At 46.0% G+C, this 264016-nt stretch overlaps 68 protein-coding genes across 68 annotated transcripts; 39 read left to right on the top strand and 29 right to left on the bottom strand.

Annotated features, from left to right (window-relative positions):
• Positions 1-835: 835 nt before the first annotated feature.
• On the bottom strand, positions 836-2324 carry N7471_010413 (uncharacterized protein; the record flags this gene model as incomplete). Its single annotated transcript, XM_057283132.1, has 2 exons — positions 836-965; positions 1054-2324. The coding sequence occupies 2 exons, from the start codon at positions 2322-2324 to the stop codon at positions 836-838; spliced, it is 1401 nt and encodes a 466-aa protein (XP_057132111.1).
• A 1267-nt stretch (positions 2325-3591) lies between these two features.
• Positions 3592-4287, top strand: N7471_010414 (uncharacterized protein; the record flags this gene model as incomplete). Its single annotated transcript, XM_057283133.1, has 1 exon — positions 3592-4287. The coding sequence occupies one exon, from the start codon at positions 3592-3594 to the stop codon at positions 4285-4287; it is 696 nt and encodes a 231-aa protein (XP_057132112.1).
• Positions 4288-10630: 6343 nt separating this feature from the next.
• On the top strand, positions 10631-11334 carry N7471_010415 (uncharacterized protein; the record flags this gene model as incomplete). Its single annotated transcript, XM_057283134.1, has 5 exons — positions 10631-10679; positions 10738-10823; positions 10885-11052; positions 11104-11273; positions 11328-11334. 5 exons carry the CDS (start codon positions 10631-10633, stop codon positions 11332-11334), a joined length of 480 nt encoding a protein of 159 aa, XP_057132113.1.
• A 1188-nt stretch (positions 11335-12522) lies between these two features.
• N7471_010416 (hAT family dimerization domain-containing protein) lies at positions 12523-14748 on the bottom strand (the record flags this gene model as incomplete). Its single annotated transcript, XM_057283135.1, has 3 exons — positions 12523-12909; positions 12960-13468; positions 13503-14748. 3 exons carry the CDS (start codon positions 14746-14748, stop codon positions 12523-12525), a joined length of 2142 nt encoding a protein of 713 aa, XP_057132114.1.
• Positions 14749-21541: 6793 nt separating this feature from the next.
• N7471_010417 (uncharacterized protein) lies at positions 21542-23098 on the top strand (the record flags this gene model as incomplete). Its single annotated transcript, XM_057283136.1, has 4 exons — positions 21542-22036; positions 22103-22312; positions 22448-22828; positions 22877-23098. The coding sequence occupies 4 exons, from the start codon at positions 21542-21544 to the stop codon at positions 23096-23098; spliced, it is 1308 nt and encodes a 435-aa protein (XP_057132115.1).
• Positions 23099-23491: 393 nt separating this feature from the next.
• Positions 23492-24579, top strand: N7471_010418 (uncharacterized protein; the record flags this gene model as incomplete). Its single annotated transcript, XM_057283137.1, has 3 exons — positions 23492-23633; positions 23690-24240; positions 24454-24579. The coding sequence occupies 3 exons, from the start codon at positions 23492-23494 to the stop codon at positions 24577-24579; spliced, it is 819 nt and encodes a 272-aa protein (XP_057132116.1).
• Positions 24580-28398: 3819 nt separating this feature from the next.
• On the bottom strand, positions 28399-28911 carry N7471_010419 (uncharacterized protein; the record flags this gene model as incomplete). The annotated part of the gene is made up of 1 exon (XM_057283138.1): positions 28399-28911. One exon carries the CDS (start codon positions 28909-28911, stop codon positions 28399-28401), a length of 513 nt encoding a protein of 170 aa, XP_057132117.1.
• Positions 28912-34672: 5761 nt separating this feature from the next.
• On the top strand, positions 34673-35095 carry N7471_010420 (uncharacterized protein; the record flags this gene model as incomplete). Its single annotated transcript, XM_057283139.1, has 1 exon — positions 34673-35095. The coding sequence occupies one exon, from the start codon at positions 34673-34675 to the stop codon at positions 35093-35095; it is 423 nt and encodes a 140-aa protein (XP_057132118.1).
• Positions 35096-38924: 3829 nt separating this feature from the next.
• Positions 38925-39185, bottom strand: N7471_010421 (uncharacterized protein; the record flags this gene model as incomplete). The annotated part of the gene is made up of 1 exon (XM_057283140.1): positions 38925-39185. One exon carries the CDS (start codon positions 39183-39185, stop codon positions 38925-38927), a length of 261 nt encoding a protein of 86 aa, XP_057132119.1.
• A 793-nt stretch (positions 39186-39978) lies between these two features.
• Positions 39979-40407, top strand: N7471_010422 (uncharacterized protein; the record flags this gene model as incomplete). Its single annotated transcript, XM_057283141.1, has 1 exon — positions 39979-40407. The coding sequence occupies one exon, from the start codon at positions 39979-39981 to the stop codon at positions 40405-40407; it is 429 nt and encodes a 142-aa protein (XP_057132120.1).
• Positions 40408-42478: 2071 nt separating this feature from the next.
• Positions 42479-43111, bottom strand: N7471_010423 (uncharacterized protein; the record flags this gene model as incomplete). The annotated part of the gene is made up of 3 exons (XM_057283142.1): positions 42479-42607; positions 42843-42935; positions 43052-43111. 3 exons carry the CDS (start codon positions 43109-43111, stop codon positions 42479-42481), a joined length of 282 nt encoding a protein of 93 aa, XP_057132121.1.
• Positions 43112-44205: 1094 nt separating this feature from the next.
• Positions 44206-44846, top strand: N7471_010424 (PaaI family thioesterase; the record flags this gene model as incomplete). The annotated part of the gene is made up of 2 exons (XM_057283143.1): positions 44206-44358; positions 44409-44846. 2 exons carry the CDS (start codon positions 44206-44208, stop codon positions 44844-44846), a joined length of 591 nt encoding a protein of 196 aa, XP_057132122.1.
• Positions 44847-47446: 2600 nt separating this feature from the next.
• N7471_010425 (Kelch repeat-containing protein) lies at positions 47447-48388 on the bottom strand (the record flags this gene model as incomplete). Its single annotated transcript, XM_057283144.1, has 3 exons — positions 47447-47870; positions 47930-47991; positions 48047-48388. The coding sequence occupies 3 exons, from the start codon at positions 48386-48388 to the stop codon at positions 47447-47449; spliced, it is 828 nt and encodes a 275-aa protein (XP_057132123.1).
• Positions 48389-49821: 1433 nt separating this feature from the next.
• N7471_010426 (uncharacterized protein) lies at positions 49822-50611 on the top strand (the record flags this gene model as incomplete). Its single annotated transcript, XM_057283145.1, has 2 exons — positions 49822-49962; positions 50036-50611. 2 exons carry the CDS (start codon positions 49822-49824, stop codon positions 50609-50611), a joined length of 717 nt encoding a protein of 238 aa, XP_057132124.1.
• Positions 50612-55465: 4854 nt separating this feature from the next.
• Positions 55466-55960, bottom strand: N7471_010427 (uncharacterized protein; the record flags this gene model as incomplete). The annotated part of the gene is made up of 1 exon (XM_057283146.1): positions 55466-55960. The coding sequence occupies one exon, from the start codon at positions 55958-55960 to the stop codon at positions 55466-55468; it is 495 nt and encodes a 164-aa protein (XP_057132125.1).
• Positions 55961-73758: 17798 nt separating this feature from the next.
• On the top strand, positions 73759-74591 carry N7471_010428 (uncharacterized protein; the record flags this gene model as incomplete). The annotated part of the gene is made up of 4 exons (XM_057283147.1): positions 73759-73811; positions 73977-74163; positions 74272-74395; positions 74443-74591. The coding sequence occupies 4 exons, from the start codon at positions 73759-73761 to the stop codon at positions 74589-74591; spliced, it is 513 nt and encodes a 170-aa protein (XP_057132126.1).
• A 4300-nt stretch (positions 74592-78891) lies between these two features.
• N7471_010429 (uncharacterized protein) lies at positions 78892-80070 on the top strand (the record flags this gene model as incomplete). Its single annotated transcript, XM_057283148.1, has 1 exon — positions 78892-80070. The coding sequence occupies one exon, from the start codon at positions 78892-78894 to the stop codon at positions 80068-80070; it is 1179 nt and encodes a 392-aa protein (XP_057132127.1).
• Positions 80071-83893: 3823 nt separating this feature from the next.
• N7471_010430 (glycoside hydrolase family 71 protein) lies at positions 83894-85717 on the top strand (the record flags this gene model as incomplete). Its single annotated transcript, XM_057283149.1, has 5 exons — positions 83894-84028; positions 84086-84617; positions 84691-84913; positions 84961-85418; positions 85485-85717. 5 exons carry the CDS (start codon positions 83894-83896, stop codon positions 85715-85717), a joined length of 1581 nt encoding a protein of 526 aa, XP_057132128.1.
• Positions 85718-87427: 1710 nt separating this feature from the next.
• On the top strand, positions 87428-89121 carry N7471_010431 (molecular chaperone Hsp70; the record flags this gene model as incomplete). The annotated part of the gene is made up of 2 exons (XM_057283150.1): positions 87428-88970; positions 89000-89121. 2 exons carry the CDS (start codon positions 87428-87430, stop codon positions 89119-89121), a joined length of 1665 nt encoding a protein of 554 aa, XP_057132129.1.
• A 1731-nt stretch (positions 89122-90852) lies between these two features.
• N7471_010432 (uncharacterized protein) lies at positions 90853-91383 on the top strand (the record flags this gene model as incomplete). Its single annotated transcript, XM_057283151.1, has 1 exon — positions 90853-91383. One exon carries the CDS (start codon positions 90853-90855, stop codon positions 91381-91383), a length of 531 nt encoding a protein of 176 aa, XP_057132130.1.
• Positions 91384-93453: 2070 nt separating this feature from the next.
• Positions 93454-93657, top strand: N7471_010433 (uncharacterized protein; the record flags this gene model as incomplete). Its single annotated transcript, XM_057283152.1, has 1 exon — positions 93454-93657. The coding sequence occupies one exon, from the start codon at positions 93454-93456 to the stop codon at positions 93655-93657; it is 204 nt and encodes a 67-aa protein (XP_057132131.1).
• Positions 93658-95250: 1593 nt separating this feature from the next.
• N7471_010434 (uncharacterized protein) lies at positions 95251-95834 on the bottom strand (the record flags this gene model as incomplete). Its single annotated transcript, XM_057283153.1, has 3 exons — positions 95251-95367; positions 95390-95566; positions 95640-95834. The coding sequence occupies 3 exons, from the start codon at positions 95832-95834 to the stop codon at positions 95251-95253; spliced, it is 489 nt and encodes a 162-aa protein (XP_057132132.1).
• A 1487-nt stretch (positions 95835-97321) lies between these two features.
• N7471_010435 (uncharacterized protein) lies at positions 97322-97788 on the bottom strand (the record flags this gene model as incomplete). The annotated part of the gene is made up of 2 exons (XM_057283154.1): positions 97322-97506; positions 97578-97788. The coding sequence occupies 2 exons, from the start codon at positions 97786-97788 to the stop codon at positions 97322-97324; spliced, it is 396 nt and encodes a 131-aa protein (XP_057132133.1).
• Positions 97789-104149: 6361 nt separating this feature from the next.
• N7471_010436 (uncharacterized protein) lies at positions 104150-104992 on the top strand (the record flags this gene model as incomplete). The annotated part of the gene is made up of 2 exons (XM_057283155.1): positions 104150-104497; positions 104561-104992. 2 exons carry the CDS (start codon positions 104150-104152, stop codon positions 104990-104992), a joined length of 780 nt encoding a protein of 259 aa, XP_057132134.1.
• A 910-nt stretch (positions 104993-105902) lies between these two features.
• Positions 105903-106145, top strand: N7471_010437 (uncharacterized protein; the record flags this gene model as incomplete). Its single annotated transcript, XM_057283156.1, has 1 exon — positions 105903-106145. One exon carries the CDS (start codon positions 105903-105905, stop codon positions 106143-106145), a length of 243 nt encoding a protein of 80 aa, XP_057132135.1.
• Positions 106146-110564: 4419 nt separating this feature from the next.
• Positions 110565-111662, top strand: N7471_010438 (uncharacterized protein; the record flags this gene model as incomplete). Its single annotated transcript, XM_057283157.1, has 1 exon — positions 110565-111662. The coding sequence occupies one exon, from the start codon at positions 110565-110567 to the stop codon at positions 111660-111662; it is 1098 nt and encodes a 365-aa protein (XP_057132136.1).
• A 7565-nt stretch (positions 111663-119227) lies between these two features.
• N7471_010439 (uncharacterized protein) lies at positions 119228-119943 on the bottom strand (the record flags this gene model as incomplete). The annotated part of the gene is made up of 2 exons (XM_057283158.1): positions 119228-119623; positions 119743-119943. The coding sequence occupies 2 exons, from the start codon at positions 119941-119943 to the stop codon at positions 119228-119230; spliced, it is 597 nt and encodes a 198-aa protein (XP_057132137.1).
• A 6211-nt stretch (positions 119944-126154) lies between these two features.
• N7471_010440 (uncharacterized protein) lies at positions 126155-131621 on the top strand (the record flags this gene model as incomplete). Its single annotated transcript, XM_057283159.1, has 3 exons — positions 126155-127743; positions 127798-130247; positions 130627-131621. 3 exons carry the CDS (start codon positions 126155-126157, stop codon positions 131619-131621), a joined length of 5034 nt encoding a protein of 1677 aa, XP_057132138.1.
• Positions 131622-131724: 103 nt separating this feature from the next.
• Positions 131725-132075, top strand: N7471_010441 (uncharacterized protein; the record flags this gene model as incomplete). Its single annotated transcript, XM_057283160.1, has 1 exon — positions 131725-132075. The coding sequence occupies one exon, from the start codon at positions 131725-131727 to the stop codon at positions 132073-132075; it is 351 nt and encodes a 116-aa protein (XP_057132139.1).
• A 1925-nt stretch (positions 132076-134000) lies between these two features.
• N7471_010442 (ATP-binding protein) lies at positions 134001-134885 on the top strand (the record flags this gene model as incomplete). Its single annotated transcript, XM_057283161.1, has 2 exons — positions 134001-134698; positions 134753-134885. 2 exons carry the CDS (start codon positions 134001-134003, stop codon positions 134883-134885), a joined length of 831 nt encoding a protein of 276 aa, XP_057132140.1.
• A 1664-nt stretch (positions 134886-136549) lies between these two features.
• Positions 136550-136936, bottom strand: N7471_010443 (uncharacterized protein; the record flags this gene model as incomplete). Its single annotated transcript, XM_057283162.1, has 1 exon — positions 136550-136936. The coding sequence occupies one exon, from the start codon at positions 136934-136936 to the stop codon at positions 136550-136552; it is 387 nt and encodes a 128-aa protein (XP_057132141.1).
• Positions 136937-137848: 912 nt separating this feature from the next.
• On the top strand, positions 137849-138209 carry N7471_010444 (uncharacterized protein; the record flags this gene model as incomplete). The annotated part of the gene is made up of 2 exons (XM_057283163.1): positions 137849-138146; positions 138175-138209. The coding sequence occupies 2 exons, from the start codon at positions 137849-137851 to the stop codon at positions 138207-138209; spliced, it is 333 nt and encodes a 110-aa protein (XP_057132142.1).
• A 1073-nt stretch (positions 138210-139282) lies between these two features.
• Positions 139283-139543, top strand: N7471_010445 (uncharacterized protein; the record flags this gene model as incomplete). The annotated part of the gene is made up of 1 exon (XM_057283164.1): positions 139283-139543. The coding sequence occupies one exon, from the start codon at positions 139283-139285 to the stop codon at positions 139541-139543; it is 261 nt and encodes an 86-aa protein (XP_057132143.1).
• A 553-nt stretch (positions 139544-140096) lies between these two features.
• N7471_010446 (ankyrin repeat domain-containing protein) lies at positions 140097-141155 on the top strand (the record flags this gene model as incomplete). The annotated part of the gene is made up of 1 exon (XM_057283165.1): positions 140097-141155. One exon carries the CDS (start codon positions 140097-140099, stop codon positions 141153-141155), a length of 1059 nt encoding a protein of 352 aa, XP_057132144.1.
• A 238-nt stretch (positions 141156-141393) lies between these two features.
• Positions 141394-142557, top strand: N7471_010447 (uncharacterized protein; the record flags this gene model as incomplete). Its single annotated transcript, XM_057283166.1, has 1 exon — positions 141394-142557. One exon carries the CDS (start codon positions 141394-141396, stop codon positions 142555-142557), a length of 1164 nt encoding a protein of 387 aa, XP_057132145.1.
• Positions 142558-144680: 2123 nt separating this feature from the next.
• Positions 144681-144875, bottom strand: N7471_010448 (uncharacterized protein; the record flags this gene model as incomplete). Its single annotated transcript, XM_057283167.1, has 1 exon — positions 144681-144875. One exon carries the CDS (start codon positions 144873-144875, stop codon positions 144681-144683), a length of 195 nt encoding a protein of 64 aa, XP_057132146.1.
• Positions 144876-146187: 1312 nt separating this feature from the next.
• On the bottom strand, positions 146188-146421 carry N7471_010449 (uncharacterized protein; the record flags this gene model as incomplete). The annotated part of the gene is made up of 2 exons (XM_057283168.1): positions 146188-146327; positions 146379-146421. 2 exons carry the CDS (start codon positions 146419-146421, stop codon positions 146188-146190), a joined length of 183 nt encoding a protein of 60 aa, XP_057132147.1.
• A 9412-nt stretch (positions 146422-155833) lies between these two features.
• Positions 155834-156112, bottom strand: N7471_010450 (uncharacterized protein; the record flags this gene model as incomplete). Its single annotated transcript, XM_057283169.1, has 1 exon — positions 155834-156112. One exon carries the CDS (start codon positions 156110-156112, stop codon positions 155834-155836), a length of 279 nt encoding a protein of 92 aa, XP_057132148.1.
• Positions 156113-159549: 3437 nt separating this feature from the next.
• Positions 159550-160335, bottom strand: N7471_010451 (uncharacterized protein; the record flags this gene model as incomplete). Its single annotated transcript, XM_057283170.1, has 1 exon — positions 159550-160335. One exon carries the CDS (start codon positions 160333-160335, stop codon positions 159550-159552), a length of 786 nt encoding a protein of 261 aa, XP_057132149.1.
• A 2812-nt stretch (positions 160336-163147) lies between these two features.
• Positions 163148-163489, bottom strand: N7471_010452 (uncharacterized protein; the record flags this gene model as incomplete). The annotated part of the gene is made up of 1 exon (XM_057283171.1): positions 163148-163489. The coding sequence occupies one exon, from the start codon at positions 163487-163489 to the stop codon at positions 163148-163150; it is 342 nt and encodes a 113-aa protein (XP_057132150.1).
• Positions 163490-166227: 2738 nt separating this feature from the next.
• Positions 166228-168573, top strand: N7471_010453 (uncharacterized protein; the record flags this gene model as incomplete). Its single annotated transcript, XM_057283172.1, has 1 exon — positions 166228-168573. The coding sequence occupies one exon, from the start codon at positions 166228-166230 to the stop codon at positions 168571-168573; it is 2346 nt and encodes a 781-aa protein (XP_057132151.1).
• A 1530-nt stretch (positions 168574-170103) lies between these two features.
• On the top strand, positions 170104-170679 carry N7471_010454 (uncharacterized protein; the record flags this gene model as incomplete). The annotated part of the gene is made up of 3 exons (XM_057283173.1): positions 170104-170312; positions 170385-170448; positions 170617-170679. The coding sequence occupies 3 exons, from the start codon at positions 170104-170106 to the stop codon at positions 170677-170679; spliced, it is 336 nt and encodes a 111-aa protein (XP_057132152.1).
• Positions 170680-170917: 238 nt separating this feature from the next.
• Positions 170918-171304, bottom strand: N7471_010455 (uncharacterized protein; the record flags this gene model as incomplete). The annotated part of the gene is made up of 1 exon (XM_057283174.1): positions 170918-171304. One exon carries the CDS (start codon positions 171302-171304, stop codon positions 170918-170920), a length of 387 nt encoding a protein of 128 aa, XP_057132153.1.
• An 834-nt stretch (positions 171305-172138) lies between these two features.
• N7471_010456 (uncharacterized protein) lies at positions 172139-173133 on the bottom strand (the record flags this gene model as incomplete). Its single annotated transcript, XM_057283175.1, has 2 exons — positions 172139-172347; positions 172617-173133. The coding sequence occupies 2 exons, from the start codon at positions 173131-173133 to the stop codon at positions 172139-172141; spliced, it is 726 nt and encodes a 241-aa protein (XP_057132154.1).
• Positions 173134-173174: 41 nt separating this feature from the next.
• Positions 173175-175060, bottom strand: N7471_010457 (uncharacterized protein; the record flags this gene model as incomplete). Its single annotated transcript, XM_057283176.1, has 4 exons — positions 173175-173714; positions 173908-174066; positions 174312-174592; positions 174919-175060. 4 exons carry the CDS (start codon positions 175058-175060, stop codon positions 173175-173177), a joined length of 1122 nt encoding a protein of 373 aa, XP_057132155.1.
• A 1504-nt stretch (positions 175061-176564) lies between these two features.
• N7471_010458 (uncharacterized protein) lies at positions 176565-177010 on the bottom strand (the record flags this gene model as incomplete). The annotated part of the gene is made up of 2 exons (XM_057283177.1): positions 176565-176630; positions 176669-177010. 2 exons carry the CDS (start codon positions 177008-177010, stop codon positions 176565-176567), a joined length of 408 nt encoding a protein of 135 aa, XP_057132156.1.
• Positions 177011-185840: 8830 nt separating this feature from the next.
• Positions 185841-186621, bottom strand: N7471_010459 (uncharacterized protein; the record flags this gene model as incomplete). The annotated part of the gene is made up of 2 exons (XM_057283178.1): positions 185841-186057; positions 186116-186621. 2 exons carry the CDS (start codon positions 186619-186621, stop codon positions 185841-185843), a joined length of 723 nt encoding a protein of 240 aa, XP_057132157.1.
• A 4606-nt stretch (positions 186622-191227) lies between these two features.
• Positions 191228-191918, top strand: N7471_010460 (ankyrin repeat domain-containing protein; the record flags this gene model as incomplete). The annotated part of the gene is given in 3 exon segments (XM_057283179.1): positions 191228-191249; positions 191403-191851; positions 191871-191918. The coding sequence occupies 3 exon segments, from the start codon at positions 191228-191230 to the stop codon at positions 191916-191918; spliced, it is 519 nt and encodes a 172-aa protein (XP_057132158.1).
• A 1634-nt stretch (positions 191919-193552) lies between these two features.
• Positions 193553-195153, top strand: N7471_010461 (uncharacterized protein; the record flags this gene model as incomplete). Its single annotated transcript, XM_057283180.1, has 3 exons — positions 193553-194248; positions 194287-194511; positions 194695-195153. 3 exons carry the CDS (start codon positions 193553-193555, stop codon positions 195151-195153), a joined length of 1380 nt encoding a protein of 459 aa, XP_057132159.1.
• Positions 195154-195499: 346 nt separating this feature from the next.
• On the top strand, positions 195500-195766 carry N7471_010462 (uncharacterized protein; the record flags this gene model as incomplete). Its single annotated transcript, XM_057283181.1, has 1 exon — positions 195500-195766. The coding sequence occupies one exon, from the start codon at positions 195500-195502 to the stop codon at positions 195764-195766; it is 267 nt and encodes an 88-aa protein (XP_057132160.1).
• Positions 195767-198479: 2713 nt separating this feature from the next.
• On the bottom strand, positions 198480-199409 carry N7471_010463 (nucleic acid/nucleotide deaminase domain-containing protein; the record flags this gene model as incomplete). The annotated part of the gene is made up of 1 exon (XM_057283182.1): positions 198480-199409. One exon carries the CDS (start codon positions 199407-199409, stop codon positions 198480-198482), a length of 930 nt encoding a protein of 309 aa, XP_057132161.1.
• Positions 199410-199418: 9 nt separating this feature from the next.
• On the top strand, positions 199419-200080 carry N7471_010464 (uncharacterized protein; the record flags this gene model as incomplete). The annotated part of the gene is made up of 2 exons (XM_057283183.1): positions 199419-199476; positions 199548-200080. The coding sequence occupies 2 exons, from the start codon at positions 199419-199421 to the stop codon at positions 200078-200080; spliced, it is 591 nt and encodes a 196-aa protein (XP_057132162.1).
• A 5919-nt stretch (positions 200081-205999) lies between these two features.
• N7471_010465 (DUF4476 domain-containing protein) lies at positions 206000-206881 on the bottom strand (the record flags this gene model as incomplete). Its single annotated transcript, XM_057283184.1, has 2 exons — positions 206000-206505; positions 206554-206881. 2 exons carry the CDS (start codon positions 206879-206881, stop codon positions 206000-206002), a joined length of 834 nt encoding a protein of 277 aa, XP_057132163.1.
• A 5656-nt stretch (positions 206882-212537) lies between these two features.
• Positions 212538-214614, bottom strand: N7471_010466 (uncharacterized protein; the record flags this gene model as incomplete). Its single annotated transcript, XM_057283185.1, has 2 exons — positions 212538-214489; positions 214560-214614. 2 exons carry the CDS (start codon positions 214612-214614, stop codon positions 212538-212540), a joined length of 2007 nt encoding a protein of 668 aa, XP_057132164.1.
• Positions 214615-217517: 2903 nt separating this feature from the next.
• Positions 217518-217999, bottom strand: N7471_010467 (uncharacterized protein; the record flags this gene model as incomplete). The annotated part of the gene is made up of 2 exons (XM_057283186.1): positions 217518-217686; positions 217743-217999. The coding sequence occupies 2 exons, from the start codon at positions 217997-217999 to the stop codon at positions 217518-217520; spliced, it is 426 nt and encodes a 141-aa protein (XP_057132165.1).
• Positions 218000-219356: 1357 nt separating this feature from the next.
• On the bottom strand, positions 219357-219743 carry N7471_010468 (putative C2H2 finger domain protein; the record flags this gene model as incomplete). The annotated part of the gene is made up of 1 exon (XM_057283187.1): positions 219357-219743. The coding sequence occupies one exon, from the start codon at positions 219741-219743 to the stop codon at positions 219357-219359; it is 387 nt and encodes a 128-aa protein (XP_057132166.1).
• Positions 219744-223147: 3404 nt separating this feature from the next.
• On the top strand, positions 223148-226243 carry N7471_010469 (uncharacterized protein; the record flags this gene model as incomplete). Its single annotated transcript, XM_057283188.1, has 4 exons — positions 223148-223392; positions 223422-225053; positions 225101-225938; positions 225986-226243. The coding sequence occupies 4 exons, from the start codon at positions 223148-223150 to the stop codon at positions 226241-226243; spliced, it is 2973 nt and encodes a 990-aa protein (XP_057132167.1).
• On the top strand, positions 226244-228402 carry N7471_010470 (uncharacterized protein; the record flags this gene model as incomplete). Its single annotated transcript, XM_057283189.1, has 2 exons — positions 226244-227465; positions 227543-228402. The coding sequence occupies 2 exons, from the start codon at positions 226244-226246 to the stop codon at positions 228400-228402; spliced, it is 2082 nt and encodes a 693-aa protein (XP_057132168.1).
• Positions 228403-228451: 49 nt separating this feature from the next.
• Positions 228452-228796, top strand: N7471_010471 (uncharacterized protein; the record flags this gene model as incomplete). Its single annotated transcript, XM_057283190.1, has 1 exon — positions 228452-228796. One exon carries the CDS (start codon positions 228452-228454, stop codon positions 228794-228796), a length of 345 nt encoding a protein of 114 aa, XP_057132169.1.
• A 1162-nt stretch (positions 228797-229958) lies between these two features.
• On the top strand, positions 229959-230492 carry N7471_010472 (uncharacterized protein; the record flags this gene model as incomplete). Its single annotated transcript, XM_057283191.1, has 2 exons — positions 229959-230272; positions 230327-230492. The coding sequence occupies 2 exons, from the start codon at positions 229959-229961 to the stop codon at positions 230490-230492; spliced, it is 480 nt and encodes a 159-aa protein (XP_057132170.1).
• A 451-nt stretch (positions 230493-230943) lies between these two features.
• N7471_010473 (uncharacterized protein) lies at positions 230944-232462 on the bottom strand (the record flags this gene model as incomplete). The annotated part of the gene is made up of 3 exons (XM_057283192.1): positions 230944-231208; positions 231259-231726; positions 231948-232462. The coding sequence occupies 3 exons, from the start codon at positions 232460-232462 to the stop codon at positions 230944-230946; spliced, it is 1248 nt and encodes a 415-aa protein (XP_057132171.1).
• Positions 232463-233175: 713 nt separating this feature from the next.
• On the top strand, positions 233176-233367 carry N7471_010474 (uncharacterized protein; the record flags this gene model as incomplete). The annotated part of the gene is made up of 1 exon (XM_057283193.1): positions 233176-233367. One exon carries the CDS (start codon positions 233176-233178, stop codon positions 233365-233367), a length of 192 nt encoding a protein of 63 aa, XP_057132172.1.
• A 1846-nt stretch (positions 233368-235213) lies between these two features.
• N7471_010475 (uncharacterized protein) lies at positions 235214-236668 on the top strand (the record flags this gene model as incomplete). Its single annotated transcript, XM_057283194.1, has 3 exons — positions 235214-235655; positions 236081-236596; positions 236643-236668. 3 exons carry the CDS (start codon positions 235214-235216, stop codon positions 236666-236668), a joined length of 984 nt encoding a protein of 327 aa, XP_057132173.1.
• A 2259-nt stretch (positions 236669-238927) lies between these two features.
• N7471_010476 (uncharacterized protein) lies at positions 238928-239209 on the top strand (the record flags this gene model as incomplete). The annotated part of the gene is made up of 1 exon (XM_057283195.1): positions 238928-239209. One exon carries the CDS (start codon positions 238928-238930, stop codon positions 239207-239209), a length of 282 nt encoding a protein of 93 aa, XP_057132174.1.
• Positions 239210-249124: 9915 nt separating this feature from the next.
• N7471_010477 (uncharacterized protein) lies at positions 249125-250708 on the top strand (the record flags this gene model as incomplete). The annotated part of the gene is made up of 2 exons (XM_057283196.1): positions 249125-249577; positions 249635-250708. The coding sequence occupies 2 exons, from the start codon at positions 249125-249127 to the stop codon at positions 250706-250708; spliced, it is 1527 nt and encodes a 508-aa protein (XP_057132175.1).
• Positions 250709-250733: 25 nt separating this feature from the next.
• On the bottom strand, positions 250734-250955 carry N7471_010478 (uncharacterized protein; the record flags this gene model as incomplete). Its single annotated transcript, XM_057283197.1, has 1 exon — positions 250734-250955. The coding sequence occupies one exon, from the start codon at positions 250953-250955 to the stop codon at positions 250734-250736; it is 222 nt and encodes a 73-aa protein (XP_057132176.1).
• Positions 250956-252064: 1109 nt separating this feature from the next.
• Positions 252065-253993, bottom strand: N7471_010479 (FAD-binding oxidoreductase; the record flags this gene model as incomplete). The annotated part of the gene is made up of 5 exons (XM_057283198.1): positions 252065-252196; positions 252454-252545; positions 252718-253110; positions 253160-253648; positions 253705-253993. 5 exons carry the CDS (start codon positions 253991-253993, stop codon positions 252065-252067), a joined length of 1395 nt encoding a protein of 464 aa, XP_057132177.1.
• A 2391-nt stretch (positions 253994-256384) lies between these two features.
• On the top strand, positions 256385-260033 carry N7471_010480 (ATP-dependent helicase dcl2; the record flags this gene model as incomplete). The annotated part of the gene is made up of 6 exons (XM_057283199.1): positions 256385-256660; positions 256713-256996; positions 257025-257076; positions 257099-257544; positions 257606-258923; positions 258993-260033. 6 exons carry the CDS (start codon positions 256385-256387, stop codon positions 260031-260033), a joined length of 3417 nt encoding a protein of 1138 aa, XP_057132178.1.
• Between the last annotated feature and the right edge of the window lie 3983 nt (positions 260034-264016).

A 264016-nucleotide genomic window follows, 5' to 3' on the forward strand; every position in this document is an offset into this window, starting at 1 on the left:
CGATATGACGAGTTTTATAAGCAAAACAGGCAGGTTTCCGTCGTTACTCGAGATTTATATTACTACGGAATGCACCATGATGGATGTGAGAGAATTTGGTAAGACGGTCGTGAATCTGGGGGCTGGAGGGCCCCGGAGAGCAGGCAACCTAGGCAGACCTAATGAATCGTTGGGATACCGAGTTGGCCCCTTCATAATGTTTGTGACGGTGCTCAATCAATTTACCACATTGGTAGGCTGAGGGACAAAGATGGTAGTGCATTGAACAAAGATATCGCATTGAATAAAGTAAGAAAGCACTGGAATAACTAGTTACGACATGCTATTTGTTTTGCTGAGCGGAGGCTGCTCCCACGAGTCGTTGGATTTCGACGAGTGGCTAGGTCAGAATCCGGCCGGTCTTTATGTCTCTACTGCGAGCGTATAGCAACATTTGAGTGAGGAAGAGGTCATAGGAGCGCAGACTTGGAGAGAAGGAGATATAGAAGGCATTCGTAGAGTGAAAATAGTAAAGGCGAAATGTTCCAGTAAATGGGAAGGAGCACGAAAAAAATGGAGAGTGATTGACCTAGAGGCGTACGGTCGGGCACGCAGAGAGATTCGAGTAAATACAGCAGCTGGAGAGGTCTTATGAAAGTTAAAACTTGGCGATCCCTTTTACTCATTCCTAGCACAGACCAAAGACCGAAAAAACGCCACCACCGTTGGATATCCGACTGGTCCTGGTATAGATATCATTTTAAATAATTAGGTTTGTCACATGAGCATGGCCCAGCTATAACGCTTGTTAAGTAGAGCTAAGGATGTCTATTTTGACACTGTTCTGGTTAACACGTCATAGTACGTTCAGCTCCGCCCGCCACTTCTCATTCACCAGCTCCGAGAAATCATCGAACACCCAGTTCTCAAATTCCCGGAGTCGAGGAAAATGGTGCTGGATGAGTTTGACTATGCGGGTAGCCTCACTAGATGTTCGAATGGATATTAGACACGGCTTTCTGCAATGGAAAGTATGGAAGGTAAAAAGTGACATAGGTGGACAGTCTGACTTACCGGTCTATTTCCTTTTCTCCCCCAGCTTCTGATCGTGGATAAATCCCATCTATTATCAGAGTTTCCAGCCGCGGGAATAATGCCTGTTTTTGTTGTGACTCAGGCACAAAGCCAACAGGAACCTCGCAACGCATCAGCCTAGGACATCGGGCGGCAATAATGCGCCATATACTGGTGGTGACATGTTTGGATTGATAATACAGACTAAAATTCTCCAGTAACGGCAAATGCAACAACAGTTGGTCCACATCGTCATCCGTAAAGTCTCCATTCTCGGGGTGAAGATCTTGGTCGGGTTCCAGCGTCAAGGTCCGTAGGTTTTCCAGATTACGAAACACCTTCAACTCGTCGCGAAGAACCACCCCATTGCCACTGAAGCGAATATGGAGAACCTCCAAAAAGACAAAGTGTGACAAGGCCATCAGAGTAGCATGACCTGGCGACCTGTTGCCTCCGGAATACTGCACTGTTATTTCCATTTTGCGCAAAGGTGCAGATCTGAAAGATTCGACAAACTGAGACACAGCAGGTGATACTATTTGCATAGCTAAATATTCGACGGCCGGAAATGGCGGATGAGTCAGGCCTGAGATCCCCCGGAGGTGACTCACGGTCATCCACGTATCCAGTTCCAACGTTTTCAAATTGCGTCGTAAGGCAAGTGAAGTCAATACCTGGTCACAGACCACGTTGTGTGTGCGGCAGAGAAGATGCAATTCCTGGACGCGCGGATTGTTTTCCAACAGGATCAGAAGGTCTTGGGAAGAGATTCCTGGCCCCAACTCTTTCAGGGTGAGCTTCGTTAGTAGGGGACAACTCTTGGGGAGGAGTCCCAGTATAGAAGGCTCAACACCAGTCCCACACAAAGCTAATTCCAGCAGTGAGGGGGCGAGGCATGGAAGAGATGGCGACCATTCCTTCGAGCTGCCAGTCTCTCGGTTAATGGACAGGTATTGCAAGCGCGGGAACGCCAGGCCTTCTAACTGGGAAAGAAACCTTTGTTCGATGGAAAGATGGTAGACGTAAGTGGCGTAGAGCTGACGACGATCTTTAGTGATGTTTGCCAGAGCACGGCACGGAGGAGCCTGCCAAAGAATATTGATTCCACAAGCAAACCATGTATGATTAACTCGGATGACGGCCGCTAAGGCACGTAAGTCCCCGTATAGGTGATTGTTGATTTGTCCCAGGATCTTGAGGAGGCATAGAGCGCGGTTCATTGAAAATGATGCGAAGGAAGATAGAATACAAGAGCGTGCCTGAATGCCCATCAGGGTTGGTGTGATTAAAAACTTCGCGATACAAAGCGCCCAAGGTCCTAGTTATAACACTGTACTGATTACAAAGACACAGCCCCTGAAATAAGATTGGGCCATTTTTCTACCAGGGGCAGGGACATCGCCTGCACGTATCAAAGACCCCCATCTGGCAATTTTTATTGGCCACGGACTATCGTAAATCCTGCTCCGGCTCCCTGCTGCCTCAAAATCTGTTCCCAAGCAGTGCGGGCGGTATGATAGATCGCCGTGTAGATACCTCCCTACAGTACAGCCATTGCTATGCCCCTGCAATTTTGCCCGCCCAAATTGACTGTCTTACCGGGACTTTCAATGGTTACTGAAATCCAGCATGATTTGTTGAGTGTTTCGAGTAGCGGTTTCCACTACTGCTTCAGAACCACGCTGTAAGGCCTAGCATAAAGGTCCCGGGCCACTGCAAATATCCAATTCGATTCAAACCCCATTCCGTATTGAGATAACTTGGAGTTTATATGAAAGTTGAAAAATCAGACAACCAATCGAATCCCCTGCCAACTAGTATAGTTGTTTTGTTTGCATGTGACTGGTGAAAGACAGATCACCGTCCATGAGACAATGAATATTTTCTTGGCATTGCCCATTACAGGGCTGAAATTCTTCCAACAATATCGATCAGGGGCCAAAAAGTTAGTGTATAATTATATTAGCGTGGGCGTTTTCTTCTTTTAATAAAAAAAATAAAAAAACCCAAAAAGCAATATTTTTATTTCATATTTCTTTTCTCAGAGGGAAGTTCCACCTTCTCTCCACTTTCCCTTTCAGTCACTTGTTCATTTTTCCTTTTTCTTTTTTTTGTTCTCATTTTTTTTTCTCTTTCATACCTTCAGGTACGCCATGACGGTTGAACTAGCTTTCATATGTTTTTCCCTTTTGAATACGAAGTACACCGTGTTAATCTGTCATTACGGGAGTGTTTTCTCGCTTTTCTTTTTCAATCCATCCATTAATTGCAAAGTAACAATCGTAACTTGGCCTACCTTGAATTATTCTAGAGCCTCCGTGCTTTTCTTGCGGTTTGGGGCTCGCCTCATACATCCTCGGATTTTTTGTCTCGAATAACAGCTACTGAACCCACTTGCACCCACTATAACACAGACCCATCTTCATGAACATAGGTAGAGCCCATAAAGCGCCGCATTGAGGTCGATTCGCATCCGTCTCACAACATTGTACCCAGCTCTTCTCTTACCCTACTCTCGGGCCACTTCCTGCATTCGGTATGATGCGAATGAATTTTAGCGAGCGTCGCAGCCCTACGCCCGTTGTTTTCCCCATCACATATACACCGGTCACAAAACATGTCAGCAAGGCAAAGAAGGGTAAACGGGTACATGCTTGCGACTACCCTGGCTGCAGCAAGGTTAGTATACTCTCGATCTCTCTATCGGCTCACACTCACTCTCCTTCCAAGACCCTGACTCGAGCTGAGCATCTCAGGCGCCACAAAATAACGCATAATCAGCAGTCTCCATATCCGAGGCGAAGTACAAAAGATGTCAATCAATCTACCTCATCCAAGAGCCTCACCCATGGGCTATCCATGGTGGACCAACTTGGCCCCCGAGCAGAGCGACCTCCGCACACTAAACGCTCCCACAACCCTGCTATCACTGGCTTCAATAACTCAGGTGGCGCCTACAAGCTGCCCCCGATAGCAGCTTTTAAGCCGCCAACCAGACCCGTTACCCCTCTGAGCGTACAGTCGGGCTTTGTTAAAAACGTCTCGTCTCAACCGAGCGGACACCTATCAATCCGACGCCGGCTCACATTCGACAGCCACGTTCCCATCGTATCCGATCCCGGCTCTTTGCCCTCCCCTCTATCGGACACAACACTCTCTCTGCCTTCATCCCGAAGCTGTTCACCTTTCACCAACTGGCCCTCCAAAGAGATCATCACGGACAATATCACATAGGCACTCTTGATGAATACTCCCCTTTAGGATATCGAGACTAACATAGCTGCTAATAGTGCAATGATGTAAGGTTCTACACCGACCAGGCAGATAGCTTCATCATAGCACGAGACTTATACATCATTTGTCCATATGTATCACCAAGCGGTTGAACACATCCAATATAGTGAATGTTTTGTTAAGGAAAACGGATATACTGCGACAAGCATGTCGTCCCCGATGGCCATATTCTCGAGTCTATCCTTCGGACCTTCCAGCCCTAGATCACCCGTATATGCCTACCTCAGGCTGTCAATGCGGTCAACTCACTTTCAATATCAATAATAGCACCCTCACAGAATATTCTAGCTCTTTCTATTCTACTGGAGAGGATTGATGAGATAGGATGTTTTCATAGTTTGAACTCAGGTAGTCCACAGATACGTAATGTAATGGTGGGATTCTACGAATCTACCCTCAGGTGTTAGCTAACTAGCTGTACCGAATGAAAGCTAGAAAATTAGCTACGCATATTTATCGTATATATATCAAGCAGAAGAAGTGTCTGCCAGAATACTCTGACATCTTCTAACAGGTTGACATAGTCGTATCTGGCGATGAGGTCGACTTAGGTGCCGCGGACTTCGTTAAGCTCGGTGCCACTGATTGCGTTGGGCTTAAAACCTGTGTCGTAGATGCAGACCTTGTTGCTCACACCATTGTTGAGGCTGATGCTGAGTTTTCCGACGATGTGGCTTTTTGTGCCACCCCCGCCGCTGCGAGAAGGGATTTACAAGAGGAACCGTCTTCTAATTCTAGCCGCAAATTGCCTGGCCTCCTTTCTTATTATTCCAGTAGACCTCTAGTGTTTGAGTAAAACGCATTTTCCGAGCTTTTTTCACGTGAAATGTGATCAGCAGTTCCCCTAGGATCGCACAATGATGCAAACTTATATAGAGGCATTTCGTATTGCTATCTTAAGGTGAAGTGAGCTCAGCTCTCGGGAAACACGGTCTAAATATAAGAGTAAGATGCACAAAAGGGCCCGTCTCGGACATGGGTCGTATAGATGGCAGTTTGAAGAGCCTGTCGGATAGGAGGACTATATTGCAGGCCGAGGGATTTTCTATCTCTCCTACATACAGTAGTTCTTCCGTTTTCTTCTTCTCCTCTCTGTTCCAATAGAGCGAATTGCATTCCTTTTTCTTGTTGCCTGACCACATAGACCTTCGCATGCGGGATACAGTGGCGAACGCTCGCGCCTCCCATGCTTCTATATTGGACAACCCAAGAAGGTCTTTAGAACCCTAATCACCTCCAACTCCAATCCTAATATAGTTAATTCTGTATTTATCGAACCGTTCTAAGGGTGAATAGAGAACTGCTGTACAAGTCAACACTAGATAGTTAATTGACACATGTAATAACAACCTGTATGGTACGGTCAAACGATTTACTGACAGTGGGCCATTGCTTTAGGTTTAACCCTTCGCAGCAAGATCATGTTATCCCCACCACCAACCTGTGACCGGCGTTCATTGGTGCTACTGTAAGAACGGGCGTAACAATCAAAGCCAATGGCCAGGTTTTCTAGTTTGGGGGCAGCAGAGTCCACCACTATTACCCTTAGCTTCATTCACGTAGCCTGCGCAAGCATACCAGCTCAGTCGCATGCTTCCATACCTCGATCGCTTGACGTGTTATATATTAATCTACGCATAATAATATATTTTGGTTCTCGTCTCTTGTATATAGACCGTATATTGTGATGTCAACCGATTAATGCCAACATTGGGAAGGTACCCGGCATGGTGTACAGACCTATTCCACTCAATCATCCCATGTCTTCCCATAGTATGATAACTGGTCGCTCTCAATCTCAATTATGCCATCTACTATAACAATAGTCAGCAAAACCCAAGCATAGATTGATGGTGTGAGGGAAGACTGAGTTGTATTCATACCAAGACTTATTTCTGTTGTTTTTCAATCACTGAGATCTTTGTAATCTGGATATATTTCTGTATATAAGGTGACCAAGCGACCGGCAAGCTCTGCACATTCGCATCATGCGATGAGCAATCTATACCCGACTACGATTCAATCAATCAACAGGATCGCAAGGGCCCTAAAAATATGCCGATATACTACAACCAGAATCAAAACCGGCTGCACAGCCATCTTCTCCGACATGTACTGAGTGAGCAGCGACAACCGACTCAGCGGACACTGTGCTTTAAGAATGGCCGTCTCTAGATCAACCTATGAAGCGGAAACAGTGTCCCTCGGTGCGGACGAAAGGTCCAAACCGTGACTTGTACAACTACTAACCGGGCCTTACAATTTTTTGGTAAAAAATACCAGACCCTCCACGGGAGGGTCCGCCACCCACTTTGTAGTTGCACCCAAATTGTATATTTTTTCAGGATTCAGTTCCAACCGCCATTTCAACCATATATATAAATGAATTCAATGCATTTTAAATAAGAAATGAATAAAATATCTATTAAATTACATGAATTCAATAGCCATAACCCGCCCCCATTTCTTTTGCATACGTCCATGCCTTCTGATTTGTGTGTTGACCTTAGCCCATTTCCGCTTCCGTTTGGAAGTATCCTCAGCTTCGGTCCATTTATATGCTTTATATTTAATGCTCCTTAATTCACTAGCATTAACAATGCCGGTAGCATGAGCCCTTGCCCGGGTAGCATTATATCTAGCGTGGCGAGCAGCCCCATTAGCTGAAGTCATATCCAATTCGGACCGTAATGTATGCACTAAAGCAGTATGCATTTCAGCACTTTTTGCGATCTTTGCGAGTGCATTTTTGAAGCGGGAAGAATGAGCTTCACTCTCTTTAAGCGCTAAGCTTAATTTTTGCACTTTCTCAGTGGTTTTGGGGGTGCTGAAGTCTGTATAGCCTGAGCTACCCGTTGATGGTGTCGATGGTCGTTAGTAAGGGTCATAATCAACCAAATCCTCAGTAATAAACTTAGAATTGATAGGCCAAAGACCTGTTAACCGAAAGCCGAGTTTGATAGTGCGTAAACGAAATGTTTTTTCCCGGATCGAGGTAATTGCACTAAGGAATTCTTCCTTAGTGAATTTCTGACATCCGGTCATTGTTGCGGACTCGACAGCCTCACTATGCCAATGTTTATAAGCACTGAAAACACCGACATCGAGAGGCTGTAAGAAGTGGCTTGAATGTGGTAATAAAAAGAAAAAAATAATGTTATTCTTATCACAAAATTCACTAAACTGCCGGGTGAAATGTGATTCAAACCGGTCGCATAAAACTAGTCGCTTAACACCACGAGTTCGATGAATTGTCCGTTCATGGAATCTTTGAATCCATTGAAATGCTAAGAAGTCGGTCATATATCCAGAATCGGATACAGCAAGGCATTCATTAGTTTGAATAGCCTCAAACCATCGTAGCATCATCTGTTTACCACTTAAAATAATAAATGGTGGACAGACAAAACCGTCCGCCGAAACTGCTTCCATCACCGTTACAGATTCACGATTTGTGACAGAGCCATTAAAGATTTCACGCTTCGGTTGTCGAGTAATGATCCATTGATCTTTACCGACACCAATTTGAAAGCCAGTCTCATCGAAATTGTAGATATCGCCGGGTAAGATGCCATTTTCCTCGACGATCCGCGTGTATTCTTCAAACCACTTTTCTACTACCCCTTTATCCATTGCTCGGCTTCGTTCAATATCGAGGGCTCGTCGGCGACGTCGGTAATATTGAGGATTGCGTTTCAAGAACCGATGAGTCCAATGGTCGCCGACCTTATGGGGTGGAATTGCGGGATCGGTATGCGCTTCTTCGAGGATTGAATTCGCGGCGACGGTGATTTGTGACTGGTTTATTGCAGCGCCCGCTTGATCGAAGTAATCAATGAATTGGCATAAAGCAGATTCTTGTGCAGAACTAAGCTTCCGACCGTTAGGTTGGCGTTGAAATAGGGATTTTCCACCATTCCATCGATACCGAAGCCGGCCCTCAGGTACGTTGAATTCACGCGTAGTTTTCGTTATATTGGGCTTAGATCGCTGGGATAAAGAATCCATTGATTTAGCAATCCGAATCTCAATTTGGCGTTGTCTTTTGGCATGGTGATGGAGAAATTGATAGTTGAATGTGGTAGGTTGAATTCTGGAAAAAAACTACAATTTGGGTGCAACTACAAAGTGGGTGGCGGACCCTCCCGTGGAGGGTCTGGTATTTTTTACCAAAAAATTGTAAGGCCCGGTTAGTAGTTGTACAAGTCACGGTTTGGATCTTTCGTCCGCACCGAGGGACACTGTTTCCGCTTCATAGGTTGATCTAGAGACGGCCATTCTTAAAGCACAGTGTCCGCTGAGTCGGTTGTCGCTGCTCACTCAGTACATGTCGGAGAAGATGGCTGTGCAGCCGGTTTTGATTCTGGTTGTAGTATAAATTCGGATTTTCAGGTCCTGCCGCGGCTAGCCCACATAAAGAAACGGTGAGCTAAAATGCAATTTACAGTTTACGACGGTTTCTGCAAATAGTGCCTTACATAGCCCATAGAAAATTAGACCAATAGACCACATCAATTTCATGCTGCACTACCGGCGCATCCTTTGAGGGTTGATTGCATAGGGACGGGAAATGCTTCGTGGAGCTGATTGGAGCGTGGAGCTCGCTACTGTCCACGGGGTGGTGGGCGCCCGAAGAAGAAGCCCTCGGCGTTGAATCAATGGATCCTGTCTAGGTAGCCTTCCTTGGATTCAAGGGTCTCTCCGGAACTTGTCAGTATTTGTCTTCGAGGGGCGTAACAACCTTCCAGACCCATTAATGCTACAAGAGAGTAAAGGTAAATAACTCCATGCGTGACAGCAGTAATGCAATGTCCGTAGATCACCTATGCATTTTGTGGAGAATACGCCTCGGATGCTATCGGCATATCATTTTAGCAGACAGGAAGGACGTTATCGCTCAGACTTAGAAAAGCATGCTACCACTCCAGCGATTAGACGCCTTCGGCCTTTTGATTGGATAAATGGGAAGTCGCGGCTCATCTCCGGGCCTGCTTAAGGCTGTTGTTGTGTTTTCTCTCGCACTATGGCCCATTTGCCCGTTTAGCATTAGTCCTACAACAACGATGCTCAATTCGCCGCAACAACACCTGGTTTCTTGACGTGCCATAACATCTGCGTTGGTCGCTGGAATCCCCCGTGGAACCAACCCCGGTATTGACCATCGACAGGCCAATATCCCGCTAATCGCGGAGAAACCAACGTGCGTAGAACAGATTACACGTTTGGTCGTGTGTTTCTTAGGGGCAAAAGAAAAGTTGACCGTTCATCCAACCAGGAGGAATTTTCCATGATTAATTATTTAAACGCAGGCGTCTGCCAAAGGTTCACGGAACTAGCTGATCACACTTTACGGCAAAAGTCCCGATATTTCCGCCCGCTGTCGCCCGCTCTATGAACAAACCAATCCGTAATGATTCCTAATGACATCCCAGTCTATAAGGCCTGCAAGTACGACATTCATATCGCCATTTGTGGATACTGGGCAGGTGATCGAACCGAACCGGCTTGCACAGGAATTTCATTACTAACCATCTAGGAAAAGAGTGGAAGAATATTTGTTAATTTTGTATTATCTCCATTATTTTTCTGTATATTATATTCATGGATGTGCATACTGTACCAATACAGCATAAGCTCATCCTCATAATTAGCCCTACATGTCGGCTTCCCTTGGGTTGAGCTCAGAACGGCCCGAGCCAAATGGCATCGCAAGGAGCGAAAAAGGTGGCAGTAGTGTTCCCATGGGCTGCTCTGGTCTTGTACCCCCGTCATACTTCGTCCTCATAGCCTGAAGCCACATTTAACAGTCCCGCGGGTACTCCACGGCCGCTGATATACTAAAGCTAGTAGATTGCTAGTATGTTTCTGTTCGGATTCTCGTTTCTTTGAAGTAAAAGAATGAGTCGAAACGGATATTATGTATAATTTACGCAACTTTACGGAGTAGTTACTCCATACCAAGAACTAGTTAAGCCGTGGGGGCTGGCCCTGGAGCCTTGTTGGCTTGAATGGGAGATACATACACGTGGTGGGCCTATGGCCATTTGTAACTCAGAAACTCTTAAACCTCACCACCCGCCATCTATTCGTTCCATTCTCGTGATTTTCAATGTTCATCTCCCCTCACATATACCAACCCTGAAGACAATTTTTACCAAGAAATATACACATCTCCCCCGTACCTCGTGAGTAACATCTCTGCCGCTGGACCACCCCGCACTATTCGAGACTAGCCAAACTAATCTCACCTGAATATTTAGGTTCCATCGTCAACATCATTACCATGAGCTTTATTACCCTCACCAGCTCCGATGGGGTTGATATCTCCGTTGGTAAAGATAACTTCCACGCAGGATGCTCTTGACAGTAGCACTGACAGATTCTGAATAGAGCGCACCAATGCTGAGCGGTCCATCCTAATCAAGAACCTGCTTGAGGATCTTGGTGATCTCGGAGAGGCTATTCCCATCCCCAACGTGAGTGTCTACCCCGAAGTAGTTATTATCTAAGACTGGACGCTTACACCTCTTTGTTCAGGTTAACGAGGCCGTCCTAAAGAAGGTCATCGAGTGGTGCGAACACCACAAGCACGACCCTCCCAGTGCCAGCGACGATGACCATAACCATCGCAAGACCACTGATATTGATGATTGGGATCAGAGATTCATGCAGGTGGACCAGGAGATGCTTTTCGAGATCATCCTCGTACGTTTCGTTTTAGACTCGCTCCTCGACCAATATACTGACTGCTCCTAGGCCGCCAACTACTTGGATATCAAGGCCCTCCTTGACGTCGGCTGCAAGACAGTCGCCAACATGATCAAGGGAAAGTCCGCAGAGGAGATCCGCAGGACCTTCAACATCCAGAATGACTTCACTCCTGAGGAAGAGGACCAGATCCGTCGCGAGAACGAATGGGCTGAGGAGTAAGTTGTTCCAACAGTATCCGTATAGAATTTATGTTGACATTTCTGCTCTAGTCGCTAAATGACCATCTTTTGTCTGCGTTTTTTGTCTGCGTTTTTTGTAAAAAAGAAAAACAGAAAATGACTTCCTCCCGACTGTTTACGACAATGTGCAGCGTAGCCCTTTATGCCTTTTTATGTCTAGTAGGGTGATTATCCTTTGGGCGTTTAATTTGCTCGCCGTCAGAGTAACACACAGATCCAATCCAGGATAGGCCAACCACAGACACAATAAGTCAAGATTTCATTTAGGAAAGTAAAAAAAACCGACGATGGCCGTTAATCAAGTCCCCATAGAAGACAAGAAGAGTCGAAATACGGTTAGGGTCATCAAGAGCCTGACGTATATTTTGTCCTTCATTTCCGACGCTGCCGTTCGTAGTATGATACTAGACACTCAACCAGGAGTTGACTCTAGCACGCTCACTGGTGCTTATGGTTTTCGGAGAGAATACCGCTTCCACCTCTTCCTTCCCTTTTACCTCCCCAGTTGGGCATAGTTAAGCAATCTCACCATTGAATATCTGAATCGACATCTAAGCCTTCTACACTTGCCTCTCAAATTGCTAAATATACATATACTCAAGACAAACGATACCAGCCGGTATAACCGATCAAGTCGCAAGTATAAGTTTATCACTAATGAATGTTTCAATCATGCTCTTAGTTACAGCATAGATCGAAATCAGTTTCACCACTTTGTTCACATAGATTCTTTCTCAAACCCTAGTTAAAAACATGCTAATCCGTCTTTGATTTAGCTCCTTTCAATTACCGAAATGGCCTGTAACAGCAGAGTCACATGATTAATAGACGACACCCAACTTTTCGCATCGCTCGTCCGCTCCAGGATCACACTGACCCCTTCATGGCTGAATTACCGCTTACTGATCCACAATCCTGGGATCGAATTAGGGCTGTTGACGATATTGCCGATATACCGATATTGACGATACGATATCGACAGGCGATACGATATCGGCTGCTTTTGAATTTGTCGATGCCGATTGCCGGTACAATATCGGCGGGCTTCAAATTTGACGATATCGCCACTCACGATATCGTCATATCGTATCGGCATCGGCACATTTTTCCTTTAGAATCATCTAGAGAGCGAACGGGCTTTCGTCGAACAGCAGTTTTATTTGACACTTTATGAATGCAGAACCGGAATATCGCGATGGCATAATTTAACCAAATCCCTTGACCGCTACCACTTATACCCATCGCGAATCAACATCAGCATTCTTAAGGTATCCGCTTTCAAAGAATATCTCCTGATGCCTAGCACATCCCTCGCTGTACTAAAGACTCTCTCAACAGCAACTTCAGAAGCAGGAATTGCTAGATAGTCCCTGGCTGCTGCGGCCATCCGCGGATATTCGCCCTTGCGCATCTTCCACCAATTACAGAGCCAGTTCTGGCCGGTGGTATCTGCGACGCTGATCGGAGGGGTGTCGAAGTACTTATCAATATCTGAGAGCGGTGGATCTCGCGCCTGCAACTTCTTCAGCATCCTAGACCCCACATCGCTATGCTGCAGGAAAGACAATTTTGATGCAGCGGCCTCATGCTCCAGGTTACTAGCCGCGTATACCTGATATAGATTGGTGCGGATCGTTTCTAGAATAATTGTCCCTGCATTACCATCTTGGATTCCCGCAAGACCATTTCACTTTTGACTCGGGGACCTGAGACGAGGGCAGTGTAGTAGGTATCGCAGTCATCTAGAATAGAATTGTACTTTTCGTATTTCTTCATCCCTTCTTTCACTGCAGCTATGATATCTCGATCCAGTTTTGCGAAGTCATCATTGCCCTCCGTCACGTCATCAAGCAATTCGTATAGCTCATAGTAAATCGGGACTGCGTGGCTGATTTGTGGATTGCGTTTTGAAATGAACAAAGTAAGCTCATTGAACTTATGGAGTACTGTGTGAATCTGTTCCAGCCGTGACCAATCTTGGAGAGTGAACGGCGGGAGTTCCTCCTGAAGGTTTAGGAACTTGTTGACTTGTTGCCTTGACTTCAAGCCATCATCGACCATTAACATCGTACGCAACGAATTTGTCGGGAAGATTGTTGAGTCTGCAAATCTCCTTCCATTTCTGTCGGCGCTGAGGACTTCGGTTAATCCAAAGAGCGAGGACCCGTAATCTCCCTATTGCTGAGTGATCGGAGATCGAGTTACCAGTCTGTAAACAGTCACAGGCAACTTGCGCCTGCTCCATCGTCCCTGGCCCTAGGTTACGGAGGATATCTTCCACAATCAGATTGAGGACATGAGCCAAGCAGCGGATGTAACTGTCAAGACCTCGATAGAGTGGTTCTGGCATGGCGTCTTCCATCCTAGGTCGGTCGGAAAGAGAGAAATATAACTCCGATGCCATGGCCTCATTGTTACTGGCGTTGTCGCCTGTAATGGAAATGAGCTTTTCCTCGAGACTCAACTCAATAAGCATATTTTCCACTGCAATTGCCAGATTTTCTCCACTATGAATGCCCTGGAGTTCGGTGAACTCGAGTAATCTCTCGCGGTACTCAAATTCGTCAGTCAGCCAATGACCTATTATCCCTAAAATAGGAAGATGATTCTGGCTTGTCCAGATATCCAGTGATAAGGCAATGGTTTTGCAAGTCAAAGTCAGCTCATTCTTCAGGTTGGTGCGCTGTATGGCGAACTCTTGCATGATTCGATCCCGCAAGGTGTGGCGAGAAGTGAATGGAGGCTCAATCCCAGGAATATCTCGGAACATTTGCTGAAACTCTGGAGACTCGACAGTGGTGAAGGCTTTCATATCAGTCACGATCCAGCGAATGGCATTCCTTTCCAAGACCTCTTGATGGGTGAGACTCTGTTTACCACCCATAAAACTCCGAATGTCTGGTCCCTTCTTCGCTGGCTGTATACTGGAGGTCGGGCAGTAAATGTCATGCTTTGCCAAGTGGGTTTTCATGTTGCTGGTTGTGTTTTGCCTTTGGGAACCTGACGTATGCCAGTCACAGCGTGTTCCCGTTTTTTCATCTACATGCATACAGCAAATCTCTCGGTCGACCAGCCGCCTCTTGTTGGTCCTCTTGATAACCCATGGACAATCAACGGCTGTAGTCTCGAAGTACTCCCAGATCCACTCTGTAGCCGGCGCTGGCCGTTTGCACCATCGAGAGGATACGTGGTTTGTGATTGAAGTACCAGCATCTGTTGAGCTCTCTTGGGATACTAGCACTTGCGACACAGATTCGGAAGGTAGGAGCTCGCAATCTGGTATGTTGGCGAGGATCACCGCGTCTTTTTGACAGGTTGGGAGAGTACGTGTGAGATTTCTCAGCGGCTCGCTTGATTCGCTTGATTGGTCGGTTTGATCCTCGGGCAAAGACTCTCCATCGCTCTCGTCATTCAGAACTCGGTAGTTGAGGCGTTTCTGCCGGGTACGCATTTTGTGTTGGATACACCGGGCCACTGGTGTAGTGTGGATGAATACGACTTGCTGATCACAGCTCACTGTCGATGTAGAACCAGGGTTGAAGAGTCATATGTGGCGATGGTTAGTTTCTGGAAGAGCTTCACTGTCAACGAAGAAGAGGTCGGGGCACGCGTCCCAGTCTCTCAGACGCGTCGCGTCTAAATAGAGTTGAACCATAAAATTGGATTGAACCCTTATGACCTCTGGATATTCTGCCATATAACATAACGGAAGAAGGAAGGCATAGCCATAGAATAGAACAGGTAATATGATAGTATGTGGGCAGTAAAAAGCCAATGACGTAAATATATATATACGTATGCGCAGAGGGATGGAAGCAACTTAGAAAGGATTAGACATGTACTTTGCAATAGCAGAGTTAGTTGATAGGACGGGAGAGCAACATAAAATATATAATTATCAAGCGACACAGTACGGCAACAACACAACGTAGGACTACATAACGGAAGCGGATTGCCCTAATTAACGTGTATCTAAGCTTACATTCTCTTTGTAGTAAAGTCTGCTATATCCAGGACCAGGAGCTATTCTCTTATTGCCCAATTACCGGTGACGATGTATCGCCGACGATAATATCATTTGCCGATATCGTATCGACAGTTTAAGAAAATGTCGATGTCGATTGCCGATACGATATCGGCAGACTTCGAAGTTGACGGTGCCGATTGACGATATGGGAAAACAGTGCCGATATCGTATCGTTAACAGCTCTAGATCGAATTGTCCAATTACCCTAAACTGCGCATTTGCATCTGCGACTCGCCACTTTAATCGTTGCTACTTATTTATTACTAATCTAAACCCAGGCTCCTTAGCTGTGGCGAAGTCTGAGCGGGTTACGTGAGTCACATTATAAATAAACCTATTTCCCAAGCCGACTCCGTCTCTTGACAGTATTTCCTGCTAACCGACAATATTCAAGCTCCGTCAAACCCACCCCATCTCTGGTTTTCCGCAAACGCTATGCCGCCCCCGGAAGGATTTATACAGATCAATGATCTTCTTCCGCATCTATCTTTGCTTGGTCAACTTTTCAAATTCGATAGCGACAATGGTCAATCAATGTTTCTCGGAGAAATTCCAGATGCAACTTCCGCCGAGAATCCCGAGATGTGTCTGAAGAAAATATCGCAAGATAGAATATTATGTCAAATAATTTTTATCGCCCTAGACGAAGGTGCAAAGATATATATGGTGGCAGGGAAGTTGGCAGGGCAGAAACGCTATCATGAACTTACATTCGAATGGATAGACGTTCGACCTTCATGCGAGGTTACTTGCGAGTGGCACGATAGATTTGGATGGGTCCCTGTCGACGGGCTTGATGAGAACTATAAAGAGCAAGGTGGATGGATGATGAACCCAGCCGTCTTTGCGGGAGAAAATCCCTTTGTTTTGATTCCGCGACTTGAAAAGGAAACGGATGGTGCGATTTTTGTGCAAGCTATGTCGGAGGGCAACTGCGAATCTTCTTGATCTTCTGTCTCGTTGCGCTCGGCAAAGGACCCTCAATGCATACGATCGGTCGATTTGGCCTAAAAATCATACAGGCTTGATCAAGAATCTATTGATATACTGTAATTTATAACTGTATGGGAATACTGCCAAGAAAAAGGTCAGAGGTAATGTAAATATAATGGGTATAGCGTGTTTCAAAAGAGGGTTAGAGAAAGAAGCTCTGTGTGTTGGTGGTGAAACTGATTTCCATCCATCCTGTATGAAGTATCGGATCAGTCGTTTTCTTGGCCTTAGCTTGGCAAAACCAATCTCTCGCTATCAATTAGGGCGAGGGATGGTCCTATTCTCCGTAGCTGTCAACGTATTTCCTGTATATACTACTTCCAACTGGAGCATCATTATGCTTGCCACCTTGTTTAACTTTTCTTACGGTATCTTCGTGAGATTATCCCATCGACACCAGGGTGTATGTGCAATCAATGTTAAGTAAGACTACACTGAACGTAAACGACAATTACCCTCAACCCACCACTACGCGATTGTCACATATAATATCGTCTCTGAGAAGACGTGCCAAAAGACGCAACTATATAATAATATTAGCAGTATATGCACTATACGTAGCTTCCAATTTGATCGCAAACTACCTTCAAACTTGCCTATATTTCACTATGCAAAACTTTTGCATAGTGACATACTCCGAGTATGTCAACAAAAGAGGGTTGCAATTTTACTAGTGCGCCCAAGGAATATTCAGCACCCCTATCTGCCTGATGATCATAAGGCTCTCAACGACCTTACTAAGCTCATCCCCTATTTATTCTCCACTTTCTATAGTATATAAAAAACACTATCAAGTACTCAATTGGCTACGCCCGTAACCGTGCCAAGCCCACCAACACACTACCCGTGATTGGTTGGCTTGGCACGGTTAATATGTAGAAATGGAAGAGAGTCTTAGAGTAGTACGCTCATTGCAGCTAGCAGCCTCTTCCATCTGCGGTATAGATAGTTCCCCACTGCGAAGCATGTATAAGCTCATGCCTTGAAGGGGACGAAGGCTTCCAAAGTGGGGGGGGGGGGTATCGAGGTGTCAGGTGTATCAAATTACAGGCTCATACACCCACTAAATATCCAGATTACTCTACGTATGAAACAATACAGGGCCCACTGATAGGGATACTCCGGAATAATTCCTGATATAAACTAGTCTATCTTGGCAATTAGGGTTTGAGAAAGAATCGAAGAGTGTAAGTGGTGACACCAGTTTCGGGAAGTATTGTACCAATACGCCGCCAGCCCAGGCAAATCCCACCCATTCCGCCCGCTACTCACACGGGAGAGGGCGTTCATCCGTGGTACCATCACCGCTCAGTGGGAGCAGGAATGGAGAACATCTAGTAAAGGCGGTCATCTGCGGAAGATCGACGATACTCTACCAGCGACGCACACCAGGAAGCTGAACGGAAGCCTACCCAGGGGCCGGGCGTACCTGCTGACGCAGCTGCGCACGGGCCACAATTGGCTGTCCACCTACCGCAAGAAGATTGGCTATGGCGACGACGACCACTGCGAATGCAGCGCGCAAGAAACAGTTACTCATGTCCTTGTAGACTGTTCAAGACTGACGGAATTGCGGAGGAAGCTAAGAAGAGAAGTGGGAGACGCGCTCAATAGCGTGTCGAGTCTGCTGGGAGGCTCAAAACAAGGTGAGAAGGTAAACCAGACACCGTATCGCGAGCCAGGACGGTCCAGGCCGTGCTGGACTTTGCGGAGGCGTCACAACGGTTTCGCAGTCGCGCGCCACGAGGGCAGGCTAACAATGTGAACGGCAATTAGGCCACGGCAGGCCTTGACGAGGCTCTAAGTTCGGTTTTAGGAAGTGGATCACTCTACATGTACGTAAAGGGATATAGTTGAGGTAGCCTGCATATCGCTTTTCATTGCGAGGGTTCAGGGTAAATGAAACACACACACACACACACATACTGTACCAATGATTCACTACGAGTTTGGTCCCGGTGATGCACGGGATTCAATCATGGTTGGTACAAATGATTGTAGTAATTTGTTTTCAGAAATCCAGTGATATTCCCTAGTTAAAGATCTGCAACGCCTGTGGAGCAAGACCGACATAAGCACTCCTGATTATTCTCCCCAAAATAATGTGTTCCATAAAAGACTGTAATCTCATCTCCTACGAAGATATCTTTCATTGCCACGATGCGTGCTCTTGACTTCTCAGTTCGCACAATTTCAGAGTTTGCCTCGCAGTCATGGTTTACGAATCGGGCAGGCCCTAGAAATATCGCATCTGCTCCAAACCAAGAGGATTGAAGGATACTGAAGTCTTTACCCGAGGTTTCTAGCTGTATCTCTTCTTTCTTTGTCAGAGGCACACAGACCCCGTTGAGGAATTGGATAGTTTTCCCCCTCCGAAATGAGCGCGTTGCAAAAACGCCAGCCTCCCAGTCTATGCCAGATAGATGTTCGGACTCGGCAATTCTGAAAGGACATTTGGGATCATAGATTCGAAGATAGCTCCGAAGCTGTCTGCTGAACCACTTTGATTGTGAATTTGACCTCTCGTTGGACATTCTATATTTCTCCAAGTAAGGCATTTGTAAAATTTTATGCTGAGCTTCCTTGATATTGAACGATTTGTCATCACTGAGGCCACTGAGGACTTTAGACACATCTTCTTTATTGACGTGCCGAAGTGGGCAATACTTTGCGGAACTCTTGCGTGTGATTCCCGGAAAAGTCACTTCTGGAAGTTTCATTCCATCGATAACTAGGTCTATCACAGCATCATCCATTTCCGCTAGCAACGCCGGAGTGAGGTGCTCGGCCTTGCTTTGGGCAGTACAACAATGCCGGTTAGTCACTTTCATTGGAACAATGGTATATCTAGAGAGTGAGAGCCTCAGGGGAGACTTCGGGTGTAGTATGTCAAGGTTGAAGAGGCTTTAATCACACTGAATTGGATGGAAATTCCATTTTTGAGATTTCCCAACTTAAACCATCTGGCCCACCATCTTAAGAGATGAATAAATGTTCTATTAAAAAAGGTATTACTAGCACGGCTTCCAATGGGAAGCAGCAAATGCCCCCGGGGGCTTTTTTGGGGGGGTTGTTAATTTCAGCACAGGATTTATCTAAAAATGACAAAACCACGATGGTTTAACAATCTGCGCGGACATGATGACAAACAGTAATATGCGCTTTTGTATGGTATGCTTCGTACATAATTTTGAGATTTCCTTCAGGGCCAGGAGCTGAAGCTTAATTTGATTGTCAAACAACGTCCATTTGTTCGTCTGAGGACTCCATCAAAACTAAATGCTAATTCTCAACCATGCCACGGGCTAGGAGAGCCAATTTCGTTGGATAAAGGCACCTTTTTGCGTTTCTCTTCCCACCAATCGCAAGTAACCATGACCGACTCGTAAATTTTGTCGAAAACTTATAGCTACATTGCAGCCAGAATATTCGTTCGGAGAGCCACTCCGGCTTTCATATCAATTTAGTCCGTCATACTCGCTTGACGGGACTGATCCAATTACTATTCAGTCGCCCTTCCGACACGTTTCCCTCTTACCGCAAGCACTGCTTGAAAAGCGAGAGACAGCGAGTTGGTACACAGCGTATGAATTTAGGTACATATATCGACGATTTTTGTTGCCTTCCACGTCGAAATTATGAAAACCATTTACAAACCATAATTATACAGTATTAGACTTGAGATTCTAGAACGCGTTTAGATTGACTGCGATAGATTGAAATTTTTCTCACGACCTTCACGAGACCAGAAACCTTAAATATTTAGATAAATGTGGCCCGATTGCGCCTACGAATTAGGTAGTGCACAGTCACAGCCGAAGTTGTTGTCAAGCATAGGGCTAAGAGTGGACCAAATAGAGAATTGGAGATGGAAGCGGCAAGGCTTACGAATGACGTTTAATGTTTAGTTAGTTCTTCAGAGTGCCTGTGACTAATCGGGATCGCAATAGTTAAAGAGTTGGAATGCCATATTTATGCTCTTGGAAGCCATTCTCGTGGGCTTCATGTCGTCCAATCCATGTTCGGGCCACCCAGGGGATGCCTTTGGACTTTCGGCGAATATCCAGGCTTATTTTATTCACCCTTGAAAGGTCCCTTCAGGTCAAAGGCCACCAGTGTTACGAACTTCTGCTTGTACCCGGTCGATTGCCTTGGCAAACATCAGGAGGGCTTGCTCTGTTGTTCGTGCCGGGCGCCCTCCGATTTGAGTATCCGGTAGAAGACCGTAATATTCCCTTAAGAAGGACAGCCGCCGGGCCGATGTTTTCCTGGTTTAGTAATTTACAAGCGCTACATCGAGCTGTTAGACTGCTGGATACATGTTGCTATCTATCAAGTGCTGCCTTCGAGCACTGTTCAGTACTCACGTACCCTGGCTAGACCTCGCCAAAATCCGTCCAAGTCCGCCCATGGGCGGACTTGGATCGGACCCACTTTGGACTGGGCGATAGGTGTCCGCCCATGGACTACCCAAAGTGTCCAAAAGTGTCCAAAACCGCCCAAAAATGCATAAATCTGCCGCATAACCTGATGATTCAGCAGAATAAAAAACGGTTATTTAAACTAGTCATAGTCACTACAATCCTTTTGCCGTAGCAGTTGTTCTTCGGTCATTTAGATTTGTTGAAATTCTCAAGTATTTTGGTTCACTTTATACGGAACAATGATCTTCTCTCTTATTTGCGACTATTTGGTATGTATACAGTCTTCTGTGACTTGAAGCTATTTTAGTGAGAGAAATATATATCTCGTGGGTGCACCTCATATTTCATTCATTCCTAGTTCCTACCATTATTGGGTGATTGCAGGTTCTAGTCAAATACCCAAGAAAAACAGCCTACACATCTAATTCATTAATCAAATTAGTTATATATACCATTACTATCAATAAGAGGTTGAAAATATCATTTGTGGAGAGTAAAGACTAGAAAGCATGAGATAGCAGTAACTTAATGAGATGCCCAAACTGTCCTTTATAAATTTTCCGGGTATTTGGGCGGACTCTGGACAGTCCAAAGTCCGCCCACGCTAAATATGCATGTCTCCCACCACCATATCCAATCGCAATTCATAGAAGTTGGAGGCCATAGCGTTCATGCGCGATGTATCAGATTTTATTTCTTTAGGTAGACAGACGGTCATAACCGGCAAAATCACCCAAATCTATGAGATTCAGGGAGTCTTTTCTTTCTTTTCCCCCATAAAAACCCCATACTCTTGGATCATGTCTCAAGACACCGACCTCGCCTCGTCGTCTTTCCACGGTAGCTACGGTCTAGACCTCTTTCCGTCTGACCTAGAGTCCAGTCAGCAAACCATTGAATCAACACCAGCCTCCGAACTATTACATCCTATGATCTCCTCCTCCCTTGAGCGATTTGGAAACGACTGGATTGTTTACTCCGAAATGAGCAAAGAGAATTTTATTTTCTGGTGGCTTCAAACTATCCACGGAAATGAGCTTCGTGAAAGGAATAAGAGCTTCTGGGATCGATCCCGAAGTCATTCAGAGGCATGGAATAGCTTTAAGCAGGTAGCTCATACTGTGACTGGGGACCCAAAGATAGTATGCCAAAAATGCGGTCAGCTTCTTGATCATCCAAGCCGCAAGTTGAATGGAACTACCCCAATGGCAAGGCATCTCAGAGGAGAGAAGTGCCAGAGACTTAGCAATCGGGTTGCCGGAAATAGCTCTCTTCAAGAACTTTTTGCCCGCCAGGTAAGGAATACACTGGAAGGCAAAAGGTAGATTGCCTCGATATTGATGTCTATCGTTTATGAACAGGCGCGCGATTATCCAGCCCACGAGAAACGCGAGTCTTTTACAAAAGAACTATGGCAGCAAGATATCCTCACAGCTATTACTGGTCTACGACTCCCTTTCCTGATCATCGAAAACCCATTATTCCAGAGGTTACTTCAGCGAGCCCAGTCGTCCCCTTTGCCTCTTGAGTTCCCTTCGGCAAAAACAATACAGTGCCAGCTTCGAGATACAGTTCAGGAAAGACACCAATGTGTACTCAAGAAGCTACCCGCCGAGGCCAAAATGTCTATTGCACTAGACTGCAGGACCTCTCCTTTTCAACAAGCATTTATGGCTATCACTGGCTACTTTATTGATGATAAATAGAAATACCGTGAGCTTCTCCTCGAGTTTGAACCACTTCATGGATCCCACACTGGCGTTAATCTTGGTACCGTTCTTTTTGAGGTTCTTCAGCGATATCAATTGGTTGAACGAGTGTTGGCTGTGACAACAGATAACGCTTCGAATAACCAAACGTTAGTAGGAAGAGTGCATGAGCAATTGGAGTCGCTTAATATCAGCACTACAACACCGATTATCCGAGTTCCATGTATTGCTCATGTTATTCAACTGAGTCTCAAGAGCCTTCTCGGTTATATGAAGCTTGAACCAGTGAATGAGGCTACACAGAGAGAATGGTCTGAAAACCAGTCCCAATCCCTCCGTGCTAGTCAAAGGAAGGGTATAATTTCTACCCTTAGCAAGGTTAGAATCCAATCCTCTCGCAAAAGTTAACACTAACTAATTTTACAGGTTCGGGGCCTAGCGGTTTTTATTAACGCTAGCCCTCAGCGTCGTGATACATTTCGAAGTCTCCAGATTGAAGGCTCAAAGCTTTTGCCAATCCAAGATGTCAAAACCCGCTGGAACTCTACTTTCCTGATGCTTCGACGCGCAAAGAGACTACAGCTAGTGTTTAACAAATACTGCTCTGAGAATCAGTATGCGCAGTTCACGTTAGATCGGGACGAATGACGACAAATCGACTACCTACTGTGTTTGACCCAACCTTTTTTCCAATTTACCACTATTCTCTGCCAAACCAAAGAGGTGACTATCCATATCGTCTTCGAGATCTATCACTCTCTTTTTGGGCATCTTGAAAAATCGATACACCAACTTCAACAAAAGAGGGTCCCTTGGAAGCAATCAATGCTTTTTGCAATTCTGGCGGGAAAGGAAAAGCTTGCAGCTTATTATGGTAGCACGACTAAAGCCCATGGTGATCTTTACGCGATTGGTACAATACTTGCACCACAGCACAAATTGCAGTTCTTTTCGCGTGATGAATGGGCAGAGAATAAGTTCGCATCGCGTGAGAGATATCGACAAAGTCTTAAAGACTATGTTCGACCCTATCACGAGCGAATGTCCAATAACCAAGCATTCTCAAATAGCCAGGCATCATTGGATCAGGGTTCACAGCTCGCAACACTCATCGCGCAGGTCGGTTCGAACCGAAAGCCACTACCTCGCCACAATAACGAGGTTGAGAATTACCTTGAGAGTGGTAAGTCTTTACCCGGTTTGATTCTAAAGTGAATGTAGCTAAACTGAATTATCTAGGCACTACTTCAATTGATCCATGTTCCTTCTGGAAAGGCCATCAGCACGAATTTCCGATGCTCGCAAGCGTTGCACGAGATGTTCTATCTATCCCTGCAACAGGTGCGGGCGTTGAGCGATTGTTTAATTCTGCTCGGGATATCTGTCACTATCGTCGAGGATCACTGAAGCCTACAACGATACGGGATCTGGTAATGTATATGTGTGCAACTAAGTTTGACCTCGGGGAGGAAGAACTAGAAACCTTTAGGCAATCCTTCTCGAGGGAAGAGAGAGAAACGGCGGATGAAGAGAAGGATGCCCAGCATCCACAAGAAAGCCTTGATCCTATCAGCGATGACGAGGAGGATCCACGGATTGAATCTAGGGAAGTTGAAATCAATGCATATGTGGCTACTGGGCTTAATTCTGGCCGGGAGCAGTTGGATCTTTTACAGGGTTCTTCTAGCGAGGGAGAAGAGGTTTTAGGAATTACCAGAGGATCGGGTGATGATGATGATGGTGAGCATCCTTTACCAAGGGATCACTCCCTAAAGCGCTCATCAGGGAGAGTATGTAGACCTTCTAAACGTTTGAGGGGATATGATGTATATTAAGAAACAAGTTCCACAATCTAGAACACACAAAGGAATACGCTCACAAATACAATGGCAGCTACAAGGATTTATCTACAGGCGTAAACTAGATACCGTTAAATACAGCAAATTTTACATAACTCTATGCACATTACAATGTCCCCACTTTTGACCCATTGGACTGTCCAGGACGTCCAGGTGGGCGGACGGGGGCCCCTCGGCCCGCCCACTGGACACCAAAAGGTGTCCAAACCCGCCCATGGACCGGTTTGGACATGTCCATCGATGGGTCAATTGGACTTTGGCGAGGTCTAACCCTGGCTGGCTGCTGGGCTGACCGCTTATAGTCAACTTTCCAGACAGAGGCAGGAAATCCTTTTTGGTAGCTTTCTTCGCAGATATCGATTTTATCGTTTGATCTACCGTGGTGGTAAACCGGGTCGCCCGTATGTACTTTGAGCTTGTCTATATGGACTCATGTCACTGAAGCTCTCCAGGGCTAGATTTGGGAGAGGCATAAACCTCTCAACAAGTCTGTAATAAGATCACATAGGTCCCCAAGGCTGTGCTCATATTCATGATACTTTTAGCCTCGGATTCAATTACGGTCCTATGATCAGCCAAAGAAATTTCCAGTGCGGGTAAATCTAGCTTTTGGCATCCTCCATGAATATATACAACCCCAGCTCGTCACGTACTTTCCGGTCGTGCCGCTCTCGGAGCATCGCAATTTCTGATCACCACTGGAGTGCGAGTGTTGTGGATATCATTACGACTGAAATTATAACCAATATATATCTCGATTTTCACAGCGTGAGATATTGCCAGCCATTGTGCTGATGGATTTCCCAAAATCCAGTCTTCGCCAGAGGAAAATCCGAGGCAGCTTTCAGTCAAACCAGGGCCTCAAGGAGCCCCACTTACGTGGTAGCAAACCAAATCTCGGTGCGAAGAGCCTGGGTACAAAAGGCCACCGAGACAAACCTCTGCCCCTTATACCAGGTGTTGCAGACCCTGTGAAATTACTTCATTCTAACGAAGAGAATGGTGATCTGCACGGTGCTTTTATAGATGGAATCGAGCTGCAAGATCTGCGTCAACAAAACCAGGCATGTACCGAAGCACCTTTGGAAGACGACAGTGAGAATGAGTCCGACCGTTGGCCACTGCTCTCAAATCCAAGCAGATGTAAAATTAAAAGTCACCGTATCTTATCTCGGTACCGCGAAAGCTCAATGCGAACGTGCTACCACCGAGTAAGGGCTCTAATTATAGAGAAGTCTCAGCACATAGCAAGCATTTCACACAACCTCCCATCATCCTGCATGCTGTGGCGTGTCAAAAACATGTTTCTGAGATATAATCGGATTGTCCACCCGCCAATATCGAGGTACATCGGCGAGCAGGAGTTTTGGATATTGCTCGAGAGGTTTTTCGGCCTTGTACCGCTTCCGCCACTATTTTTACAACATCTCCCAGCATCTGATGAGATTTTATATGCTAAAAGCTATCTAAGATCAAAGCCAACCCCAGTGGAGCATGGCAATAGGAGAGATGACGGAAGGGACTTGGTTAAAGTTTGCACAAGGTTGACGGAATTGGTCTTTCGTAATAGTGATAGCAAAAAGATTTTCCTTGGGGTGGATCCAGCGGCCCATTCTCAGATAGCGGATACATCTTGGGAAACCTTCCAGGGTTTCGGGCTCGTCCATCGATTTTGCAGCGAGTTAGGGCTACGGCAACTGGATTTCGATAATTTTGAGTCTCAAGAAGCGTGGCTTCAGGTAAAGTCTGCCTTTTCTAAACAAAAGGAAACAAAGCTACGGTACTAACGTCATTTAAGACACAAAGTATTCCTTTCCGAAAGGGCCGGTGTATGTTGCAGGTTTGGGGGTCTTTACGTTACTTGCTGTTAATAGGAAGACAACCTGATCCGGCTCAGATAATGAGAGGCGGGCTGCGCCAGATATACCAAGCACTTTTGACATCTGATGTCAAGGCCCCCGGACCCCAACACATACATTTAGTCCATTTTCAGACAAATCTGCCACGCGTGGGCGAGCAATGTGCGTAAGTGGTGTGGCCTTGGACTGTTACATGGGCTGTTATTTAACGGCGTGCGTTGTCGTCACTCGCGTCCCCACCGAGTTTTCACCGAGGATGCTGATCTATAGTCCATGACTTTTACACTTTTGGCGTATTCCAGTCTCCGGCTTCCGCCTGCAGTCCCTATTTGACGGAAAATATCTTACGAATCATACCCACATACCACAGTTTGATGATCTCTCACCCCAAAGCCACCCTTTTGAGGATTCTATCGCCTGCAGTGTATGGGCGTGTAGGCCTTCTGCTCGAGGCTATGCCCGGAGTAGTAATATTCTTCAACTGTGCCTCGATTGGCAATCGTTCGCCTGTGCTCTTTGTCGCAGTAGCCTAGTTCCCAATTGGAATGCCCTGAGTCGGCCGCCTTGAACTATATTACTATCAGGGGTGTAAATAGAGCAACGTGTGGTTCTTAAATCTTGACAACGCGGGCATAACTAGGCAAGCCTGAAAATCAATTAGCTACGAACAGAATTCAACGAAATCTCTATGGTGTGCCCACATTCGAGTGAGGGGACTGGCGTTAAAAGAGTGGACGTATATACGCTCTGAAGCACGGGGTAAATGAAATCCATCCACCATCCACTGTACATATGGAAACAAAGAACTGGGCAGTAACAGGAGGATTGTTCAACCTACCATCTACGAACAATTACGTACACTATTGGCAGCAAGCCGTGTTAACAGCCAAGAATGTTTATGGGCCAATAGCAATTATGCTCTCATAGGCCCTAAAGCCGTCGTCAACGATGACCAATCTGAATATCTTTTGAAAGCAATCAATTTCCTAAATAATCCGATTCTTCTCCGCGCACATCTGCCAGAACAACTGCACTTCGCCAATATGCCCAATAATTTCATGTCATCGTACAGAAACTTTGCGCGAAAATATGGAACCAACCATAGGTGTACCATTTTTACACGTTTTCAAAGCCGGCCGAGCCAAATAGACAATTCTTCGCCTCATTAAATTGCCCATGCCTCCAGCGTCAGCAGCTTATTCAATACCGTGGGATCATAGTTCTACTGTAGTTCTTCAACACAACATCCAAGCATCAAATTCTGAAGGCTCCACTGCCACAGCCGTTCGTTGTAAATGCCTGACTTTATTGAGGGTTGAGGGTACTGCTACGTTGGTCAAAGTGTGTCATTGCTATGATATATTTAGAAGGGAAGAGCTTTCCACTGCAAATTCTCTAGTTCTTGAAGCTTTTTCCCCACAATAAAATCGATGCCGCGACATCAACGTTTAAATGGAATTTCTTTAAACTGTTCCTTATTTTTTTCGTCACTTTCTCAATTGTTTAATAGGCTATCGGTTAAGCCAATGTCTTACAGTAGAGTTCGAAAACAGTTTACCCCCCAGACACTCACGCTTTGCTTCTCGGGCCGTACCCGAAACAACACTAATCTATATTAGGTAACGGTGTAAAATAATGGTCGCTATAAACAGCCGTGCCTAGATTTCTGGACTATCACGTTACGTATCATTACGTATTTTACAAGAAATCCCTATACACTTGCACCTTCCTACCCCTGAACACCATGACTTTTTTCTCCTTCGCACCTCTTTCTGAGGACTGCTTGAGATTTTTTCAGACCCTAGCGCCAAGGCAATAGCGAAACCGCCTATTCTGGATTCGGCTAGCTAGTGGAGTATCCCTGTATTTCTGTGTGATACTGTAAAATATTTGACAATACTAATACCCCACGACCTCCGTAATCATGTGTTCTAATAATCCTAGACTGCTCATGCCCCTAGAAAAAGCTCTCAATACTATGATCGTGTTCAGGGGCCGCAGGATAGCCGTAGGCCTCACGAAATTTAGGATGTGCTCCCAGGACGGCAAAAGCATTACTTTGTGAGGCTTGGCAATTATAAACATTGTTCATTCCTGCAAGGCAAAATCAAAATAATAATAATGTATTTACACAAAACATCTTAGAGTTGAGCTTGTTCGTGGGACCAAATCAACGTAGTAAAAGCCTCAAAACAACACGCATAAGTATTCCGCTCAAATAAGGTTGAACCTAATTCCGAGCGTCCTGTACTGAAGGATCATAATTCAAGAATATCGCATCGTCGAAATTTTCTCCAAGATATGGAATTAAGATCAATGGTCGTTCGCCTCTGACGGGAGGTCCATTCACCCATCCACCTTGCTTTCGGTACTTCTCGTCCAGGCTATCAATGAGAATCACTTCCAGATCCTCATTATACTCCCACTGCACATCACGTGGAAGCTGTTCCTCTACAAGTTCGATTTTATAATAGAGGTTCTTCTCGGCCACCATGAAAATCTCGGAGCCTTCATCCAGGGCAACCCAAATTCTTTTTGGTAGATTCTTATCCAGCCCTATTTTCATCAAAAGCTCTTGCGCCTGCTTTTGTTCAAGGCAGGTATCGGTGAAGATCTGACTAGATATTCCACCGAGGCAGACCGGTGTACACGTATTAAGGAAATTGTAAATCTTGAAAATTTGACCGGGCTGAGAGAGGTATAGAAGGTGATCGTGGATGTGCGTGTCTCCTGATGGTGTCATTTCCGAAGTTTTTTTAACTTTAGCGGTTAAAACTGATATTTTTGGCAGGAGTTTCAATGAGCTATGGGAAAGTGTGCGATATTGGCGGGCAGGAAAATGGTTTTCGTTTTCTTTGGAGACAGCATGAGGCGGGGGGTGTACCATATTTAAGAAGGATTCCACGTGACCTTGAGTAGCTGGTACGCGGTAAGGCCACATCAGCTGGCCATGGCCGGGAATTAAGTGCGCCCCGGCGGGGCGTATCGATTTGTCAGGTAAACTACGTTTCCATTCCATTGCGAGAGCATGATCTACAAACTAGCTAGGTTTGGACTAGGCTGTTTCATCACATCCTTGGCATTAGGGTTCGAGAGAGTTATTCTGGGTAACATGGAAGCCAATTTCGATTTTAGCTGTAAGCGACCAGCACAGCCTTCGTCCTGTACGAGGTAGATGAAGTCGAAGGCAGCAAAGGAAAATGCAAGACAGCGTAGGCGGAAATCAAGCCAGATCGCCCAATCTCCTCCACCTATTCTAGGCCCTTTACTAGAACATTCTACAGAGCTATCTACAGAGCTATACGGTAATTTACAAAATCTCATAAGACGATGAAACCCAATTACGTTCCACAGCACGATACAGGAAAACAGGGTTTGTTTGGAAGTAACCGAATACGGACTCTCGTTGTTTCGGGTACGGCCCGAGAAACAAAGTATGTCTGTCCGGGGGTAAACCGTTTTCGAATTCTACTGTATTGCAATGCCTCTTATGTATGCGCGAATGTTATGAACGGTTATTCGTACAAAGCAATAAAAGTAAGCACTAATTACATTTGCGGGTTACCAAGCAGTCGGCTATTTCATGTGTAGGAGCTGCTTGGCCTGTTGAAGGTTCTGTAACTTTTAGAAGACGCCCTTTCATAATGAAGCCACAGGAAAATGTCTTACGCCCAATTAAATCCACTTCCCACCAAAGAAGTTCAAGATACTGTAAAACAGAACACTATTTCTTCCTTTTCAAGAGCAAAGATATTATAATATTACTCTGTATTGTACTGGCCTTGGCGCCCATGCTTGTCAATAAGGATCAAATATGGGAGTTAATATAAAAGTTGAATGATACAGTACTTCTGGAAATCGGTGTCACCACCTACACTCTTGATTGTTTCTCGAACCCTAATGCCAAGACCCACTATACTACAGACACTAGTCAAAAGTATCTTCCCACTCCATTTTTCGGCTACCCCCATCAAATATATATATCTACTTTGTACAGCTCTGCACAACCATATAATACGCTAATTAAGTTCAGTAAAATATATATTACTAATTGATAACCGCACAATTGATTTTTCGCTTAATATTTTGTATAATACCCCTTCGCCTTGCGTACCGCTGCCAAACGTCTCCCCATGCTTAATATTAATCTATCAATCTTCACCTGCGGAATCGCCTCCCAGGCCTTGACTAGGCACTCTTTGAAATAATGCCAATCAGATAGGCTTCTTCCCATTTCAATAAGCTCTGGAAAGAGCCTAAAAAGCATCAATTTTAACCACCGCCATACCGGTTCAATTGGGTTTAAATCAGGTGAGTGTGGAGGCCAATCCTCAACGTGAATCCCGTGCGTTTCGAACCACTCCTGTGTCTCCTTTGCTGTATGAATTCTTGCGTTATCTTGCTAAAAGGTAGTATAGGGGGTATAGAAAGGGACCAGACCTTTTTCGAGGGCTAATATATATGACTTTGCAGTATAACCTCTCCCAGAAGGTGAATCTTTATCCCGCTCCATAATCACTAACGGTGTACGACCTCCAACCCAGATTCCACCCCAAACCATTTGCGAAATATCTTTCACATGGGTCTTAATATTCATTAGATCACGGCGAAAGCCCTCCGGCTGAAAACGGAAGCACCATTGTGGTCCAACATTCGAGGTTCGTTGCACCGAACACTCGTCTGAAAAGATCCACCTTTGAAAGCTTTCGCGCTGCCATTTTTTTGCATATCGAAGACGTTTCTTAGCAAGGGCCCTTCCAATTGGTATCTTCCTTTTTGTCAGATATTTTGAGAGGCCAAATCGCCTAAAGATTCGCCGTATAGTTGAGTTTGATGGGTGTTCGGGTACCGTCGAACTTAGCTGTTTATAGGTCCAAAATGGGTGCCGGCGGGCCTGAAGATAGAGGTAATGGTAAGATCGACGGCTTAGGATTGGGGGACGGCCTTTTCGGGGGAGGGATTCGATAGATTGGTGCTCTTCGAAGCGTTTAAGTGTATTGTAAATAGTCCTACGGCTGCAACTAAAATCATTAGCTAGTTTTGACTGCGAAATCCCATTCTTATGGCCAAATACAATAGCTGACCTTTGTACCGGGCTTAATTCAGCCAATTTCGTAGGCCTAGGGCCTAATTGCATTTGAATTCGACGACTAGGGGAGGTGTAGGAAGAAAAATAAAATGGTGGGTGGTTGTTAGGGTGATAGTAGTGGGGCAAAGTGGGAAGATACTTTTGAACCCCTATGTACATTTAAGAATAACCCCGGAATAGCAATATTCCTATGTACTGATACCTGTACACTAATTTACCACAATTAATACATGACCTCATGTCTCGTCACTGTATGGACACCCAGTGGTAGCTAAAATTTCCATAAAATGTGAACAACAAACACGAGCCAGAAATAGATCTCGAGAATCTGGCAAGATGTCATTTCCCATGTCCATGTGACAATCTGGGGACCTAGGCTACTCGGTACCAGAAAGTACAAACTGCGACCTACAGTACCTCCAGCTTGGTTACTTGCTGACTACTCGTGACCCTCCCTATTCATCACCATTCTCAGCCTGCAGCCTGTCAGGCACAGTTTTATCTTACATGACGCTTCGTGACACCCGTGGACCTTCCTGGCAGCTGACCAAGGAAAATGCAGAAAGTGTTCTACTTCGGAATATCGCCCACAACCAACGAGCGAGGCCAGACTATTCTACAAAGGTAGTTCCCCAGGTATGAACTTCTTGGGCACTACGCTATGTAGGGGCCAAAGGAGAGGAGGGAGAGAGTTGATTCCTAACGGAAGAAGCGAGCTTCCAACTAATCGGGTCGTCGAACCCAGCCACCTGGCGGTGTCAGGGTTCCCGGGCCTAATTACAACCCGGGCCTAATTACAAATTTTTCATTTCCACATTCTTCAACAATTCACTACACCCCCAATTCTTTATATTATGGATTCAGATTCAGAAGATCGTATTACCAATGCCTTATTAGCATACCATGCTAGTACCAAAAAAAACGTTTCAGCCATCGCTAAGCAATTCAACATTTCGCACGGCGTCTTGAGAGGCCGCATCAACGGTCGCCAGCCTCGAAACAAGCGCACCGCGGCCAATAAAGCACTACACACAGAGCAAGAGAAGGCCTTAGTTCTATGGATCGATACCTTAGACCAGGCCTATTCTCCGTCGTCAGCGGCACAAATTCAGCATGCTGCATTGCAAATTATCCGACGTCATGACCCCGCGCGGACACTCGGAAAGAATTGGGCCTACGATTTTATCGCTCGTCTACCACCACGCTTTGAACATCTTAATCAAAAACCAATGGAGAAAGCACGGTTTCAGGCCGCAGATCCTGGTTATGTTGTCACTTGGTACGATCGTCTACAAATTACGCTTAAAAACTACAACATTAGCCCGAGAAATCTATACAATTTCGACGAAACCGGGTTTCGAATTGGCGAAGGGAAGGCTCAAAAGGTTGTTTCAGCCCGGGGCAATTCATATAATAGTACCGGTGGTCAAGCCGAATCGCTTACCGGTATTGAATGTGTCTCAGCTACGGGTTGGGTTATGCCGCCATGGTTTTTAGTGAAGGGACAATTCCATATGGAAAGTTGGTTTATCGACACCAATTTACCAGACAACTACACGATTTGTCCAACCCCAAATGGCTGGACTGATGAAATCATTAGTTTTGCATGGCTCCAGGTATTCGATGAATTTACATCATTGCGTACAGTAGATTTCGAAAACGGCTTCCCCTCGAAACACTCACGATTTGTTTCTCGGCCCGTACCCGGAACCACGCTAATCCATATAGGGCTCACTCAAAATTAACCCCTGTTTAGCTGTATCGTAGTATATAACGTATTGAGATTATGTGTCAAATGAGTCATTGTTAATTACCGTACACACCAATAGAATATTCTGGAGAGGCAATCGCCATGGCAACGGCGATCTGGCGATCTGGTCTTATCCATGCCCACTCGCTTTCTTACCTTTTCAACATAGCTGGTGTCGTCGACATCAAGATACATCACCAAGACCCCATAGAGCACTAACCTTGGTAGGCTAAGCTGGTTCTTATTATGCTTCCTATGGTAATCGTTCCCTATCGCAACTTTCGTTCGTCATTGGGCTTCTTGCGAAAACTGGCATCTCCCACTCATACTGACAGACCTCCAGAGCTTTGATCGTGCATAGATATGAACGGCAGCCCCTACCATGATGGATACACCTCTCAGCCCCAAGAATACGAAACATGGGAACAGGATTCACAATATTCACCCCCTACCCCGGGATACTTCCGAAGTCCATCTGCTACATCTTCCAACTCCAGCAGATAGAGCTGATATAGTGTCGATTTGAATATTTTTTTGCTTGATCTCATCCTGCTGCTCATGCCTCAGACTGAAAGTGCACGACGTCCAATGTCAATGTTCATTGCTCCTGTCTGGTTGAGAACGGTTCAAAATCATTTGCGCCAGGGGCTAGGTGTAGCTGCTGAATGTCTTGGCGCTTGTTAAGTCACGTAAACCGACTAGAATTATTTTTTAATATTCAAAACAAGAAAACGAATGCAACCATATGTACAGGAATGGCTAATGTGACGGATATGAAAGGGCCTGCAACAATGATGGAATCGTCTTAGCGCATCACTTTTTTGATGTTGGTCATTACGGTAATGCTTGAAACGATCAGCAACAAATTGCGGAAGATATCGAGTCAAGGGGTTATTCGTATTCACTCGAAAAATGCGTTGGAGTATTGAGGATGTAGTACCGTAGTATTCCACCAGCAATATTTGTTGCTGATTTATTGATTGGATATGACAATCTCGGGTCGTTCATGTTGTGTGGGCTCATTGTTGTGGTTGTTTCTACCATCGGCGGCTGCTGTCGATGGCTGAATACCTCGATCAGCAATAATTCCCCACCATGCATCTAGGCCTCCCTTCTGACCTGGTCTGTTTTACATCTGAACCCTGAGCGGTATAGTCGTTCTCGAAATCGGCTGCATTGGCGCAGATCAATCATTGAGCGGGCCGCATTAAATTGATGGATACGTAAAATGCCTGAGCATGGTATTATATATTGCTCGTACATTACACAATGAATACGAGAATTCAACGGAATTCCATGGAAGCTGATAGCGGGTCTCTGCAAATCATCAATCCCAATACACACTCACAGGCCCCTACCGATCTTCCCACTCTCCCAAGTGTCCCTTATTCGTAACATTCTATTGATGCCACTTCGAACCCAGTTGTGCCGGGCGCAGCCAATGGTTGCAAGAGTTTCCACTTGGACAGAAACGAACGACCCCTTGTGGTAGTTGCGTGGCTTAAACGATCGGACAAGCGCCAATCAGGGTCCACTTTTACTCTTAGCCTCACTTTGATGCCTACCCCTCCTTGAGGGGCGTAAGCTCCATTTTTGTCTATCATCCTTCGCGACATCTTACTTTGTACATTTGATATCATTAATACCGTGGAAGGCTTGTTAACCATGGATCCACTTTCGGGTGCAGCAAGTGTTATCGCAGTTATCCAGTTAACCGGAGTTATCTTACAAATATGTGGAAAATATCTCAATAACGTCAAGAGCGCGAAGCACGATATTCAGCGTTTCCAAGAGAAGGTCGCCGCCCTTTCACAAGTCCTTCACTCGCTCGATGAGCTGATCCGTGGATCTGATGGCAACAAACTTACTGCTACGCAAGACCTGGTCGACAATATCGCCAAATGCTCCTCAGCACTTACAAATTTGAAAGAGAGAATCAATCCGGAAACGACGCAAAAGCAGATGAGGAAATGGGGCCTTCGAGCCTTAAAATGGCCACTGGCACGGTCGGAGGTAGATTTTGCTATCATGGAGCTCGAGTCGTACAAAACAACATTTGCTTTGTCCTTGCAGGTTGATCAAACGTAGGCTCCGGACCGAAATCCGATCTCTTGATTATTGATATCAAAGGCCAACTCTGACGCTGACTCAGGAGATTGACCAACTCGATACACAAAAAGATGGACCTTAGCAGATTACAGATTGCAAAACAAGCAGCATTCGACTCCTACGGCAACCAACATAGTCACGTTGGGTTGAATCAGTGGCCTTCTCGCCCGACGGCCGCCTATTAGCGTCCGGCTCTTGGGATGAGACAGTGCGGCTCTGGGACCCAGCGACGGGCGCGCTCACTCAGACCCTCGAAGGCCATTCAGGTGGGGTTCGATCAGTGGCCTTCTCGCCCGACGGCTGCCTGCTAGCGTCCGGCTCTGGGGATAAGACAGTGCGGCTCTGGGACCCAGCGACGGGCGCGCTCACTCAGACCCTCGAAGGCCATTCAGGTGGGGTTGGATCAGTGGCCTTCTCGCCCGACGGTCGCCTGCTAGCGTCCGGCTCTTGGGATAAGACAGTGCGGCTCTGGGACCCAGCGACGGGCGCGCTCACCCAGACCCTCGAAGGCCATTCAGGTGGGGTTGGATCAGTGGCCTTCTCGCCCGACGGCCGCCTGCTAGCGTCCGGCTCTGCGGATAAGACAGTGCGGCTCTGGGACCCAGCGACGGGCGCGCTCACCCAGACCCTCGAAGGCCATTCAGGGTGGGTTGATTCAGTGGCCTTCTCGCCCGACGGCTGCCTGCTAGCGTCCGGCTCTAGGGATAAGACAGTGCGGCTCTGGGACCCAGCGACGGGCGCGCTCATCCAGACCCTCGAAGGCCATTCAGATTCGGTTGATTCAGTGGCCTTCTCCTCTACGCCCCATCCATCTCACGCGGCTCCAAGCATCTCTATTGAGCACGGCCAGTGGATAGCATTGAATGGTAAAAGGGTTCTGTGGCTTCCTATCGAGTCTCGACCTACTCGTTTCAAGATAAACGGTAATGTACTTGCCCTAGGACATGCATCAGGGCGGGTTTCCTTTATTGGATTTTGTATCTAACACTCAATCATTCTTGTTTTTTTCTCTTTCCTCTATTTTCTAATCCTTTATAAAAGAAGGGCCTGGGAGAAGGGGATACTTTATACGGCTCTATCCGGCTTGCGGAATATCCCATAACAATTCTAGTAGTACCTAATAGAGTCGCTAATTCATCTGAATAGCTAGCTTTTGCCACAGAGGCTGCTTAGTGAAGAAATCGCTACGTAATGGAACCACAGAGGACTTCTGAGATCCAAAACGCTCATTACGGGTCACGTGGCTTACGTTGTTGGTCTATGTGGCACCGTACTGGTCCGCACGGGCGGCCAAAGGCAGTTTATGATAATGAGAAGGGTTTGAATGTAGGATCGATCGCTTCATGTTACTGTATGGTGTCCTCCGAAGGAGGATTTCAATCATCTAAATTCTCAACACTAAGCCCTGCGTGCCGAAAATGGCCCCTAGCACTGTTTTTCTTTGCCCCAACCTGATTGATACACCGTTCGAGAAAGGAGGCGAATTCTCGGTCTGGATCTTCTGCGTAGTAGCACCAATTGCGTCGTATAAAGCCTTTGAGTTCAGCAAAAAACTCTTCAATCGGGTTTAGGTCTGGCGAGTACGGAGGCAAATACACCAGTTTAACTCCCGCATTAGCACACATCTGCGAAATCCGCTCGGAGTGGTGAAACGATGCATTATCCATGACCAGAACAGACTTCGGCTCTGGCCATCTCCCGCAATGACGAAGGAGCTCATCAACGAAGTCTTCGAACACAGCGGCATCCGTCGAGCCGCGAAAGACTCGACTCATCAAAATACCATCTTGGGCATACGCAGGCAAAATTTGATAGCGCTCGTCACGGTGGAACTGAGACACTTGCCGAGGTGCTACACCGAGTGGTGACCAACCTGTTCGTCGGAACCCAACGCGCTTATCGCATCCAGATTCATCAACATAAACAAGATGGTACGACTCAAAACCAGAGAGGTTATGAAGATATATTTCTCGTAGCTCGGCGTTCTGCTCTTTCGCACTCTGCCGAGCAGTCTTTTTAGACCACCCTTTGGATACGAGAGCCCTCCTAATGCTAGAGGTTGACGCTAGCATCTGGAATTCATCCCATAGAAAGATAACCATCTCTTCGAGGTACAAGCCTGGTTTTTCCAGCAGATGGTCACAGAGCGCTTCTAACATGTGTGGTGTTATGCTTCGTCTCCGACCGATACGAGTTGAGGGGGCATGAACTTGTCCAAACAGTCGCAGGTTTCTGCGAGTATTTTTGATAGTCTTTTCGCTACACTCAGCTGCGTCAGCCATTTGAGACGTTGTTAGTGAATCACTTTGTATCATATCACGAATAAAACATAGCGTTGACATAGGTAGATTCGGTGCCATATTGTGCATATGATTCCACTGAAAAGGTGGTGCTGCAAAACGATGGAATGTTAGGCATAGAGGGGCAGTGTATAGCTGTTTCATGTAATATACAATATAATATGTAATGAAACGGTTCTGAATTTATAGCCATTCTATTCTTAGGACATAATTAGTTTCGCTTTAGCCGAATACAGATTAGGGTACTTTCGGGTACAGGCCGAGAAACAATGCGCCAGTGTCCACAGGGGAATCCGTTTTCGAAATCTACTGTATTAAAAAGGGGGAATATCGTCTTCTTTTAATGGATAATCATGGTTCACATTTGACCTATGATTTCATTGAATTTTGTTGGACAAAACGCATTATTCCTTACTGCTTTATTCCACATACAACACATGGTTGCCAACCTCTCGATGATACACCGTTCTCAGTCTTGAAGCATTACTATAAACAATACAACAACGAGACTACTTTTTGGGGTGGTGATGCGAAACACAAAGCCAATTTCTTCGCGGGTATTCATGATGTGCGCACACGATCATTAACTGAGCGGACAATTCGACACGGGTTTCGAGAAACTGGGATTTGGCCAGTTGATTCAAACAAAGGCCTTGAAAAATTAAACTTAGTGGACAACGATCTCCCCGACATGCCAGGGTTTATAGTTCATGATATTATGTCTGGAACTACACCACCCCCACTATCAAGTTCACTACCAAATTCACCACCTACGACCGTTCAAAATCTCCGAAAAGCGAGCACTAAGGTCGTGAAGCATATACAAAACGATGCTACAATATCTCCGAAGGTGCGGGATAGCCTTGCTCGGATTCTAGCAGGTGGACTCGCTCTTGCCGAGGTCGGTGCTCAATTCGCGGAGGACAATGTGCGTATTCTCCGGCGGAAGAAGCAGGCCAATTCTGCTAAAACAAAGCGTAGGCTTCCTGAACTAGGCCCTCGTTTAGTAAAGGACTGTAAAAAGCATATATCCGACCGCGCCGACCGAGAAAGGCTGCAAATGTTCAACCGGTCCAAAAAAGCATGGCGGGAAGCAGCTATTTTGAAAGCAATTGAGGACGGCGACATTGAAAATTCAGGAGAAATTCAGGTCGAAGCAGGTGCAGAAATGGCCCGGGAATGGATAGATGACCTTTATTACATTGATTTAGAAGGCGAAGCTATTTGAATTCAATGAATTCATGGTTGGAATTGAAGAATTTGTAATTAGGCCCGGGTTGTAATTAGGCCCGGGAACCCTGACACCGCCAGGTGGCTGGGTTCGACGACCCGATTATATGATGAGCCTGTGTTTATTACCTGTCATAGACAGCTGCTACTTCGTTGCCCCCACGTCGTGCCCTACGTCTAACATTCCTATAACATATCTTTTTTGATAATCAACTGACCATCACACTATTAATGCAACGGGAATTGGCCCCGAATCTAGCTAAGTCTATACTTGAGCGTCAAAGCACGTGATGGAAGGGGCTATAGATGAAGCGAGCGCCCGTCAAATCTATGGTGTCTCTCTCGTCTCCGCTTTCTACGGAAACGGCTGCTGGACAGCTTGGTGCATGCTTGTGGCATGAACCATTGTTGACAAGCTCTTCACTGTCGAGCAAGACACTGCTGACAAAGGTTCCAACATATGTGGGCTTAGCATCAACCTCGTGGGCTCCTTTGCGTACCCGTTCATCGCGGCTATCGACTTGCTCTTGCACATGCATCATTTCTTCAACAATGGTGCCGTTCAAGGCGACGACGTTGCTCCGATCGATGCGTCTTTAGTGGTTCTCCGCGAAGGCATAGTCTTCGGATTTTTCTTGCTGCTCGCTTGTGCTTTCAGCACAAGAAAATTGAAACACAAAAATCCCGGCTTGGTCGTATACATCAGTGGTTTCCGTGTGCTCTTGTTTCTGATTATCAACAGAGTCTTCGACTTGGGTTATTGTCAATTCGAGTGGCAATCGTACATCGATGGCTGGGTCATGATGCCCTATCATCGAGTTTTCGACAAGCCACAGAGCAAATTAGCCGCGAAGTACCCGGGTTTTGCTTGAGCATTTCGAAAACAAAATAATGGCCAAGAGGGGCCTCCCTTCTGGGCCATTGGATTATTCATCCATATGGACCTCATGGCTGAGATATTGTGCAAAGCGGGCATGATTCGTATCGACCTCTTCGTCAATTTGATCCGCGTTCCCTGGAAAATAGCACTGTTGCGCAAGCAGGGAAAATTGGCAACTTTGCAAAGACAGCTCCGAGAGCAAACTGAGTCTCATAGACACAGGACACGTAATTAGCACGCCTGGTACCAGTATGAGTGACAGAGCCATAGCAGAGACACAGTCTGATATTGAACTTAACGATATGTCTCATGGGAGAGACTTGGAAGCCCGATCGTCGCTCCAGCCAGAATATTGGTCGAATCGCTTACGGCCTCCTGACATTGCCGAACCTGAGAGACCACATCGTCCACAGACGTTGGTTTCCATGATGTTGATAAGTTGGCTCACAACCATGAAAGAACTTCAACCCACCTCTCTGTATCTGTTCATCAAGCTTACAGATAAGGTACGGGCGATCTTCATTACTGGGCCGCCAATTGATTGGACAGCCTTGGGGGTTTCAAACATTCCTCCACTCGGCACGATACTCGCAGACCCTGTGCTTAACTTCTTACTCCACTGTACTATGATGTGGCAGATGGTGCGAGCTCTGACTGATATCATTCTGACCTTTGCGATGATGATCGCTCACATGGCTTGGATGATCCCTACTACTGAAGCTAAGTTCAAAGACTTAGACCAGACAGGTGCCCTTATAACCGCTGGTGTGTTGCCACTGGTATACAGTATTGGCGCTGTTCTTTGCGAGAGGTTTGAGGTTGGGGAGAAGATGAAGGATAAATTGAAGAGAGGTAGTCGTGGACCTGAGTCGTCCGGGTAACTTTTGAGAGGCTTACTCAGCATTCATTAAATTGGCTAAAGTAACTACTGTGTAAAGGTTTCGATCACGAATGTTGTTTCGTCTGCCAACTGGCCCCTTCACAGTGTGCGTCCGGCCTTTAGATAGCTGTCCTACTACGACTCTTGCCATCCTTATGTCTCCTCTATTGAGGTCGATCGATCATTTAATTGGTAGAAAGGGCGGCTCAGGTTGGTATCAGTCAATAAAAATGTATTTGTTCAAACCGGAAATGTGAGAGGCAGTGTTTAGAGAAGCATTTCTCCCTAAGGGTGGCTATAACTTTATTGGTATGTATCGTCTAACGGACACGGGCTCGTTTCACTAATATTCCATAGAGGCAGCAAGAGACGGCTACGGCTAAACTAGAGGCCGATCTTCTCAAAGCGGAAGTGCAATTCGAGGCGGTGATGGCTAAATTTCTTCATTTGAAAAGTCAAAAGCGTCTCTTGGAAGAGCGTGGTGATGAGATGTTCGCCCATAATATCGTTATTATGGATGAGATCAACGGTGTCAATGACCCCGGCCCTCAACCTGCTGTGTCACAACTAGCACAGCCAGGAGAACCATCGCAGTCAACAGAAACACTAAACCCAACAGGCGTACCGCAATGCCCGAACGGGGTCTAGTACCGGAGCATCCCCCTCTAAGACCTACCGGAAGAATACAATTTATCAGAAGATGCTACGGCTGCTATTCCAGACCTACAAGAAGGTAACCTCCAAGAGAGCGCCCCGGGGAGTAGCACAGGGAAGTGGCAGCTCGTCTAAAGGCCCTCTCTAGCTCTTGTGTTTAACTTATTTGCATTTCCATGAAAATTCTGGTACCATGTATCGCCTATACAGTTACGAAACATGACATCATATAATTGTTAGAGTAAGTAATTGTATGGACAATGTACACAGGACTATTGATTCCAGGGCTATTCCTTATATAATCTAGAAGGGCTTGGCATTAGGGTTCCAAAAAGAATCGAACAGTGTAGGTGGTGACACCGATTTCCGGAAACACTGTGATGTCCACCTGGATGTGGGATAAATTACAGTAAGGAAGATTCCTTCTCTTCATCAGCCGATCTTTCTCTCTGTCCAGCTGCCAGAAAGAGGAAGGTGGCCCCCACCCATGAGTGCAGTTAACACAGAGCCAAATACTAGGAATATCAGGGCTAGCACTCTCAAAGAGACACGCAAAGCAGCCTTGGCTTTGTGGTATAGTTTCTTGGTATCGAGTGTGAGCTCTGTCGGGGATCTTTGGTAAACCCCTTCCTCCATCTCTCTTGCATTTGATTCTTAGAAACTGCCTTTTAGCATAATGCATTCGGATTTTTCTTTTTACTCCCATTGTAAACTTACTTTAGGATAGACGATGAAAACCACGGTGGCAAGCCCAGCTTGATTACCTCAGGCCGTTGGCAAGAAACCATAAAGATAAGTACACAGATGGGTCGTACAGTATCTTTATATATTGCTGGATAAGTTCTCTTTTGCTTATTGCTCGTACGCTGGGGTTACGTAATTGTCCAGCTGTCTGTTTATTCTTGGGACAAACATATTGCATTTTCGTCCAACCCCAGCTACCTGGAGGTACTGGGCAAGAACAAGTTATACCTTTGTCTAAGCCATAACCGAGCTAGCTCTTCTACAAGCGAGGTTTCAGGGCAGGTCAAACACACCACCTTATGGGATATAGCGGCCTTTTATGTCGGCAAATCCACAATTGGTCAAACCGCTGGTGAAAGTATGACCGTATTCGGGAATGGTTTTAGTGGGCGAATTCTCTCTTCTGATCAAGAAGACTGTGTTCCTGACTATTTCGACAAGTATTATGAGAAAAGAAGCGTGGTCTCACGTAAAGCGCAACAGATTACCCATCGTACTTCCACATTAAATCAAACACCTCCGCAACTCTGGCGACTTTGGTGTAGATGTGTTCAAAGAGACACTTGCGAAACTTCCTCACCTTAGCAGGAGTGAGATCGATACAAACTCTAGGAAATTTGCAAAGTGTGCGACATATTCATCAAGTCGCGGACGTCTTTTACAGAGCTAGGTGATCATGAGTGTGTCCAGCATGAGGCGGTGTGGTCGACCCTCACACCACTACTGAGAATATCGTTCATGATGTATACCGCACGAATCTTGTTCTTTTTCTGTGCAATCCGCACAGTGTTTGCTGGATCTAACTATTCAAAATTCACCAAGAAATGCACTGTCGTGAATATTAGCGACGAGACGTCTAGGCCTGGTCTGGCATGTGAATGCCAAACAAAGTCAGCTGAATCAGTTTCGTGTAAGGCTGAAGTCGGTTCATTCCTTGTCAATTCAGATAGAAACGAACTCTATCCTTGGCCTAAGTATTTACGGCCTGAATATCTGTCCAGCATAACGAAAGATAGGAGGCTAACAGGACTTTCTTACAGTGGGGCCGCAAATAGAAGCTGCACCGATTTTGGTCTGTTGGGAACCGTACTTGGTGCAGACTGGGGCGGCACGGCAGTCAGTCTCATCGACCTGGGTAAGTGAAGAGCCATTCAGTTTTGCTTTGTATAGCGTGTTTAACCCTCATCAGATGATATTTGTGGCGTAAATGACGATGGGAAATTGTTATGTCGGGGACAAGCAGCTACGAAGAGCTCGAAAACCACGTGGTCAGCAGCCGCAAGCTCCTCTTCGAGCTTCATCTCCATGTCGGCTGAGATGTCCATGCCAACTTTGAGTGACTCGACAAGCTCTAGCCGTGACCCAGAGTCAAGCAGTTTCAGTCAAACTTCCATTTCAGTGCCAAAATCCGCCACAGATACCATAACAAGCTCGGCAAGTGCGTCAACTTCCACGGATACAGCAGACACTTGTGCTTCTATTCAAAAACGCATGAGAGGAGGATCATGGACCAGTAATGAGTAAATGGGCGGATGTAGGTGTTGTCCCTGTAGCAAGGGTATCATAGATTCATATAGGTACAGGCCTACATTGCTTTGTCTCTGGCTCGTGTTCGTTGGTATCACCTCGCATCGAGTGACGTACGCAATCTATGAGTTTATAAAGAAATCTTCGCACTGGGTTCTCGACAGCGGATAAATAAATTCATCTATAAGTTATGTATTTTTGAGAGCTATATCACCTATATATCCCAAAATTGGCGTATAAGAAAAAGAAACAATTGCGACAAACTATAGGTTATAGGGGGTCCAACCTGTGTTTCTTTGTCTGCCCGCATTTCATATCCCACTCCAAATCCTTCAATCAACGAACTAAGCAGGCAACATTCCAAGGCAACTATATCGGTGGGTGGGACTTAAGGCTTTTCTGGCCACTCACGTGTATAGTTCCTCGTATCAGACCTTTGCTCTTTTACCGCAATATTGTGTTTAATTTAGGTCATTTTAACGCAAGAGCTCTGATCTGGCACATCAGACAAGCGTAACTTGGACCCTCAATAATGACCCTTCTTGACGCCAAGGAGAGTCTCGCCGCGAGAAAGAGAAACTGTATTCTTACAAAAGCTTTGATGTTAAAGCGAAGATGCAAATTGCATGGAAAATTATTCACAGTTGTTGCTTCCACAAAGAACGCGCTACCCTACCCGCAACTGGCAGGAGTTTGACATGTCTTCCGTCATGACACTAAACGTCATGATCTGTCCGATCAGCCTTCGCTTGAGGGGTTGTGGGCGGGCTTTGCATAGAGGTTCGTTGTATTATTTAAAATAGTTATTCATACCCTGTTACTCTCGAAAAGCTTTTATTTTCTGTTGCTCACACATCATTTCCCGGGGTCCGCCATGAAGATCGCGCAAAAACAGAACTTTTCTCTGCTTATTATCCGTATTTTCAGTTATGCCATACGAACTGGCCACAGCTGGCTTCGCCTCAGCAAAGCGTATACTAGGGAGTCCAAAGCAACTGAAGTCATGCTCCATTCACCAGACCCTAGAGTATGTTTTCACTATATCGAGAGCCCGATCCATCGAGCTGACATCTCCAGCCATGCCTTCACACCCCGCCCTTGGCCATGGGCTCCGAGAAGGTTCCAAGTTTGAATAGTCTATGCCAGGAACTTCTTCGTAGATACATACCAGATATCCAAAAGAACGTTATAGGCCAAGAGGCGAGGGCCATATTGCTTTTCGAGCCTCGGCAAAGGATTTGTTACTACCCCGGCAAAATCCACGGTGGATACCAGGCCTTTCTTATGGACCAGCTGTTTGCAGACTGTTGCAAGCCCGCCGTGACCGCAAATCTGACAATGGAATTCATGCATCCGATCCAACCGGATATAAAACTAGTACTACGGGTTTGGCCAGTGAAAATCGAAGGGCGCAAGACATGGATGGAGGGGGCTATCAAGATACCCGAAAAGTGCTCGGATAGGTTGCTTCTCGCCGCCCGCGCCACCGCGCTCTTTATTCTACCCAAGGCGTAGTCTCAGTTTGAATTAGCATACCCATGCGACATCTGTTTACAGCGGACCCTGTACCGCAATACCGAGGGACAAACAATATAAAAACCAACATGAAACCTGTGACAATAATGCATACCCATGGGGAAAAAACGAACAGCATGTAGTCATTGCAGTCACGTTTGCAAAGTCCAGAGATTGTACATTAGCATGGTTCAAACTTCTTCAGCAGAAGCTGAAAAGTTATCGCTACTAAACAAGCAAAAGGTGTAATGATAATGGTGTTGTTGTATCGGTTGGTTGGTTCAGGAGAGAAAGAAAAGACTATCTAGAACAATGGGAGAAGAACTATCTAGAACAATGGGAGAAGAACTATCAAGAAACGTAGGCATGTGACTACGACACATAGTTCTAAACGAACCTTTGTCGTTTAATGTAGAGACCGCGAAACTTTTCAGTGAGCTCATCGATACGTCGTTCGATGACGACCCGATATCGGTTTACTTGACTTTTGGCAATCGATTTGGGTTTAGGCTTGAATGGATCCACGATAGGTTGTTCGGCGCCTGTGCCACATGAATCACTGCAGCTCGAAGAACGCATTTCAGCTCTCCTCCGGAGCCCTGAAAGTGTTCTGCTATGAGCCACTTAGTAGTAACAGGAGCATGCCGTTCCTCTGAGGCTGCCTCTCCTGCCGGAGCGGCCTTGCAGCAGCAGCACACCTGTCATCGTTAATCACATTCTTGGCTTGGAGAGATATCGCGGCTAAGCGGCGACATTATAGCTACGTGCAAGATAAGTCATTGGGGGCCATCCACATTTCGGGGACCGGTCTAATTATGACTATCAGTCTAAATCTAGCCCCGTTTCTCTCCAAAGATAAGGGGCCGTTTGGTGAGGGCATTAATTGGAGATTTTCAAGATCAGTTGTTAGAGGCGTGCTGCCTAGACATATCCATATTTCGGAGCCCAGCAGCTGCACCACCAGGATTTCAACCGATAGAAAACCGATGGCGTCAGCAACCGATAACAAAGCTAGGGCTGAGCTTTGATAGCTCCATATCGTCCTTCTCCGACTGCTCAGATTTTATAGATATACTGTTTCCTGTTATGTAACATTTTAGCGTCCATGACTAAATAATTATCGCGAAAGCAAGCCGGGCTCTAGTACGACCCAATCCGTTTCCAGGCGGGTCGCAGACAGCCAACTCCTGCTGGTGGGCCAAAGCTCGTTAGGCCTAGTTGAACCCCCGGTCCTTCTCCTTCGAGAACGACGTGTGCGTACGTCCCTCCCAATGGCGAGGTTTAGAATCCGAAACTAAACACGCACATCAAGTAGCACTTAAAGACCAATCGACACTCTCACTGGAGATCAACCCTTTTGAGATCCATGAGACTGCAAGTTAAAAGGTATGGATAGCTCTTTGAATGTGCTTTGATTAACGGGGCGGGCATGGTATAAAGCCATCACTTATATACAATTTCATGAAGGTTATGTCATTCGCCACTCCAGTGCAAAAGGAGTTACGAGACTTAACTACCATAAAGAAATAATGGGTCTAGAATTAGCTATGATAGGTAATAAACACATGTCTGGTATTTAACGGAAAGCCTAGAAACCAGGGTGTTTTTAGACTATTCTAAAAGTAACTAGCTTAATGTCTCTTGGCATTATGGTTCGACAAACAATCGAAGTTGTGACACTGATTTCCGGAAACACTGTACAATAACTTGAGTTACACAGCCACACAGCCACCCAGCCATTCAAGATACTTATTGGAGACTGGGGAGACCCCCACTTGGTAGAAACTTTTCTCTTCAGCGTTACTATTCACTCGTTTCGAAGATATATTGATTTAACTGACGTAAACCTTACAAGCTTCCGATAAAAATAAGAATAGAGTGTCGTCATTTCCCGCTCATTTCGTATCAACAATCGCAACGTTCTGCTTCCCATCGATCGGTCCATGGGTTCTCACACATCAATACTCTGCACGTTCTTAAGTTTACATATATCGTCATGATTCCGTTTCCAACCATCGCCTCGAGATCACTGGAGTCTCTAGCTCTGGAAAATACATACTTATCGGGGTCTCACCAATAGAGGATGCCTTCGACATTCTTGATGGCTCATGGGCCGGCATCTCATTGATTCCACTGCCCACCACTCTGAAGGAGGGTGCCGGGTGCCTTAGCTCGACTGGGACTCCATCAGCTTCATTTGGAAGAGAGCGATCAGACTTGAGACAGAGCATATGTAGCCAGTGACGTTTGCCAGGGCTACAGTCACATAGGCCATGCTGTAGATGACGCTTCTTTATGAGTACGAGCCATATTATTACCATGCAAGCTGCCCCTACAATAGGAATCGTGACGCCAACAGCGACAGGCACGACCCAGCTGCCATTTTGAGTTTGGGAGGAAGTGGTTTTGGGTGGTTTCATGGTGATTTCCGAGGTAGTATATGGGTACCAAGTGGTGATCGTGTTTGTGTAAGGCGCATCAAATATTGATTGGAGTCGCGAATCTCCCCAAGTTTCAGGTGTCGTCCGACTAGCGTTCCCCTTGGCTCTATTTTATGTCAGTGACAGGGATCTGCGGCTTCATCAGGCAAGTTCGATCACCTACATTCCTCCAATCTGCTTCGTCACTGTACTTGGCACTAGGTATTCCTCCACAGCATCCGGAGAATATGTCTTTTGGAATTCCAGGGCGTTGAGACTGAAGGTTTGCAGAATTCCACCATCCAGACAGATAGACGGATCCTTGTGTAGCCCTCCCACCACTAACATGTGGCTTGGTAGCACACGGAAGCATTGATGACCACTGCGTCCATGGCGAGAGTTCCCGGTGTAGGCCTTGACCCATGTAAACGATGGCAAAGAGAGAATGTAGACGTCGTCAAAAGGAGTAGCGCTGGAATTTTGTCCATTGTAGCCCCCGTAAATGTAGATATTGTGCGAGCTGCCGTCCGCCGCAGAAGCGAGAGTGGAACAGAAGGAGGCACGGCCGCTCGGTGGAACATCGCCCGAGGCATTTTGGAGATACCTTGTTGTTAAAATATTAGTGACCATCGCTCGCGCCCGACAAGTTGGCGGCTGACATACCATCTATCTTGTGCAATATCGTACAATGGAATTGTAGTCATGAAGTCTGGATCTAGTAGGGACTGCATTGAGTTAGTCAGAGCCCTCTTTGTTCCAGGGGTGCCGAATTTATCCCACATCTTGCTTCTGTTGCGAGGATAAAAGCCCAGCAGGGTATATGTCTTCCGGGTTCTTCACGCCACCAATGACTGCTAAAACGCCCTTTTGGGAAACAGGTATCCAGATCAGTTGCGGATTCGCGCGGCTAGCAATAAAACTTGGTATAGTTGAGTTCCGCCACAGCTTCTCATCTCCAGTGGCTGTCAAATTTACCATGATCAATGTATCCGCCGTTGTATTCGACGATGCATCATCTGACGTAATGGGACCCCAGTCTGGCCCTCGCATACCACCATAGTAAAAAGCCAGGTTCTCGCTGGGTACAGATACTTGACCCCCATGTGTGATATAGCGAGTCATGTTACTTGGCAATGAGGAATTAAAGAATGACCCCACATCATAACCCGAGCCGGCATCCGAAGATCTATATCCAAGAAGCTCCCTCGGGCCAGGGACATAATCACTGTCCGTTGGCCTGGTCAGCCCCCTACCAGTATATTTTATAAGCAAAGTTCGCAGAAGGGAACTGAGCGGAGAGGTTTACCCGTAGAGGATGATCTCTCTATCATTTCCAAACATCGCACCGTTTTCGAAATTAGCTTGGGTTGTGGTTGGGTTGGGTTCCTGCGAGAATAAACTGGAAATATTGGTCGTTTCAACATTGAAGCGCTCGGTGAGTGACAGGCTATAGAAAGCACTCCTAGAAGTTCCTATTTTGAGCTGTTAGCTTCTCCTTGCCACAAATTGCCGAAACAGCTTTTGGCAACTTACCGTCATTTTCTGGAACGCCGTAGGATCCATCGGAATATCCACTGGGGAAAAATCAGACATGGCCTTAAGAGTCAAGGGTAACGCACCTCTGCCACCACATGGAACCATCGCTTAACAAGATGGTTTGCTGGAGTTGGAAGCCTTTATTTGCCTCATCAGCATCTCGCTCTGATGTTCACGCTCTCGGTGCTAGGTGGCTTACCACGAAACTGGTTCCAATTACATATTGTCGTGTTAATTTGGGTCTTCCATGACTGCGCTGCGACTTTTGGAATAAAAAGAAGCGCCCAGATCAGCCATTTCAACGTGAAATAAATTCGCGGCATTTCCTAGTGTCAGGAGCATCTCCTTCCGCAGATATATTATCACTTATACCAAAAGCAACGAATCATAACTATAACGCGAAGCTACGTACGGTAGCTAGAGGTCTTGGTTTGCTTTACGTCAAGTGGCTAAGCCAGTCGTTTTCCGTTGCCACTTGCAATGGCTCATTCAGCAATTCATTTTATTTCCACCTCTCATGCGAGTACATATTATCTTACAGATCAAGCTGCCATCATGCCACCTTACTCACTACTCAAGGGGTAAATACCGAGAAAATGGAGGTATGATTCCAATGTATCTTTCTCAGATAGGCCCTAGCCATTGGTATGCACGAGAAAGGTAAGATCAAACACCTATCATGTTCTTTCATGTCATGCTTTTTCATTCGAAAATTATTCACGTGAATTTAACTGTGTACAACGTGTGGTCTCTTCGAATGCAGCTTGTATTTTTGGGAATTTATGAGGATTTGTCTATTCTTTTCCTGAAGAAAAGCATTAACATTCGCCCAGTCTTTCGTTGACGGCTTCTGCGGCCGCAACTGTGTCGAACATGATTGATTCACTGAACCTGGCTGTGGTGAAAATTACCGGTCGAAGTCTGATATCACTAGCCGCGTCGAAGTAGTCGCAGCATCGCAAAATTGGAGTAGACCTTGAAGGGTGACGTTGGCAGGTCGGCTTCGTGCACGCGTCTTAATGATATCGGTGCTTGGAAGGGTGGGAGACCCCTTAGCTGAGACTGGTATCACACATCTGAACCTGTCTCGTTGCAGTCGGCTACACTCATTGGCCCTGGTCAAACATTTCACAACCCATGCTGCCGTGCGGGATTCGTTGGTGTAGCTCAACCTTATGACAGACACAATCACTTTCCGTCTCTCCGAAGATAACTGTCTACTTTCCTACCCAGAATTCTGGGGACTATGCGATCTTTAAACCTAGGTGGAGCGAGAATTATTCCGCACGATATGCCCTTCCTGGTACCTCTGGCAAGCACCTGGAAGAACTGGGGCTAAGCTCGGCTGTTCTGTTGGCCCGGGACATCAACTCATTTTTCATCCCCACGGTCGACCCAGCGAGGTCTGGTCTCGAAAAAGGAGTGCCTGCCAGTATTCTTTACTATCTTGACCTAGCCACGGTTCCGCAGGTGACCGTGAGGTCAGTGTTCAACGAGGGCTCTTGCCTCCTCCTATCGAACCAAAGCTGGCCGCTCCAGGTGATCAAGCTAACTAATGAAATCACTCTCTCTCTGTATCAGGCTAGCAAGTACCGTCGAACTTCTGTGTCCTGGAATATATGGGGATCCGGCCGTCGTAGCTGGTACGTCCGTGATTCTTCCTCGGCGCTCATCCGCTCCGTTGATGACGCTTCAGGGTCTTGGAAACTCAACTCGAAGCGCGACTCTGGGGCATGCGAACAATCCCTATGGCCACAGGGCAGGTTGGAGGTCTCTACTGTTTTCGCTCGCCCGTGCTTGCTGCTGTAACACACGTGCCTTTAAACTCACCCCGGGGAATGGGCACATCCGAGATCTTCATCGCATGTTTCCAAGATTGGCCTTTGGAAAGAAAACCCTTTGTCCTTGCATCACCACATCCTTGCACTTGTCTATAATGGGACCAACTTCTCAAAGCTTGTATCGCATCCCGCTTCAACTCATTTCGTTCCTCCGAATTTCTCTCAACGAACGTCATTGCCAACTAAGACCACCACACCTGGTGTTGGTGCACCCCATTCAACAATAATTCCCACACAACGATAATTTCAATGGGATTCATTGCATTTCAGTCACTATTTACAGGTAACCACAGGTAGTAGCTATATACCAATTGCACCTATACTATCTCTTGCCGCTATTGGAGATTCATGCTCAGCTTCTAATAAATCCCTTGCTTCCTAAGCTCGCCGCTGAGATTCCAATTCCTTGGCATGCTTTGCCTGTAAGCTTCAACTTATTAGAATCGGCCTCTCTCTTATGTATCATCTTCCTATTTGCGCATATAGGTGAGAGCACTGAGGCTCTAGTTCCAAGAATCGGCTTGCCATTTCTTGGAGCATTTGCAGTGGAACTGGATGTATGGGACTTCTTTAATTCGGCCCTCAGTATGGCATTTTGTTGGGATAAAAGCGTATTTTCAACCATACTTCGCTGGATATGTCGTTTCACCCTCCGAGATTGGGTTTCAATTTGCTCAATGTCATGAATACGCTTAGTATTGAGCCTATTAACTCACTCAATTGTATCTGGCGGCGAATTGGTGATTGAGCTTACAAATTCCCCCGCCCGGGGGTGGTTAAAAATCCTAAGGGGGGACCCTTCAGATTCGAGAGCTTTTTGACGAAGAGGACCAAGAATAACCTCTGGATCTAGGGTGTAAATACCCCTAGATTTAAATGAAGATCGGATGATTATTTGAGTAAAAGCTTTCTCCCTGACACCCTGAATCATCTGGAAAAGATCCCGCTTTTTGCTTGCACTTCCACCCCACATTATAGCCTCATTATTCGCTGTACAAAATAATGCTTTAAGGATTGGAACGGCTGTACATCTAGCGGTTGGCAGAGTTGGATTTTATGGGGTAAAAAAAGACTGGAATAATGAAATGCTGGTTGCAAAATTTAATGAAATTGATCGTTGTATGGAATCCATGATTATCCATTAAAAGTAGCCTTGGCCTGCCATTTTAACCAGAGGTTCTGTAGCCTCATGAAAAGAGCAAAACCATTGAAAAGCCGTATCGTCATCAATCCAGCCATTAGGCGTGGGTTTAATCCGAAAATCGGGGAGAGTGGTAATTTCATACCACTCCTCTATATATAAAGAGCCCTTAGGTAGAAACCAAGGTAGCATAACCAAGCCATCGGCAGATATACATTCAATGCAGGTAATAGATTCTTTTTGACCACCGGTTAAATTGGTGTAACTAGCATTAGGTGTAAGCACCTTTTGCCCCTTTCCCTGGCCAATTTGATAGCCAGTTTCATCCCAATTGAAGATCTCATGGGAAAGAATTGGTGCTTTTTAAAGAGCGTACGAAGGCTGCTAAACCAAAGTAACATTGGGCCATATTGCTCACTATCAACCCTCGCCTTTTCAGCCATTTTTGGGTTGGTATAGGGTATCTCAAGGAGTAGTCTTTACATATAACGGTTGACCCAGCTAGGGCCCATCACCTGATCACTACCAGCGCGGCGTATAATTGAATTTGGAGCCTTTTTAATAAGAGAAAGGTAAATACCCATATTGCCATTGTATAGCGTATCGATCCAGGTTTCCAATGCTCGCTCCTGAATTGGGTTCAGGGTCTTTTTTAGGCTGGCAGCAGGGGTTTTAGTCCCGCACCTGTGGATACAGGCGCGTAGCCGTCGATATGGAACCCCGAATTCCCGCGCCACTTGGGCTATAGTGGTGTTGTTATTCAGAGGGAAGGCAGTGGTGGCCCTTAATATTTGATCATCGACATTTTCAATTTGTTCCGACATCGTGGTATGGTGTAGAAGGGATGGAGCCGGAAGAACTCCAAGCCGATACTCAAATAGATATGCCAGATATATTACTAAAATGGAGTCATTGTATGAGAATTAGATTACAGATTGAGCATGGGGATTCTGAAAATGGCACAAACTCCATCTATTGCTTTTCTTTAGGCACTTATGCTTTGACAGCCACATGGACAAAATTAGGTGCATGGGTTTTACGTCGCTGTACATCCAATGTCGCACGGTGAATTTAGAAACCGGCCAATTTTGTTCTTCTGTAAAAGTCTTACAGTACAAAAGATGGACATAGGATGAGGCCCAGTTCGAAGTTTCTCGAGTCATATTGAAAATTCAACACCCCCATATCATGTCCCACCAGAAACTGACTTGTCCTAATGCTCGTATCTGTGAGCTTAGAGGAGAAAAGCAAGCTTCAATGGTATCGCCTACCAAGCCTTTTTTAATGCGACCTTCTACAATCAGTAAAAGGGATACAAGAACTATTCATCATCCACTAAGGACTCAAACCCTCCATCCAATCCAGTGAGCTCTCGGTTCCACCTCGAATCGACGCTCAAATTTCCTTAACGAATGACCCAATTTTGCATCATGAGGTCGGCTAGTGGAAATCAACGTATGACTCGACCGTCACAGGTATCAGCAGGATTACAGGTGCAAAGGAGAGAAACTCGTTTGCAACGCAGTGAAGACATTAGGAGCACAATTTTTCGGTGACAAATTAATGCTATGCTTGTGGTATCCTGGCTATAATTACCCAATAAAATTGCGAAAATCTGAAAGCGATCATGACAAAAGATTGTGCGCACATCTTGACGACATCGCCCCTCGGCTATATTGAGCAAATGAGCTTTACCGTAAGCTTGAGCTGTTGGGACGTTCTGTTGTCATAGTCAATATACATACTGTATTAAGGGGGAGATTTGGAATCTACAACTAAATCACATCAACTGGTAGACGATACCAGTGCATTACAAGGACTCAGAAATGCCAGTTTCTAAGGGCCAGCTCTAGATAATAATCATCAACAATACGAACGACTTTGCAAAAGGTACCAAAATTCTGGGCTTTTTTGTCAATTTTGCGACGGATTCAGGAGCTACGAAAGTCAACCCGAGAGCTTTACAGCGCCGGCTAGTATCGCTCCGCGAAATTCCCGCATCTCAATATTTTTTAGCACTCAATGCTCCCATAGTAACAGGAAGGTCTTGCTTGATACTCGGCACTGGTTTTCATGCATTGATGTGAGCGTGGTGAACTTACAGTATCGTAAATATTATCTGCTTCCATATCTGAAGCGGCATGTGGCGGCATGTGACGGCATGTACATTTGATGCCCATATTGCACCTGATAGGCTGGGCTTTCATATATAGGACTCCAACCCAATACGTATCAGACAAAACTCTTAAGGTAACTAGACTCAATTCCTGATTGTGCTGATATTAGACGTAGACATTGTTGATGGGAAAAAGGTTTTTCGAAAGAGGGTTGGTAGAAGCGTATCTTCCAATGGAAAAACCTATCGATGAGCGATCGAAAGGCACCTGATTCATGTCTCTAAGGCATGAGATGGGTTTAGCCATATTCGTGCTTAAGGCCTCTTGCATATTCCAAATTTGGCTTTAGTAAAACTGGCAAGGTATCAAGTGCTTTATGCGGACGGGAAGGCTTTGTTACAAGGTCAATTAGTGGTAAAATCTTCCCCAAATATGAGACCCTTTTTAGGACTATCGTTTTGCGACAAAGGCGTCGGGACCTAAGTCTCTACGTCTCCACACTATTCTTTATTTAGATCCTTTTGAAAAGAAAAGTAATAATAGCAATGCGTATTCTACTTTCTAAATTAGAAATAAGCCAGTAAACCTCCTGCCCCTCCTTCGTCAAGGCTTTATGACTCGAGAATCTTCTCACCATAGGCTGCATTGAGTTTTATCAAGACATCGTATGAAATGCCAAGTCCAGCGCCTCTATTTTACCGAGTTAGTGAGCTCAAAGCCGACGCGGGAGCGCCAACGGTCAACCCCACGCACCAATGCCGCCCGGCTATAAGCATGTCGCATCCACGTAAGGCACATAAACAGAGTAATTCTCTTTGCATTCGCCATGTCTACAAGATGCCAGAAAACACCCTCTTGTGAGCGTTGACTTGCCCCTTCAGTATCCACAATCTGGGCGCTTTTTGTCGTGGACTAAATGGTATTTTTCCTGAGATGCGTGGCTATCTTCTATTGGGTTTTGAACAGCGTTCAATGATCGCACCTTTTGCCTGTGAGTGCTTTGGTAGCTGCGCACGCAATGTTGTAATCGTACACTGAGAGACTATACAGCATGTAATAGAAGGATTATCTTCTGCAAAATGAATACAAAGAAGTATCAAAAATAAATTGTAAAACTGTCTAATCTCTTCATACATAGAAAAAAGCCCATGTTTAGAGGCTTCTCCTTCTCTGCCTTCTGGAATTCCTCAATTGATCAATTTGTAACAGAAACGGAGTGGTGGAACCAAAAAGAAAGAGCTGAATGAGCGGTGATAGCACTGCATGCAGCCTGAATTGAAATGACTTCCTGTGATACAACAAACTGGCGGTTGTATACAGGAATTGGTGGTGTAGACGGCAAACTGCATCGACGGCGCTAATCTCGATTTCGTAGTCAAAGTTCTTGGCATGAGAATTGCATACCCGGTCCTTGCCAAGTAACCCTACCCCCTTCGGGTGTTGGGTTACCACACCGTAATGTAAACTCTTGCTCAATGTAAATTTTAAAGAACTCATGAAATATTTTTGTATTTTTCTCAACGTACAACGCCTATAAAAATCTAAAAAGAATCCTAACAAATACTCAAATCGTAGATATATCATCCATTGGTGGAATCCATGGAATAAAATGCGGTGCTGGGGTTGGTGTATCCTCCGTAGTTAATGGCTTCGAAATCCGCTTTTTCAACCGCCTCTCTTCTTGCACCTGCTCTTTCGATTCTCGCGCCCGGATAATTCGATTGGCATCACCAGCAGTAAGGGGGCCCCCTAGATTGATCTGGCGCTTGGTAATACGGGCATCTCGGTGGACTTTATGGCGTAACAGGGTGGTATTATCCTTAGCAAGCTGCGTAGCTAGCTCCGCTGAAATTCGCGCACTCCGGCATAGTAGCTTTGCTCGGTGCTGAATAGATGCATAAAGCTCGCTATCTAGCAATTCGATATATGCCTCCAATTTACGCGTACTCTCGTTTGTACGAGAGATTCCACGGGGTGGTGAATTGGTAATAGAGCTAGGAAAATCAACCTCTGATCCGTCGTCTTCACCAAAGACAACTAGATCATCCCCGTAATCCATAGCTTTTTCAAGCGGATTAAGCACCTTTTCATAGTTAAATGGGGAAATGCCACAATTAGCAAATCCCGACTTAATTACTCGGGTGGTGAGAGCATTGCGAACAGATACAATTTCTCGAAAAAAATCCGCTTTTCGGTCCACCGATCCACCCCATTGAACAACAGCGTTGTTATTAGACTGGTAGCAATGCTTTAAAGCAAGAAAAGGCTTGCTATCTAGCGGCTGGCAGATATGCGTCGTATGGGGTATAAAGCAATAGGGGATAATGCTATTCTCCGCTGCAAAATTGATGAATTCTGGAGTACGGTGGGATCCATGGTTATCCATTAACAAAAGGCGTTTACTACCCCGAGTAGTACGATCCTTAGTTGCTAGATGAAAAGCGCGAAGCCATTGAACTGCAGTTTGATCTGTAGTATACCCACATGGTGTAGTTACTAGGGTATAATCCTCCGGAAGGTTGGTATCTTTATACCAATTCTCCATATGGAATTTACCCCTAACTAGGAACCAAGGTGCCATCTTCCAGCCATCGGCGGCAATACATTCAATGCCGGTAATACCCTCAGCAATACCTCCATTTGGTGAAAATAGAGTCTGGCTTTTTGAAACGACTTTTTGAGGCTTTCCTTGGCCAATTTGGAAGCCAGTTTCGTCGAAGTTATAGATATCCCGCTGGCTTAATTTGTTGCTTTCGATATACTAGTTTAAGCGCTAGTACCAAGTAGTAAGATAGCCAATATTTTCAGCCTCCATTCTCTTCTTTTCCTTTGGTTTTTGTTTTATAAACTGAAGGTTATGGGTAGGTGGGATACGTTTTAAAAACCGGTATACCCAGTTTTTATCAACCGGCGGACGCGACGTGTTTTCTTCCGCATTGGCGCGTTGAATCATTGAATTAGCGCACCCTTCTACCATTCTAGCAGTTGGTGGAGAGCAAGCATCATCTAATATAGTGATCCAGCTAATTAGGGCTTGCTCTTGATCCGGATTTAATGTCGAATTGGTAGGACGGCGCGTCGAACGAGATCCCCGACCGTGAACCCGGTTATACAACAGATTGTAAGGAACGCCGAATTCTCGCGCCAATGGGGCTATTTTTGGTTTTTTTCGAGCATGCCATGCAGAAAGAGCAATTTCAAGGGTATTCTCCAAATCTGGGTTTTTTTCCGGCATGTTGGTAGGATGTAAAATGGTAGTAAAAATGGTGGGTGGTGTAAAATTTACATTGAGCAAGAGTTTACATTACGGTGTGGTAACCCAACACCTGAAGGGGGTAGGGTTACTTGGCAAGGACCGGGTAGTGATTCATAAAGCATGCCGAATTAGGGTTAGCGTTGAAAGCTCCATGTTAATTACTAAGAATTAACCTGGATTCTCATTCCAACACGCAATGGCATTTTAAGCTGAAACTATTTATTTTGATAATCGGGATACATTTATAACTAGTTATTGTAGACTGCATGTCGCTTTGGCGAGGGGCCAGTGTAAAGAAAACCCACTATCACTACTACTGTCTGTAGGAGCGGTTTATCATCTTCCTCAGTTATCTAGTAACCGGGCCTTACAATTTTTTGGTAAAAAATACCAGACCCTCCACAGGGAGGTCCGCCACCCAAATTGCAGATTTTTTCCAAAATTCAACCTACCACATTCCACTATCAATTTCTCCATCACCATGCTAAAGACAACGCCAAAATTGAGATTCAGATTGCTAAAGCAATGGATTCTTTATGAAAGCAATCTAAGCCCAATATCACGAAAACTGCGCGTGAATTCAACGTACCTGAGGGCCGGCTTCGGTATCGATGGAATGGTGGAAAACCCCTATTTCAACGCCAACCTAATGGTCGGAAGCTTAGTTCTGCACAAGAATCTGCTTTATGCCAATTCATTGATTACTTCGATCAAGTGGGCGCTGCGATAAACCAGTCACAAATCACTGTCGCCGCGAATTCAATCCTCGAAGAAGCGCATACCAATCTCGCAATTCCACCCCCTAAGAAGTATATCAATATGTAGCCACCTAAAGCCTTTTTTTTGGGGGGCGGAGCATTCGAAACGCATCACTCACTTCTACCTCCTTCTACCTCTGTATTTGGTATATACGGAGCAATTGCAAACAAGACTGTGGGCGTTTTTTAACGCTTGTTACTTGGTCGAAATTTTGACATTACCACAAATGTAACTGCCCGTTAGATCCATTTTGAATAAAACACTACTTTAAGTCCGCCTACAAACATCGGGGAATACGTAAATATACAAATTTGTTTCTCGATCAAGTATACAGTCTTGTGAGAGTAGCAACGTATGCGGCGTTAATGAAATGAGATAATTAAAGATTTTTATTTTGCTGATTTGGGGTCTAGATGTATTTAAATCCGTCTTAGTACAACCACCTAGTCTAATAAATTACAATGAGCCATGAGACTTGAGTAACAGCGCGCGTGTTTCCTCCCCCAAACCCATATAATAATATGATAGCATATATGTATCTATAATTCTTTACGACAAGATATATATAACACTATCAAATTCGTATCCTTCGGGGTACTTTGGTTCTATCAGTTTAAACTTATGCTTTGCTTGATCTGGCATCTATAACATGTAAGAGACTCTATTTTTTTACTAACGACTGAGGTCTAGACGTTAACCCCTACAAGCCCGCTCCCCACGCCCCACCCTAGCTGTCGCTGGGGCCGCCTGGGGGAAGGACGATGAGGCCAAGGTAAACTAAAAAATGTCAAAATTCTAACCCAAATTGTGGATATACCTATTTACAATAACGTCAGCCGGATAGAATATATAATCTATATGAAACCCTCCGCGTTTACGCGGCGCCATCAGCAATAATTCCTACCCCAATAGGTGCAAATTGTACCTAATACCATAGGGATAGCCGCTGAATGATCGGTAATAAAGTATCAAACCAGATATATGTGAAACATGCATTAAGCAATGCAAAAAGTGATAACTTGCTATTCGAAGCGCCGTCGTTCTATTACATTAATGACATTCTGCAAAACTAGCTGCACTTGCGGAACTATCGCGTTCGCTTCACCGGTCTTCTCGTCATAGCGAAGACGAATATAGAATATACTATTTGTTGATGGACGTTGCCTTCAAATTTTCAAACATTTCAATGAGACTTTCCAGAGATACCCCAACGTCGTCGAGAAACTGTGCACTCATCCAGTTTTGTCGTTTGTCCAATAGGAACTCTGCTTAATAACATTCTTCATCATAATCACTCACCACACAGCAAACTCAAGTTTGATCGTATGGGACAAATATTCAAAATCAAAATTTTGCTTCTGGGCCAAGAAAATGTAGACTTCCATTTTCCAACGTCTTATGCTGCGATGATAGGACACACTCCACTAGAGTGCTAATGGACCTTTTCGCTTGCTGAAAATTCCTATACGTAGATATCTTTTACAAAGGAGGGTTCAGTTCCTAGGAACTGAGGGATTATATAGATGCGTCGCGTAAAGATGCTAAATTACTAGTGCCGATGCCAGTGACCCTGCGTCATAGGAAGTTCCATTACCCTTTCAGGTATTAGATTAAGATAAAAAGACCCTAGGGTGGGCGTATGTGTTCTATAGGGGCTAGAATAAACGGGCTTTCTCTTCTGACTGGCTACATACTAGTTTCGTTCAAAGATGTTGCACAAACTTGTAGGCCAATTAGCTATTCTAAGACGGGAGAAAGGCGACATATGCACCAACGTATACATATCCCAAGTACAAAGTTTGCTAGTAATGGCCCATGATCATGACCGGTCATGTGTGCGTCCTGGTAAGGACATCGGTTGACTTCACCCCATACTGCGCGACCAATTAGCGATTTCTCTTCCGAGGCGATTTCGTAGTGTCTCTTTACCTCTAGAATACTCCCCATTACAATACATAGCCCTAGGATTTGAGAGCGGCAGAGGAAAATAAAGAATAAAAGAAAAAAGAAAAAGAAAAAATTCGAGTAACTTTAGGTGATTTGTCTAACTTTGAGTCTTACCTAAGGAAGTCCAGATTAACCAGCCTTTTGACGGATCCGCTCGCCACCCAATCATTCCTAGAATATGTTGTCAAGAGTAGACAATATCAGTTGAGGGCAAGTCTGACTTGTGGCCACATTTGGCTCCTTATTTGTCACCTTAACGTCAACCACTCCGGAACCGGTGACCAAAAGAGCAAACGGCAAAATAAAATCACAGTGTATTGACCGATAAATATATACTGTACAATTAAGATCGGTAGGCTTTGCCGTGAAAAGAGCCACAATGTACTCTCTTTGTTCCATCCAGAATGGTCAGGCCGAATTCTCATAACCTGTAGATTTTGATCACTTTGTGAGAGGAGGAGTAGTCTGTCGCACAACCCGGGTCTGGGTCGAGATATCCAACCCGGACCCGGACCCAAACCCAGGACCCAGGCTGGGGCCCCATTGGGGCCCCAGCAAAACCCAACTTTCCATAATTTTTCATAATTTTATGCTCTTGTATTCTCTGTATTAGCTATTTTCTATTAACTTAATAGGTTTAGTATAAAGGATATATATAGATATAGATCTAATATATCTATACTTTAATTTATATTATTTATTTATTTATTTATTTATTATATAATATATCTTAAATAAATATAAAATTTCATATATATAAGGCCCTAAAACGAGCTTTAAACACGCTGTATTAGAACGCTTGGCAAGTTTATTATGTTTGTAACCCAATTGGGGCCCCAGCCTGGGTTTATGCTGGGTCCGGTTGGGTTCTGCGGAAGCCTAAGGAGGAGTAAATAAAGACTCAAGGGGAAGTTTTAGGTGATGGCTATTATACTGACTAATGATTTTACTGTTGTATTAGTAAGTATATATCTTTAGGGGCACTTGTGTCTACAAAAGCGTGTAATTAGACCCCGGAAGTACTCTGTAAACTTGATGTCTCGTTTTCTCTACATCTGAATAGGACCCGCCTATAAAGCCTATTAGGAGCGGGACCTAGCTGCATCTGGCATATTGCTCTTCTATTAATATTAATATTTGTCCGGGCTATATCAAAGGCTATGGTATAGCTACTATAGCAGTGTAACTCTGCCTACCCAATTCGCCTGATGACGGTGACCTACGCAAACTCTCAATTGAGTCATCTCCACTCTGCCTACAGGTCCTAAACCCCCATAGATTAGGTATTTGCATTCAGTGAAATTGCAGGAAATTGGTTGGATCGAGCTGTAACATTCTTTTACATGTACGGGCTAGAATTTTTGTCTTCTTAGAGAAATCTGCCGTTGATTGACTCGACTGTTAGAGGTCGTACCAGAAAAGACTTGGTTGGAAGCATAGTTGGAGCTCGATCCGTGCGCAAAGATAGGGGGTGTTGTCGTGGTACATGGCTTTCGAGACCGCTGGCATTCTAAGAGGTTTTACTTCTTCTCTTTTGTAGCGTCTGTGTGCCCTATCGCACGAGGAAGTATGCGACTAAATTTGACTCTTCTACGGCATCCTCGCACAAGTACTCGATGTAACTAAATTGATGAAACTGTGCCACCGGCAGAAACTTTACCGTCGCCTTACCATCCTCAAATTTGACTCAACACAGGTGCACCATCTTTGACATGCCTTTCTGAGAGAAATGAGCCGAGTTGTTTTCTCTCCACGGTGCCATTTATAAGCGTGACAACGGGAGTGAAGTGCAGACGCCTTTTTGGACCAGGAGGCTACAGGAAAGAGCATATGAAGTGAGTGTTATGTCAACTTTCAGAGCTAGAGAATTCCTGATAGCATTCTGGCTGACACTTGATGGCCCCTCCCAGCTTACCATGGGCCATCCTTCCAAACTGCCATGTGGACAGCTTGAACATAGTTCAGCTGTATGAGCTCTACACTGAGAACGTGCTGTTGAAGTCCCAGCTAGCCTGCTTAACCATCATTGGCCGCGAACAGCCACAGGCCTACGGTCCTGGCCTTTACACATCATTGCATGATGTCCGAGGCGAAAATGCCATATGTAGCCTTTTGCAACTATCTCTGGCCAATAGTCCCGAGCCAACATCTCTTTATACCAAGCGGCGTTTTTCTGTGAACCCAGAGCTCACTACCAAATTATTTCATCAGCTATGTCTGGAGTTCAGCGACGTTATATGTATAAGAGCACGAATCGTAGATGAGGTTGCTCACGGCGTGCTAAGATTTAGAGACAGTATCGAGCCCGATAGAGCCCAAACCGAGCTGCAGTGGATCATCCTTCTTGAAACGAATTCACCGCGAACTAAAGTAGATAAAATGGACATAAAGAATTACCTTGATGCTTTGGTTGAGAAAGAAGGAAGTTCTTCTCAATGGACTTCGCGAGTGTTGTAGCATTTGACCGTGCGATCTTATGACCCCAAACGAACCAATTTATCGGAGCTTCTGGTGGCCATCTAAGGATGCCTCATTGCGACGAGGAAAAGGCGCAGTGAAGAAGCCACCTATGGACCCTTGGGGAGATCAACTACATATTGGAGCGATACCTCACTGCAAAACTATCATTCGTAGCCAGTCATCAGAATCCGCCCAAAACGGCCACCCTATGGCCAGGGGCAACGTGGTATCCAATGGCGTTTAGAAGGCGGTTCTGGCCTGGTAAAGGTCTTCAGGAACAGAACGGCCTAGCAAAGTGGCTCCTGCCTACTGACCAGGATATCGACTTGAATGTGTGTTTAGCCCCGATCTTCGCAAGAATGTTTCTAGGGGATAGAGACCTTCTTCCGCATGGTATGTAACACCCCATAAGGAATGCCTACTCCGAGCTCACCAGATCATGCTGGCATATTTAGGTTTCCTTCATACGGAGCTCTTCGCTAGCATATACGGACCGTTGTGTAGCGAAGCATGGTGCTATGCCTCTCGGGATTGTAGCTGGATAGCCAGCAAGGGTCTAACAAGCTTTCTGGATGCAGTGGTTTTAGGAATGAGACCGTAGAATCCGGATCTTTGGCGTGATGCGCAAATAGGGCTGCAAAAAGTCAGAGGGGAATCATTGTGCTGCATGTGCCCATGGGACAGGCTCAATAATCAGCGCTGCGCTTGGTCTGATGCAATGGCCATTGTCGTACTGCATTGAGGTGTTTTGCTCCACGGCAAACGACATCTTTGGCAAAAAACGTGGAATGTTAGGGTTAGTGAGGAGATTGCTCCGCCTCCATAGTGCTGGGGCAAAGTATGGCATCAATGTATTCTGTAACATACTTAGGGACGTTTTTGGTGATGGTTTGATGCGAGAGGGACTCGTAGAAGCAAAGCAAGATGTCGTGCACGTAGCTATCACATCGACAACTTTTGACTCGAAACTTTGCTTGTTCCGCTCCTATGGGGATATACTTCGCGAGGCTGGGAGCGGGGATCACATAACACAGAAACCATTCGATCTGTCATGGTGGTAAGCGTGCGTTTTCCACTACCTTGGTGATTTTGGCCACACTTCGTTTCAAAACCTGATGAGCTAACATTTCTGCCTTTTACATAGGATTGCGCTGCCCCACTGATATTTGAGCCAGTGAATGGACTTCAGGATGGGTTTTCGTTGCGAATTGCCCCACTTGGGTGGCAATGATGGAGCTAAACGAGCTTTCTATGCTAGGAAGCCGTCTGTTGGATTTTCCAGTAAGCTTTGGTACGGGGCAATTCTTGAGTTCCGACAAGAGTCATTCACGAAACTGGTTGCAGTATCTCATTCCGGAATGGGTTCCGAGACTGGGCTTTTGCCTGAGCAGGGCAGTGAACGCAGACTCTATGTATGGGAAGTTCTCAAACACTCTCCATAAGGCTGAAAGGAACAGTAAACATTATCGCGTGGAGCCTTCGTTTAGAAAATCACCAATTGCACTGCATCATCCGGCCATGCTTCAAGACCTCGTCACGGTGGAACGTTACATGGACTGCCCGAATGCCCGCAAAAGTACTCATCGATTACAGCTTGCAATGCTTGCGTCTTGTTTCTACGCTGCTTTGCGATCAGCACCAACTTTTGACTCCCGGCTAGGACAGTACCGCGCCCGGTTGGCGGTTCTTTCCCGATGGCCTGAAGATAAGGACATTTGTCGGTCGCTCGGTGAGAAATTGGAACATGCATCCTTTATTGCGAATACCCTGACGCATCACTACAAAAGCCCTTTATACTGCACAATCTACGTTAGCACTCTAGATGTGCCTATTGAAATAGGTCTTACCCTTGACGGAATAACATCCCACCCAATCAGCGGGGCTCCACTATCACTTACGCAGCTGATCTACCTGCAGTGTCCGCCATGTAGAGCTCAACCAGCTACGCGTAAACGCAGCGGCTCTCCCTTAGTCGACGGTTGCAAAAACCGTCGATGTATCAGCCAAGATGCGAGTTGCTGATGCGAAAATATTTTGGAATTTGCCGTCTGGTTGCCACTCAGAGCCTAGCACAGATTACGGTAGAATACAAAAGCTAGAGAAGACATTGCACCATCTATATGTACTACCAACGGTACGAATGAAAGATGCCCCGCTTGCTCGGATGGTGTGATTACTGCCGTTTCGACAATCATTCACTCGGCATCCTTTCCAAAGGTCGATAAAAACAAACCATTCTTACTTCGAAGATGAAGCAGATGTCCTAAATCCTGCGGCGAGAGACCAAGGAGCATTATATGCATCATAGCCGCTCAGGTTGCATTATGTCACAGTACCTTAGATTTACTAGAGAAGTTCCGTCGGTCGTCAGGTCCGGAGATTGAAGAGAACTACCCACAAAGCCTAGATAAGAATTATACGCTAAAATAATCGCGCGATTATCCGTATGGATGAGTGTCCAACTGTTGCGCTCTCCAACGTACCCTTAACCTGGAAACGGCATTTCGCGAATTTCTACGGCTACAGGGTACTCTTTTTCACATACCACACTGTGTTTCCGCTACAAAGACAAAATGCACTGGATACCAAAGCATCACCGGACCTGCAATGAGTCTCCATAACTTGATAGACAAGATAGGAGAAAATGCGTGGTGTATTGTGGAAGTATTCTAATCAACAGGCGTGCTTGTATGTTCACAATTTACTGGCTTATAGGCCGCTAGTACTACCCACTCTCTCTGCCAACCGGGGCTTCTTGTGCCATGCAAGTTGGGCATAAATCTAAGTTATACAAAAGGCGTTTAGTACTTCGCAGCTGGGAATGTATTCCTTCCAAATTCGAGGCACACTTCATGTTACTGGCTTTCGCAAAGCTTTAATCTTGATACTCGACAGTCAGAACCCATTCAGCACCAGCTATCACGGGCCTTAATGTGCGATGGTGCAGCTCTTCCTTGATATAACAAACATAGCCATGCTTCCGGGCCTGATCCAATAGTACAAGTGACTGGCAAAATACCGTCCACCGCGATATATAGCATGGGCTTCGCCGTATGTATGTTGTGCTTCGGTGAGGGGCGCTTTGAGGACCATCGGGTCCCGGACTGCGCATGACGGATACAACCGCTCATTGCTCCATAGCCAGACATAAATATAACAAATTTGGTGATTAAGAAGCGAGGCAGTACGTAAGATCATGCGCGTATAAGAGTTGTCACGTGGAATGGCCTCTGCCATATCTCTCTGGTGGCATCCATAGATTTGTTACTTACTACTAACATGCGCGGAGTGCAGAAAGCGATGACATCTTCGAAACGAGGTCGAGCCTCCTGAAAGAACCTTCATGATACTTAGCTTCTCGGCAGTGAGACCGAAAGAAAGTCCCCTCCCCGAACGGGCTTACTGCGTTTCTTAATCTGGAATTACAAGAGAAGGCTGTGCGAACCTGCTTTCATTCACTGACCAGTCAGGCGGGGCAACGTGTTACTTGGTGAAAATGCCAACGATGACTCAAGAAAAGGGCCATGATTACTCAAACTTTCCCCAAAGCCTGATTCCGTGTCCACCATCACTTGCTGTAATCTCAGCCTGATATATACACCTTGTCTTAAGATCCGTCTCAACCGAGCTTCAATTTACTCGTCGGTCTCAGCCTGTCCGCTCAAACTCCTAAGTAGCTTGTTACCTCCCAATCATGGTCGACGCTGGAGGTCGTATCCAGAGAAACAATCATTTGATGCAATTGTAGAACAATGATCTCGACGTCAAGTGGTCATTCGATGGCTCTCCCGGACGGGAGTTGGGTAACGGAAACGTTGCAGATGGCTTTCTAGGTAGGAGCAGCGGCCCTACAACGAGCACCTTCATAAATCCTGAGCATTGCTAGGAACGAACTATCACACCCGAGAGATGCTAGGAACGAACTATCACACCCGAGAGATAATTGCGATCAAATAGCAACGTCGTTACTGGTCATCTCATCCCGCAGACCGTGTACTTAACCACGAGTACCTAGTTTATCAAAAGATAGGCCTAGGTGAAGGCATCCGATTGTCATGACTATTGCCGTGAGAAGTATAGGCACAAAGGAGAGATTAGATATCGATGGTACAGTAGTTCGCGAAATTGGTGTCACCACCTACACTCTTCGATTACTTCCCGAACCGTAATGCCAAGACACGCTATACCGTATGACGAATAGCGCCGGAGTATCAATATTCTCGTTAGATTACCTATTCGGTACTTTGCGCCAAGCGATAACTACATGACTCCTTGTATCGTCATTATATGGAATAGTCATTATGACCAGAACTTTTGATAGATTTGTGAACAAATCAGGTGTTGGCCTCGTGAATATGTCAAGGTCTTCCTTCACTCTCCCACTCCGCACGTCTAAGTGACAATTTACAGAGAAATGCAAAATCGGCGTCATTAATTTGTACTCGTTCAATTATGATGGACTCATTTGTCAAGGCGCTAGGCCGTCAACTGAGTGCACATCAGTTAGCTATGCGTGCGAGCATCAGGTCTTGGCTAGGGCCTCCACCAAAGTCCTGAAGGTATGTTTTTTATATTTATTTTTACTGCGCCTTAATTTATGATTACTATTTTCGAAGCCTCCTACATCTACTCATGGACTCATTGACCTGGAACTAGTCAACTATGGCAAACCACAACGGAATAGAGTGTATCGAATCTGGAATCTGGTCAACGCGGAGCAGACTGGACTCTTCGTCAGGAATCTGGCGACGTGGGACCTTCGCGAGGCCGTCAACATCTCGGCGGAGCAAGTACCCTATGGAGTAGACGAGTTTGAGCGTGCCAAGGTGACTAAAGAGCCGGCAACGCTGATGGATGTCCCCATGGTGCGGGAGTGGAAATAAATGGAACACTCCACAAACACCGTAGAGCCATATAAATTGACTTCTCCTCCCAGGCCCTTCTTTTACACAAAGACTAGAAAATATAAGAAGGAACAGTAATATAAATGATTGACACCGGCTAGAATTGAAATTCTATGAACGAAATGAGCCCTGATCCGTGTCCTAGCGCAAGTAAATTGCCATTGATCGCGGAACAGCTAGGCCGAGACCCAGGAGGAAGCCAAAGAACATGTTTGCCGTTCAGCTTTATCCACTGTTGCTCGATGAGGATCCCAGGATTCAGATTGTTTGAACTAGTCGCATGATTTTCAGGCCCATATTGAACATCAAGGAATCCTAGATTAGTGATTAGAGAGGATCCATCGTGATCAAATTCAACGTCAGTGATTCGTCCATTGGCTCCAAAGATCTGCTGCAGCACACCTGTCTCCGTGTCCAAGAGGCCCACGGTTTTGGTATCGGAGCCGGATGCCAGCAGCGCGCTGTCGGGTGAGAAGGCGACCGACCGAACCAAGTCTGAATGGCCCTCGAGGGTCTGCAGTTCTGAACTCCAGGTTTCCTTAACCCGTGGTAATGGACATATCCAATCAGCCATTTCTGCTCCAAGTTTCCTACGGACTATAGCTTCTTTAGTTGCAAACACAAGTCCTGAGTAGTAAAGTTGAAGGGGCGCATGATCGGCCATTTGGCGGTTCTTCAGGATCAAGCGCTTTGCGTCATGCAGGATCTCGGAAATTACGGAATAGTGATCGCCCTTGTTCTGCTAGTATAAATTTTATATGACTTTCAGTGGGACATAGTAGTTCATTATTCTGAAGGAGATTCAGCATCCCCACCACTTCGGATACAAGACCAAGTAGGCTCATTGCTTCAACCCAGTGTAGAAACTGCTCATGGAGAAAAAGCAACACAAACTCTGCCTCTGATGGCGAGATAGGACTTTGTTTGAGGTGATGTATCCAGTAGCGACATGAGTATTGTAGTTCTGGCGGTAAGTGTTGCGTAAGGATTGAGGATTGATGTCGGCCCTACGGGTTGCAAGGCCTTCTAGATTGCAGATATTTTTCCGTAGATGGCTTCTCATTTTTTCAAGACATAACAAAGCAATTTCCTTATGCTTGTTTGGCTGGTCAACAATAAATTCACTTTCGGATTGAACCAAAAAATCTCGGAAAGAAAGATGTAGAATCCGAACAGGCAAATCTCGATCACTAGGAACGCTTAAAACAGACCGGAAAGAATCCAACAGGTTGCTAATCCGGTTTGCTTCTATTCCAAGAAATAGCCACAGCGTGTTTGTTGAAAGCGGAACAGCAAGAAGGATAGCACCGACTATTTTCTGGAATTGGTGCAGGAGCTGCTGCTGCTCAGACTCATCACTCTCTTCATCGTCGAGGAGTCGCCTTAGAACTGGCATGTATGGGTTATACATTTTCCCTGCATATCGACGGGAATCTCCAAGGAGCTCTGACAGATGTGTTGTGGGTTCTAATTTTGAGCGCTTGATGTATTGGCAAATAGTAGCAGCAGAAATAAACAAAGGAACAGATATTTTGACTATTTGTTGGACCACGTCATCGCCAGGCCAATCTCGAGAAATTTTCCTATCGTGTTGGATCTTCATAAATCGGTCGTGGAGAAATATCCGTATATTGTGTTCTGTCACTTCCTCGGGTATCTCATGAAGAGCTAGATCCCGATAATCATGATCCACGATCTCTGAAAAACCAAGTTTGATTGGAAGTTCAGGCTTACTACTCAAGAAGACCCGAATGCGAAGCGCTTTTGCCCCCTGTAGACGAGGTAGCAATCGAATTATGGTTCGGACATCTTGATCCTCTTCACATTCGTCCAAAGCATCGATCACTGTCACAGCAATTTGAGGTTGTCGGCCGAGTTGGTTAATCTTGAGCAGCGGTTGAAGGAGTAGTTTCTCGAATTGCTCTTTCAGCGATTTTGTCGCAATATCAGGGTCATCATGGAGTGCTTCTCGCACGCCAGACCTCAGCTCAGAGATCCTAAGCATCAGTTGCCTTATAAGTGTCGGGAAAAGCTTCTTTGCGTTCCCTCGGTCCCCTTCACTTCTCTTGAAGTAGAAGCTGGCACCTAGGTGGTTGCTGTTCCTCAGCGACCTGGCCACCGTCTGCGATATTGTGGAGTTTCCTGTCCCAGCCATGCCTTCCAACCGGAGAATGGCTTTTTGAGACAGTGACATAGCCCATTCCATTATCTGCCGGGGAATCTCAGTCCTAGTGCCCTGGTAACACTGAACTTCGTCTCGGTTAGAGAATGAATCAAACGCTGCCTCCATTACACCTTCCAACTTTCGAAGATCATTCTTCTGGTCCAAATTCTTGACAGTCGTCAAAACAGACCTATACAGAGTTAGCTTTAAATTAATTGACCATGATAAATCGAATTTTATGCTACTTTTGGGTATTGTTGAGACTACTCAACTCCTGACCAACTAGATGTCGTCGGTACACTGTTCCAAACGTATAATTGTACAAATCGAGAGATATACTCTACTATAGTATATTTTCATCATAAGATTGAGCCTCGAACAAATAATACATACATAGTTATAAGATTAGGCTGACTGTATTCGTCAGTGCCAACGGTCATTACGGTCACATGTTGTCGCGGCGCGATGATCTGGGCTACGTTCTGGTGTACCTTTTTCGTGGAGAATTTCCTTGGCAGCACTTCCCCCTCAGGCTAGTGATCTTTGTCGGAGTATTCCGTATTGTAAAATGTAGGGGTCCAATCAATGGTATTCAACTCTCTGTATTGCTGTATCCACCATCCTGGCAATTTATACCGGATTGCGCGACTGGCACAAAAGCAATACTGTCAACAATCAAGTTGACTTAGGTAGCCCACACAACGTAAAAGCCTCAAAAGTTTTACTACGAGGGTTACACAAAGTATGCCCTACAGGCTGTAATACATATCAACAAAAACGATAGAAGGACTAGAAGCAAGCCTTCAGGTTGTCATATTTGGAGGCAGGGTAGCTCAGCTGATTCTCGCACTTGTCGAAAGCGCCAGTGCCTCCAACGATATCCACAACCTGCAAAATCCCCAAAGTCCGTTCGATGGCCATACGTCATGTATGAGTGAGAGAGATATACCGTGGCAATCAAATTGTCGGAGCTGAGCTAGGAACGATGAAACCTTTTTTCAAATTATCAAGAATGTATTTTTTCGCTACCTTTTAACTTGTCGAGAGTCAGTTTATAGAGAGGACAATACCCAGGTGTAGCCTCTGCTTCAAGGAGAATATCGTTATCCACTCCTGGTTTGTATGGTGGTAGCTCGTCGGATCTTTTCTTCGATTTCGGGATCCTTGATCTGAGTGCTCTTCACATCAATGATATGGTCAATCTCGTAGAGTGAAGTTGAGAAGATCTCGACTTCCTTGTTTGTCTTTCCTCTTTCTTAGAGACAGTTGAATCCTGTACGTCCCATGGCACTTATGTCGATTGGAGGAAGTTCTTCATTTGACTCCCTATTTCTAGTTTAAATTTCGAACCATTTTCCTTTACTCTTCCGTTTGCCAGTGTCCGTACTAGCGTTCCCTAGGGTGTTGAAATTAGCTCTTCTCCGCCTTTTCTTGTCTTCCTGTTCAAAGTGGCGATCTCGTCGATCCGCGTCTGCTTTGTGAAGGCTATCGTACTTAGGCTTCTGAAGAATAGCAGTTGTTGCTGGAACTGCCAATTTGCTCGCCACGTCATCGAAGAGAGTTTTCTCATCCGGCCAGATCATTCGGTGTCGACGGCAATGCCGCGACTCTCAAATTCGCCCTCTTGTGATGGCTGATGCGGTGGGATAATTTCTGCATTGAGCACGCACACTTAGCCCGCATGCTTCACACGCGAGAGGCGCTTGCAGCGGCCACCTAGAGCAAAATCTGCTTCGGGTGTCGGAACCTCTACTGTTAAGCTTGAGAAACTCCGCTCGACCTACCTGGTCCCAAGTATGATTTACTGGTCATTCTAGGGGGCTGGAAGTGCGATTGATATGAAAATTTCATGGGGCTTAGCCATTGCAATTGGCCCTATGCTTAGGGTAATAGTAACAGTATGTATGAATATTAAAGCCTTCTTAAACGCTTCGCAGATATCTGTCTGGCACTTTTGCTTTGCTCACCCTATACACCCGTTAGGCACCGAGAGACCATGACTGTCTGTGGGGCGCTGTAACATCCAGCTCGCTATGCAACGAGAAAGAACGCCATCAACAGTGTCACATATGCGACCTTGAAGGGAATTAGAATCTGTGTATGGCTAGAAATCCATAGGGCAAAAGCAAAACTATGAAGACAGTTGAGGTAATTTAAATAGTCCGGCATTGAAGTGCTTGTGCTTGTTTCCACATTCCTGGGAGGACATGATTATGAAAAGGACAGTACATATATCTATCTTATCTTCGCTCTTCAAATAAGGTAAAAATAGACCTCGTTGAGACGCAGTGCTCATTTCTATCTACTGTGTGTTGATACTGTAAAAGTTACACCGATGCTGTGGAAGCGACAGAGAAAACCATCCGATTTCCAAACCATGATATTCTCTATCTCTCTATTCAAGACATGAGAAAACATAATAGGTATAGGGCATTCTGAATGGACAAGTGACTGGAAAAAGCACGGTCGAACCATGAGGAAAGTCATCATCATAGGTTGTACTGTTCTCATTCACCAGTATGTCATGATATAATTTTAAAAATGTATTAAAAACCCGGACCAGACCAGAAATTTGCCCTCAGAGGCTTTGGCTACATGTGAATCGACGCCATTGTTGACAAAGACGCCCAAGCATTGATCCCTATAAGCTATTTCAAGACCAAAGCCGTCTTTAAGTACGGCGTCGCGGGCTCTTCGCCAACTTTCTCGCAAACTATCGTCACTTAGCCTAGCAATTTGCCACTGGGCATATTCTTGGACCGCGACATCTCAGGGGCCGGCAATCTCTAACCGAGCTATTGGATTTGAGGTAGACATATGGCGATATGGGCGCTATCTGCTGCAATAAAACCAGGGCAAATACAAGAAGCGTCACACGAGAGTGATTATGATAACGTCAATTATTGAGAAACGAAATTGGCTTGTTTGTCCAAAGCCTGTGTAAGGAAGTTCCAAAATTACCCACTCCTCCGTAAGTATATGCGGCCCGTCCGGATTATTCCAACAATCGGATAACTACTCTGAATTTTGTTTGATCTGAACAAAGGCCAGGATTAGTGGAAGCAAGCCATTTCTCGCGCCAGAAAGAAATCGCACGCGAATGTGTTTAGCGGACATCAACGAGCTGGCCAATTCAAATAAACTCCCGAAATAAACCACAATGCTAGCCAGGAGCACGATAGAATGAATCCGATATGACACATGGCATTATAGAAATATACTAGCTTGAAACTGGGCATGCCTACGGATGTGCTGATTGAATAGATTCACGTAAGCGTGGAGACTTCTTTCGAGGCCCTCTTTGGTACCAAAGGGCCGCCTCGGGCTAAATTGGAGTCTAGCAACTCCGATTTATAGTGATCCACAATTAGATTGGCCCGCGCGGTCCCTCAAAACGTGCCAACCTATCCTCGCCAACTGACCAGACTTGACTCTCAAGCGAAAGAAGCAAGACCTCAATGCCACAAAATCGTCTATGTGAGCTAGAGCAGCAATTTATTCTGCCGCCAGATTGGGATAATCAAGAACTCAGCATCCCAACCCTAGCAGACTCAGGGGCCAGTCTAATAGGAGAAGAGGGCTCTGAGATCGATCATGTAGGTTTCTACGCCGCATTAGATACGTACTATTGGAAACCACTTCCTCCGCTACCCCTAAATCCCAACAATGACACACATCGCATACCTGGAGATCTTCAACTCTGGCGTGCCAACCATCGCAACTCTAGCATGGCATCTTCTCCGGACTCTCAAACACAATGTTACATCCGTTCTTGCTTCCAAGAATTAGTGGAGCTTGACCACCCAGAAGACCTAGATCGCAAAAACAAGCCACTTCCGCTAGAGCCATTTTATCCTACGAATGCTCAACACCAGTTGCCATTTAAGTCGGCAAACGGCAAGCATGGTATTGAAGAACCCCAAATGCTTTTTCCCTCCTCCTCTGTGGATACTAGAACACTATTTCCCCATCATTCAACACTACGATATCCAAACAGTCAAGGGCAGCTTTCTATCCGCTCATCGCACATTGTAGACACCACGGTCCCCGGGAATAGCCTGAGGGGGTTCGGCAAAGGGGATTGTCCTGGGCTCCTCAACATAGACCAATGTCCGACATTGGATTTAAACACAGAGGCCTTGAACAAATCTACTACCTTCAGAAACTCCAAAAACTCCAAAAGGCGATGGCGCTGGAGACCAAATAAGAACACCAAAGAAAAGTTATCGCTAACTTTCAGTGGTCAGAAAATCCGAAAATATGTGAAGCGAGTAGGGGCATATCGGGCACAATCCCTCACAGTCAAGCCTCAGAGTGCTTATCAGAGTTCTCTTGGCCCATTTCCCAGACCCTGTCCCCAACCAAGCATGGTAGGAATGGAACCGCTCCACGAGCAGAGTCTTTTAAAGATGCTCTTCGGGTTTGATTTGATGGGCCAAATCCATCCTCTCAACGGTGCCCGGCTGCATCAAGTGCGGCAATCTTTGAACTCGCAGCCCCATCCTGATACAGTGATAAACGATGAGAGATATCCAATCGTCTCATGTGTTTGGTTGAGGAATTTCATTATCACTTCACCTCACAGGTTAGAGATTGATCGAGGACGACTACGCGGCTTGAAACTAGATGATGAGTCCAGTCAAACCGTACACCGAGGATTTGGGCTTCTGTGGGATTTTCTGGAGACCTGTGGACTGAAAGCTAGTTACCAGAATGGTGTGGTGAGCCGGTGTGAAGAAATGGACAAGGAGAACCAGCTGCGATGGTTTCAGGTAAGCAAAGTGAAACTTCTTCCTATTTGCTCTTTCTTTTGTTTGCGTATCTTTATCATTGCCTATTGGCTTGAGAATATTTGGCTAAATGGTGGTCTCACTGTAAAGCACCGTGATATCAAAGCCTCCGAAACAGAGGATATGCTCCAGATTTGGAATGTATTAAAATCCTTACTTCTGAAGCACTCTGCGCAGAGACAGATACGAAAACAAGGACTGGAACAGCACGGTGGTATGGGACTCGCACTGTCAGCACAGCCATTTTCTAATTACAAACAGGGGAAAACGTCGTTGTTTTCATGAAATGTGGACTAGGAGAGATTCAGCAATACTTCACCGGGACAAATGACACCGGGAAGCCGTTTTGGGATGGATCGAGCATTGATGGGTTTTTTGGGGCAGCTTGCCTAGAATGGCAAGATAAATAGGGAAAGGTAAAGCCCAGTCCTCTTTTTCACGTCTAGGTTATGTTTTGTTCCTACTCGGTTAGAGTCAGTCTTCTTTAGCCTCGGTTTAAGGTAGATAAAGTCAGCTTAAAGGCCGTAGCAGAAACTAGAACATTCCACGCATTGGCATGTTTTAACCTTGTTGTAACTATCACAATGCAACTATCACAATACATCTTTTTCTCAGACACGATTTCGATGGAACACAGGGCTGTAAGGCCTTAGGAAGGACGCCGCTGGTGTTACCCCTGTGTACTTGCAATCTATGTCTAAATTTAGATTATAAAAGTTCACACGATTCAGAGGTGACGCGAGCCTAATAAAAGCAGGCACAACTATAGATCAAAATTAGATGCGTGAGGCCTAAAAAGGAGCGACACGATTCCTATTTCCAGTATCCGCTGGACCGATTTGACATACTAGGGTTCATCTTGACAGAGCTCCTTATTCGATCCATTTGAGGATATGGTCGATAGACTCATAGCCTATGACGACTTAGTGTATTGTGAGCGAAGAATAGATATGTAAGATCGGCTTGTTGTGGTCGTGTTACCTTACTGTGATTCGCGGACTGCGATCCAACATTTAGCTCCTAGCCATTGGATCTACTGTACATAAAGGTCTGCTCTAGACCTGTTCGCCTGCTACTTTCGTAGGGTTTCTGGCATGGATCTACGCACCCTTCGGGATCATTTGGCAGATGTATGATACTCTAATCGAGAAGGCTTGGATGAAACTTACAATACGTTAGGAGTTCGTCGAGGAGTTTTTTGGACACGTTGATTGTCCAGAGACAAGGGAGTTGGGGAAAGAAAAGAGAAAGAGTGCGGGGAGAGCGTTCTTCGGGGAATATTTCTCAGACATGAATCAAACGACTGCGACCATGCTATTATATGCTAAATATATATATTCTCGGTTCTTGCAATCGCTAACAAGCACTGGGCCTGACGATAGACTATATGACTGCCGAATACTTGTGATCGCTTGTTTCTTCTTATCGCAGAAAGGTGAGAAGGTTTTGACGCCAAACAAGGGCCTTCGACAGGCTGATACCTTTATCAATAGTACTCCATAGAGATTGGCCTTACATCGACCAGCACAAGTCAGGAGACGACTTCTTGGAGGATACACCCCGGCATGTGGGTAAAGTCGTTTGTATGAGAGGTACTGCCATTATATTACGCACAGAGCAAGAAATCCTCCGATTGCTGAACTATGACTTGAAAACTTCTGAATGGCTGAACCAGGGTTGGAATTGGTCTTGGGTTCTCTCAGGGCATGAGCGACAACAAGCGGAAGAAACCAGTGCTGGTGAGACCTTCACAGATTATCCTTATTGTCTTGTGCACGATTTGGAATCGGAAGTCAATGACCTAGAGAAGTTCTCTAGCATTGACAAACGAGTATTGAAAAGACAACAACGCATCCTGCATGCCATCCATCTGGCAAAACCCAGAATGTATGGGTCTCGGCTAGCAAGAATCAGCGTGGTAGAAGAACGGGCCCGCCAGATCAGCTCCGCGAGAGGCCACGGGGGCCAAGCGAGCTTGTTATCTCAAAACAACAAGGTCCTTCGATGCGAACGCAAAAAGGAATCTGAACTCCCCCATAGAAGAAGCGATAGGCTAAAGCAAAAAACGCTCAAGGAGAATGGTGTTCGCTCTTGGGTCTAGGCTATGAAGCAAAACAGGAAAAGAAAGGATGAGCGGCTTCTTTCGCGCTCACCGATAGAAAAGGTACACCGCATGAGCGATTTCTATCTCGTTTATATCTTGTGACCAGATCACTTATGTTACCATCATAATGCATACCCTTCATTGCAGCAAATGATGGACCGTTGGACCCAGATGCATCGTAGTGCTTTTCATGCCGGGAATATAGACATGCTCTTTCAAGCCCCAATCACATGATATGGTAAATTAACTCGTTTTGCGCCCACTTGTGATAATACCAGTTCTTTTCTATGATACCGACAAGAAAGACGAAAGCCGGAAACTTGAAAAGTGACGAGGCTATTTTAAAATCAGTAATAAACCAGGTTACTTTCGATTAACATATTACCGTTCAGCACCGGAACATTTAGTATTCTGTCCTCAATACGTCAAAGTTCATTTCTGGCGCGGTATCGCTAGACAGTCTCATGATTCCGTGGGCCCTAACGCGAAAAACGAAACGCATGTACACCCGTTTCGGGTACGAGCCGACAAACAAAGTGTGGGTGCTCGAGGGGTAAATTGATTTCGAATTCTGCTGTAAAAGTTGGCATCCTAAGACGAAGAATACTGTGGATCTCATCTGCGGATCTGTTGTCAGGCCATTTTTCAGATGAGGCTTATGACACATTAGCGTCTAGAAGCGCATGCTCGGAGATGATTCATATTAACGTATAAAAAAGAGGCACAGTTGAAGGCGAAAATGCGTTTGATCTCTTCAAGGACCTCGGAGCCAATAGACGCTGAGGTGCCGTAGGTGAGGGGAGGGCCTCATGGAATATGGGATCGATGGGAACAAAGCCGGTGCCAGTGCCAGACATAGGAATATCCTGCGGGTGCACTCTGGGTGGAATCTCGCGTGTTGTATGTTGGTGGAGACATTCCTTGCTCTTGGGCTTGCGGCAGTGGCATATCGTCATTCTCGCACGGTGGCTGCGGATTTTCTCTCCTTGCCCTTGTTTGTTGCCCAGCCATCGTGGTGTGTAGTGTGAGAAAGATGTAGAGACATGGTCCATGCCAACGCTTTATAGCACTTCATCAACTCTGAGATCCCGTCCCTACTAAAACAGCGTGCTCTGAATGGCTCTCCAGGGTGTAATCGGGTCAGGGATTTGGCGAGCATTCATATATTAGCTCCACGACAGGGGGTACTTGGTTGAGGCTAATTAGCCATGGATATCAGATACCGGGCGTCCTATGCCATCTCTTCCGGCGCACACTAACGTGATCGAAAAAGAAAACGTGGTATGGAAAGCTTCGATTTCCCTACCGCGCCAACTTCATCGTTTTGATGAGAATTGATTTATATCTTCCTATCCTACCTCATATTCCCCCCCCAAAAAAAATAAAGCGATACAGATAGGGACCACTTTGGGGTAGGTAGCTAGTCAACCAGTGGCAAATAAGCAGGGAGGTCGTTAATACGCTGCTGCGGGGTCCGGTGGCTGAAAGTATACCTCCAATGGCCCAGGCTCAACATCTCCAGACGATCACGCCTGGTGACGACCGCGCTGGGTCCACAGTTCATGAGATGAATTTTGTGTGGACAGCGATCGATTTCTAATTTCCCAAGATGTTGAACCGGCGCTTGCCTCCTCGTCCGTGCCCTGAGTAGTCGTGACAATATGGGCTCAGTCTCTTGTAAACCAAGTTGCAGAGCAGATGAAAAAAATGGAATAAATAAAAATTGACATTGAAAGAGAAGAAGATGAACGTCAAAAAAAAAAATACCGGATCTACCCCTGACACAGCCGCCGAATGACATACTACCCTTGGTAGGGCATCTGAAAATTAGGAATTCACTCCGCAGTCAATTGCGCAGTCAACTACTTGCAGTAGAGGTGGGGCTACGTCGTGGGAGCCAGGCCCCTGAAATTCTAATTGGATAACGGATGTAATCGGACAATTGTTGACAGGAATGTATACAGTAGCAACATTTGTACCCACATTCATATACCCGCCCTATATAACAAAGGCCAAGTATTGATTATGAGGGATTTTTTGTCTTAATAAAATATAAGTTCTTTCGGCCTGTTTAAATTCTTTTTTTTCCTGCATGTATTACGTTGCACCCAATCAACGTTCCTCAATCAATGTGTGGTGGCATTTTGGTGTAAAGAAACGTCTCGCACCTCTCAACATGTCAGAATTGGGGGACTTAGTCTGGTTTTACGCTAGACTGCAAATCATTAAAATCTTCGATTTATTTCTCGACCCTAACGCCAAGGTCCACTGGTCTGTACGAAGATACTTACCGGAATACGAGTTAGGTTATATAAAAAATGCATAAACGTTGTAAACATCATTTCTTGTTTGTAGGTGGTGGCCCTAATTTCTGGTACTGCTATACAGTACAAAGCCTTGATGGATTGGTCTACGGTGACCTTGACGTTTATCTGCACTTTTTGATGTTTCACATAGCGGGAAAGGACCCCCTTGAAAGCGCAATTTAAAGGTACAAATAATCGACTCCCGCCCTATACCAGAAAATTGTATGACCTTTGTAAAATCTATTCCTTTTCGATTATTCTACACCTAATACCGACACGAAATTTCTCACCATCTCAGAAATGTCACTTTCCACCATTGAAAGTCTACCAAACGAGATTATAGAAGCTATCTTCCTAGAGGCTTTAGAGATCAACCTAGCCCGTGCCTCTAATGTGATTGCCGCTGCAATCTCCCGGGAGCCCGTTTATACAGTCTTCATGATACATGCATTTTGGAATGATCCACAAGATTGCGACCGCCAACGCCACTTTGATCGAGAGTCCGTATATACGAATGTTAGGTTCCAAAAGGCGGACTACCGCGAAAGTTCGGCAATTAGACTTGCACTACGGCCAGGTCAATACCATCCTTTGAGCATTCAAGACCAGAAGAAGATTCAAAGTCAAGTCGTTTCTTGTCACTGGTTTAATATTCATCGCTTTCTACGACTACTTCCGACCCTGCTAGCCCTGACACTGGATGCACTGATACTGCACGAGAATTGCCGATTTCCTTCGATTGAAACCCAAGAGAGACAATGTAGTGCGGCACGTACAATTGATTCATTCCGGCAAAATCACCTTTTGACGAATGATGGTTACCCAAAGCAACTCCGGGTGATTGATTACCTCACTATACAAGCCACATATTACTACCTAGAGCATGGTAGACCTCACATTGTTCGAACAGCCCGCATACTCGTTCTTCCAGAGAAGGTCTTACGTGGTCCGTGGGATACCGATCGACTGGATTTACTGGTAACTCTACGACGTGCCTTTGGAAAACGATTCACAACCCTTGATTTCAGTGCAGGGGCCGTGAAACAACGGTTCCTTGCCCCTGAATTCTCCGAAGCCGCTTGCCTGTTGGGAATAGAAATGGCCATACGACAGAACTCTCGACGTGCCCTCGTGTACCTTGTGGAAATATGGGATTCTTTTCTTCCGATCCATGGAGGCAACGTCATACGCCGAAAGTCGCTTCCCGATGAACTGTTAACGATGGCGATGCAGAATTACACCACAGATTTCGATATTCTATACTTACTCATCCAGGCCAAGTTGCCTTCTGTTCGCAAGAGCCGTGAAGTGATGAAATGGGCCCAGTTGGCAAGCCTCCACGGAAGCATTGCGAGGGGATGGCTAGTCAGCTATATGCAAGGGCAGCACTTATCAAACAACGGCCTTCATTTCTGGAAAACCTACCGTTCAATCCGATTTTCAAAACAGCCACTGTTGGAAAGGGAGTCTTGGTTCTGATGTTCAAAGTTGAACCGATGTTGACTATTACAATATGTACTATGCTTCGAAAGTGTATTACCTACCCCTCGCGTTAGTTGTATCTGGATTCGGGTTATTACAAGGTCTAAGGGATTGGTCTTTTCGGGGGGTGAACTTTTAGGATGGAGAATCATAACATACAATCCGACACGCCATCTTTCGTAGTTCTTAGGGCAGGAAGTATAATATACTCAACTTTCTCACCGCTACCGATACTGTTATCAAAGAACAAAAACAACGGTCCGTGAGACCCGGGAAGAAATACTCAGTGGTAGAGACCGAAAGAGCCAATGGTTCTACTTTGTTTCCAGTACTGTGCATTAAGGCGCTTCTGCTGAGTGCGCTGGGTATGCGCGAAAGGGCCGCAATAACAAGTATAGGGTTGAATTAGAGAAACAGTAAGCACACCTAGAGGTGGTGGGATTTGGAAGAGTTATGGCCCTAGCCACAGCGCCATTATGAGCCTCAGAGCTTCTCTTCTGATCGTAGGATGCGTGCCATCAGATGTCTTTCAAGAATTCACAAATGGATCAAACATTAGATACGAGGCGACAGGCGCAGGTCCATGGATAAAAATAGGTCTACGTGAAGTCAATCAAGACCTTTTATTATTCTATTTCCCAACACTGGGATATTGCTGTGATGCGGGCCCCATGGACTTTCTTTCTTCCCACGGTCTCCAGTGTCACTTTCGGCCTGTCGTGAGGTATGGATCAGCATACTAACATTTACGGGGCAGTGAGCGTGAACCCTTGAGACGAAACAAAGACATCAGTATTAGTTATACGGAAATTCAATACTTACGTAAATCTCATTCACCTTGCCATTCCAGGCAGGCCACCTCGAAAAATTCATCAGCACTCGATCCATCCCAAAATGGCTGCTTGATATCTTTCATCCTCGTAAAATACTGTTTGATCTCCCCTAGTCCGTGTTCCATAAAAACGACCACATTTGCAGCTAAGCGACGTTAGATAATAGGTCTCATAGTGCGCTTGTTGAAGGTCCATGCCAATCCTATCTGCTTGTCCTTGTCTCTGTTTCTCGGCAGTAAAAGTATCGCGGTGGAACTCGCCAATACATCACGGAAGAGCTAAGAACCAGCACGTTTTCGCGAACGTCCCGAAAATGGCTGAAGCAAACAATAGGGTGCCAGGGATCCGGCCGTCGATCCCCTAATTAATTGCCATCCATGCTATTTCCATATGCGCATGTATGACGAAGCGGATTACTTCGTGATCAGCGATTTGAAAACCAAAGCACGGGAACAATTTTGCGCATCTTTCGTGGATTTTTCTGACAAAGAGCAGTTTACGGAGATAATTGATGAGCTCTACTCAACGCGGGCCAACTACTGGGAACTAAGAAAACTGGCTATAAACATGATAGTTGCAGATTTGCCAAACCTTCGAAAAGCCTTCTCTCCGATGATTGACCCCAAACTCGTTAAAATGGTTCCTGGTTTTGCGGTTGATCTTTATATAGCGACAATGGACAGATATGTTCCATTTCCTTCAACATTTAATGGTAAAAAAGATGGCTCCATGTTTCAACTTATGGGCTCTACAGGCTTTTCAGCATGGTCATTGTAAAGGGAGAGGAAACACAAGGAAACGCATAAAGAAAACTATACAACCTTATACATCTCGATCCATCTTTTCCGGGTTCAGATAAGACCTGACCCAATCTACAGCCTAACTCAATCGATCCAAAAGATTCTGAGTGGTGAATAGTCAAATTGTTTGCTAGGGAGCACATCGCATGGTTGTCTAATTAAGCGCATCGAGTTGCTAAGTATCCATCGTATGAAGACTAATAGTAAATTATAGACCCTCAATCATGCGGGATTTGCTCACCTTACATTTCATGGTATTAAGGATCTTGCTAGATTGTTGGGAGTCTCCCTTTGATTGTTGTGTTTGCGCGAAGCATTCTATCCATTTCGACGAGGATATTACGGTACTATAACAATGACTCATTGTAGTTACCAATGAATACAATACAGCCCTACATGGGGAAGTGCTAAAATTAGGTTCTCGTGTCTCCACTTAGGGTACGGGAATCAAATCGGAAGAGTGTGGAGTTAAAGCTGATTTCGAATTCCACTGTACCTCTCCTCCTTGATTACTGAATCGGGATGAGGCTGGGTGGCCAAATAATGCTGTATCTGCTGAAGTCTTGTGTCATATCAAATCCAAAGAACGTGCATAACAATCGTCTCTCATGAGTCCCTTCTACGTGAGGAAGTTTTGTTCGGACGCATTTGGTAATGAGATTCCATATTTCGACCGGAACTTCGCAGCTTATCTTTCCTTTTCTCTGAATTTATCAATATAGCAAACTTACTACGATAATCTGATGCTCCGTAGTTGTCCGAAACGACGAGATTTTTCACGGGGTTGGGTGAAACGACGGACCGTTCGTCGTTTTGGGCCGTAATTTAGAGTAGTGGGACATAGAATAAATAGACATTGAATAACGGTTCTCTTTGGAAGAAGGGAGTACAAGAGCTTCATCCATCCAATAGTTGCGTGCCGTTGACTCCGCTCGCGGGACCACTCAAATGCTTAGATCATCGTCTGGCTCTAGAGGGAGCGGCTTGTTATTTTCATCATCTCTCTGTATCTTGGTCTTCATCTCGTTCAAAGTCTACCCATATTTGATTATAAGGATGGCTGGAACCATAGGCCGAGTCACCCAACGAAGATACAAAGTTCGAATCGAGATATGTGGCGCTCCGTGCTTGAAGATTTTTGAATGTGTGATGTTTACCCTTCCCGGGGTCCAGACACGGCGGAGGGAGTCCTTTATTATTGTATGTACCATTTTTCTCTCTGAAATCTTCATACGGGCTTTCAAAGCCCTCATCCTTCAAAAGCCCTTGCACACCCATTCCTGAGGTTTCCATGACCACACTTGATAGTTCAGGGGTTGTAGTGTAGTTCCTTCTATCTCTAATTTACGCAGAGCGAACAGTTGTGACATTGAAAAGTGATTCCTGCCTCGATTAAGGGACCATTTTCATACGGACCTGAGCAGAAAAGCTGTAAAGGAATATATTGGGACAACAGTCACAACTTAGTCTAGTCCAAGAAGAGACCAAGATTGATGCGGAACATCGTCGGTAAATTTGGTTCAGAGCGGTAGGTGCTTGATAGCAGGGTACTAAGGAATTCCAGGATTTTCCAGATATCGAGATTGTCGAGTTTGGCTAATAACAAGCCGCATTTTCTGTTCCACTAGCCTTCCGTACAAGCGCTTTTAGGACAGCAGAACACCCGACATCCAGTCACTGTGAAATATGTGAGAAATGTGCCGGCATCTAGGTGGTATGTACAATATGATGTTCCGGGCAAGTTCGATCCACTGCCGGCCAAGAACTACAAGACGACATCACCCTTGCGTACCACAGTTTGCCAAGAGGGTAAAGATCTGTTGAAGGCACCGAAGACCAATCTCATCGGACGTCCACCCTTTGGGACTAATCCCGACGGGTCAATCTTCTGGATGGGTATATTACCACGCTTGGCTATATAGCTTTCCTTGAAACCAAATGAATTTGGGACATCGGCGTATGATTAGCTCCAACGCCACATATAATGTAAATATTAGCATAGATTCCACAACTTTCAATAAGCCCTGGGTATTCATCCACCCCTTCAGATCTCTTCCTACCTGCTGAGTCCATGCCCCAATTAGCCACAAGCAGTTTATAAGTCGATCCGGGAGACCAAAACACACTGCATCGATTGGCATACTTCTCAGACACTAATAAGTCGATTGTTTCTTAATAGCTGACAGCATGATACCTATCGCCATTATTCTTTTCTTCACTCTCGCACTGGCCGTTCAGGTCATCTCGCTAGCCGGTACCGCCAACAGCACTCGCCTAGTCCCAAAACAAATGGCCACCCGTCTTGTATTCGCGCATTTTATGGTAATTTCTTAACGTATGAGATCCGATACATCTGAGCTTCAAATGACATATCCACAGGTCGGAGCTACTAGCACCCGCCGGAGCGTGTCTGACTACGATGAGGATATGCGACGCGCAAAAGCACTAGGGATCGATGCCTTCGCTTTGAATATTGGAGTGGATTCGTATACTGACCAACAGCTCGAGCTTGCCTATGAATCTGCTGCGCGGAACTTGATGAAAGTCTTCATATCCTTTGACTTCAACTGGTGGCAAACGGATCAAGCTGCCGACATTGGCTATAAGATTGTTCAGTTTGCCACCAGGCCCGCTCAGCTAACAGTTGACAACAAGGTATTTGCATCAACCTTCGGAGGGGACGGATTGAATGAGGCAGCGTTAAGGGCAGCCGCAGGAATGCCGATTTTCTTCGCTCCCAATTTCCACCCAGGCTTTGGGGCAGACATCTCAACTGTCGACGGCCTTTTTAATTGGCTGGCATGGCCCCACGATGGAAGGAATAAGGCACCGACACAGTACAGCAATATTTCAGTCGGGGATGGAGATCAGGCTTATCTCAATGCCCTAGCAGGAAGAGCCTACGTAGCTCGTGAGTGATTGATCCCCTTGTCGTATCCCGTTCCATTCCTTGCTTCCGCATTTATCTGACGTCTCAAAAGCAGTATCCCCATGGTTCTTCACTCATTTTGGACCGGAGGTATCGTACAGCAAGAATTGGGTATTCCCTTCAGACTTGCTTTGGTACGATCGATGGCATGAAGTATTGGCCATGGGGCCTCGTTTCATCGAAATCGTGTCATGGAATGACTATGGCGAGTCTCACTATACGGGACCCTTGAATTCCCCTCACACCGATGACGGGGCTTCAAAGTGGGTCAATGACATGTAACGTCCTCTCCCGGGATAGTGTCCCGATGTTCTAACACTCATAGGCCACATGATGCATGGCTAGAGATGGCCAAGCCCTTCATCGCAGCATTCAAAGCAGGCGCATCTTCTCCAGACAATTACATCACTTCTGATCAATTGATCTACTGGTATCGGCCTTCCCTGCGTAACCAAAACTGCGACATGACAGACACTTGTATGTCTCTAGCTAATAACATCAGTGGGAGTTATTTCCTGGGCCGGCCAGACGGCTGGCAGTGCATGGAGGATTCTCTGTTCGTGGTCTCTTTATTGCACAGCGCCGCATCTGTGCAAATCAATTCCGGTGGCATACTGCACTCCTACAATGCTCCAGCAGGGTCGTTTGCCCAAGCAGTCCCAATGAATCCTGGAGACCAATCGTTCGCGGTCCATCGCAATGGAAAGTTAATTCTTGTTGGGACTAGTCCTAAAAAGATCATTGACGGCTGTGTCTGCGGTCTCTATAACTTCAACGCTTATGGTGAGTACTTCGCAATCAAGCCCCGTGTTGAAAGCTTTCGTGCCGGATTCTAATCTGTTTTGGCAGTTGGAAGCCTTCCAGAAGCAATTGTGGGTACATTGCAACCAGATGGCCTGATCTCTTTTTCTCACGGATTGCACGTTCAAACTTGTGAGGCTACCCCTTCGCTGAAAGGCTTAGCTCGCGATCTGTCCACGGGCTCAGCGTACGCTGTGCGCACAGAGAAAGCAACTAGTATGAGCAATCTTCGACAAGCCGCATCAACTATCTATCCGGCTTTACCAACCCGCGGCATATAATAAAAACGACCCCTTTTGCCCCACCGTCAATGGATTAATCCACCGGACAGTGCTCTATTTCGTATTTTTTCTGCCGTGCTGACGGATCGCGACAAAGACGCAGGTGCTTGGCATTCTATTTCAGTCAGGTTCAAGGCCCAGTTTCTCGTAGCCTTCTAGAGAGTTGAAAGGGCGCCAGGTCTCATAGTGCGCTTGTTGAAGGTCCATGCCAATCCGATCTGCTTGTCCTTGTCTCTGTTTCTCGGCAGTGCTTGATAAGCAACAAGATACGAGTTCATATGAGTGATCCGTTCCATATGGGTGGCGGATCCTCGCTTGCGAGGGTCTGTAATTTTGGTAAAAAATGTAAGGGCCGGTTATCGCTCACACATCAGTATTTGAATATTTATCCTGTAAGTTAGGTTGTGCAAGATATCATCTCCCAACTTCGGTTTTGGGGTATTTAATGTGATCTGTTTCGTATATATCTTTCGCGACGAATATTACGGGACTTGTCACCAATTACGACGTATTATTTCAGACTTCCGAGTTCCAATATTAGCTCTATTCTCCCACGGTCGGGTGGTCTTGACCTAGTCTGAGAGAAGATTGCTTTCTTGTGCTATACGCCTTTGAAGTATATTGGAAATTTTCTTCATTGCCTTCTTTTCACTCTAGGGAATTGGCAAGTCTCAGTGTAGTCAACAGAGCACAACGCGTAAACTAGAATACGTCTAGTACTGTGCATTGCTTATAGTCCCTACATGACATAACCAAATTGAGCACATTTCTCTTACTTGAGCCACCTTATGTTGGCACTTCCTGTCCCGCGTTTGCGACTAACCATATTTAATCGTCTCTTTCAAAATTCGACTCATGGCATAAGGGAGGTCCGTTCTTCTGACCTTGACTGGTAAAGAGTTTAAGGCTAAGGCTCATGGTTGTTGCTTGCGACACGAATAGCCATTTGGCGAGAAAGTAGATAAATTCACAGAATGTTCCGTACTTGAAAGACCTTATATTCGTTGTATGCTCGACGAATATTACAAGCCGTTGGTAAACCGCTTTCACGGATATATTGTGCAATCATTCCGTTTTTGGTAAGAATCGGACCCATCATGCCAAAGTAAACATCTACGTTTCATCTTCGCTTCATCATACGACGTCAGATCAGACATAAATTCTGGTATCAGCACCAGCATATGACAGCAAAACAGAATCTCCATAATGCAGTCCGAATCTCGCAGCTTCTTTATTGAATTTCTTTGGTCCGCGGTTTGCTAACGTTGTGCAATCATTTGCAATGTATGAAATCTCCATCCAAAGATCTTGCCTATTATATTGTGGCATGAGATGGTGCTTGCGAGGATTTTGAAGGTTCAGGGATCGCAGCCAGCGAATGTCACTGGCTGGAAACCTGTTGCACCGTTTCGGGAAGGAAGGAATAGCTGGAGCAAACCCAGTGTAAAAGCAGTCCTTATTTTTGGAAGAGCACAAAGCGCCAAAATTACTTCCGTCCTGTGGGCTTTGGATATACCCCCCCCCCCCGGCCCTTATAAAAAGCAAGGTACAAATCAGACACCCACATGAATGGGAATTTTCATGATTACCAATATCATTTGCTAATAAAGTAACAGATCCGAACTGAATACCATTTTCATCTTGCAGTCGGCCTCCTCCTACTGACGCCCCTTGTGTGCTCGAGGAATCCTTGCTTTTGCTATAGTCATCATGCTGCCGGCGGTAGAAACGGCGGTAGGAATTGACTTAGGTACCACCTACTCCTGCGTTGGCGTGTTCCGTGACGATCAGTTTGAAGTCATCGCGAATGACCAGGGAAACCGTTTCACCCCCTCGCTTGTCGCCTTCACCGACAGTGAGTGCCATGTAGGCGATGCTGCGGACATCCAAGTCCCGCCGCAGAATAGGCTTTTCGATGCTAAGCGTCTCATCGGCCGACGTTTTCGCGATCCCGATGTTCAGGCTGATATGAAATATTGGCCTTTCACAGTCGTCGACAAAGGGTCAAATATTGCCGTAGAGGTTTGTCCCAAAGGCGAGATCAAGCACTTTACGCCCGAAGAGATCACCTCCATAATCCTCACCAAGATTCGTGAAACCGCGGAGGCTTACCTCGGTGAAGCTGTCACTAGCGCCGTGATTACAGTCCCGGCAAATTTCAACGATTCCCAACGCCAAGCGACCAAGGACGCCGGGCGCATTGCTGGTCTCAATGTCCTCCGAATTATGAACGAGACGACCGCCGCAGCCATCGCCTATGGCCTTCACAAGAAGGTAGATGGGGAGCACCACGTCTTGGTTTTTGACCTTGGTGGTGGGACTTGCGATGTTTCTCTGTTGGCGATCGAAGAGGGCGTCTTCCAAGTCAAAGCTACCGCTGGGGACTCTCATCTTGGAGGCGGCGACTTCGACAGTCTTCTTGTCAACCACTTTGCCAGCGAGTTTCAAAGCAAGCATAGCAGAGACCTGACCAACAACCCCTGGGCCCTACGGCAACTCCGCGCGGCTTGTGAGCGTGCCAAAAGAACATTATCATTTAAACTCGAGGCGCACATCGAGATCGATTGCCTTTTCGGGGGGATTGATTTCACCACCTCCATCACGCGTAGCGGGTTTGAAGATCTCTGTCACGATTTATTCCGCCGTACTATGGATCTAGTCGAGCGAGTCCTACGGGAAGCTAAATTTGACAAATCCTCCATCCATGACATTGTCATGGTCGGCGGCTCCACGCGGATTCCCAAGGTTCAAGCCCTTGTCTCCGAATTCTTCCCAGAAGCTACGAACAGCTCTGTGAATCCTGATGAGGCAGTCACGTACGGTGCTGCTGTCCAGGCTGCCATTCTCTCGCGAGATACCTCCTCCAACTCCACGAGGGAAATTTTGCTAATTGATGTCGCCCCAGTGTCCCTCAGTGTTCAAATACCGGGCGGTGTCATAACCCCTCTCATCGAGCGCAACACTACTATCCCCACTACGAAAACCGAGATTATCTCGACCTATCTCGACAACCAGGGCGAAATTTTAATCCAGGTATTTGAGGACGAGCGGGCCTGCACCGGCGGCAACAACTTGCTCGGCAAATTCGAACTCAGCGGTATACCCCCGGCTTTACGGGGTGTGCCCCAAATCGAAGTCACTTTCGAGATGGATGCCAATGGTATCATGAAAGTCTCCGCAGTCGAGCAACACTCCAGTAAAAATGTCACCGTCTCTAACGACAAAAGCCGTCTCTCTAAGGAGGAGATTGAGCGTATGCTGAGGGGAACAAAAAGTACGAAGGGAAAAATGAGGCTGAAAACGTCCGTATTCAAGCCAAAGAGTGCCTCGAGTCTTGCGCTTACACTGACAACAATAGCGTCAATGAGGGCAAGCGTCTTATGTCCGACGAGAAAAGAGAATAATCTAAGACAAGGTTGTCGAGATCATATCTTGCCTCGATAGAGACCATGGTGCAGAGCAGGCATTGTTTGGGTTAAAATACCGAGCTAGAAAGGATGGTCGACGACTTTCGCTTGCCCTATCAGTGATAATGTCGATTTATAGCCTTGTGAAATCATACCCCAAGCATCATCAGATTTCCATTGCGAACATGAATCTTGACCTTCTGTAATTTCCCTATCCGCAGAGCCCTTCTCCGGGTAAGAACGGTCCCTGCGTGTCGATATCATTTTCTGCTGTAATCTACCCTGTATTGCATGCTATTCTTGGGGGCCTAATACCAGTATAGAATCGACTTTAAGCCTTTCTATCACTCCAGTCTCACTGTCCCCCATGAGTGAGGGGAGTTCTGCATCTGCATTTTTACGTAGACCTCATAACTGGGAGGGAAGAACACAACTGACGTCAGTTCAATTTTTTTTTGTCTAGGTCGTCGTTGACCAGTGGAATCACCAACCCATGCTAGTGACGACATTTGTCTGCTGCTTGATATAATGGGCAGTTAATATATCAAGCACTGGTTTGGCTTCCCTTTGCAGTACAAGCTACTGTGCGATCTACAATTGGGTCGACTCGTTAGCTCTTCTCATTGCCTTATATTGGGGTGGGGTGGGAATTATCTTAGGGGGTGAAACATCTCGGAATGGCTAGTTGTGGGGGAGGAACCAGCTGTAGTCAACAACCGCAAACAGTATCTTCGTTCGCCCTGCGAGTGTAGTTTACCTCCTAGGAGTTAACCAATGGTTCCATGTTCTTGCGTATCCGACGAGCCATGTTTGACTACGGGTATATTTTGAGATATGTTGTGGGATATCCGAGCGGGTTGATAATGTGTATAGGGTGGAGCAGTGGAAATAAATATGTAGCAATACTTTGAGATGGACGATAAACATCCCTTTCCTGATCCATCCAAGTTAATAGGCTTTAAAGTCCTGGGAGTTCGGAGCTCTCTGTGTTAAGTTTGGCCTATGTCTAATTGAAGTATACACCCAGAGAAAGAGAATGTTTAAGTCTATCTATCTGTCTATCTATCTATCTATACTATTTACTTTATCTACTATTGATAGACACCATATTGTGCGCTCATTCATAAGTGAAATTAATTATGGACCTTCTTAGTGAAAAGTCCTTGGAAACTGAACTTTAAGCTGTTCCAGTGCTGATCATGAGATCCGAGCCTGATTTGTCAGGGGGCGAGTCCTCATAAACTCATGAATCTCAACACCCTGGACGGTCGAATAGACAGCGTCCGCCTTGAGATAGCATGCGTATAAAGGAGGCAGGCATGCAAAGAGGCTAGGTCACCTTGCAAGATTTGGTTGGGATATCGACCATGGCATGCCGGCTATCGAACTTACGGACGAATGGCTGGCAGAAGCCGATCAGGAGAGGTACGCTAGTCTTGGCCTAAAAATGAACCTCAAGCTTGGTGGGGAAAATCACATGGTCAGCGCATCGGATCTTGACTTTGTCGGAAACGATAAAATTATGATCGTGGGGATCAATGTGGTTTTTGCAAGATCAGGGTCCCAAGGATATTTCCACACTGTAGCGGGCCTTGTCGCATCGTCATGCTCTCGGCTTTATCAGTGACCTTCGGAGATCAGTGTGTAACGTGGCAAAGACCCGCTTATCCGCATTCTTGACGAGATGTTGGGATGACGGATTCGGTATTGGGCCAAAATCATGACAATATGCTTCCGCAAGATATTGCGATCTATCGTAGTATGGTTTCGGGCGGCAAATACGGGCCTTGGGTCGATCAGGAATTTTCTGTGAGCAAGAATGCTTGTAGGGCCTCAAAGTTCAAGCAGCATGCACAAGGAGACTTGCCGCGAATCACCGTGGTGCTCGTAGTCAAGAGCCATGAAGCACGATTCCACCCTACAGCCGACACCGAGGGACACAGCTCCGGTAGTCCACTGGCTGGTACCGTTGTGGACCGCGGCATCTCAGAACCTCGCCATCGGGACTTTTTCCTGCAATCTCACAGCCCAATGCAGGGCCCCAATCAACCGACTCGGTGCTTCGTGATATTCGACGAAGTGTTTCGCAGGCGATGCTGTGTCCGTAGTAATATGCGTGGTCCGGTCGATTTGCTAGAGAACCTTACCCACACGCTCTGCTATCTGTCCGGCGATACTATACAGGCAAGAAGCACTTGCGCACTGGTACACTACGCAGATCCTATTTGCCATGCCTCGTGTAGCTGGGAACAGATTTAAGCATACTTCTTGCTCGATGGACAATTGGGAAGCCGGTGTTAACTGTGAGCACATTTATAGATTCGGGCGGCAGTGCCGCGATGGACCAATACACACATGCAATGGGGAGGGTGTATTTATACCCCAGAAGATTGAGTATGAAGACCAGCATTCACTCAAGTTAAAGCAAGACCTCTGACCTAAAATTACGCAGAGCAATTGGCATACTCCTCTAGACGCAAGAAACAAAATATCCACCACCGATGAAATTGCAGGCTCGAAGAACCATAAGCTAACTGTTACCTGGTGGGATGAATCATATTTAGACAGCTCCGAAACACTTAAAACCTGGCATGCGATGTGCTTCCTCCTGCAGTCTGCATGTGGTCTATGCCGCCAATTACTTTGCGAGATAGTGACTGAGAATGACCGAGGCGGTTGATGCCTGACTGGCTGCTATGTGGCTTTCTTGGTTTCGGGGCACTCCATGTGCATTTCGATCCAGATTCCTATGTGATCGCAGGGCTGGTCTTATGGTTTCCCTCGTCATTATCTCTCATGTACGGTAACTGTTCTCCTCGATAAATCAAAACATAAAATAGATAGAAGAAAACCAGTTGTTTTATTCCTGATAATAGTTTAGAGCCCCAACCACCGAATACGGGGGGCGGTGTGCCGAGTGCCGAAGTGCTCCCATTCATTCACTGTTAGTGGGTTTCCGGCATCTAGAAAACAAGAAAGAAAGCCATCAAGGTTGTTATGAAAGCCACCTTAAGGGAAAGAATCTCTGTTGCAGAGGTGAAAACCCATAGGACAAATGGAATCGTATGAATAATGCAGAGGAAAAGGGAGTAATCTGGCATCGAAGCGCTTGCGAATAGGAACCCTGTGCATGTATAAAGATGAAGCAATAGAGCTTTGAGGGCGATAATTAGTTATTTATTTTCGGTGCCTTCCTAATTGTCTAGAGACAGACATTGTATTGTGATGGTGTCTCAATAATGTGTCTGATTTTGAAAATGCTTCAAATTTCATCATCAGGTGCCCCTTCAACTCTGTAGAAGGGTACGAGGAACTGGGCCTTGAGCCTGACCGATAAATAGAATGATTGAGATTCTTATACCCGTTACAGCTCTTTCCAGGCGTCGGATGTGCTATCCAGGTCGGTGCGCCCTATCTGGCATCGGAGAACCTACTGTATCTTAACGCCGTTCCCAAAGTAATGACTAGCTAGGCCATCAGTGCTTTGCAAAATCCGCAGAAACCCGAAGAGCCCGCAAAAAAGCCCACAAGAACTTGGAAAACATGAGACCTATAACATCCTATCAAAATATATTTTGAAAAGGGAAACGCTCTACGCAGTATGGTATACTCTTTTGGCATACGGGTTGAGTTAGCATTCGTAATTCGGCGTCATACCAACCGGGGCATACAAAGAGAATTGGGACGACGGTCCAAGAATCGAATTCAGAGAGGTGTAGGAGCGTATATTGTCAATCTGTAACTTTCTGCTACTTGTAACCTCCGTACATCAATGCTTACATAACAAAACTGCAAAAAGAAAGAAAGGACAGGCAAGGCTAATACGTAGTGAGGACTACGTTCCCCCACTACAATAGATATAACGTATTTCACATACGAGCCGGACACATGTGCGAGCCGGACACCTCAAAACACCATGTATTGTCCGGTATTTATTTTCTATAACAGTAACCTACAAAACGAATACTTACCGGGCTATTCATACATCTGATTAGGGTTATGAAAGTGGTTCTCTCTCATTCCCGACATGGAAGGCGAAGGCGGTCACTAGGTTACTGTATTCGCCAGATGGGGAGCAAGCCGCCAACAGTCCACCTAGGGCGATAAAAATAGATATTACCGGATCTTAAAAATAACCTTGGAATCTCTAAGTCCCGTAACCGAGATAGTCCATTTTTTGCACCTACCACTTTGACTATATTTGGACGATAATTTTTGATGGTGGAGAGCAACCCCAGCTTAATCTGACAGAATGAAAGGATATTTAAGTAGAGATACTGTCACCCAAACCAAATAGTATCCATACTCCACGGTGAATATAATACTAAAATGCATTTCTTTTCTTTGGTTCTCATCACAACCATCGGGGCAGGTTACGCTTTCGGTCGCGAACAAAGTTTCACACAACCAACCTTCACACTTCAGCAGGGCAAGGGTAGCAATTTGGATATCTATGCCGAAGGTGTTTTTGGGTGCACCGGTGTTACTGTGGACCCGTACGGTATGTGTGCATCGATTGAAGCCAAGTATTAGAGACTAACCAGCATATAGAGCTTACATCGGACCCAAAAATCTTGGCTCTTTGCACGACTGCGTGGCTCGTTGCTACCTACCAGGAAGACGCAAAAACACTACAGATTTATTGGTTGGATAAAGAGGGAAACCGGGCAATTTGTTCCCTTGTCGCAACAATAGGTTCCTCTTGTAAAGCCCAACTTGCAGCCGCGCGGGGGTGGCACAAAAAGCTACATTTGCGACCGATTTGGCACATATTACAAGTTCATCACGATCAGTGGCATCTCAATCAACATCGACCTCATCAACAACAGTTACGACCATGTCAGCCTGTGATAATGCGCGAAGGTAAACGACAGACACTTCTTCCTGGTAGCCTGCATGCGTGTCCGTACCCCTAAACTTTGGTTGGCAAAACTGGTTTGAGTCTCATGATAGTTCCGTAGAGTCCCATATTGAAGTATTTGAAAAATAGTTGAATTCACTTTATCAGAACAACCTATCCTCCCATTCCTTCCCAATAACATAGAGTACGCTAGAAACGGCCATGAGTGCATTAGTATTGACATTCGAAATTCGCCGACTACATTGACCGTGTGGTCCAGGGCTGGAAGGCCCAAGTAGAGCATTCATTAATGGATATCAGGGCCAGGTATTAAGCCGGAGCGGTTGCGGAGAGATGCACGTTACTGCATCCCTCATTGGAGCAAACATCTCCCTATCTTCTATTCCCTATGTTAGTCCAGTATCAGTCGCGTTTATAAAGTGTTACAAGTCATTATGCTAGATATTAGCGGGTTACAACGCAACATTAATCGTGAATAATGTTCACTATGACAGCCTTTACCGAAAAATCTGAGGTCTACACAGCATAGTGGGAACATGGGAGAAACAAAACAACACCTGAATGTTTTACTAACGAGGGCTCAGGGAGCCGTAATCTGACTGCGACCAGTTCATGACGCGACCAATACCCCGTTTGAGTCAGGATATTAATGGCTGTCGATCTAGTAACCACAGATGGAGGGGATAAAATTCTTGTTTCAAATAAACGCAAGGTACATAAATAGTCGGAGATATTCACTCGCTGTTGTCGAAAATATCCCGCGTAGGTATATTTCGGCCCCGGTACTTCGCTCGAGACGAGATATATACGTTAGCCATATTTAGGTAATTATTTGATTTCATGTTTAGCAGGGCCGTGGGCGTCCATAGGGAATCGGGGGAACATTATCAAATTTCTGTTTTATTTTACTACTTATTTTAATTGTTTCACTCTTCCTTCTCGCACAAAGCCATGTAGTCGTGTTTTCTTCTCGAAGTTTCGATATTGAAGATATACCCATACTGTAAGACTACCAGTTCTAGGTCTTGTTCATTAACGATGCATCTAGAAAGAAAGACCAATTGATCTATCCGTATAGAGACTCTTCTCATTTACACCACTAGAAGCAGGATGTTGACACACAAAATGGTAATATAATCCCCTATACCGCCTAAAAGGAAGGTATTGTATCGCCTCTTCTCTCTTTTCTTCAAAGAACAAAGTAATAGGTCCGAGCCCTCTCACAAAAGCTTTAGATTCTTTCCAGCCTAGAAGGCTGCACGGTGTCATCTGCCAATGATGCTGGTGGCTCCATTCGTGGAGGTTCCAGCACATCGTCCAAAAACCGGGCGAGGATATGCAAACCCGCGGAAATTCTTTACTTTGCGGGACATAGTGGATTCCTGGAAACTCAAAAGTATTCACATTCTGGCATTGACTTGCAAGATTCCGGGTCTGAGTGGGTAAAACCACTGGATCATGGGATCCAACAGCGATAACATCGGTGTAGAGATCAGCGGAGTGTAGACCTGCCGGTATGTACAGTGGTCCTAATGTGAACCCGCTGAGACAGACAGAAAAGCTGAGGCTGGGATGACGCGCCTAAAGGGGACGACTGGTCAATTTCTCTCATCCTCTTCAGGCCGCAGCGTGGCTATGCTAAGGGCCAATCCACCTTCCAAGTAATGTCGCAGATATTGGGCCTTTTCTCCAGTAAAGATGTGATGATCGCTGCCATGGCAGCGCCGGACGAAAACCCAACAATGACCACAAATGGGCCATCACGATCGCGAGTGTCGAGTACATGTTCAATTGATAGGTATATTTTTTCGATCTCACCATCACTAGGATCACCATATCCCAGACCCATCGGTCGTTCTCTTCATCCGTATCGGGTAGACTGGGAGTATACCTGACAAGTATTGAAACTCGAAGGCATCTACTATTTGATCATAGATTCCTAGACTCTCTCTCTCTCTCACAACCAGCCATCGCCGATGCAACCCCTGAATCGAAGAAAAACCGTATTTCTGTCCAGCAAAGGTCAACGACGAAGACCAAAGAAGACGACAACAATGGGAGATTATGCTCTCTCCGCGGTGTTTACCCACGTCATACTGCAAGACACAACAACATGGGAACCATGGCTAGCCAACATCAGAAGAATTGCCGATTAATTTAACGTCTGGGAGCTATGCGATCCTATAAAAGAAACAAACCAGTTACTCTTTTAGAACCTGAAGAACCAGATCTTCAAGAGGTTCAAACGCGAGCAACGGCAAGTCAAGATTAGTATAAAACCTTGAAGTCTGAGCGATCAATTTGGGTCATCGCCAAGGATAAATATATGAAGAAGAAGAAAGGACTGAGCATTGTGGTGACAGCTATCCGAAATAGCATTCACCCAAGCTTTCAAGCATTTATTATCTCTCAGGACTCGCCATACACATTGCTCCAAAAACTGAGGATGAGATTCTGACCGGGTTTCGATCCCACCTACCTTGCTTAACTTCAACAGCAATGGAGGAATCTAGACCGAAGGCTAGATAAAAACACAGATATTTACACATGGTTGTTTGAATTGGGAAACACTTCAAACACGGTGTATGATGGCAGGCATTACTGAAGCAAAGGATGCTCTAGATGCCATATCAGTTATGTCACTAGGCTTCCATGAAACATGAACAATGAGATTGGAAGGCAAGAAGGTTGAATTCAGTAAGCTTATTACTCGGTATAAAGCTCACTGGTCGATCAGCTATGCAAACCCAATTTCACAGAGAACCCTGTCAAAAACGGCATTTTCAACCTGGCAAGGCCAAGGAGAAGCAAAGCCAGAGAGAGAATCGTCAAAGGATAAGTAATCTAGGCAGGAAGACATACTAACGTGGAAGAAGCGATGCCCATGTGGTAGAAGCTTTGGTAGGTACCCTTCCCGGAGATGCTGGGACGTCTATGAAGAAGATCGGCCGTCAACATATAAGACAAACCCAAGCTGCAAAAAGAAGTATGACGCCGTCATCAATGCAAATCCAGCCTGGAAGGCCTTCATTGAGAACAAAAGACAAGAAGAGAGAACAAAGCATGCAAATGCAACCTTCAAATATACAATTCATCGCTAATTTTTAGCCCAACCCAGAGCATAACTAAAATTTGCTATCAAACGGAGAGACCAGGCTGGCTTGTGAATGAATCAGCGATGGCAGACGATTGGAGTTCATGCCTTCAAGCCCTCGAGGGGCACAGCGGGTCCGTCTTGTCAGTTGCCTGGTCGCCGGATGGAAGCCGGCTCGCATCAGCGTCAAAAGCTGAGACCGTCAGGATCTGGGACCCGGTCACTGGCCAGTGCACATCAAATCAACCCTTGCTGCTAATTCTCCTGAGGGTGTTCAATTTGATAAAGTCGATTTGAATCATCTGCATACTAGTGCTGGCACATTCAATCTTGAAAATGTTGTCCCTATGAAGACCTCCCTTGACCGTTCGGCTCCCCTGCCACATCAAACAGGGTATGGCTTGAATGATGACTGCACCTGGATAACCTATAAAGGAGAAAACCTTCTATGGTTGCCCTCAGAGTGTCGGCCGACCGTTTTCTCATCATCAACCATACCTTCAAATATGGCAATCGGCGGTTCATCAGGTCGTGTCTTGATCTTCAGTTTCTCGAAGGAAACCCCTGTCATAAACTCTGTCATAACCCCACAAACCTCAAAGCGACTTTTCAAACCTGGCGGACATCGTAGGCGCACAATCTTCTCGCGCATCTTTAGCAGAAAGTAGGACTTTTCCCTATTCAACCGCTCTGGGGTAGAGCTTTGCATGTCGATAGTATAAAAAAAAATCAAGCAAATTAGCAAATTCCGTTATCGCAAGGATGAACGGCTGTTTCTCTTGCAGTAATGCAGTTCGATATAATGTCCAGCCCAGCAGGTTCTATAATGTTCACTAAAATACATAGCTTCTGAATGCAGTAGGTATAGTAGTGTTCAGAAAGTAGCTCGTATCTAATAAACTTATCAATTGTCAGATTGCAAGAGCTTATGGCAACACCCGGATGTTTCTGAAATTTCATCTCTTTTTCAAAATGAAGGGGTAACTGGCGGGCCTGTATTTCGTGCCATGTTCCGTACCATACGTCAAGACGGTTCGAAACAAGGATGATCTGTGGCCTAGCCTAAACAGGCCTAGGTGGTTTCACCATCGTCTTGGCGGTGTGGCTCGAAATAGTTTCTCTGTGTAAAACATGGAAGCCAATTTCGAATATTGCTGTATTATCAAACGCCTTTTTGGTCAACCAACCTACCCTCATATTATCCAGCCAACCATAGCTTCAATGCCTAGGGTTCTCCTTGTAGGAGTTTGGAAAGCCTTCTCTTGCACGTGAATGACTACAAAAATTAATCATCTTTGATGCTTGCAAGCCTCCTTTGAAACTCTGCTACTTTTAGAAGAATCGAATGATCTTCATATGTAAGGAAATGGCTGTGAGAATCTAGGTTAATCTGAACAAAATGCTAACCCCTTTTTCATAAGCGTCACCAACTGACTATTTGACAACCACAGGCGCTGCTCAGGCCCAAGGATATTAATGACATCTTCACAATACGACCACACCGAGCCCCAATGAAGGGTATAAGCCTATGTCGCCTGACTACGCCTTATTTTATCTGTTCCGGGTTTTCGCTGGAAAAGTAGACAACCCGTACTCTTGTTTGTTGGTGAAGTCAGGCAAATCATTTAGCGAAGAGAACCTTGTTGCATTTTACAACGAAAATCTCGCAAGAATGAACAGGTGTGATATCCCATCTGCTGATATCTACAGGGATGGCGGAATCATAACGGTCGAAACTCGTCACGGGAACCTTTATCATCCAATCAATAAAGCACCGATTTGGGATGTGAATGAGAAAGAATTGTACAAGGCCGAAATCAACGATTCTAGCCATGTGGACGTCCTGCTACATGTAAATACGAAAGAAAATGAAGTGCATGTTGAAGAACTAGATCACGTTTGAGGCACTTAGTTGATTAGAGATGGCGCCCGATTGTATGTAGATATCTCTCTCTTTTCACACAGTCATTTTTCCAGTCCACACTTGTCGCTCGTCAAATCATATTATTATGTAGACAACCCCATTTCACTAGTAAACCAATTCTTACAGTACAATTCGAAAACTGTTTAACCCTTCGGCAGACAGATTTTGTTTCTCGGCCCGTACCCGAAACAAATTTAATCTATATTAAGATGAGCGGTAAGTTTTTAGCCACTAATAGACATATGATATCCTTAAATGGCCTTAACGGGTATTATATTGATACGCAAGGCCATTTTAGATACCCTACAATAAGACATAGTCTTGAGAAAACCTAAAAATGGATTACACCCGCCCATGTTCATTTTGATAGAATCTCCGGGCATATATTCAAGCTTTCTGCTTCGATCTTTCAATTCTACTTTGTTGAAGTGTACAGTCATGGGCCCTCTAAATCTCACTCCCCGCGGTGTGGACGAAAATTACCCTCGAGCAAAAAGGATAAAGATCACCACTGATCCTGATTCAGCCTCATCTAGTCTGGGTCTGTCTGAGATTATTGACTTGTATTTAGATCGCCCTGTAGATATTCGGAGTGATCATATATCTCCCCAGAACTTCGTCAACATTCGACAGTCAGATAGTTTGGTTGGTGCAGAGATAGCAGGCAGTTTATCTACCATACTGTCGCCAGTATCGCCCATGCACGACCAAGCCTCCGATACCGACTTTAATAAGAAGCGTGCGTACGGATCTGGGCCCGGTCAGATGCGCCAAATTGGCTTGCCAAATCAAACACCGCAAGCCTCTGTCAACAACCGGCATAAATATGATACGCAAACTAGCCTGTTAGAAAGACCTTTTTTTGGATTTTCTAGTGGCCAGCAGAGAGGCCTTGGTCTAGGCAGTGAGGAAGATAAAATATTTGGTTCCAGCAGATCATCAGATGGCCCACCGACGAGTGGTCATGTGACAGCTCTCGAGTCAGTCCAAAATTTCTCTATCAGCCAGGATGCGCAACGGGCCTCGAGCGGTTCTGCTTCCCAAATCCCAGCAGATGATACTGTAAGGGGGGCCAATTACGAGATAAAACCCATGAGGGCGCATGGGAGTCTCATGCCTGATGACCATCATGACACTTTACCATCGAATGATGTCACAGAAGAGCAAGTATTCCTTTCCAGTGCAGATTGTATTCGTGAAAGTCCTGCAAAAAGTCAGACCGAGCAGCCGTTGATGGACCCTAGCTGGTTCTTCACTACAATGTCGAAACGTCTTTCACATAACTTCACTCTAATTTGTACAATATTTACTTTGCTGGGATTTATATTTGGATCTCAACTGTTGCATTTCATAAAGCCTCCGATCATTATTTTGGTACTTCATTGATAGAAAGAATCCTGCAGTCTTAGCAAAGTTGGCCCTATGCTCTGTGGTACTTCAAGTTGCCGGCCGGATTTTTTTCAACAGTCAATATCTTATCGGCATCGTTGCGAAGTCCTGCGCAGGAATTGAATTATGTGGTCTAATTTGTCTATGATCAAGTATCTCGGCATTATGTAGATTTCCAAAAGCAGTAAAAATATCAATGCACTATATATCAATATATCAATATTATGTTATATTGATATTCATACTGTTAAATGGTTATCAACTAAGACGCAGGCTGTGTAAGTAGTTTCTAATGGTCGAACAAGAGGGGAACTCTACAGGGCCCTTGCACGTAGAGATTTAAGGAACACAGCTGGAATTGTTTCTAGAAGGTAGTGCGAACGATGCAAATCTGAGTTACGACCAGGGTGCGAAGCTATATAGAGACCAGGGTTCAAAACCCCATTTGGAAGGGATTTTGATGCCTGAATGCCTGGTTTAAGCCTGAATAACTAACTAACGTGTTTCACTACCGAGCTGCGCACACCACCGAGCTGCGCACACCACCGAGCTGCGCACACCACCGAGCTGCGCACCCAACCTAACCTATTAATTTCAAATGCATATATCTCAACCAAAACTCCATTAAATTAAATACACTAAAATCATCATCTATCTGGACATGCATCTCTTCTATGGCCCTGATTTTTGCATAGCCCGCATGTTGGTAAAGCCCTAGTTCTTGGCTATAAAGGTGGCGAAGGCCTTCGCCGCCTGTATTTTCCCTTCCTCAAGCATTCTTTCTTCTCGCTGGAGACAACTACTAGACAGGGACAACACTCTGGGAACACGAGCTATCTACCTTCACAGACTCGAGCGGGCACCGCGCAGCAGTATGGTCTGGGATCCTACAGCAATACCTAGCCATATACTCCGTACTCTGTATAGACTATAACCCTACATGTTCTTATTAGTAAAACACACCTAAGAACAATGAATTCGACGTAATCTACCATTACTACGATAGACACCTCACTATAACTACATTACGGGTTAAGGTCTCTTCCTACCGACGTCTTATCAAACTCTACTGTAAAGCGATTATTCTCGTTGAAAAAGAAAGCCCAAATCCTGCTCTTCATGAAGCGATCAAAGTACATTGGGGCCACAGCAAAACCCAACTTTGCACAAAACTAAACTCTTGGCGTTCATAAGGCTGCTAAATAATCAACATGTAATCTTATTATTTTTCGCTGTTTTAGATCGAACCTACATAAACTAAATTATTGGATACTGACATTATATGAATGAACGAAATAAACGCTCATATCGTTTTGTATTAGCTAGATATTAGTTTATTACGAATAAAAATTAGAGATAATTATGGTTGTGGTGGTGTTTGATGGTTTAGGTTTACTCACATGGTCGAAGTTGTAGAAATATGTTTTGAACAGAGGAGTTTGTGAGTACAAGTATAAGATCTTACCCTATCAGTTAACATCCAGACAGTTTGATTACTTCCCTATAGGATTATATGGTATACGTTATATATTATTACCATTTTTACTTTCCTAATTAAATAATTATCTAATATCTATTAGGTAGGGTGTTATAGTATTCGTTTCGCATACTTAAACAGCTGGGTTGAAATTTTTTTGAGATCCCTTATGGTGGAATTGGGGTGGGAATGGGTTATTGCTGGGTTTTACTGGGTTTTGCTGGGTCTAACCCACTTAAACCTATAATATACACCAATTAAATGCTAGTGAAGTAGTTACTTTTGATAAACAACAAGTCGTTTGTTCAGCTCTCTATTTACAGCTAGGCTAGTACGTCTTGATGGAGAATCTACGATGTGGTGATCCAGGTATGGAGAAACAGAGCAGTAGATTCAACTGGGAGCAAAAGGGACGGAGAGGAAGAAGAGAGAGAGAGAGAGAGAGAGAGAGCTATCTACTATCTACTACTATCGAGATCTGTCCCATGTGAGGACTACGGCCTAAGACAGAATCAGGCACCCAACACGTCTTCTACCCTTTGTATGTATCCCCTTTCTCCTTTTGCAATTGATCCTTACTGTTTATTTCGTCTATCATGTCCCAGAGCCAGCAATCCAATTTGACATCATCTATTTACGATGGAGATATAGACAATCTTGGTTATCTTACCCCTTCGAACCGACTTGGCACTCCCCAACTATCTACTAGCCAGCAAACATTCGATCTCAATTCCATTGACCCCGAATTCCTTCGTCCGATTATTGGTACCTCCTACCTCACTTATACGCGTTGGTCCTGATCGGAGAAAGGCATTTGTTATTTATGACAAAATGACTCATACTGAATGGGTCGACTGGTGGTTGCAGACTGATTTTGGAAGGAAGAGGAAGATCGATTGGGACTCAAATCACCAGTCTGATATTTGGGGCAAGTTCAACCAGGTTGCAAACTGTACAGATGGGGCGCCAAAGGTTATGTGTAAGAATTGCGGCCAGATTCTTGAGCATCCTTATACCCTCCATTCTCATCCGACGGGCGACCGGAGAGCACAATATCATGGCACATCAACAATGTCAAAACATATCAAGAGCGCAGGGTGTCGAAAGGCCAAGGGTGGATCAAAGTTAGAGATCACAAAATTCCTCAGCAAAGCTGTATGTTCTATTATAACTTGATTTTTATTATCCTTTACTAAATTTCCTTAGGATAATACTCCGACCGAGGCTCCTTTCTCACAAGAGGCCTGGGAGGAAGAGATTTTATCCTTTTTGTCTCTCAATCGACTTCCATTTCGTCTTAGCGAGCACCCCAAGTTTCAGAGCCTAATACAAATGGCTCGCACCTCTCCATCTACTCCTTTGATACCCTCCGCTGATATAATTCGTCCGGCTATCAGGCACAGTCAAGATTGGCCAAAAGCTTGTGCTTCAAATGCTTCCATCCAACTCAAAGATATCTATCGCCCTTGATTGCTGGACTTCTCCCTTTTCACAGGCATTTATGGCAATTACTAGCTACTTCATTGATAGTGATTGGGTATATCGAGAGGTACTACTCGACTTCAAACCTATTTATGGGGCGCATACTGGTGCAAACCTAAGTAGTGCACTAATGGAAACCCTAACGGAACATGGAATCGAAGATAGGGTGTTTGGGTTGACAACAGACAATGCATCAAATAACAAGACTCTTGTGGAATCCCTTCAACAAGTTTTATCGGATGGTGTTATCATCATTCGAATTCCTTGCCTTGCCCATGTTGTCCAACTTAGCCTTAACCAGCTTCTTGGGCACATTAAGGCCGTTCCAGAAAATGAGACTGCTGAGACAAAGTGGACTGATCAACAGTCTAAAATGCACTCATATCCACAAGAGTCATGATGAAGATAAGATGTAAGAGAAATACCCAAAATTACAACAAGAGATTGTATAAAGTATGTAGTCGGGATTCCTTGGTATATTTGTATTGTTTGTAACCCAATTGGGGCCCCAGCCTGGGTTTTTGCTGGGTCGAGATTTTGGACCCGTACCCAACCCAAACCCGGGTTGGGTCCGGGTTGGGTCCGGGTCCGGTTGGGTTCTGCAGAAGCCTAAGCACGATCGCGGACGGCAGTACCGGCTACGGGAATATAGCCACTCCTAGCACCACTGATAGAGGTGTTCCCACTCCAAGCACCACAACAGACACGTACACTTTGCCGCTTGACGATGGGCACGCCGCGGACACGGGTCTCCTCAACCCCCTGGCGAGCAGCGTAGCCTTACACCATCCCGCCGGGATGCCATTCTCGCCAGAGCTTACAGTCCTGCTCGGCGAGATGCAGAAGGCTGCCGAAGACGTGTCGCAGCTCGTTGGGCGATTCGGCTTCAAGATGGCCGGAACGCTCCGGCGACCCCACATCAAGACGGCGCTCTTCGCGGACCGCAACCGGCTCCGGTTGCCGAGCCTGCGATACGCTGACAGCTTCACCTGTCTGCTCACAAAGCCCTTCGAGAAGCCGATCAGCCTCAGGGGGAAGGCCCTGCTGCTGTGGTGGTTATGGGACGCGCTGCTCGAGTGGTCCACGCCCTCAATCAGCTCGAGAGGCTGCACGCTTGACTTTATGCCCGCCCATAGAACCGACATCGTCCTACCCTGCACGATCAGCATCAAGCTCTAGTCCACTGGGGACGGCGTGGACAGCATCTAGCTGACCGCGGCGTACGGCGGTGACTTCATGGAGCGGCGCATCTTCGACGCGCCCATCGCGAGATTCCGCTTCCCGGAGACGGCTTTCGACAGGACCACGGCCGCCCTGGCCATCGATCAACCCCCGTACAATGGTTACGGCTGCATCAAGGACACGTTCGACTATCTCATGCCGCGCTCGGGGAACATCTGGCGCAGCGCCATGAACATCTTCCCGGCGGAAGAGAAGCGCCTGGTCCAAGCTCTCGCCGAGACTTGTAAGGCCAACGACGACTATATGTACATGTCGGAGGACAATGACTCGCAGTGTAAGAAATTGATACAGCGCTTCCCGCCACTGGCCAGAAAATTCGTTGAGGATGGAGGGCTTGTCGGAAAGGAGCGCGGGTCATACTGCAGAAGTACCAATATCCCTCCAGGCCCCAAGGATTAGTCCGCTGGATAGGTTGTCAGGCGCCTGTAACAAAAGGTTGGGGAGAGCACTCCTGCCTTGTCTATCGCCGTTATTTGAGTAGCATGGAGCTTGATCGCATTCTTAGTATAGTAGTCGGGGATCTCCTACCCTGTCACTCATCAAATACACTCTTTCACCACGGCCACAAGCCAGACGCTAGACCAGGCCGAGAAGGCCCTTGATAAGTAGCATGTAGGTTTCCGAGCCTAAAAAACCACTCAGCTGCTGCACTCAGATCCTACGTTCGCACAAGAAAACCCCCACAGGTAGAATCTTACTTCCTGAGGGAGTACAAGTCACTCGCGGTGCTCTAATACCAGCCGGCCACTTCTGCATTTTGACCTGAGCCATAGCGCCTCGGTTGCACGTGCGTGGTGACCAGCTTCTATGCTCTTGTATTGTCTGGTTTCAGCGACGCATGGCCGCATGCTATTCTTAATGAGCCGGGGCACGTCCCAGTGCCCTGCGGGTCGTGGGAGTCGCTGGTAATGCCGCTGCTAGCGGAATATCCTACTAACCCCTGCACCTATGGCCATGTCAGATCCTGCGGATCTGCGTGGGAAGCGAAGGTGCAAAATAGAGAGCTCAGTGAGTGTAGATAGCTAGCAGTCCTCACCCTACAGTGATAGTAAGGTTCAACGACCTAGTCGCACTCTCTCTGAGGATCTCTGGCTGTGACTAACGGACGAAAGAAGAGAAGTTAACTATCAACGGAGTGCAGTGGTCTCTAATAAGACTAGTGTAGGGCCTTACGTAACCGCGCTGACGAAAGGGACGCAACAGGCCATACGAGGCCTTCTGGCGGCAAAAGCACCTGCAATACGATGGGCGAGGCATTTGGATTCCCGAAATCTGTTGACCGTCTAGTAAACGAGACAGATTTAAGACTATGAACGGGACCAGCATTCGCTATTTCCCCAACATTGCTACGACGCCGACCGATGGACGAGAGAGATTGGTCTGGATGGACACCGATGAAAGCGCAAGCCTGGAAGACCGGCGGATGCCTCACAGCCCTCCCGGGAACTTTGGCAAGGAACTGGGAGAGCCGGAAGGCATTCTCCCAGGTACCATGCCAAGTACCACCAGGGGTGATTGTCGAGGACAGAGGCATAGCAGTGAAAAGCCATGACCTTATTCTATCCAAAGTCCCAAGAGAAAAGCCCCTGACTCTCTATATATACGTTAAGCACTTCTCCATTCCAACCCTCCTCTTTGGGCTACTTCATCATGTATGAGGTGTGAATTTCGTCTGCTTACAGATAAGATTAGGCTTCACAATTTCACCACTTTCGGCTCTTTGCCACTTTCGGTACCAGTCGTTACTCAGAGATGCCGACAACCGGCCCTCTATTTCTATCAACATGTTTAGTTGGGGTACCCATGGCATACCATTACGCTCTGCCAGAATTCTCCGCCCTGATAGAGCGTCTTGACGGGCTTGCTATTCTTCCAGCTTGTTTGGGCGCCCCATTTAAGTTACGCGTGTATAAACCGCGCCCGCAGGCTTGGGAACTTGATCTCGATGGCAGACAGCCGCTTCTGTTCTTCTTTGATACTCCCTTTTCAGAGATCAAAGCGTACTATGTACCACCTCTCCAGCTCTCTGAAGCTCCACAAATACTTGTGGTTTATCCGGGAAATACCAGCGCTGTTGGAGCTCAGATATCAGCCTTCTGGTCACTCTTTAGCCGCGATATTCATTTGATACTCGTCATCCGTGTGGATATGGTACCTTCGGTGACGACCGCTCCTCACCTATGACTGGTCAGCATTATGGCCTTTTGGAGGCATGGCTGCGAGCGATCCCGGATAGTCCCGAAAGAGACTTATTGAATCCACCCCAGATTGACTGGGATAAATTCAATCCACGCACGGTAGTCTGTGACGGAGAGGGGATCAAGATTGATTCATGTCCGACAGAACATCTCCCCAAAACCTTTTCTAATCTAAGAGTAACAGCTTTTCGTCGGTCCTTTGGAGCTTTTCTTGCCTCATTGCTATACCTGCGACTCCAGGATATACTATACACCATTCCAAGGCATCGCAAAGGTGAACCCATCAGGCGTTCATGGCATACTCTGGAAGCTACTTCAACCTTGGAGTCCATTCCTGAGTCATGATAATCAAGCCGTTCTCAACACCTCGTTATTTCCCTTGGACGAGCGCCAACAACTATTTATAAAGGAATACAAAAGAAAGGTCTTTACTGGGTTGACATCGAGCCTCTACAGCAACCCTGACACCAGGCAGACAACTCTAATGGCCCTGGCAACCAGAGAAAATGTCGTTGGCCGAGTGGACGAAAAGGTTCAGACAGCTGATGGTGTGACAGTGCTCAAACTTGAAAGTAATCACCGCGTCCTACCCGATAAGTCTTTTAAAAAAGCTGTACGAAAATATCCAGAAAGCTCCGCGGAAAGACATGCCACTTGACATGCGGGTCCGAAGCAGAAGGTTCTGATGGATAGATATAATTATCGGGTGCCTAGGTGACGACGGAAGTGGAAGTTGTGACCAGGGACAAATTGCGATGGAACGTTGCTATTGAATGCGAAACTGTTACAAAGTGAGACCTCCATTCTGTGGATTTGAAGCAAACAGACAATACTTGAGAGTGTCTCACCTCCCCAACCCTTTTCGACCGTTAAATGTGATTTAGTATTGCTTGTTCTTGAAATTACGAGCATCAGCCATCAGTCTCGTCACACCGGAGACAACCCGACTTGGTAGTTTTAGACCGCATTGGAAACATAGGAAGAGAGTAATTGATGATAAATCAGCATTTGTGAGCTGCTTGCAGTCTAAAGCTATGGTCGCCTTGCTTAAACTTGAAGGATCAAGGTATCTCCAAATAATATAGTGATTTATCACACATTCACAGTAGATCACCTCTATTGTTAGCCTTACATAACTCGTTCAGTAATTTTGGAAAAAGAGCTGAGCCTTGATTCACATTAACTATGGTTGCTTTACAAGTGGTCGGAAGCCCCCTAGCCTTCTCCACATCCAAGAGCTATTTAAAGGTGAATATACTGAATTGGTAGCGTCTCTAAGGACACAACCCCACTAACCAAAGCAAACCCCTGATTTTCCTCACCACTCCACGGCTTTGAAGACGAGTACCGGGGCCATGGCATCCCCGATATTCCCGATAACACAGGATTGCTGGCAGGCCGTTTAAAAGTTTGGACCGACAATGCATCAATATTCAATAGCGAGCAGATTCGCAGTCGATTTGGGATCATGTTGTTCTTTGTCCAGGTGCCGAATCAGGATGTAGGGGTTTGACTTCTTGAAAAGTGGCGGGATCAGCCAGCCTCCTTTGCTCTTTTGAATTATCGTCAAGCCCGTGTTCGGGAACCCATCCCAAATGATTTTCTTCCCACGTGGTCCCTGGTGGGCACTGAACTTCTTCCAATCGAACTCAAGTTTACAGAAATAATTATTCCCTACCACCAAATATATATTTGCGCCTTCATCTAGGCCGACAAGGATCCCTTTACACAAGTCCTTGTCATGCGCTATTTCGTTCAGTATGTCTTGAGCCTTGTCTCGGTCAAGACAAGCGGTGATCGATGATGCAATTTCTCCGAGAAGTATTCCGAGAAGCATTCAGTCTCTAGCATCGTTGTCAAACTTGAAGATTTGACTGGGTCGACATAGGTGCGGAAAGAGGTCGTAGGAATTTGCGATATTCGCATTCGCAATCGTAAGTTGTAACGTAATTCCCAAGCGGCCCGCCACCCCAAGCGGTCCGCCACCCCCAAACACCATAGTAATTGCGACAAATTACAATTTCACAACTCGCCAACAACAAATTAATTGAAAGGCTTCTATGTGTTGTTATAGTCCAACATACGTCCTCTATAATATCTTATGCTATAGAATTAATAAGCTTATCGTTAAAGCCAGAAAACCCCATTTTATCGACATTACTGGTGTAATTTTTGGTAAAGCGGTGCGATAAGTGCTAAGCAGGCATTACTACGCTGGTTTGACGCTATTGAAGGTGACGAGCATATATCTATAACTGATAACTGATACTAGGTATATCAATGATACTCTAGCATATCAGTGGATTCAGGTCTTCCACAAATGGGCAATTGGTCGTACAATTGGTGGAAAAAGGCTTGTTTTATACGACCGTTTTTTATCACATTTGACGCGTCAATTCGTTGAATTTTGTGAGAAGAATAATATCATTTTATTCTTCTTATTCTCTCATACCAGCCATACACTACAGCTTCTTGATGTCGGGGTGTTTAGAGTGTACAAACATTAGCATAGTGAGGCTGTTGAAGCGGCTACGATAACTGGATGCCGCAAATTCTCGAAGGATGAATTCCTACACTCAATTGGAGAAACCAGACGAAAAACCTTCCGGCCGAATATAATTAAGCTTCGATTCAAATTGACTGGCCTCTGGCCTATTAATTCCAAGCTTATTACTGATGAATTGGAGTCGTACGATCCATATCATGATTCATGACAATTTACCCCGGCAAGATACTCCGTCAACTGGCTCTCAAAACACCGAATTCAGCACTCCAAAAACAGCAGAGAGAAGTCGAAGAATCAGCTATCGTCTTAATCAATACGATCCTACCACTCAGCGTTTCAAAGATGGGCTAGCAAAGCTTGCAAAGGGTGCTGAAGCGCAGGCTATGTTAGCTCTCCAGCTACAGCGGGAATTCGATTCAACACAAGCTGTTATGGGTGCTCGCCACGCCCGGTATGATTCTTCTCCACGCTATACTCAGATAACTGGCATTATCAATTCATCCTAAGTCAAAGAAATGAAGCGAAAAGAATATAAATTGACTGAGAAGGCCGATCAAGAAAAAGCGAAGCGGAAATTGATTTGATCTTGTATACTAGTAGTACATTGGTTAATTGATTTATTTACGATTTTTATTTAATTAATTTACTACGTGGTGGTATACTAAATGGTAGTCAAAAGTAAAATGTATAAAAAAAGTACGGTTTGGATGACATGTACGGTATGGGTGGCGGACCCTCGCAAGCGAGGGTCTGTAATTTTGGTAAAAAAAATATAAGGGCCGGTTATAAGATACTGACTTACAGTACCTGGTCATACAGATTACTCACGTTTACACGTTCTGTGTTATTACAGAGAAGAAAACAGATGAATGCATATTGGGACTAGTGTGTCATGTGATTAGGGTTTAAAAGAGTCTCTGTCCCTCCATATGGAAGGCAATAACGGTCGCCACTGTAAACGTGAACGAGTCCCTTTATTTGCATCAATTTTGGTTATCTTTCTATTATGCTCTCTGCACCTTTCAAAGCTCAAAGTCTGTTTAGCAAAGGAAAATTCTAAAAATGCCGACATGCTATATTTGGAATTTATTCGGTAATCGCCTCGCCAAAAAGCATTGTTTAAAGTTCTATTCATCCTGCTTTCCCCCTAGGTATATCGAGGTTAGGATTCGTAACTTGTAAAACAACTCTTGATATTTATTATTTATTTTAATTACTTTCTGTCATGAAATGATGAGCTAGCTGCGACGGTATTGCTCAAAATACGATGGACCACCACCCACGGGGAAATGACTTAGAGCAGAGCTATGATAAGGTTGCAACTATATTATCGTCTAGTCAAGATAAATCCCTCAGTCTAGTACCATCTCAGGAGACTTGGGAAGCACGAGACTTGCTAGAGTGTCTACGTGAACAACAAGAGTCGTTACACAAAGATATTACAAATTGGTTCCAGCCAGAAGTCCTGGATACGAGCACTGACTGTACAGTGAATGAGAATATCAAATTTCAGTTGACTCCGGCGCCGGGGAGGAAGTGTGTTTCTCTGCCCATACAGATAGAGGAAGGCAAAGAGTGGAGAAAAAGACGAATCTATGCTCGTCCTACATCTGCATTAGAGGCTTCAGCATCCGCAAACCTAGAAAGTTCTCCAGATGTTGGAAGCCTACTAGAGCTGGTTGCGCTTAACCCGGACTTGCAGGAGAATTTTAATTTGAACGGTTTACCTCTCATACAGCAAGCTCTGAAGAGATCTAGACCTGAGCAGTGGGAGCTTCGCGAGATGAGTATCAACTGTGGCATGCCTCAAACAAAGGAACACTACGCATCCCTAGGGGCTCTACCTGATGAATGTACCAATATCAATTGGGACGTGGAATCATATCTCCGGCACTATGCGGAAGAGATGGCAGTGTGTGCGCATTTGACGGGGTTAATAAGAGAGCGATGTACCGGCAGCACCCAAGTCGAGCAAGAGGTGCTGGAGACACTATGGAAGCTAACTGGCCCACGATGGACATCTGTACATAGGGCCTTCTGGCGCATATGGACGTTTTGCCGGATCTTCGGCTGTGCAAAAGGACGCGAAGAGGATATTCAGGGACAGCAGCGTTGGCTGAGTGGTTTCATTGGCGCGAAACTCTTGGTTGGAGCAACCTTCAGCCCGTCGGATGGAAACAGCGAGCTTCTGTCTCTACCTCCTGACACATTTGGATATGGAAATGCTTTGGGACTATCAAAGACTGACGTGCAGGATATGGTAGCAATCTGGACTTTCCTAGAGGATCTGTTGCGTTCTCATCTTTCTTCTCCGCCCGTGCATTGGAGTTGGCAACCAGAGCATAAAGGTGAGACACCAATGTGACCGGCAGTCAGTTACAGTGTCTTTGTTTCTAACTCTTGTCAGCTGAATGGGTGTACTACATTTTGACTCTAGGACTGGGAGCAGTAAGCTATCTACTGAAACAGACGCAACCATTTGAACGGGCCGCAGAACTACGTTGGACTTCCCGAGCAGCATATTCTCCAAACAGATCTCGACGGCCCTTTTTAATTGCAGCCTGTGAGACATGGCTACAAGGCTGTGGCTCCTCAAGCTTCAAGTGAAGAGAGACCACAAATCCATAAAAATTAACCACCCAATCTACGGTCCAATTGAGCCACAATATCAGAGAATGATACAAGCCAAGCTTTACGTAATAAACGTAACCCCCATGGTTCCAGTTTGTTTAGAACTTGTAGTGGTGCGTCTGGTCTGACAAATGGGGTAGATCGATTCCACACAATACATATGGCTTTGTCAAGAAAGCCGTCCATAGAAAATTTCTTTAGCAATCTATCTAGGTATATATGGAGGATAAGCGAGATAGCCACAGGGAAGTAGAGGTTTTAATGACGTTAGGAAACAGTGTACAATGTAAAGATCCAAGACGATACTCTTAGTTCCTACTATGTACAGTCCTACAAAGTAATAACTGACGCTTATCTAAAATCTGGGAGATGCTGTGATCTACCACCTTCTCTTGCGCAAGTGAAAAAGTCCATATTCTTACTCATGGGAGAGATTCTGTTTATATTAGGGCCCCCTTGATCCTCAAATATTGTAGGTAACCTCGTCAGTATTCAGGATATCTGGCCTGGTGCTCAATATGTTGATTTATCTGACTATCAAAATAAAAAGTGTACATTTGTAGCTCAATGTGATTTCGCAGAGACTATGTCCAATTCAATAGAATCATGGGTCATATTGGCGAGGAATTAGGAGTCTAGTCACTGTGACAGATATGTGAAGAAATGTCGGAGTGTTTGGCAAATTGATCGGGGTCACGGAAATTGACGCATAAAATAGACGGCTTGGGAGCCTCCTGTGCACAGCATCCTAATGGACCCTAATGGACCCAAGAGACCACCATCACTTTATTTTGATAGCATGAGACTGAATGAGTATTTGCATTTCGGTCCAACTACGTGACGGGATTTTCAACCGCAAATTACATCTAGAAAAGATCAGACATCGGACGCCGTCAAAAATAAATCGCCACCAACGCACCTTTTGTCCAGCCATGGATTCGCATCGACCAGCCCCGCAACGCCCTCCTCCTTCCTCCAGGATCGCCAGATCGTCGTCAAATTGGGCGATTCCGATGGCGTCAAGCGCTTCCGTACCCAGACACCAGCTGAGATCACGAAGCTGGCTGAGAGGGCCCGGGTGAAGCAGCAAAAGCCACTGATGGGCTGACGGTGGCATCGGCCAAGTTTGTCGCAGCTAGGCAATTGAAATTGGGGGATATCCCGCTTAGCCTCCGCACTGTGAAGGATGCGGAGATAATGCGATGCCACCGCCAGTGCTGGGTGAAAAATTTATGGAAGGAATCGGAAGTGTGTCTGCCGAGCTGGGGGGTTGTTATACACGATGTTAATGTACGATCTCTCGGCATTAGCACGGCTGCTGGGATCGGAGAGCAAGGTAGGAAGCAGGGTATCGTGAAGCAATTGCTTACTGAAATCACCCAGATTGCCTGGCTTGTTCTTCCCGAAGGCAAGAACTCCAGATCACCGATCGTCGAGTTTACCTCACCGCATACCGCAAATAAAGCACTCGATATCGGCACTCTCTGGGACCAAGACGTTCTTACCACGGTCTTGTACGACCGTGCTGCGCGCATACCCCAATGTCACAAGTGTCAGAAATACGGACACATGGGAAACACCTGTTCCAACGAAACCAAGTGCGTTTTCTGCGCTGAGAAGCATCATTCTCGGGACTGCCAGCGGAAGAAAGACGCCACACCCAGTGAACGAAAGTGCGCCCATTGCGGGGGCGCACACAATGGATGCTCGCCGCAATGGGCGCACACAATGGATGCTCGAAGCGGTGCCCCGACTTCGTCAGAGAAATCGACAGGGTGCAGGCTCTCGCACAAGCGAGAGAAAGACACCACCGGGAGCCAACATACCTCTCGATGGCTGCCGACAGGACGCCGGTAGTCACAACAGTGGGAACCGGAAGCTCAGGAGGAAGCGGCTCCGGAACTTCCACAAAGGGAAGCTCCAGAGAGTGAGGGCAAAGCCTATCAAGTGTATTAACCAAACCATCAAGCCTAAGCCAACCAGCGAGTCGTAACGAAGCACCAGCATCATCGGCAGATATCGAGATGCAAGAGGCCTAGCAGGAGCCTCGATCAGAACCCCAGCCGAGGCCGCAGCCGGAGGATACAGATACACCGACACAGGACAAGGCGACACTGGCCAACGAAGCCCAAGCTGAAGTCAGTGTAGAACCGGCGTCCGACGGGGTGACAGGGGTTCACAGACAACGAAGCGTATCCTTATGCAGTGACCGCAATCTATCATTCCGCGCATGGAATTGTGGGAGCAGCTATGGGCAGTTGGTATTAAGGAGATGGATTATGATAAAATTATCTTTTACCCGCAGGCCACCCGCTACGTGGCCAACTTCATGCAACGAACAGGTCTCCTCCAGCAGTTTCAACATGTGGCGCTCGAGGAGCATGACGACGACGACGAACGAACAGGCCTTGCGGCCATGGAGCTAGGTGTGGAAGACGATGGGCATTAGCCAATGACGATAAATGATTCTGTGAAACGAAACTCAGCCAGAGTCGACAAACATGGCAATCAACTGGCCAGGAGAACAACACCGTCAATTGAAACTGAGGCAGGGGGAGGACACAGAGATGGGAGGTGAGAAGTGAGAAGTGAGAATTGGAAGAAGGTGGGTGCACTCCAGGGCAATCGTTATATATTTCTTATATATGGGTTTGTGGCATTACGGGTGTTCGCACCTAACCGGACTAAATTAGTCTCTATCCAGCGTGGGATGAACATTTCTTATATACTTTTGCACTCTGGGTGCCGATAACAGTGAAAGGGTATTCAATGCCGAAGACAAGCCCACATTATTGCAGTCTTTTCTTCTACCGACTCGGAAATTCAAAGCATGACCATCGAGTATGCCAATTTAGATATCAGGAATGGCCACTGTTGTTGGCGCAAGGACTCGCACCGGAATATTGCTTACATGGGTGTGAATGTATCGCCTGCGTCCACCGGCTCTTTTTCATCTTCTGCAACGACTGGATATGAGTGACCTCCTGCAAGGCCAGATCTTTAGGCGCTTGATGACATGCGGAAATTGCAGGCACTCAAACTGGAGCCTCTGATTTCATGGCCAGCACATAGTCCCAGTTAGCACACCACATGCCTAATCATCTCCGTGTCTTGCTTCCAGACGTCAGCTTCTATATTCCCAATTCAAATATTTTCTAAGAAAGGTATTGAGGGAGATTTTAGACCTATCACATTCATGTTCGTATCTAGACCGATGATAATGTAACATAATAGCCTCCGGCCAGGCCATGCCTGCAAAGTCCCGCCTAAATTTACGCTAACTGCGCTTACTAGTTATTATCATTAACGGTCCCCGCATGGACAAGCCTATCTCCGTTCAGACCACGGACAATCAAGAAACTACGCGTATACATCATGCACTACCACAGAGTTTTCAAACCTATAGTAACAGTCCATAGGGCTGTTTTCAACGTGAGGGACAGGTAGACACTAGCTCCGTTATTTGAAAAGTCGTACGATCCCACCGTAACCCTGCTTTGAACGAAGATGAAGAAACGCTAATATCCACGTAAGACACGGTGACCAATACTCATCCTTCAAATAACACTTAAGCGCTTTTAGGAAGCTCCATCCAATTTTATACCTCGTCCGCAATCCGGCTGTTCTCACTCAAAGGCTCTTCGTTTTTTCACTCTAAATTCTTAAATAGACCACTCCAATTCAAGTTCTACAATCACTTTTTTTATTACCTCTCGTATTTTCGTCGATTTCAGGACCGATGCTCGCGTCTTCAAGAACAAAAACCTCCGTTTCTCGTGATATGAAAGTTGGCCTGGTAAATCTCGTAAAATTAACTCACAGGCTTGTAGTGACTGCATATTCTCGGCTAGGTTGCGGCCCACAGATCGTAGGAGCTCGCGGAGTACCATACTTCCGAGGCCGAATGGTGGCTTGAGATTGAAGTGAATTATTTCTTTTCCTCATTGTCATTGTCTATTCTTCATGCCGGGCGAGGAATGAGGTGTTACCGCGAAGATTCCAGAGCCGCGAAAAACCCGAAAGTTGGGGAGGACATGGTCGATAGTGTCGAATACTAAGATTGAATACATGGTGGAAACAAGGTTAATACCCAGAAAATCATGTGACAACTGGTACCATCCATACCATACAAAAGTGCATATTACAGTTAGTCATATATGTCCGCCCAGATTGTTGAAAACGCGGGTTTTGTCATTTTAGTTAGTTAGAGATTCCAGTATATCTGTTTTTGACCATACGTTGTCGTACCGACAGATTTCTGTCAGATAGTTTTCGCAGCTTCCGCCAAGATCGAGCATGGAGAAAATGCCGGCTGAATAATGCAGCAAACCTACCCATTTTTCTTTTTTTATTTAAAGCAGAATAAATCCTTTCGATGAGATGCAGGTAATCTTAAATTACCGATCATGCTAAATTCATGCTACATTTGACCTATGTCTTTTTTTTTTGCTGCGAGGTAGGCGTCACTAGCGAAGTGATGAATTTGCGCTGATGAGGTTTCATAGGGTTTCCTCATTGCCTTCAAATTGTGATTCCCAGTCGATCACAAAGCCCTTTGCAGCGAAATGGCCAGTAATCTTCTTATTACGTCTGTTTCCCGATCCATTTCACGTTCCAAATTTAATGCTCACTTTAAACCGAGGAGGGTCCAAGGTTAGCGTTGAATATGTAGGTTGGAGTACTTTGCCGTCTTCTTGTCCCCTTTCAAACAAAGCCGAGGTGCACTTTGGTAGGTCGTCTCCATTGTGGAAGTTGGATAGTGCGTTTGTTTCGGTACTCATAATGCTCAAAAGTGACCGCAATTGCGGGTATCCAGTGGTAAATGGAGCCAATGTATCTGTACGGGCCTTCATGTGGCATCCTATGTGGCTGCAGTGAAGCAGGCTTCACATCAGAGCATAGGCCTGTAATCCCGGTAGTGAGCGATAAGCAAAGCCAAGAAATTGGGAGACAGCTGTCTTCGGGTCTCTGTCTTGATTGTAGAATGAAGCAAACGCATTGTTCGCAGGTACTGCATTCCTGTAGGATAGTTATATGGCCCAACGAATTGACTAGTATCCGACTGCTACTCAGTCAGTAGCGATTGAATTTTCGAGGATCAGACAACCAACCAGTAAGTCATGGGATCTGTTTGATTGAGCTAGGACCAGCGTGACATTGCGCGGAATACCCCGTATCCCACAAGATGATCTATGTCTCGCATTAGAGAACAATATATCTGAGCATCGTGGTTACTTGAACCTTGGCGAGTTGCCATAGTGACGTATTCTCACGTTGGCCAACGAAATTTAATGAGTCGTGGGTTTGGTACATTGGAGCCGGGCGAGTTTGGTTTGGTCTCTGAGCTTTCTATGTCCAAAATCGGAACTTTGGGAGTCATCTATGTGGAATGGCGTCAGAAATCACTTACGTTGATGTGTTCGAGCACAGTCCAAGCTTTGTATGTATAGATTGGCTAAGTGGTATGAAGAAGGCTTTCATCGAGGCTACTCGAATACTTCTTACTTGTGCGAAAGTCAAAACCCGATACATGCAATACCATTCATTCAGCCTTTTAGAAGTTCGCTGCTTATCAGAAAGGTCCCGCATTATATCGCTAGAGAATACCATTTGCACGCCAGCCGGTAAGACGCGCCATGCGTTGATGGCTAGAGATGATCAATTAACATAGTGCCACAGAGCGAAGGTGTATCTCGATGTTCGAGACTGGGAAAATCTCATCAGAACAAGCGGTGAAGCATCGAACAATATGTGGACCAACAGATTGGTCATTTTTGAAGTCTTTCAGCTCGTATCGGTTTCACGTTTGGGTTCTAGCCAGCTCATCTGCAGATCCTGATTACACGGTTGGGTTTTCCGAATAGAAAACATGGGAAGGATAAGATTAAAATGCTAAACTACATTTTCGTGACTAGATTCGACAGAGCGGCATACGCTGTCTTCCAGATAATCTAGATGGTGCATAATCTGGAAAATATGAGGGTAGGGGATGGGTGTTTGTAGCTGAGTTTCTAGATCCATATTTCATTGATGTTTTTATTTTCCAACTGGAGTAGCGTTAAATAATGGCGAGTAGACGAAGATACCTATGCATTGCAGCTGCTGATCGGCATGCGCAGTCGCCGCTTAGCGCGTCTTTTTTGAATTGGTATCGAGCGCCACAACATGTTTTCTTTTCTCTCTTGGTTACGCAATCAATGAAAGCGGGTATGATTTAGCCAATGAGGCGCTACTTCGGCTTGGTCCCTCATATATCCTGATAGTCCTACCGTGGGTTCTTCATTGAGTCTCTATCCGTGATACCTTTAGTGGCCATGGAAGTCACACTTTCTGACCAGCATGAGGATAACGAGGATTGGATGTCAAGTAATGCTCTGATTTCCTGCCCGACTCATTCCTGCGTTTCACCAATTTGAAACGATTGATCTTCCGATGGTCCCCAACCCAGAAGAAAGTGCATGCCTTTTTCAGAACCAACATTTCATGCACTTCAGCAACCGGATGATAGTTACGACTTCGCTAATACAGCTATCTTGGATCACTCGCTATTCACTGGAAACTATACCGAAAATTGGTCTCTGTAGAGTGCTCCATCGGATGTGATTTCTAATGAAAGGGAGATATTTTAAGATGATGCCCGGAATATGGTATCTGCTGAGGGTTCCAACCTAGAGGGAGCTCAAGAAGGACGCGTTTCAGTACCGCTAGCTACGGTATCGCAGTCGAGGGTCAAGTTTAAACAAGCAGAAATACCTTCGCTAGAGCTTTTGATATCTTTTTTCGATGGAGTGTATCGCTGCCTATATCAGAATTGCGAATCGAAGAGGCCATGGAATGGGAAACAACATTTAAGGTATAAATACGCATCTACAATGAACTCAATACAGTTATTGATATCTAACAGAAGACATATTCGGCATCACCTCAAGCCTGTCAAATGTGCGAACGGTTTGTGTGCTCATCGTGCAGCTGAACAAGCGGATATGGATCGGCATGTCAAAGCATTCCACAGGTTGTTGGCTGAAAGATATTCAGGGATGGCGGAAAACTTTACTTGTGACCAATATGGTACACCCTTCACACGACATGATAATCTAAAGAGGCATGAAAATATGAACACGCAAATAAGGCAGTGATGCATGAATTTATAATATTTACATCTCCGGGCTTCGACATATCATGCTGAGGAAGGCAGCCAGTACTAGTTTTTCAAATCTTAAGTATACTATGCTATATATAGGCTGTCATATCAAAACGATCGAAATGTTGCAGTTACTCTCAATTTATCTAGGCATAGATTTAAACACCCCCTCCCTCCAGGTCGGATTCCTCGTCGATGTCTCTCAATATCTCAGAGCCAATTGATCGTCCACCGCACTCATCTTTCAACATTTTATTCTGCCGGTCAACGTAGGCGTCTTTGCATTCAATTTCTTGGCGGACAATGATAGGTGCTAAGGCAGAACTACCGGATTGGAGCTCAATGATTCCTGTTTTTGAATCAGGATGTCTATGGCTAACCGAGGATTGTCCAAGGGCTTGATTGATGACAAGTTCATGAAGCCCTTGTATCATTTTGTTCAGTAAATCCAACTGCTGTCTTCCAGTCGCATTGAATTTGGAGAAGTTCTCCACCAGAGGCGGTCCCCAGTTTGTCCACACATTTTGGTGCAATTCGGGAACAACCCATTCGAGCTGGGTTGTACTTGAAATACATCTCACAGCATAAACAGGCGGGCTTACTGCAAGCAATATAGCTGTCGTTTTTACGCAAATAGCATTTGGCTGTGGTGAAAGTATTCAAGTATTTGCACCTCCGCATGAAAACGCGGCTTAATATCCCGATATTTGCCTGGGGACTTCTCGAAGATTTGTATCACAGCGTTGAAATTGAAAAGACCATGTTCGACCTCTGGTTCCTCATTATAATTATTCCCTAACATACGGTTGAGAACACCGCCAAGGTTGGTATGTCTGTCATGTTCTGGAGGTGGCACAGATGCTAGAGGCTTCATGGCGAGAACGTCGAAGATTTCGAGTATGTAGCTCACATCAATAGCAGCTTCAAAAATCCCCTTCGATGCCCGTATGCGATGTGCTAGTCGTCCAAAAAGATGCCCCACGCGCGCAAAACATTCAAGTTCTCTTTCTGGGCCTCCTATGTCCTTTTTTTGTACAGACCGGATCTGCAGTTGTGATGCAAATTCCGAATGCCGGGTATCGTAAGCAAACGTGCAAAGTATGAGATCATCATCATGGCTCAAAAGCAAGTTTAACCACCGGCTCAGTGTTCTGGTTGCCAGGAGATTAGTGCCGGCAAGCATAAGACCTTCGAAGTGGCTAGGTACCTTCGTTTGCACTCGGATATAAAAGCTTCTGCTGACAAGAAGCCACGGCATTAGATAAGGGATTCTTTCCCTTGGCAATGCGCATATTTTCAAAGTCGATATAGATTTCGAAAACCTTACCGATAATTATCGCATATCGCATCGGCACACTTTCAAGCCTGCCGATACATTATTTGCGAATATTCGCCGATACGATAATTATTCGCAGATTTTCTAAATAATATGACTCCGATTCCCCCTTCCTTCTACCTCTCATATTTCAACCAACCATGCAGACCATACATCCGTCCCAACTGAGTGGTTTTACCGCCGCCCGCCCTCGTATCTTCTTTCCGTTCAAATCCAGGTCTACATGACAATCTGAAGGTGGATAGGAGAAGGATAGGAAGTTCTACACTGTTCACGCATAGGCCTTGTCAAACGGTACAAAAATATATTTTCAGATGCGAAATCATTTAGAATTTCCTATTTAAAATTACCTATTTAAGAAATCCACTAACCTTAGTAAGTAGTGCAGCGGCACATGGCAAGGGCTATTCACACATACATATATATATACATCATTCTCTCTCATTCAAGCGGGATTTCAGCCAGGAACAGCTATATACATGCACACCTCTATGTTAACTACTTTACATTCAGCCATGTGTTCTTTGCTTGACATGCCCGTTCTTATCTCACGTAGCCGAAATACTCAGCGAGTGGTTGAAGTTGCTTTTGTGCCATGATGACAATCTCACACATTGTTTGTTTGCCTACGAAAACCGGCATTCATAATTTGTTTCACAGCTGCAAGTCTGTTTCGCAAAACAAGAAAACATGTCAAGCATAGAAAGAGGAGTCGGACCTTTTGCGCGTGTAAGGCATTTTTAATAATCTTTGAAGATATATCAGGGTATAAAGTCACGGGCTCATGCGGAGGTTCAGATCCTCGAGTCCTTCTACTGGAACTGTATAATTATTGCACCTCCCTTTCAATTTCGAGTGATCTTGAGGTCGTCCACCTAGATTCGATCTAGGGACACGACTACGTCCAAGACACCACGCTGTATATGATGGTCATGGTCAATCGCACGCCTGCTTGGTACCTCGAGAGTGATGAGTATCAACACACCAGATCCCTCTGTCATGTTGAGTAAGCTGCGAAAGGCCACTCCCTTTATACAATTGGTGTGGATTCGAATTTTGCCATATACTGAAATTGGGAAAGGTAAGATTCGCCATAGGAGCACCGCACTGCCGTGTGCAATACATTCACAAATCTACAAGAAGTAAAATCACGGCTTTCAACTTCGGTGCAATTTTGTTCGACTGGATAGACAAGTGTCGTGCCTCCGATTTGTCACGACCTCTGGTTCGTGAATCAGGCTTCGGTGGCTACTTCTGCTACCTGAAATTTCATTATAGAAATGGGAAGGTGAACACTGTCCACTGTTTAAAGCTAGTTGTAGCAGTCGAGCTGAGTTGCATTACCAGTGACAAGGGATATCAACCGCGTCACCATCAGAAAACAGACATTTGTAAGAGCCCATCTTGCACGCCACGGAACCAAATCTGGCCATTTCCTATCATCTTCTACTACTCGGCCTATATAGGGTTTTCCTACAATTTCCACAGCCGTTCCTTGCGGCTGATCTCGACCTCCATCTCCTGCGGATCCTGTTAGGATAGGCCGTGGGCACACACGGTGCCGTCGGGGCTGGATAGAACCCCTAAATCCCCATGCCAACCTCTGCTAGACAACCGGAACATCTGACGTCGATGGGCAGTGGTCACGGGCTGCTCTATGATTCTTCATCCGTAAATCATGTTGCGATATGCGACGTATGTGCCGCCTATAAATCAGCAATGTGCCCGATTCACTCCTCGGCACCTATCCCACACTCATCATTGGCGTCGTCCTGGGCTTTAGGAGTGCGGTCGTTCTTGTGCAAATTGTTAGGTAACTGGCTGCATTACCGTATAAACTGCCGGCTGGTACCAATCACAATGTCTCGGTAAAAGGTTAAATTGGTCAGCAACGGCAGAGCCGAGGTCGTCATGTCTAGATCGTGACAGAAGCAAAGGTTTCCCAAAGAAACTACTGTGGGCATGCCAGGTTACCAATTTATATCCTCACTGCCTTCACGTGGGATGATGTGCGCTGAGAGTAACGGGCCAGAGCCGGATGTTGATCACGTGTATCACGTGAAGGCTTGTATACTTTATGTGCTTACTTTTCCTTAAGCTTTCGACAGACTTTGCATATGCTACAGTAAACGAGCGGCGTATGTAAACGAGTGGTGTACCAAAAATAACCCCAACCCGTTGAATTTAAATGCATTTATCTCAACCAAAACGCTATTAAATTAATTCAACTAATTTGTCTATCTCGACATGTTTCTCTTCTATGTCCTGGCACCCTGGCAACCTGCATATTCCGAACCCCCCGGCGGAGGAGGAGAAGAAGGGGGGGGGGGGGGGGGAGCGGGGCTTTGTACGTAGTTGCAAACCCAAACCCGATACTCCAGGACAAACTTTGGCATCGTGATCAGCGTTAGTCTCCAGACATTTGTCACTCCTACACATGAGCACGAAGCAATGAATGCTTCTTTAAAGCAATGGATAGATGATCCCTCCAACACATTATTCAGGACTTAGGTGCAAATAGCAAGGATGCTGAATTAGGTCGCCGAATGTAAGCTAATTGAAATTATGGCCATGATCTACATGTGAATAAAATATCAACTCATCAGAGCCCCTTGGACTCCGGCTTGGCATTCAGCAACTTAGGACTGAAAGCGACAGCATACATCTTGAGAAATTTAATGGCGAACTTGGCGTGAGCCGAAGGCAGCAGGCAGCAACATTTCATTAATTATTAATTGGTACTCCATCCCTCCTGCTGTTCTGTTCAACATTATCAACCGTTACCAACTCTTTCGCTGACGTCTAATTACGATTCTAACCGCCTGACATGCTTCTGTGGTTTCATTCAGACGTTCACTACTACGCTTTCTTGATGAAGTCATGCATGGATATGTATTCACCATTCTGTCAGTATAAATCCCTTGGAAGATCAGATTCATCACATACCATTTCGTGTATTTGGTCTAAAATGGTCGGGTATGGCTTGTGTCTTTTTTTAATATCTCAGATGACTAATCCATCTTTATCATACCTAGTCACCTATACATACAGAAGTCGGTTTTCAATTTGCATATGGCCTCGTTACTCCTATGTTACGATTCGTAATGGACTTACCACCTGGCCTTGCTACCAGTCACCACCATGGCGCAGTCTCCGGCCAGTTGTTGTTAGTCGGGAATAGGACTTTTCCCCCAAAATTTCCTTTCACCAGCTCAAAACCATCTCTGGCAAGGAAGTTGAACCCTACTGAAATGGTTGCGCCTTCAAGTGTGAAATGTGATCATAGGCGAAAGACTTTGAAAATTTACAGACTATTGTATAATTCCAAAGTAGCATTTTTATTTATATATTACTATTGAATTAGAATCGCTGATGTCGAAATGGAGGACGTTTCTTGCTTGTGCTTGAAATTTATTTTTTTCCCCTTTTTTTGAAGGGCAGTCGTAGATAAACAAACCCAGCCCCTAGAGCATACAAATAATCAGCCATATGAGTGAGTCTATTTCAAATCACTGGTTTTCTATCTTTTTCTTTTCCTTTTTTTCTTTTTTTTCCCCCTCTCAAGTTTGATAAATTTCTCATAAAGTCAAAAATAAAAATAAAAATAATCCCTAGAACATAGAACTCTATATTAAGTGTACGCAAAGATCATAAACGCTTCACATAGTATCAGACACCCCTGTGGCCCATATTTTGAAAGCGACTCTAATAAAACGGGTTTTTTTCGAAGCCCCATTGCCTAGAAAATCAATGACCGGATAACTACCCTATGGAATTACTTAATATTTATGCAATATTTATGGACAACGAACATATCTTATTACCAGCCCGTACTCAAACCATTCAGGAAAGTTTAGTCACTGCTCTTGACTAGAATAGCTTTATCACATTCTACTTACTGGCGAAGAATATATAAAGGGGACTTTAATTAATGACGAACTGAGGGAGTGGTCAAATACCACTAGGACCCTTTGGGACAGGCTTATTCATCGTTCACCCAATTCCCCCTAGTATTTGTACGGTATTCCGGGCACATTCGGAAGTACGGTGTTGTAACATGTCAAAACAAGCTAAAATTGTATGGACTAGTATGCATTCAGGACGAATGAGATCAAGCGGAACCAATTCAGGATAAATAGAATGATTGATTAATTAGAAAATATGCGGTCAAGGGCAGGTTGAAATACCCTCGGAACGTGACCATACTCGGTGGTTATTATACCGAGATTGCCATTTGAAATAGTTTACCATACAAAACAAAAGGAAATGTGGGTTCCTTGGTAACCAATCGCTTGCTAGTGGTAAGATACCACTCCATGCTCTGACATAACACGCCGAAGCTTATTTGTATAGTCCCCTGAGATCGTTCAACCGATCTTAAGACCTACAATCAATCACCTGATTCTATGGGACATGTTCAGTACTAGCCAGTACACCAATTCCTCATCCTGACAATTAACAATATAGTCAGGATTCCGTCAGACTTGGTATTTAATGTAATATTGCTTGCACAAAAATACGTAAACATGGCGATCACACACTGAAAGAACTGTGTCGATTAGACTGCGCCAAAACCCGCAGACCCGCAAACCCGAAAAAACCCAACCCGCAAATGGGTTGGGTTTCGGGTAGACTTTTATAACCCGCAATGGGTTTCGGGTTATGTTGGGTAACCCATACCCGGTCCTTGCCAAGTAACCCCACCGGATGTAGTACGTACCTTTTTACGGCATGCCCTGAAACGAACGAAGTGAGAGAATGCCCTGAAACGAACGAAGTGAGAGAAAGGGATTCTCCGCCCGCGGGAATACCCCTGTTTCCAAAAACTTAATTTTTTGGGCTGTTGTTAGCCAAATTCTGGCTTCTAATTCGCTATTCTGTTCCACTGCTCGCCTCTGATTCGCTACTTTCTCTTTTCTTCTCATTCCACGCCCTCTTCTGATTGCTGTTCGAGCAATGTTCAGTTCGGTTTAGCGTTGGCGGTTTTCATCCTTAACCATTGGCTCTTTCTACTATAACCCTAACAACTGACTCTCCAACCCTGGTATCCGTGCCCTGTGCTTCCTATTCATTCGTTATATCCTCATGCTTATTACGTGCATGGTTTTGCTACGCACTTCTATAAGATGTTCATCTGGTTGGTTAAATGACTCTGGCGTGTCCTGACACACCGCTTCTTATTACCTATACTCTTGTGTCTGAAAATTTACTGCTTCTACCCATTAAAGTCTTCAGGACCATTTGCAACTATCTATTGCCTACTTTATGTTCTTGACGTGCTTGCCTGCTATACGTATGGATATAACGGAGATATGTAAAGACATTCTTATTTGATATGTCTTCCTTTGGGAACCAATCCAGGCATGGCATTCGACTACTTCCGGAATTCTTTCTCCCCACCATCTCAACTTTCCCCTTCAGGTTGCCGGCCTACTCTTGTACAACCCGTTTCCCCGCCTCCTACATGCGTTCCGGCCACCCCATCAGTCTCACGTTCATGTCCTTTCCCTCCTCCCTCGTACGATTCACCAAGTTGTCGCAATGATGCCCTTGTAGTTACTGGTTTTTCGCCGACTCCGGCGCTACCATCTCAATTAGCCCGGCCCTATCCTCACTTCCCTCCCCCTTCTTATATTACCCCGTCGAGCGTCCACTCCACCTTGGTCGAACCTGGCATCCCCTCTGCAATACTGCAGCCAACTATCCCGGTATCCCTGTCTGGAATCACCTCCGCCATCCGCTCCGAACCATGTACCCCTACAGGCAACGTGTTTCGTCACGTCCTCGCCTTCTTGCTCCAAGACCGACCCTGGATATGATTACGAGACCCTGTCTCCCCACAGTCTCGGAAGCAGGCGATCGGCTTGTTCCCAATCCAACTACAGTTGCAATAGATCCGTTAGTTCGGAATCCAGCCTCACAGTCCCACTATATGCCAGGGGCTTCCACCAATGAATTCCCAGAAACGGATTCCCACGCCCGTCGATCAATTCCCTACCTGCCTGGCTCGCTTCAATCCGCCGTCCCGACGAAAAGGTCGGGTCCGTCTCAAATGCTTCCACAGCCTAAAAGACACATGCGGGACACCGATACTGACTCTGTCTATATCATCGATAAGGCTCTAAACTTGCTGCGTGAGGATCTTGAATCGAGACATTCGGCCTCTGCGACTTTTCCACCGGTGCTGACTGAAGCTCAAATAAGAGCCTCCATTGCCCAATATCAGGAATCTATAGAAAATGCCTCAAAGCAAGGTGTGTGCTCATCCTGTGGGAGGTTTGTGCCGGTTTCGGAGATTGTAGAGATGGAGGACAGTGACCCTTTGCTTGAGCCGCTAGCTGCCCACCTTGACTACTGTGGCAAACATGACGACGAGTGGGATATATGTTTGACCTGCCTCAAGTCTCTATCCCAACATTCTGTGCCGAGATTTTCTGCTTTGAACCGTGTGAACATGACAATGTGTCAAAACCATCCGTCGGCGCTTGAAGGCCTCACCCCAGTCGAGGAGTGTCTTATTGCTAGGAGTCATCCCCTCGGAATAATTTTGAAGTTGCGCCCTGGCGGCCACACGTCACCGGTATCCTATCGTGCTCTGCGCGGCCACTTCATCGTCATCCCGCAGGACCCGGAGCCACTTCTTGAAATTCTTCCAAGCCCAGCATTAATGTTGCATGATGTGATTAGGGTATTTTGGTTGGGAAAACAGCCCACCACCTACGCGGATTTATCTCCATTTTTGCTGGTACGAAGGCATAGGGTACTTACGGCTCTCCAATATCTAACACGACATAATCATGTTTATTACAATGTTACCGTCAACCATCAAATGATCGACACATGGGATGACGACTTCATTCCAGCCGAACTTCAAGAGAATATCATTTCCGTGGATCTGCCAGATAGCCTGGAACGAGAGGGCTACTCGGTTCATTTGGATGCTGGTAACCACGAAAATGATTTCCAGGCTGCACAAGATACTGACCTGGAGATGGGTATCAATGCGCCACTGGTGACTGGGTCTGTCTCCACTGATATTAACGGTGAACGACAGAGCCCCGAGAGGCGCCTCTTGAAAGCCTTGTTGGACATAGTTTCGAACCCTCCCGCATCATCCATCCAACATACGCTTACACATGGCCAGCAGCAAATACCTAGCCTTTCATACAGAATTCGGGGCCAGGCAACCCTTGTAGACCATTGGCATGATGCAGCGTACTTTACTGGAGCCTTTCTAACTTTGTTTCCGCTGGGCATCGGAGGTCATCTGGACGAACGCTCATTGGACGTCTCTTTATCTTCTTTTGCGGAGTGGGCACTGAAGCACCACAGCAGGAGGTATGAGTTACTGACTGCTACTGATTTGTGAGCCTCCGTCGCTGACTAGAGCAGATTCGCGCGCCACAAAACTTTCATGTATCTGATATACGACGTGCTCCAGATTCGAAAATCTTCACTCGCGAATAAATTGGTTCTTCAACGTCGGCACTGGTCATCAACCACTGGCGATATTTCTTCTCTCACAGAGGATCGCCTTCGTGATGCGCTGCGCGATCTAGAGAACCATCATGAAATCAAAGATCCAGCGATTTCCCGTCTGCTACATGTTATGAAAGCAATTGCCATGTGGGTCCCTGGATCTTTCGCTCAAAAATTGAAAATGCGCTCTGAAATCCGAGGTCTCATCGTCCGTTTTGGTATGCCTGCTTTTTGGATTACCATCAACCCCTCGGATTTACGAAGTCCACTTGTCATCATCTTGGCTGGTGTTGAGTATTCCGACGATATCTTGTCGGCCTCGAATTCCGCTATTCGAGATGCGACCGCCACGTCCAACCCAGTGGCGGTTGCCTCATTTTTCCATAATGTCTGTACCGCTGTTTTGGAAGGATTGTTCGCCAGCGGGCGCGATCGCACTGGAATCCTCGGCGATGTTTCAAACCATTATGGCGTGGTTGAGACCAATGGCAGGGGGATGTTGCATTTACACGCAATGGTGTGGCTCAAAGGCAACCTCTCATTTGCTAATCTGCGAAGCCGCGTCCTCGCCGACGCTGACTTTGCTATGCGCGTACTCCATTACCTCGAAAGTGTCATCATCCAGAGCGTAGATGAGAGTACTCCCGTTGACCCGGAAGTCAATCTTGCGCCAATGTGCCCCTCGGCTTCCGACCCAGAGTCGGATCATGATTTCCACCTCAGACTATTCAATGATAGCAACCTTGTTGCTCGGTCTAAACAATTGCGCTCCAATTGGCACTTCGCCACGTGCTTCAAATACCGCCCGACAGACCGGTCTAAAAGCACGTGTCGCTTTGGGATGCCCCGTGAAATCGTTCCATCGTCCAAGATCGACGATCTTGGGGTGATTCACTTAGCTCGGAATCATCCCTGGATAAACCCGTGGAATCCCACCATTGCCAGCTGTCTCCGTTCAAATCATGATATCTCTTGGATCCCGACCGTCTCAAAATCGTTGGCTTTAGTATACTACATCACCAACTACGCCACTAAAGACGACGTGTCTCCATGGCAGATGATAGCGAAAGGAGCACTCTTGAAGCAAGCGATCGAAAAGGAAAAAACCGCTGACCCACCAACCGCCAGTGATCTGCGGCTTCGGGAAAGGAATATGGATAATTTCGCCCTCCGTTGCTTCAATAGTCTGGCGCACGACCGGGAAGTGAGCGGTGTTCAGGTCGCCAGTACGCTGCTCCATCTTCCTAACTACTACACTGTCAACGCCAATTTCGTCCGTGTCAACCTGTGGTGGCTTAGGCAGTACGTACGTGATCTTCGACGTGGGTCCAGTACAGACGCTGATGATTCCGCTGGAACTGCCGACGAGCCCTGTACATTCCAAGCTGGGGATACAGCTCCAGTGAGTTTGTTCGACAATTATAAATGGCGTGGGGCCGACCTTGCCGCCTTCTCATTCTTTGAGTACTGCATGCTGGTTCAAATAGGAAGCAAGCGAAGGAATCATCCCGATCACTTTGACTTTCACCCGCGCCACCCAAGACGTAGTGCCTGTGTCCAGCATGTCGCCCGCTCATCGTCCCAGATAGCCACCGTCGCATTCAGTGGGCAACTCACACAGTACCAAACGGCGGAAGACTCCATTCGCGGAGGGCATCCGATGACCGATGCCATTGCGAATGATCTCGCGGAGATACTTCTCGGTCTTTTTGTTCCCTGGGACAAACTACGCGATAGGTGTCTTTGTGAACCTCCCGAAACCAATATCTTGTCTCACATCTGGTCGTCGGTCAAACCCACGCTTGCGCCACATATCCAAGAATTTGCCGCTAATATCGAGCTTCTCAGGAAATCCAAGGAAGACTGCCAGATAGAGGCTAGATTACGACACTCTATGAACAACCCCGCCGAGCTGTTCGACCGCCATGTTGATCACATGGATTCGGCCGACCTTGAGCGCATAGACGCACAGGATAACGATTGTTTCGTAACTCCTGAGGATGAGAGGTTCACGGCGGAGACTTTGATTGCCGCCTATAATACTGTGAGCACGACCTGGGGCCGTGATTGTTTTATGGCTGCGAAGAGAACAGCAATCCTGGCAACTTTCTGCCGAGCACACAACTCCGCACGGATAAACCCGCTTCCTTCCAGTACTCATTCTCTCCGATCAGATCACTCCTTGGATTTAAAATTTGTCCCACCCACGGTCCTACGGGACTGGGAAAGCCACCTAACCAACCATAAGAAACCCTTTCAGGACGGCGGCCCGTCTGAACCTGCTACCGCTCAACTGCATGAATTTGATTTAGCAGATGAAGACGGCGTGCTGCAACCCGTATTGACCAACGCAAGCATGTCTGGTGAAACTCCAGCACGGCTTGCTCTCCTCGGAAATCCAACGCCAGATTCTGTGCTGACGCTGGTCGCCACGGATATCCCACTGAATAGGAAGCAATCGCTCGTGGTGCGGAAGTTACTGTTGTTGTTCAGAGGTATAAATTGACTTGTTATTTCAGAGGGATACATGAGCCTATATATACAACAATTTAGCCAGGTTGATTTCCAATCAACTTGGTCGTCTGTATAGACACTTCGGAGCTAATTCCGACGGTGCGGCTTGGTTCCTGATCTGCACCAGCCTCATATCACAACAGTTACTAACTGAAATTATCATGTGGGCTGATCATTCATGTGATCCATCAAGGCGCAAGCAACTTCTCCTCTGCATTACGGGCGAAGGTGGCACGGGTAAGACCCAGATACCTAAGGCCATCGAAGCCGCTCTGGATATTCTTGGTCGGAAACACGAGATCATCCTGACCGCCCCCACGGGGGCTGCAGCAGACAATTTAGGAGGTAACACCTATCATACTTCTCTTGGCATCAATCTTTCCTATAACGCAGCCATCAGCACCCGCGTTAGAAGGCTATGGGCGCAAAAGACTATCTTGGTTATTGACGAAATGAGCATGGTGGATTTGAGAATGCTAAGCGTGATCAACAATCAATGCAAAGTCGCTCGGTCACTGCCAAGATCCTCTCCCGACCTTTTTGGTGGCCTTCCCATCGTGATTCTTATGGGCGATTTCTTCCAGTTCCCTCCTGTTCGCGGCCCACCACTGTGGAAAAAACCAAGATATGGAGTTGATGAGGACGCCGCCGGCCGGCTGGTCTGGCATAGATTTGAACACGTCATCATTCTCGATGAGCAAATGAGACAATCCGAAGATCCTTCGTTTCATGAGTTCTTGACACGCATGAGGCGAGCAGCATTGACCGAGGACGATGTTACCCGCCTGAATTCCAAATCCATCCCCTCACTTGTAGATCCAACCTCGGAGGATGCCACTGTCATTGTCAAATTAAACGCCATGCGACACTCGATCAACCGGATCCGTATCGAGAATTTTGCTCAAAGAAGATCTCAGCGGATTTATGTCTTTGCCGCGATTCACTCCCGGACTAAGTCAACTGCCCCCGTAAACCTTCGACTTCAAGCTCATGACTTGTTGCTCCAGCCAGATCACAGTGCCCAGGTCCCATTTCCAGGTCTTCTTCTTTATACGAGAGATATGCCAACCGTCATGCTCACTAACGCCTGCACCCCTCTTGGCCAGGTCAACGGTGCCACGGGCACCGCAGGGGGAGTTGTTTTGGATCCAACTGGAAAGTTTCTGTTCCACATATGGGATCCTAAAGCATCACTAATGTACTTTCACAGCCGAATTGTTTGATTTGGATGACCTTTACACGCTCTGTACAAGACCGCCTGCCTCCGTGATATTCAAACCGGATCGAATTTTGCAAACGCATTTTGACCGTCTTCCACCTTCAACCATGCCGATCTTCCCAATAGAACGTTCTATCACCGTGAAAGGCCTGTCTGTGAGAAGGAAGCAGATCCCAATCTGCCCCGCTTTCTGTCTCACCGATTACAAAGTGCAAGGCTCGACTCTCTCTGCCGCGATCCTAGACCTAAAAAACGGCACAGCCCGACGAGGACAAGATTCTCACCGGAAGTACTGCTCCCTTTACGTTCAACTTTCCAGGCTGCAGTCTTTCCATGGTCTCCATTTACTCGAGAAGATTAGTTTTGATGATCTCCGCTTCTCTCCCGATCCCGACCTTATCGTGGAAATGGATAGACTGCGTGCTTTAGAAGCCAAAACACTTGCGGCTTGGGCGTGAGGTGTCTGATCCGGCCCCTTTGCCTCTCATGCCTCATGCATGTATTGCCACGTCCTGCAGATCATTATCCACTAATGCCACGTCGTTTCAGGGCTTACAGCGTGCCGTGGCGCGCGTCTTCCAGTAGTCAACACGGATGTACGTGTGCGCGAGACGTTGCAAAAATAGGTGGCTTAACTACGTATGGGCTGTTTTTCCACGCACGTCGCTCATTCGCTCTTCCTGCCTCCTGGTACCTGCATTATTGTCGCTTTTTTCGGATTAGATCGTCTTGGCTTAGGGTTGTAGGGTTCTGTCCGCATATTTATGCACGTTAAGCAACTATGATTGCTTCGTCTTCTGCACCTTGTCCTTCGTTTTATTGCAACGCTGTGCTGTTTACTACCACTACGATTCCCAGTGAGTATGTTATCTCTTGTATTTGTCCCTCGTCTCGCTTTTGTGTCCTAGTTTCGAAATCTTATCTAACCGGCCTTGCTATGACTGTGGGCGATAACTATATAACTATTGTCGGGTGTTCGCTGCGTATGCGGTGTGAAGCTGTGTTGTCTTTGAATTCGTCTTGTTCTTCTTGTTATGACTCTTAGGTTCCGCTTCTTGCTCGACTTAGCGTTATACGCTGTCTAGACTGCAGACTATAGGTCTAAAAGGACAAACGTTGTGCAGCACCCTACCAAACTCCTCTCTCAATAACCAGCTTTACTCTGAACCCATTAAAACAAATGCACTAGACACGGCAGACAAATCAAGGCCTTATCACAGGATACCTCTCCCACTCTAGAGAAGTGCTCTCAAAAACTAAGAGCAACTTTAGCGGCTGATATACTCGCATAATCAAAATATAGCAACTGAATAGCAAGTTTGTTTGATTGCCTGGCTCGATATCGTGGCTCTTAGTCATATGATCTTTCCTCTCCTTTCCAATCCTTCGTTTCAGGGCCGAAGCGCGCAACGCGCGCGTCTTCCAGTAAATATTGGAATATCAATATTCCGATGCCTACCTTGAATGGGACTAGCGCCTCTTGGCGTTAAGGGAGGAGAAATACTAAGAGTGTAGGTGGTGACACCAATTTCCGGAAGTACTGTACCAAATACAGTTCCTGAGATTGTCAATTCTTAGTGGCCATTAGTGGCCAATGGAGAAGTCAAAATTCGTGACGTGATATTTTGTGCAGGATGCGATTGGCGTGTACCTGTCACCTGATATTCGGGTACGAAATACCCTGTATCGGCTAGGTATTGCAACATAGTTCTTGACAGTAAGCTTACCAATCCGTTTTCTCACCCCCTTTCTCATAGAGAACTTTGCCTACTTTAATGGCCGCATAAATCCGGGTCCTTCGCAAAAAGAATTTTTTTGCCCAGCCAAGGTTCTTGACTTCTTTTCCGTCTCTTGCTCCCAGGAGAACTGTGGCACAACACAACTATGACCTATGACTCGTACTCAGTCAGATGCGGTAGAACTGCTCTCACGTGGTGGGAGTGCCATCCGCTCTACCATTGGATTACTCTCACAGCAACGGGGCCGGAAAGCCCTAGTTTCTAAACTAGAATCTATTGAGAATGTTTTGAAGTTGATTCTTTCGGCATGAAAATCATCAGTCATTGAGAGGAAAGCCCAGGAGGATATCATTACAAAGGGACTTGGAAATATTATCCCAAGGTTGGAGAGCAAACTAGTCGAAAGCAACACCAAAGGATACATACGAACTTTGTCGCAAAGATTGCAAGATACCTTTTTAGGTGGCCCAAATTCATGGGAAAGCCTGATAGAAAGCCTAAAAGGAGACGCTTTCGCTGTGTTACGTTCCTCAGAACAGGACATTGCGCTCAAAGCATCTGAGCTTGACGCTGGCATGGATAGAAAGAAAGAGCTCAGTTTGTGGCTTCCATGTCCTGAAGACCCCGCCATCTTTTGGCAAGCAATGAATCAACGCTACATCCCAACGGGACTGTGGTTTATTGAGAGCACACAATTTGGCGATTGGTTGACAAAGACCGATTCCTTTCTTTTGGTTCATGGACCCCAAGGATGCGGGAAATCTTTCCTTTGTGGTACGGCTCTCGAATATGTGGCAAAGCAACACAGATGTGGACAAAGTTCTGTAGGAATTGGAATTGCCTCTTTCTTCTTCGATGACAACCTACCGCAGGAGTCAAAGCAAGATGATACCGATATGCTACGTTCGCTGCTCTGGAATCTTTCTGACCAGTTGCGTGACAACCACGAGCACCTACATAAACTTGTCGATCATCGTCAAGAATTGTCAAGTGATTCACTTCGCGATTTGCTTCTTCAAATCCTGGGAAAATTCTCTCAGGCTTTCATTCTGATAGACGGCTTGGATAAAAGCCTCTCAGGTACTGAAGTGTTAAAGACCATCGACGGGATACGGAAATCGGGCCTACCTGTTCATCTTCTAGTCACAAGTCCTGATGATCCCGACATAAAGCAATCCATACAGGCCGACTCGAATGAGGTTGTCACTATGAGCAATGACGGAGTTCTGCACGACATTTCTAACAAGGTTACCCATGAACTTATCACTCACGTTATGCTAAAGACTTACTACGGTGAACATGAGAATACTCACTCTGCCATAACAGAACGTGCCAAATATGGGTAAGTGCTTCTCGCGAATATTATTGACAAAGTACTGATGGTTATGATTTCTAGGTTCCGCCATGCGATGGACCTGGTTGATATTCTGAAAGAGGCCTACAGTATGGCGCAGCTGAATAGCTTGCGAGCACGCATGTCCCTATGGCCTTCCGCCCCAGATGCTGCACGCAAGGAAAATCTTGCTTAAAACGGGGAAATAGAGACAACAGGTGTTGGGTACTTTTGATCCTCCCTATATGCATGTACGGTTAGAATACAATAGTCACCCAGCTAAGCCTTTCCGTTCAGTTGAAGCTTCGCAATATATGCCAACATCCAAGTCCAAACTGCGACTATATCTCAATATCCAACGGACATCTAACTAGACCTAGCATTCTATTTTGTTGGCCCCCTCTTCATTGCGATCGGATGGATATCCGAGCTAAACTCGGGCCTGGGCATAGATAGGTTAATGAATAATATTCAGCGGAAAACCATCAGCACCCGGGACCAAATGGCGGTTTCGACATGACAAACTTCGACGGCAACCTCGCTGACTGGCCAGGCGAACGCTGGGTCTTGACGCATGCATCTACCTTGGCTAATTGTGCTTCCAAAGTGAGGGCCAATCTGAAGTGGGCATTATTGCGATGGCTCCATATCTTCCGGGTATACATTCATAGCCGAGATGCTATGCATGCCGTGTCCTGTGATACGTTTTTGCCTTAGGTCGGATTGTAGCATGGACGTGTCTAAGTATGACGTTCTTAAGGGATGTGCGCGGGAGGTGCTCTCTGAGCTGCCCTTTCACGGGTCATTCTTAGCCTACACATTAACGAATATTACAGTTCAAGAAATGGTGGCAAAGCTTTTAAATTTTGGCATGTTTCGTCTGTAGTCGCTTCCACTTTTTAGAATTAGCATCCTGCAAATTCACTATATTCTTATTCGCGCGTAGAAATGGAAGGGACGGACGACTTGCTTCCAATAATCGATCTTCTATTTCTCGCGGCATTTGCATATGAATTAGAGGTACTAGCTTCTTTGATTCAGCTTTAGCAGGGAAACTTCTTGACATAAAAATGTATTGCATTCATTATACTCATTCTCAAGCCAGTTTCACTTGTACCACACCACACTGATGAAGAGATTTCTCGTTTTGACTTATCTTAAGTAAGCTCGCAAGCTTTAGCATAGTTGTTATGTCTTGAGACACGCTTCTCATGATGCTAAGTTTCGAGCCCGAGAAGACATTTCTGCCATAGAAGAATATCCAGGCATCCTCCCTCGTTGAGACCCTTATCATCTTTCCCATCAAACCAGCCATTCTAAATATGGTCTATCCAATAGACACACGCGTGTTTTGCAGCTGCTAATGGATTCGGACTGAGTTGTCTGATGTTTCCGATAGGAAATCCAGGAAAATTAATGTCAAAAACATCGCGTCGAAGTGTTTTGAACATGGCTTGTAGAGAGCGTGAGAAAATTGTATCGTGTCCAGCCTGGCAATGCAGGGCTCACTTTACGATTATTCCTAGGCACCAAATAGGGTAGAAAAATGCCAAACTTCTTCAAGTGACTCCACCAGCCACCAAGCGAATAAAGCCGTGCTTTGCGGAGCCCTTTGACCCGCGCAGCTCTTGTATCTTGGTTCTTGTCCGAATCGCTGTCGCTGTCAGACAGAGCACTGCTACCATCCGAATCGGGACTAGACACTGCGTCGTAGGTTCATCGATTTCCATTTAAAAAAGGGCGCGACTCATCTGAGACGATTTTCTTTCTCTGTCTGATTTCCAAAAGGGTGGTGATCACCACCAAGACAAGCAGTAAAAGACGAATGGCTGAAATTACAATTTGCTTGGCTGGCTTCCACTAGCTCGCTTCGTGGAACAAATCGAGCGCAAGAAGTGGAATCTCAAAATCGGCAGTATCCACTGGCGTTCCGACCAACTCGTATTTGGAACGATGGTTTCGTCGCAGCCAGACTGCAGACCACACTGCGGCTAGGGAGGTCATATGCACGAGGAATGACTGAGATCGGTCAAAGTTATTGATAGTAGCCCTCAGAATTGTCTGAGTGGTGTATGTGAGCACAATCATGGCCGTTAGGGAACTTTGAAGTGGAGTTCGGCGCTCGGGGCGATATTTCCTCCTCTTTTGGTGTGGACTGCCGCGGGATAGGAAGCAGGCCACATTGTATAAAGCGGCTACCAAAGTGCAGCTGTAATACAGAGACTGAGATGCCGGCTGCGTGGCCATGGTGAACGAGAGATGGAGTGTGGCGGGTGAAACTTATACTCTGCAGGGCGTTGCTACTTATAGTCATATCCTATCACCAACCCAAAGCAAATAGTTAGTTAGGTTCAAAGCCATAGGCATGATCATCAGCAGTAACTAGCAGAGATTACAAAGAAAAAGCTTTATTGTGACGAACTCTCCGAAAAGCACAAGGTTTTTTCAGCAGCGCAACTGCAAGATGCATAGTATGATTATTGACAGAGTGCCTGTTCGATTCAAGATCTTCTTGTTTGCTGGGTTTGGGTCGAACCTCCCAACTTACTGCTGTCCAGGCTTCTAAGAAAGTTCTACAGTAGATGTCCTCGTATCTTCTATACAGGTATTTCAAGATAGAGGGATTTTTAGCCTGGTTAGCTGTCGAAATGGGATATGGCCTCCCTAGGCCCTAAACAAGAATCTTGGTTTTTGTTGTGGTGGTCTAGTGATAAAATAGGCAGTATTATTTCCCACATTTGCTACAAACCGGATTATTTGCACCTAACTCGTATATGGATTAGCGTTTCATGTGATTGGAGACATGGAAGGCGAAAGCGGTCGCCACTGTAAGGTAACACGAGCAGAACAAGCCAATCTTACATATCTATTGTTCACTAAAAACGCAGCAAGTCGTAATGGGCTATGCCCAATCGAAAGGGCCATGAGTCTATCGTGTAACGGTGGGGCCATATTCCCAAATCTCGGATATTTGGGTTTAATGAGCAGCTCTGTTAAGAGTATGTCAAATCGGTCCACCTGAAAATAGGAAGCAAATCGCTCATTTTTAGGGTTCACGTACCTAATTTTGATCTGTAATTGGGCCTGCTTTTATTATGCTCGCGTCACCCGTGGTTAATTTCACTAAGTACAACCTACTACAAAGGGTCTCGTTCAAAGATGTTGCGCAAACTTGCGGGTCGATTGGTTTTCCTGACACCGAAGAAAGGCGACACATGCACCAACGTAGACACTTCTCGAGCACAAGGTTTGCTAGGAATGGCCCATGATCATGATCGGTCATGTGGGTCTCCTGGCAAGACATCGAATGATCTCAACGAGACCATCGGTCCAGGGAAATCACCCAAGGTGAACGCGCGGAAACTCAATGCGATCAAACGCCAGGCCCGACGCCTTGATAATTGGGGTCTGCTTATTGGACTTTTCCCACTGTGTGTCTTGCTTCTCTCTTTCCACCGTTTGTATCTTGCTAACGATACCTATAGCATTGGTGATGTCGTCAACACTATCCTTGCGATGAAACTGCTACGTGATTGTAGAATGTTACACCCGAGACTCCCTAAGTCGTTGTACAAGAAAATGGTGGCCAATATAGCCATGAGCCTTATCATTGGATCTTTTCCCTTTTGTGGGGCAATTATTGACCGGTGCTGCGTTCGATGCAACAAACGCAATGCTTTCATTCTTCAGTCCTTTTTACTTTCTGAACTAGCTAGAGAACAAGTTATGCAGAAGTAGGCTAGGAGGCGAAGGGTCTTTTCATTGATATGATGAAATATGAAGGCCCAGTCTAAGTGATAATTTGAGGGGGGCTTATTCCTTACAGTACCAGAATGCACTATCCTTATGACCCTACTCAGCACCCTGTTAGGCCTTTCAACTACAGCTTCCTCTTACGTTACGCTTGTTAACCCCTTTTTGGTTTAAAATACGGACAGTGTGGCTACTAGGCCCTTTAGGGATTTTATGTTCTAAAGAAAGGAATAAGTATGGATGGATGGATAATTTTATTTATCCTGCCTGACCCTGGCTTTTAGTTGATTATAGACCACTATGTACCCACTAGACTGGGTGCGGATTCGTATTTTGGTCTAGTGGTGAAACTAACTATTTTGGCGATATACAGGCTCCCACAATTAGATATATATCTGTACAGAGCGGGGCACGCTAAAACAGAAAAAGGCTGACCTTGGTCAAGTATCCTTATAATATGGTACAATGTATATGTATCGTGTAAACGTACTTGCTTGGAACTTTCGTGAGAGCAGTGATGATTGCTGATTCGTGAGGGGACCGGGTACTTGCTGACTATTTGGCGCCGTCCGCTTGAACTACATGAGGTACTTATGCAGAGACTATGTTGCGATGAGTGGCAGGCGCGGGGACCCATCATCTGAATATATTGATATAGACTGCGCCGATTTTCGACACGTCCTGGACTACTTCAGCACATATTTTGATGAAACTATCCGCGAAACACCTAGTGGCGGCTCTGTTAGGGCTGTTCAAATTAGCTGTCACCTTGAGTAGAAGCTCAAGAGCTATGAACAGTTTCAATCGGTGGTTGTCGATCGTGATTTCCCAAGCACTACGATGGTTTCGGGCCTGTCCATGGCACCTGAAGATCCGATGTGGATATGCAAGATCAATCCTGACGAACTGAAGGATGGAATCACGCTACTGGATGAACTACCAGAGGATGCTTGGCGAAACCTCCATCCTGAAATTCTAGCCATTGATATAGATGCAGAATTTGACAGTTGGGGCATGTCTAGTAGCTCCCCTTGGCGCTTCGGTGGGAGTATCATAGTCATGCGGAGATATGGGAAGGATCTGGATGCTGAATGGGTATAGCACATATGCGCTTATTATCTCAAGGTTCTTTAACCGCTCTTTGCAAGGGCACTGTCTGGAGAGATATCACGCGAAGATGTCCTGGCGGAGGTTACACGTGAGAAGATAATGGCATGGATATCGGTAGTGATGCCAGGAGGGTTTATGAATCTCGGGCCACAACGTGGATTTGTTAAGAGCATGTGATTTCGAAGATGGTAAGTGACAAAACAGAATTGCTATAGTTCCAATTGATGGAAAAATCGCTTACAGTAGCAACCAGTTTCGCCTTCCATGGTGGACAACACAGAGGAGCTTTCTCAAACCCTAAACCTCAGAAGCCGTCACACGGCGAAACGGTATAATATCGCATTTACTATTTGTTTTTCGGTGGCCCACTCGCTGGTGAAATACGTTAGTCACTTCTTTATCTACTGTCCACCTTCCCGGTCGCATCATCTCAAATTTGTCCAAGGTACCAGCGCCTACCACAAACCCAATCCTCACTTTGTTCACAACGATTTGAGTTCATTTTCCGCTCAGCCTGACTTACCTATTTTATAGTTGGCGTACCATGTCTCTCCTCCGCCTGCCCTCGGAATTAATCCAAATGATAGGCTCATTCCTAGAAGCAGAAAGAGACCTATACACATTATGTCAAACTAGCAAACGACTCTACATGGAACTTATTCAACATCTCTATCGCCTGAACTCTCAAAATTCAAGCTCGGCACTGGTATGGGCTGCCATACGCGGAAATGAGGGTACAGCTCAAAGGTCAATACAAGAAAAGGCGGAAATCAGATTCACGGATTATAGTGGCCGGGGACCAATATTCTGGGCCACAGAGAATGGCTATGAGGTGGTAGTGAGATTACTCCTTAAGGCTGGACAGGTAGACGTGGACGTAAAGGATGAGCATCATCGAACACCATTATTCTGGGCCTCATCGAATGGCCATGTTAAAGTGGTGGAGCTATTTCTTGAGACTGGGAAGGTGGATGTGAACTCAAAGGACTGTGTGGGTCGGACGCCGCTGTCCTGGGCTGCAGAAAATGGCCGTGAGGCGGTCGTGGGATCACTCCTTGAGACTGAACAGGTGGACGTGGAGTCAAAGGACTCCACGGGATGGACGGCATTATCCTGGGCCGCGCGACGCGGTCATAAGGCAGTGGTGCAGTTGTTACTCAAAACTGAGAAGGTGGATGTGAACTCAAAGGACTGTGTGGGTCGGACGCCGCTGTCCTGGGCTGCAGAAAATGGCCGTGAGTCGGTCGTGGGAGTACTCCTTGAGACTGAACAGGTGGACGTGGAGTCAAAGGACTCCACGGGATGGACGGCATTATCCCGGGCCGTGCGACGCGGTCATGAGGCAGTGGTGCGGTTGTTACTCAAAACTAAGAAGGTGGACGTGAACTCAAGGGACTGTGAGGGTCAGACACCGTTTTCCTGGGCCGCGAGAAGTGGTCAGGAGGCGGTAATGCAATTGCTCCTTGAAACTGGAGAGGTGGACGTGGAGTCAAAGGACGATGAGGGCAGAACGCCATTATTCTGGTTGTTGAGATGTAAGTGTAGCATATATCGCATTTCCTATGGTGTTTCGGCTGCGCAGCTCGCATATGGGAATAAGTGATTCCTAGCAAGGCCGATTGGAAACTTTATATTTGAGCCTTGTCTATCGCCTATCACCTTGAAACCAAATTGACCCAGGAAGACAAAGCTCTCTGCAATGAAGCAGCTGCGAGATATAGAATATAGAATAGCGAAGTCGATACCGTTGCTTAGATTCCAGGAGCTGGTATTATTACAGGTATGGACAAAACGTGTCAGGTTTCCAGTGTCATGTGATTAGGGTTTGAAAGAGTTCCGACATGGAAGGCGATATTGGGCGCTACTGTATTCCAAAGATTCGGATACCGGTCGCTACTGTAATTAACGACAGCATCGGTAGTGTTCCGATTCAGAACCATGGGGATGACCACGAGAAGCCAGCGGGTGGGGCTGAACCCCAGCTTCCAAACCCCCCAACCCGTCGCACATCTCCCACCCCCGAAGCCGCAAACCCCACAATCTCACCCGAATACCCCAACGTTGAGGACTTTTCTCTCGCCGAGGATGATTCTCATAATGAGGACGATTCTCACGTCGAGGATGATTCTCACGATGAGGATTACTTTCTCGTCTCAATCACCTACGATTACTCCACCATCACAGCCCGAGCTCGTTCGTTCAAAGGAATAGTGCTTGCTGGGGCCCCTCCGCTCCAACTGGCCCAGAATGGCTTCTATTACCGACCTTCAAGAGTCAGCAATGTGGCATGCTGTTTTGCCTGCCAATCGACCAAGCACTTATCCACCTTCCAATGCACCCCGTTCGAGGAAGTGCAACAGCTACACGAGGAAGACTGCATATGGCAGATAATCTCGTGCGATTTGAAACACCACCTCGGAACTCACAACAAACCCCCCTCCTCAACCACCGCATTCTCCTCCCCTAAACGGTCAACTCCTACCGCCGATTCCAGTACACAAACTACAGACGACTCCAGTACAAAGAACACCAACCTGGACTGCCGTTCCAATCCGCTACCCGCCATAATAGACCCAGAGCTTCAACAGCCTCCAACAGCCCAATCTCCCCAGCTTCATCAAACGATACCGTCCATCACTTCCTCGCCCCAAAACCAACAAACAACCTATGCGTCCGTCCTCCAGCGACCTGTCACATCCATACCGCAACCGACTCCTCCAGTGCAAGAACCTTTTCTTCCCGCCAACCCCATACTCACAATTGATGATCTTCACCTCCGTTTTCACAATAAACCGTCACCGTTCCAGCTCGAGAATAAGACAAGCCAACGCTCAAGCAAACGAACTCGGAACAAAACCGCATCTGTCACACAATCACTGTCCAGATTCTTAGCCTCTGCTTTGCCCGCGTTCTCGCGGTTCCTAACAGAGATGCAGCCAAAATCGGACGCTTGTTGTCCGTCTCACTCGTATATTTCTCACAGCCGCGCCATGAGGGCAGCCTAATACCGCAAACGGCAGAAAGGCCACGACAGGCCTTACCAGGTGAGGCTCAAAGTTCACCGTTCAGGAAGTTTTGGAACAATCTCATTGGAACACACAATCATGTATTTACACAATAGTGGTAGCCTGTATATCGCTTAATTGCGAGAGGTCAGGGTAAATGATATCATCCATCCATACTGTATTACAAATGGTAGTTCGGCTATTACAAAAGTAGGGAAATTAAAAAGCCTAAATTAAGTCTACATAATCATTCACACAATTAGTTCCATAATGGCACCTTGTATAACTGTCTCTTGCAGAGCTATTATGCGGTGAATGGACGTACCGCATGCCACAACACACCAATCACTATCTAAGTGTCACCAATTGTGGAACAACCCGGAGATACCGATAAAGCAGATAATTACTGTATATCTTTATCCAAATCATAGATATTGCGTCCTGTTGCGAGGCCATTCGTGGTTTTCTTTGATCTTTCGAACTATGCCTATCCTCGGCATAAGGCGCAGGCTATTGGAAATGATTCTCAGGATAGTACGCTGGCTGTAGAGAGCAGCATATGCGTCTGCGGATCATGTCATCGACAACTTCGTGCTTTGAAGAGCCTAGGTTGGGCTCCATCCATCCTAGTGTGACCACTCGTGATTGATTGTCAAGACCTGCCGACGACAGCTTCTAAAGTGGGGTATCGAGGAGTCAGCTGTATTGAATTACAAGTCAATACACCTCACTACATTTCCAGATTACTTTGCGTAAGAAACGATACAGACCCCACTGAATACATTGTGGATACAACTCCTCAATAGCCTCGCCCTCGACTTGCTTGTCGCGTCGTTGACAGGGATACCACGGAAGAACTCTGAATAGAGACTAGACTGTCTTGGCAATAAGGGTTTGAAAAAGAATCAAAGAGTGTAAATGGTGAAACCAGTTTCAGGAGGTACTGTAGATGGACAACATTTCCAATCTAGTTACAAATTTTTGCCAACTCCCTTTTGCATTGCCTGGGGTTCACTTCTTGTTACACTTCATTTATATTTAGCTGTATTTGTTTTTAGTTCTTATCATGAGTGATTAGGTTTCATCTCTGCTATCTTGTGGAGCGCCTTGTTTAATAAAGCAAAACAGGACGTATCTGTATTGCCTTACTCGAGCCACTCCCTGAAAACCACATCCAGAGCTGGCCTAGCTACCATACCATCATCCCACTGTTCCATGAGATACGCCGGCAATACACCCCGCCCCGCAACTCAAACTTCACTACCAATTTCCCGAACGACGTCAAACTTCCCCAAGCTCCTCGCAAACGCCACTAATCTCCTTAAGGGTGCAGCAAGCCCGGTCAAAACCACTTGATTTTCTTCGTCCCATGTTTTGATAGCATCTCTCGTATCTATAATCTTGACTGAGCCGAAGACTCCAAACTTGTGATGTGCTAACATAAAGGTCGGCATTTGAGCTGCCCACAATTGTGCAACGCTTCTGCTACAGTAACAACATCCTTCTTCTTGATACTTCACCGGGCCGTGTTGCATTGAATATCACGTATTCCTCACATAAGGTAGTCTAGGTCGCAAGAAATTTAATCAATTGTAATATGGCTGATTAGTGAAGTGCGTACAAAAGATATAGATTTATTGGTAGTAAAACCACCATTTGTCGGGGCGCTGAAATTCCATTGTTCCTAAGTCGTTAGAAACGAAGATTTTGGAGTACTGGTCTTGCTGGAGTGATCACTCTGCTTCTAGCCTTCAACTCATATTTTATCTCTTAAGCGTACAGCCTTCTAGTGAGAGTATCGGCATTTGCTCCGTAACGTCAAGGGCATCGGTCTCCCTGCCAGGCTTAGATAAGAATTGATCGACTATCAATCTCATTACGTGACGTCTGAAAGCCTGAATACCGAGAGGTCTGAAGCCTCTATCCAAAGCTTCTCTTATCAGTTCACACCAAATTGCAGCGTATGATTCTTTCCAATCTTCAATGAAAGCTTTGGCCTGGGCCATCGTTCTAAATCTTTTATGACATGAACCCGGCTCCTCGGTGACTTGTTCCTCAGCAGCCTTTTTGCCACTTGACTTGGTTAGCTTTATGGTTCTTGGTCGTCCGGACTTTAGTAACACCTACTGGTAAAAAGGGTAAATCCCAGGATTTGCCCCATTCGCAACCGCATAGAATCCATTCCCACCCAGAGGTGTTGTTTCTCCTGCTCCGCTCTTGAGGACCTCCTGTGCGTCGCTTGCACCCACGCTTTCCATGTAGGTGCCTGCTTCTTGAAGTGTATAACAGCTTTTACTTTGTGACCGACATCCGGTCATGATGCGAGGATGCGCATCTCCCCTATCATTTCGGTTAGATCAACCTCTATTCTCTCACCAAGATGTGGGGAAATGACCAAGATGAAAATATTGTCAGCTCTTCGACACGACCCGTGAAGATAGCGTAGTCTTCTTTTAGTTTGTTTATGTTTCGGCATCGCTCAGGCTCCTCAGGATGAAACTAGTTTGCAAAATCTTTTCGGGCGCGAGCGATTCCAAGAGAGGAATAGGATTCTCGCAAAAATCTCTTGGGTTACAGTATTAATACCCCAGTCATCTAACTTGATTTAGATGGGCCAGCAGTTTGTATGTAATGCAAGACAAAGTTTGCAGACTGTGTGACTCGGCCACGTGTATATTCCTGTCAGAGCTATTGCACAGGATCTTTTGGAATTGGATCAGCGCCCTCGGAAAAGAGCGCAAGCCTGGCTGAAAACTTTACAATGGAACCAGGTCACGAAATACAACAATAATCTGTTCAGCTCTTAGATCACTTATGTTCCCCATCTGTTTAGTGATGCGTCATGAGACTTCCACGAACACATGTCAAGTCCGGACTAGCTACAGTCGGGATAGCGTCATCCGAGACAGACTTTAAGAAATAACCGAGGAGTTTGAACGCATCTCTCTAACAGAAGTCCCAGTTGGGCCAAACGCACGAGCCGTTTGTCCCTAGCCGCAATTTAGTCCTTTTCAATCTTGAAGTCGGAAACAAGATAATAATCCATGTAATTTACGCCGAAAATGAAAGATTCAGAAACGATCCCGCAATTCTCTTTAAACTATCATACCTAGTCGACAGCAAAGTTCTTTTGCAGCCAAATGTCCAGCGATCTTTTTTTGTCGCCCAATTCCCGATCCATGTAAGGCTCCAAAATGCATGGTCACTTTAAACTGCGGAGGATCTAAATCAAGCTTTGAAACCGTACGCTCAACTTTTTTGCCGTCTGATTGTCCTTTTTCAAACAACGCGGAGGTGTATTTGGGTAGATCTTTTTCATCGTTTATATTGGATTGTAGGCTCGCTTCGCTTATCGGATTACTCCATTGGGACTGCGGCTGTGAGTGTTCGGTGAATGGGTCCAGCGTATCTGGCCGAGTTTCTGTGAGGTGTCCGCAACGAAGTAGGTTGTAAATCATAGCATTCGCCTTCTCTGGTAGCGAGCTGTAAGCAAAGCCGAGGACTTGAAAGATGGCTGTCTTTGGATCCCTTTTCTGATCGTAGAAGGGAAGGCCAGGCACTGTTGTCACGTATTGCAATCCTGAAAGATAGTCATATGACCTAACGAAATGGCTAGTATCTTCCTGTTTTTCAGTGAGCATCGCCAGAATATTTATTTCCAGGTTGAAGGATAGGCCAACTAACCAGCAACTCATGGGGTCTGCTGGACCGAGCTAGGGCTAGGGTGACATTTGCGTGGAACACCGCTTCTCCCACGAGCTGGTCTGAGACTGTATTAGAGAGCCAAATATCTTGAAATGTAATCATAGCAAAACACTCACAGCTCCGAACATCAAGGTAGCTTGACGATTGGGAAGTGGCCATAGTGATATACTCTAAGTCAGCAAGCAAGCAACTGAAATAGCTTTGAGTCTAGAGAGATGAAGCGGGGTAGACGTGGTTTCAGCACTTTAATGAAAGAATTAAGAACGAAGTAACTATTGTTTGTACCTCCAGAGCGTTGGGTTGGGCTTTACTCGTGAAGTATGCGTTATCTCGAGGCCCGAACGTCGTCAAAAAAAAAAAATGAAAAATAAAAATCCAGTTAGCGGCTACTATGAGTCTTTTTCGCACCGACATATTCAGAAAATCGATACGTATGATGTACTTTGGCTGCTCAAAAGTTCACTGTGTTCCCGAAAGACTCTGACGAATGGCGAGAAGAACATGATTCACGCAGATCAATTTGCAATAGGCGCCATGAATTGGTAACTCCAAATATCCAACCAATCAAAGGGTTTCCACAGAGAGAACGCTTATCTTGATGTTCGAGACTGAAAAAGATGCAAGAGAATGAGCGGTGAAAGAGGGACAAACATGTGGGCCAACTCCATTGGTCATTCTCGAAGCTCTAGGCAGTTGACCAGCAGATTTTTCAAGACTCGCGTGGGGCTTTCCCATAGAAAGAAGAATGAATCGAAGTTACGCAAGCAATTCGTGCAGGCATGAATCAGCCAAAAAGCCAGTTCTCGAGTCTTCCTCCAGTAAAAAGCTTTCCAATCTTACCCTGCGCTGTCTTCTTATGCATTCGTATCAATAGCCATGGACATCACATTTTCTGACCAAGATGAGGACGACGGTAGGAGCCCAAATACTCTTCTTGATCTATTGACAGAACCAATCTTTCATCTTCCCCAACTTGGAACAAGTGATCTCCTGATGGTTCCCAGCGCGACGGGTTGTGCCACACCCCCTGCAGACACCTCATTCGAAGCCTTTCAACAATAAATGTCAATCGCGACTTTACGGATGCAGCTATCTTGAATCGATCAGGATGGCTTTAGATCCCGATACTCGCCTGGAAACCTTTCGAAAAGTTGATTCACGGCGTTGAATTTTGACAGCCCATGTTCAATTTCGAGCCTCTCGTCATGTTCTTTCCCTAACATACGGTTGAAAATTCCGTCAAGGTTAGTATGTCTGTCTGGCGCTGGAGGTGGCACAAACGCTATGTGGTCCACAGCGAAAATTGGCAACTTTCTAATATTTGGCCCACATCAATGGCAGTTTTTACAAGCTCTTTTGATGCTCGGATGTGATGGGCTAGCCGTCCGAGGAAATGTCTCACAAGCCCAAAAGGATCGCGTTCTATTTGTGGGCCGAGCAAGTTTTCTTCCCGTGTAGACCGTCTGCAGTTGTGAATGAAATTCAGAATGCCGGGTTTCGTATGCAAACGTGCAAAGTTTGAGAAGATCATCATGGCATAAAAGCGATCTTAACCACTCGCTCAGTCTTCCGGCTACAAGGCATTAGAATCGGCAACTCTATAATGTTTCACTGGTGGTGTAGACCTTCAATTGTAGTTAAATGTGAAACCTTTTGGTGACAAGCATTCATGGCCCTAACTAAGCAGTTCCTTTTCTTCGCGATTCGCTTTTTCGCAAAATCAACACAGAATTTCACAAACTCGGCATCGTTTTGAGGTAACTCTGTTTCTGGCGACTCATTTATATTGCGCGGTAGTCCAAGAGCAATCTCAAGGAAGACAGCAGTATTGGCTTTTCCTTTGCTTGAAGCGACCCAAAACTTATAGAAAGTGTCGAGGTCTGCAAGTCCAATTGCGGTGCAGGTATCTCCGCCTTTACATGTATCAAAGTCACAGATGTAGGAAAGGTTCCGCAAAAAAGCTCGGCGCGTGGATTGGCCTAGATTTAGATCATGCGGCTTCGGTTTGTAATCCCCGTGGCTCTGTCCAAGCAATCGCAAAATCAGCAGCGGTTTATACAACCTACTAGAATCTTGTGATAGTTGTCGAGCCTTGGGCGATCGATAATTTTGGGTTTGAGTTCAAATTCTGATAAAAAAAAGTGCTAAACCCGGCCATTCTGGCTTCGCGAGGAACATTGTAATAGACTTATCGCAATATACTGTCCTCGAGATAGAAAACTCGAAAGAACAATCGAAGTTGAAGATAGAAAAGCGAGTGAGTGCTAACACAAAGGTCATTTTCTATGCCGTATTCTTTGATGAGAACGCAAGCCCCTCGTAACTTGACAGTAGAGCGGCGACAAACGGAAGGCCGTACATGGATTATTTGGGAGGGTAATTTTTACTCGGCCAACACACGACTCAAGGTCCATGATGGAAACCACTGATGCGGGAGGCAGACTGGTCCATGCGGAAACAGAATAGCCATGCGGCAAGTCATTACGCAAAACTCGGAAAGCCCTTGTTGAAAACTTGTGAATCTACCAAGAAAACAAGAAGTCTTGAAGAAGACTTCAAAATCGAGCATGAAGTAATCTTTGGGACACTTGCATAGGAGCCTGCATGTATGGCTTGCAATGCAATTTGTACAGCATGCGCCTCTTGGAGTGAAGTCCAGAATATTTCTAAACCACTCCTTCGAGAGACATTGTACTGAACCCAGGGTTCACGTTATTTATAGTCCCAGAGACCTGATAAGTTCATAGCTTATCTTATGGCTTAGCGTCCGTCGCACAGCGCCCTTTCAAAAGAGTGAGTCGATCAAAGCCGATAGAAACCAGCAGATTTTCTGAAGCACATGTCCTGGATGTATCCAATTCGGCTCCCGCCGCGAGGCTGTATCTGTGGTTATCGCGTCTAGCTTCCCGAAACGTCCTCTTGACAGGACGCGGTGGACGCCTCTTAATGCTGCAAATGCCGCCCAGTGTCTTAGTCCAGAATGCGAAATATCAGATTTTTTAGCTTGTACAGTACCATAATATCAGATCCAAGCCTTGCCGGCAGACCAAAACACGTCAACTCTCTTGCTCACGAATACTCCAGTCACTCGCTTCGCTTCAACAACGACTTCGGCTTTTAATTCATGTTTTAAGAGAAGCAGTAAGCCTGAGTCAGTTTAACAGCCCGATGGCTCGGCTCCACTTAGTTACCTATTATTGTTGCAAACCACAAATAATATTTTTACTTAGCCTAGATGGACTGTATTCTATGTCGCTACAATTATTCATCATGCAGAAATAGCTGAACAGTTGCTTGAAAATAATATTGAGATCGAGACACCTAGACGACAGTAAAAATTGCTACATTAGCATTTTTCGTGCAATACGGAAAGCTCAGTGTCATCAAGACTTTGCTGAAAAGGAGCCGTTGATATGTCGGACGAGCAGAACTGCCATACTTTGGATCATGCCGCGGTGATGTGTGATGGAAAACACAGTACATCATGATATAAATCGTGGAAATGTCACCAAACACAAAAACTATAAAGACCACATACTCAAGTTTAAACGCAAATACAACAAGTTCTTGAGATTAAATATTCAATATGGGGACACATTGAGATTACTCTGGGAAGCAAGTTTGGAGATACTAAATGTCTATCCTAATTTTCTGAGAAAATCCGCAGAGACAATCACTGGAAACTTAGCTGCTTGAATCGGCCCCTTTTATTGCTATGAGTACATTATTTTTCTACGTGTATCTACTGGTAGCGAAAAATATGTGTTTGGCAAATACAATTCATTAAGAGTGTCGTGGAGCTGCTGCTGATCCATGCACACATTGAAAGTATTCCCAAGAATATAGAGATCGTGGTGCAGGCACTATATTAAGAGACTCTAAGATAAACGACTGAGTTGCGAGTACAATAAGCGACAACAAAAATGGAAAAATGGGTGCTAAATTATGCTAGGTACTGGAATTGCTCATCCATTCGATGATCTTTGTTTCCAGTTCTCTGGAGTGGCAACAACCTCACCGCGCCGGAAATTACACCTGACACGCCAGGGCAGCCAAATAGTAAACATCGAATATTGTTTGGCTGTCCCCAACTTCGCTAGAATACCGATACTATGTAGCGTGCTAGAAAATCACTAAATCACAACTCGCCTTGAGTCATGTCTCAAGCTATACTACGCAGTTCATTAACTACCTCCTTCTCTCTATATTAAGGTACCTTCGCGATCTAGAGGGTTCAATCCCAAGACAAGGGCAAATGCTGGTCCGGGCTCTAACCAGAACCCCCGAGAGTCAATACTCTAGGTACATTCTAATGTCCCCGTGGTTAAATATGCCGAATACCGGTGTAAATGATGGTAGCTAATCGACTACTTGCTCTTCCTTCAGGATCAAAGCTAAGCTGGTAATAGAGCTGGATGGAGATATATGTATTGTAGAAAAGTGGCCCAGTAGACATTTCTTTCCTGCCGTTTACCGAACAATTGACTATATGGTCCTAAGCCTTAAGCCTGGGATGGGTCTTCTTCCATGAATCATCAAGCATACTTTCACATGTATAATCGACAAGCCACAGATTCGATTGCTCCATTTACTCGCTTAGGTTCTGGATGAAGTCGGATATATGCAATCTGAATACCGGTCTTGCGTGGTTCGCAGGTGGTAAACTCTGTCGTCGAGTATTTCTCTAAGTATGGCAACATCTGGTAGAGATTGTGACGAATAAGATGCATCAGCATTGGGAAGGATGCAAAGAAGCATTAGGAGCTGCGCTGGAGGGAAAATTTATGCATTTCCTATAGAGCAACCCCCCTAGAAGAAGGACAATAGGAAGAGTTGTCCGAGATGATTGGACTGCCAGGCTGATAGCAGGCGCCAGTCCCTGGTTTGCTGGCCCTCCGTTTCCTTTCTCTCTCTGGTTGAGTACATTAGTTTGAAGGGACCGTTTTGTAGATCTGCCGCCTCGCAGAGTCAATTCACCTTATTGTCTGTTGCCCGCCTCGTTTCATCATGAGGGATATGCTATTTATAACTATATTCTTGCTATTTTTTTCGAATTTCTCTAGCCCGGTGACAGGGTACGGCTGACGGGCCTTGTAAATAAAATGTCACGGTAAACGCCGCCCATATATTGTATCGCGAGGTTGTGAAATGACCCAGCGCGACCTCTGTATGGCGTTGACCTCATTTAACAGATTGATGATATTCTTTGTCAACCCCAGCACAACATAGCTCCAGCCTCCCTCATTAGTACCGAAGCCATACACACCTGGGATACAAGCTATGTGGCTATTTCAAGATCATACGTGTTCTTTGTGCGCTATTCTTTGGTTTTCAGATACTCTGCTTGTCATATTATCATGCCTCCCCCTAGCATAGAAAATAGCTCATTGCGTAGAGAAAAAGGTGAGCTTTCAGCTAAGCAGCGCTTAGCTATTCTATATGCTTATCAAGCTGGTGTCACACAGTCAAAGCTAGCAATTGATTTTAGGTGCAGCCGCAAAACGATATTCAATACAATGCAGCGCTTCAAACAGCATAACACTCTCGAATCCCTCCCTCGGAGCGGTCGTCCAAGGGTGTTCAGTGATCAAACTCGCCATTATATTTATCTCCAAGCTCGCAGGCATCCCTTTTATACCTATAAACAGCTAAGTGGTCACACCTGGTAATCCCTCCAGGTCGCTAATCACCCAAGTTTTAAAGGACTTCCGCCTTTTTAAATACCGGTCGAAACAGAAAATCCCAATTGGAAGGGTTTCAGCTCGGAAGAGATATGACTATGCACGGCGTTAGCTTCGAAATTGGTCCGGAAATGGAGTTCAAAGTTAGATCTTCTCGGATGAGTGTTCCGTTCAACGAACCTTATAGAGGAGTGGTTTGAAACCCATGGGGTATACGTCGAGAGCTGGCCTGCGCACTCCCCTGATTTAAACCCTATTGAACCTGTTTGGCGGTGGTTGAAGCTAAAGCTTTTTGAATTATATCCGGAGTTGATACATATGGGAATGTTTTTAAAAGATGTATACGGCATGCTTAGGACGCAATACCGCAGGATAAAATAAATAGGTTGGTTTTGAGTATGGAGAGAAGATGTAAGGCGGTACAGAGTGCTAAGGGATACTATGCAAAATATTAAATCTTCTTTTTAAGCGAGAGATTCATAGGGTTTAAACCTATTTTTTAAATGTGAATACCTTGAAAAATGGTGCTGCTACGTAGTGATATATAAAGATATATATTTCATGGTGGAGTGAAAATGCGGGTGGGTAAATACTTAGTGGCAGGGTCTGTATACCCACATATTGTATCTGGATGTCCCAGCTGAGGTCATCGCGGACTATCGACTAAATGATGTGAAGCGAAGCCGTCCAAGTGCCTCGGTTACCCATTTGGCTAAATGGCAGCAAGCCGAAAAAGAGAGTCTGCGTTGCCTTTGCAGATCGTATGATATTCTTTTCACAACATTGTCGCCACGCCAGGCATCCATGCGCAACCTCATCCCTCTCCTTCATGATTTGCAGAGGCATACAGAAGAATTTAACATCAGGCTCGTTGAACAGCAGGTAGACCTATTCATCGCCACTAGCTCCAACCCACTGGAGACAGTGCTGGTCTTCGACGCCGACAAACCGTTAGCTTCACAAGACAGCGGCTTACTGTTTTGGGGACGGGTCCCTAACCCACCTATCACGGAACACGATAGCTGCCTGTTGAAGGAGTTATTTAGCAGCCCTCTGCAATATTCGTAAACTGTATTCCGTCAGGCGACAGTACTTTATGAGGCAGCGATGGACGACAACGGCTTCGAAGCTTGCTGTCAAGAGGTGGCAGTAGAGATCCCGTGATGCCCTATAGATAAAACTCTATCTCTGAAATGATTACCTTGATTATATAACCCTCGAGAAAACACTTGGTATCTGTCGTTTGGGCACCAACTGGATCTTCCATTGAATGTAATCTCAAGGACTGCCCCCCCCCAGCATGGTCGTTAGCGAAAGAATTCAAACTTCGGTTGTGTTGACTCAAATTTAGAGCAAACGTCTATATTCTAGGAAGCACAACAATCTATTGCCTGATTGTTGTTTAAGCGTTCAATGACACAAGTATATGATTACAAATACAGTTACCCAGACCTTGAATCGTACGTTAGCTATATTAAAAGAAAAACCCCTCTTCCCTCCTAATCATTGACGGCCTCCCGCCGACCGCATCACATATGCCAAATCACGAGCAACTTGAGCTATTGCCAAATAACTCTCTTTCAATATCTTATCACGATGCTAAAACCACTCAATCCAGCACTATCCCGTTCAGATTCGATGTTGAGCCCAAAGCAATCGGCTGTCCAAGGCTTGGTCGTTATCATAGGCTTATAAGTAGGTTTTACGAGCCTTTGGTACTTTTACATTTGCTTGGAAAGAGCCCCGGGGATCACAAACCGAGACCGCATGATCAAGATAGGGCCCAATTGACTCGTCGGCGGTTCTTGGGGAACCTCTCCATTATCTGTGACTTTGAAAAAGGAGGGGATACTTCCACCGCTATCGGGCTCGAAGAAACCGACACTGGCTACAGATTTTGGGTTGCTATAAAAAAAAAGAGAAACAGCTGAAATTACCGACTTCCCCCAATGCCCTCGAATCCCGTCGCAATATCCATAAGTACTCAGAAATGGAATTACCTCCAAAAAAGAAATTCTTTGTTAAACTGTGTGTTGACTTTGCAAGGAGGCGCATTGTCAGATGCCTATCGACAGCCGTTGAGACTTGTCTCCATATCCTTTTACATTCGAATTCAACTGAAGGTATCTAAACTCAGCCATGTGTTGTTTGCTTGTCATGTCGTTTCTTATCTCACATAGCCGAAAGACCCGGCGAGTGGTTGAAGTTGCTTTTATGCCATGCTGACAATCTCACACTTAGTTCATTTGCCTATGAAAACCAGCATTCAGAGTTTGTTTCGCAGCTGGAAGTCTGTTTCGCAAAACAAAAAAACTTGTCAGACATAGAAAGAGGACTCGGAACTTTTACTAGTGTAAGGCATTTTCTTGGACGACTAGCTCAGCGCATCAAGGCATCTGAAGAGCTTTTTGAAGCCACCATAGATGTGGACCATATACTCCAAGCCTTTGATGTTTGCGCAGTCAACTACACAGCACCTTTACCTGGTCCAGAACATGACGGACATACCATTTTACCTTCATGGTATTCTCAACCGCATGTTACCGAAAGATTCCAACGAGAGGCTCAACGTCGAAAGAATGTGGACTTTCCCATTTCAACACTGTAAAAGGCATGTTTCAGTAATTTTTTTGAAGGAATATCAGAGTATAAAGCCGTGGGTCGGTGCGGAGGTTCAGATCCTCGAGTACTTTTACTGTAATCGTATGATGTTTGCAGAAAATGACCGCTATGTTTCTTGCAGCAAATCAGCTTGTTTGTGTGTTGTGAAATGTATTTTCAGTACCACGTACCTTAATCACATCAGAATGTGTGGACAAATTGGGGGCCACCTCTGGTACATAATTTCTCAAAATATAATCTTGCAGGGAAATTGCAACTGAATACTGAACAAAATGATCTAAAAACTTCGTTCACTTGTCATTAATCAAGCACTTGGACAGTCCGTGGTTGGTCGTAGACATCCTGACTCAGTGACAGGAATTACAGAGTTCCAATTCTTCAGCGATATCCCAACCCCAGTCTTTTTTCGACTAGAAGTCCATTTATTGCATGCAAAGTCGTCTCCTTTGACGAGAAGATTGAAAAAGCAAGAAACGCGTCAGTTGGAGGATCAATTGTCATTGAGACATTGGAATGTGCTGACGAGGAACGTGACCTAGAGAGTGGGGGAATTTCAATCTATAACTAGATAATTTTAGAACTACCGATACCGATTATGTTGTATAGAGTGCCAATACTATACAATTTCTCAGGTTCCAGCGGACCGGGACCTAACTACGAATGATATGTTTAAGAGTTTAAATGAGAAGAAGTCAAATCGTATATTCCATTCTTCATTGCCGTGCTTGCATATGTCCCATCTTCTTTGCATGCCTTGTAAGATTGTCTTTTCGCGTGAAGGAAGAAACACATTGGGCACAAGTGAATTGTTCAATCAAAGCCAAATGTTTTTCGGCCCACGGCTTATGGTATGCTATGACATGCCGACGCATATCCGTTTGTTCTGCTGTGCGATGTAAACAAGGACTTTTTGGACATTTCACAGGCTTGAAATGTTGCCGAATATGTTTTCTGCTAGAGATCAGCTACCGCACCAAGGTCATTCTAGACTGGTGTGAATACCTCAAACCCTGTTTCTGATCCCACACCTTCTTCGATTCGCATCTCTGATATATACAACGATACAACCCATCAGACGTATCCGTGATATGGTCTAGTGAAGGCATTTCTGCTTCTTCAAACTTGACCATACATTGAGATGTTGTAGCCAACGATTCTGAGCCACGTTCTTGAGGCTCCTCTGGGTTTTCATCCCCGGTAGTTGCCACACTCTGCGTATGATCTTGAAATATATTGCTTTCACTAAGAAGCAAATCCGATGCGGCACTCTACAGAGACCAATCTTCGGTATAGTTCTCAGTGGGTAGCAAGTGATCCAAGAACGCAGTATTCATCAAGTCGAAATTGTTGTTCGCCTGCTGAACGGCTTCAGATGTTGTGTCTGTAGGAAATGCGGCACCTCCTTCTGCTTCGAGATTCATTGAAAGGTCAGTCGTTTCAATTTGGACAAAGCGAAGGGTTGGATCGGTCCGGAAATCGAAAGCAAGATTTGAAACCCACCCCTCGTCATCCTCATCCTGGTCAGGAAGTGTGACTTCCATGTTCATTGATAGGATCGGGGATGGAGACTGAAGAGTCAACGTACGGTGGGACTGTCAGATTTTATACGGAACAAGAGCAAGGTCTGTTTGGCTAAATCATGCCCACATGCATTGCTTTCGTGAGCTAGGGAAAAACCAAATAAGAAATTTGAAAAAGCGCTTGGCTCGATGTCAGTTCAAAATGCGCTAGTACCATGCATAGATATGTTTGCTCGCTCATCATCTTTCACCGCCACTTTTCCATTAACAAAATCTAGAACTAAAGAAAGGGCAAACGTACTTAATTAGTTATCGGAAAATATATTGCACTACAATCAGCTATGAGGTATCCAGATCTCTTTTCAAACCCATGTTCTATCGCATTTGACATTTGTGCAACATTGAGATTTTCTCAACGACAGCGGGTGTCGCTTCGCCAAAAAAGCCACGAAGTTGTAATTGGCCTAGCGATTTAATCACGGCTTTCCTAATTTCCCCTTAGGAAACTCTAATCGAATAATTATGATCGTCAGGTGAGCTGGCTCGAACTTGAGGACAACTCGATACGAACTGAAAGACGTCAAAGAACGAGCAGTTAGGTTGGTCCACATATTCACCACTTCACCGCTTGTTCTGGTGGGCTTTTCTTAATCTCGAACATTGGGATAAATCTGCATTCTGTAGCACCACGTTGATAGATCATCTGTAGCCGTCAATACTTGGCGCCCTTTACGAGCCGACGAAAGCAAGTCTCATTTCTCTAACTAAAGGACGCGAAGCATTTGTGAAATGCGGTGGGCCTTCAAAGTGTTACTGGTACATATTCTGCATGAGGTTTGAATTGTTTGGTGCGAATTGGATTAAAGTAGCCATTGATAAAATATTTTTCTCGCCGTCTACTACGCTCCGACGTATATTCCCAAGTGAGGGATATTTGACGCCATTCTGCATATATTAATTGCTCGTCCTTGGCTTAGAAGGCCCACGCAGCATCTTCTAGCTCCGATATCCCAGTCAATACTCATGCAATTTTATTGCCTACTTAGGATACATCGCTATGGTAGCTCCCCAGAGTCCAAGTAATCAAGATGCTCCAGTCCGTGAGTTTTCTACTCTTCTCACTTTCGAAAATGAAGTATTCTCTAATATGAGCTATAGACGAGCTCGTAGGAGAAATGATGTTCCGCGCATACGTTACAGCAGATATAGCCAGATCAAAAACATCCGAATTACTGTTTACTTTCTTATTCTCCGGCCCAAACAAAAAGGATATGCTGAGGCTGACTGAATAGGAGCCGTTATATTATTATCTTGCAGCAATGCAGACTCTGGAAGCGGCGCGCATCGCTTCCTTTTACAATCGAGACAGACCACCCGCAAAGAGCCGTCTTCCGAGTACTTGGCTTTGCTTATCGCTCACTGCCGCAATCACAGGCGTATGTTCTGATGTACAGCCTACTTCAACTTAGTCGCATAGAATGCCACATGGAACCTCATATCACTTGCTCGCGTTTCTTCCTAGTGAGGTAGATGAGTTCGGCTTTCTCTGTAGCGAAGCAGGACCCAGTTCTCCGGGCCCATGCCTCAATACGAGGGATGTCTTCGGTCTGGATTTTCTCTAGGTATTCTTCTGCCGTCCGGCCAGCCCGCCAGCGGAAGTAATCGCCGATGTAGGCCGCCGTACCACCGTGAAAGTCGACGGGTTGGTCCACGAGATCAGAGTTGAAAAACGCGAATAAGACAGGGGAGAGGGGTGACCCTTGCACTAGTCCAGCATTCTCCAGCGGGGTTATGTCTGTCTCAAAGTCATCGAATCCGATGCTAGCGAATCGGTCGCTCATGAAGCTAACGATCCACCTTCTGGCCACCGCTGGTATCCTCTTGGAGCGCAGGAGGGTATCTAGGCTCTTTTTGTTGACCCCGTTGAATGCACCTTTCAGATCAAAAGCTACGAGTATGACGACCTTTTGCTTATACCATGCCCGGTCTATCGCGGTAGCCAGTACTAGGAGGGCCTGCTTTGTCGTCCGCCCCGGCCGGCCCCCAAACTGGGTGTCTGGTAGTAGTCCGTGAGTTTCGGCAAAATAGGATAGTCGCCGGGCTATCACTGCTTCCAGCAGCTTACCTAGCGTGTTGAGTAATGAGATCTGGCGATAGGCCCCGGGGGACCGAGTAATCGGGCTTCCCCGGTTTCCGTAGCACCACGATTTTAGCGCGTCTCCATTGTTTCGGGTGGTAGCCTAGAGTGATAGAGGAGGTAAAGATCTGAGTAATAGGTTTCGCAAGGTATTTCCATAAGTGCTTCCACACAAGCGTCGGGAAGCCGTCCTCGCCTGGTGCTGTAGTTCCCTTGGCGGCCTTTAGGGGTCGGCAGATTTCCAGTTCGATGATCGGTTGCCACGGGATTTCAGGCAGCGATGGGGGTAAAGATTTCTCCTGGGAGTCCGCCATAGTGGGGAAAAAATTGTCCATGAACGCTTTAGCCTTGTCTTCGTTGTCGGTCAATTCCCTCGAGCCGGTCTTAAGAATCGGGATAATTGCGAATGAGTCCCGGGGTTCCATGTATGTGGCTGCCTTCCAGATGTGTCCTTCACCAGCCGCGTCCAGAAACTCTTTCCAATGCGCGGTTTTCGCCTATTTGATGGCTCGGTTCCACGCTGGCGTTTCTGTAGCATGGTCTGGAAGAGGGTAGTACCCTACCGGTAGTCAAAATGAGTCTATTACCGGCATTGAATATATTGCTGCCGATGGTTGGGTTATGCTACCATGGTTCCTACCCAAGGGTAGTAACCATCTAGCAGAGTGGTATAAAACTATCACTATCCCAGAATTTCGAATTAAGCCTACACCAAATGGTGGTTATTTGTAAATAGTGTGTTGAATGCATTTTGAATTGAAAATCTGGGATCCGGTGAGAATATGGGATCCGGTGGGGCCCACCAACACCGGGTATGTGGTGGTAGGCGGTGCCAAGATTAGTTCTTGATTGTATTTTACTGTATCTCCTTTTTACCTTCATAGGATATATAGTGACATAGATTTAATGTCTCTTATCAACATCTATCTTAAAAATCCCAAAGATGTCAGTCATTATTTATTTTTAAATGACAATGAACTATAAGGCCGCCCTGGCTGGTTGACCTCAACTTAGGGCTGGCCGGCCGTTCAGCAGATACTCGATGCCATGGCCAGAAGATAATTTTCTCGTAATTCGGCGGTCTGCTCTTCAGCACTAGCCATGCAGACTTCTTAAGCCAGCCTTTGGATACGAGGGCCTGCCTAATACTAAAGGCTGACGCTACCTTCCAAAATTAAGATAAAATATCAGCTACTAACGATAAAAAAAGACCGACTCCAGTTGCATTGATGGACTAGGTAGCTTCTGACAGAGAGAAAGAGGCAAGCAGAAGGTGCTTAACCGGTCCGAGTCAAATCTTTATCAAGCGTGTAGAGATAGACGTTTTTCAGATGCAGTAGGGATTAGAACCGCCCTGACAATCGGAACCAGAGGTACATGTACTACGAGGGGTCCAGATAGATCCGATGCACTGCTCAAGAACAGCACCGTTGCATTGCCATGCGTTCTCTGAGCATGCTGTGGAGTACACATTAGCTTGAGTAGATGATGTGCCGACGGTCATAGTTGTTGGGGTCTCGGACTGAGCTGGACACTGAATTAATGGCTCACCAGCAGCAGTATAGGAAGGCTTTGGCTCGGATAACGAGACAAAGCCTGAAAAGCTACCGTCAAAGTCATATATTGTTTCGTCAAGGATTTTCCATGAGATGGCGACGTGGCCAGCGTTACAGGCATTGCCACCAGACAACTTGTCTAGGACGGTATAACTGAAATCAAGGCCCGGAGCACCCTCTGCATTCCATATATCGCTGATAGAAGAGCCGAGGCCACAGCGCTGGCAGCCGTCTCCAATGAAGAGCTGCAAGTCAGACTGCTGTCCATTGACGGAGACAACAACTCTCTTACCGCAGTACATAGATGGGTCGGTGCCTAGCTGGGTGTTGTTCATGGCAACTACATAGTTGGTGTCCATCTGGTCAAGTGAGAGCAGGGTCGCAGAGCTGCACATTACTCCCCCTTGGTTTTGGTACTCGAACGTAGTACCGCAGCTATCGATTTGGTCGATATCGTAGTAGTAGGTTCCAAAGCCTTGACCACTGTGGATGATTGACCGCGCAGAGGTGCCGACCGTGAGGAGCAGGCTAACTGCGGCCGTAGAATCAAACTTCATATACGATAAGAGACAAAAGGGAAAGTAGAAAAGAGAAACAGCTTTAGTAGGTCAGCATTGGTCGTTGAGCCTAAATCGGTATGTTTGTTGAGAAAAGAACTGTTAGAAGTGTAGGCTACATTATAAAAAGTAAACAAAATCCAAAAATTAACCTTAATTAACTCGCCCAGCAGATAAATGACGGTGTTATTTTCCCTAGCAAGCAGACGCCCCTAAGATCTAAACCCTGGCGGTTGCGAGGGTCTGTAATTTTGGTAAAAATGTAACTAAGGGTCGGTTAGTATCCATATTTAGTCAGGTCCAGTGGTGGGTCCCCCAATCCCGTAACCGACAGAGTCTAAAATTAAACTAAAGCCTGTCGGCTGGCATTAGTAGCACATCATTCAGTTATAAGAACGGCAGCATCTTCACCGCAAATCATTCCACCCACCCCCAAAACAGAATGCCACGAACCAAAAGTTATAGTGTCACTATGGCCGACGATCAGAAAAGTGCCATATTCGACCTAGGAATCTCTTACGACTTTTATCTCATTTGGCGGGGACCAGATGGTCGAAATACCCTTCATGAAGCTGTAAGGAGAGGTTGGAGCAGTTTGGTCACGACGATACTCGATGTCGATTATCTCAGGAGCCTAGTGCATGGCAGAGATGATAAGAATGAAACACCATTGTTGACCGCTTTCAGGCATAACAAATTTCCAATTGTTGAGTTGTTGATCGAAAAAGGTGGAGGCGGTTCCTCGCCGATTTTATGGGCGTTGAAGGAAAGGCATACCCGGTCCTTGCCAAGTAGCCCTACACCCGTTGAAGGACCGGGTATCGATTTTGCAGACTTTCTTATCAAGAAAAAACTATACTTGAACGATTGCGATGAGAATGGAGTAACGGCACTCTTTTATGCTGTGCAAACGGGGGATCGACAAACCGTCCAAAACCTTCTTAAAATGGGAGCTAAACCAGAGCTGGCGCACCGGTGGAATAAAAAGCACATGACGCCCCTTATGTTGGCGGTGCAGATGGAGGAAATGAGTATTGTGGAAGTTTTATTAGAACAATCTTCACTAGAAGGTATCAAAAGCGCCCTGGCTGTGGCCAAAGATGTTAATCCGAAAAGCAGCCTCGCGCTGATCCTCGACGGAAAATTGGCTAGGATGGATGGTATTCATGCCCCCGTAGCCTATAGGAAATTCTAAGATCTCTACATGGGGAATATTTCTAGGATAGGGAAGACTGTGTACGATTCCTATAGCATGAAGTGGACTAACTCTATTCCCGGCCATATATCTGGCAGGTATAAGGTTTTGGACTGGTCTGATTAGCTCACAGCGATGGGAGTGCGAACCACTACGTGGCCAAAAAGCTGATCCATGAATTGCGTAAATCATCATCTCAGTCACAGTTAGAAATGGTCCAGCCGTGTTTTTTTGTCCTGGTTTCTCACACAACCTACAGTAGTGAATTTGTTAGTGAAACCAAGCGTGGAGACTGGTATTTGGAACACATAATATGTGCGATAGAATACAGCTTAGGGTAACCTACCTATATTGAGAATTATTACAGGATAGCGGTCTTCGCAGTAAATTAGCGTACATACCCCAAGGCTTTCAAATTATTCATATGGAGTACGATAAGGAGAGAACGTATTACCCGGGCGAGCTGCTCACCCCACCCAACCCATTGAATTTAAATGCACATATCTCAACCAAAACGCCACTAAATTAAATAAACTAGAATCATCATCTATATGGACATGCATCTCTCCTATGGCCCTTTTTTTGCATAGCCCGCACGTTGGTAATGCTCTGGTTCGCGGCTGTAAATGTGGCGAACGCCTTCTATCCCATGGGGGTGGGCGCAGTCTAGTAGACTGGAATTACTTTTCGTACGAGGATCGACCTTGAAGTTTGTACAGTTCTAAGTTACGTCTCGGAGATTATGGTCCTCAAATTTTGATTCACCTATAAAGGTGTGGTGGCCGATTAAAAATTTGAAATTATTTTTAATAGGGTGCGACCGTACCTCACTCTAGGGTATATCCCATGAAATGTGGATTCGAAGTCTGTCGCGCTAGTGACGAGAAACCCATTTGTGGAACTCAAAAAACCAATGAAAGAATGGCCTGTGAAGGGACGAGAGTATGTCCTGCGTACCACCCCGAACAGCATCTAACGCGGACGCGTCCACACTGCAATCTGACTTGCGGCAAGGAGATATAACAGAAAACGACGTAACACCTCGGGAATGATTCAAATATAGCACAGTGGATGGCACTGGGCTAATATTAATTTCCAAGAGAGGAAGAAATACAGGAAGAACTGATTGTATGGTACTCCCCGAGATCCTAAGATCTGTGGACCGCAATCAGGCCGGGAAATGGTGTTATCACAAGCCTGTGGGATCATCGTGCGAAATTTAGCTCCTCTGGGTTTCATTTCAGCCTTGTATCCATCCGTTTGGACCTTTGAACCGATCAACTTGTTCTCTACAATGTTGATGTTGTAGGTGATTGACTGCGGTCGCATCTCCAATTCCATGTCCTCACCAAAACATCTGCCTATTTTCAATCGTGAACCGCTCTCTCAGTATACGTTATATTGATGGAGATGTGCGCGATTGAAATCTGGAAAATATTTTGGTAACGGGCTCAGGACTTATCCTGCGACCGCAGCTTAGCAGCCGCAACTCGAGTTAGCAAATAAATGAATACCACTTAAAATATTATTTATAGTAAGATAAGATTTCTATAAGGAGTAAGTGGAAGTCATAGCTATCTGGTAGTATAATTTGAGAAAGATCTAACCACTTTATAGTTAGACATCGGTCAACTCAACCGTAGAAAGAAATTGAATTCCTTCATTTCCGATTCGAAAACGAGCCCGGATAAACTCCGGCTGCGGCTCAAACCGCACATCCGAAAACATAGAACGACGAGTCCACTCATCGCCAACACTTCGCTCTTTCTGCCAAAGAGAAATAAGAGACTCTCGCTTGAACCCAAGCTTAACAAATTCGTCATACTCATTGAGTCCGATAATCTTGTCAGAAGACAAGACACAAATATGCTTTCGCACAATCGTGCTGAAAGGAAACAAACCGTAGATACTCTCCCATGTCGCGAAATTCATTAAATGAGTCGACCAAAAGGTCGACATCATGGACTCCATGAGTTCCCCATGGATAACATTGAACTGCACCTTCACGGTGTTCTTCTTATGTTCATAAAGAAAGCACTGAAAATATCAGTGCCAAACCACAAAGGTAAAGTGCCTCGCACTAACCTGTCCACTGGAAGATAAAGACTCATTTAACAATGAATACCCTTCAGCATGGAGAAACCCGTGCCAATCAAACAACCCATCCTTCCCTAGGGTTGCCTTTGAGGCAAAGAATTGAATGTACGGCCCTGAAAACAGGGACGTTTGACCAAGTAACACATTCAGAACGTGACTACCAGAAGCAAGCACTTGCTTCTCTTTCATAATTGTTCGACAACGGTCGATGTCGGCAAAAAATCCTCCAAACAGGAGGAACTCAAAAGAGTTACCTCGCCCGGAAGAAATGTTATCCATTCTAGATGTTCATTTGTTTATATAAAAACAAAATATTATATTAATATTCCCCATGTCTTGGGGAGGGCTTACCAGCAGTATTTATACTTTGTATCAGGCTGTATCATCCTGACGCTAACTCGCTAGCGTGAGCACGTGTGCTCACGTGTTATCACATCTGACTTACATGTACTGTATGATAGCTCCAGGTGGGATGTTTATTAGTTTTCTTCAAAAATTTGTAGTTTTCGTCTCCAAGATATCCTTCGACCGAGGCTGCCCCTAGCATGCGGCGGACCAAATGCCCTAGAGGCAAGGACGTTGCCCAATAGTAGCGAATTCTTAAACACGTTGAATTCCATAGCATAGGACTGAATAAGTAATGCTCGATTGAAGTTATGTAGTAGTTGAGAATAGGAAAGTGATAATTATGCTACTAAATTATTGATAGACTTTCACTAGCTACATCTGGTGATGTGGGACAAATTAATTCTCCCATTATAAGTAGTGTATAGTGCAATGCATTAACAGCTATGGAGAAGGGGCTCTCTCTTGTCTTAGTTAATACCGAGAGGATTCACCAAGTACGTATTTAATAGCTGGTCGCTTATGCCGGCATCGTTCACGTTGATTATATGCATATTTAGTAATTTGAGTTGCAGGTGTAGAAGGATTAGATGCCGATTCAGGTATACACCGGGCAGTTTGCGATTCTACCCACAGGGACATGGCAGGAAAGGAGGGGATGGAAGCGGTAATCTCGCCGAAAACTATGTGGAGAACACCCGGAGGCGTGCTCGAGACAACTCCTGGTTGAGTATCCAGTATCATACTAGGAACGGCTTTGTCGGGAATGAAGGACAAATATAATAACTAAGTTAAGAACTAAGTAGATACATGTGCATACATTTATATCCACCCAACACACTTACAATAGTATAATAGCGACAGCGAGGTTTATATATCACCAAACATATTCTATTTTTAAATGCAGTATACATTTTACTCAAATCAACAATTAAATTCAGTTTATATACCAAGCCAAGTGCTAGTAAGGCCGGCGGTAGTTATATATTATGCACGTCACTCATCGTAAACCTTCCGAGTAGTCGACGGCCGAACCCACAATTAGGCAATACATAGTGTAGTGGGGGATATTCTCGTCACTACGTATTAGCCTTGCCTATCCTTCTTTTCTTATTTTCTGCGTGTTTTTTTTTGTGTTGTCAGGTTTCTACACCTTTCGTTTCGTTTTGCAGATTCTGTATTCCGTGACACTTAATTTTAATCCTCTCTTTTTTATCAATTCCCTTTTTTCTCCCTACACGGTTCTTTTGATAAGGGATCACCTACTAGGAACCAGATTCTATCCCATGGGGGATAGTCGAAATCAAATTTGACTTCACATGTAACTCCTAAGCCCCAAGCCCCGGCACGCTAACCCTACCGGCCACGAGGCCAAATATGACTGATTGGCTAGCTGTATGGAAATTAGCTTTGAGAAATCCGAATGTTTAGTACTGCTCTCAAAAGTTTAGGAACTATATAACCAGCCTGCTACATGTAAGAACCGAAATCCTCATCTTTCATATTAACGTGTACCCCACCGCAACCGTTTCCCCCTGAACCCGCTCAAAATTTAGGTACTTTAGACAATGCCAGCAAAATCGACCAACTGGTGGCAAATCATTGCAATTGATTTACAATGATATTGTATTATCTTCATTATATACCATTGAAGTTTCATCCAAAATTACGGCCCTCTATTAGCTTATTTCATTCCAAGTTGCCTTCCGTTTCTTAACAAGGTTTCAGTGGCAAAGTATGTTATGCTACCATGGTCCACAACCAACCCTTATTTGCGAAAATAAGCTTATGAGTCTTAGGAAACAGATGCCTCAGGGATATCCAGTACAAGCCATATTCTCTATACACGTTCCATATCTGAGATAATTCTATTGTTTACTCCCACATGAAGTTCCGAGGGTACTTAGTCTGCTTACTAAGGATTGCCTGTACAACTATATTACATAGAAGGCGTAACGAATCCGTAATGTCATTAATTCTAATTATAGAGACACTAGCCACGTGCCTTTTAGTGTGTGTCGCGTCGCCCACCTCAGAGCTAGTTTTACTTTTTCCCTGTTTTCCTGTCACACCCATGTGCAGCTGTGCTCAGTCAAGCGTAACAATAGATATAAATATTGTATGCCCAGGCTATGTTTCTCCAGGAGCAGGAAATCGCAAAGAAGCTCAATTGGAGTTGCCGTTCATCCCAGGAAGAGTGATCCTTAGCTATCCTACAGACTCTTGGTCACAGCTCGTGAATTCCATCCAATACGATGCCTGCACACAGCGCGGAAGCTTTCGTGCAAAATGCTATCGATGACAAGACGAGCAGGTTTTCCCGTGCCCTCTGCTCACGGTGGACGGACTTTCTACTCAACCCACTTGAATACAATGAATGTTTCGAGCAGATCTTGTACGGTGCAGCTCTCACCGCCAACGAACCTGCGATCAAATGGTCCCTTGCCATGATCAGCGAAGCCCCCCTATCGTCTTGTTGTGGGTATGACATCTTTTTATACCTTGGAATCGCCATCGGGATGCTTCCACAGGGCCGTGTGATCCAGTATACCTCTCTTGTCCTCAACTGCATCACCAACGATCTCTCTGTTACGGACCCCAGTGAAGTTCTCTATGGGTTTTGCCAGGGCTTATCCTACACCGGTGACTGCAGATTACGATATGCTCTTGCAGGATATGTGAGAAGTACGGTTTCCCAGTTGTCAGAATCACCCACGTGGGCTGACGGGGACTTTACACATGAAAGCTTCGAGCAGATTGTTAGAGAAGGGTGCAGTGAGAACCTTGCTCACTGCGAATACACCAGGGACCTCGAGACCTGTGCACGGTTAATCCAACAAGATAGAGATCTTGACAATGCGTGTGATCTGGAAGTGCTGGCCAAATCTGGACTCCTGAATTCGTTTTCCACTCTGACTTTTCGCAAGATGAATGTTCTCGCTGGTACCGGAGAGACTCTACTTCAAGTGGCGTATCGATTAGATAATATGCCTGGTGGGTGGTTTTTGATCGAGCACATACTGGATCTCGACTGTGACGAAACCAATTCTATCGCAAGTTTTGAACGACATTCGAAGGATGTTGGGGATGAATACGCTGCGCTGATGCTCACGCTTCTGGATGTCGTGAGCAGCGACTCGGCAACATCACAGCAGCGCGATTCTGCACTTCACCTTGCCCATCGTATGCTTGATGAAGAAAAACAAGCAGTGGTTTTATACCTATATCGACACCCCTCATTGATTCACCGTCTGGTGAAGCATCTTGCAACTCTGGAGATCCTTGAGCTGAGGACCGGTGGCGATTGCCGTTCGAGTTATCTGAAATTTGCAGAAGCGCTTATGGTGCGACGTTCCTTACCCGACGACCAGCTTGCCGAAACAGCCATGAAGGAAGCGGAAGGGCAATTGCGGCGGGTCTCTCTCGATTCGGCATATTTCGATTCTTGTTGGTCCAACGGCCGTACACTCCTATCGATCCGTGAAGACAAGGTTCTAGGATTGAAGTTGCCGAAAGCGAACGAGCAAGGCGCGCTTTGGAAGGAGGCCGCTGCCAATGACGCTCTTCGGATGCTTGACGAACGGCAAGGACTCGGGCTTGAAAGTCGCTGGCCGCGGACAATCGGAATGATCACGATAGACCCGCGTATGACGCGGTCGGTCTCTGCGCCCATCAAACTGGAACAAGGAGACATGGACGGACTTCTGTACGAAGTCCCGATAGCGGACGATGAGGACTTGGAGCTCAGGGATCTGGCTTACTTTCGATATCCTCATCTTATCAAAGATCTTCCGACCCTACGAAGATCGTCCAGGGTCTTTCTATCCGATTGGGCTCGGTTGGCAAGTCGGATAGGCTTGTTGAACACTATACCAGCAGATCTCTACCATAACGCAAGTGATAGTGGACGACGGTACCATTGGAACCCAGAACAACTTGGCGTCCACCGGGGAGGCACAAGTGGCGCAGGGCGGTTGGAACGGCCACGGGAAGCGATCGCGTATATGAATGCAGGCGAGCTTGGGCTTCGTGATACGAAGTCTTTTCAGACCATTAGCATGTATGCAAAAGAGCTTGAACGAGAACGCCAAAAATTTACCGTGGGGACTACGGACAAAGCTGCAGCGCTCATGTCTGGCCTCGGTGATATGTTGTTTGCATGGGTATTAAGTGTGGCAGAGTGGTATCGGCTGAATAACCGCCTGACGGATGTTAAGTGCCTTGAGACCACACTGCGATGGGGAATTTCTGCCTTTTTTGAGTCTTATACCCGCCGGAAGTCTGAATATACGAAAAGACTACTGCTTGAGCTGGTTGATTGGCAGGTCTTGGCAGAACAGATATCTTATTACTTCTCAGGTGCGTATGTGACTGACCTACGAGAGAATAGAGTTCGTCAAGGGATCTACCCGGATGGTCGTTGCACAGTGCAAAAGCCAAGCACGGAGCACTGGGATGATTCTCTTGGGTGGTCGGAGGATGGAGTTCACGTGGATTGTGGGCCCCGTAATGGGCCGTTTCCCGTAACCTCCTTGATTGGTGGTCTGCACTGCATCACTGCAATAGCAATTACTTTAGGATCTGTCAACCAGCAAAGATAACTAATAGAATTGTTCCTGGACCATGCTACAGTGGCGACCAGTTTCGCTTTCCATAATGGTACATACTTAACAAGAGAGGTGCGTCAGCTATATGTTTATGTGCTGTTACCGTGCATAGTTTTGTCTGGAAGGCGAAAGCGATCGTCACTATAGATCCAGGTGGGTTTGATGAAACTTTTGAGCTCAGCAAAGAACTATTTGATTGGATTCAGGTCCGGTGAATGAGGCAGCAGATAAGTAAACTTTACTCCCGCATCTGCACACATCTGATCAAGGCGGTCTAGGTGGTGGAATGATGCGTTATCCAGAATCAGGACAGATTTTGGTTCTGGCCATCTCCCACGATGCAGCAGTAGCATTGCTATGAGATGCTCGAAGACGGTGCTGTCCGTAGAGCTGCAGAAGTCACGGGAGAGGACGATCCCATCCTGGGTATACGCAGGCAGACTCTGACCGATGATCACGGTGGAATTGTGGAAATTTTTGCAAAGTGGTGCCCAGCCTGTGCGTCTGAATCTAATACGTTTATCACACCCAGATTCATCAACATACACCTGGTGGTACGATCGAAAGTCCGACAAAAGGTGATCTCGCAAGTCGGCATTTGCTCCTTGGCAGGGTGTCGAGCGGTTTTTTTGGACCAACCTTAGGCGACAAGAGCTCTTCGGATGCTAGAGGTGGTAACCATGGTCTGGAACTCATCCTAGATGAAGACAGACATCTCATCGAGGTAAAGATGGGGTTTCTCAGAAAGTGGTCACGGAGGGCTTCTATAACCCCATCCAAAGAGGACTGGTGACGGTGACGCGGTGTGTGGCCATCGTGGTACTCTCTTTTGACCAGCCTCGAGAAGAGTGGGTGAAAGAGGAGCTTCCGACGCACGTGACAAGGTGACTCTTCAGGCTCAAACTCGGACGGACAAAAGCTCGCAGGAAAAAATAAGTTCCGCCCCGAAGGCACGTCTACCCCTATTGCACGTGACCTGAAAATGTCAATTTTGGAATTGTTTCATACAGGACCGGGCTGGTACATCTCATGGTGGCCGCGTTCGACGACCCGATTAATAGTATTTTACGGATCGCCATTAATAAACAATGAAAGTACCCTGAGGATTTCTGGAGACGCAAACAATAAGAATTTTACCATATACAATGTGAAGAGAAAATATGACTTGAGTTGGCGAGGTATTTAGACACGTGTATTTAATAAGAGCATAAGGGTTTTCCTTCTGACTACTGGCTGGTTATGAACTACTGCTAGATAGCAGAATTTGTCACCCAAAGCTTTGCATGGGACGGCAGAGGTTTCCACGGTGAAATAAACACCAAACTAAATGTAATTTTCTATAAAATCAGACGTAGCAAATAAAAGAGAAAATGGCAATATTCTTAGGGTTTTATTGCAAAGCTCTGACAGCATATAGTGCTAGAGTCTTTGGGTTGTCTTCCAAAGTATCTTAGTTACGAGCGGTCATGGCGGGAAGCGGTTCCGAAGGGATAGACGTTATATCACCTCATCTAGCCCTTCCATATGCAGTTTGCTCGCCTTAGTTTCGCGCTTTTCATTTTGTCGTCGGTGTGGGCAGGTGCCGACAACTGCTGGTACAGTTTTGGCTCCGATTCTCGAGTTTTGACATATTCATGCCAGGACTTCGACAACGGAGGTGTTGTTTACACGTCTTCCCTAAACCAGAGTGGTTGTCTTCGAAATGATGATGGCGAGCTTTTGTTCCAGAATGGGTAAGTTCCAGATCATTCTTCTTCTCTGTTACCTTGTGCAGAATGACCAAACCATTAACGTTGAATATGAAGCGGAGGAGCTGCCTGCACAAATTGCTTCGAGCAAGCTGGCGCAGATGAGGATATTGATGGGACGGTATATAAAGGGAACTCGAGGCCTTTAAACTATATTAAATGCTCGTGTCCCACTGAATCCGGCAAGACTAAGGCAGCGTCAATTGAAAGGACTATGTGGAAACCTGACGGATTTATATTCTACTAACCATCAAGTAGGCTCTGTTTTAACGACCGTGTCTTCGTATAGCCTAACTTGTGGTGCCACCACAGCAACTGTCTCAACGTTGGTTCCAGCACCGGCTACATCTAGTGCGGCTCTGACGTCTGCGATGCGTTTCTAGCTATTACCAACATAGCCTAATCCAACCTAACTCTATTCCCGACGTTCCACCCGGTAGGTTGTAGCAGCCTACAATTCTTCCCTCTCAACAGCCATAACTTTGGGAAAACATTGTGAACAACCTTCTCAAAGCGGCCATAGTCTAGCTTAATTCTGCTTCTATTCGCTCTCTATAAAGTACAGCCCGACGTAGCTGCTATCTGAAACTCTAGGCGCCCAAGAACTTAAATGACACGGGGTTTCCGCTCAACGGCTTGCAGCCAAGGCCAGTCTGATTTGCGTGGATGAACCTGGCGGCGACGTGCTCATTATCTGGACATCCGGGTTGACCGTAGAAGACAAGCTTCCCGCCATTCTCCAATGCCAAGAGTTGAAGTCCCGAACCGCCGCTGCCCAATCCGTCGAAGCAATCCCCAGAGTCACCAGAGTATGTAATAGCCTCTCCGGTACACCTGGCGTTTTGGTAGACCACAATGTGGTACTTATTTTTGGATCTAGAGTTCGACATACTGGCAGTAGTAGCTCCATGCACCACAGCAGCGATGTTCAGGGAAAAGATAAATGCGAGAACCGAATTTGATAGTTTGAAGTTCATTTTGGCTTAGCGGGGTTAGTCGATGGGGAACGTTTTTCTTCCAATATGGGTGGTGAAATATCCAAGCGGAACTGACGGACGTTTGCAAGTTTTCCATTATATATATACATATTCTAATAATTTATGTTAGTTATTATTAGATATCTTATATATAATTATATATTTCATGAAAATGACAAATAATTAAAATATATATATATATAAAATATGACCCATATATAAGGGTGTGACCTAAAAATGAAAAAAGAATATATATATAATTATCATCATTTTGAGATGTTGTCCTCATCCATAAATTGATGACTACGTAGTAATAATGTGTGTAACGAATGTTAGATTTACTTGAAATATATATCTCTAAATACACTTCGAAGCATTAGAAAACAACTCAAGGGCCAAAACACTGTATACAAACTGTTGTAGATTCTCAACAATTGGTCCTTTGAAAGTCCCCGATATGTTTCATGTGCCGTAAAAGAGAAAGTCACACGAGATGGATGGTCCTTAGGTAAGTGTGCTAATATACTGTCGTTATCTAGCTGAGATAAGGAGTCGGCTGAGCATGTCCTTCGACAAGATAGGAGAGAAGCATGCGCTCGATATCACGATAACCCTTATTGACCGCAGCCTGAAGCGCATTGACACCACCAATAGCTCCAGCAGAGGCATGGATATCTGCTCCTTAGACAAGAAGCATCCGCGTGACTTCAACATGGCCCTGTTCCACGGCAGCTTGAACTGCTGTTCGGCCACCGGTAATCCCCACCGATGCATTGACTTTGGCGCCATAGGAAAGAAGCAACTGTACTATGTCAACATGGCCGTTCCCTGCCGCTACTTGAAGTGCCGTTGCCGTTCGGCTGTTGATGTCAGCAGGCGCAGTATCCACAGCTGCATGGCTTTCGAGCAAAAGTTGACCTTCTCAACGTGCCCATGTTCTGCTGCAGCCTGAAGAGCTGTTCGGCCAGACGTCGTGACAGGTGGGCCATTGTTATCTGCGCCATACCCCAGGAGATGCCCAACTATTTCATAGTGACCCTGCTCTGCCGATATGATGTTATAAGATACGAGCTCGCCATGCCAAGTGTACTTGGCACCTTTCTGGGAAAGATGCTGGCAACACATGATAAACATCGACTCGTCTTTTATTTAAAATACATGTATCCTGCACCACACATTCCTTTTAGATTAGAGTGAGCAAATAATACTGGGTGTGCAAACTCCGTAGGCTTTGTTTACCAATGCCAATCCTCGCGCAATGGAACAAAGCAGTGTATGGAGTCTAGTGGCCTTTGGTGGACTCCGCTTTTACCCACGCCTCCTTCACCCCCAACATAAAGAAGCGTTTGATGTCGTTTCGAAGCATCGTAAGGATGGTTCGCCCAGTCTAGTGCTTCGCTTAACACCTTTTTGACAACCAGGCGCTGTTTAGCATTCAAGGGCATACTTTTAGTGACAAGTAAAGTTAGATAGGTAGGCGTGGAACTGTCCTGTACATAGGACTTCTGGTCAGCCAGGGTAGGGATCACTTCCGGCTCATTAAGCATAGGCTCCAAGATAGCATCGCCAATGTCCAAACTGAAGCCGTCCAGTTCATAGTCCCCTTCAAGCTCTCCACTATGTACAGCTCCATGTTCACCAAACTTGGCCTTTTTTTTTAATGGAGACTCCCATTGCTGTAAAGTGGATGACGGGAAGAAGGCGAGGCCAGAGGCCCTGTACGCAGGGATCTCAAACTCGCTGAGAGGCAGAAGGTTATGCAGCGGCGGTCCTCGATTGATAGTTGTTGCGTGTATCAAGGAAGGGATGCGTAGCCCAGCAAGAAGCATTTCACGGTCCCAACTTTTAGCGATGGTGTGATAGGCCGCGATCAGACTCTCGATGCTAATACTTCATCCAGGTCCGCAAGGCAATCGTCAGCATCGGAGTCAAAGTTGTCTATTCTGAGCTCATCAATATCACGGTCAAATGAACTATCAACGCGAACTGGCGCTTCATGAAGTTTCGCACCAGCTAGACTGTCTTCCCTAGACTGCCGCAGGAGCTCAATATTTGCTGCAAATCCTCGAATATGCGGGGTGAGCGTCAGCTCTACAATTTTCCATATGTGGGAGCAGGCATCGCGCTTCGTCGGCACATCGTTAGCGTGCTGTTGAAAAAGCGCTGGTAACTGGCCCCAGGGAACAAATAATCCGAGTAGTATCTCCGCTACATAAGTCATTCGTATTTGCCGCGGTTTTGGGGTGGCCTCCGGAACGGCGTCCCCCGAGGCTTGGAATTCAGTGAGCTGTCCGTTAACGGTGACATTGCTGACCTGAGATGAGGCGCGAGGCAGACGTTGCACATGGGTATTGCTTTGAGGGTGTGACGGGTCAAAGTCGACGTCGTCCGTAGTCGCATCTCGTACACTCTTGATTCGTATGAGCAGACGAAACAAGTGAATTGCTCGTAATTATTCTCCACATAGTCAAAAATGATCCGCTGCCAGTGGTCTGACTCCCATAGTCATACCAACGTGGGTCTGGGGATAACCGTGGTACAGCTAAGGCTGACAGTAGACGGCGACGAGGATCAAAGAGATAGGAGGCGTGGCCAAAACGGACCGTTGGAGGGTTCAGAGCCCTATCCCATGGGGGTAGACCTCGCCAAAGTCCAATTGACCCATCGATGGACATGTCCAAACCGGTCCATGGGCGGGTTTGGACACCTTTTTGGTGTCCAGTGGGCGGGCCGAGGGGCCCCCGTCCGCCCACCTGGACGTCCTGGACAGTCCAATGGGTCAAAAGTGGGGACATTGTAATGTGCATAGAGTTATGTAGAATTTGCTGTATTTAACGGTATCTAGTTTACGCCTGTAGATAAATTCTTGTAGCTGCCATTGTATTTGTGTGCGTATTCCTTTGTGTGCGTATTCCTTTGTGTGCGTATTCCTTTGTGTGTTCTAGATTGTGGAACTTGTTTCTTAATATACATCATATCCCCTTAAACGTTTAGAAGGTCTACATACTCTCCCTGATGAGCGCTTTAGGGAGTGATCCCTTGGTAAAGGATGCTCACCATCATCATCATCACCCGATTCTCTGGTAATTCCTAAAACCTCTTCTCCCTCGCTAGAAGAACCCTGTAAAAGATCCAACTGCTCCCGGCCAGAATTTAGCCCAGTAGCCACATGTGCATTGATTTCAACTTCCCTAGATTCAATCCGTGGATTCTCCTCGTCATCGCTGATAGGATCAAGGTTTTCTTGTGGATGCTGGACATCCTTCTCTTCATCCGCCGTTTCTCTCTCTTCCCTCGAGAAGGATTGCCTAAAGGTTTCTAGTTCTTCCTCCCCGAGGTCAAACTTAGTTGCACACATATACATCACCAGATCCCGTATCGTTGTAGGCTTCAGTGATCCTCGACGATAGTGACAGATATCCCGAGCAGAATTAAACAATCGCTCAACGCCCGCACCCGTTGCAGGGATAGATAGAACATCTCGTGCAACGCTTGCGAGCATCGGAAATTCGTGCTGATGGCCTTTCCAGAAGGAACATGGATCAATTGAAGTAGTGCCTAGATAATTCAGTTTAGCTACATTCACTTTAGAATCAAACCGGGTAAAGACTTACCACTCTCAAGATAATTCTCAACCTCGTTATTGTGGCGAGGTAGTGGCTTTCGGTTCGAACCGACCTGCGCGATGAGTGTTGCGAGCTGTGAACCCTGATCCAATGATGCCTGGCTATTTGAGAATGCTTGGTTATTGGACATTCGCTCGTGATAGGGTCGAACATAGTCTTTAAGACTTTGTCGATATCTCTCACGCGATGCGAACTTGTTCTCTGCCCATTCGTCACGCGAAAAGAACTGCAATTTGTGCTGTGGTGCAAGTAATGTACCAATCGCGTAAAGATCACCATGGGCTTTAGTCGTGCTACCATAATAAGCTGCAAGCTTTTCCTTTCCCGCCAGAATTGCAAAAAGCATTGATTGCTTCCAAGGGACTCTCTTTTGTTGAAGTTGGTGTATCGATTTTTCAAGATGCCCAAAAAGAGAGTGATAGATCTCGAAGACGATATGGATAGTCACCTCCTTGGTTTGGCAGAGAATAGTGGTAAATTGGAAAAAAGGTTGGGTCAAACACAGTAGGTAGTCGATTTGTCGCCATTCGTCCCGGTCTAACGTGAACTGCGCATACTGATTCTCAGAGCAGTATTTGTTAAACACTAGCTGTAGTCTCTTTGCGCGTCGAAGCATCAGGAAAGTAGAGTTCCAGCGGGTTTTGACATCTTGGATTGGCAAAAGCTTTGAGCCTTCAATCTGGAGACTTCGAAATGTATCACGACGCTGAGGGCTAGCGTTAATAAAAACCGCTAGGCCCCGAACCTGTAAAATTAGTTAGTGTTAACTTTTGCGAGAGGATTGGATTCTAACCTTGCTAAGGGTAGAAATTATACCCTTCCTTTGACTAGCACGGAGGGATTGGGACTGGTTTTCAGACCATTCTCTCTGTGTAGCCTCATTCACTGGTTCAAGCTTCATATAACCGAGAAGGCTCTTGAGACTCAGTTGAATAACATGAGCAATACATGGAACTCGGATAATCGGTGTTGTAGTGCTGATATTAAGCGACTCCAATTGCTCATGCACTCTTCCTACTAACGTTTGGTTATTTGAAGCGTTATCTGTTGTCACAGCCAACACTCGTTCAACCAATTGATATCGCTGAAGAACCTCAAAAAGAACGGTACCAAGATTAACGCCAGTGTGGGACCCATGAAGTGGTTCAAACCCGAGGAGAAGCTCACGGTATTTCCATTTATCATCAATAAAGTAGCCAGTGATAGCCATAAATGCTTGTTGAAAAGGAGAGGTCCAGCAGTCTAGTGCAATAGACATTTTGGCCTCGGCGGGTAGCTTCTTGAGTACACATTGGTGTCTTTCCTGAACTGTATCTCGAAGCCGGCACTGTATTGTTTTTGCCGAAGGGAACTCAAGAGGCAAAGGGGACGACTGGGCTCGCTGAAGTAACCTCTGGAATAATGGGTTTTCGATGATCAGGAAAGGGAGTCGTAGACCAGTAATAGCTGTGAGGATATCTTGCTGCCATAGTTCTTTTGTAAAAGACTCGCGTTTCTCGTGGGCTGGATAATCGCGCGCCTGTTCATAAACGATAGACATCAATATCGAGGCAATCTACCTTTTGCCTTCCAGTGTATTCCTTACCTGGCGGGCAAAAAGTTCTTGAAGAGAGCTATTTCCGGCAACCCGATTGCTAAGTCTCTGGCACTTCTCTCCTCTGAGATGCCTTGCCATTGGGGTAGTTCCATTCAACTTGCGGCTTGGATGATCAAGAAGCTGACCGCATTTTTGGCATACTATCTTTGGGTCCCCAGTCACAGTATGAGCTACCTGCTTAAAGCTATTCCATGCCTCTGAATGACTTCGGGATCGATCCCAGAAGCTCTTATTCCTTTCACGAAGCTCATTTCCGTGGATAGTTTGAAGCCACCAGAAAATAAAATCCTCTTTGCTCATTTCGGAGTAAACAATCCAGTCGTTTCCGAATCGCTCAAGGGAGGAGGAGATCAGAGGATGTAATAGTTCGGAGGCTGGTGTTGATTCAATGGTTTGCTGACTGGACTCTAGGTCAGACGGAAAGAGGTCTAGACCGTAGCTACCGTGGAAAGACGACGAGGCGAGGTCGGTGTCTTGAGACATGATCCAAGAGTATGGGATTTTTATGGTGGAAAAGAAAGAAAAGACTCCCTGAATCTCATAGATTTGGGTGATTTTGCCGGTTATGACCGTCTGTCTACCTAAAGAAATAAAATCTGATACATCGCGCATGAACGCTATGGCCTCCAACTTCTATGAATTGCGATTGGATATGGTGGTGGGAGACATGCATATTTAGCGTGGGCGGACTTTGGACTGTCCAGAGTCCGCCCAAATACCCGGAAAATTTGCTTGAAGGACATGCCCCCTTCTACATTATTATTTTATAAAGGACAGTTTGGGCATCTCATTAAGTCACGTGGTACTGCTATCTCATGCTTTCTAGTCTTTACTCTCCACAAATGATATTTTCAACCTCTTATTGATAGTAATGGTATATATAACTAATTTGATTAATGAATTAGATGTGTAGGCTGTTTTTCTTGGGTATTTGACTAGAACCTGCAATCACCCAATAATGGTAGGAACTAGGAATGAATTAAATATGAGGTGCACCCACGAGATATATATTTCTCTCACTAAAATAGCTTCAAGTCACAGAAGACTGTATACACACCAAATAGTCGCAAATAAGAGAGAAGATCATTGTTCCGTATAAAGTGAACCAAAATACTTGAGAATTTCAACAAATCTAAATGACCGAAGAACAACTGCTACTGCAAAAGGATTGTAGTGACTATGACTAGTGTAAATAACCGTTTTTTATTCTGCTGAATCATCAGGTTATGCGGCAGATTTATGCATTTTTGGGCGGTTTTGGACACTTTTGGACACTTTGGGTAGTCCATGGGCGGACACCTATCGCCCAGTCCAAAGTGGGTCCGATCCAAGTCCGCCCATGGGCGGACTTGGACGCCATGAGGATGTCCATGGACGGGTTTTGGCGAGGTCTACATGGGGGTGGGTAAACCGAGCCTGGGTTGAATTAGGGTCTGAGAGTTAACTATGGGAGGAAAAAAGTGGGTCAGGGCCCAGTTTATTTAATTTTCAAACCCCCAGTTTATTTAGCAGTTGGCGTTGGATCATACTCAGATTTCTAGAAGTTGTATTCCCAAAGGTAGAGTTTATATTGTTTTAATCTAGAGTCAATTCGACCAGTACTGGTAGAGGTTTAAGCGATTGAAAATCGGGATTTCTTTTAGTGAGGACATGGAAGTAGAGGTGCGACCGTAGTCAACCACCCATAACATCAACATTGGGGTTAACAAATTGATCAGTCCAAGATCTAATTAGATGAATACGGGGCTAAGATGAGATTCAGGGGTAATTAGAAGTCCCAGCTGTCGTCTAGTTTAATTTGGGGAAATTCCACCACTATCCCCATGGGGGTGGGTGGGCGCAATATAGTAGACTGGAATTAGGACTTTGGCTTAACTATGGAGGGAAAAAGTGGGGCCATGAGTAAGTAGACTGGAATACTTTTCATGAGTAGACTGGAATTACTTTTCGTACGAGGATTAAACTCAAAGTTTGTACAATTCTAAGTTACGCCTCGGAGATTATGGTCCTCAAATTTTGGAGTATTTAATTCAGCCATAAAGGTGTGGTGGCCGATCAAAAATTTTGAATTAAAACCCTTAGTCTGTATTCGACCCAGCATGTTTTTGACCCTCATAACCGTGCCAAGCGCCCAATACACAGCGGTGTGTTGGGCGCTTGGCACGGTTATTGGGAAGCAGCATTTTACGTATCTATACAACCGTGCTCGCAGTCAGGCGTTCACTTTTCAGAATATTCTCTCCAGATGGTCGTCCAAAACTAGACTGCGGCCCTTCAATCCCGCGAGGGTTTTTAGAGACATCCAAAAACCTTGAGCCGAGCCTAGACAATTACAGACTATGACACTCCTGACTGACGTGTAAATGAGGCGCCGAAATAAGGCGGTGTGCCGAAACTTGACAAAGATACCTTCGCCGTAATTGAAGATAAATCTATCAAATAACAATAATATCGTAAATAAAGACGCCTGGGGTATCCTCTGGCTCTGAAATTAAATACCATCGAATTTTAAAATAATAATATAGGATGTTGGTCTAGTGCGACTTTGTGAACAAGGGTCAGCGAAAACAAAAAATACACCACAGAACTATAATCACTGCCTATTCCATCATTATCATATATCTAGCACGTCTAATCTTTGATTTTCATGGTAATTTCAAAATGTTATTATCGTTTCAAACCAACAAAATCAATAATTTACATATTATGTTGCGTAAGAATTTGCCTCTTAAGTCTAGGGTATTTTATGCGGTGGCTTGAGCTCACCCGATGGCCCGAGTACATCTGAGGGCATGGATTCTTCGATATCGCCAAACTGGTTTTCCTATCAGACCCTGCCACGGAGCCCCTCCTTGTTGCCATGAAGCGCAGCGTGAAAAGACCAATTTACAAGGCATTCGAGTCGATTGCATCACATCGCAGTAATGAGTTTGATCAAGTGCGCCTGTGATTTATCCCCAGCACATCTCTCCCATCCGTGAACAATCTCTCGATATCCATCTCTGCTGCCGGTATAGCAAGGTGATCTTGTGCTACCTTTGCCATACAACTAAATTCAAGCATTTATAACACTAACACACCATTGTTATTAGCGCAGGAACTGTGTATTGTGTCACATCCTGTCCATTCCGCAAACAACGATAGGAGCCTTGTCCCAAACATCCCGGTCAACCGTTCGGGCTTACGCAGTAAATTTGCTCGCTGACAGGTACCGCGTTGAGCTCCTGGACACTCCCCCTCCCCCTTTTCCAGATCTCCCATAGCCCAGCATTGCGCAACCGAATGCATTATGGGGCCCCACGAGTCCCCCCGGGCGGCATTAGTTAGCTGTAATGAGTGGTCCTTAGCGAGATGAGTCGGTCTCAGACGTGTGTTTGACGCTCCTATTGGTCAAGGGTCACCCCAATCTAAGGTCCAAGTGCATCGAAAGATTTGACTGGAGCCCACCATCCTCTTCAGCATTTCTTTCACGCAGAGATATTCTTTTGCCCACCTTGCTCGCAGACCGACCACATTTTGCAAGGATTTTTTCCTGTTTCCCTGCACAAATAGGGTCTAGGCTTCTATTTTTGAAGACTTCTCTATATACAGAAGTCTTGGGCGGAGCAAGGTAATTATTAAATATTATGAAACTGCGTCAACATGAATGCTGGGCAATTTTCACTGTCTCAAATGACTGAAGCTAGGCTATTTTTCTCACGACTGCCTTACCTGATGTTTTAGGTGCAGAGTTCTTTGAAGTCATGCCTAGGCGCGGGCGAATACGGTTTTACTGGACTTTGACCAGAGTAGATTATGTGACCTGTATCAATACCATCAGTCCAATGGTGTTATGAGTCATGACTAACGGCGAATCAGAGGTCGAAGACTATGTGATCAAAATGGCGGTGTGGCACACAAAACGAGGCCTAGACGTGCCGCGGTGGCACGTACAGTGTAGATAAGCTTGTATGTGTTCATCAAGGTCTATAAATACAAACACGAGGGATACCCCTGGACACAGTACTCAAAGACTCCTGACTGTGCCTTCATGGTCTATCTCCTACGTCGTATCTTTCCTCACCAAACTCTAGGGCTCAAATTGATATGGAGGAAAGCAAAGATATCGATCGACACGGACGAGAAGGTCATCTTCTGAGGATAGCAGATCTGAAAAATGAGCTACAGAGATTAGAGGGGCAACGAGTCCTGGTCCAAGATGAAGGCGAATCTTGGAAAGATTCTTGTTCTCAGCATCCCACCGAGCAGGGCATCTCGACGTTTCCAGAATGGTTGTTGAAGTTGCTAAGGCTTGATATGGAGATTGGGCGGGTACATTGTCGCCTTGATGGTGTGTTGCCTTTGATATAACTCGTGATTGAACCATTTCTCAATGCTAAAGCAAGATGATCTAGAACATTACAGAAGCTGTGATAGCGACACAACCTGCCGGGTGTCAAAAAAAACCACTTTGTCTGATATACAGATGGCTCAAACCCTCTTCTACATGAAAACCAAATCTTACGTTAAGGGATTTCCGGATGATCTTCTTAAGAAAGAGGAGATTGATAAAGCTTGCGCTGGCATGTTTCCGTAATATGACGTCTTACCTGTAATGAGTTTGGGGTAGAGTACAGAGTATTGTTAGCTCTCAAAGCCTGTCAGCCTCTCCCATGGGGATGGTTACAATGATTTTCACTATATTTCCGTCGGCATTCCTTTTGTATGTCGCCCATGTTTCCGGAGGCGGCTGAGTGTTTCTTTGTTGGAAGTCGTACCGCTGTAAGAAGCCCAAATTCAACGAACTAGCCGGTGATGACGGCCTCGAACGAGACGAGTAGAGGTTTTCACCATAATCGAATGGTCCGGCAGGGCTCAATATCACTCTTAGAACGATGCTCTAGAAGATTGTACCACACACGCAATTTCGACGGTATGATAAGCTCCATCTTATCTTCTCAAGGCCTGTTTTGGAGGACGGTGACACCACGGGAAAGTGGTTTTATCTAGTAGGAGCTTAAATCAAGTCTGGAATGAGCTCAGTGAACATGATCTGTACACACACACACAATTTATTAACGCCCGGCGGCTAAGCCGAAAGGGCAACTATCTCTGATCTACTATACATGTCATAATATATACAGTACTGTGTCTCCTCAGAGCCCATACATAAAGCCTTGCAATATATGTCATCTCAAATGTCCGTACACATGATCTGTACAGTCACTAGCGAAATCTGCTTCCTCCGCAAAGACTGCCTTTCTTTCCGCGGGACCCACTGCCAAGGCCTGACGTCTGCAGGTCAGTATTTCTGTGGTCACCCTTCCTCGGTAAGCTTTGAACTGCTGAGAAGTGCTGTGTCTATTATGCGGTCTGATCAAAGGATCTCGCACAACAAGATTCCTGAGTTCATGTCAGCTATGTTTGAGAAAAGCGACAACCTCCGAGATTCGTATCAGCGGCCTATGGAGCCGGATGAGCTTTTCCAGTCGGAATATCGTCATGTTTCTCACCAAACAACCTGTCAGCTGTGTGACAAAATAAAATTGGTCCATCGTCAGCACCGGAAGCCGACTGACAAGATTCATTATGGACTCATTGCCTCTGGAGATCAAGTCATAAGGAGCGCGTCAAATGCAGCAAAAGTAGATGGGAGGGTGGTTGGCGATACTTTGTGTTTCGAGATGGAAGCGGCGGGCATCGCGACGGGGCACTCGTACATCGCCATCCGGGGCATACTATGCAGACTCTCACAAGAACGACATATGGCAGCATCATGCTGTGGCTGCGGCTACAGGGTGAGCCAAGGAGCTCCTTTCATACGTGAGCCTACCGCAGCCTTTTACCACGACTGAAGTCCACGGTCGGCATAGGCCTAAGAGGTCAACCGGCAGCTCTCTAGCTACGCAGTCCATATTTTGCGGTCAAGGAATTCAAAACTCGGGGTCTGGCAAAGTCTCTGTCGGTAAGGATTTGAACATCGGCAAAAATTAACCCGTAGCGAAGGAATTCGGGAGTTAATGACTCAATAGAAGTTATGCAGCTGAAAGTCATAGTCATTAGGGAATTTAGTTCAAGCAGTCATTGTCGTCGTTTTATGGCTTTAACGTATCCAACATCAGCATAATCGCGCTCAGTTAGTTCAGTAGATGCTAGTCCTCTATCAGCAGGCCAAGCCTATTACAGGAAACAACTCTCACTAGTACTGTCTCTATACTAGGGCCGTTGAAGATATTGCCGATATACCGATATTGACGATACGATATCGGCTGCTTTTGAATTTGTCGATGCTGATTGCCGGTACAATATCGGCGGGCTTCAAATTTGACGACATCACCACTCACGATATCGTCATATCGTATCGGCATCGGCACATTTTTCCTTTAGAATCATCTAGAGAGCGAACGGGCTTTGGTCCAACAGCAGTTTTATTTGACACTTTATGAATGCAGAACCGGAATATCGCGATGGCATAATTTACCCAAATCCCTTGACCGCTACCACTTATACCCATCGCGAATCAATATCAGCATTCTTAAGGTATCCTCTTTTAAAGAATATCTCCGGATGCCTAGCACATCCCTAGCTGTACTAAGGCCTCTCTCAATAGAAACTTCAGAAGCAGGAATCGCTGGATAGTCCCTGGCTGCTGCTGCCATCCGCGGATATTCGCCCTTATGCATCTTCCACCAATTATAGAGCCACTTCTAGCCGGTGGTATCTGCGATGCTGATCGGAGGGGTGTAGAAGTACTTATCAATATCTGAGAGCGGTGGATCTCGCGCCTGCAACCTCTTCAGTATCCTAGACTCCATATCACTATGCTACAGGAAAGACGATTTTGATACAGCGGCATCATGCTCCGGGATACTAGCCGCGTATACCTGATATAGATTGGTGCGGATCGTTTCTAGAATAATTGTCCCTGCATTACCATCTTGGATTCCCGCAAGACCATTTCACTTTTGACTCGGGGACCTGAGACGAGGGCAGTGTAGTAGGTATCGCAGTCATCTAGAATAGAATTGTACTTTCGTATTTCTTCATCCCTTCTTTTACTGCAGCTATGATATCTCGATCCAGTTTTGCGAAGTCACTATTACCCTCCGTCACGTCATCAAGTAATTCGTGTAGCTTATAGTAAATCGGGACTACGAGGCTGATTTGTGAATTACGTTTCGAAATAAACGAAGTAAGCTCATTGAACTTGTAGAGTACTATATGAATCTGTTCCAGTCGGGACTAATCTTGGAGAGTGAAGGGCGGGAGTTCCTCCTAAAGGTTTAGGAACTTGTTAACTTGTTGCCTTGACTTCAAGCCATCATCGACCATGCGAAATGTCGAGTTCCATCGTGTCGTAACATCGTACGCAACGAATTTGTCTAGAAGATTGTTAAGTCTGCAACTCACACCTCTTCTCGGCTATGTTCAAATTTGTAAATTAACATATCCAAATATAGATGATGGCAAATGCTCAAAAGAAGAGACGTGGGAAACAGGATATAGGATAGTTAACTTTTGAGCCCTAACTTTACTTGCAACGCATCTATGCTCCCAGTACTAAAGACAAATTACGACTAACATCAATGATCTATCTCCTGATATATAACCTAAATCACTGGTATCATTATCGCCAAAGAGCCTGCGTGAAGTTTGGCTTTCCCATGAGCCTATTTCCATTGTTCTAATCGTCTATTATGCCCAAGTAAAGACAGTTAATGAACGCGAAGACCGGACCGGGATACCATGATTTTTTCTCTTCGATACAGAAAAATGTGCTATGAAAGCTTGTTCAAATAAAATGCACCAAACTTATAACTGTATGATTATACTTTTGATCATACTTTTTAGTGTACCCGTGGCCCATGGCAATGGGTATAGGTTTTTATTTATTCTTTACATGCTGTATTATAAAAACCACGATATATTGTATGTCTTGTTCTCAAAGCATCAAGGGCCACAGATTTGTCCGTATTTAGGTCCAGCTGCCGCGATAACTCCACCTTCTCTCATCAAACATATATTCAAGAGACGTTGTCTTCGATTGCGCTTTGCTCTTTTTATTTATATTTATTTTTATTCTTGGCTTCGATGTGAAGGACAGACTTGAGTGAACCCGGTCTGTAAAACGTGGGCACTGCCTTCATGTCGGATAAGCCTCAACTTCCATATCATTAGACTATGATTGAAGGTTAATTTGCACTTAACCTAGGGCGGTCAAGTTGATTGACTGCAAATCCCATTGCGAAGGCCGTTAGAACCGGTTTTCTAACTTATCCATTCTAATGGCTTTTTGCCACAGCTCTATATTGTGAAATATGTCATCAAATGCCTTGCTGTTTGGGAAAGCATATAGGGTAAGGCGGCGAAAAATACTCCGTGGTGATACTTCTAAGTCTATATCCTCTCAGTTTCCGCAGTTAAAGCCGTTAGGGCCAAATATATATCATATCGGAAAATCTATACTACATTAAAGTATATGTAAGCCTATTCGGAACAAACCAGAAACTAGATGCCAGAGGTAGCGTGACAATTTCCCATTTCTATACATCTCCCCAGCAGCGGCCACGTTGGCCACGCGATGGTTCTATAACAAAGATCAGAACAAATAGAATTCTATTTAGCCACTTTTCAAGCCTACGGAGGCATCGCAACCTTAACGGAAGGTACATAGCACAAAGCTCAAGCAGAACGCGACACGTGCGCGCACCAACCTGTGAATTTACGAGCAGATTTACGGATGTCAAATAATTGCGGTGAAACCCTTAGATGAGCTTATTAACAGGGAAATCTTGCCAGAGTTGCCACTGCCTATCAGCACAGACCTTTATAAGAATGAGAATTGTTGCGTGGACTTAGGGGGCTCAGCGTCGTCATCAGGATGGGCTGCATGAGCCCTTCCAGCATGCGCAAATCCTTGGTTAAATTAAAGCAAACGTCTATGGTAACGCCGTAACGGCGTACAACGGGAGTTGGACAAGCACCATAATTCAGTTTAGTTTATTAAGATACTTAGTTGGGCTGTAATGTAAGAGTATGCCTAACTTAGTGGAATTGAATCCGCACAGGAGGATTATTGCAGCTGGCTTTCCATACTTTTTTTTGGATATGTGGCTACTGTCTCGTTGAACTTTTTCCATATTCCGAATTGAGTTCAGTTACTACGTTAGCTTTTACTGCTCAGGTACGGAAATCCTCCTAGGGAAAAATTCCGAGTATTTAGATGGACCTCCGAACTATCTCGCTTAAACAACTAAGCATCTAACAAGACAGCCCTTGGCCCCATAGTCCACAATCCTTTACTTTTGCTGAGCCTTCCGTTTATGCCCAGGGTCTAAAGATATAAGGTACCATAGTTCAAACCCATTTGAACCCCAGAATTTCCCCCTCCAAATCTTGTGATGATGCTCGCTCCCGTTGGCGGATTCTGCTCATGACGAGCTGTTGATGAATTTTCAATCTTCTGGCAATGAAAATCGACTCTCGCCTGGCTCTCATGATATACTCCGGAAACCGCTGTGAGCTTTTCTTGCGGTTTGCAGTCTCGAACACTAAATATCCAATTAGTTAGTTTCTGCATCGGAACCTGACAAAAGCTCTATTACATACCTCTCTAATGCCTTATGTGCAAAATCGAGGCCTAGAAGGCAGGTCACAAGCTCATGAAGAGGCGTAACATGCTCTTGCTCTTGCGTTATGAAGTGTTCCACTCTGTCACATGTCCACATGAAGAGGTAAAGGAGCGCTAGATAATCACTCTCGATATCCTTGCCAATCAAGCTTTTCCAGTCTTGGATTTCTTTTATATGAGAAGAAAGTCGATTGAGGCGTGTTGTTAGATCAAGATGCGCTGGGTTTTGGCCGACAATAGCTTGCAACTCAGAAATTTTGCGCTGAGTATCTTCCAGACAAGAACTCAGAATATTATTGTCCGTAGGTCCAGAATTAATGCCATCCCCTTCATCTGATAAGGAGCTCCTAGGGGTGGAAGATTGAAGGGTAGGGGAATCAGGGGGCTCGCGCTGCCCACTTGGGATCCCATTCATGCGGAATCTGCTCGTTGAAGCATTATATCCTACCTGAAAGCCAGGAATATTGATGCTGTAATTTGGCATCGTCAACGTGAGAAAAGCAGATCAGTTGATAGGCTCAGGACTGCAAATTCCAATTGAAGAGAAAACGGAAGAGAAGAACGGAAGGCGCTCATCTCGTATTTATCTACATTCGTGAGTTACCTAATCAGGTACCGGATCTCCCGTAATATGTCATGATAATCAGCTGCCTTCTGATTCTATGTTTGATTTAAAACAAAAGCTTTTATTTATAGCCTAATAAAAGCATAGTGGGCTGACGATAGTGAACCAATCGGGGGCTCCGTTTGAACGAGGAGGCTCATTCCCACAGAGACGGCCCTAGTCACTCGAGTAGGATCAACTCGTTGCCCTCCCCCCCCATCTACGCAGGGGTATAGCAGCCTAGGGTCAAATGGGCTTTTTTAATTTGGTATAGGCTTAATTGGGACTAGCTATAATGGCAGAGAATTTAAATACCTATATTACTATGACAGATCCCTTATAAAGCGAAGTTCTTCTATTCCATTAAGGCAAAATAATTGAAGCTATCCCCCTCTGTGCAAATTGAAAGGGATCTTTCGGTCGGCGGTCTTGGGGGCGTTGAAATCTGGGCGGTTAGGTGGAACTTTGGAAGACAAACCAAAATATAGCATTGTATGATGTCGGAAATATTGCAACCAACTTACAATAATATTGGCATTATCTTCTTTATATGCGTCGTCGGGTTTGATCGAAAATTATATTCGGTTTTGTGTTTATTTCACCGTAGAAAACTTGACCGTCCCACGCAAGAGCTTTCGGTGGCAAATCCTGTTATCCAACCGTATTTCATAGCCAACCAGCAGCCAGACAGGAAGCTTAATACACTTATTATATACACGTGTCTAAATACAACTCAACTCAGAGGATATTCTCTCCTCACGTTGAGCAAGGTAAAATGCTTGTTGATTGCTTCCTCGAAAATCCTTGGGGTACTTTGATTGCTAAATAATGGTAGTCCGTGACGACGCCTTACAAAGATTGACACAAATGACCTAACTTTCTTCGGGGGAATAATGATTTCGTCAACTTCACAACTAAGCGGTCGTTCCTTTTGATATCTTCGCATCCGAATCCAATTTTCTGATTTCACTTTCAATAACAGCCAGAAACTCTTGCTTCTGACCAAGAGGAACCTGAGGAATATGATCGTAAACCGGATAACGAGACTAAATGGTTATGTGATCAGCTAAAATGTCTGCCTTGCAAAGTCCCATTTTGGAGTCCAGCTTACCCCGCTCGAGACGAATATCACGCAGACAGCCACCCAACCGTCCTTTGCTGGGGGAGCAGGATCGGTCAAAGATCGCCACCCACTCCATAATCGACTAAAAGCGTTGGCTTTGGCGAAGAATATCTCAAACTCAGCGAAAGTATTGGTACTCAGTCGAATTCTGTTCAGCAAAGAAGCAGTTATTTCTGCGATCGAATCGTCAGAGAGTGACATAACGCAAACAGAGTGCGAAAAGGAGTTGTGTCACGGAAAAGCCAAGTTCTCCCAAAAGGTGGGCGACGGCTCTATCCCTGTCAGGCACATAACTCGTGACTCTAAGATTAGACGTGTTTGATAAGGTACGGCGCTGTTACATTTTATTTATAACGCAATGTGACAGATCACCATTAGTAAGCAAGCAAAAGTACCCCTGGGAAATATGAGGGAGTAGACAGGAATACGTGCACCCAGTAGAGAGCGAGGAGAGTAAGAATTTCGATTTGGAATGTATTTAGATGCATATATTTTCCAAGATTATTACGTCTGTTCCTCAGAATAAATGGTTGGTCGTGGACCATGGCCGGATAACTGAATTGCCACGGAAACCCAAGTGCGCAGGGGAAGAGTTTCCACGGTGAAAAATGCCCAGAGCTGACGGTAATTTTCAATGATACTAGAAGAGATGTATAACCAGATATCGATAATATTTATCGCGATTTTTTTCACCATCATTGACGCCATCAGTTTAAACTTTTTTGGCGCGTCTTCCAAAGTATCTTCACTACGAGCGGCGAGTGCGGGAAGCGGTTACGGAGGGATGCACGTTACTGACCGGTTGCCTCTACCAAATCACACTCGATCGGACTCGTCACGCTGCCTGGTGTACGGAGTACTGTGCTCCAGAAAGCGTGCACGCCAGCGTTCGTCGCGTTTATCGATACAGTATTGCCTAAGTTAGCTAGAGTAGCGACTAGCTGGTTTGGGAGTTTGAAACCTCGCGGTCCTCTCAGTATATGAGTCAAATAAAATCCTACGAAGACTCATTAGTCTTGAGCCAGAAAGGGGTGTCGTCCCAGCCTGGGTCGGAAATGGGTGTGGTCATGGACCCAGTAATCCTACCCCATCAAAACATCTCCGATTTTTGATCGCCATTTTCTCGACAACTAGACGAATATACATATTACTACAGGAATTTTCAAACCAATGATATCACTGAAAACAACCTCTCCCGTGTGCATAATGAGCTTTTTAAGCATTTAGAGAAATCAATCTCCCGGCTTAACTTTAACTAAAAATATAACATCGGTCGCTAGCAACAAACTCCTCACTATCTTTGTCGGTTGTAAAGCAACAGGGCATTTATCTACCATATCATAGGGCATGGCTTGAAGGTTGCTGCCGTACATCTAATCTAGTGAACGCAAAGCCTTGTTCAATCAATAGAAGCTTTGCTGCTTTACAATCGACAAAGCCAGTGACGATATTATACCCTATGGTCACACTTGTGTATTGAGGCACCGCTACGCTTATCGGGGCTACCTTCACGTTCGTTGTGCCTCTGGTACACCGGTTGTAACGTAGGCCTGTTTTTATCACCAGCGTATCTCCTAATATGGGGCCGTTGATGTGAGTGACTATTTCTATCGATTTTCTATTTTTGGCTAGTCAGGTTTTGTGTGTTGTATTCATTTCATTCATTTTCTATAGCTTGACGGGGAGAAGTACCCGTTTAACGGGCCAATCACATAGCAGGCACGATATTCCCCACTATCCAGATTTAATTCTCTTTTTTCTTTTTCTTTTATTTGTTTTTCGCTTTTTTACTTCCTTCCTTCTTCCCTCAAAACAACCATCACCAGCCTGCCGCATTTCACCCGGCCACTACCCTCTATTCTCTAACAATCTAGCAGGCCAAGAGGGTAGGATACCAGGTACAGAGCTAACCCTGATGTATGTGTGATGTGTTTCAGGAAGACATAAAATTACCGTCAAAACAAGAACTTTAACAGTTACACAGACGCTGGCGTGTTTGTTGTCGATGCGGCCCAAGGCTTTTTAATTTGTCAGCTTGGAGGCAGTGGTATATGGTCAATGCTAGGTTGAAGCATCGAGCCAGGCCGTAACCCTCGTGGCATAGACAAAAATCTCCAAAGCTTCCGTCCAGTGCAAGTGCTCTTCGTTCTTGCTTCTGGATATTTACTAAACTTTCAATTAAACCACGGCAAAGTCTCCGCATTTAGACTGTGCCGATGGCAACTCATCGCGACATTTTCCTCGAACCCTGGTCAAAATATTTATTTCAGTAATACTAAAACCGGGGTAAGGGAAGAACTATCAATGCGGGTGAATAAAGCATTTATTCGCGGGAAGTAAATATTTCAGTATTATTCGGGGAATCTCAATCGCACTGGGCAAGCGATGCTCGCAAGCCTCTTTTGCTGTCCACAGAAGACCACAGAAGAATCAGTGGTTGGTGTATCTTCGGTGGTTCTAGTGCGCTCGGGGTATAGTTTCTATCCCGAGTCTGGCCCGAAGCTCCAGTCGGCTGGGAGCAGGCGTACCTCCTGTGCTAAGAACTATAGAACTATATTCATCCTATACACAGCTGCTTCTTCAGTACCAGTTTTTTAATCTGGAGCCGTACAGAACCATGGTGGTCTGGGAAGCTGTGCCTGCCTAGTCCAAAGGAAGCAATTCCGTAGCTTTGTCAAGGTCATAAGAGGTAATGCATGTACCTCTATCATGTCTAACGCTTCGTTGTATAGGCAATATGATACTCTCCCCGACTAGTATATTATGAAGACATAGGTCAATATTATCCTAGGAATATAGATATCTGTTCTGGAGCCTTCTCTTTCTTACATGCTCACTCTAGGGAGCTTGATATTTGAATAGATAGTGGCTCGTGTATCACAAAATAGCGGTATTATCCTCACCTCGGCCAGATTTCTATATCTCCCTAATGATGTTCCTGATTACATACGCCATCTTCGAAGTTCCGTCAAAATGTCTCCTCGAAAATCTCATGCCACGTTTTCCTCTTTCTTACCGGCTACAAAAATGCAAAGAGATTCCTATGGTTGCTATGGGTTAAAATTAGGAATGGGCGGATTTTCATAACTTGCAGTCGGCTTTGCTTTTTAATCTCCAAATATTGAATCGTTCTCTAAGGAACAATGGAACAAGCTCAGGTATCGTTTCTGACTTACGAAGAGAACAGTGAGAGAAAAGGGATTAGTCCCTAGGGTCTAAGAATGACTTCGACTCTGGTCAATCTAAGAATAGCATGGGAACGAATCTGTTTAATAGTGTACAACGGTCTGGCTGCATCCTATTTAAGCCGTCTCTTTTCCATTTGTTAGATGTCTGTTCTACCTATATTGTCAAATTATAACCATGAGCCTACAAGCAGATACGAGTATGCCAGTTCTACAACTAGACCCTATATATACAGACCCTCTAGTGAATAATTTCCTCAAAGCTTTACATGACGAAAATCATTCAATAGCTCGCAACATTCTTGATTCTTCTGCAAAAAAAGGGGACAATACTTTGACATCTATACTAACAGACAGCACGTTTCAAGGACTCCCATTTGTACATTTCGTCGTATCAAAGGGATATATCCTTCTGCTTGAATGGTATCTGCCCCACGTATCTAACAAGGAGTTCACGGTCGGAGTCCACGGTCGAGACTGCTTTGGTAATACACCTTTAATGTTTGCGGTCATTTCTGGCCAAGAAGAGATAGCAAAGCTCTTAATCCAATATGGGGCTGATATTCATGCACCGCATAACCAGGGTGAGACACCTTTCTTGAAGGCTATAAAGCAGCAGCATTGCAACATGGTTAGGATTATGGAAGTGGTGGATATTGTGAACAAGAATACCAATGAGGAACGTGAGAACACTTCTTGCAGACAAGAATGGGCTCGACTTCAGTTGATGACACCAGATGAAACCGGTCGAACAGCTCTTCTCTGGGCTACTGAGGCCCTGTGTGAGAGTCCAAACAGTTATGTTCGTGAGGAATATACAGCGCACTACAACACCGCTTCTCATAAAGGGTGCCAACCAATCGAAATAATGCGAGAAAATCTATTTTCAATGATAGAAAACAGAGATAAAATGGTATCTGACGCCTATGAAATCTTACGCCTAGTCCTAGGACATTACTCGGCACTCAATAACGACGACTTCCTGGCACATATTGCGCCATGTATTGGGTTGGCTTGGAGGAATCAAGATTTAAACACACTCGAAATGCTGCTCCAAAGCACGTACCAAAAAGGGGCTTATCATGTTCTGCCCCGGCAAGTTTACCTAGGATCCTGCTAGCTGAATAGTGCTATTCTTAGTTCTGGTTTGTTTAATGTGACAAGTAGAAGACTTTATTCAGAAATAGATCTAGTGTCCGTGATTAGAAAATTGATTTGCTTACAAGTTGAATGTCTCGCACGATTTCTTCTAAATGAAGACTTGATAGGCTGCGCTAAGGTCCTCGACTATATGCAAGACACTAGAGTCAAATCCTTTTGTGATTTATTTCCCGGCCACTTCGTGAAGCCACGTAAAACCATGGCCTATCCTATCCTTATTGGGCGCTGACCTCGGTATGTAAGAGCTGCGTCGATCAAGCATGATATGAAGTAAGACTGGACACCCAAGTTATAGAGGGTTTCGGAATCAAATATACCTCTATACACTCACTTTTACGAGTACATTTCGGCGTGGTTGCCTAAGGTGCTCTGATAGTGAAATACGGTTATTGCACCTTGCCGGAACAAGAAAGGCACGAGTAAGGTCAGGGTGTCTTCGAACGCGCTTGGAACTGTTGCCTAGTTATGAGCGTCCTATTGCAATGTCTGTAGACCTTGGTCTCTTTGGCTCAATTCAGGCTTATCTAAAGCTCACTGCGAAGTGCATCTCCAGATCCAACCTCTCGTAAGTCGACTCATGAATACGCTAATAAAGTGGAGATTCGTTGCTTTAGGCCGGAATTTCTTTAAACTGATCTAATGATGCATCTATTAGAAGCTCTTGAGCGGTACCTAATGAGTAATATTACTTCAAAAATGTCTGTATTATCCTATAAAGCTGATATCGAAATATTGACAATTTTACGGATTAACGAAGCGGATGGTAGCGATGCCGATTGTTTGGGCATATTCGCTTTCATCTTGCGAGCCCAAGAATGCTTTAGTTGGCTGCTTCTTTTGCCTTGCAGTATGCTTCGACGATCGTTTGCCTCTGGGGTATGATCGACATAAACAACACGCACAAAGAGTCGACCCCAGTATTGTAGGACCGGCGATATGGGAATAGAAAGTCTTCCATTTTCGTGCCCCTTTCTTACCCCTGCGTCGAGCCAGATTATAGGTGCTGTCTACCGGCCTGTGTTGTAGGGGAAAGTTTTTCCCCTTAATGTGCACATCAGCACCATTTTGCAGCAAAAGCTCTAGCACCTTCAGCTTTCCATATTTGGATGCTTGGTAAATTGGTGTTCTATATCCATATCCTTTTGTTGTTAACACTCATACCCTGTCTAAGAAGACTTTGAGTTTCATCATACTGGAAGTACTCTGCCGCTCCTCGCCAGCAATCCGAATAGGTAGTACGGTCCAATCGCGCCCTTCCTCCACAGAGATTCTGTGTAGGATTACCGCGTTTAACAGAAGCCTATCCAAATACTCATACTCTTCACCTAACCATGCAGCTACAATGATTGCTTCATACGACTCGCTCCAGTCAATGTCACGCTCGATCACCCGTTCAAAGCATGCGGACCAGATAGCACTGTTACGCATGGGCTCATCATCTACACAGCCGATTGCATTATTCTTTAATAGCAATTTGACCACTTCCAAGTTCCCTCTCTCTGCACCGGCGGCCGGCGCGCTCCGGAAGTACATTTACATCATCAACCTCGATCATGAAGTCCTCACCATGAACCACAGCATACACTGGAAGCTGGGGAATATCCCACGCCAGGATGAACAATGGCTTCGTGCCATTGCAGACAGTATCTATCTGAACAAGCTCACCATCTCACTCGACGTTTGCCCGGAAGAGTATATAGCCTCGCCGGCTTTGGAGTTTCCCGAGCGAAATTGGGAGCTCGAATATGACTTCCGCCTCGTTGCCCCGAGGACAGACATCGCGGAGGCGCCGAAGGCGTTTCTCACACACGTTCTAGCCGGTACTCTTATTCAATACAAGGAAGAGATCATTAGGTTTGGGATGGAGTGGAGCCCGGACTCCTTTCCCTTTCGCGAGTTGACTTTTGCTCTCGTCTCAATTGCGTCCGGCCAGGCCAAATTCCATTCTTTCCCCGCTCAGCCGTGTAACCCTCGAACTTGCCAATCATGGGACTGCAAGTCGAACCACTTACCTAGATCACCTGGATGGCTTGACGAAGTGTGGGCTGGCGATAGTACTTCGTTACTGGAGTTCAGCTCTTCAGCTCCCTGTCCAATCGACCGGGCGAGCCTCCAGTGGCGTCGCCCATGGAGACGATATACTGGCTCGAGGACGTGCTTATCAGTCTTGCACTGGTGATTGACGGTGAGTCCATCACGAAGGCCGTTACCTGGGGTGTCGAGCAGGGACGCACCAAATTTCAGATCGTCATCTTATCCCACTTTGAAGTCGCCTTTGCAGAAGTCTCATTTGATGCTGAGGTGGGTCAATCCATTACAGTCAGTGGTGCTCTCGATCTCTCGCCTCTGCGAGCAGATTAATGTGTGAGCACACATCCGCGCCAACGACCAGAGCTGAAGCCTGGTATGAAGGTTCAGCATCGGCGAGGTGAACTCATCATGAACTCGAACTGCACGGGGACAATCCGAAGACTACGAGGCTAGTTCCCCGGGCTCGCGGCGCTTGTCAACTTCTTCGAAGTCGCCGCGAGCCGCCGCGCAGCATCAAAATCGAAAGGAATTCTCCCGCCGGTGGTGTACGACAGGATTTTGGACTTTGCCGATTATGATACGTGGAAGTCCTGCTTGCGGGTGTCGACTGTGGTTCGTTCCCGCTGCCTCCGCAGGTACAGGCTTGATGATCGGGTGAGAATTGTGGCAGGCCCTTTCGTGAGGCTGCAAAAGTATCACAAAGAGCGTCTGATGTCCTTCGACTTTGAAAACATGCAAACAGGCAAGATCCTTCCGATGATGCACGTTCCGCATTGTATTTGGACAGAAGAGTGTAACTGGATGCCGGTCATCGGCAGCGACCGGAAAGCGCTCATGTTGGACATGGCCATCCAGTTTGAGCCGGCGGGGGCTGTGCCTGCGGAAGTTGACAGCGATGATGAATGTGCATGAAGTCTCCTGGCACAAGAAGTTGCCATAGGCTGGAAGAAGATCATTTGACCACATAAACGCATTGATGTTAACTAGGTGGTGAGCGGAGGCCAAGGGTGAAAAGAGGCATGACTGATCCAGATTGGATACATGCGTGGCTACCCAATCTGCACTGATAAGAAAATTTAACTACAACGAGGTTTTCACCGTCATCTTATCTTTCTATTGCCTGGAGATTGTCTCTGGGCCCGCAAGGGGATGACTCAAGAGTCGGTCTCTCGGCTGGCATGGGCTATTTATACCTGGCTTCGGCTCACCATGTTGCACTTTTCACCTCCCATTTGGCCACCATCTGACAAAACCGACCATGGAGCCTTGGTCACGGGGTAGTGATGACACAGGGGCCTATATGGCTCATTTTCAGAGTTCATTCGTCGTCGACCTACCAACCGGGGTGGGAGGTGCGTCTGCAAGATGTCCTCCGACCGATGCAATTTCTACGATGTCCAACTCAAATATCACCGGTGAAGATCAAAATCCTGAAAGTTTCACCGCAGGGCCTGCCTCTCTATATACAACCGGAATATCGTCTCCTGCTCTACAGGAAATCGTCGATGCAAATGAGTCTCTGTAGAGTACTGTATGCGACGAGTTCCTGATCAATGAAGGCGGCATGTCTGGTAGTTCTTCTTTTAAGAATTTGACTGGCCCAATGACCAATACCAACTATGATGAGTCCGTGATTCATGACGCGGTGGCAATGTGCGGCTGGAAATCTGAAGAAGCTGAGATGCCTTCAGATGAAGTGGTCGCTCCTTCGCCACGTGATGAAATGTACTTCTATCGGTATGAGGGATGTCAAAGGCTAGAAGGTTATGCTCTTGAAATGTCAGTTGAAGTATGTTTCACATCTGATTTTACCTTCGCCCATCTTCTAATGAATCTTAGGAAACGTGTTCGGGTACACACTGTGCTTTTCAATTGTGCCGAGTGCTCATACATAGCAGCTGCAAAAAAGGACGTTGCTCGGCACGTCAGAGTTAGTCACAGGGAACTTGCTGAAAGAATTTGGGGGCCCAAGGAGCTGTTTGTCTGCGCCGTATGTCAGAAGAAATTCACACGGAAAGACAACGCTCAAAAGCACTACAAAGCACAACACCTTCCGTAGATGCACCATCCAAATGGCCATGGTAGAGGATCCAGAATACTATACTCATTGTTTGTCGCTTCATTCTTTATTCTCGTTGGTGGCTTGCATTATTTGGAGTTCTAGTACAGTGTAAGTCGCAAACAGATTCCCTTTCGGAGAAACAAATATTCTCTCCAGACCCTCATTGAAACGGGTTTAACTTTGGGAAGCCTAGCTATATCTATCTACTTGATAATTGGTGTTGATCTTACAGGTCATCTCATTCTAGATTCGTCAGGTTCCGGATACTGGCCGGGAAACAACGCGTGATTGTCCCGAGGTGAACCTGTTTTCAAAGTCTGTCACTCTCCAAGTCTGATTACTGAATTCCTAAGTCTTCACAGCCTGGCTATAATAATGTCTTGGTTCAGTGAGAATTTCTAGATTTCCATGACAGGGAGTGGATTTTCCAAGTCTGTGTACAAGGATGACAAATTTTCTCAACAAAAAAAACAATCCCAGCTAAATTCGATTAATATTTTGGTCTACAGTTTTTCATTGATTTGATGAATCGACATGTCTTTCTTGAAACATTTTTTCTGCAATGAAAATACGTAATAGAATAAAAGTCGCGATATATCTTATCTCGAGCCCGAGGGGTGGGCGATCCGGTATGGAGAAAACTAGATCGTACTACTTGACATTTCCTCTTTTGGGACTGTGTTTGCCGCTCTTTTTGACATTTGACCTATAAGTGATAAGATCTGTTCATGGAGTGAGTGCAACAGACTGCAGAGTGAAGGTGGAACTTCAAACGTTTCCCGGTTTCTCTCTAGCATGCTTGATCAAGGGAAAGTTGCAGATCCGAAACGCACAAATAGGCCCAAAGAGAGATACATACTGCATCTTTGAATCCCTGGCATGAACTGTGTATATACACTTAGGCTGAGGATAAGAGACGCATAACATGTATGAAAACGGTTGCTGCTAGAACTGCAAGTATGTGATTCGTGATACGTTTAAAAATAAAGGCACGCACCGCTCTCTGACCTTCTCTTCCCTCTGTCAAGACGAAATTAGAAGACCTGAGCAAACATCTGTGTGCTGAATACAACAGAATTAGGTTGATATACCGAACCAGGCTCCTGGTAGCTTTTAACCAAGAAACAAGCTCGCTATCACGGTCAAGTGGGGGGGGAGTCCCACCATGCAGGAGGGTAACGATGTATCATACTCGCTTGGGACATGGCGATTGAGCAGTGTCCAAGTTCGCGTAATAGATGGGGCGCGGAAGCCATCATTGGTAGATTGTCACTACCATTGGAAGGATCATCAGTTTTCGACATCTGCACTATCGGCATCACTATCCTACGCATTGTTCATTATAATGTTCATTATAATAGAGAATCCATGGGTTATTGGGAAGTTCTCTGGAGATACCTGACTTTCACACACTTCAAAGAAATTCCATTGGGCCGATCAAGTCTGTATGAGTCGGATGATGCCTTCGTGCAAAATATGAGAGACAATTTTGGCCCTCAGTTTTTTAGACTAGCGGAACCTATCTGGAAAATCCAGGCCGAAGCGCTTCGCAATGCCCCTTTCATGCTACATGCCTAACGTTTCAACTTGACATAACTGTTGAAACACAAACGTGTCATGCGCTTCGAGTCTGCTCAAGTTTATGTGCAATTGATATGTATATCATTCATTATATAGACGTTATTTCTCGCAAGACCGACGAGCGGGCGAAAGCCAAAGAGTACTTTGCAAATCAACATTGGACATCAGCTATAGAATCTAAGCATTTAAATTACCTTCCCATGAGAGTTGTACACAGAGTACGTCTGACACTTCAACCTTTCATGTCTTCGCTCGTGGACCGCAATCTCGCCTCGAGGACCACTGTTTGCCACGTAGACTCCATGCATGATATAGATTCTTTGTTTCCTTAGAATATAGATGCATCAGAAGACAATTCATACAGTAGCGATGAGAGGCAATGAGTAGGGCACCTCTACAAACCGACAAAAAATGTCTCCCCGGCTTCGCTGGCTGGTCCTGGGAAATATAGCCGCCACTCGACTGACTTTATGAAACCTGTAAATGAATATATGGTATAGATTCAATTCATTCATGCTATTAAATTGCTTCTCGTTGATTTAAATACGTGTTCTCGAGATGTATAGAATAAGGTTCAGCACGTATTTGAGCTCCTTCAAGTGCTGTCAAAAAGAGGGACTCTCCCATTTTCCGAGCCAGAATCTTCATCAAATCCCGTTTCTGCATCTAAATTATCCGAACGGTCTGTGTCGGGCGGACTGTTGGACCTGCTTTGATGAATTCGTGAATACGTACTTGGGGGAGTCTCGGGACTTTCTGCACCGGATGCCTCGAGCGAGTCAGAGCTGATGCCAAATTGCCGGATATCCGTGATGTTTGTGATTGAATCTGGATGCCAACGGTTTGGTGGTAAGCGTTGCAAAACATGGGTAATCACTTGCTCGCGAAGGTCTTGCGTCATCTTAATCAAGATATCCTTTTGTTGCCAGGCGGCAGGGTTTTCGTTGTCAAATTGTTGCACATGTGGGGGATTCCACTTCGTCCAAATTTTGCGGTGAGAAGAAGACACCATCACACGGGCTGGATGATATTTCAAGTACATTTCACAGCAGAGGCAGGCTGGCTTACTACAAGCGATGAAACGATCGTCACCCGCGAATGACTTTTGCATCTTGTAGAAGTACTCCAACACTTGGACCTCTGCATGGACATCGAGCAAGGAGCCATTATATGGACGCAGAAAATCTTTAAAGATCCCGACCACCTTGTCCAAGTGGAGAAGACCACCCTCGAGCATTTTTCTTTCACTATCATTGTCCTTGAACATTCGGTTCAGAATTCCCCGAAGGTTGGTATGCGAGTCGCGAATGGGTGGAGGTACGGCGGATGGTGCATAAATCTTACAGACAGCGTAGTTATCAAGGAGGTGACTCAGGTCCTGGGTATCCCGAAGCAGCTCTTTAATAGCCCGTATATGGTGTGCAAGCCGGCCGATGTAATGTCGTACGAGGATAAAAGATGAGCGCCTGCTGGTAGGGCCTGACCGTCTCTCATCTTCCAAACCCCTGCTCAAAATCTCATTCATATGATCGAAATGGCGGTCGTCGTGCGCGAATTTGCAAAGTCCGTAATGATCATCGAAGCCAATAGCTGTTTGCAGCCATTTAATCAACCGCGAACCTTTGAATCGATTAACAAATTACAAGAGGATCTATATTGATAGGTGATGATCATGGGGGCCCATCAGACGAGCGACGTCGTCATCTGAAGAAGTCATTCGGCTTCGAATGTGATTGCAGCATCTGCTCCAGGCAACCTGATGAACTACAACAGAGTGACGAGCGACGCCGCCAAATTCAACGCCTCGACGCTGCGATCGGTAATGGGCTCCGGGTCATGCATAGCCCCAAAGACTGCCTCAAAGACTGCCGAGTACTTCTCCAAGTTCTTGAGGATGAGTATGAAGGTAGTCCAGGCGCCCATCTTGCTAGACTTTACTATGATGCTTTCCAGATCAGCATCGTGCACGGCGATCAGGCGCGGGCTAGTGCTTTTGCGGAGCGGTCATATAGAGCAAGAGTGGCGTCTGAGGGAGAGAACAACCCGGAAACAAAAAGGATCCACAAGCTGATGGACGATCCAACAAGACATGCAAATTTTGGATTGTCAATGAAATGGAAGTGTTTGAAGGACCAGGTGCCTCGGGGGTTAGGTTCGGATGAGTTTGAGAAGTGGCTATGGAGACAGGGCAAATAGATGTGTACATCTCCCAAGTCACATTGGTCTATATGCCGAAGTGAGGAAGTTGTTGTTGGGTAGCTACAAGTGAAGAGGACTTCGGGAATACGTGAATACGAGATTGGAATCGGCCCGTTCGTTGCGCAGAAGAAGAGTTTAGTCGATTAGTACCGGGGTGTTACATATCAATAGTTAAGCTCAACTATGTTTACCCAAAACCGTTAGCAGGTCGACGATTCCGTTATGCCAAACTTCCGCAGCTTGTCTCCATCCCTATTCCTAGCCATGGGCGCTAGTTGAAGGTGGTGGGAAGGCTATCGCAGGACTGAGTAGAGTAGTGGAATAATGCCCTGAAACGAAGGAACGAAGTGCAACGGGTTACTGTTGTGATATGAGGCTGTTGCAGATCAAGAAGCTTCCAGTTCTTTCTGCGTGGAAGAAATACATGATGCAAGTAGATGGCTTCACTGTGTATATATATATAGCCTCGTGTCTCCCTCCGAGAAAACAATCAATAATTCCTCTGAACTACAACAGGTTATGAGCCCGGGAGCAACCTCTCGGGTGCCGTTTCTACTCATCCGAGAATCATCTTGACCATCTTGATTATATATCTACCCCGCTTTCACTATCCTCACTATGTCTGCTCTGGTCCATGACTTGCCCGACCGAGCGGTCACGTCCATCGAGGCTCTGACAGGAAGTGACAAATTCGCGACCTGGAAACGTCTCATGACCTCCTATCTCAAAGCAAGGCAGGTCTGGGATGTAGTGTCGGGCGACCTTCAGCGTCCCGACTGTCTATTCAAGTACGCCAAACCCATTACGGCAGATATCCACCCCTTGGTGGAGCCCCACCTTAACGGGGCGGTGAGACAGCGAGCCACTGAAGCGCGCCTCGAAGTGGAGGTCCAGGCGTTCGAGCGCCACCGTGAATGGTCGCGCCGCGAAGCCGAGGCCTACCACACTATCTTCCGGTACCTGTCCCCCCACATCAGCATTCATGTCGCGGGACTGGAGACGTCTCGCGACCTCTGGAATGAACTTGAAGAACGGTACCGACGAATGGAACTCGCCACTTTCTGCGAACTGTTTGCCCAACTTCGCGAGACAACCGGCGAACGATGTGCCAGTGCGCGGGATTTTGTTGATCGCGTACGGCTGCTTGTACATCGATTGAATGCCATTGCTCCAGGATCAATCGGTGACAAGACACATATTGCGATTCTGCTCACGCAGATCGGACCGGAATACATCCTGGTTGTGGATGCGATCCAGAATGACAAGGATCCGGTCAACCCGACCACGATCGGAAATCGGCGGTCCAACGCCGAGCAGACGGTCCGGAGGAAGGAGTCTCCCGCGCCCCCGCCGGCAGTCCCAGGACCATCAATCAATGCAGTGCAGAGAAATCCCAAGAAATGTACCTACTGCAGGAAGCGCGGCCATGTGGTCGCGGAGTGCTGGAAGAAACAGCGCGAAGTACACCCGCCTAGGGACCATCCCCTGAAGGCTGAACGGAGTGCTTCCGGCTCACCAAGAAACAACTTGAGGACCCTATCCCATGGGGAGGGTGAACTGGGCCCCCAGTTGCATTAGGGTTTTGTCTTTTTGTATGGGAAAAGAAAAGTGGGTCCGGGCCCAGTTCAGTTAATTTTCACACCCCCAGTTCATTTAGCAGTTGGCGTCGGATCATACTCAGATTTTCAGAAGTTGTATTCCCAGATGTAGATTTTATGTAGTTTCAATTTGAAGAGTGAATTCGAGCAGTGTTAGTGGAGGAAATTTAGTTTGAAATTGGGAGATTTTTTGATGAGAGCTTGGAAGAAGAGCTGCGACCGCAGTCAACCACCCACAATATCACCATTTGGGGTTAACAAATTGATCAGTCCAAAGTTCAATTAGATGAATACGGGGTTAAGGAGAAATTCAGGGGTATTTAGAAGTCCCAGCTTTCATCCAGTTCAATTTTGGAAAAACTTGACCACTTCATCCACCCCAGTTTGTTGTATAATTTGAATATTTATTGTATACATTCACATATATATAACGCCACGTCAATATGGAGAACCAACTTTTCACCAAACCCGCAGAATACCCCATTATTATTTGCAAACAGTGCCAGATTGGAGTCAGACCCAGTGAGATCAGTAGTCACATTCAGGGAGCGCAACACAGACTAGGTTCGCCCACTGGAAGGGAGTTACAGCACGCCATTGCCCAGTGGGATAGAGCGCAGGAGTGCGAGGGTTGGACCGTTCCCAGCACCGTCCACGAACCCATTCCCGAATTGCGCGTCCATAGTGATGGTTTATTATGCACCCGCACACCCGAATGTGGGTATGTGGTCCGAAATATCGCCGTTATGAAGCGCCATTGGCGTGAGAAACACAGCTGGAAACCCAGTAGCCGCAAAGGTCGACCCCGTACCGCAGCTCGAGATACAGCCCAGCAGCAGGTACAGCAGTTCAGCCGCACGGTCCCGTTCCAGCAGGCGTTCACCCAAGGTATAGGCAATCATTACATCCATATGAGCGAACCAGCCGGCCAGCCCGTTCAGGCGGAGCAGCCCGTCCAGCAGGCGTCCCAGATCCACGCAGAGCTAGACCGGATGGAAGAGCTGTACCAGCAGCATATCAACCAGCCCATCCAGATCGAAGCCGGCCAGCGAGATGAAGCGAACCCGTGGTTACGCCGCACGCAGTGGGCCGTGTATTTAGCCGGTTTAAACCCCGATGATTTGGTCCAGTGCGTCCAACAACCGGAACCCGAGGACCGCAGCGAGGCAGCATTAACCGCGGCCGCGATTTGGGATTCCATGGCCGCCGTGGCCCGTATAAGCCAAAATGTCAGCGCGCGCATGGGCCACACCATCCAGATCGAAGCCGTGCGGGTCGAGCGCGATAAGACCCCCACCAAGCCGCTACAGGCGTATATGGTGGAAGAGGCCATCGTCAAACACAGCATGCCGTGGCAGCAGGTGTTGATGTTTTTCGCGCGCACGCAGGTTCCGCACGAGTGGAGCAGTCCGAAGTATTCGTTCACCCGGCGACAGCAGCGTGCGTGGGAGAAGTTGTGGGACGAAGCGCAGGCGGTTGCCCAGTCCAGCCGACCCAGTTCACCAGTTCGCAATTCCCCTGAACCGAATCCCGGCGGCAGTTCGCGAGGCGCGAGTCCCTTAAACTAATCGCCGACGAGTTACGCTGTAATTCCCGAACCCTGGTAGTTAAAAGCGGGACCACTAGACCCGAAACGTACTAGCACCCGCTGAAACTCGCAATGGGAATATGGGGTAGAAGAGCGCAGTAAAGCATTAGTAGTTGAGTGCTAACGACAGCTAGACTCTCGAGAAGCTCTTGGCTCTCATTTGCTATGGCTTCGTCACCTGGGGGTGGTCTGGACGACGGTCTACCACCGTACCTCCAGGTGCTGTCAGACTGGCGGGTAGTACTGTGCACGACTCACGGTTGCTGCTACACCCGGCAAAATCTCGGCCGGCATCTTTTAGAGAAGCACCGCCTGAAAAGCCATGCGAGAATATTGATCGAAGCGAATCGTCAATTACCAAATGTGGCCTTGGCCACGAACGATGTGGTGCAACGTCCTGACAGAATTGCTGAAATTCACGGGTTGCCGACCGTACCTGGCCATCTCTGATCAGCTTAGACAATAGTTGACTTTTGCGCAGGGCTTAATTCTGCCTCCGACCTACTTTTTGGTTCTATTTCCATTGATATCGGCTTAATAGGGGAGGTGTAGGCAGAAGATACAAGGTGGGTTGTTTTTGAATGGGGCAATTCTTAGTGGGGCAGTGGACAAAAACTATCTGGATATGGAAGTATTCCAACCCTCCTTTTGCTTTGGTTAAGTATACTATCAATGATTCCGTCTCTTGATGCGATTCTATCGGTATACTTTTATTACCGCATGACGTCTTACACAGGGATCACCTCCAGAAGTATCTTTTCTCATAAAATAGGTTACCTACCTCAGAGAATATACGAGCACGCCATGCCAAGCGTAGCACACCCACTTAGGACAAAGTGTACCTGGCACCTTTCTGGGCCCTGCGCAGTGGAACACCGTAGTGATGTGGAGTCTAGTAGCCTTTAGCTTACTCCAATCAATTTATTCAATTTATTCAATTTGTTCAATTTTGTTGAGATAGGTAGTTGTAATGTTCTTGTTGAGGTTACTATCAAAAGTGGGAACCTCGTCTATTTAAATGTCCATCGCTAGTCCTGCCATAAGCTTTGACCACCGCGATACTCAACAGTGCGAATAATATATTCGCAAAAATTTGCGAGAGGAGAATGACTGATTTGATTTACATGTACCAGCCTGGTAACGAAAGGCAATCTACCCCACTGTAACCACAAATCCGGGCAACGAATTCAAAGTCATGATCGTTTCTACATGTTGGAAGGTCTGACCATTTTTTTTCCAACGTGAGTTGAGAACTTGACCCATTCTATTTGCTCTGCCGTCAAGTCTGCGATGCTCTGACCAAGCAGGCCTCACCTAATGGAGACGCCTCTCAGATAGCAGATATCTCAGTGACGGGGTATGGCCTATATCAACTGCGGGAGGTGCTTTTGGCGTTATTTCATGCGCTTAGCACTTATATCAACATCATACGCTGGTACGTAAAAATAGTGAAATATAGGAGCAATAATCTGAGATACTGGTCAGTGCCCGTGGAAAGTTCAACGATAACACCAAGCGCCGGTGTATGGCCTGCATATCCTGTGCTATTCGTGACCTTGAGAAACACAAAATGCACCTCGAGGGCCTGGATGAATCCTTGTCTGTTTTACAACAGCTTTACCTCACATCGACTTGCCTTTCGACGTTACATAGGCGGCTCCGTGATTTTGGAGTTGATAGATACCAACAAAACGAGTGTGGATGCATTGGCCAGGGAAGTAATCGGATGTCATCTTGGCTGGATGATGTTGTCATTATCCGGGTTGGACAAGATGCAATGGAACATTTTGCTCTGTTTGGTGAACAATTATTGAAGGAAATTATCCGCCGGAGAGGTCTTGAAGAAGACAAGAATAACCTGGAAGATATTTCGAGGACATATGAGGATGTAGAAGAACGTTTTCGGGCCACTCTTCAACATCTTCAACCTGGTGAAAAGCTCATCTCATATGAGACGTTGACTAGGGGTTACCGACTTGATTTTATGGGACTGTCTAATGTGGGTTTAGGGCAACTTGGGTGGCCTTAAATGAGCATGTATTATGATCCCGATTAAAGGAATTTTGAGCTTCTGAGACGAACAAATGTGTTCCTTGCCATTTAGTCACATCATACTGTACCAGGAGGGTGCTATGGCCGTCATGTAGGAGAAAGCTGTTGTTGACACTTGGTATTGTGATTAGCAGGTTCATGAATACCCTGCAAGTAAGCAGACATATTTGTCTACGCATCCTAATGTAGTGCAAATAATGTGCTTCAGGAGCTATCGCACTGTCTTTTCATGGCCTTGGGCCCTTGTCCGACAGCGGCTGCAACAGATACTGCGATTTTTACAGTCTATGTAGTAGCCCTTGGTCCGCTGAACAACAATAAGAGTGATGGATAAATTGAACAAACAAAGTACATCTGAAAGCTACATTGTCACGGAAGTCAATCAGGTAGAGTTCGAGGGAAAGTCCATCAGTAAGCATGTCAAATTGATATATGAACTGACTCTTGAAGAAAGGAAGTAAATATATGCGAGGCTGCTTTGTACATTCTTCACGCTGAGGTCTTGATACTCTAACGCCCGGAATTCAGCAACACAGCCTCTGTCCGAGACGAACAACCTGATGACGCTTCCGTTTCCCAATCGGTAAATGGCCCTAGTTCGACTCCACGAACTGCCGTGCTCCGATAGGACCGTCGTCGAACTCAAACCTCCTGACCATGTCTATCGTTCCCCTGGCATTAAATCAATTGCTTTTGATTCGACTCCACAGCCAGTAATGCTTTGATACGACCGTCGTCGAAGTCGAACGACTTGGCCAGGTCTATCGTTTCCAGGGCAGTAAATTGCCCTAGTTTAGACGCCACGGCCTGTAGTGCTTTGATGCGACCGTCGTCGAAGTCGAATGACCTGGCCAGGTTTATCGCTTCCAGGGCAGTAAATTGCCCTAGTTTAGACGCCACGGCCTGTAGTGCTTTGATGCGACCGTTGTCGAAGTCGAATGACCTGACCATGTCTATCGCTTCCAGGGCAGTAAATTGCCCTAGTTTAGACGCCACAGCCTGTAGTGCTTTGATGCGACCGTCGTCGAAGTCGAATGACCTGACCAGGTCTATCGTTTCGAGGGCAGTAAATTGCTCTAGGCTCGACGCCACCGCCTGTAATGCTTTGATGCGATCGTTGTCGAAGTCAAGCAACCTGACTAAGTCTATCACTTCACCAGCAGTTTTTGACTTTATAATATTCCCTGGCTTGAAGTAATAAGGTTTTAGAAGTAGTCCTTCCTAAGTATAACCTTCAGGGAACCCAACTTGTTTGCTCATGTCGCACTGGTTCTCGGGGATCTCGATTTGACCCGAGGTGATCGCGGGCTGCCTGTCTTCTTCAAATCTCGCCTGACGTCTCTCTAGAGACTGAGATGGCTTGGTATAAACAGATTTCGAATCCTCGAGGTCTGCGCTGTGCTTGGCCCTTAGAGAAGTGGAGGTAGAGCCACCCCCAACACCCTCTTCTTGAGGCCCCCTACATGCTTCTGCATACGTAGGTAGGGGTGAGGGACCGTGAGAGGATGAACCCCCGCCGTAAATGCCACGGTTGAAACAACAAAAGAGTGATTGCAGCATTAGTGATTTCGCTTGAGGAGGACAGAAAATTCCTCTTGGGGCGCCGCACACTTATAACGTGGGAATTTGAAAAACCCTTTCATACTCTTAAGTACGTGGCAAAGAATAATTGGCCGCCGAGACCAGTCGAGACGGGGCAGGGGTACCCTTGCGGGATGAGGCTGCATCCTGTTGAATGCGAGGACAATACTCAGAAGCATTGAGCTATTTATTAGCCGCTCACCCTTCAAACGACAGGAGATAATTGGATGAGCCGCTGGGAAAGGCCCCCGGTCAAAAATTGCTGTGCCAATATCATTCAGGTAAAAGACTTCACCAGTTCACTTCCCATCGTTTATACGCAATTGGGGATTTAGTATTTTCCGTCTTTTACAAAAAGTCGTTGAGTTGGGCATCTGCTTTACTACCTCCACCGCTCCTTGTGGGCCAGTGAAATGTCGTTTTCTCTAACCGATCAGCTCAAGCACCGAAAAGCCAGGAATGTGATTAAGCTGGCGTGATATTATATTTCGTATACGTTGATTGGATTATTGACAGGGGGGTAGCCAGCGTGGTGAAGTAGATGGGGCGAGGTAAAGCAGAACAGGGGGTTCGCCAGCGTGGTGAAGTAGGTGGGGCGAGCTAAAGCAGAACAGGGGTAAGCAAGCGCGCTAGAAATGAGGGGCAAGGGAAAAAGCAGAGAATCGCAAAGGCTTTGCGCTACGCCAATTATTGGCTTGTTTTGTTTCGAGTTCTCGGCTACAATAGGGCAATGCGCCATAACCTATCATATGCCTCCATAATGTTTTCACTCCAAGTGGTGCATAGCTAAGCTCGCGGGCATACTTACTGCCTTCATTTTCATTTTGCTTTTACTTGTCCGGTCGGTTGATGCACCAAGTGATATAACATCAAAAGGGCCCTGGGCATGAACATAATTTTCATTTTCCCAGATCCATTTACCCGATTATGGGGCAATAATGAATTATTCATTGCTGCAGTCCAGGGCGAAGACTCCGTCCCAGCTGATTGCTGGTGCATGCATCAACCTTGATGATAATGTTGTTGTTCAGAGGTATGAATTGTTGTATTTATTCAGAGGGAAACATGAGGCTATATATACAACGAGAAGATCAAGTTGATTTCCAATCAACTTGATTCTTCGTATAGACACCTCGGGATTAATTCCGATGGTTCGGCTTGGTTCCTGATCTGCACCAGCCTCAGATCACAACAGATAAGACATTGATCACTACCGACCCAATAATATACTTCGCGCTATTGCACAAGAAGTGATGTGCCTCGGCGCACGGACGCCAATATTACAATACCTTTCAATTGAATGGTAGTTTACATTTTTTGAATGCGCTTGTGTTGAGACGGACGTGCCCTACTTAGTAGTTCATGAATGCCTCCTGACAGCCAATCATATTCACCCCTCTTGTAAACATCCTTCCTTGTAATAGCGCCTCTGACCTTTTTGAGGATTTCAAACCAATAGGCGCCCCAGAACCAGCTAGCGGCCAGTCAGGGCGAGGCATAGATCGCAAGTTTCCTCGCCCATTGTTGACGCGCAAATTTAATCACACTTGCCAAGAGACTTGCTTCGTGACACAAAAGATAGAGCGTTCGGTATTAAGACAGATACCCTGGGCTCAAGTTTTAGCAATCAACTCATGGAATAGGTCAACCTGATTCGGAAATACAGGGATAAGGGCTTTTGATCAACTCATAAAAATTGTGCGAAACAACCAGGTCGTCCGCAAGTACCCATTTGAATGAATGATCGGGATGATTAATTTTGGGATAACCGCTTCCAAGGTCAAATGGTAATTAATCATCATCATTATCTACAACTAACTGGGCAAAAGCACGCTGGGATTTGAATAGATTATTTCAACCCGCTGTCGATCCAAATACTTTCACAATTAGCACCTCAGCAAAGGCGTTCATAAAACAATACAAGAATCTATTTTCTTTGTACCGGAAGTTCTCCGATATATCATCCACGACAGGTAGGTAAGCCCTATTGCCTATTGAGATACATGAGTCCTTAAGATTTGGACAACATATGTTTCTATGGTGCCCAACAGTTGCTAACCCAAGAGACTGCAATATCCTGCTCAATTGTAGTGTGGGACAAAGAAGACGCTTCAGCTGACTCAGACAAATGTTCTGGGGAAGCTAAGTTCTATCTTGAAGCGTTTTTCTGCTAGAAATATATAAATTAATGTCATAGAAATGTACAAAACCGGATCTGTGTAAGCTATTGTTGAAGATGACTAGCATGCCTAGTCACTGCCTGCGTATCGTAATCCTGGCTTCTAACGCAATATCCATCGAACTGGCGCTTAGTTAAACAGTTTGCGTTGGCTTACGTTGATAATTGGTATCTAGTGTGACCCTCCATCGGTCCTACTTTGCTGAAATTGCTTCGCGATCAGCCTCAGTAGACTTTACCTGAATCATAACCACAGCCTCCCCTCCACTGATTGGTTTGACTCCAGTATGGGACGATAGATGTAGGAAATAAGGTACAATAGGCCCAATGATTTCCTACCGTATACTCAGTCAAACCTCGTTCCTCCAATTAAACATTGTTGGAGCATTGTTCTGTGTTATGCGGGCGCGCTGCATGTAAGACGCAACTTTGTTCCGACATATGTAGTGGGAGGAATTAGACCAAATGAACCAAATCAGCCAATTGGCCAAATCGAATAGTCGCCTCGAAAACAAAATTATTATTGCGGGGCCGTCAGGATTCATCCCTATCTATCCAACACAAAGAATGCGTTTGTGTCCACGATGACCAGGTTCCATTGTCTATTCCACGGTACGAGCCAGTGGGTCAGGCGGATCAATGATGAGCAAAATATCGTAATGTATCAATTGGTCACGACTGGTTCCATATAATCAAACAGTACACTACGGGCGAGGCAATTATTCAATGGCCGGGACGGACATGGCTATGCAAGTCGCAACTTGCTAGGACTGTACAAAATGTTGGCCCTCTCCGAGTCATTCAGTGGCGCCATGTATTTGGAAGCAAACAAACACCTGTTCGTTCACTGTCAGTTTGGAGATAATTTATGGAGAGGAGCTCAAAGTTGTCGGGAACTTAGGGTTATATAGTTGTTGGCTTATAATATTTTGCCCTTGCATTCCACGCTGTCGATCCATTTCTCGCTCTACATAGCAATTTGTGTCTAGCATGCCTATCGCCCCTTGGGGATTTCTTGTCATCCGATCGGCGCAATCCAGTCGTTCGGGAAATTTGCTTTGATACGCACTTACGAGGCGCATCAGAAACCGTCTCTGGTCTGTGTCCGATTGACGTGGAAGGCCCCGAAGCTCCATGTCCTTTTTTTGTCTCGCGTAATAGTCTTTCGATATATTTAATGACAGCTGGGACTTCAGACCGGTTATAATCTTAGAGCAGGTGACCCGAGAAGCCTTTGGGAGCATCGATACAATCACGATCTTTTCGTATAACCTTCCAGGGGTGGGTGGGCACTGGAGTAAAACTCTTTTTTTATCCCGTGCCGCCTCTCGATACTAACGAATGTGTTGATTTCCTTTGCGGATGGTTTTTGCACTGCAAACCAGTCGTGCGTGAGTTTTTCCACTTCTTTTTTTTGCAATGCGCAACACCTTATTTACAATATCAACCTAAACATTGAATCAGATACGAGTAGCACTTTGCGTATACGTACAGCAGTCCATGCACTTGGGAATCTGACGTATGCCAGTCACAGCGTGTTCCCGTTTTTTCATCTACATGCATACAGCAAATCTCTCGGTCGACCAGCCGCCTCTTGTTGGTCCTCTTGATAACCCATGGACAATCAACGGCTGTAGTCTTGAAGTATCCCCATATCCACTCTGTAACCGGCGCTGGCCGTTTGCACCATCGATAGGATACTTGGCTTGTGATTGAAGTACCGATATCTGTTGAGCTCTCTTGGGATACTAGCACTTGCGACACAGACTCGGAAGGTAGGAGCTCGCAATCTGGTATGTTGGCGAGGATCACAGCGTCTTTTTGACAGGTTGGGAGAGTACGTGTGAGATTTCTCGGTGGTTCGCTTGATTCGCTTGATTGGTCGGTTTGATCCTCGGGCAAAGACTCTCCATCGCTCTCGTCATTCAGAACTCGGTAGTTGAGGCGTTTCTACCGGGTACGCATTTTGTGTCGGATACACCGGGCCACTGGTGCAGTGTGAATGAATACAATTTGCTGATCACAGCTCACTGTTGATATGGACCCAGTGGTTCAGTAGAACCAGGGTTGAAGAGTCATATGTGGAGTTGGTTAGTTTCCGAAAGAGCTTCACTGTCAACCAAGAAGAGGAAGCGGCACGCGTCCCAGTATCTAAGCTTACATTCTCTTTATAGTAAAGTCTTCTATATCTGGGACCAGGAGCTATTCTCTTATTATCCAATTGCCGGTGACGATATATCGCCGACGATAATATCATTTGCCCATATCGTATCGACAGTTTAAGAAACTGTCGATGTCGATTGCCGATACGATATCGGCAGACTTCGAAGTTGACGGTGCTGATTGACGATATGGGAAAATAGTACCGATATCGTATCGTTAACAGCTCTAACGCGCTGTAAAATTAGACGACGTTAATGTTATCTGAGCAATAATTCTATAAATGTGATAGATTATTATTGTCTGATATTAATCAATCCGGCCATAGGCCAGGGATTCGCGCTGATAGTACATTTCTCCTCCTTTGCTGGGCGGAAGGTGTCTCGGACTTAACCTACCTCCCAGTCATTTCCATGCTCGGTGTTCGACTGGTGTAGTAATATCCTCAGCGTTTCCTCGTCGATATAATTCTCGTTGTCCCCTTCGCCCTGCACCACCGCGGGTGAAATACGCTGGTAGTCAGTGCTCCTGTCGGCAGATTGTGCGCTCATCCAACTCGTTCGATAACCGGAAAGCCGAACGAAAGCTATCTGTACAGATTTGTGGAATATCAGCTACTACACTACAAACCTCACTGTGCCAGTATGCAGTAAACTCACCTTGGCCGCGAAAACAAAAACAGCCGCTGCAAAAATCATCCAAGACGTACGCTGCTGGTGCTCTCTCCAAGGGGCAAAGCAACTCCTCTGATATCCCAGCTGCATCTCACACGCATTGTCCCCGTGGTTCCGGTCCTTGAAAGGCCATGCCCTGTCGTGAAGGCTTCTAAGACCACAGCATCGGAATTCAACTGAAAAACTCCTGCCATTTTTGATCTAGATTACAAGAGAGAGTTCTGTCGGGAAAGAGGTACGCAAGTGCTGCTGTAGCCACGATAGTCGATATGACTGTTTGAGCCTGATTGAATATATCAGATATTGTGTTCCATCGACAATTTCGAGCTGTCTCATTGTTCAAACGTGTAGAAAATATTCGTGGAGCTATCAGTATGAGTACTGTGATCGGGGGAACTAGGGTCGCTATGGCTGGAACCCATGTCGGTAAAGGAAGACGCAATGCGGAGGTGCGAGCCCAAGACATCCTGTTCCGTGAGAAGGCTCTTAGTCACTATTCTCGTTGATCACGCGCTGGCTAGAGATATGATGAAAATGCAGTAACTCACGCTCCAAGGACCAAGGAGAGAGTCCCTCCCTATTGGTGAGGTTTGTCAACAGAGGTCATTGCCAGGCTGGAACTTCAATATCTTACCACAATAAACATAATGTAGAGGAGTGTAGTTGTATCTGCTAAGAAGAAGAAGAAGACTAACTGGCGGCCTATGAGAAATAAGATAAATGCGTGAGGTGCTAGGTGGTGGACGACATAGGCGGGGTCTGCAGTTGGAACAAATCGAAACATTTCACTCTCGTCCCATTCCTTAGCAGTTTTGAACATATAGCGAAGCACTGCCCGGCATCCCATCTGCGTTCCAGCACGTCGCTGGTAGTTCTTGGAATGTGGCGGCCACTCGCTCCGGTTGTTAGAACACCACTCAAGATTTTCTGCGCTTGGGACCTTATTGGCTTTAAGACACTCAACGGCAATTCGGAAAATATTCCCAAAGCCTCTTCGTAATGACTTGTTGCTTTTCAGGTTCTGTCGCACATCGGAATTGAGGTGCGCGATGATGTAGTCGTTGTCTTTTACCCAAAAGCTGCCATCATCAATTCCTTCCTGCATAAGGTCATACGTAAGCTCGCCCTGAAAGGTTAAAGAGGTCCTCATTCGGGCGGAAATAAAACCTCCCACGCAGTCGCCACATGTACACCCGTATCGAAGGCATGCTTTATTAAGCCCCACAGTATCCCGTCCAAACAACAGTGAAAGACAGGACAATGCAGCTTCAGAGTTTCCTTCAAAGCGATCCGATATGTTGAGAACCCTGAAAGGACCATATACCTTTCGTGTTCTCATTCTCTCTAACTTCTCCTGTAATACTTCGAGCGGGGTGTACCCGGCAATGTCACGAGCAACCTTCCAAGTGTCGGCGTGAGGGACATTCTCAAGTAGCCATTGCGTACTTAGGGGCTTGATTTCGCAAGCTGTTAGATGTAGAAGCGTGGCTTCAGAGTTCGTCACTCGATCCCAGCCAATCTTATCATCAGCATGAGTGATGAAGAAAGCCCTAAGCTCATCATCCGTTAGAGTGAGACTTGCATGATGTAGTGGCAATATGTCACGAAGCCTTTCCATTTTCAGTTCCTTTACATTAGTCCAACGGTCTGCTTCATAAATCATTTCAATCTCTTCGTTCTCGAGATCTTCCGCATTACTCCTTCGTGGGTCAAAATCACACGCCTCCGCCAATGCGCGAGACTGATGCTGGAGATTGAATGATAATGCAAAACAGCGAGATGCTCCAATTCGACGAAACCCGCACGATCGCCAAAAGTCGATAGCACCAGATTGATTTCGATATTTTGTTGTTAAGCGTTCTTCAGCGGATTTGCCCTTGAGCTGCGGCTCGATATCAGCTGTTAGATATCCAGGACTGACTAGAGCGTGAAGAGTCCATGCTCGCTCGAAAGCCTCGTCGGAACCATAGATAAGATCCGCGTCTTCACCATCTGGTCTTTCATGTTGGAGGAACTTTTCCGCCTTTTCCAATAGTAAAGACACCACTTTCCGTCCGAGTCCTTTCCGACGTAGTTCGAGTGCTGTAACATGAAGCTTCTCAAGTAGGAAAAAAGGGCCATGATCGATCTCGTTTCCCCATATACCAGCTCCTCTTTGCACTGGGTGGTCCTTGTACTTGGCCTGGACTGTTCCATATCGATCAAAGATATGAAAGGCCACATCGCACGTTTCCTCGCTGGGCTCTTCCATCCTTTCCCAGAACTCAGGGCGAACACCTTCTCGATGAATATACCGGGCTAGAGCGTTGGCGACAGTGACGCCATCGCAGGTGCATTCGGCGACAAAGTTTTTCATCCACTTAGATTCGCTGAATCCTTCATCTGTCAAAAATAGCCGGATTTTAATTGGTCGTGCCGGGTCATCGGAGGTGGTATATTCGTGCTCCTCAATTTCCTGTTCGTCATTCAAATCTTCGCTCTCATTTTCGGTCCACCATCCTTCCTCATCCTCATCCGAACGATTGTACTCAGAGTAATCTTCTGTCGACTCGTCATCATCTTCGAAGTCCATTCCTGGACGTCAAATAATTGTCAGTAGAGCTCACATTTCCTATCTATTAGTGGAAGGAAGGGAAGAACGAACTGCTTCGCTTGAGGGGTACTCGCTTCCCCGCCATTTTCTCCCCGTCATTTTCCATTTTTATCAGCCAGACTAGCTTTCTAGCTTATTTGATCGAGACGAGTATAATTTAAGAGAAGAGGGATAGGTGAGTGGAGAGACCAGAGTGGAGTCAGTCATTCGTGAGGGATTTACTATTTCTTGTACTTATAGGAGGCAGGCTGTAGGAATGACTAATGTATTTCCTAGGTTTGGCTTCTCATGCCAATACAAAGTACCATCACATGGGCGGGGAAGCAGAATGGGGGCCGTTCTAGCTATGGCAAGCAGATGCAGAATATCTAGACATTACGAGTCATTTCGACTATGGTCGCATCACTGAGGCTGTGGCAAATTTGGAGATTCTGCGACGAGGTCCTCTAGGAAAATCACACACTGCTGAGGTACAAGACCACTGACGGACACTGCGGTGACCCACATTTCCAGGGCTGCTGAATGGCCAATGACACAAGCCCTCAGCGAGGACTTCTCGCTGAGGAGTCTTCATAACGGGACAGCATGGGGTGACTGGCTCGATTTGTCCGTTTCGTCGTACTTCTGCTTTTTAATAGCCACAAGATGACTTGAGTCAGGCTAATCATAAAACGCTGGTTGGAGATGCTAAATTTAGTTGATTTTATGCTGCTTTCCCCCCACCTTCGGCTGTTGATTAGCCCCACAGAGTAACAGTTTCTATCTGCTGCAACGATTGTGCTTGGTGGTTCCTCGGTGCCTACTGTGCCTTGGCCGCTAGACTAAATAACCGCGGAACAGAACAGACTCAATGTGGGATGCCGGATGCGTAATCTAGAGATCAGAAGCATTGGCCAAGTTTGGAGCACCGAACAATCGGAATGTCGCGAGTGAGCAACCCCCCTTAAAGAGAGCGAGTACTTATAGCATGACGGGCCTCCTCTCACTCCTGTAAGTTCTAAGCCAGTGAAATGCTTTAACGGAAATTTAATTATCTTCTCGAATCCAGAATGTTCCAATCGCAACCCTTGTTGGTTGAGGTGGGACAGGAGCGTACCCGATTATGGGTGCATTCGGCAATTCTAGAACGCTTTCCAACTCTGTTAATGTTGGAGTTAGACGCTTTCCCAAACTTGCAAGACGAACGATGTCTCCTTCTAGAACACATTGACCCAGACATCTTTGGTTGGTGCTGCGAGTATGCCTACACAGGGAACTACACATTCATTCTTTCACCAGGCCGGGAATCGACACAAAAACAATCAATTCGTCTGGCCAAGAAGGCACAATGTTTGGTCAGCAAACAAACGCCCAAGCTACTATATATGCTTTGCAAGTTCCTGGAAAGACACAAATTATTCCTAGCTTTGGTTGCTCCTTGTATGTATCTGGATTTTTATTCCTATATTTTTGATACTCCACCTCTGGGAATGATTTGTTAATTCCGGGGAGCCCTCGTGATCCCGGGATTCGTACTGTACTCAGGGGGCCAGGACCAGATTTAAAACGTGTGGGTCACCCCACTGATCCACTGGCACCGTTAGCCCAGGAGACACATTCTAGCTCCCAGGGCTGTCCAGTTCACCTCCAGGAGCTGTAGGTCCTCTGGGAACTATGAGCCTGACTCCTGGGAGCGACTGTCAGGGATATACATGAAGCATACAGGATGTTTGGAGAAATGATCTGCGGGACCCACATGGTGCATATGGGTTCCCCTGAACGCGAGGAAGCCTGTTCCTTTTGCTTCCTCGCGCTACGTCTTGTATCTAGAGTCGACTTTAGCTTTCTTTAATATTGACTATTCATCTACGTATACGTGAGATCCTCACAACGGACGGCTGTGGCCCCAGGATCCAAGGTAGAGCCCAGGAGCAGTCTGTCTCGCTTCCGCGATCAGTTACAACAGTTCCTGGAGGACATTTAGCTCCCAGAGGCCATGAGCAGTATGTGAGCTGAGACTGCAAAGCAAGAAATCTTTGCCGATTCCTATATCAAATACCCCTCATCGTCATCTTCCTCTCATCAACCGCAATATGTGAAGACTGTGGTCTGTCGTAGGGAACAGCATAATTCTCTGGAGCATATCGATGTCCTTACGAATAGATCGATCATCGGATGACGTCTATCGTAGGAAAGACCACGGTTTCAGCACCACCTGAATGTTCTCACGAATAGATTGATCGTCGGATCACGTCTATCGTAGGAACGACCACGGTTTCAGCACTACCTGAATGTTCTCGCGAATAGATTGACCGTCGGATCACATCTATCGTGGGAAAGACCACGAATTTTGGACGTTTTCATCTGGGCCCTTTGAGAAATAGGTTGTAAGTCTATTGGAGGAAATTGTGGTCTGTCGTGGGATGCGAAGCATGATCAACATGAGGGCTCATTTAAGCATACTATATTTTTGTTCGGCTACGCCCCTAATTCTCTTGATTTCCATACGTACAGGGTCTCCTGGTCAGCGTCTACACCAGGAGATTCGAGTAATTCCAAAGTGGGGCAAAGAGTAACCGTAAGTGGGCCAATCAAGTGTCGACAACCAAAAACCCACTTGAATACTATGGTGATTGCCTCGCCATCCACTCAGTCAACTCCTCCTCTTGCCATTCCTCACAGCAGTATTCTATATCAAATTCGTATTAGACCTGCAGATTCACATTTGAATTTGCGCTTACCGGAACTAAATATGTCACAATCTGCCCCTGCTTCCACAGAATTGCATAATTCCACTTCTTCAGTGTATTCTCTGATGGTGTTATTCCCGTCCCTAATCCTCCCTTGAGAGATCAAATGCTTGGTAGCCTGACCATTATCACCTGTGCAGATTGCAGAATACGTGAAGCACCAATCGAAGCAACTCTTGATAAAACACCACTTGCTGATATCTCTGTTACAGGACGGGCTGGAAATGCCCACCTAGTCAGCGGTCATGATAGAACATATACAATAATCACAATGGCAAACTTACCAGCGCTGACCCTCAACATAGGCTTCAATATCGTCCACGGCTTCGTGCGTTCTCTCCCGTCTGTCCTGTTGCTCTTCTATCATCTGGTCCTTAAGATCCAATCTTCTTGCCACCGGAATTCCGACATATCCAATGTCCTGAGGTTGGCCATGCCAGCGTGAACTTCTGCTTCTCATTTAAAACAATGTCCCCGTCCCGACCTGATAGCTGGCTTTACATACCTGTCCCCAATGGTGTTATCCTCACACAATGCGGAGCTATTTCTCTTAGGTTTCCCGAGCTTGGCTTCCATGGTCGTCACTTTTGTCTCTATCGCGCTGAGTCTCTTGTCCATTTCCTTGTTACTAGACACAACGTCATCGATGCATTTGAGTATTTGAATGCTGGTTTCAGTTGCCATATCGTAATTAGAGGGGCTGACTTTCCCCGCCAGGCTAATTCTCCCGATTTCCTTCTCGAGTCCGCTGGATTCATCCATCCTGTTCAATTATGGGAGCAGTCCTATCCCACAACTTGACACTAGGGCAAGCGTCTCAATTTATCAAAAAATTCTCCAGCTTGTAAAAAAGTGCTGCAAGGGATAGTGAGCGACTCACCGTCATTTCCAGCTTTGAGGGTTGATTGTTGCAAATGGTACAACATCATTGTATCAGAGGTCTAGAAATAGCGGTGAATAATTTACAGCTCCTCGCAATAAAAAGGAGTGAAATGGCCCATCTTGGACGGCATTATGCTTGCTATAGGACAGAGGGGGACATGTAAGTTCCAGGTCTGTAAAAGCCAAAACGTGAAACACGCATGCATAGAACCGTGAGCGACGTCATTGTTCTAGCCCCATCTGAACCTAGGAAACCAACGGCCGCCTCCAGAAACCATACTTATGATCCCAGTACCAAGAAGACTCCCAGGAACGAGTAACATTATTCCCAGATCCACTCCCGTCGATCCCAGATATGGTTCAGAAGGCCCTGGGACCTGTGCTGCTCTTCGAGGGCCGACAATGGGACGCTACGGAACTGCCTCTTTTGGATTACCCGAGCTGAATTGGGCTCTTCAAATGTTTTTACCCGTGGACGTTTTCGTCGTGTTTACTCTGCAAACATCGTTTCCTGTAAAGCTCCATTAAGGATAAACCTGCTTATATGTTACAACAATTAATGCCGATGAACCGCACTGGAGGCCATGCAGAATTGATTTTGATAAAATGAAACAGTAGATCTCAACGCCGACGAATCACCCAGCTAGCCGTGAAAAATCATCCTAAAATAGTATTGACCCAGTAGAGCAGGGGCTAACCCTCTCTACAGTGGATGCGACCGAATAGAAGGGGCAACTTATCAGCCAATCGTTTACCGCAGAGCCATTTAATCTCCAAGTTCTTGCGTTTTTAGCCATTTTGGGGCTCCTGCCATTTGCATCGCGGCGGCTTCCTCCTTGTTGGTTCGATCGGACCACTTCAAAATAAGTCCGAGGGGATAAGTAATATAAGGTCATGTGCACTAAACCCCATGCCTCTTGTCGGAGCTTTCCAGGACATGGTGGGATACTCGGCGTGGCCCTGCAAATTGTTGGTTTCATTCGCCGAGGCCAGGCAAAACCAGGTCGCTCTTTAAGCGGCACGTGTTCTAAGAAACTATTTTTATGTTGCAAACTCTTCTGAGAAGTATATTCACAAACGTTGAGCCCAAAGGGCGGCACTCTTGTTAGAAACTTCAATATAGGAACCTCCACCCTATTCCAGTTAATGAGGTTGCTAGACCGTAGGTACATATGCTGGGCATATGTTGATGTCAGTGACTGCCCACAATCCGGAATATATCGAACATCCTTTGGGACTACCGAAGGCGACTAGCAATGAAACGTTCCAATTTCGCCAGACAACCTTGTCCCTTCATTGAATGAGAGCAAAGACCGGCGTCTTCTGCATGTTGGTAAAGCGCCGAAAGCTTGGAAAAATCTTTGCTACAACTCGGACACGCGTAATTCCATCCTCCACCTTCAATATCGTCATCAATATACTTCCGGCTTTGGAAACAGTCGTGAGCAATATCATCGATTTCATCCTCGGTCACCTCCGACTCGCAGTTCCCGGATTCCAGGTGTATCACCATCACAGAGAATGTTTTGAATGTCTGGTAGCAGCCGTAGCATTCCATGTTTCGAGGATAGTGCTTTTGCTGGTGCTGTTGACTGGTCAGGTATCGGCTGCAAATGTCATTCATTGTTCCATTGGTATCAATGTTACTGTACCATTTGTAAATCGTTCTTATTTCGGAAAAAATCACCACACTTCGGGCACAGGCAATGCTTTTCAACATCATGCTCTTCAAGTTGCTTTTTTGAATCACAGTAGATGTCACAGCTCGGACAGTACTGATGACACTCGACTAGGTGATCTTCAAGATCATTGTCAGTCTCAAAGTCCAGTAACTGAGGACAGCTCGAACAGATATGATGGGCATTGGATTCTCGAATATGTGCATCCTTTGCAGAACCCGAAAAAAACACTCGGGAGCATCGTTCACACCACGCATGGCGACTCGTTTGTCTGCAATGATCGTAGAGAGCAGCTTCATTGCCAAAGTTCCTTTCACAAAGAGTGCATTCGTACTGCCCATGACTGTAATCGAGATACGCGCCAAGTTTCATGGTGTTTTATGGTGTTTTATTGAACAAGAACGGAGAACTTAGGTTGTGAGCGGGGTAGAGGTGTTTAATCGTATACTCAGGCCCTTGGACCGCTTCAGGTGACAGGCTTTCCCGCTCGCCAGACAATTCCGCTCGCGCCATACATGGAATAAAATGCCTCAAACGCCATAATGCCTGAATAGGAGCAGCCAATCGTAGCCGTTTTCTACGCGCCATCGTAGGGTCATCGTTAATAAGCTCGGGCCGAGCCATATCCGCTAGCTTTTCCTATTAATTCCACAGTTTTTATATGATATCTAGCTACTTTAGGGAGATTTAAAGAATTTGATCTTCTAGTAACTGACATATACAGTCACCCCGCAAAAGTTTCCGTAAAACCCTTCCCACCTCAATATATATATATGCAACCTACACATTTCAATTAATTTACATACCCCCAATTTAAAATGCATGCTTTTAAAAAATAGGAATTAAATGCATAAATGGCTAATTCATTAACCTGTATTTTTAATATCTAGTATACCACCCTTCAGCTGCAATTACAGCCTCACATCGACGATTCATGCTCTGGATCAAACCGGTCAAAGTAACCCTAGCCTAGCTCCTCCCATGCTTTATGAATTAATCCCTAAAAATGTGTAACTAACTGCTCTTTAGTCCCTTCAAATTTATCTAGGTCAGGATCGAGGCGATCGATTATTTCTTTTAGCTTCGCCCAGGCATGTTCAATAGGGTTCAAATCCGGCGAATACGGCGGCCAGTCAGTAGTAGGAATTGCATTCTCCCACAACCACGCTTTAATAATTTTAGCCGTATGAATTGGAGCATTATCATGCATAAAAATACGCTCCGAATTCATACAAAATTGAGGTAGGTTTTCTTCGAGCGTTTCGAGATATAACTGTGAAGAGAAGCCTTGTCGTGCGGAGAATGGATCGCGATTCATTTGATATAAATCAGAATAACCACCACCGAATATCGCTCCCTAAATCATGATTGAGATTCGTTTTGATTTCGAATAAGTGACCACGTATTCTTTTTTCCATTTTTCATTCCGGTGGTTTAGGTGGAAGACCCAACGTGCGCGCTTCCCTTTTCCAATTTCTACCGAACATTCGTCGGACTAAACCACCCGCTTCTAGTCTTCCCACGTCTAATTCCGGTGCTCTAAAGCCCAAGTAAGACGTAGAGCGGCAACTTCTAGTTTCAAAAAGGTCTTTTCCGTGCTTTCCAATGTCCGTAGCCCGAGGATTTTAACATTCGAAGGAGGGTATCATCGGATACGGTTAAACCACTTTATTCGCGTATCTCGGAGTAAAGAATAAAGGGATCACGCGTAATCAAACGTAGTATCAAGCTTATATTATCTTCCGATAGAATTGGGGGGCGACCGGTTCGAGGAAGGGTTTTTCCATCGGCTCGTAGGGATTGTTGATCGAGGGTAAATTGGATCGTTAAGGTAGATAAACCATGAAGCTTTGCAATTAAGGTAATTGAGCAGCCTATAGATGCCTAGCCGGTAATTTGACCCCTTAGGTTTAGAGAGAGTTCAGTCTTCCTCACCCTATTAGAATTAATAGGGCCTAGGGGTGTTCTTGGAACCATGGTTGATAGTTGAAAATGGTGGGTTTATTAAGACGCGATTTAAAAACGCGGGTGTGGGGCCAATTTTACGGAAACTTTTGCGGTAGAACTGTATATATTTCTGGAGCCCAGCGACGTAATTTACAATACGACAACAATGTAAGCTTTCGATTTCGTTAAAATTGCTCTATGTTACTGAAAATGCTTATCAATACCTATCTACCTATAGTGGGAATTAAATTAAGTTGTTGTGGTTGAAACATGAAGCTATAATTTGTCGCATTTACTATGTGTTTTGGAGATGGCGGCTCGCTTGTGGTGGCGGCTCGCATGTGAAATACGTTACCTAACTAGTTAACTAGTTCTTGTAGCATGTGTGCCCTGAAACGAACGTAGTGAGAGAAAGGGGTTATAGTAAACACGGCCGCGGGTGCGTCCGCAAAAAAGAGTTGCTTTTGCTCTGAAACGAGGAACGAGTGAAGGGGTTACTACCCTGCGCGAGCTGCCCGCAAAGTTTTGGTGCGTTCGTACTGCAAAAACCATGCCCGTTCTCGCCACTTGATTCGTCGATTTTCGCCGCCAAGAGATGTTCTTGTTCGCTCGTGGCTGTCGTGGCTAAGTTGTCTTATTGCTCATCTACTTCTCCATCCATCTTAGCTATTAGGGTTCTAGGGTTTCATTCTGGACTTCTCTCTACGTTTCCCTTCCAAGACTGGCTCGTCCTTGCTTGTATAACTCTCTTCTTGGCTTAACGCACTGCTATTGACTTCCAGGCTTGGCGTCGCTGATTCGCTGACTTGTGGAATCCTCGCTAGGCTTGGCCTTCGCTGGTCCACGAGGCTCTAGGGGTTCATCTGCACTAGTTCGCACATTTACCTTCCATTTTTGCCTCTCTTCTATTCTATAGCTCTCTTCTTACCATGACGCACTGCAACTTATTCTCACGCCTTGCTTCACTGACATGTGAGAGCACTCAGAGTGCTGTCGGAACATCGGCTGCAGTTACTTAGCTTTATAATTTTATTCGATTGTTTGGGCTACCATGATTCAAATAGATCCAATCGGCTTCGGCTGCTGTCTTCCGTAACTTTAAAGCACGCTATGACTGTGCAGCCACAACTCCTCGCACTCCCGCTAGGCCCGATATCGTCGACTATTACCTCACGAAAGAAAAAAATTACCCAGCTTGGCTCTTTTGTGAGATTTCATTTCCATGTTTCCTTCTGCTTCGTACTACTTTTGTTCAGTGTAAAGCGGCCCCTTGACGTAATATCTCGTCCATTAACGTTTCTCAGTCTGCTACCTGCACTTGACAATCTTCACTTATAATGACAAGGTTATCTAACTTCTCGTGTGTGGTACAGCTTCAGTATGCTAGTTCATCGATCTTGTCATGACTGTGGTCGCCGGGTTCGCCTATCTACAACCATCGAACCACCGCGGTGTCCTGCCTGTCGATTGGCCTCTTTGCCGCCTCTGGTCGAAACGCGTACCTGCTTGGGCTGCCGCATTCCGATTCCTGCACTTTCATACAATCTTCGCTGCGCGCTTTGCCAAACTCGGCCATCTTCCCAGCCTCTTCTTCTCGATGTTCGCCCTTGTTATGACTGTGGAACCCCTTTTCATGCTCGGACTGGCGTGATTCGTTGTTTCGATTGTCGGTCCAGAAGATCAACTGTTGTGCAAGCCCCCGTCGATTATGGCCACTTACGTACAACTACCTTTGACCCCTTCGTTAACTCGTTTCAGCGCCTTCACGACGCTGGAGAATCCGTACTAGAAAGGGGATCGCATTTGAGGCCTCTGGCACCAGTTCCGCAGCCACAGTTGACTCTCTCACAGTCATTCGATCTTCCAAACACTGACCATCATCCAGCCCCTCCCCCATTAGACCCGAGAACCGAGCCGAGAACGCAAAGATTTGTACTTCCTGCGGGTCCTCTGCCGGTACCTATCTTGCAACAGTCGCTGCTCTCACAACCAACCCTACTCGCCGTAGAGAAAAGACGGAATTCGACTTTATTGCGGCCCGCGGTCAAAAAGCAAAGAACGCTAGACTCGCGGACGTTCCAGGACAATTTGAATCGAGCGCTGTGTTTCCTGGGCGACGAGCTGGAGACTCGGGCCGTTGCCTCCGATGCATTTCCCCCGGAGATATCCAGCTCACATATACGAGCGTCCGTGGCCAGATACGAGGATTTTATTTCCGCAGCTGCCAAGAGAAGTGTCTGTTGCTCATGTGGGAAATTTGTACCCAACCCCAATGTCTACCAGGTAGATAATGAGGAACCTTTACTCCTGCCATTGAAGGGGCTTCTTGATACCTGTGGCCGACATAATAACATTTGGGATGTCTGTTCGTCGTGCCATACTTCACTCAATCGACATATGATTCCGAAGTTCTCGGCCAAGAATATGGTGAATGTGACTCTATGCCAGGACTATCCGTCCACTCTAGAAGGTCTCACTCTCACGGAGGAATGCCTTATTGCAAAGTGCCATCCTCTAGGTGTCGTTCTAAAACTTCGGCCGGGGGGCCACCCCTCGCCCGTCAATTATCACGCTCTCCGGGGGCATTTCATTGTTATTCCACAAGACCCGAGACCACTGCTCAACATCCTGCCGAGCCCGGAGTTAACGCTACATAGCCTGATCAAGGTGTTCTGGTTGGGTGCTCGACCTCCCAAAGATTCGGACCTTAGTCCCTTTCTTCTCGTTCGGAAGGCGAAAGTTCTGGCGGCTTTGCAATACCTTGTTCAATACAACCACCTCTACCGGGACCTCACCATTAACCAGCCCATGATCGATGACTGGAGCGATGACTTCATCCCGCCAGAGCTGCGAGATAGCATCATCTGTCTCGACGAGCCTGATCACCATGAGCGTGAAGGGTACACCGTGGACCTGCGGACGGGAAACTACGAGAACGATCTTCAGGCTGCCCAAGATAGTGCGTGTGATGTCCACATCGGCGAGCCTTTCATCACCGGCTCCGTCTCCACGGACATCAATGGAGAACGTCAAGACCCTAACCTTCGTGTACTGGACGCATTGTTCAGCGTAATCACGAACAGACTGCCGACATTGACCGAGGGCACATGTCATCGAAAAATGCCTGTTATCTCTTACAAAATCCATGGACAAGCCACCCTGGTGGACCACTGGTCAGATCCCCATTATTTTACCGCCGCTTTCCCAACCTTGTTCCCCGTCGGGATTGGGGGCCATCTGGACGAGCGAACTATCCCGGTGTCACTTGGGGCTTATGCCGAGTGGGCTTTGAGCCACCATAGTAGAAGGTGCCTCCACTCTGTCAATGAGGGTACGTCTATACTAATCCGCGTAGGTTCGCACGCCATAAAACCTTCATGTACTTGTTATATGATGTGATCCAGCTCCGAAAGTCGTCAATAGGCAACGCCTTCCTCATCAAATGCCAGAATTGGCAGTCGGCAACCAAGGACATCACATCTCTGACAGTGAGCCAACTCCAGAATGCAGCGAAGATGGTTGCAACGGGCCAGAAAATTGAGGATTCAATCATTCGACGACTGCTACGAAATATCGTGGCTATCGGCATGCAGGTCCCAGGATCCTTTGCTCAGAAACTCAGATTGCGCTCTGAAATTCGAGGGCTGATTACACGATACGGCATGCCCGCTTTTTGGATCACCATCAACCCCTCCGACCTACGGAACCCGCTCGTCCTGATCCTGGCCGGTGTAGAGTACTCTGGGAACAACTTGCCCGCAGCAAATGCCGCTATACGTGAAGCTGCTGCTACCTCTAACCCGGCAGCTGTCGCTGAGTTCTTCCATCACGTCTGCAAAGCCATCCTGGAAGGCCTTCTTGCTACCAATACGGGCCAAATCGGGATCCTTGGTGACCTCTCCAACCATTTTGCTGTTGTAGAGACAAATGGCCGAGGTATGCTACATCTCCATGGATTAGCGTGGGCGAGAGGTAACTTAACTTTCACTACATTGCGTGACCGGCTCCTCCAGGACACCAACTTTGCGGCTCGTATGCTTCACTACCTAGAGTCAATCATTATGCAAGGCATTGACGAAAGTATTCCACACGACCCTGAAGTGAACATTCCTGCACGCAACCCTCGGCCAAAGATTTCGAATCCGATGAAGACTTCCATCTTCGACTATCACATGACAGCAATTGTATCACTCGTAAAACGCAAGTCCATTCGAAACACCATCTCGCCACATGCTTCAAGTACCGGCAAACGGGACCCGGAAAGAATGCATGTCGATTTGGCATGCCCCGAGATCTGGTTCCCGTCTCTAAGATAGATGAGTTTGGACTGATCCACCTCGCTCGAAACCACGCCTGGATAAACCCATGGAATCCCGCCATTGCTAGTTGTGTCCGTTCTAATCACGACATCTCTTGGATTCCAACAGTCTCCAAATCTTTGTCACTGATCTATTACATCACCAACTACGCCACGAAAGATGACGTCTCTCCTTGGTAGATGGTGGCCAAGGCGGCTTTGTTGAAGCAATCCATTGAGAAGGCAAAAGTTGCTGAGCCACCAACAGCGATAGACCTGCGACTTCGAGAAAAGGGTGTCAAGAATTTTGCACTACGCTGCTTTAATGCTCTCTCTCATGACCGGGAGATCAGTGGTGTGCAGGTCGCCAGCGTCTTACTTCAACTACCAACCTATTACACGATCAACTACAACTTCATTCGCATCAACCTCTGGTGGCTAAGGCGCTATATCCGGACGATCATTCAGCCAGACGGCCTTCAAAGTAGTCACTCTTCTGACCCCATGGCAGAAGAACCTTGCGCGTACGAAACGGGCGACACCGCCGCCGTAAGCATCTTTGACAATTATAAATGGCGTGGACCACACCTGGCTCCTCTTGCGTTATTTGAATACTGCATGCTTGTCAAGACAAAGGATGTACGCGATGCCATTGCTGACGACGTGGACTTCGACCCAAACCACCCGAGATATGCCACGCATGTACAGCGCCTGGCGCGCACCCCATCACAAGTGGCCACCGTGACTTTCAACGGACAACTAACCGAATTCCAGCCCGCAGAAGACGCGGTTCCAGGAGGTCATCCAAAAACAACCGCGATCATGAACGACGTAGCGGAGATATTATTGGGGCTCTTTGTTCCCTGGGATCAATTGATTAACCTCTTCCGACCGTCTACGAAAAGAACGGACACTTGCGTTCAAATATGGGCGGCTGTGGAACCAACCCTCACATTTCACAACCGAGGCTTTGCAAGAAATATCGAGTTACTGCGAAAGTCCAAGGAAGACTGTCAAGCCGATGCAAAAATGTGGAAGTCTGCAAACGGCACTGCCGACTCATTTCACCATGATGCTGAAGACTTTGAGCCCGCCAATTTTGGTTCTGATGACGAAGAGACCGAAGAATTCTTCCACCTGCAGGATGAGAATTTCAATGCGGAGACGTTGATCGCTGCATACTACTCCATTAGCAAAGCATGGCATCGAGAGACGTTGGTCACGGGCCGGCGGATCCCTGCCTTGCTCCACAAGATAGACCGAACGCGCAGCTTGTCACTACAGAACCTCCAGCCGCTAGACATCTTCAACCCTCCAGCATACGAATCTTCTGGGCTAAGGTTCCTCCCACCATCTACTTTACAAGCATGGGAGTTTCAACTAAAATGTTGCGTCAATATTAGTCCTGAAGAGAGCACGGATGGTGATGCTGGGACTTTTTGATTTGCACTTGACGACTTTGACATCCAGGTTGAAGATGGCATCCTGATCCTACGCTAGCTAACTCAGACACTATCCCTGCTACGGATGATCTCCAATCCCGAGTTGGCCAGAATCCTACTGGCGCCTCTCTTGCGTCCCTGATCAACGAGGAGATTCCCCTAAATCGGAAACAACGAATGGTAGTAGAGAGGGTGCTCTCTGAAGCTTTGACCTGGGCTGATCACCCTTATAATTCGTCGCAGCGCAAGCAGACTCTCCTCTATGTTGGAGGTGAAGGTGGCACAGGTAAGAGCCAGATTTTCAAGGCAATTGTCGCTGGTATGAACCTTGTCGGACGAAAGGACGAAGTGATCCTCATGGCACCGACGGGTGCCGCGGCCGATAACATCGGCGGAAATACGTACCATACATCTTTAGGGATATCCATTGACCGTTCACGTAAAACCGGTATGAAATCCAGAGTGAGACGGCTCTGGTCTCGCAAGACTATCATGATCGTGGACGAATTCAGCATGATGGATCTACGTATGATCAGCGTAATTGATAATCAATGCAAGATCGCCAAAGCCCTCGACAGATCCTCCCCTGACCTTTTCGGTGGCCTTCCTGTCGTCATCTTTATCGGTGACTTTTTCCAGTTTCCGCCTGTTCTGGGCCCAGCACTGTGGAGGGAACCAAGAAGGGGCATAGATGAGGAAGATAATGGTCGGTTACTCTGGCATCAATTCAAAGAGGTAATCATCTTGGATGAGCGAATGAGACAGGCGGAAGAAGACGCTCCATTCCGCGATCTGCTATCACGAGCCAGGACAGGCACTTTAACGGAAGCCGATCGATCGTTTCTTAACAGCAAAACAGTCACATCCCTGGTCAGCCCTCAACTAGAAAATGCTACCACCGTCCTGCGTTATATTTAAACCGAACAGGTCAAAGGCCACCGGATTTCAAGACCTTGAGCCTTCAGCCATGCCAGTCTTCCCTTTAGAACGATCTATTACCCTGAAAGGCTACTCGGTACGAAGGAAGCAAGTTCCCATGTGCCCGGCTTTCTGCCTTACCGACTACAAAGTGCAAGGCTCGACACTCGCAGCTGCGATCCTTGACCTCAAAGATGACCCCACTATCCGAGGACAAGATCGTCACCGGAAATATTGCTCGACCTATTTGCAGCTATCTCGACTTCGGTCCTCCAAAGGCCTTCATCTCCTTCAGAATCTCGACATGCAAGACCTTCGATTCGGTCCTGATCCTCAACTGCTAACTGAAATGGAAAGACTCCAGAAACTCGAACTAGAGACGATTGCTGCATAGCATGGGGCTTCAAACATATAGGTCGTGATCGTATTAGAATAGTGCAATGACGTACGTCCTTCTTACAAGTTAGTGTCTTTCTTGCTTCAGATGAGACAGACCATGAAATACTCGTAAAACCCCTGCTCTGAGTGGCCGTTCTTCAATTCACTCTGACTTTATGGGCATATTTCCGCATGCATTATCAACCAATCATACTCTGATCCGCGCTGTACTACCCGACTTCGTATGCATATAATTGGCTTATCTTTAGGAAGATTTTAACTTCCTGCCCCTGAATCAAAACCAAGAGTTTCCGCCTTCATGTTATCACTCACCCTTGTCATCAATTTTTCGGTCGGTTCGTTTCAGGGCCACAGCGTGCGCAGCGCGCGTCACCAGTTGAAATGCACTCTTTTGCTAAAAGAACTGGCTGGTAATATAATACTAAGTACCACTTTCATTTCTAATAAAACAGCACAACCGTATAGACTATCATTAGAAGTTATCTTCTTTGCCAAAGCCAGGCGGTAGTCTCCTTAAGATAAATGGCAAAATTTTGATACCCATTCTCAAGTAACTTGTGCATGAGAGCTCGCAGGTAACTAAAAGATTCTATGGGGAAAAGTGGCTCATCTGTAGCAAGTTGAAATATCTGTATTTGGGTGCTAAATGTAATATGCATCAAAGGATATATAGGATACTCACCAGGCACCCTATGGCCCATATGGCAACCTTCTGAACCCGCAAGTCTGGTTCGATGAATTCCGAGATCCTCAAAGCCATTGGCATAACCGGAAGAAGATCATCATTTGTATTTCACATTACTATTATGACGGTTAGTAGTCTACGTCTCTGCATTTACAACCGGGTACCACGCTTCCGCCTATATCGCCAATATTCGCCTGTAAGCCTCGTGTAGCCTGCATCGTCTGGTAATCCTCGGGGCCGCTGTGAAGCGAAGAGAGCCTGCGGGGCTCTACTATCCGCTACCACTCCAGGAAGACACTGACTGGACTTGGCTTCGTTCAGGGTCCAATACCTTTATATTTGATAAATCGGTCACGGTAAATACATCACCTACCATATGTTGGATGACGGGCATAAGCACCTACATGAGCGTCTGCGTGATTCAAGCTTCACAAATGATTCACTTTGCCGTTTCCTGCTTGAAATCGTCAAAATGTTCGGTCGGACGTTCATTCTGATAGACGGCTTGGGTGTAGCCACAAGCACTAAAGTGTCAAAGGTCATCGAACAAATGCGTGAATCTTGCCCATCTCTTCATCTTTTGGTCACAAGTCGTGATGTTCCCGAGGTGTATGAATACTTCAACGCCGAACAGAATGAAACCGTCGCTATGAGCAATCAAGAAGGGGTTCAATGCGACATTTCTAGCTGGGTTACCCAAGAACTTGACAGTCACGTTACGTTATGGCGTTACAAAGATAAACATGGCGAAATTAGTTCTGCCATAACCGAACGTGCGCAACATTGGTAAGTGTTTCTCGAAAACTTCTCTTACAAAGTATTAATCGATATGATTCCTAGCTTCCGCTATGCGGCGTACTTGTTTCGTCATATTGGAACAGCCGTTAATGAGAGCCACTTGAACTCTATACTATCAACCATGTCCAAATTGCCTTGTTCTTTGGATGCTGCACGCAAGGGCGATCCTGAGTGGTTCGAAGAAATGGCGAAGAGCTTGGGTACTTAGAACCTTCACCTTTAGCATAATCTGGGATTCATCTTCCCTACATGCATGTACGGTTAGAATACAAGTGTCGCCCAACTAAGATTCTCGGCTGAGTTGAATCTTCGCAATGTATGTCAACTTTGTTCATGTTTTATTGGTGTAGATAATATGGAGTGAACTTAAGAGTTTAGATCCAAGGCTAGCGCCCGCCTAGGCTGCGGCATGCCTTGCAAAGTTGGATATCAATTGCATATTCCAGCGTCCAAGTCCAATCTGCCATTATTTCTCAATATTCAACCGACATCTAGCTAGACCGGGCATCCTATGTTGTTGGCCTCTTCTTTGCGATCGGATGGATATCCGAGCTAAACTCGGGTCGGAGTATAGGTTGATGAATAGTTGAAAGTGACTGTTTGGCAGCTGGCAGCCGGGACCAAATGGCTGTCTCGGCTTGACAAACTTCGGCGGCAACCTAGATGACTGGCCAGGCGAACGCTGCATCTTGATGCATGCATCTACCTTGGCTAATTGTGCTGCCAAAGAGGGGCCCACTTCGAAATGACATGCCGAGGGTTTGCGACTCTACTCTCGTCTTCCTAATGTCTTTGCTGACAACGCGAAGGTTCTTGCCTTCAAGCTCAGTGGCCTGACTGCGGCCGCCAATGCGTATGATTTTCTGGATACCAACATCAAGAAGATGCTTTAAGAATTGGTCCAAGGCATGGTTGGTATAGCAACTGTAATTTCCGTAAGTAAAAATACAAAAGACCATGAGATCAGTGCTCACATCACAATAATCGGGCCTAGCTTTGCCTTTTCCTTGATTTCAAGGAGAGCTTGAACAAGCTTAACACCCAAATAGGACTTTTCGGTGCCCGGCGGGCCTTGGATGAGGGCATATTCTCGAGCGAGAGCAGCGATAAGTCCGTGACACTGGCCGTGGTCGAGACCAGTTCGACTTTGCAGCTTCAAGATGTCAATAGACTCAGGGGTACTCAGGTCCAATGCAACATTAGCAGCTCCGACGTTTGTGATCGAAGTCAGGGGAAAGATAAATCCTGGTTTGCGTGCGTATGTCGGTGGGGGTATGCTGTGACCGTCTTCATCATCCTTACGGCCTGGCAAGACCCACTTTTGGAATTCCAACTCCCCTTCGCGTTGGATTCGCTGAAGGTTTTTCAGGATAGGGACGAACGTGGCAGGGATCAAACCGTGGGAAGTCGACCAGAATACCGGTGAGCTTCTCGCTGTAAAGCTGGCCCAGGAAAATCAGTTCTTGTTGTAGGCATGCCGCAAGCTTGACCGTAATACTAGGTGGAAACCTATCAGAAGCAATACTACTTTTGTTCTGGTGCACTCGGTCCTTGGAATCATTTTTCACAGTGACCTCGAGGAAAATAAGTCTTCTGAGCGTTCCTTGAGACGTCAAGAAGCACACTAGGCTTCCTTCTTCTGGTCGACTGGAGGCTTTGCCACCATCTGCATTGCTCGTTGAAGGTCTTTTTGCGGAGTGGTGGTGGAGTAGAAAACGATACGGTCGCTTGGAGCTCGTTTCGCTCATTGATAAACATTTGCTGGGCCTGTGCTCCCAGATAGAGATGTGCCCCGCTATCCTTGCCTGAGAGATAAGGAACTCGTGTCAAATCCTTCTGCTGCAGCAAATCTCGAAGAACATCTTTGGCTGAGCCGAAGATATCATGGCGCAGGAGCCGGAATGTTGAGTCAATGTATCTTTGCAAAGGGTCGGCGAGAAATTGCGGCTGAAGGAAGTTGGTAGATGGTAGATATTCCGAATTGCCGCTGACAATCTCTCCATGGGTAGGAAGAATCTGAACTTGAGAGATTTCTGCAAGGTCATTGTCGTGTCTTCCTCCGGGTATTTGCATATCCATTGGAAAGGACGACATGACTGACCCAGTCTTCTTGGGATTTTCCTGATGCGCTTTGGGTGTAACAAGATTGTGATTTGCGCTAGTGATCAGGTTCTGCATGACTTGTATTCTGGTTTCAAGTCCGTCAAGATCGGCTTTCGAGCATGTTTCAGTCATCTTGGAGCCCAGTTCGCGGATTAGGTCGAGCAGTGCGGGAAGTTCATCGTGAAATCGAGCGCGTCGGACCCTTGATAAAAGCTGGTAAAGGGTATTCAACAGCAACTTTACCATATCCAAAGAGATGACCGGTGCATTTGCAAGTATGTCTTTGTGGGTTTACCTCAGTCGTAGCATACATGATATAGGAAGGTCCGGCACGGTTAGAAAGAGCTAGTAGTTTACATCCTACAATTGGCTTAGCGGAGCAAATAATGAGGTTTATATTTCAGGTAAGCACACGTTGTAATGCGAGTGGCTGCTGTGCACTAGTTGATATACTTATGCAGCCCGCATGGAACAGAAGCCGTTAGAAACCCCGGTTCTGCTTCGAGAAAACTCTGGCCAATATATAAACGGCGCGCAGTCTTTCACATACTGACTAGAGCGGATGATCCAAGACATACATTCAGACATCCTGGATGCCCCGTTTAAAAGTCTCAGTTTGATTGGGTGTGCAAGTACAATGGATAATCTGTGACGCTGTACGCGACGCAAAGCCCCTTCTATTATCATACTTCTGGAATAGTCTGTATCACAATCTTCTAGTCACAAGAGAGAATTTTCTCAACGGAACCATTCCCCAGACAATCTTCAAGACACACACTAAATAAAGTATGCGTATTCTAGGGTCCAAGTCAGACCGTCGAGTTTCCGTACTTCATGTGACCGGACCCGAGTTTCCCGATGGCGTCATCACCGTTAGCATCGTGCTCGACGAAGCGAGATTGAAAGCCTACTTCCACCAAGCTACCGGCCATCGGGCAGAATGCGCCAACATGGCCGGTAATATCATGTTGAGAGGTTAGGAGAAGAAGGTGCAACAGACCTGGGTTTCTTGGAATCCTCCGTCGCTGGAGGTCTCACGCGTCAAATGGTCTCCCTTGAGCCACCTGACAAACAAAGGAAGACAGCCAAGTATTCTGTCCACGCTAGTACCTTAAAGAATTATCCACTGAGTGGAATTCAATTACCGAGTAGCCCGCTGAATACACCGAATTGTTTCGTGGTGTGATGTAGATACTGGACAAGTTGCTCGGCGACTTGAGGTAAGGGGGTGGGAAAATAAATCATAAAGCGGTGTAATGCATCTCAAAATCCTGCCAGTGTCCTATGCAGCCGACAATTCTTTGGCGAATGAGATGGTCTGACCTTTGCCTAGTTCAAGAGATACGGAAACCTCAAGCCCAATAGATGTTCGATCGAACCGGCTTCTGTCAAGATTGGGGTGCTCAACGGAAATCGGTGTTCGCCTATTTTAATCGTAAGCTTTGGAGTCATTAGGTTACAGTAACTGCGAAGGTGCATTGAGCGATGTCAAGTGATAGTCTTACGCATTTGTTGGTCGCTGTTGGTAGGCAAAGTACATTAGCATGAATGACTCTCAGCCTGAGCGCGAAATGATTGGAAATTGGGATTTTCCATTATATTGAAACTGGGTTGAAACTGGGGATTGAGCGCATACGATATCCCATAACTTTGTCCAATCAAAATCTGCGTGGTTGTCTCTAGGTGAGCTGAGTAACGATAAGCAGCGAATCAAATTCAACAACAATGGAGCTGAAATGGCGGTGAGAGACGCAGGAGGACCTACTATGAACGAAAGCTCAAAAGCCTCTATTCTATAGTACTGTAACCTTGTGGATGAACGTTCGCAACGGACACGGGCAGGGCAATTGGATGATAAAAAAACGGCTGTGGTCACTGGTGTCGGATGAATTCAGGAAGAGACGCCTAGTTTACAGGTCCGCTCGGAATCAGTTTCACCGCTTTATTTTTTCTCTTTGGTTCCTCTTAAATCTTGGCTAGATCCACTTCAGCCTACATCGGGCCTAGATCATCTCGCTCTGCCGAATAGGAAAACCGTTGTGAGCAAGTGTCTGTCACCGACTAAGTACATTAGGCCTGGCGCTACTAAAAGTAGACTTCGAGAAACTATCAAAGAGAACAAAGTGGTGAAACTGATTTCGATCCACCCTGTAGCGAGGAAAGGAAAAGAAGTTCTGGAGACTATACAAGGGTACGCGGCGAAAGAACAGTTCCTTTGGTCTACTTGCATTTTGAGGGCAGAATGCCAGCGAGGTTTGGAAGGGCCGATAAGTGGGGCGGCCCTTGACCCAAAACCCGCCAAGAAATTTGAATACACGTAATATATACCATATTACATATCTCTATATGAGTTACTGTCTGTATTACGTCTGTTATTCAGTAATATACAGGCTCATGGGTTCTTGGCAGGCTCGCGGGTACCCCATGGGGTACCCGAAAAAGCAATATGGCGAGGTCTAGTCATAGTCGTGCCCTGCTGCCTGAAAGAGCAGCCAAAGCTTCACCGCCTAAAAGTATCTATTCCGAAGAGGAGATTTTGCAGTCTCGAGCTGAGTCTTGGCGAGACTGGAGACCTTCCCAATAGAGCAGGTAATGCAGGTAGAGCATGGATTGTGTGGTAACACGTAAGTACACGCGAGGAGCATGTGTAGTGCTGGTGGACTGGCGCACCTCCCTTCAATATAAATAAGTACCGGTAGGAGTTCTTCCTAGCTCAGTAAGTTGGCGAGAGGTACTCTTCGCAGATACGAGGCAGAATCTACAATCCGCTTTGATCGACGTCACTGTCATAAGCGAATTCATAAGCGACGCCCTATCCCCGAGAACATGAAGGCAGTTTTGGAATATTGGGTGCCCAAGATTCGGGAGTTTGAGAGGGAGGACGAGATGATTGTCCGCAACGCTTTTGAGTTCAACGGTATGGGAGTACCTATCCAGAGCGTTCTTGTCACTGGAGAGCGGGTGCCAGCGGGTGAGGCCGGTGATGCTCTATATCACTACAAGTTCCTTTGGATCATTGAACCCATGGTGACCCCGACGCTCGGAGTTACTGGCAGTTACCCTTGTGCCCTGCGGCCGACAATGAGTGGTCTATCTCGGCTTCGTAAAGCCGAGATTGTTTATTACGATGAGGATGTCCAAGACATGAAGCGGGCCATGCATGCGGAGTTCGAACAGAATTCGAACGTCAAGTTCATCAAAGAGTTTTTTTACTGCAAGGATTGTCCGTCCAGACTAGACGATCGGGTCCGACGAAAATTGGAAGACGGTACGGTCGATCCGCGGAAAAACTGGCACAGGGTCAGGCCCCAGTTTGGTGCGACTGAACATTTTCTATGAGTAAGTTGTTCATGCTGTAAGGTGAGTTCGTCTGAGCGAGCAAATTCTCAGGTGGTTAACATCCATGTCGGATAGGCTATAGTTCCAAGTTGAGAGCTGAGACTCAACCGAAATTTCCCATCTAGTTTTCAGGTGGGAGAAGATAAGAGCGTCGAAATTATTAGAAGTCTTTTTGTTCGATGCGTTACGCATAGAATGTAACGGCGCCGTACCGTATCAAACGCGTCTAATTTTAGAGTCCTGAATAAAACATAACGTCAACTGGCTGTTTCTCGTAGCAGCAGCATTTCTCTAACTGATACCAGAGTCTGTGTTTTATTGATGTCCTATGAGGTTGTAACACGTCGTCCGCAGCCAACACCTTTGTGCCCGATCCTGGCAAAGCTATGACAGAACCTATTCCCGAGGCCGACCGGGTCGCCAAAGACGTCTCAGAGTGGTCTCAAAGCATTTTGCGGCATTGGACTCAGTTGAATTGGTTCATAAGATACCATGAGCAGACAATTAGAAGTCGTTGGTGTAAGAGAACACACAAGCGGCGCAAGCTTCTGCTCTTGAAGGTTTGGCCCAATATGCCTCTTTCTCGCCGACCGGACATCTCGGCGGACCGTCAACGTCAAAGTTCTCGTGGAGTTCTATGCGAGAGAGCGGCATTTCTGTGGCAACCTATCAACCTGGAGGCATTAGTCGCTGAGACGCCGCTTCTGGTTTTCCTCAATGCTCGTGGCCGCCATCCACCTCATTCCTTCATCGCTGCCGATTGCGCCTGGGCGGGATTTGGGGTTAAAACAGGGAATATCCATAAAGTTACCCTCGATGATTATGATCTTGTCTTTGCGAATGGGACTGAAAATGGATACGGAAAACTCTGTGAGCGTAATGCGGAGCGTTTTGCGACTACCCAGCTCCAAATGAGCCCTGGCGACGGGCTTCTTGGTCTAGAGATACAAGAGCGCCTGTACAGATTCTTAGTCGATTGCGCAACCTCGTTACTCTATCCCATGGGGGAGGGGGGAGTCACCGTGACTCGGATTAGGGCTTTGCATTTTTATATGGGAGAAAAAAGGTGGGTCCACGGCCACTCGCTTTAATTTTCAGACCCCCACTCGTTTTTGTAGTTGGCGTCGGATCATGCTCAGATTATCAGGAGTTATATTCCTCGTAGTGAATTTTGTATAGTCCCAATTAATAGTTAATTCGACTTGTATTAGTGGAGGTTTATACGATTAGAAATCGGGAGTTTTTTTGGTGAGGGCGCAGATGTGGATATGCGACCGCAGTCAAACCACCCATAACATCAACATTGGGGTTAACAAGTTGATCAGTCCAAAGTTCAATTAGACGAATACGGGGCTAAGATGAGATTCAGGGGTAATTAGAAGTCCCAGCTGTCGTCCAGTTTAATTTTGGAAAAATCCCACCACTTCACATGTCCCAATTGATAGTTATATGTTTTGAGGCATTCATTGTATCCAACGATATATATCCATACAACATGGAGAACCAAATTTTCACCAAACCCCGGGAATTACCCATTATTACATGGAAACAATGCCATATTGGAGTTAGACCAAGCCAAATTAGCAGTCATGACCAAGGAGCCCAACACCGGCTTGGGCTGCCCACCGGCAGGCAATTACAGCATGCCATCCAACAGTCCAGCAGCCGTCCCAGATCCACGCGAAGCTTGATAAGATGGAAGAGTTGTTACCAGCAGCACATCAGGCAGCCTAGCCCATTGGAGAGGGGCGAGTCAGCGAGTCACCGTGACTCGCATTAGGTTTTTGAAGTTAAGTGTGGGAGAAAAAAGGATTTAGGATTCATATGGTCCATTTCTCTAGGCTCATGATAATGAAGGATAGCACATATTATGCCCATTGCTGATGGTTCATCTTCGTGCAAATTGAGTTTTGGAAAGGAAGAGCTCGCCACCTTGGCACCTTCGGAAAAATCGGGACTTAATAACTTTGCAAATACCGGCGATGCAAGATCGAGTACCTTCGATAATACAAGAAACTGTCTTCTAGAAACTGGAGACTGGCCCTCCGTTACAATGATCACATTTCCATCTTGATGGACGTTCGATGTCGGGACACTGGACTTGAACATATTTTGTGGCAAATTCTTTGTCCGACATTTTGACACGCCTTCTGGATGTCTCATGGTTAGTTCAAAGAATCTGGCGATTCCTAGGAATACCACTGCACTAACCACTCTATAAATCTCATTTTTAACCTTAGTCTGACCGATCAAAAAAGTGTTTAATAGCCTACAAATAGAGATATAATCTAGTTATCTGTTGGGGTCAAGCCCAATACTTGATGAATGGATTTTCGGACCTAATCATTATCTTAGAGCGTCGACTGGACAGGCGAAATCACAAATCCAATTGCAGCTCCGAGGAATTTGTGAAAGGCTCCTAGAGGCTCTTGGCCGTGGACGAACTCATTCGCTTCGCTAGTAAAGGCACTTGAAGCATATTTGACGTTACGGTGCTAAACGCATTCCCCTTTCAGCCCGACAAATCGGCGACGGGCCGAGAAAGACAAGGTCACGAAGCGCTCGCTCGGATTTTACGAGCGAAGAAACCATAAGTGATCTTGAGATGCCACCGTGAAGAGTATTCGGACGAATGGCTCAAGCGCATCGGGCTGCCAGGACAGGATTACCGAGGAGCATACAGCGGTAGTTTTGCAATCGTTCCATCCATAGTATGCCATGAACAATGCCGACTGCAGACCGGAATACCGGGCATTATTGATGTACCACTTCGTGGCCGTCTTTTCAGAACTGAAGTCTCAGTTGAGTCTTCTAGACGCTGCAAAGAGCATCAGAAAGCTTTGCCTAAGAAAGGTGAACGAACGAGGTATAACATCTCTAAATACAAGCCATGGGAAGCGGCGTTCCATATATGTCGAGCACTGAATAGGACGGCCCTTGCAAGGTGCCACCAAACCCCATGGTCGATCAGACCCAGGTTGAACTTCGCAGCACACAACTGGAGGTATTCGCTGCTATGTAAAAATCGCTGGGCCAACCTTTTCCCGGGAGCTCGAACAACTTTGGATGCCTTAAAATTGCCAAAATTGGTTTATTTTTCTAGAAACAGCATTTCCCGGACGACCTTCTATACGAGCAAGTGATGTCGTCGATCACATTACAAGGCAATGAGCAAAAGGATTGGTTTCCGTGTGAACCACAATGGGCTTCCCATTTACGCTCGCTAAAAGACCACTGTCGGGTCTTCAGATATCGAAACGACCCGTTATATGCGACACCCACATAATTCCTTACGAAGCAAGTCTCTTAGCTGTCCAGGCATCCGAAACACTCAAAAGTGCGGAGAAACTTGGGGAAGGCCTTCTTGCTGGAATCATTGACATTTTTGAGAGATACAATGCTCTGGTTTGCAAGTACTTGAGCGAGAGCTCGATGAGTGAAACAAAAGATGCAATACCCATCACAGCTCAATGGGATGTTTAGGACTACTGTTTACGTCACCAAAAGAAGGACAGGCTTGGAAAGCAGCCATTGACACAAATGGTAACTCAGCCACACTGATGTGTGCCTTGGGTTTTTGAGAAGCACGGGTTCCGCATGTTTCCAAGAACCACCCTATCCCGAACACCCGGACCACAGGCCGTGTCATAGCGGAGAAGAACTTGGAGGACACTTCGAAGTTGAACCGATAGCGTAACGAAGTGCAGATTAAGATCCTTCTGACCGCGAACGCCTTATCTCTGAGGATGGTGCGATAGGCTGTAGGGAAAATCTGATGGACCGAGACTAGTCATCTGAAGACCGACTTCTATGGAAGCTGTTGCTGATCCTTGGAAGTCGAGTGGGAAAAGCAACTGACCATTGACAATTTTGCCAATATGTGTCCATTCAATCCGCTGGCAATCTTTTCTAATCTGCGATATTAGGATCTCAAGAAATTTGAGCGCACTCTGACTGAAGCCATTCTTCGTCCCCCGAAAACCTCGCTTGATGAATCCATCCGCGGAATTTTTGCTTTGTTGGGTTGCGAGGAGACTTCAGAGAATGGCCAATGAACTTAGGAACGTCTTTAAATCAACAGGCTGAACCCCTTTATACAAACAGTATAACCTTAAACTTCCACAGAATAGGGCTTTTGCATGATGTCCTCAATCGCATTTTGCACGAACAGAAGATTGAAACACACATACAATGTGAGGGGCGCTTATAATCCCATCTTAGCCTCTGTTATAGGTGGAATTCATCACTCTGATAGAAGGGGCTAAACAAACCACCTATTGGAGACTTCTATAACTCACCGCTATTGTATCGACCACTGTCGATCTATGCCAAAAAGTGTTCCTCTACACAGGTTTTATTGTGTGTAGATTAAGCTTCAAAGCAATGTTCATATGGCATTAGAAGCGTTCCATTAGGCTTATACCGGTATGTCTTTCAATTATAATCAGCCCATCATGGCCCGCCTAAAATAGTGGAGTCACGACCGTTGAAGTAAAAAGAATTCCAATTATTGATTCCCGGTTTGATAGAAATAGGAGCGAGACACAGCATGGGTACTGCACATATTGCCACACACTCCTGGATTTTCCACCGCAAGATATGACACGATGGGAATCTCTTACATGATAAGCTTCTTGCATCATGGCCTCCTGCATCATGGCCTCCATTTAAAAACAAATGAATCTCCACTTTTTACTAATCGAGCAGTCAACCGCAACCACACCATAACAGTATTATATCATGATGGTTGACGATCAAGTGTGTATAAGCAACCATAATGTGGCAACCTAAATGGGTCGGTAGAGAAATGGCGAATCAATATGGGGCGAAAGTCAAGACGCAGGCTAACAGGGCTGCTGCTTGCATAAGACATAGGGTTGGAAGTTGAACGATAGGCCTGAAGAAAAAGCATGGTATAGTTAGTCAAAAGTGACAGTCTAGTTACACGATATATATGCTACAATGAGAGTATACTAGTATTGAACAAAGATGATCGTTGCTAATATTCAAAGAATTTGATCTTTCAAAAGTTTTCGAAACTCCCTCAGCGATAATAAATATTGCTCTGTCTGCCTCTCCTCCTGCCAAACCCGCAGTCCTGTTCTTTTCTCCAAATAGCCCGGCCATTCCTTCGGAAAATACCCTCTAATTTCCAGTTTTTGTAAATTTGAAAATTTTCCAAGCGTTCGCGCAAAATCAGCATCCACAGCTGGACTCCAGTGGTTGACAGTCGGTTCTGAATCAAGGTATAACACCATTTCCTCGAGACATTCTGCTTCTGTGAACAGTTTTCCAAGAAGCTCGCGCCATCGCGGGCCATTGGGAGGATTGTTTTTATGAAATCTTTGTACGGTCCCGGATTATATACAGCATGAACGGAGATCCAAATCTTGCGTAGGCTTCGAACATTTGATGGCTTAATCATGTTAAGCCATTTTATACCAGTATCGGGGTTCTAGATTTGGAACATGTTTTCGATGTAGAATTCCGGCGGATTTTTGGGCAAGGTAGTTTGAGGATCGGTAATGTGAATTGTTGATTGAGACATGACGATTATATGTAATCGAATGAAGTGATGTTATGTCAGTGTAATAAGTGACGTGTAGGAAGTTTGGATTTTCTTCAAAAGCATTCTCGTACAAAGATGATTTCTCGAACGCTTGACCACTACGAATGCTGGAAGAGCTCCTCTATATATACTGAAAATACGTCTGCCCAACCTGACATTTCCAGTGATGAATAACATGCATACTGTGGCTTTTGCTTGTACACTTTGCGTTGCAAGCCATACATGCGGGCTCGTATGCAAGTGTCCCAAAATGTTCTCCATATTCCATTTCCAAATCTTCTTGAAATCTTCTTGTGTTCTTGGTAGACGCATAATATTCAGTGAGGGCTTTCTGACCCTTGGGTAATGATTTGGCGCATGATCCAGTCTGCCTCCCGCATGGTTTAGTTTGCCTCCGCATGATGTTTACTGGCCCTTTTAGAGTTTCCATCTTGGACTTTGAGTCATGCGTTGGCCGAGTAAATATACCCCTCCCATGTCAAGAATCAAATATGCATCTGTGGAATCCTAAGTGCTATTCATCGGTGGAAAGGCTACGAATGAGATGTCTGCAGGGGTGCGGCGCCACCTGTCGAGCTGGGAACCACAAGGAGATGAATTGTTTCAAATTTGGAAAGGTGAAAGATGATTGGTTCAGTTAACAGGTCAAGAACAGTATTTGGGCTTCCATCGTCCTCATCTTGGCCAGAGAATGTGGTGTCCATGGCTAATAATAGGAACAGATAAGATGACAACGCATCGTAAGGTTAGATGGCTTTATACTGAAGGAAGACACGTGTACTGGCTTCTTGGCTGATTCATTCCTGCACAGACTGTTTGCATGACTTCGACAACTCATTCTTCTTTTTGGGGAAGCACACACGAGCCTTGAAAAATCTGCCGGTCAACTGCCTAGAGCCCAACAATGACTCTTCGAGAGTGACCAATGGAGTTACGCAGTTGGAAAAACCCATAGTCTAGACAAGCACTACGAATTTCGTCTTCTAGTTTTCATTTAGCTGCTTTATCCTGCCCGTAGAAGGCTAGTCAAGTTCAGCGGACTACTGACGCTGTTCCAGGAAGCTTACCAGCAAAATCGATGACTGTAGTAGAATTAGAAGACGGCTCAAAGAATTCAGTAACGTAAGGGAGGACAGGTAAATACAGAATGTCACAAAAAAAAGAGTAAGGGATGGAGGATCTGTAATGAAATCTTGCTTGGCTTCCCAAAAAGGACCAACCTTTTCCTCGATGCTTATGCCTCAAGTACGCCAGTCCTGCGGAACCGTAGCTTAGTCCAAAAGGGTTACCGGTATTTCTAGAAACTTGTGAAGAGTAGAAAAGAAACTCGATATCCTTTTCCCAAAGCTGCAGCAATAGCGTCAAGAGCCTCTTTTTTTTATAGAAGAGAGTGTTTTCTTCTATCCAGGAGAACTTTTCGACGAAGGAGAGCGAAAGCTTGATGGAGTTTTCTTTCCGCGTTACCACGTCCATTCCATAGGGAAATGATGGCTTGATCGAGTTTTTCTTCAACAAGCGACTCTTCTCCCAAAGATTCATCGATGGCTCTATCGAGTTCAGGTTTCGTAAGGCTATACTTCGATTTCGCAATAGCCCGCTCCAGGAGGCCCTTTAAAAGATATGGTTGTTGGTTCAATGAATACATATATCCAAGGAACACAATGCCTTCCAGTAGACATCTCTGTTCGGTAGATCCTACCTCTTCCTGCCACGTTCCTTCCTTTATTTTCAGAAATTCATCAAAACCCCCAAGCGTAACGAAAATCCCCCTAATTTCCGGGTTATTTAGCCCGGAACCCCCCGCCCCTGCTGTCGATGGTAATTTGTCTGGATTGCTTTCAGCTGCTAGGCGTTGTGACATCTTCCTTGAGTAGACGGAAATATTCGAGATGCTCGAGGACTAGAAAATGGGCATCAGTCAGCATAATTGAATCCGGTAAGAAGCGGCTTTCACCTACGAATAACTAAGTGACCTTTAAGATGAATCTCTGAGAAAGCGATTATCAAGCGGCGCGGGTCTGGAACGAGACAAAAGATGAAAGAAACCAAGAATCATTGCCCATAGGGTGGTGACCATGGAATAAAGGGGCAATCCACGCATGTTAGGAAATTTAAGGAAACAAAGAATGGGGCCTTCAATGTCAGGGCACACCGCTAGACAGCCATGGCGTTGTCTCTTCAGGGGGTTGTGATGATATGCCCCACGTCTCAAATCGGGCATCAGTACCATAACGGCACGTTCCAATTCCCGTCTTTACGGTCAGGGATACCAGTAAAAACGCTGGCAATGGAATGTACCGCAGACATGCAGGGAGATTACGAGTATCAGGCGTCACTCGTAGGATGGGCCTACAAAATATGATCCATCTTACGCGTAGCCTCTGCCTAGAGAAAGTACGTTGCCTACGCACTTACTTACTGCAGCACCGCAGACGCCTTCAGCACTGCCGCATTAGCAAGCCTATCGACGAATTTATTGCACACAGGTCATTCAAATGAGTCAAGCGGTACCCATGCCTACCTGGCGCTTTTTTTCACACAGGGGATATGAACTTGCCGGGATGAGCCCCTTTTCCGACACCCCTGCAAGCCTGCGTGCGAGAGGTCTAGAACAACGATTTCCAAGGCGCACACACTAATAGTAATCCATGCATGTTCAGAGACGAGTCCGGGTACTATTGTACCGATAACGACTCAGTGCTATGGTCTAGCTATGCTACGTCCACACAGCCACAGCAATATGTATGTTGTGTTGTTCAGCAGTAAACAGCAAGTATAAGGGGATGCCAGGGCTAGATCCAATTTCAGCAGTGAAAGCGCGGCGCATTATAGAGAAATCGAAGTGTGATGGAAGCCCCAGTAACGTGTTTAGCCCTAATGATTTGCGAAGCCAGTAAGGGCCAAAAGGCAGAGAATATGACGGATCTAATGCGTGAGAAAGATGATGCTAGAAAAAGGAAGGGAGCTGAGCACATTACAGGAGCCAGTGCCTTGGCGGGGGCACGATCTCAGCCGGGTGCCCAGGAACGGGCTTGCGTGCATCTGTGATAGCCCGGGAACCCGGCGCGCCGGTTTTTATTGGGTCCCGAAAAGCCAGGCATGATGTGTCAGGACGCTAGGATGGGGAAAATGTGGGCGATTGTCAACTTGAAGGGGACCAGGCTTTTCTTTTTTGTCCTTCTCATTGATTCTTCTACATTATTCTATTTTCTAAAATGGAGCCAACTAAACGGCCGGGTTTCCTGAAAACTACACCCTGATCGAGTTGGCTTACTTTTGCTCCTAGCTACAGTGGTAGATTTGGGTCGTGCCATTGGTGGAACGTGGCTGGGGCGCTGCAATAAAATGTCTCGTTCCTACCAGTAGCTTGATTGGATGGACCGCGTGGCATGGTCTACCAGGAAACTATGCGAGCGGGTTATACGTTGGGGCTCATCCTGCAGACTTTCAGAGAATACCAGTGTTTGGCTAACGTGCGGAAGTAGGCCAAGCATCCGCGTTTGTTGACTTGGCCAGTGCCCCACAAGTACGGACAGGCTTTTCCCTGGATTCGAGTCCAGATGCATCCTTGTACACCCACTGGAACTGAGTTCGCCGGCCCCTGGACCTACAAGCGGCCAATTCGTTGGCCGGCGTACCCCACTCGAACGCATGCAGGCGAAACGCTGGGGGAGACAATCCCGCGGACTTTTGCGGACAGACACGGTAAAATACAGGTGGCTGAGACGATCCTGTGGACTTTCACGGACAGACGTGGGTTTCATGCAGGAGAATAATCTTATGGCCTTGGCATCCAGGCATACATACAGTCGACTCCAGTCAATGAAAACGCGGGTGAAAGCACATCTACCGCTATAACAGCTTAGTGCAGTGTTCGGTTCGCTCCAATGCAACCATTCACTATTGAATGATTGGAAGTTTCACGATGGTCGGAGCCAAGACGACACGATTCGACGACTTGCCGACGGTTCGGAATCTTCGCTTTAAAAGGCCTGGCCAACCAATAGAATATTTCCATTCTATGGAAAACCCCAAGAGTTCAGATTTTCGTATTATGGCGCCAATCTGTTCCGCTTTATATGTAGACCTCGCCATGACCCGCGGGTAACCCTGACTACCCGGACCGCGACCCGGACCATGCAGGTTTCAGGGTCGTGAATCCTGACCCTGATCCTCCGTCCGGTCCGGGTCGTTAGGAGTATGACCCGACCCTGAGGGTCACGACCCTCCCCCTAGGGTCGTCAAATAGTGCAAACATCAACAAGTCACGCGTAGCATGAATTATGCAGATTTCGGCGGTATTTTTGAGTATCTCACTTACAGCATTTGTAGGCCAGCTTTTTTTTTTAGCTTTAACTCCGAATAAATTAAATCAAATTAAATTAAATTAAACGAATGCAATAAATCAATAAAACTACTTGTTCGACGTTTCATATCCATCAAGCAACCTTGAACGTTTGCGGATTCTGCCTGACACTCGGTGCTGTGTCTTTGGCAGAGGAATCACTTCTTCATCATCTTCTTCCTCATCATCCGCCGCATCCTCAACTATATCGATCACGCGTCTTTTGCGCAGTGCGTTTGCAGATGGCCCCTGCGAAGTTGCTGGGGCTTGCGAAGTTGCTGAGAGCTGTGTAGAAGGCCCTTCATCCTCTTCATCATCACTGATTGGATCAACGGCGATTTGTTGCTGTGTTCTCTCTTCCTTTGCAGCCTGTATCTCCTGGGCTGAAAGATATTCAGAAAGCATTATTCGCTCCTCTTCGTAAATCTCGAATCTTGATGTACACATATACATCATAAGGTCCGAGATTGTTTGAGGTTGTAGAGAGCCTCGACTATAATAACACACATCTCGTGCAGAGTTGAAAAGCCGCTCTACTCCTGCACCACTAGCTGGATTAGAAAGAATATCTCGTGCAAGCCTCGCCATTGCAGGGAATTTATCTTGGTGATCTTTCCACCAGGTTCGAGGCTGGGCATTTGGGACTGTGTCTGAAAGATAAATCAGCAATTCTTCCCACACAGATCAAGAGATACTCACCGCTATCAATATACCTTGTAAGCTCGTCTGACTGTGCCAGTTGTGAAATCTGAGATTGCTGCGACTCGTCTCGAACACAGGCCAAATCAAATTCATCCGTTAGAGTGTTCATTGTAGGGGCACGCAATACCTGCTGCTCTTCGGTAAAACTCTTAGAGTACCTCTCGACGCAGGACTCAAGGCTCTGGCGATAGGTTGCTCGGTAATCAATCCCTTCCACTGGGTCTGGGTCCTAGTCCGAAGTTGAGAAGAACTGGAGTTTATCCTGTGGAGAAAGGATTGTGCCAATGGGGTAAAGATAATCGTCAACCTTGTCGGTGTCTCGGTAGTAGGTTGAAATCTTGCTTTTTGCCGCTTCGAGGGATGTAAGCATCACCTGCTTCCAAGCAACCCTCTTCCGCCTAAACTGTCTGATCGACTTTTCAAGGTGGTCAAAGAGCTTATTGTAGACCTTAAAGACCCGGTGGATAGTAACATCTCTTTTCTTTGACAGAAGGGTTGTGAATCGGTGAAACGGCTGAAGAATGCAGAGAAGATAATCAACTTGCCGCCACTGCTCCTGACTTGAGGCAAAGTGCTCTTGGTCGTACTGGGAGCAGAACGCATCGAAGGCCTGCTGGAGCTTCTTCGCGCGTGCGAGCATCCAGAATGTTGAATTCCATCGAGTAGTAACATCCTGGATTGGAACAAGCTTTGGCTCCTTTGTTTGCAAGTTGTAGAATGACTCTCTGCGTTGAGGACTCGCATTGATGAAGATTGCAAGGCTTCGGACCTAGGATGTAGATTAGTAAAATAAGATGAAATTCAGTTCAAAGGTCTTACCTTATTCAGAGTGTCCACGATCTCTCTTTTCTGCTGCCTCGCACGTAGGACTATCTACACGATCATCAGACCATGTCTGCTCAACCGTATCATTCTTTGGAATGGCCTTCATCTTCCCAAGGAGATTCCTAAGACTAAGCTGGATCACGTGTGCAATACAAGGTACCCGGATGATAATGACGTCGTTCGAGGATTGTAGTGACTCAATTGCCTCGTGGACACTTGCCAGGAGAGTCTTGTTGTTTGAAGCGTTGTCGGTAGTTACCGAAAGCACTTGATCTGTGATCTGGTGCTCCTGCAGCAACTGGAAAACTACTTCACTCAAATTTGCACCTGAATGAGATCCATGTAAATGTTCAAATCTAAGCAATATCTCACGATACTCCCACTGTTCGTCAAGAAAGTATCCAATGATAGCCAAAAATGCCTGCTTGAATGGAGATGTCCAGCAATCAAGGGCAAGTGATAGCTTAGCGCCAGAAGGGAGTGTCTGAAGGATACTCTTTTGGTTCTCACGGACTAGATCTCGTAGCTGCCGGCGCATAGCCTTAGCGGATGGAATTTCTGGCATTGATGGTGCAAGCCGAGCGTAGGAGATAAGATCACGAAACTCGGGATGCTCGAGAAAAAGGAAGGGAAGATGCGACACAGTAAGGAGCTTGGCAAGCTTCTGCTGCCAAACTCGCTGATCGAATCTTCGTATAGTCGCATTCTGAGCCTAGAAGTAGAGGTAAGAGTTAGTATGCTCAAAATCATAGCAAGGCTTCATACATACAGCATGCTCTAATGCAAGCTTGATATTTGGCTTCTTCCCTGTAACATTGACGACTTTCCGACAGTTCACCCCATTATAATGCTTGTTTATTGAAGTTGTCCCTGAGTGAGCCCACCCGGGGTGGTCAAGCACCTTCCGACACTGATGGCACATAACCCCAGGCTTTCCATCTTTTTCGAGGGCAACCTGGTCATAGTGTTTCCAGCACTCCGCGTCACGTTTCCCATCCCACGCCAACCGTTTTTTCTTCCCGAAGTCGGTTTAAAGCCACCAATTCACGAACTCATTACCCATTGCTAGGGAATATAGGATGAATGTCCTAATCCGATCAGGACAGATGCGATGAAGGCAATTCGGACCTGATAACGCGTCTAACGTGTCGAGGGTCTGTGGACTTCCAGACAGCACAGGAGAATAAAGCTGAAATGGTGAAGTATCAGCAACATATTCAAGATGATCTGACAGTACTGCCTCATAGACAGAGGAGGAAAATGGGTCGGAGAATTGGGGCATGAGGAAGGAGAGGTGAGGATGAGAATACTACAGTTCTTACCTATAAATTTTCTTTCTCACAATTAGATGAAGGACTCAGGGATAGAAGTGCGTAATCAGTCTGTTTGTCAATTTTTTCTGGTTGATAGAGATGATAGATCATATCTTCAGCTCCACTTTCTCATGATCGCCTGAGCTAATTAGCTAAAATTTAGAGTCAGAAGGGTCGTCCGGGTTCCCCTGAGGGTCACCCAGACAGCCTACTAGCTTCCATGTTATACCCGGTGGTTTTGATTGGGGTACGGAAGGCTGAACATCGCGTGAAAGCGCGTTGGTGGCTGGCTTAGAGGCATATGCTAGAAAATCCCACCTTGATCCCAAAATGAGAGAGCAGCAAGCAACGGGAATACTGGATTTCTCTACGCCAAAGAAAATACACCATAAACGAGAGAGAACTTATCCAGCGAAGGGGTGCGCACTGTATTACTTGTTGCATTACTGAGCTCGCGGCCTTGGCGTCTGCCCCAGGCAGAAAATGTAGGAACCGCGGCAAGAGGAAAAGCGTTTCCCCGATACCTTGAACCCCTTTCCTGATTTCAATGCCCCTTACCAGGGGTTACTCGCGGCCCCTTTCAGAGGCAATGAAGAGCGTTGTACCCTGCGATTCCCTTGGCTCAGGACCATGACATCGTCGCTATGTTAAAGACCCGTTCACTTCTACGAAGCGAAATTACATATAGTGCTGCAAAGGATAACGACGCTAATATTCTCCACGAGCTAGGCTACCGAGACCAAAAGATCCAATTTTTCACCCATCTTTACCGGAATCGAGAGCTGATCAAGTCGCTCGTTGCCCGTCATCTCGGCCTTGGGTCTCAAGATCTGTGTCATGTTGTCGATGTAGAGGACTGGATACACGGAAGCTTTAATGTTTGTATTCGGGTTGATATTTTTGGCTCAACAGGAGTGGTCGGGAGGCAGGTCATGATTCGATTTCCCCTGCCGTATCGGATTGGGGAGAATTGTTGCCCGGGCAATGCCGATGAAAAAGTCCGTTGTGAAGTTGGAACCTACACATGGCTTAAAGAAAATTGCCCGACTGTCCCCATCCCCCATCTTTATGGATATGGGCTTTCGAGCGGCAAAATTGTATTACTCTCGTTTATTCTTCTCGCAATTCGAACCCTCACTTATAATTTCACCTAGTTCACCGAATTCAACAGCCTGCCTTTCCTCTTTCGCAATATCCAGCGTCTGCGCCGACTTATTTTATGGACACTAGGATATCGAGTTCCATCCTTCTACGCTGAGAATCCCGGTAAATCTGACAATCCTCTCGGTGAACCTTACATCATCATCGAATATGTCAGTCAATCAAGTGGCAATTTGCTTTCTGCAACCTGGGAGGAAGGGCGCTTCAACCAGACTCTGCGCTCGAACCTGTTCCGAGGCCTTTCTCGCATTATCCTCACTATGGCACGGGTTCCACTGCCTAAGATTGGATCTTTTGCTATTGATGATGACGGCTGTCTAAGATTGAACAACCGGCCTCTTACCATGGAAATACAACAATTGGAAAACGAAAGAATTCCGGTGAACATACACCGGGCCACGACACATCTTGGTATAGAATCCTTTATTCACGACACTCTTTCTCTACACGAAAGTCGCCTTCGCCATCAGCCCAACGCACTCAACAGTCGTGAAGACGGACTCTATCAAACGTCTGCACTAATGGTCATGAGAAGCATTTGGCCTTGTATTTTTAACCGGGAGCTTTTCCGGGGGCCATTTCTTTTCAACCTCACAGATCTCAACCAAAGTAATATCTTTGTTGACAGTAATTGGAATATTGTACGGCTAATAGACCTTGAATGGGCTTGTTCTCACCCTGCTGAGATGATACATCCTCCATATTGGTTAACAAACCAAGCCATCGACTTGATCGACTCGAGTGAATATGAGGCCCTCCACACCGAATTCATGAACACCTTTGCGGAGGAACAGAGGAGTTCCGACCCTTTTCATCTGTACCCGACAATGAAGAAAGGACTTGAGAATGGCACATTCTGGTATTCTCTTGCTCTTACGAGTCCTTCGGCCTTTTCCACAATTTTTTATGACCACATTCAGCCCAAGTTTACAAATGGTCATGGTATTCCCGAGTTTTGGAGCATCACGATGCCATATTGTTTCTTAAATACAGCCGCCTTGATTGAACAAAAGGTCAAAGACAAAGAAAGATACGATGCTTCTCTACAAGAAGCATTTCGATGCTAGATCACTGCTTCCCGCATATCTGCAATTATCTTGGTTGATTTTGACTTTGTCCCTGGCTATTGTTTTCGTCCCTTTTCAATTGCTCTGCTGCAGCCTGGAGACTTGCAATTGCCTTTCCACTTCTCTTTTGCTGCGCGGCCTTCCCGGAAGAGGAGAGCTGGTTCATAGATTTTGCATCCATTTTCATAGCGACACTTGCTTCTTCGACTTTGCCATCATAACTTGAATCTGATGCTCGATCCGCCATCTAGAGGCAACGCGTTGAGTAATCTTTTTGCAGAGTTAAGAAGGCCTCAATAGAATCTTACCGCCGGCACAATAGGGTCTGACTGGAAGGAAATATTGGCACCATATGGCAAGAGAGCATGTGACGTTTGCCGAGGTAGTAGGAAGGGTATGCAAGCTTTGGTAGGAGAAGCCCTTATGTATATTCTCTTCCGTTTTGGCCGGCGAGTGGGGGCTATATACCCCGCTCTGCCACTACGTTTTCCGGTAGAATGATTGGCTCTTACTGACTCATCAAGAGCGTTTTGAGAGGGGCCCCGTATAAGAATCGTAGGTCGCTACCGGTGTTCTAGGTCTATGGATTGTTCAACATTAAATCTGTCGTGTTAGTGGGCGAGCCGTGCCTTGATCGGGGGGGGGGGGGGGTTCGAGCGTTGCTGCGAATCGGAGACGTTAGCTACCCGCCGCCTCCACTATAGTAAAGCCTAAGCCAAGCCAGAATGGGAACTGTCGACATATGCACCACTCGTTATGAGGAGAAGTGCCTAGGGAGTGACCAATGCCCTCTCAACCTACGAGACACAGCACGGAGGCCTGTGCGTTGAGATATGCAGAAGCTGTCCAATTAGGAAGAATCTCTACACGACATAAGTGAAGCCTGGAACCAAATCTGACGATTCCCCCTATTCCTATTCTATTCGAACCAAAGGAAAACAGTTTCCTTCCCACAACCACTAGTCAACCATGGGCGCCAACGAGAGTGTTGTCTTGAGTGCTCTAGAAGAGTTTTATGCAATTACACCGCAAAGTAGTTCCGAGATCAGTGAAGACTTAATTCAAAAATGCCGAGCGCTGTGGTCAAGCACTCCTCCGGAATCTAGGAGAAAGATCGGATTGTGTGCGTGTTCTAGGAGATCCAAACCCAATAACTTTACGAAGCAAGATATCATCGTCCCTGACTTTCCGGCCTCCACTATTGAACAATGGATCCAGCAACCAGAAACACTTTTCAACAAAAGTGGCTGTCAGCTTAATCTACTTGTCTCGGAATCTCCTACCAAGGCTGTGCGGTGTTACGCCGAGTTACGCCGAGAAACTCGGGGACCAGGAGGATGGTGCTCTAGATACGTTTCAGAGCGGCTTTTCAAAGTTGTAATGATGAAGCTCAGCGATATTGGACAGGTAACCGAAGAGGTTTCTGCCACTATAGCAAACAGTAACCTGAAGATTGATGTCGCGCAATACATTTGTGAAGGCCGTCGACTATACGGATTGTATCGTATGACCCGCTAAGTATCACTCCACTATACGTCTCGGAAGCGATACTTCGCAATATGCTTGAGAATTCGGATTTTTAAAACGGAAAATTCTTCGAGAGTCAGCCACGGCGGCCGCCGACCAAATTCTCAGGTAGGGGGGATTCGTCAAGGCTCAGGATATATGATGCTTCAAAGGACAGTGACGCTAATATTCTCCCCTAGTTTGGCTATAGAGATAAGAAGTTCTGACTCTTTACTCACCTGTACCGAAACCGAGAGCTGATTAAGTCGCTTATTACCAGACATCTTGGTCTTGCGTCTCGAGATCTGTGTCATGTTGTGAATGTGGAGGACTGGATATATGGAAGCTTTAATGTCTGCATTCGGCCTGATAGTCTAGAGAAAACCTAGTGGTAATCGGCTTCTCCGACAAGCCCAAGAATCTGTGATACCTTTTTTCTTGGAAAAAAAATTGACCTGATTATAAACCTTCTTTTGCCATAGCGCTGCATATGCTAGTCATACCGTAGGGTCGCACTAATCGCTTGAACGAAGACGTCTTGCTTCCACCGTGTCCTCCGTGCATTCTGGAGATATACATTTCGGTCTCAAACAAACCGGCACTGTCCACCATACTATAATCGTCTTCCGGTCCCAAAACTGTGCGTACGGCTGTGTATGTGGGTATTTCAGAGGTGGACCTAGTTGCGGAAGATTCGAACCTGGTGATGCCAAGATGCAGCTGATCGATATCCCAGTATAGATACGCGTCTGCAGAAAGTCCTCGGGGTAGATTCCTGGCCACGAGTCTGTCAAAATTGTAAATCTTGAGGCTTGCTTCGCGCCCGTCACTCAGCGGAATAACCCAATTTCGAATTGAGTAAGTTGGAGCCACGAATTCCTTGAAAGTAACGCTGACTACGATGCCAAAGAGCTTGGCTAGATTCAACGCTGATCACTACAGCACCCACGATGGCGTCGCACGCAAGCCCATGAAGTCTAGCTAGATGTCCGATGCCACCTTGTAGCCACAGCCCGGCGCCTACACTTGGGCGAGCGCCTAAGGGCACTGTTATGCCCGCCGCCATTGTTTTGCGGATGATATCCTCCGTCGTATAGCCGGTTTCGGCGATGACCAGGTAATCGGAACTGGAACGCCATCCTTTTCCATCACTTCCGGCCGTGAGAATGTGTACTTGGTCAAAGGCTCCCATGTCAACTGCAACGACATTAGACCATAGGCAGTGGCCGCTGTGACCCCCGCCAATAACACTTAGGCTTAGCCTATGCTTCAAAGCCCATTTAACACACTGCTGGACGTGTTGAACATCTGTCGGCCTTACAATTGAGGCAGGATGGCGGAGACGAGCCTCACGGTTTTTGACTCGCTTGTTCCCATTCAATAACGGGACTTCCATCGTGAGCTCGGATAATGCCGTCGCATCTTTGGTGAAGGCTGCCATAATAGCGGGGGAGCTGAAAAAAGCTGGTTTGGGTGGGCTTCTTCCCGACGGGCTAAGGTGCGGCACACCTTCCGCCATTCGGCTCGGATAGCCCTGTCCGCTTCCACATCCTCTGCAAGAAATCCTGCGACGAAAGAGGCAAAACGGTCCAGTTCGTCATCGTCATCCATCACGCATACAGATCCGGTTGGAAAAGAGGCCGTTCGATGGCACACTAATCCGCCAAGGTAGAAGACCTTATCGCGATGGAAAACGACCACCATTCCGCCTCCTGGCTGTTCAACAAGCATTTCTATGGCCTCTTCGATAAATTTGGCTTTTGGATTCATGCCATACATGCTGTGGCAGAATAGGATGATATCGAATTTTTCATCATTGTCACACCCACTGTTACCGATATCGCTCCTTCGGTGGCTATGTCGCATGAATGGCATCCGATGAATACGGGGCGGGCATTTCAGACCGGGCAGTGGAGATTCTATCTCCGAGGCAGAGGAAAGCCCATCTTCGACACTTGTAGCAAACAATTTATCGGGTTCAAATGCAGTGTATCTCCAAATCTTCTGTCTCAGATGTCTGGCAAGTCATGCCAGTACACTTTTCGGGCCAGGTCCGATCTCTAGTACTGAGATCCGGCCACGCGATTTGATGAGGGGTGCTAGCAGACGAGATAGTTGAGGAATGATAAAATCTCGGTACGACATCCACCCTGAGCCCCGCACCAAAATGTCGAAGCCAAGGCTGTACTGTTTGTCTGACAGTGGCTTTCTTGGGGAGGAGACCGTTTCCATGGCCCTCTGCTTAAGGGCACACTTCAGAGAGTCGAGAGTCGCCATGTTAATTCGGCTAAAGTATTCTATGACAAAGGTTGTTAGTGTTGGTCCTTGGATGTTGCAGGGTATTTTATAGTGGAAACTGGCCGGCAGAAGCGCAAAGTAACTTGTGGTCGGGTCATGGATCGAAGTCAGCTATAATGTGCCAACGCATTAAACTAGCAATGCGGTAAGATCCCAAGTGAATCCCATGGCCGCGTTAGTATGATAAGATAATTTTCAATTTCAAAAAGAAGAAAATTAAAAATTAACAGTAAAGCGCGAGAGAGTGCCGTGGAACGAACACTACCTTGTACAGCCCCTATGCCAACACATCACCACCACGGTAAGCCAGTATCTTCAATTGGTGAAAGAATACATAGCATCGGCGAGGCTGGTCTTCTGATGCTGGTGTGGTATACCTGTGCAGGGATTTTGGCAACTCATTCATCATTCAGACTTCTAGGATATACCTGCTGGCTCCACCGACTGGCTCCACCGAATGGCTCCCTCCCGCAGCTCTTTCGTACTAACATGCACCTTGCCATGATGAGACTATTTTTTACACTGTAGCGTTGGGCATGATAACCAGATTTCTTTTTCTACGGCCGAGCAAAGGAATTTCATACATATGATTAGAAAAAGCAGCGAACAGACCAAGTGCCAGGATGCTCATTATGAAGACACTAGGCTATGGTGATTAGCACATATTATTGGGTGCCTCGAGGCACAGGATTAGTGCCATTGCAGATTGTATTTTGTTTGCCTCCGAACAAGTAGCGTCGTCATGGCGAGGGCTGACCAGACCATGTTCAGAAGTTTTCGCAGATAAAACGCGATCACTGGTTGACCTCTTGATCTACCCAACCACTTACCATCCGATTCAAAATCATGAGCCCTGCATCCTCGAAGCCGTCGGCACCTTTATTTTATGAGCCAAGCGGCAGCTCTCTCGCCGACGCATCCACGAGCCTCCACTCTGATACATTGTATTATGATCCTTATAAAAAGAGAGACATGATTCCACAGTTTTAATCGTCGCTCTATTTTCGTGCCCGTCGTCAGGAGTTTGATCTACTCGAAGACAAAAATTACGCCATCACCGCAACTGCCATGTCTGATATCATGATTGACGAGACCGAAGCTATTCAGACCACAGAGACCCTACGGTGTTGAAATAGTACACTGAGGGACTATACAGCATGTAAAATGGGTGGAGTATCTCTTGCAAAGATAAATGGAACTATGAATATAGTGCCAGAAATGGAATTGTAAAACTGTCTAATCTCTTAATACATAGAAAGAAGCCCATATTTATAGGCTTCTTCTTCCTCCCCTGGAATCCATCAATTTATAATAGAAACAGAAAGAAAGAAGCTGAAAGGGCGATGATAGCACTGAAAGCAGCCTGAACTGAAATTACTTCCTGTGATATAACAAGCTGGCGGTTGTATACAGGAATTGGTGTTGTAGACGGCAAGCTGCATCGACTAACCTCGATTCCGTAGGACCTCGAAGCTCTTGGCATGGGAGTTGCATAGTGATTCGTAATGCATAAAGAATGCCGAATTAGGATTAGCGTTGAAAGCTCCATGTTAATTACTGAGAATTAACATGGATTCTCAACATACGGTATGTATGCCACTAGAATATATTATTTACTATGTCGGGTTATTGAATTATTATGAGTAGTTTGAATACTATGAATGGCCCCCCTCGCGAACCCTGTGAGGAAGTTAATCAAAGACCACGGTGGCGACTGTCAGCTGTCCTACACAAACTTCCAATACCCTGAGATCACCAACTTACCCTGACGGCCTCAACTGGCCTTCTAAGTTATCCAATATCATCCTCCTGGAGGATTGAACTTTTCTAAGCTCCATCTCAGGTCTTGGGACAAGACAGCGTTTGGGGTCGATGCTGGGAGAAAATGAGAAACGACTCCAGAAGCTTACGGAGGCTGTGCGAACAATTCTTGAATGTGTTGGTGAAGATCCAGAGCGAGAAGGTCTACGTGACACTCCAGAGCGATACGCCAAGGCCATGCTTTATTTCACCAAGGGTTACGATGACAATATTCGAGACCTGGTCAATGGGGCTGGTTTCCATGAGGACCATGACGAATTGGTCATTGTGAAAGACATAGATGTTTTCTCCCTCTGTGAACACCACATGATTCCCTTCACTGGCAAGGTACAAATTTCTACGTCTAGCTTTGTCGTATAACGCTGACCATGTGAGGCAGATGCACATCGGTTACATCCCTGATGGCCGCGCCCTTGGTCTCTCTAAATTGGCCCGTCTGGCTGAGATGTTCTCTCGCAGACTCCAGGTCCAAGAACGCCTGACTAAACAGGTTGCTCAAGCTATCTCTAAGGTACTGAAACCTCAGGGGGTCGGTGTTGTTATACAATCCTCCCACTTTTGTATGGCCATGCGCGGTGTACACAAAGTGGGCAGCACCACAATCACCAGCTGTATGCTGGGATGCATGCGATCATGTGCAACAAACAGAGAAGAATTCTTGGCGTTCTTTCACAGAAGATAACTAATTCAGTACTCCTCGGGTATACTTTGGCCACGTTATGAAGATCCACATTGTCATAAGCGTTTTAAATATTGCTTAATGAGCACCCACTGACCCACGGTCTGTTTCGATGCGCGCCTTGTGTGAGCAGCTCTACTCACTCTGAACACTGGGCGATATATAACTCTTTGATCTCAAAGAAGAGCGAGGAAGTTGTCACTGACTTCCGCTGCGGCACAAAAAATTTGATCGTCGCCACCAATGTGCTCGAAGAAGGCATTGATATTCCAGCATGTCATCTAGTCATTTCATTCGAACTTCCAGACAACATGACATCCTACATCCAACGCCGGGGCCGAGCACGACAGAGTATCTCTGAATTCGTCATCATGGAAGAAGATAATTGTGAATCCCTAGCTTCACGTCAATGGAATGTGCTTGAAAAGAAAATGCAGGAGCTATGTTTCGACCATCATCGACGTCATCAAATAGTGAAGATAGACGATGGAGAATCTGAAAACATAGTTCTCCGGTTATCTCTGGACACAGGGTTTGTCTTCTCTGCCATAATCTCTGTCCTTATGGCTAACGCAAGGAAATTACGTTCACAGGGCGCTGCTGACAGCAGAGAATGCCATATCCCATTTATACCATTTCTGCACAACTCTGCAAAGTGAGACACCAGGCCGAACCTCTCCTTCTTTCTCATGTGAGAGTAACGAAAAAAATCACTTTCGATCTACAGTCTATCTGCCGAGTGGTGTTGATAGTTCGTTACGAGTAGCGAAAGGGCGCCATTGGTGGGCCACAAAGCAGTCAGCACGACAGGATGCGGCTTTTCAAGCCGTTCACGCTTTACATCGCCAAAGTCTCATCAATAACCATTTCCTTCCTTTGTTCCAGGATAATTCATGGGCTGAGATGAGTCAACAAAAAGCTGTGGCTGCCGCACTGCCCTTAGTGGAGAACTTTATCAGCTTCTGGAAAGACATTCCAGGCCATTGGACCGAACGAACAATATACAGATGTCGCATCGAGGTTTGTAAGAATGGGGAAGTACAATCAGATCTTGCGATGGCTCTTTTTACACCAGTAAAGCTACCAATTGATGCGAATGTGGACTTATACTGGGATAACCAAACAACCTTTAGGGTAACATTGCAGCCCTTCAACCTTGAAACAGCGCTATCACCTTTTTTAAGGTCCGTCATACGGGAGATAACGACCTTATTATTCCATTCGACTCGCGGAAATTCCCCACAAGAAGATTATTCGGAGTTTCTTCCATTCTTTACTCCGGACCTCCCCTTAGAAGAGCTAGAAGACTGGCTTGATATCAATCGAGGATCCCTTGCTATTTGGAGTGAGCAAACTCGTGTGCCTCTTCTTCCCCCTGGGGGTTTCATCCGAAGCCCTAAGCTTCATTTCACTCTTCACATCTTTGTGAGGTGGATTCGAAACCCAGATGCAAGTGGATCTACAATCGAATGTCGACCGTTTGAAAAAAGGCGGAACCTCATACAGCAAGCAACATTGGCCGATCAAATCTCCACACAAACTTTCACCAAAACAGCCTGTATAGCTGCCACTGAGTGCACCATTGATTTCCTGCCTTTGGAACTGGGTCGGACCAGCCTCCTGATTCCGCCAATCATACAATTACTGCATCAGCATCTGATGGCGCAGTCTATGCGCGTTGAAATTTTTGGAGATGTGCCTGAAATCGGATTGAGTTCTCTAGCGGAGGCAATCACATCTCCTTCTTCTCAATGGCCAGTAAATTACCAGCGACTAGAATTTTTGGGTGACTCTCTGATCAAGTTCTTGGTCTCTACGCATGTCTTTTATACTTATCCTCGATGGCATGAAGGCTACCTATCAAAGATGAAGGATTTGCTAGTCTCAAACGAGAGACTGACGCAAGCGGCCGTGAGTGCTCACTTGGAACAATTTATCTGCGCTGATTTCATCACGCGAAAACATCCAATCTTTTGGTAGAATAAAGGAGACGCTGCGGACAAAGGGATTCCGAGAAAAGTATATGCTGATGTGGTAGAAGCTCTCGTAGCCGCTGCCTATGAACACGGTGGAATTTCGCTCTCCCGAAAGCTTGTCGGGATTTTTCTACCGGAGATTTCCGACTTCACGCCAATACCCCAAGAACAACCAAAGAAAAATTGCCAATTCCCGGTCCATTTGGAAATCAAACTTGACAAACTTCTTGGCTTCAAGTTTAAGAACCGGGCTCTGATCTGGGAGGCGCTCACACACCCATCATGGCAAAGAGACCAAACAACTGGGTCTTACCAACGACTTGAATTCCTGGGAGATGCGGTTTTGGACTTTCTCGTTGCAAGAAGACTGCACGCTCAGGTTCCAAAGCTTGCGGAAGGTCGAATGACGGAAATTCGAGCCGCTTTGGTAAATGCCGACTTCTTGGCATTCCTCTGCATGGATTTCGCTCCCACCGAGACATGTTACTACGGGCAGGAGATAACAGCAAGCAATTTTGGGACGACCGTTCAACCAAGAAATACCGCATTATGGATGTTCATGCGACATGACGCTTCAGATGTTGTTAAGATGCAGACATCGTGCAGCAACATATATCGCATGCTTGGAGATGCAGTCAAGAAACCCCTAAAAAGTGGGCGCTCATATCCTTGGGCCACGCTTGCCCAGCTAAGAGCATCTAAGTTCTACTCAGACCTTATTGAGAGCACTATTGGGGCAATTTTCGTTGAAAGTGGAGGCGATCTGGATGCATGTGAACGCTTTTTGGAACGTATCGAGTTGATGGCTTATCTTGAGCGTTTCGCGGCGCATGATGTAGAGTTAGAACACCCAAAGAGTGCTATGGATCGTATTATGGGTACACGCAAGGCCGACTTTCGGGTGAAAGAAACCGAGAATAGTTTGCACGATATCTCTGTTTGGATGGAAGGTGAAGAAGTAGCGTCTATCAATCACTGTTCATCAAGAGCTGAAGCGTTTGTGCGAGCCGCCGAAGCGACGCTCTCGTTTTTGTCACGAACTTGAAATTAATTATAAGGAAAGGAAGAATTGATGAGATTAATTCCAAGAGCGTTGATTATCAAGTCCCTTGTATTACTAGTGCATCGGATACACCTGAGCAGTTTACTTTTGTCACTTGTAATCAGGATAGTACAAATTGCCAGAATAGTGGATACAGCAATACAGAGAGTTGAATACCATTGATTGAACCCCTACATTTACAATACGGAATACACCGACAGTTATGAGCCCGGTTCCCACTGAATGAGACTACTGTAGTTGGTATACAGTATCTAGCACGCAGCTAGAAGTGTCTCGCAACCCCTGAAGCTATACAGAGCTACCCCTGAATCCAGCAATGGAGGCAGCATCAATCCTCTCCGCCATAAAGGGCGAAAAACTGAAGGACGCGCCGCAATGGCTCACCTGGTTTGCAAAGGTGCAGCTATGCGCGATGCAAAAGAACGTCTGGGATCACTGCAACCCGGATGCCCCGCCAACCGAACGACTCGATGCCCTAAAAGAACCGATGGAACCGGAATACCCTGAGGAGGGTGACGAGAGGGATCGAAGGATCTGGCGAGATCGAATGGACGTGTATAAAATGAAGTACACTAAATGGGAGAAACAAGCAAAGGGACTGAGCGATGTAAATGAATATATCCTCACATATCTTGACCCAATGCACCACCTCGCTCTGATTACATAGAGTCTTTAGTTTCTGTCAATTTATAACAATTAGCGCGCGAAATCGTGCGGTGTTGGTGGCCGCGTAGTCGGTCTTAGAGGGTTGAACGTGGTATGTTAAAACGGGGCGCCACTTCACGGATTGAAGATATTTCTTGATTTTTAGAAGCCTGGATCGCTAATAAAATCCTACCCTCTTGCTCTATTAAATTTCTAGAGCTTCGGGAGCGTATTGGTGGCATGGTGGGTGGTTGAATTGACTAAGTGCTAATTCATGGACGCGTTTTGGGTGGTGTGGCCGGTTCGGTAGTGAAATACGTTAACTAATCTTTTAGGGACTTCTTAAAGCTTATACTACTATTTAATAGTATATACAGTCACCCCGCAAAAGTTTCCGTAAAACCCTTCCCACCTCAATATATATATATGCAACCTACACATTTCAATTAATTTACATACCACCAATTTAAAATGCATGCTTTTAAAAAATAGGAATTAAATGCATAAATGGCTAATTCATTAAACCTGTATTTTTAATATCTAGTATACCACCCTTCAGCTGCAATTACAGCCTCACATCGACGATTCATGCTCTGGATCAACCGGTCAAAATAATCCTGGCCTAGCTCCTCCCATGCTTTATGAATTAATTCCTGAAAATGTGTAACTAACTGCTCTTTAGTCCCTTCAAATTTATCTAGGTCAGGATCGAGGCGATCGATCATTTCTTTTAGCTTCGCCCAGGCATGTTCAATAGGGTTCAAATCCGGCGAATACGGCGGCCAGTCAGTAGTAGGAATTGCATTCTCCCACAACCACGCTTTAATAATTTTAGCCGTAAGAATTGGAGCGTTATCATGCATAAAAATACGCTCCGAATTCATACAAAATTGAGGTAGGTTTTCTTCGAGGGTTTCGAGATATGACTGTGAAGAGAAGCCTTGTCGTGCGGAGAATGGATCGCGATTCATTTGATATAAATCAGAATAACCACCAACGAATATCGCTCCCCAAATCATGATTGAGATTCGTTTTGATTTCGAATAAGTGACCACGTATTCTTTTTTCCATTTTTCATTCCGGTGGTTTAGGTGAAAGACCCAACGTGCGCGCTTCCCTTTTCCAATTTCTACCGAACATTCGTCGGACCAAACCACCCGCTTCCAGTCTTCCCACGTCCAATTCCGGTGCTCTAAAGCCCAAGTAAGACGTAGAGCGGCAACTTCCGGTTTCAAATAAGGTCTTTTCCGTGCTTTCCAATGTCCGTAGCCCGAGGATTTTAACATTCGAAGGAGGGTATCATCGGATACGGTTAAACCACTTTGTTCGCGTATCTCGGAGTAAAGAATAAAGGGATCACGCGTAATCAAACGTAGTATCAAGCTTTTATTATCTTCCGATAGAATTGGGGGGCGACCGGTTCGAGGAAGGGTTTTTCCATCGGCTCGTAGGGATTGTTGATCGAGGGTAAATTGGATCGTTGAGGTAGATAAACCATGAAGCTTTGCAATTGAGGTAATTGAGCAGCCTATAGATGCCTGGCCGGTAATTTGACCCCTTAGGTTTGGAGAGAGTTCAGTCTTCCTCACCTATTAGAATTAATAGGGCCTAGGGGTGTTCTTGGAACCATGGTTGATAGTTGAAAATGGTGGGTTTATTAAGACGCGATTTAAAAACGCGGGTGTGGGGCCAATTTTACGGAAACTTTTGCGGTAGAACTGTAGATAAACTGGGCCCTGACCCACTTTTTTCTTCCCATGGTTAACTCCCAGACCCTAATTCAACCCTGGCTCGGTTTACCCACTCCCAAGGGATAGGTTAAGCCTCACGTAGATCTTGCTCAGCGATGAACAGCCACATTAAATTAGTCGTAACACAAATGAACTAGGTTGCTCGTTCTTACTTGATCAACAAGCTTTCTACCATAGCCCTGGCAAGTTAATCTATCTATCCACTAAAGAAAGCTTTGTCCGTTCATTCCTACTTCGTGACAATTTATAATCTGTCAATAAAAACAATCCACCCAAGGTCTTCTAAACAGACTTTAACCCAAGGGGTTGGAGAATTGCTGCAGAACCTCACAATGATTGTGTTCAGAGAAGCGATGCTCCTAAGCTCTGCGTTGATTCTCACTAATATATCACGAGCAGACTGCATGTTGTCCGAACTCTCTGCGAGAAGATAGGTGGAGCTTTTGTCGTAAACTAGGGTCTCCAATGTTTTTAGTCCGGTGCATTCATTCCGGAGAAGCTGCAAACTTTGTAATGCGTCTTCTCTGGGCCTGGTTTCTCCTAGTTGGCTATGTACTCTTTCTGTGGCCGGAAAGGAGATACGTAAACGGGGCAAGAAACCTGCATTGACAGGTCCGATGCTGGTTATAAATGACCTCAGAATGTTGCTTCGGTAGTTCGCTATTTCCACTTCTTCGAGGGTAAAACGATTCGCGCTGTATAGGACAGCCCTGGCCTCATAGGATACTTGTCGGCTCGTATACAGTAAGGCAAGCCATGCGCGGGGTTTATTGGGCATGAAGACCCCTAATGGACATCCCGGATCCTGAAAAAGATACAGGGGCTCAGGGACAGCGAGAACTCGTCTGAAGATATCATAGCGAATCTCGATCGGCAAGGTGAAAATACCGAGAGCAGTTGAGGACGATGTTTTCGAAGGCAACATATCCGATATCGAGCGGGACATGCTAGGTGGACGGTACGGTTGTAAAATCGTAGCGCAAGCGCGGCAAAGTATCTCCTTTCAAAGAAAAGAGTGCTCGAAAGGACGAGGAATGATTTTTAGTCCAATAATACCCTAGCTAAAGAAAACCGTTAGATTAGACAAAGAACGTGTGCTTTTGTGCCGCTTACTGATCGCCACTAATTCGAGAGTGCCATTTATAGAAGGTGTTGATGGCAAGGGACAGGAAAATTGCGACCTGAACTGACAGCGTGCGATTAAAAAATTCTCCTGACTTTGGGCCGGTGGGGCATTCTAATTGAGGGGTAATTTGTCAAACCAAAAGCGGGCTCCAGGCTGACGGCTTAAGTGTACCTTCATTTGTAAAACGCTTGCTGCTTGAATTAGTGGGAATATTTGAAAGTTGATCCACTATCACTTTTGAAAATAAAGAAAAAGGCGAGCTGGTGAAGTGTCAGTCAGCAGAACAATAGATTTTGAAGAAGATTCCGAGACCCTAAAATGCACCCAAAAGTACTTGCGAAAGAGTGGAAGCAGCATCAACTGATGGTTGGTCACGTGAGACTTATAGGTAACATCAGGCCATTAGTCAATATCCTATTTGGGTTAGTTACATACTGAGATTG

The sequence above is a fragment of the Penicillium samsonianum genome, assembly GCF_028829775.1.
Source record: "Penicillium samsonianum strain IBT 33392 chromosome Unknown utg000006l_segment0_segment0, whole genome shotgun sequence".
NCBI classification, from domain to species: domain Eukaryota; kingdom Fungi; phylum Ascomycota; class Eurotiomycetes; order Eurotiales; family Aspergillaceae; genus Penicillium; species Penicillium samsonianum.